At 41.3% G+C, this 207,206-nt stretch overlaps 24 protein-coding genes, 1 long non-coding RNA gene, 1 other non-coding gene and 3 pseudogenes across 31 annotated transcripts; 16 read left to right on the top strand and 13 right to left on the bottom strand.

Moving 5' to 3' along the window:
• Nucleotides 1-5,002: 5,002 nt before the first annotated feature.
• On the bottom strand, nucleotides 5,003-5,527 carry LOC135680383 (probable calcium-binding protein CML46). The gene has a single exon (XM_065194263.1). The coding sequence runs from the start codon at nucleotides 5,525-5,527 to the stop codon at nucleotides 5,003-5,005; it is 525 nt and encodes a 174-aa protein (XP_065050335.1).
• A 214-nt stretch (nucleotides 5,528-5,741) lies between these two features.
• LOC135587071 (granule-bound starch synthase 2, chloroplastic/amyloplastic-like) lies at nucleotides 5,742-8,527 on the bottom strand. The gene has a single exon (XM_065080160.1). The coding sequence runs from the start codon at nucleotides 6,773-6,775 to the stop codon at nucleotides 5,870-5,872; it is 906 nt and encodes a 301-aa protein (XP_064936232.1). The 5' UTR covers nucleotides 6,776-8,527; the 3' UTR covers nucleotides 5,742-5,869.
• A 1,358-nt stretch (nucleotides 8,528-9,885) lies between these two features.
• Nucleotides 9,886-11,726, top strand: LOC135588168 (granule-bound starch synthase 2, chloroplastic/amyloplastic-like). Its single transcript, XM_065080161.1, has one exon. The coding sequence runs from the start codon at nucleotides 10,792-10,794 to the stop codon at nucleotides 11,695-11,697; it is 906 nt and encodes a 301-aa protein (XP_064936233.1). The 5' UTR covers nucleotides 9,886-10,791; the 3' UTR covers nucleotides 11,698-11,726.
• Nucleotides 11,727-12,055: 329 nt separating this feature from the next.
• Nucleotides 12,056-12,598, top strand: LOC135680381 (probable calcium-binding protein CML46). The gene has a single exon (XM_065194262.1). The coding sequence runs from the start codon at nucleotides 12,056-12,058 to the stop codon at nucleotides 12,596-12,598; it is 543 nt and encodes a 180-aa protein (XP_065050334.1).
• Nucleotides 12,599-21,698: 9,100 nt separating this feature from the next.
• LOC135588167 (uncharacterized) lies at nucleotides 21,699-22,098 on the top strand. Its single transcript, XR_010476133.1, has 2 exons — nucleotides 21,699-21,782; nucleotides 21,900-22,098. It is a non-coding gene; the product is annotated as an uncharacterized LOC135588167 (long non-coding RNA).
• Nucleotides 22,099-22,132: 34 nt separating this feature from the next.
• LOC135680380 (granule-bound starch synthase 2, chloroplastic/amyloplastic-like) lies at nucleotides 22,133-26,655 on the top strand. The gene is made up of 7 exons (XM_065194261.1): nucleotides 22,133-22,181; nucleotides 22,387-22,451; nucleotides 22,685-22,762; nucleotides 22,849-22,959; nucleotides 23,102-23,146; nucleotides 24,685-24,858; nucleotides 25,628-26,655. The coding sequence occupies exons 1-7, from the start codon at nucleotides 22,133-22,135 to the stop codon at nucleotides 26,582-26,584; spliced, it is 1,479 nt and encodes a 492-aa protein (XP_065050333.1). The 3' UTR covers nucleotides 26,585-26,655.
• Nucleotides 26,656-26,772: 117 nt separating this feature from the next.
• LOC135589171 (probable calcium-binding protein CML46) lies at nucleotides 26,773-27,575 on the top strand. Its single transcript, XM_065081464.1, has one exon. The coding sequence runs from the start codon at nucleotides 26,943-26,945 to the stop codon at nucleotides 27,483-27,485; it is 543 nt and encodes a 180-aa protein (XP_064937536.1). The 5' UTR covers nucleotides 26,773-26,942; the 3' UTR covers nucleotides 27,486-27,575.
• Nucleotides 27,576-44,131: 16,556 nt separating this feature from the next.
• On the bottom strand, nucleotides 44,132-44,659 carry LOC135680379 (probable calcium-binding protein CML46). Its single transcript, XM_065194260.1, has one exon. The coding sequence runs from the start codon at nucleotides 44,657-44,659 to the stop codon at nucleotides 44,132-44,134; it is 528 nt and encodes a 175-aa protein (XP_065050332.1).
• A 214-nt stretch (nucleotides 44,660-44,873) lies between these two features.
• On the bottom strand, nucleotides 44,874-49,399 carry LOC135680378 (granule-bound starch synthase 2, chloroplastic/amyloplastic-like). The gene is made up of 7 exons (XM_065194259.1): nucleotides 49,351-49,399; nucleotides 49,081-49,145; nucleotides 48,770-48,847; nucleotides 48,573-48,683; nucleotides 48,386-48,430; nucleotides 46,728-46,901; nucleotides 44,874-45,958 (listed from the first exon to the last, which is right to left on the bottom strand). Exons 1-7 carry the CDS (start codon nucleotides 49,397-49,399, stop codon nucleotides 45,002-45,004), a joined length of 1,479 nt encoding a protein of 492 aa, XP_065050331.1. The 3' UTR covers nucleotides 44,874-45,001.
• On the top strand, nucleotides 49,398-50,842 carry LOC135680377 (granule-bound starch synthase 2, chloroplastic/amyloplastic-like). The gene is made up of 2 exons (XM_065194258.1): nucleotides 49,398-49,484; nucleotides 49,770-50,842. The coding sequence occupies exons 1-2, from the start codon at nucleotides 49,398-49,400 to the stop codon at nucleotides 50,811-50,813; spliced, it is 1,131 nt and encodes a 376-aa protein (XP_065050330.1). The 3' UTR covers nucleotides 50,814-50,842.
• Nucleotides 50,843-51,171: 329 nt separating this feature from the next.
• On the top strand, nucleotides 51,172-51,714 carry LOC135680376 (probable calcium-binding protein CML46). The gene has a single exon (XM_065194257.1). It carries the CDS (start codon nucleotides 51,172-51,174, stop codon nucleotides 51,712-51,714), a length of 543 nt encoding a protein of 180 aa, XP_065050329.1.
• An 8,096-nt stretch (nucleotides 51,715-59,810) lies between these two features.
• LOC135588162 (soluble starch synthase 2-2, chloroplastic/amyloplastic-like) lies at nucleotides 59,811-66,078 on the top strand. The gene is made up of 8 exons (XM_065080153.1): nucleotides 59,811-60,515; nucleotides 60,867-61,347; nucleotides 61,553-61,617; nucleotides 61,851-61,908; nucleotides 61,983-62,125; nucleotides 62,268-62,312; nucleotides 63,820-63,993; nucleotides 64,763-66,078. Exons 1-8 carry the CDS (start codon nucleotides 60,144-60,146, stop codon nucleotides 65,717-65,719), a joined length of 2,295 nt encoding a protein of 764 aa, XP_064936225.1. The 5' UTR covers nucleotides 59,811-60,143; the 3' UTR covers nucleotides 65,720-66,078.
• Nucleotides 66,079-83,525: 17,447 nt separating this feature from the next.
• Nucleotides 83,526-84,053, bottom strand: LOC135680375 (probable calcium-binding protein CML46). The gene has a single exon (XM_065194256.1). The coding sequence runs from the start codon at nucleotides 84,051-84,053 to the stop codon at nucleotides 83,526-83,528; it is 528 nt and encodes a 175-aa protein (XP_065050328.1).
• Nucleotides 84,054-84,267: 214 nt separating this feature from the next.
• Nucleotides 84,268-85,373, bottom strand: LOC135588166 (granule-bound starch synthase 2, chloroplastic/amyloplastic-like). The gene has a single exon (XM_065080159.1). The coding sequence runs from the start codon at nucleotides 85,299-85,301 to the stop codon at nucleotides 84,396-84,398; it is 906 nt and encodes a 301-aa protein (XP_064936231.1). The 5' UTR covers nucleotides 85,302-85,373; the 3' UTR covers nucleotides 84,268-84,395.
• Nucleotides 85,374-87,395: 2,022 nt separating this feature from the next.
• On the top strand, nucleotides 87,396-90,274 carry LOC135588164 (granule-bound starch synthase 2, chloroplastic/amyloplastic-like). Its single transcript, XM_065080158.1, has one exon. It carries the CDS (start codon nucleotides 89,334-89,336, stop codon nucleotides 90,237-90,239), a length of 906 nt encoding a protein of 301 aa, XP_064936230.1. The 5' UTR covers nucleotides 87,396-89,333; the 3' UTR covers nucleotides 90,240-90,274.
• A 307-nt stretch (nucleotides 90,275-90,581) lies between these two features.
• LOC135680374 (probable calcium-binding protein CML46) lies at nucleotides 90,582-91,124 on the top strand. The gene has a single exon (XM_065194254.1). It carries the CDS (start codon nucleotides 90,582-90,584, stop codon nucleotides 91,122-91,124), a length of 543 nt encoding a protein of 180 aa, XP_065050326.1.
• Nucleotides 91,125-91,285: 161 nt separating this feature from the next.
• On the bottom strand, nucleotides 91,286-99,266 carry LOC135588163 (polypyrimidine tract-binding protein homolog 1-like). 5 transcript variants are annotated; one of them, XR_010476132.1, is made up of 11 exons: nucleotides 98,858-99,265; nucleotides 98,056-98,265; nucleotides 97,163-97,225; nucleotides 97,012-97,085; nucleotides 96,832-96,927; nucleotides 95,969-96,026; nucleotides 95,776-95,880; nucleotides 95,593-95,674; nucleotides 93,050-93,115; nucleotides 92,350-92,782; nucleotides 91,286-91,617 (listed from the first exon to the last, which is right to left on the bottom strand). XR_010476132.1 is itself a non-coding variant. In XM_065080155.1 (11 exons), the coding sequence occupies exons 1-10, from the start codon at nucleotides 99,044-99,046 to the stop codon at nucleotides 92,375-92,377; spliced, it is 1,398 nt and encodes a 465-aa protein (XP_064936227.1). In that variant the 5' UTR covers nucleotides 99,047-99,258; the 3' UTR covers nucleotides 91,286-91,617; nucleotides 92,350-92,374. The 5 variants fall into 5 exon arrangements, 4 of the variants coding, with proteins under 4 accessions (XP_064936227.1, XP_064936228.1, XP_064936226.1 ...); XM_065080155.1 differs by having other exon boundaries at nucleotides 93,003-93,115; nucleotides 98,858-99,258; XM_065080156.1 differs by lacking the exon at nucleotides 91,286-91,617 and having other exon boundaries at nucleotides 92,180-92,782; nucleotides 93,003-93,115; nucleotides 95,593-95,647; nucleotides 98,858-99,260.
• Nucleotides 99,267-101,557: 2,291 nt separating this feature from the next.
• LOC135588159 (long chain acyl-CoA synthetase 6, peroxisomal-like) lies at nucleotides 101,558-115,794 on the top strand. The gene is made up of 23 exons (XM_065080152.1): nucleotides 101,558-101,749; nucleotides 103,051-103,111; nucleotides 103,177-103,254; nucleotides 103,519-103,590; nucleotides 103,688-103,769; nucleotides 104,423-104,528; nucleotides 104,636-104,712; nucleotides 105,151-105,195; nucleotides 105,293-105,379; nucleotides 106,429-106,518; nucleotides 106,636-106,715; nucleotides 106,810-106,903; nucleotides 109,498-109,586; nucleotides 109,682-109,770; nucleotides 111,474-111,603; nucleotides 111,694-111,812; nucleotides 112,532-112,655; nucleotides 112,742-112,828; nucleotides 113,784-113,887; nucleotides 113,964-114,049; nucleotides 115,151-115,237; nucleotides 115,325-115,411; nucleotides 115,487-115,794. The coding sequence occupies exons 1-23, from the start codon at nucleotides 101,632-101,634 to the stop codon at nucleotides 115,580-115,582; spliced, it is 2,088 nt and encodes a 695-aa protein (XP_064936224.1). The 5' UTR covers nucleotides 101,558-101,631; the 3' UTR covers nucleotides 115,583-115,794.
• A 511-nt stretch (nucleotides 115,795-116,305) lies between these two features.
• LOC135588161 (phenylacetaldehyde reductase-like) lies at nucleotides 116,306-125,220 on the top strand (annotated as a pseudogene).
• Nucleotides 125,221-126,547: 1,327 nt separating this feature from the next.
• On the top strand, nucleotides 126,548-134,122 carry LOC108953634 (phenylacetaldehyde reductase-like). The gene is made up of 6 exons (XM_065080151.1): nucleotides 126,548-126,755; nucleotides 127,620-127,789; nucleotides 128,582-128,770; nucleotides 129,954-130,116; nucleotides 132,276-132,462; nucleotides 133,816-134,122. Exons 1-6 carry the CDS (start codon nucleotides 126,638-126,640, stop codon nucleotides 133,958-133,960), a joined length of 972 nt encoding a protein of 323 aa, XP_064936223.1. The 5' UTR covers nucleotides 126,548-126,637; the 3' UTR covers nucleotides 133,961-134,122.
• Nucleotides 131,276-131,363, top strand: TRNAS-GCU (transfer RNA serine (anticodon GCU)). Its single transcript has one exon. It is a non-coding gene; the product is annotated as a tRNA-Ser (tRNA).
• Nucleotides 134,123-135,234: 1,112 nt separating the features above from the next.
• Nucleotides 135,235-142,020, bottom strand: LOC103995464 (probable glycerol-3-phosphate dehydrogenase [NAD(+)] 1, cytosolic; annotated as a pseudogene).
• A 1,723-nt stretch (nucleotides 142,021-143,743) lies between these two features.
• Nucleotides 143,744-145,398, bottom strand: LOC135588158 (probable sugar phosphate/phosphate translocator At5g25400). Its single transcript, XM_065080150.1, has one exon. It carries the CDS (start codon nucleotides 145,395-145,397, stop codon nucleotides 144,159-144,161), a length of 1,239 nt encoding a protein of 412 aa, XP_064936222.1. The 5' UTR covers nucleotide 145,398; the 3' UTR covers nucleotides 143,744-144,158.
• Nucleotides 145,399-152,331: 6,933 nt separating this feature from the next.
• On the bottom strand, nucleotides 152,332-154,615 carry LOC135588157 (p-coumarate 3-hydroxylase-like). The gene is made up of 3 exons (XM_065080149.1): nucleotides 154,077-154,615; nucleotides 153,302-153,696; nucleotides 152,332-153,221 (listed from the first exon to the last, which is right to left on the bottom strand). Exons 1-3 carry the CDS (start codon nucleotides 154,585-154,587, stop codon nucleotides 152,577-152,579), a joined length of 1,551 nt encoding a protein of 516 aa, XP_064936221.1. The 5' UTR covers nucleotides 154,588-154,615; the 3' UTR covers nucleotides 152,332-152,576.
• Nucleotides 154,616-162,410: 7,795 nt separating this feature from the next.
• Nucleotides 162,411-171,898, bottom strand: LOC135588156 (uncharacterized; annotated as a pseudogene).
• Nucleotides 171,899-172,751: 853 nt separating this feature from the next.
• On the top strand, nucleotides 172,752-174,163 carry LOC135589169 (transcription factor bHLH106-like). The gene is made up of 2 exons (XM_065081463.1): nucleotides 172,752-173,051; nucleotides 173,385-174,163. The coding sequence occupies exons 1-2, from the start codon at nucleotides 172,788-172,790 to the stop codon at nucleotides 173,847-173,849; spliced, it is 729 nt and encodes a 242-aa protein (XP_064937535.1). The 5' UTR covers nucleotides 172,752-172,787; the 3' UTR covers nucleotides 173,850-174,163.
• Nucleotides 174,164-175,436: 1,273 nt separating this feature from the next.
• LOC135588153 (G2/mitotic-specific cyclin S13-7-like) lies at nucleotides 175,437-178,507 on the bottom strand. 2 transcript variants are annotated; one of them, XM_065080146.1, is made up of 10 exons: nucleotides 178,370-178,507; nucleotides 177,374-177,482; nucleotides 177,254-177,289; nucleotides 177,102-177,153; nucleotides 176,839-177,027; nucleotides 176,635-176,760; nucleotides 176,310-176,558; nucleotides 176,084-176,242; nucleotides 175,830-176,008; nucleotides 175,437-175,755 (listed from the first exon to the last, which is right to left on the bottom strand). In XM_065080146.1, the coding sequence occupies exons 1-10, from the start codon at nucleotides 178,431-178,433 to the stop codon at nucleotides 175,593-175,595; spliced, it is 1,326 nt and encodes a 441-aa protein (XP_064936218.1). In that variant the 5' UTR covers nucleotides 178,434-178,507; the 3' UTR covers nucleotides 175,437-175,592. The 2 variants fall into 2 exon arrangements, with proteins under 2 accessions (XP_064936218.1, XP_064936219.1); XM_065080147.1 differs by lacking the exon at nucleotides 177,254-177,289.
• Nucleotides 178,508-183,642: 5,135 nt separating this feature from the next.
• On the top strand, nucleotides 183,643-188,640 carry LOC135588155 (proteasome subunit alpha type-3-like). The gene is made up of 10 exons (XM_065080148.1): nucleotides 183,643-183,869; nucleotides 184,020-184,059; nucleotides 184,141-184,224; nucleotides 185,142-185,215; nucleotides 185,320-185,406; nucleotides 185,527-185,611; nucleotides 185,923-185,969; nucleotides 186,153-186,218; nucleotides 187,336-187,426; nucleotides 188,390-188,640. The coding sequence occupies exons 1-10, from the start codon at nucleotides 183,766-183,768 to the stop codon at nucleotides 188,459-188,461; spliced, it is 750 nt and encodes a 249-aa protein (XP_064936220.1). The 5' UTR covers nucleotides 183,643-183,765; the 3' UTR covers nucleotides 188,462-188,640.
• Nucleotides 188,641-190,579: 1,939 nt separating this feature from the next.
• On the bottom strand, nucleotides 190,580-206,321 carry LOC135588152 (alpha-L-arabinofuranosidase 1-like). Its single transcript, XM_065080145.1, has 18 exons — nucleotides 205,981-206,321; nucleotides 205,248-205,444; nucleotides 204,737-204,791; nucleotides 202,574-202,785; nucleotides 201,960-202,081; nucleotides 201,713-201,866; nucleotides 199,696-199,765; nucleotides 198,068-198,213; nucleotides 197,877-197,922; nucleotides 197,746-197,798; nucleotides 197,121-197,265; nucleotides 194,224-194,342; nucleotides 194,035-194,106; nucleotides 193,812-193,915; nucleotides 193,421-193,477; nucleotides 192,782-192,983; nucleotides 191,079-191,219; nucleotides 190,580-190,900 (listed from the first exon to the last, which is right to left on the bottom strand). Exons 2-18 carry the CDS (start codon nucleotides 205,422-205,424, stop codon nucleotides 190,778-190,780), a joined length of 1,998 nt encoding a protein of 665 aa, XP_064936217.1. The 5' UTR covers nucleotides 205,425-205,444; nucleotides 205,981-206,321; the 3' UTR covers nucleotides 190,580-190,777.
• Nucleotides 206,322-207,206: the final 885 nt, after the last annotated feature.

Here is a 207,206-nt window from a genome sequence, read left to right as displayed (position 1 = left end):
AACTGCAGAAGATAGCCTACTGCTAGCTCTATAATTCAATTGTACAGGCTTTTGTGGTTTGATGTGGTGACTGGATCTACCTAGAAGAACATGTTATTTCTTGGGTTCTAAATGATTGAAGCCGCACTTCCAGCTTCAGAAAGATGTTTTCCCTTCATGTTCAAAGTCTATGGATGTGTCAATTGTCGATAACATTATCGATTTAAATCTGCGATCCAGATGAGTAGTTGCTTCTCGATTTGGCCTTTGATTCTTCTTGTAAGATTTCGAATAGTCGCAATCTTTTGATGATTTTAGATTTCGAGTCTCAATCATGCTCGAAATTAGGTTTGTTTTAATTGCTTGCGCATTGATAGATGTGACGATGATGACGACAAGAAGAAAAAGGAAGAATAATTAATCAAAGAAGCTGCCCTCCATGATAGAAATTAAGCGAAGAAGATAGAAAAATAGAAATTGTAGAAGAAACTATGAAATGTATAAGATATAATTGCCTAATACATTTTGATAGTGAGTTCTTGACAGCCATTTATACACACTCAGTAGGGAGGTTATACACATTCAGCATGGAGGATTTTTCTCAACTGCTGAGAGATTTCTCAACTGCCTTGAGGAAATCTTATCTGCTTCTCAATTGCTGAGAGATTTCCTCAACTGCTTTGAGGAAATCTTATCTGCTTATCATGCCCCCGCAAGATTGAGCTTCCATCAAGGATGCCGATCTTGGACCGATGAGATGAAAATAGTTTACGGGCGAGAGGCTTTGTGAGTGAGTCGGCTAGTTGATCTGCTGTATGTACATGAGAAACTCGGAGTTGATGTCTGGCAACTTGATCTCGCACAAAATGGAAGTCGATGGCTATGTGTTTCATGCGGGAATGGAACACTGGATTGGCACATAAATAAGTAGCTCCAATATTATCACAATATATTGTAGGAATAACCGTGGAGTTGACGTTAAGTTCCTTGAGCAAATTTGTGACCCAATTGAGTTCAGCAGCGGCGGTGGCGACGGCACGGTATTCAGCTTCAGTTGTAGATCGTGCAACCGTCTTATGTTTTTTAGAACTCCAACTGATTGGAGTAGCTCCAAGGAAGATAATGTATCCGGACGTAGATGTTCTATCATCAAAGTTCCCTGCCCAATCAGCATCAGCAAAGGCATGGAGATGGAGTGAAGTATTTTTGCGAAGAAAAATGCCATGATTAAGAGTCCCTTTAAGATACCGCAAAATTCGTTTGACCGCAGACCAATGCGTAGTAGATGGTCGATGCATGAATTGCGATAACTTATTGACGGCAAATGAAATATCTGGACGGGTGAGAGCCAAGTACTGTAAGGAGCCAAGGACTTGTCGATACTGAGTCGAATCTGTAGTAGGACTTCCATCACATAATTTAAGTGATTCACTGGTAGAGAGAGGAGTTGTAACCTCTTTCGCATCCTGCATGTTTGCCTTTGATAATAAATCTTGAATATACTTTCTTTGTGATAGGAAGAGACCTGAAGATGTAAATGTTGCTTCCACTCCCAGAAAGTAGCTTAAAGTTCCTAGATCTTTGAGGGAGAATCGATCGGCCAAGTGCTTTAGAAATGCCTGAGTCTTCAAAGGATCATTTCCTGTGACAATAATATCATCCACATATACTAAAAGATATATTATGCTTCCATTATGCTGACAAATGAATAACGAGGTATCAGACTTTGAATTGATGAAGCCAATTGAGGTCAAAAACGAGCCAAGCTCGTTATACCAAGCCCTTGGAGCTTGACGAAGTCCATAAATAGCTTTTTGAAGTTTGCAGACATGCCTCGGATATTGAGGATGAACGAAACCAGGAGGTTGTTGCATAAAGACATCTTCAGTAAGTGACCCCTGTAAAAAGGCATTGTTAACATCCAATTGTCGTATGTGCCAGCCCTTTGAGATAGCCAAACTCAGGATAAGACGGATTGTTGTGGGTTTAACAACGGGACTAAATGTCTTTGTGAAGTCGACACCAGGTCGTTGATGAAACCCTTTGGCGACTAGACGTGCTTTGTATCTGGCAATGGATCCGTCTGGGTTCCGCTTAATTCGAAAGACCCATTTACACCCGATGATATTTTGTGTGTGATGAAAGGGTACTAAGGTCCATGTAGAGTTATGGAGGAGAGCATCATATTCGTCACACATGGCTTTACGCCAGTGAGAAGATTTTTGAGCTTGAGTGATTGTAGTGGGTTCACTGGCCTCAGTGGAGGAATTTGTTATAGCATGTAAGTCAAGGACTTGACGTGGTTTGAAAATACCACTTTTGGAGCGTGTTGTCATTGGATGTCTAGGGGGGGTGGAAGTGGTAGATTGTGTTGGTGGTATAGCCGAGGGCGAGTCACTGTCATGGACCAGGTCAACCGTCGGCACAACAATGTCACTAGATCTAGGAGAAGGTAAAGCCAGTGGCAATGTTGCCGAGGGTATGACTTCATTAATAGGGGAAACTTGTGAGGAAGGGAGTGGAGGAATAGAGGGAGTGAGAAGCTGTTGAACTGGAGTAATAGTAGTATGTGAATCTTGAGAGTAAGGACTGGACGGTGTCATTGGAGGTTCGTGTGATGAGATCGGAGGGATATTCCAGTGATGTATGTTTATCGGAGTAGTTTGCATGGTAGGATTATTTTGAAAAGGAAAGATAGACTCCTCAAAGATAACATGACGTGATATAAAGACCTTTTTAGTTTGGGGTTCATAGCATCGAAAAGCATTATGTTCAAGAGAGTAGCCTATAAAAGTGCAAGGCTTAGATCGTGGTGTTAGCTTATGTGACGCATAGGGACGGAGCCATGGATAACATAAACAGCCAAAAACTCTGAGTTTATGAAGGTTTGGAAGTTTGTGGAATAATTTTTCAAATGGTGACTGGTATTGTAAGACTGGAGTGAGCATACGATTAATGAGATAAACTACAGTTTGAAAAGCTACTGACCAAAAAGATGGTGGCATGGATGCTTGATGTAGAAGGGAGAGACCAGTTTCAACGATATGCCGATGTTTGCGTTCGGCAGAACCAACCAATTGGGGAGTATGTGGGGGTGACTTGAGGTGTTGTATACCACAAGCAGAGAGACAGGATGTGAGGGCTTGATATTCGCCTCCACCATCAGAGTAAACTGTTTTAATGGAAGATTGAAAAAAAATTCTCGACCAACTTTCGAAAGTTAGTAAATACAGTAGAAACATCAGACTTATGATGGAGAGGATATAACCATGTGTACTTAGTAAAATAATCTACAAAAATGATATAAAAACGAAACTTGTCAAAAGAAGGAATTACTTAAATTAGGGAAATCCTTCCTCCTAATTTGTATAAATAGGAGAGGGAACATGTTAATAGATTCAAGCTAAAGCTATTTCATTTCTACAATAAAGCTTCTTCAATTATTATTCTTATCTTCTATTATTTCTATCATGGTATCAGAGCAGTTTGCCTAGAGCAAGCCCTCTTCTCCGGAGTCCAACCATCCCTCTCGTGGCGACGCCTTCGCCCCTCAGCCGTAGCCATTCGCTGCAGCCTACTGCAGCACTTGTGGCTGCTAATATCAGATCCTAAAGGAAGCACAGTCACGGCCTTTGTTTCTACCGTCGGCTGCTACTCCCTTGCCAACCGAAGTCTTCCGCTGAAAACTCCGCTGCTCTTCCGGCCACCAAACTCCAATACTGCAAGCTGCAGAGATTTCTTCCACCTCGCGGCAACAATCTCTCCTGCACTCTGAATCGCTGCAGCCTACCAGTGCCTCTGGAAGAAGCAGCAGCCCTCTTCGGCGTTGCATACAGCTACTCTTCTACATCTGACGTCTTCATCATCTACCTCCCGCCACAGCCATCGCTGCCTTTCTTGCTGCAGATTGCTCGCCCATCACTGCAGTTCATCGCGCTGCAGCCTACTCTGCAGCGCATCGATCTGCTTTTCTCCTCCTCCCTTCCTCCTATATCTTTACATCTTCTATAAAGATCACTTGACCCGCCACAAAATATCTGGGATGTCTTCATTTTCCTCTTCCGATATTCCTGTCCCTATTTCTGCAAGGACTCTGAGCACTTCTCAAAGTCTTATCACCATCAATGCTGCAGCACTCATTCCCTTCAAATTATCCAAAGGCGGCAACTACGCATCTTGGCGGGCACAACTTTCTAATCTTTTATTTGGCTATGATCTCTTAGGTTACGTTGATGGCTCTTTCCAGTGTCCACCAGAAATGATCAACATCCCAGGCGAACCCAATCCAGTGCCAAATCCAGCCCACCAACTATGGTTACGTCAAGATCGCCTCATCCTCCAAGCTATTCAAGCTTCCGTTGCTGGATCCATTGCCCCGCTGATATCCTCATGTACGACTGCTGCAGAAGCATGGTGCAAATTACAAACAACTTTGGCAAATCGCTCGCGTACTCGCATGCTCGGACTTCTCTCCAATCTGATGAAAATGAAACAAGAGGGAAGTACTATTGCTGATTATCTACAAAATATCAAAGTTATCATCGATGATTTAGCTTTGATAGGTCATTCTCTCAGCGATGAAGAAGTCCTAATCCATACCCTCAATGGCTTAGGAGGCGAGTACAAAGAACTGACAGCAGCACTTCGGGCACGTGACTCACCAATATCATTCGAAGAACTTTATTATAAGTTGATCGACTATGAGACGTACTTGAAGCGTGATGATAAGTTGCCCGGACCACCTATTACAGCTCTGATACCATGATAGAAATTAAGCGAAAAAGATAGAAAGATAGAAATTGTAGAAGAAACTATGAAATGTATAAGATATAATTGCCTAATACATTTTGATAGTGAGTTCTTGACAGCCATTTATACACACTCAGTAGGGAGGTTATACACATTCAGTATGGAGGATTTTTCTCAACTCCTGAGAGATTTCTCAACTGCCTTGAGGAAATCTTATCTGCTTCTCAACTGCTGAGAGATTTCCTAACTGCTTTGAGGAAATCTTATCTGCTTATCACTCAACTTTGATGAACTCCTTGAAATCGATCCTCCCGTCGTCGTTCTCGTCGTACGCCGCGATCATCCGTCGGCATGCCTCCAATGCCGCCCCCTCCGGGAAGCCCAGCTTGCAGAGAACACGATGCAGGTCCAGGGGCTCTATGACCCCGTCACCGTCATCATCGAAGACGGAGAACGCCTCCGCCACTTCCTCCAAGCTCGGCTCCTCCCCCTCGAACACGCCACGCAGCTCCTCGAGCTGCTCACCGTCCGCGCCGCAAGGCATGCCCATAATGATCTCCATCACCGTCTCCACGTCTTCTCTGGTCAACTCGGGCGCCTCGCTACCGTCGGCCGAGTCGCCGGGTCTGACACGATCGACGACCCCCGATGCGCACGGCGCTGGGTGCCGGAAGAGGAACCCCATGGATATCTTATTCTTCAGGACGACCCCCATGGAGATGGTCTTGTTGAAGAGGAGCACGATGGGCTCTGTGAGTGCGAGGGAGTGGTACGGTGCAGTTGGCAATGGTTTCTCCATGGTTTCCAGCGCTGAGGAGGAAGAAGACGCTGCTTCTTGGTCCAACCAATAACATGCATGGCGAATCGATGTGTATTTATGCGTGCAGGTGCGACTGTTTTCCTCTGGCACGTACGCAGCAGAGGCTGTCGACGCGGTGGCTAATCACAGAATCCAACAAAACTGGGCTGTCCTCGACAGCGAGGAAGAGATAGAGAGAGAGAGACGTGTCAAAATGTTGATGCCATCAATCAAACGGACGCACACAATACTTAGACGAATCTTTGCAGGTTCGTTGAAGAGAGATCCGGATTGGATCATCAGATAGCTGAGATAGATACTGTTCGTTCATGTTCTCAAAGATCACCACTGATACTTAGCTGAGACGAGGACTTCCTCGTAATGTTTGGCGGCGTTGTCCCAGCTCAGGTCCTGTGCCATCCCTCGCGTCTGCAGGCCCTTCCAATTCTCCTTCTGGTTCCTGTAGGTGTTGAGGCAGTTCCCCAGCGCATTGATCAGCTTGTTGGCCTCCGCCCGGTCGAACGTCCACCCGAACCCGCTCTCCCTGAAGGGATCGAACGGGATCACCGTGTCGCGAAGCCCGCCGACGGCGTGCACCACCGGGACCGTGCCGTACTTCATGGCGTACAGCTGGTTCAGCCCGCAGGGCTCGAACCGCGATGGCATGAGCAGGACGTCCGCCCCTGCGGTGATCCTGTGCGCCATCTTCACCGAGAACCCCACCCACGCCCTCACCTTGTTGTGGTGCTCCCTGTCGAACTTGCGCAGCATCTCCTCCAGGTCGGCCCGCCCGGTGCCCAGCATCACCAGCTGCAAGTCCTGCCCGACGATCCAAGGCATCGCACCCGCAATGAGGTCGACGCCCTTCTGGTGATCCAGCCGGCCGATGAATCCGATGAGGGGGACGTCCTCGCGGACAGGGAGGCCGAGCTCCTTCTGCAGCGCCGCCTTGCACTGTGGTTTCCCGGCTTGCAGAGTCTCAATGGAATAGTTTCTGTAGCCATCGGATTGCAGGTGAAGATCCAGCTCAGGGTTCCAGTCCACTGTGTCGATCCCGTTGACGATGCCTTGGAACTTCCAGTTGTTCTCGTTTATGATCTCATGGAGTCCCCACCCACCTTCGGATGTTGTGAGCTCCCATGCGTAGCCACGGCTGACGGTGATCACGCGGTCAGCAGTCTTGAGGCCGGCCGCGAAGATGTTGAAGTGGTCACCTCCCATCGGCTCATACAGCTTGAAGAGGTCCATGTGTTGATCGGGCAAGTCGACATGGAAGAAGTCCTCAACTGGACCACGCCCCTGGACAAGACACACAGGTAGAATGCAGACGATAAGGATTCCGAGCTCGTAGTTTCCTAAGTTGTTTAGAATGATGCCATGAAACTTCTATATCAGGATCAGATTCAAGCATTCTTCTCGGTAGAAAAAGAGAAGAGAAGATGAATGATTTTATCTTCATTTTGAGCGAAATGATTTTTCTTTGGTGGTGGTAACTCAGAAATCTTTGCAAGTTTGAAATGAAGCAACTTCAACAAAAATGGGGGAGAAAAGAAATTAAAAGCGGAGATGTTTTGATTGCTCAAAAAGAGTTTAAGAAGACAAACATTCATTTGATGCAAAAGAGAAGGATGTAAAGAAGGTTTCTAATAAAACAGAGTGCTTCAAATGTCATGCAATTATAACAAGGTTTGGGAAAAACCATGATAGACTCATGAAAAATTAAGTACAACATATGATCAATATCTTCAGGTCACACAAAAACAATATGGCCAGGGGCATCATGCAACCTAAACTTCAAGAAATACAATGCAGCTGTAGGAATTCATGCAAGCATAATTGGATCATTGATTCAGTGACGTGAGAAATAGTCAGAAAGTGTTTGGTTTACTGATAAGGTAAGTGAGAGAACTGCAAACTTGCAGATATCGTCTTGGCAAATTTAACAGTCTTTGAGCAGTTCTGAGGATCTCACAGGCTACTGAACTCAGCAAATTGAACTTCTAAATGAAGAGAGAATTTAACAGAAGTTTAACCTAATAGATGCAGCATAAAATGCGAGAGAGCTAACCTGGTGAGATATGTTGTGGATCACCAAGATGGACCTGGCATACTTCATCAAGCCATTGTCGCGGTAGCATGCTTTCAGATACACAGGCAGAAGTGATGTGTGCCAATCGTTCGCAATGAAAATTAAATTTCCGTCTCCATAGCATAAGCCGCCACATGGAACATGCCACGGAACCTGCAATTGTATCAGTCTAAACTCGAAACAATGACATATGTTTAACAAGTTGTGAATGAAAAATACAAGGTATATCCACAGAAAAAGGATACTTACCATAAAACTAAATCTTATTGTTCGAATAGAATTAAGTGTTTGGTTATACACCGACTACAGACTTGCGAAGAAATATAACATGAGTGGTATGCAAATTTATCTGCTTCACAACAAAACTGGTTTGCTTATCATGAAAGCCAGAATACTGATAAATCCTAATAGATTATAATTCACAATAACTTTTGATTTTAGAAGAATTATAAGGCAAAAGAAAAAGAGAAACTAGCCAATGGTTAAAATTCAGGGAATTATATGAAACAACATATGCAGATAACAGAAACAATGATAAATTGGATGCAAAGGTAAGGCCGAGAAATCAGGGAGGATAGAGGCAGTAAGAACTAAGTATGCTAGAGTAGCCTTCAGTTATTTACATCAACCACTCGATTACTCCATCAATTTTCTAAAAAACTTAGATGATTAAACAAAAGTATTATGATTTAATATCTGTTAATTGGCAGAGCACCAACATTGGAGAGTAACTACCATTGTGTGTTTAACGTAAGGTAAATCCTTGCACAAAGTTCCACTGACTCTATCATAATAGAAAAAAAACATAAGGTATCAAAGAAAACCATATATGTCAGTGGCCTTGTTCTTAATTTCCTAAGCCTAATAAATGGAAATGAGTTTAACAACTAGGCCTTTTTTCTAATATAAACTTGGCCTATTAAATAATTTCACCTGCACAGAGATTTACATCTTTTAAAACATCGATCAAGAATCAGAAATTGTATGAAACTCCAAAATTTTTAAACAGTAAATTGTTTTGTTAAGGTTTGTTGATACCAAAGTCACAGTCAGTTCTCCATCGACAATTAGTATGCAGAACCATAGAATTAGATGTATGGTATACTGAGTGTAACATATCGATCTGACTGGATACCTCTATGCTAGTACTGCCCGGTTACATATCGTATTCAATCCAATTTTTAATATATATATATATATATATATATATATATATATATATATATATATATATATATACACTGAATGTTTTGATACTGTGCTGACCGATACTTACCCCTCTGAACGGGTCCTGCTACTGGTACTGTAATGAAATTTTAGACCTAAGACAACACTGTACGATGCTAATTTCAGTCATAAGACATCTGCATGAACTAGAAAACAAAGATACAGAACCAGAAAAAAGAAGTGGGAAAAAGGGTTGGGAATTGGCATTTGCAATTAAGTTAAGCACCTCAAGGACTATCAAGTACTAACTCAAAGCAGCACTGAAGCGGCCACCGACATGACTATATTTTTCACACTAAAAATCATGTTGGAAGTCCCTTCCTGCATTAATCTTAGACAAATGCTCACTACGAATTTCTAATACTAACATATTCTGTTATGTACATCATGGATAGTTGAATATGTTGTTTAGGACAAAAGAGATACCTCTACAGCTACCTTGCATAACAATACCATCCGTTTCAAGATTTCCTGCATTAATTAGCGAAAGACAATATAAATAACTTGTAGAAGGTCATTTCTGTATTTTCAGTGCACAAAAAAATGAAGTAACAAAAAGTGAATAAACTGGATTGACTAATTTACAGGTGTTAAAATTGCAAAAAACTTTTACCAGCCGGTCTCCCCCATAAATGTTGTTCTCTAGATGACGGAAAACTGGACTGTCGATAAATACAAAATCCACACGATCAATATAAGCATGAAAATAATTTACTTCCAGATCCTGCATCCCATAATATGACATCAACTGGATAAGTATGTATTTATAGCTAAATCTAAACACCATGACATGAAACAGCAGATACAGACCTGCCCATCAGCTTTGTAATATTTGCGAACACCTATATCTTTGGATTCAGGATAATTGGCATACCTTGGGGAAACAACCTATAATTTACAAAAGAAAGATTGAACTGGCTATGCAACAGCAATATTAAGGAAGCAACTTTTGGACTAACATTATTCTAGTTTGGTAAACCTGCACATTGTAATTGCAGTTTTATGATTTGAATTGCTATTCCAATTTACCTTTCTGTGGAATAGCTAGAGTCACCACCAACATTAACGTGAGATTTGAGGTTCAAACAGAAATTAATCGACAAAAGGGAAAGGAGAAATACCATAACCCGGTGCCCTCTCCTAGCCAAAGCTTTTGGCAGAGTCCCAGCTACATCTCCAAGCCCTCCTGTTGAAGTTAAAAATGATAAATGTCAGTGAATCTTATTTAAATATCATAATAACACTTTATAAACCCAAACAACAGTCATTCACTTCATTACCAATTGTGGAGCATAGACTTGATACAACAAATTTTCAGTACTTGAGAGGTAAGAGTAAAAATACAGCAAAAGATCAATCGGAAAATACGAAAATACTAAAAATATCAATACCTGTCTTTGACCAAGGAGCACATTCCGCGGAAACTACTATTACATTCATGGCATTCGCTCCAGCCAGAGGAGGGGAATCCACATTTTCTACCTCAATATCTGCTTCTGTATCTACACCATCAGATTTTGCTTCCGTATGGTTCTGAGCATTCTCATCTTCAGTACCCCTTTCAGATTCTTGTATAATAAGTGATGATTCGACTGAATCATAAGTAGAATCAAGATCTGCATCTTTTGCTAGTCCATCAGCTTGTAGGATATCACCTTGCTCTTCTGCTTTCTCTAAAGAATTTTCAGTTTTACCGATACATTGAGTCTTAGACATCTTAGATTCATTTCGCTCAAAATGAAGATAAAATCATTCATCTTCTCTTCTCTTTTTCTACCGAGAAGAATGCTTGAATCTGATCCTGACATAGAAGTTTCATGGCATCATTCTAAACAACTTAGGAAACTACGAGTTCGGAATCCTTATCGTCTGCATTCTACCTGTTTGTCTTGTCCAGGGTCGTGGTCCAGTTGAGGACTTCTTCCATGTCGACTTGCCCGATCAACACATGGACCTCTTCAAGCTGTATGAGCCGATGGGAGGTGACCACTTCAACATCTTCGCGGCCGGCCTCAAGACTGCTGACCGCGTGATCACCGTCAGCCGTGGCTACGCATGGGAGCTCACAACATCCGAAGGTGGGTGGGGACTCCATGAGATCATAAACGAGAATAACTGGAAGTTCCAAGGCATCGTCAACGGGATCGACACAGTGGACTGGAACCCTGAGCTGGATCTTCACCTGCAATCCGATGGCTACAGAAACTATTCCATTGAGACTCTGCAAGCCGGGAAACCACAGTGCAAGGCGGCGCTGCAGAAGGAGCTCGGCCTCCCTGTCCGCGAGGACGTCCCCCTCATCGGATTCATCGGCCGGCTGGATCACCAGAAGGGCGTCGACCTCATTGCGGGTGCGATGCCTTGGATCGTCGGGCAGGACTTGCAGCTGGTGATGCTGGGCACCGGGCGGGCCGACCTGGAGGAGATGCTGCGCAAGTTCGACAGGGAGCACCACAACAAGGTGAGGGCGTGGGTGGGGTTCTCGGTGAAGATGGCGCACAGGATCACCGCAGGGGCGGACGTCCTGCTCATGCCATCGCGGTTCGAGCCCTGCGGGCTGAACCAGCTGTACGCCATGAAGTACGGCACGGTCCCGGTGGTGCACGCCATCGGCGGGCTTCGCGACACGGTGATCCCGTTCGATCCCTTCAGGGAGAGCGGGTTCGGGTGGACGTTCGACCGGGCGGAGGCCAACAAGCTGATCAATGCGCTGGGGAACTGCCTCAACACCTACAGGAACCAGAAGGAGAATTGGAAGGGCCTGCAGACGCGAGGGATGGCGCAGGACCTGAGCTGGGACAACGCCGCCAAACATTACGAGGAAGTCCTCGTCTCAGCAAAGTATCAGTGGTGATCTTTGAGAACATGAACGAACAGTATCTATCTCAGCTATCTGATGATCCAATCCGGATCTCTCTTCACCGAACCTGCAAAGATTCGCCGAACATGGAACGTCTATAAGTATTGTGTGCGTCCGTTTGATTGATGGCATCAACATTTTGACACGTCTCTCTCTCTCTATCTCTTCCTCGCTGTCGAGGACAGCCCAGTTTTGTTGGATTCTGTGATTAGCCACCGCGTCGACAGCCTCTGCTGCGTACGTGCCAGAGGAAAACAGTCGCACCTGCACGCATAAATACACATCGATTCGCCATGCATGTTATTGGTTGGACCAAGAAGCAGCGTCTTCTTCCTCCTCAGCGCTGGAAACCATGGAGAAACCATTGCCAACTGCACCGTACCACTCCCTCGCACTCACAGAGCCCATCGTGCTCCACTTCAACAAGACCATCTCCATGGGGGTCGTCCTGAAGAATAAGATATCCATGGGGTTCCTCTTCCGGCACCCAGCGCCGTGCGCATCGGGGGTCGTCGATCGTGTCAGACCCGGCGACTCGGCCGACGGTAGCGAGGCGCCCGAGTTGACCAGAGAAGACGTGGAGACGGTGATGGAGATCATTACGGGCATGCCTTGCGGCGCGGACGGTGAGCAGCTCGAGGAGATGCGTGGCGTGTTTGAGGGGGAGGAGCCGAGCTTGGAGGAAGTGGCGGAGGCGTTCTCCGTCTTCGATGATGACGGTGACGGGGTCATAGAGCCCCTGGACCTGCATCGTGTTCTCTGCAAGCTGGGCTTCCCGGAGGGGGCGGCATTGGAGGCATGCCGACGGATGATCGCGGCGTACGACGAGAACGACGACGGGAGGATCGATTTCAAGGAGTTCATCAAAGTTGTGGAGGGCAGCTTCTTTGATTAATTATTCTTCCTTTTTCTTCTTGTCGTCATCAGCGTCACATCTATCAATGCGCAAGCAATTAAAACAAACCAAATTTCGAGCAGGATTGAGACTCGAAATCTAAAATCATCAAAAGATTGCGACTATTCGAAATCTTACAAGAAGAATCAAAGGCCAAATCGAGAAGCAACTACTCATCTGGATCGCAGATTTAAATCGATAATGTTATCGACAATTGACACATCCATAGACTTTGAACATGAAGGGAAAACATCTTTCTGAAGCTGGAAGTGCGGCTTCAATCATTTAGAACCCAAGAAATAACATGTTCTTCTAGGTAGATCCAGTCACCACATCAAACCACAAAAGCCTGTACAATTGAATTATAGAGCTAGCAGTAGGCTATCTTCTGCAGTTCCAAAGTTCCATAGCTTGAGTGAAGCCGAGAAAGAGCAGACCGGTGCAGAGTATCATAAATCTCATGGCAACTTCACTGATGGGAGAGTCTGGATACCTGCAAGGCATGTTTTGGCCAGTGTTTATTCAACCAGCACTGAGATGAAATTATTGCATACTATCAGTTGGATATTGTTCTAAAGAAATTGGTCACTTCCCTGAGCATGTCTCATCACACAACTAAAAATAACATTGCTTCATGATCTATTAGTATGCCACTAGAAAAAGTTATAAAGATTATGAAAAGGGGTCATTATCTAACAATGTCTGGAATTCCAGATATGTTTGAATTTTATATCCGTAAACAATAGCACTCAAAAGGCTTTATAACCAGAAGTAAAGAAGATATTGTAAAAGTTCAGGCGGAAGTGCCTTATGCTTGTATTTACTGCTTGATCTTTGGAATACATTACTAATGCAAAGCATATCATAAAATTCTATCATAAAAGGCAACTGTTTAAAGAAAAAAAAAACTCTGAACCCACTTGAAAGGAAAAATGTCTAGAAATTATGTCTCCACAAACCTTCGAAACTCAATTTTGTCAAACTATCTTGATGTGGAATACATAACATATGATTAATTGCCCAAGACGAAAATACTGCATGGTGAAAAAAAAGAATGGATGAAAAATAAAACATTTAAGAATGTTTAAAGCACACTGGTTCACGTCAAACTCGATAGCTTATTTCAGGATAAACTACTAAGATACCAAAACAAAACTACCATTTACTCTTAATTAGACGCTTTTAAAATATAAATTCAAGTAGTAATATACTAGACGCAACAGACCTAGAGAATTGTCAGAAGATGCAGCTTATGAACTGTAGTACAAAGGTCGAGTGGTTGGTGAAGAAGCAGGCCTTGTATTCGACATAACACCATAAGGTGATGAGTTCTGTGAAGCTTGAAGTGACCCAGCAGTAGCACTGGAGGTGTTTGCTGAAACTGGGTAATGAGAAACAGGAGCAGTTGCAATGGTTTGACCTGGGTACAAGTTAGGCTCTGAAACAAAGCTTCCACCTGACGTGCTAGAATTCCATGTCAACATTTGACCCTGAGGATTTGTTGCTTGTCCTGTAGCTCCAAAATCACTGCCCACGTATGTGGATGTTGGCTGGGGATAAACTTGCCACCCAGAAGTGGTGGGTAAACCAGGAGCTTGGGACATCATTGGTACACCCGTGTCCTGAATAGTGTAGTCTCTGCTTCTCTCATTATGCACCTAAAAGAGAGCATACATACATATAATTGACTGTAAGTAACCATGCACATAAAGGATGAAAGTCTAAGCCAGTGTGCTAATAGAAAGACAACAGAAGGACCTCAAGTGCGCACAATTTTATTTTCTTTTTCCTGATGGATAGATATAATTCTTTCGACAGCCAATTTTTGAAACTTCAAAAAGTTTTATTGCTCCGCTTAACCCAAAAAATAAAAGGCTCGATGCTTAACATAAACAACTTAAAATAATCAAATATTTTCTAAATTAAATAAAAGTCATAAAAAATATCGATCCGAAACAAACAGCTATGTTGAACGACTATGGGACGTGGGACTCGAGACACCGAGTACGCTGTCACGACACAAACAGCTAGTAAATAAGCCTAATCCGAAGTCCAATGAGGTGGCTAACTAAATACGTGGTCCGCATAAAATGGTACGCTTACCGAACGTAGGTTCCGAAGGTACAGTCAACCATGAGCCACCGTGGTTCAGGAACATCTGAAGTCTAACTACGCGGGTACCGGACTCGTCATTTCCCCAAAGAATGCAGGCTCAGTAGCAGAACAAAATGCGTTGACTTTGGGAGATATTGGATGAGTACAAATATTTGTTTTGGTCAAGAAATAAAAAGAGATGAAAGAAAGGTTCTAATTTAAAGATAACTAGAAAATAATCACCGGAGGTCAACGAGCAAATTCGTTGGAGGAAAGTCTTTCACCGTCTTTTCGTGTCTTACATAGGATCATCTAATTTGGAAAATAAATATATATATAAATAAAAGATTAAGTGCAGGGATCCTACGGAGAAATGATTTAGATTTTTAATAGATAAATCAAAAAAGATGGAAGAAAAATAATAATTTAAAGATAACATAAAATAATCACAGATAAAAGTCTCACCTTCTCAATATTATATTTGGACGATGAAATCTTATCATTAAAAATATTAAAATATATATAATAGAAAATATTATACTTGTACCAAATCAAATATATTATTTTTTTCTAAAAATAAAAATATTTTATCCAAAAAGAAATACTATTGGACTTTTGCCCAATTACACTCTCCTAATTTATTTTTACTTGGGGTGCCCAATTTTAATCATTTTAACAAAAATTATCATTCGTCCTTCATCAGTTAGCTATCTATCTTTAGCGGCATCACTCATCGCATTTGCTCCTTGCTCTCACCATTAGTTATACTATGCGTCCTCTCCTCCCTTCTCCTTTCTCCTCTTATTCCTCTATTCTTTCTCTCTATATAATGTCGCTTGCCCCGTTGCCTCACACGCTCCATTCTCATTTTGAGTGGTGTCACTCGTTACCTCCTTTTCGAGAGACAAATAAGGTAAAGAGCATAATAGCAATATCCTTCTTCATATGTGATTTGTTGGATTGGAGAAATATCACAGAGGAACCGGATCGATTGATGGTGGCATAGAAAACGTTAAAGTAGATGAGCTAAATGAGGGTGCATGTAACATTTTCATGATCAACTATGGTACCAATGCAAAGGGCACAAACAAAGGGGGCACATCATGTTAATGACAATTATTATAATCTTATTTTTATCACAAAAAAGAGATTTAGTGTGACATCACCATTCGTGCTACTACAATGGACGATTTGGGTGGGAGAGTAGCACAATAAGAGGGTTGATTATGCCGGTGACAATAATACACAATTGGTTCTTTGGATTGTTCTTCGGGATGGAAGCATAGGGCTATGGGAGACGAGAAAAAGGTAAGGAGGATAAGAGAAATAAGGTAATTAGCGATATTACTTATATGGGAGCAAAGCGTGGAGGAGATAGAGGTGACCAATGATGTGGTTCGGGATAGATTACTAACAGAGAATTAAAAGATATTTTCATTAATGTGGCAAAAAAGAAAAAGGAGCGTGTAAGATAAAAATCAATTAGAAAAAAATATTCGATTAAAACCCAGCAGTAAGGGTTTTTTAGGTAAAATAATTTTTAAAAATAATATTCTTAATTTGAAGAATAATTTTTTAAATAAAAATATTTAATAATACTTTCATAAAAGAAAATTTTAGATTCTTAAACTAATCAACTTTATTTAAAATAAAAAACCACAGATCTAATTCCAAGCATGTTGTCCCGGTGGAAACACTCGCTGCAGCAAGATATGGTAAAAAGTGAGGAAACCTGCCGAAGAAAGGCTGTCATGGAAAGTGTTCGGATATGGCGTGCGGATGATGGTGACACGAATACTAGACGTCTGCGCAAGGGAAGCCGTCCTATCTAAATAATAAAATATCTCCGGCGCTGTATTGCATTCCATCGTTATTTTAATGTGTCCCGAGATCGAGTCGTGAGAGGAAGAGAGGAAGGGCAAAGACGAACAAACCTGGAGATGGATTCCGCTCCCCAACGCCGTCTCCGAGCCATCGCTGGCCATCTCCTCGCCTCCAGCGACCGCGATCCGAACGCTCGTCTCATCGCCAATCCAACCACCGGCGAGTTCGCGCTCGGTACTCGTCTTTTTCGGCTTTTCTTGCGTTCCTTGTTTGGGAAACCCATTGAATCCAAAATATTGAAAATCGAACATACCACCAGATGTTAGAATATTGTTTATGTTATTAAGTCCAACTAATAACCATTTCACAAGGATACAAGGTTTCAAATGTGAAAACGAGATTGTAACATATGTGGTAATTCTCCCAACAAAATAGTTGTATGTAAGTTTTCTCCCATCATTATTGATGCGGTGGGGCATCTGTTTAAGCCGTGGCCTCGGGGCTGTCGCGGCTCGGTTCGGGGGTTCAAATGTCGGGGATCTCGGGTGGCATCCTTCGTGGTCTCCCGTGGCCTGTCTCGACGGTCCGGTCGGGACGTCGAGTCGGGTGAGTGCGTCGTCGCAGCGTCGGGAAGAGTCGACCCCGTCTGGCACCTGCACAAAGGTCGGGCCGAGGCGCTCGGCCCGACCCCTCCGACGGCCAAGTTAGCGATGTGGAGAGGGTTTCAGATGAAGAAGTGTTTGGAGTCTCCTCTGTAGGGGTTGTCCCCCCTGTAGGGGTTGTGTGTGAGTTTGTCTCTAGTCCTCCTTCCCTCTTAGCATACGAGGGTATTTATAGGGAAGCTTATTGTGCCTGATGTGCCCCCTTGCAGGAGCAGGTAGCGTCTGACACTGGCGCTGGCGTGGCGTGCAAGACCAAGCCTGGGCAGAATGTTTAATGTGCCTCGGTCGACATTCTGGTCCGTTTGACCAGGTACTGAGGCGTGATGCGTCATTTGGGACAGGTGACGTCAGCCCCAGTCTTGTCGCCATTATTTCCCTCATCATATTCCCCACCCCTGAAGGGAGCCACGCATCGGCTGTTGTTGTAAGAGGGGTTCGAGGTGTGGCTTCAGCTTTTAGTGCTCGTTCTCGTAGAGCAGCTGCTGGTTCGTTACCGGGGGCGGAGTCCGGATTTAGAAAATAAGGAAGGCTGGTCGTGCCGCGGTGAGCTCAGGCAGCAGGGGGTCGAGGAGCACGACGCAGGCGGGCAGGTTGGGCCGGCGAGTCGCAAGTCGGAGATCGAACTGGAGCGACTCGGGCTATGGTCTGAGCCGGCGAGTCACAAGTCGGAGATCGAACTGGGGCGACTCGGGCTATGGTCTGAGTCGGTGAGTCGCAAGTCAGAGATCGACCTGGAGCGACTCGGGCTATGGTCTGGGCCGGCGAGTCGCAAGTCGGAGATCGAACTGGAGCGACTCGGGCTATGGTCTGAGCCGGCGAGTCGCAAGTCGGAGATCGAATTGGGGCGACTCGGGCTATGGTCTGAGCCGGCGAGTCGCAAGTCGGAGATCGACCTGGAGCGACTCGGGCTATGGTCTAGGCCGGCGAGTCGCAAGTCAGAGATCGACCTGGAGCGACTCGGGCTATGGTCTGGGCCGGTGAGTCGCAAGTCGGAGATCGACTTGGAGCGACTCGGGCTATGGTCTGAGCCGGCGAGTCGCAAGTCGGAGATCGAACTGGAGCGACTCGGGCTATGCGCCAAGGAGCACAACGCAGGCGGGCAGGCCGCGCGAGTGTCTTGGGTCCTGGGCAACGTGCGACCGATGAGCACATCTCAATCGGGAAGCCGAGCAGAGGTCGTGGTCTCAGACGACGTGCGGCCGAGGAGCATGACGCAAGCGGGCAGGCCGTGTTGGCGTGTCTCGGGTTATGGGCCGAGCCGGCGAGTCACAAGTCGGAGGTCGAACTGGAGCGACTCGGGCTATGAGCCAACCCGGCGAGTCGCAAGTCGGAGGTCGAACTGGAGCGACTCGGGCTATGAGCCGAGGAGCATGACACAGGCGGGTAGACCGCGTGGGCGTGTCTCGGTTGACACGCAGCCGAGGAGCACAACTCCGTCGGGCAAGCTGACCAGAGGTGGTCTCGGGCAACACGTTGCCGAGGAATATGACGCGGGCGGGCAGGCTGCGTAGGCGTGTCTCGAGTTATGGGCCGAGCCGGCGAGTCGCAAGTCGGAGATCGAACTGGAGCGACTCGGGCTATGAGCCAAGCTGGCGAGTCGCAAGTCGGAGGTCGAACTGGAGCGACTCGGGCTATGAGCCGAGGAGCACGACACAGGCGGGCAGGCCCGTGGGGTGAACTCGGCGGTGTGGCCGAGGGACACCGCTCAGGCAGGCAGACCGCGCTGAGGTGAACTCGGCAGCGTATGGCCGAGAAGCTTGGCGTAGGCGGGCTACGGCCGAGGGACGTGACCCAGATGGGCAAGCCGCCCTGAGATGGACTCGGCAGTGTATGGCCGAGGAGCTCGACGCAAGCAGGCTGGCCGCGCAGGCGTGGTCACGAGGGTCATGCAGCTGAGGTGTTCGGCGCAGGCAGACTGTGGCCGCGCGGAAGCCGCTCAGGAGGGCAAGCCGCGCTGAGGTGGGCTCGGCAGTGTGGCCGAGGGACGTGACCCAGGTGGGCAAGCCGCCCTGAGATGGACTCGGCAGTGCATGGCCGAGGAGCTCGGCGCAGGCAGGCATGAGCCAAGAGGCGGTCAGGTAAACATGGAGCCTTCGCTTGGAAGAGACTGAGGCAGGGCGGGCCCGAGCGGGCGGCTCTCGTTGCCGCGGTGGTCGGGTCGTAGGGGGGTTCACCGAGCGGGATAATGGTTCGCACTATACCCGTCAGCGCTCGGACTTGATGAGCGAGGTCCTGGAAGGCCTTGAGCGACACGTGCAAGGGGTCGCTGGGGGCGCACTCGGGTGGAAGCAGACCCGGGTCGTTGGACAGACACTAGTAGCATTCTGCGGTCACGACGGGGTGTTCGTCTCGAAGATCTCCATGCGGGGGACTTTCCCCCGGAGCTCCGATCAGGTGTGACCCCTCAACTGTGAGCTCGTCTAAGCCAGTTGGATGATCCCTCGACTTTCGGGGCCCTCCTTCTAGCACCAAAATGATGCGGCGGGGCATCTGTTTAAGCCATGGCCTTGGGGTCGTCGCGGCTCGGTTCGGGGGTCCGAATGTCAGGGATCTCGGGTGGCGCTAGACCTTCAAGGAGCCTTCAAGGGGCTAGCCGCACATTACTTATAGACAAAATCCCGCCAAAAACAACGACCCTTCCTCTACTCAGGCATGTCGCATCGGGATGACACAACGTCATTCCGCCATAAATGCAACTTGGCAGGGTAGCCAACAGGCGCGCTACACGTGGCAACCAACGGGCTTGAAGCGCCGGTCTTCTCGAAAACTGGCGATTCACGAAAAGGTTCGTCCCCTGGACTTCCGAATAGACCAAAGGCTACTTGGCCACCCGCATCTCCCACAGCACAACGTAAAAGATCCAATCGAAGTAGCTCCTCGGTCGCAGCAGCCTACGTCGTGCTCCTTGGCCTCATGTCGCCCGAGACCACGCCTGCGCGGCCTGCTCGCCCGAGTCCAGCTCCTCGGCCGCAGCCGCCTGCGTCGTGCTCCTCGGCCTCATGTCGCTCGAGACCATGCCCGCACGGCCTGCTCGCCCGAAGACCACGCCTGCGCGGCCTGCTCGCTCGAGTCCAGCTCCTCGGTCGCAGCCGCCTGTGTCGCGCTCCTTGGCCTCAGGTTGCCCGAGACCACGCCTGCGTGGTCTGCTCGCTCGAGTCCAGCTCCTCGGCCACAGTCGCCTGCGTCGTGCTCCTCGGCCTCATATCGCCCGAGACCACACCTGTGCGGCCTGCTCGCCCGAGTCCAGCTCCTCGACTACAGTCGCCTGCATCGTGCTTCTCGGTCCCATCCCTCTAGTGGACCACACCCGCGCAGCCGGCTCTCATGTGCCCAAAGGCTCCCCTCGCACGGCCCCGGAGAGATCCTCGATGTCCGGACCCGAACCGAGCCGCGTCGGCCCCGAGGCCACGGCTCTCAAAGTTGTTTCCCACAACATCAACGATATCTTTATATAATATTAATTATTAAAAAAATTAAATCTACTATCGTTAAGTTCTAGAATGACGATCGATATCAACGATTAAGAAGGGCTGATCGATGAAGAGAACTCCAAATAAAGGTCGTAATCACATCATTTCGTTCACAAGATGTCCTCTTGCTTCCGTCCGTCCCACGTGCCTGCCGAACGACATCTACCGCACACAACGTTCGCTCGGGCCCAACTGCACCCACGGGGGGCATGCACGCTTCCAACGTTCGCTCGGGCCCAACTGCACCCACGGGGGGCATGCACGCTTCCCTTGTAACTTCGCTTAAAATCCTCCCACTGCTACTCGCCGATTCCAAAGATGGCGTCTTTCAGCTCTCAGACCTTCCGTCTCGAGGCTTGCAGTGGCGGCGGCAACAGCCCTGTTCGCGTCCAGATTAAGCCGGACGATGGCCGCAGGGCGTCGGTTGTGGCGGCTGTTGTCAGGGAGAACGCTATTTTCCCCAGCGGAGGTGGGTGCCGGGTGAGGTTCGCGACGAGGGGCCGACGAAGTGAGATCTTGGTGGCGGTCGAGAAGGGGAGGGGCCTTCGGGCCACCGGAAAAGGCGGCGATTTTGAGCCGGAGAAGGGGAGGGCCGATGGTGATGATGCCGGTGTCAATGTCGGTGCAGCTCCGGCCACGATTGACAAGAACATGAAGGTTCTGGAGATGGAACACGACTCAATTAAGCAGGTGGCTCTCTGGTCTTTACTTTGTTTCTTCTCATTCTGTTCATCCTCCTCTCTTGGCTTTCAATCATGAGAGAGAGAGAGAGAGAGAGAGAGAGAGAGAGAGAGTGTACATGGAAATTATATAGAACAAAGATAGAGCAGAGAATATGAACATCAAGTTGTATGACTCTTAATGATCATAAGTAGTGCATAGATTTTGACTAGTTTATCTCATTTCGGAATCTAGTCTGTGTCCTAAATATCAGCTTCTTGACTTTCCTCATTTTGTGCATAAATTTTGACTAGTTTATCTCATTTTGGAATATAGTCTGTGTACTAAATATGCAGCTTCTTGACTTCCTCATTTTGGTTCAGGCTGTGGAAAAAAGGAACATAATCTCATCCTTGGGAAGTGAAGCTGCTGAAGCTGCTGAAGCAGTTCAGAGTACTGATTCTTCTGCTAAAGGTGCTAAAACCATTAATTTGAACCTAAGTTCAACTAGTGTTTCTAACAGTTTGGTCCAGTCTTCTGAATCTAAGATGTCTAAGACTCAATGTATCGGTAAAACTGAAAATTCTTTAGAGGAAGCAGAAGAGCAAGGTGATATCCTACAAGCTGATGGACTAGCAAAAGATGCAGATCTTGATTCTACTTATGATTCAGTCGAATCATCACTTATTATACAAGAATCTGAAAGGGGTACTGAAGATGAGAATGCTCAGAACCATACGGAAGCAAAATCTGATGGTGTAGATACAGAAGCAGATATTGAGGTAGAAAATGTGGATTCCCCTCCTCTGGCTGGAGCGAATGCCATGAATGTAATAGTAGTTTCCGCGGAATGTGCTCCTTGGTCAAAGACAGGTATTGATATTTTTAGTATTTTCGTATTTTCCGATTGATCTTTTGCTGTATTTTTACTCTTACCTCTCAAGTACTGAAAATTTGTTGTATCAAGTCTATGCTCCACAATTGGTAATGAAGTGAATGACTGTTGTTTGGGTTTATAAAGTGTTATTATGATATTTAAATAAGATTCACTGACATTTATCATTTTTAACTTCAACAGGAGGGCTTGGAGATGTAGCTGGGACTCTGCCAAAAGCTTTGGCTAGGAGAGGGCACCGGGTTATGGTATTTCTCCTTTCCCTTTTGTCGATTAATTTCTGTTTGAACCTCAAATCTCACGTTAATGTTGGTGGTGACTCTAGCTATTCCACAGAAAGGTAAATTGGAATAGCAATTCAAATCATAAAACTGCAATTACAATGTGCAGGTTTACCAAACTAGAATAATGTTAGTCCAAAAGTTGCTTCCTTAATATTGCTGTTGCATAGCCAGTTCAATCTTTCTTTTGTAAATTATAGGTTGTTTCCCCGAGGTATGCCAATTATCCTGAATCCAAAGATATAGGTGTTCGCAAATATTACAAAGCTGATGGGCAGGTCTGTATCTGCTGTTTCATGTCATGGTGTTTAGATTTAGCTATAAATACATACTTATCCAGTTGATGTCATATTATGGGATGCAGGATCTGGAAGTAAATTATTTTCATGCTTATATTGATCGTGTGGATTTTGTATTTATCGACAGTCCAGTTTTCCATCATCTAGAGAACAACATTTATGGGGGAGACCGGCTGGTAAAAGTTTTTTGCAATTTTAACACCTGTAAATTAGTCAATCCAGTTTATTCACTTTTTGTTACTTCATTTTTTTGTGCACTGAAAATACAGAAATGACCCTCTACAAGTTATTTATATTGTCTTTCGCTAATTAATGCAGGAAATCTTGAAACGGATGGTATTGTTATGCAAGGTAGCTGTAGAGGTATCTCCTTTGTCCTAAACAACATATTCAACTATCCATGATGTACATAACAGAATATGTTAGTATTAGAAATTCGTAGTGAGCATTTGTCTAAGATTAATGCAGGAAGGGACTTCCAACATGATTTCTAGTGTGAAAAATATAGTCATGTCGGTGGCCGCTTCAGTGCTGCTTTGAGTTAGTACTTGATAGTCCTTGAGGTGCTTAACTTAATTGCAAATGCCAATTCCCAACCCTTTTTCCCATTTCTTTTTTCTGGTTCTGTATCTTTGTTTTCTAGTTCATGCAGATGTCTTATGACTGAAATTAGCATCGTACAGTGTTGTCTTAGGTCTAAAATTTCATTACAGAACCAGTAGCAGGACCCGTTCAGAGGGGTAAGTATCGGTCAGCATAGTATCAAAACATTCAGTGTGTATATATATATATATATATATATATATATATATATATATATATATATATATATATATATATATATATATATATATATATATATATATATTAAAAATTGGATTGAATACGATATGTAACCGGGCAGTACTAGCATAGAGGTATCCAGTCAGATCGGTATATTACACTCAGTATACCATACATCTAATTCTATGGTTCTGCATACTAATTGTCGATGGAGAACTGACTATGACTTTGGTATCAACGAACCTTAACAAAACAATTTACTGTTTAAAAATTTTGGAGTTTCATACAATTTCTGATTCTTGATCGATGTTTTAAAAGATGTAAATCTCTGTGTGCAGGTGAAATTATTTAATAGGCCAAGTTTATATTAGAAAAAAGGCCTAGTTGTTAAACTCATTTCCATTTATTAGGCTTAGGAAATTAAGAACAAGGCCACTGACATATATGGTTTTCTTTGATACCTTATGTTTTTTTTCTATTATGATAGAGTCAGTGGAACTTTGTGCAAGGATTTACCTTACGTTAAACACACAATGGTAGTTACTCTCCAATGTTGGTCCTCTGCCAATTAACAGATATTAAATCATAATACTTTTGTTTAATCATCTAAGTTTTTTAGAAAATTGATGGAGTAATCGAGTGGTTGATGTAAATAACTGAAGGCTACTCTAGCATACTTAGTTCTTACTGCCTCTATCCTCCCTGATTTCTCGGCCTTACCTTTGCATCCAATTTATCATTGTTTCTGTTATCTGCATATGTTGTTTCATATAATTCCCTGAATTTTAACCATTGGCTAGTTTCTCTTTTTCTTTTGCCTTATAATTCTTCTAAAATCAAAAGTTATTGTGAATTATAATCTATTAGGATTTATCAGTATTCTGGCTTTCATGATAAGCAAACCAGTTTTGTTGTGAAGCAGATAAATTTGCATACCACTCATGTTATATTTCTTCGCAAGTCTGTAGTCGGTGTATAACCAAACACTTAATTCTATTCGAACAATAAGATTTAGTTTTATGGTAAGTATCCTTTTTCTGTGGATATACCTTGTATTTTTCATTCACAACTTGTTAAACATATGTCATTGTTTCGAGTTTAGACTGATACAATTGCAGGTTCCGTGGCATGTTCCATGTGGCGGCTTATGCTATGGAGACGGAAATTTAATTTTCATTGCGAACGATTGGCACACATCACTTCTGCCTGTGTATCTGAAAGCATGCTACCGCGACAATGGCTTGATGAAGTATGCCAGGTCCATCTTGGTGATCCACAACATATCTCACCAGGTTAGCTCTCTCGCATTTTATGCTGCATCTATTAGGTTAAACTTCTGTTAAATTCTCTCTTCATTTAGAAGTTCAATTTGCTGAGTTCAGTAGCCTGTGAGATCCTCAGAACTGCTCAAAGACTGTTAAATTTGCCAAGACGATATCTGCAAGTTTGCAGTTCTCTCACTTACCTTATCAGTAAACCAAACACTTTCTGACTATTTCTCACGTCACTGAATCAATGATCCAATTATGCTTGCATGAATTCCTACAGCTGCATTGTATTTCTTGAAGTTTAGGTTGCATGATGCCCCTGGCCATATTGTTTTTGTGTGACCTGAAGATATTGATCATATGTTGTACTTAATTTTTCATGAGTCTATCATGGTTTTTCCCAAACCTTGTTATAATTGCATGACATTTGAAGCACTCTGTTTTATTAGAAACCTTCTTTACATCCTTCTCTTTTGCATCAAATGAATGTTTGTCTTCTTAAACTCTTTTTGAGCAATCAAAACATCTCCGCTTTTAATTTCTTTTCTCCCCCATTTTTGTTGAAGTTGCTTCATTTCAAACTTGCAAAGATTTCTGAGTTACCACCACCAAAGAAAAATCATTTCGCTCAAAATGAAGATAAAATCATTCATCTTCTCTTCTCTTTTTCTACCGAGAAGAATGCTTGAATCTGATCCTGATATAGAAGTTTCATGGCATCATTCTAAACAACTTAGGAAACTACGAGCTCGGAATCCTTATCGTCTGCATTCTACCTGTGTGTCTTGTCCAGGGGCGTGGTCCAGTTGAGGACTTCTTCCATGTCGACTTGCCCGATCAACACATGGACCTCTTCAAGCTGTATGAGCCGATGGGAGGTGACCACTTCAACATCTTCGCGGCCGGCCTCAAGACTGCTGACCGCGTGATCACCGTCAGCCGTGGCTACGCATGGGAGCTCACAACATCCGAAGGTGGGTGGGGACTCCATGAGATCATAAACGAGAACAACTGGAAGTTCCAAGGCATCGTCAACGGGATCGACACAGTGGACTGGAACCCTGAGCTGGATCTTCACCTGCAATCCGATGGCTACAGAAACTATTCCATTGAGACTCTGCAATCCGGGAAACCACAGTGCAAGGCGGCGCTGCAGAAGGAGCTCGGCCTCCCTGTCCGCGAGGACGTCCCCCTCATCGGATTCATCGGCCGGCTGGATCACCAGAAGGGCGTCGACCTCGTTGCGGGTGCGATGCCTTGGATCGTCGGGCAGGACGCGCAGCTGGTGATGCTGGGCACCGGACGGGCCGACCTGGAGGAGATGCTGCGCAAGTTCGACAGGGAGCACCACAACAAGGTGAGGGCGTGGGTGGGGTTCTCGGTGAAGATGGCGCACAGGATCACCGCAGGGGCGGACGTCCTGCTCATGCCATCGCGGTTCGAGCCCTGCGGGCTGAACCAGCTGTACGCCATGAAGTACGGCACGGTCCCGGTGGTGCACGCCGTTGGCGGGCTTCGTGACACGGTGATCCCGTTCGATCCCTTCAGGGAGAGCGGGTTCGGGTGGACGTTCGACCGGGCGGAGGCCAACAAGCTGATCAATGCGCTGGGGAACTGCCTCAACACCTACAGGAACCAGAAGGAGAATTGGAAGGGCCTGCAGACGCGAGGGATGGCACAGGACCTGAGCTGGGACAACGCCGCCAAACATTACGAGGAAGTCCTCGTCTCAGCAAAGTATCAGTGGTGATCTTTGAGAACATGAACGAACAGTATCTATCTCAGCTATCTGATGATCCAATCCGGATCTCTCTTCCCCGAACCTGCAAAGATTCGCCGAACATGGAACGTCTATAAGTATTGTGTGCGTCCGTTTGATTGATGACATCAACATTTTGACACGTCTCTCTCTCTATATCTCTTCCTCGCTGTCGAGGACAGCCCAGTTTTGTTGGATTCTGTGATTAGCCACCGCGTCGACAGCCTCTGCTGCGTACGTGCCAGAGGAAAACAGTCGCACCTGCACGCATAAATACACATCGATTCGCCATACATGTTATTGGTTGGACCAAGAAGCAGCGTCTTCTTCCTCCTCAGCGCTGGAAACCATGGAGAAACCATTGCCAACTGCACCCTACCACTCCCTCGCACTCACAGAGCCCGTCGTGCACCTCTTCAACAAGACCATCTCCATGGGGGTCGTCCTGAAGAATAAGATATCCATGGGGTTCCTCTTCCGGCACCCAGCGCCGTGCGCATCGGGGGTCGTCGATCGTGTCAGACCCGGCGAATCGGCCGACGCTAGCGAGGCGCCCGAGTTGACCAGAGAAGACGTGGAGACGGTGATGGAGATCATTACGGGCATGCCTTGCGGCGCGGACGGTGAGCAGCTCGAGGAGATGCGTGGCGTGTTTGAGGGGGAGGAGCCGAGCTTGGAGGAAGTGGCGGAGGCGTTCTCCGTCTTCGATGATGACGGTGACGGGGTCATAGAGCCCCTGGACCTGCATCGTGTTCTCTGCAAGCTGGGCTTCCCGGAGGGGGCGGCATTGGAGGCATGCCGACGGATGATCGCGGCGTACGACGAGAACGACGACGGGAGGATCGATTTCAAGGAGTTCATCAAAGTTGTGGAGGGCAGCTTCTTTGATTAATTATTCTTCCTTTTCTTCTTGTCGTCATCATCGTCACATCTATCATTGCGCAAGCAATTAAAACAAACCTAATTTCGAGCATGATTGAGACTCGAACTCTAAAATCATCAAAAGTGTTATGGTAAATAACTTTTTTAGCCGTGGCCTCGGGTTCGACACAGCTTGCGCGGCGTGCCTCGGGTCCTTTCGGTGGTCGATCGTGGTGATCTGGATGTCCCGTCAGGGGGAGAGCTCTGTCGTAGCGTCGGGGAAGAGGCAACCTCGCCTCGCACCTGCACACTGGTCAGGTCGGAGGCTCGGCCTGACCCCTCCGACGATCAAGTTAGCGACGTGGAGAGGGTGGTGGAAGAGGGAGTGCTTCTGTGTGAGTTGTCTTCCCCCCTTATTCGTTTAGAACTCTGGGGTATTTTATAGATGAGTTTGACGTTACCTGATGTGGCTGCCTGTAGGAGGCAGGCTGGTAGCGTCTAACATGGGGTTGGCGTGGCGTGAAGAACCAGGCCTGGGTTAGGTGTTAATACCGACTTCCTCGGGCAGTGCGTTGACCAGGCATGGCTGACGTCATGGCGTGTCACATCGCCATTTTTGCCCTTATCATATTCCCCCCCCCCCCCCCTCCGAAAAGAGCTATGCGTCGGTTATCGTATAAGAGGAGTCCGATGCATGGCTTCTGTCTTCAGATGGGCTGGCCGTGCGGACGAGGTCTCGGGGAACATGGAGCCGAAGGGCTGAGGAGCACGACGCAGGCAGGCTTTGCTAGTCATAAGTGCCCAGCAAGCCAATCACGTGAGTGATGGCACGTGTGACTTGATACAGAATCTTTTTGCTTATTATATTTTGGCGTATATCACTTTATAACTATTGCATAAATGCATATGTATTGTGATGTCCTTGGATTTGTGCAATGGGAATCGGATCGTGATGAGATCACGATAATGAGATCGATTCACCTTTAAACACATATCCTAAATAATCCCGGTCATAGGTTACTCGAGAGGGACATCGTGATAACCGGATAGACTGGTGTGCTGTATACCCGTCCATATGATGGATGCAGCTGGTCTCATAGCTGCTCGTGTAGGGACACTAGGGATACAGTACAGGTGCTCATTGGAGAATGAGTTCACTGATTGATCCGCTTACGGAATGCTGGATGGTTGATGATGCCTTATTGTCAGACAACGATTCCGTAGTCCTAGTGGTGTATCTGGTTCTTAGACTTGAGACACCAAGGATGTCCTGTATGAGTGCTCCACTCTTTGATACCAGACTTATAGGTTTGGCTGTTCCCAGATCTAGTACAGCTGGTCATTGGGAGTGGTAGTCGACCTTACGAGGGCTATTGAGTGTCGATAGAGGATCATCCACTCTCGGTATCATGAGAGGAATATCCCATGTGTTCTTGCTCAGACAAATCCCTGGCCAGGGTCATTCGGGTTGAGAGAGAAAGAGTTCTCCGGGAGAATCCGATTAGAGCGAGACTCGAGTAGAAACCGTATGGGTCTGACAGCACCATGCTCGATATACGGTCTCTGGGATATTAGATGGATGAGGGACTATAGGTACATGGTAACTGAGGACAGACAGGTCCAATGGATTGGATTCCCCTGTATCGTCTGGGGACTACGGCGTAGTGGCCTAGTACTTCCGTAGTCGATGAGTCGAGTGAATTATTACAGAGATAATAATTCACTTAGTTAGAAGGAGTTCTGACAGGTATGACTCACGGCCAGCTCGATATTGGGCCTAGAGGGTCACACACATATGGTAGGCATTGCGATGAGTAGAGGTTCGGATATGAGATATCCGACGGAGCCCTTGTCTTATTGGATGCAGATCCAATACCCACTAGGGAAAGGACCCATTAGGGTTTTGACACGGGATCTCTATAAATAGGAGGGATTCACAGCCTCATAGGCTAGAGCCTGGAGTTTTGAGGAGCGTCGTCGCAACCCTGCTGTGTGGATCACCGCTAGAGAGGAGGACGCTTGACCTCCTTCACCCTCTCCTGAGGATCTGCAAGGAAACAGGGATATACGATCTCCCTAGGTAACACAATCTCTATACGCAGTTTTGTGTTTTTGCGGATTTTGCGCACCAATCTTCGCACGACGATGAACATCTTTTGGGAATCGGGGAATTTTGTTTTCTTGTTCTTCCGCTGCGCATATGATGTCGCCCCCCCTTATGATTTCCCAACAGTGGTATCAGAGCCAGGTTGTTCGTGCGAATGATTGGTTTTTTGAACTGCGTGTGTTGTGTTTAGGAAGAATGTTGACGCAAAAGCAAGGAAGGGCAGCAATAGTTGCTGCCCTCGATCTGCATGCCTGCAGCCAGCCGCAGCCGCAGCCAGGCAGCACAGCGCCGGCGCATGCGCAAGCGCTGTGCCTGCAGCAGCCGGCCGGCGGTCTGCTTGCAGCAGGCTTGCGGCCGGCGGGGCTGGGAGCCCGCTCGGTAGAAGCGCCTGCGGCCACTGAGCCCGCGGGCAGAGGCGCCGCGGGGCAGCAGCGCGGGCTGAGGCACCGCAGGGCAGCGGCGCCTGTGGCCGCTGCTCCCACGGGCAAAAACCCCGCAGGGGCGGCCGCCAGCGAGACAGCACCACCTGCGGGCGCTGACTCGCGGGCAGAACCGCCCGCGAAGGCGGCGGCGCCCGCGGGGGCGCCCACCTGCAGCGGCAGCGACCCCAGCGGGCGTGCCACCTGCAGGCGAGGGCAGTGCCCTCGCCCTCGCCGCACAGGCCGCCGCCAGCAGGGTGGCGGCGGCGGCGGCGCAGCAGCGAAAAGGGGAAAGGGTATTAGGGTTTTCTGCGCAAAAGACAGTTTTGCCCCTCGGAATTTGAGAAATTCCAGTTTCTGTCTTTTGTCCAAATTACGAAAATACCCTTAGGAATTGAGAAATTCCCTATATATCCCTGATTTCAGAAAATATTAATTAATTAAAAGGTTTAGTTGATTATTATTTTTATTATTATCTAGTAGTCCTACATGATGACGATTATTTATACATGTGATGTATGATGAGTGGACGGATGATCATGGACCGTGTGATGTGTGTACTTGTGATTATTATTATTGAGGTCTGCGAACCTCCATTATATTTCTCGTTTATTGTCGGGCCTGCGTGCCTATGATTAAGTTGTAATCACATGAGGAGGCGCAGCGGGAGCGTGGAAGCCATAGCGGGACCCACGAGACGGACGATCGTGATGCATGAAGATGCATCAAGATGTCGATGGAACCAACGAGGACGAGATGGACGATCACAAGGCATGGAGATGCACCGTTGCACACATAGATCTTGATGTGAGTGATTAGGCCTACTGGCTCGGGCCTAATCATATTAGGTTGTGGTCCATGATCATCTGGTGTGATTGCTTATACACATACTAGATATGTATATATATTTGCATGCGATGTAGATATATATTAAATATGTACATGTGTGACATGTCATAATAGGAGACCAAATCATAGAAACATCTCTCGATAATATTAAGTCGGTAAACGTGAGGCAATTAGATTGACCCACGTGGCCTTCCATCGTTATGAGTAGGAACCGAATCCCGGTGTAGGTTGAGTTGGTCGAGTCCCTCGAGACTCACCTATATCGCGATTCGCTATCTTGCTTACGACATAGAGATGTCACCGGTGACCTGAGGGCATGATATGCTTGGTCGAGTCCCTCGAGGGTATATCATCAAATCAGACTCATCTTGTAACGAAGGTGTTGACTTAACCGAGCATCATGGTTGGTCGAGTCCCTCGAGGCCATGGTGATTCGGAGGCCGAACAGGACGGGAATCACAAGGAGTTGTGATCGGCAAGAGTTGTCTACCTTTTAGGCTTAGTGTGATTGGTCGAGTCCCTCGAGGTTACACTAAGACGCTGATTGGATCCTGATCCCCACTAGAAGTCTGCCGGAGACTTCCGTTTCACGTGCTGAGGGTGTCGCGTGACTCGTTAGTAAAATAGTGGGAGCATATTAAGATAGAAGTCCATATCTTGATAGTTTATTTCTTGCAAAATCTGCATGTTATTCATTTTTGCTACATCTTTATTTTCAGAAAATGTCGCTTTCAAATCCCTTACGTGGCATACTTGATGTCAACCGCCTCACTGGTCCAAATTATACGGATTGGCTCCGTAACTTGAGAATTGTTCTCACAGCGGAGAAAATCGTGTACGTCCTTGATACAGTGATGCCTACGCCCGAAGAAAGGGCAAGCGAGGATGAGATCGCTCGCTACGTGAAGTACATTGATGACTCCACTCTTGCTCAGTGCTATATGTTGGGCTCTATGACTCTAGAGTTACAGAGACAACATGAAAAGATGGATGCCAGATCCATTCTCCTACATGTCCGTAAATTGTTTGAGGAACAGGGAAGGACTCAACGATATGAGATATCCAAGAGCCTTTTCCGCGCTAGGATGACTGAGGGGACACCGGTTCAGAACCATGTCCTAAAGATGATTGAGTGGATAGAGAAACTCACAGGTCTAGGAATGGTCCTAGAGGATAACTTGTGTGTGGACATTGTGCTTCAGTCCCTACCAGATTCCTTTTCACAGTTCATAATGAACTTTAATATGAACAAGCTTGAGGTGACTCTCCCAGAGCTCCTCAATATGTTGAGGGAGGCAGAGAGTACTATTAAGAAAGAGAAGCCAGTTCTCTACACTGGTGAGACCAGAAAGAAAAGGAAAGCAGAAAGGTCCCTTAAGAAGGGAAAGGGCAAGGGCAAACAAGGTAAAGCAAAGGTTGCTAAGAAAGACCCAACAAAGGACAAAGGCCAGTGCTTCCACTATGGTAAAGATGGGCACTGGAAGAGGAACTACAAAGAGTACCTTGTAGAAAGGGCGAAATAGAAGCTTGGAGAAGCTTCAGGTATATTCATGATCAATCTCCAATTGGCAGATTTTTGTGATAATGCATTGGTATTGGATACCAATATTGCTTATCACATCTACAATTTATTGTAAATTCTAGCAAAGCCGAGGGGAGATTGACAAGAGGAATATTGCATAAAGGTTTGTTTATGCAAGATACTACTCCACATATCATGAATGTAAGTGTCTAAGAGGAAACGAGATGAGGTGAACAGTGCATACCTATGGCATTGTAGGCTAGGTCACATCCATGAAAGAAGGATTCAAAAGTTGCTAAATGATGGATATCTAGATCCATTCGACTATATGTCTTATGCAACTTGTGAGCCTTGCATTCATGGAAAATTGACCAACTCTCCATTTAGCGGAACTAGAGAGAGAGCCACTGAGTTGTTGGAACTCATACATAGTGATGTATGTGGACCCATGTCAACTCATGCCATTGGAGGTTACTCCTACTTCATTACATTTACTGATGATTTCTCAAGGTATGGATATGTGTACTTAATGAAGTACAAGTCCGAGGCCTTTGAGAAATTCGGAGAGTATAAGAATGAGGTGGAGAACCAGACTGGAAAGAGTATCAAAACTCTTCGATCAGATCGAGGAGGTGAGTACTAAGTACAGAGTTTACTCAGTTCCTCAAGGACCATGGGATATTATCCCAATGGACACCTCCTTACACACCTCAGCTCAATGGTGTCTCTGAAAGGAGAAATCGTACATTATTAGATATGGTACGGTCCATGATGAGTTTCGCTGACCTACCCATCTCATTCTAGGGATATGCCCTAGAAACCGTAGCTTACCTTCTGAACAGAGTTCCAACTAAGTCGGTGGTGTCTACACCATATGAGATATGGAAAGGGAAGAAGCCTGATCTTAAGGTTGTTAAGATTTGAGGCTGCCCTACCCACATTAAAAGACACAACCCCGATAAGTTAGAATCAAGGACAGAGCGATGTAAATTTGTGGGATACCCCAAGGAAACTTGTGGGTATTACTTCTATCATCTCGAGGACCAAAAGGTCTTTGTAGCTAAGAGAGCAGTGTTCCTTGAGAAAGAACACATTCTTGACGGAGACAGTGGGAGAATGATAGAATTGAGCGAGGTTGGAGAACCAAGCTCAAGCACCACTCTACAGCCCGAGTCTGTTCAGGTATCTAATACACAAGTTTCAACTTTACGCAGGTCTGATAGAGTATCCCATCCTCCTGAGAGATATGTGGGACATATTAGAGCAGAGGATGTAGAGGATATTGATCCTCAGACCTACGAGGAGGCTATTATGAGTATAGACTCCGGGAAGTGGAAAGAAGCCATGAATTCTGAGATGGATTCTATGTACTCCAATAAGGTTTGGAACCTAGTTGATGCACCCGAAGGTATTGTACCCATCGGTTGCAAGTGGATCTTTAAGAAAAAGATCGGAGTAGATGGAAAGGTAGAGACCTATAAAGCAAGGCTAGTGGCTAAGGGGTATCGTCAAAGGCAAGGTGTTGACTACGACGAAACTTTCTCACCCGTAGCAATGCTAAAATCCATCAGAATTCTATTGGCTATTGCAGCACACTATGATTATGAGATCTGGCAGATGGATGTGAAAACCGCATTCCTCAACGGGAACCTGGAGGAGGAGGTGTATATGATGCAACCTGAGGGATTCGTGTCCAAGAACTGCCCAGATAAGGTGTGTAGGTTGCTTAGATCCATTTATGGACTAAAGCAAGCTTCCCGAAGTTGGAACATAAGATTTGATGAGGCAATCAAATCTTATGACTTCGTTAAGAACGAAGATGAGCCTTGTGTATACAGGAAGGTAAGTGGGAGCGCTATCACATTTTTGGTGTTATATGTGGATAACATCCTCATCATTGGGAATGACATAGGAATGCTATCCACAATAAAGGCTTGGTTATCTAGACACTTCTCCATGAAGGACTTAGGAGAAGCATCTTATATCTTGGGGATTAGAATCTATAGAGATAGATCCAAAAGGATGCTTGGCTTGTCCCAGTCCAGGTACATAGAAACTATTGTCAAAAGGTTTGGCATGGAAAATTCCAAAAGAGGTCTCATACCGATGAGACATGGGATATCGCTTTCTACGAGTATGTCCCCAAAGACTCCAGAAGAAAGGGCGAACATGGATATGATACCTTATGCCTCAGCAATAGGGTCTATCATGTATGCCATGCTATGTACTAGGCCTGATATAGCGCATGCTCTGAGTGTCACGAGCAGGTATCAGGCGGATCCAGGCTTGGAGCACTGGAAAGCAGTAAAGTGTATCCTTAAGTACTTGAGAAGGACTAAGGATCTTTTACTAGTATATGGAGGTAATAGCCTTAAGGTTGAAGGCTACACTGACTCAAGTTTTCAGTCTGATGTCGATGATAGCAAGTCGAATTCAGGGTATGTGTACACCTTGAATGGAGGAGCAGTGTGCTGGAAGAGTTCCAAGCAAGATACCACTGCTGACTCGACCACAGAGGCGGAGTACATTGCTGCATCAGATGCAGCAAAGGAGGGAGTCTGGTTGAAGAAGTTCATCACAGATTTGGGAGTCGTGCCGGATAGTGAGGAGCCGATTTCCCTATATTGCGACAACAACGGGGCAATTGCTCAAGCGAAGGAACCTAGGTCTCATCAGAAATCTAAGCATGTTCTGAGGAGGTTCCACCTTATCAGAGAGATCGTGACCCGAGGAGATGTAGCAGTGGAAAGAGTTCCATCCGAAGATAACATTGCAGATCCACTAACAAAGCCATTGTCTCAGATTGTCTTTGAGCGTCACAGGGGTCTGATGGGGATCAGACACATAGGTGATTGGCTTTAGGTCAAGTGGGAGATTGCTAGTCATAAGTGCCCAGCAAGCCAATCACGTGAGTGATGGCACGTGTGACTTGATACAGAATCTTTTTGCTTATTATATTTTGGCGTATATCACTTTATAACTATTGCATAAATGCATATGTATTGTGATGTCCTTGGATTTGTGCAATGGGAATCGGATCGTGATGAGATCACGATAATGAGATCGATTCACCTTTAAACACATATCCTAAATAATCCCGGTCATAGGTTACTCGAGAGGGACATCGTGATAACCGGATAGACTGGTGTGCTGTATACCCGTCCATATGATGGATGCAGCTGGTCTCATAGCTGCTCGTGTAGGGACACTAGGGATACAGTACAGGTGCTCATTGGAGAATGAGTTCACTGATTGATCCGCTTACGGAATGCTGGATGGTTGATGATGCCTTATTGTCAGACAACGATTCCGTAGTCCTAGTGGTGTATCTGGTTCTTAGACTTGAGACACCAAGGATGTCCTGTATGAGTGCTCCACTCTTTGATACCAGACTTATAGGTTTGGCTGTTCCCAGATCTAGTACAGCTGGTCATTGGGAGTGGTAGTCGACCTTACGAGGGCTATTGAGTGTCGATAGAGGATCATCCACTCTCGGTATCATGAGAGGAATATCCCATGTGTTCTTGCTCAGACAAATCCCTGGCCAGGGTCATTCGGGTTGAGAGAGAAAGAGTTCTCCGGGAGAATCCGATTAGAGCGAGACTCGAGTAGAAACCGTATGGGTCTGACAGCACCATGCTCGATATACGGTCTCTGGGATATTAGATGGATGAGGGACTATAGGTACATGGTAACTGAGGACAGACAGGTCCAATGGATTGGATTCCCCTGTATCGTCTGGGGACTACGGCGTAGTGGCCTAGTACTTCCGTAGTCGATGAGTCGAGTGAATTATTACAGAGATAATAATTCACTTAGTTAGAAGGAGTTCTGACAGGTATGACTCACGGCCAGCTCGATATTGGGCCTAGAGGGTCACACACATATGGTAGGCATTGCGATGAGTAGAGGTTCGGATATGAGATATCCGACGGAGCCCTTGTCTTATTGGATGCAGATCCAATACCCACTAGGGAAAGGACCCATTAGGGTTTTGACACGGGATCTCTATAAATAGGAGGGATTCACAGCCTCATAGGCTAGAGTCTTTGCTTGCCCTTCCTATTCTCCTCTCCCTCTCCACCTCAGAGTAGGCCTGGAGTTTTGAGGAGCGTCGTCGCAACCCTGCTGTGTGGATCACCGCTAGAGAGGAGGACGCTTGACCTCCTTCACCCTCTCCTGAGGATCTGCAAGGAAACAGGAATATACGATCTCCCTAGGTAACACAATCTCTATACGCAGTTTTGTGTTTTTGCGGATTTTGCGCACCAATCTTCGCACGACGATGAACATCTTTTGGGAATCGGGGAATTTTGTTTTCTTGTTCTTCCGCTGCGCATATGATGTCGCCCCCCCTTATGATTTCCCAACAGGCTTGGCCGCACAGGTGAGGTCTCGGGCATTATGCGGCCGAGGAGCACGGCGCAGGCGGGCTAGCCGCGCAGGTGTGTATCGAGAACATGAAGCCAAGGAGCATGACGCAGGCGGGCTGGCCGCGCCGGTGTGGTCTCGGGCATTATGCGGCCGAGGATCACGATGCAGGCGGACAGACCGCGTAGGCGTGGTCGCGATGGTCATGCGGCCGAGTAGCACGACGCAGGCGGGCAGACCGTGCAGGTGTGGTCTCGGGCATTATGCGGCCGAGGAGGTGGCTTCGGGCAGCCTGCAGCCAAGGAGCACGGCGCAGGCGGGCCGACCGCGCAAGTGTGTCTCGGGAACACGGGGCCAAGGAGCACGATGCAGGCGGGCGGGCCGCGCAGGTCTGTCTCGGGAACATGGGGCCAAGGAGCACGACGCAGGCGGGTTGGCCGCGCCGGTGTGTCTCGGGAACATGGATCCAAGGAGCACGACGCAGGTGGGCTGGCCACGCAGGCGTGGTCTCGGGCATTATGTGGCCAAGGAGCACGACGCAGGCAGACAGACCGCGCAGGCGTGGTCGCGAGGGTCATGCAGCCGAGTAGCACGACGCAAGCGTGGTCGCGAGGGTCATGTGGCCGAGTAGCACGACGCAGGCGGGCAGACCGCATGGGTATGGTCGCAAGGGCCATGCGGCTGAGTGGCACGACGAGGGCGGTCAGGCCACGTGAGGTGGAGTCGAGCAGTGCATGGCAAGGGAAGTGGCTTGGGTCGAGAGACACAATTCAAGCGGGCGGGCCGCGCTGAGGTGGACTCGGCAGTGTGTGACCGAGAAGCTCGGTGCAGGCTACGCCGAGGGACACCGCTCAGGCGGGCAGGCCGCTCTAGGGGGAGCTCGGCAGTGTATGGCCGAGGAGCTCGGCGCAGGAAGGCTGCGGTGCAGTATATAATTTTTTGGGTTAAGCGGAGCAATAAAACTTTTTGAAGTTTCAAAAATTGGCTGTCGAAAGAATTATATCTATCCATCAGGAAAAAGAAAATAAAATTGTGCGCACTTGAGGTCCTTCTGTTGTCTTTCTATTAGCACATTGGCTTAGACTTTCATCCTTTATGTGCATGGTTACTTACAGTCAATTATATGTATGTATGCTCTCTTTTAGGTGCATAATGAGAGAAGCAGAGACTACACTATTCAGGACACGGGTGTACCAATGATGTCCCAAGCTCCTGGTTTACCCACCACTTCTGGGTGGCAAGTTTATCCCCAGCCAACATCCACATACGTGGGCAGTGATTTTGGAGCTACAGGACAAGCAACAAATCCTCAGGGTCAAATGTTGACATGGAATTCTAGCACGTCAGGTGGAAGCTTTGTTTCAGAGCCTAACTTGTACCCAGGTCAAACCATTGCAACTGCTCCTGTTTCTCATTACCCAGTTTCAGCAAACACCTCCAGTGCTACTGCTGGGTCACTTCAAGCTTCACAGAACTCATCACCTTATGGTGTTATGTCGAATACAAGGCCTGCTTCTTCACCAACCACTCGACCTTTGTACTACAGTTCATAAGCTGCATCTTCTGACAATTCTCTAGGTCTGTTGCGTCTAGTATATTACTACTTGAATTTATATTTTAAAAGTGTCTAATTAAGAGTAAATGGTAGTTTTGTTTTGGTATCTTAGTAGTTTATCCTGAAATAAGCTATCGAGTTTGACGTGAACCAGTGTGCTTTAAACATTCTTAAATGTTTTATTTTTCATCCATTCTTTTTTTTCACCATGCAGTATTTTCGTCTTGGGCAATTAATCATATGTTATGTATTCCACATCAAGATAGTTTGACAAAATTGAGTTTCGAAGGTTTGTGGAGACATAATTTCTAGACATTTTTCCTTTCAAGTGGGTTCAGAGTTTTTTTTTTCTTTAAACAGTTGCCTTTTATGATAGAATTTTATGATATGCTTTGCATTAGTAATGTATTCCAAAGATCAAGCAGTAAATACAAGCATAAGGCACTTCCGCCTGAACTTTTACAATATCTTCTTTACTTCTGGTTATAAAGCCTTTTGAGTGCTATTGTTTACGGATATAAAATTCAAACATATCTGGAATTCCAGACATTGTTAGATAATGACCCCTTTTCATAATCTTTATAACTTTTTCTAGTGGCATACTAATAGATCATGAAGCAATGTTATTTTTAGTTGTGTGATGAGACATGCTCAGGGAAGTGACCAATTTCTTTAGAACAATATCCAACTGATAGTATGCAATAATTTCATCTCAGTGCTGGTTGAATAAACACTGGCCAAAACATGCCTTGCAGGTATCCAGACTCTCCCATCAGTGAAGTTGCCATGAGATTTATGATACTCTGCACCGGTCTGCTCTTTCTCGGCTTCACTCAAGCTATGGAACTTTGGAACTGCAGAAGATAGCCTACTGCTAGCTCTATAATTCAATTGTACAGGCTTTTGTGGTTTGATGTGGTGACTGGATCTACCTAGAAGAACATGTTATTTCTTGGGTTCTAAATGATTGAAGCCGCACTTCCAGCTTCAGAAAGATGTTTTCCCTTCATGTTCAAAGTCTATGGATGTGTCAATTGTCGATAACATTATCGATTTAAATCTGCGATCCAGATGAGTAGTTGCTTCTCGATTTGGCCTTTGATTCTTCTTGTAAGATTTCGAATAGTCGCAATCTTTTGATGATTTTAGATTTCGAGTCTCAATCATGCTCGAAATTAGGTTTGTTTTAATTGCTTGCGCATTGATAGATGTGACGATGATGACGACAAGAAGAAAAAGGAAGAATAATTAATCAAAGAAGCTGCCCTCCATGATAGAAATTAAGCGAAGAAGATAGAAAAATAGAAATTGTAGAAGAAACTATGAAATGTATAAGATATAATTGCCTAATACATTTTGATAGTGAGTTCTTGACAGCCATTTATACACACTCAGTAGGGAGGTTATACACATTCAGCATGGAGGATTTTTCTCAACTGCTGAGAGATTTTTCAACTGCCTTGAGGAAATCTTATCTGCTTCTCAACTGCTGAGAGATTTCCTCAACTGCTTTGAGGAAATCTTATCTGCTTATCATGCCCCCGCAAGATTGAGCTTCCATCAAGGATGCCGATCTTGGACCGATGAGATGAAAATAGTTTACGGGCGAGAGGCTTTGTGAGTGAGTCGGCTAGTTGATCTGCTGTATGTACATGAGAAACTCGGAGTTGATGTCTGGCAACTTGATCTCGCACAAAATGGAAGTCGATGGCTATGTGTTTCATGCGGGAATGGAACACTGGATTGGCACATAAATAAGTAGCTCCAACATTATCACAATATATTGTAGGAATAACCGTGGAGTTGACGTTAAGTTCCTTGAGCAAATTTGTGACCCAATTGAGTTCAGCAGCGGCGGTGGCGACGGCACGGTATTCAGCTTCAGTTGTAGATCGTGCAACCGTCTTTTGTTTTTTAGAACTCCAACTGATTGGAGTAGCTCCAAGGAAGATAATGTATCCGGACGTAGATGTTCTATCATCAAAGTTCCCTGCCCAATCAGCATCAGCAAAGGCATGGAGATGGAGTGAAGTATTTTTGCGAAGAAAAATGCCATGATTAAGAGTCCCTTTAAGATACCGCAAAATTCGTTTGACCGCAGACCAATGCGTAGTAGATGGTCGATGCATGAATTGCGATAACTTATTGACGGCAAATGAAATATCTGGACGGGTGAGAGCCAAGTACTGTAAGGAGCCAAGGACTTGTCGATACTGAGTCGAATCTGTAGTAGGACTTCCATCATATAATTTAAGTGATTCACTGGTAGAGAGAGGAGTTGTAACCTCTTTCGCATCCTGCATGTTTGCCTTTGATAATAAATCTTGAATATACTTTCTTTGTGATAGGAAGAGACCTGAAGATGTAAATGTTGCTTCCACTCCCAGAAAGTAGCTTAAAGTTCCTAGATCTTTGAGGGAGAATCGATCGGCCAAGTGCTTTAGAAATGCCTGAGTCTTCAAAGGATCATTTCCTGTGACAATAATATCATCCACATATACTAAAAGATATATTATGCTTCCATTATGCTGACAAATGAATAACGAGGTATCAGACTTTGAATTGATGAAGCCAATTGAGGTCAAAAACGAGCCAAGCTCGTTATACCAAGCCCTTGGAGCTTGACGAAGTCCATAAATAGCTTTTTAAAGTTTGCAGACATGCCTCGGATATTGAGGATGAACGAAACCAGGAGGTTGTTGCATAAAGACATCTTCAGTAAGTGACCCCTGTAAAAAGGCATTGTTAACATCCAATTGTCGTATGTGCCAGCCCTTTGAGATAGCCAAACTCAGGATAAGACGGATTGTTGTGGGTTTAACAACGGGACTAAATGTCTCTGTGAAGTCGACACCAGGTCGTTGATGAAACCCTTTGGCGACTAGACGTGCTTTGTATCTGGCAATGGATCCGTCTGGGTTCCGCTTAATTCGAAAGACCCATTTACACCCGATGATATTTTGTGTGTGATGAAAGGGTACTAAGGTCCATGTAGAGTTATGGAGGAGAGCATCATATTCGTCACACATGGCTTTACGCCAGTGAGAAGATTTTTTAGCTTGAGTGATTGTAGTGGGTTCACTGGCCTCAGTGGAGGAATTTGTTATAGCATGTAAGTCAAGGACTTGACGTGGTTTGAAAATACCACTTTTGGAGCGTGTTGTCATTGGATGTCTAGGGGGGGTGGAAGTGGTAGATTGTGTTGGTGGTATAGCCGAGGGCGAGTCACTGTCATGGACTAGGTCAACCGTCGGCACAACAATGTCACTAGATCTAGGAGAAGGTAAAGCCAGTGGCAATGTTGCCGAGGGTATGACTTCATTAATAGGGGAAACTTGTGAGGAAGGGAGTGGAGGAATGGAGGGAGTGAGAAGCTATTGAACTGGAGTAATAGTAGTATGTGAATCTTGAGAGTAAGGACTGGACGGTGTCATTGGAGGTTCGTGTGATGAGATCGGAGGGATATTCCAGTGATGTATGTTTATCGGAGTAGTTTGCATGGTAGGATTATTTTGAAAAGGAAAGATAGACTCCTCAAAGATAACATGACGTGATATAAAGACCTTTTTAGTTTGGGGTTCATAGCATCGAAAAGCATTATGTTCAAGAGAGTAGCCTATAAAAGTGCAAGGCTTAGATCGTGGTGTTAGCTTATGTGACGCATAGGGACGGAGCCATGGATAACATAAACAGCCAAAAACTCTGAGTTTATGAAGGTTTGGAAGTTTGTGGAATAATTTTTCAAATGGTGACTGGTATTGTAAGACTGGAGTGAGCATACGATTAATGAGATAAACTGCAGTTTGAAAAGCTACTGACCAAAAAGATGGTGGCATGGATGCTTGATGTAGAAGGGAGAGACCAGTTTCAACGATATGCCGATGTTTGCGTTCGGCAGAACCAACCAATTGGGGAGTATGTGGGGGTGACTTGAGGTGTTGTATACCACAAGCAGAGAGACAGGATGTGAGGGCTTGATATTCGCCTCCACCATCAGAGTAAACTGTTTTAATGGAAGATTGAAAAAAAATTCTCGACCAACTTTCGAAAGTTAGTAAATACAGTAGAAACATCAGACTTATGATGGAGAGGATATAACCATGTGTACTTAGTAAAATAATCTACAAAAATGATATAAAAACGAAACTTGTCAAAAGAAGGAATTACTTAAATTAGGGAAATCCTTCCTCCTAATTTGTATAAATAGGAGAGGGAACATGTTAATAGATTCAAGCTAAAGCTATTTCATTTCTACAATAATGCTTCTTCAATTATTATTCTTATCTTCTATTATTTCTATCATGGTATCAGAGCAGTTTGCCTAGAGCAAGCCCTCTTCTCCGGAGTCCAACCATCCCTCTCGTGGCGACGCCTTCGCCCCTCAGCCGTAGCCATTCGCTGCAGCCTACTGCAGCACTTGTGGCTGCTAATATCAGATCCTAAAGGAAGCACAGTCACGGCCTTTGTTTCTACCGCCGGCTGCTACTCCCTTGCCAACCGAAGTCTTCCGCTGAAAACTCCGCTGCTCTTCCGGCCACCAAACTCCAATACTGCAAGCTGCAGAGATTTCTTCCACCTCGCTGCAACAATCTCTCCTGCACTCTGAATCGCTGCAGCCTACCAGTGCCTCTGGAAGAAGCAGCAGCCCTCTTCGGCGTTGCATACAGCTACTCTTCTACATCTGACGTCTTCATCATCTACCTCCCGCCATAGCCATCGCTGCCTTTCTTGCTGCAGATTACTCGCCCATCATTGCAGTTCATCGCGCTGCAGCCTACTCTGCAGCGCATCGATCTGCTTTTCTCCTCCTCCCTTCCTCCTATATCTTTACATCTTCTATAAAGATCACTTGACCCGCCACAAAATATCTGGGATGTTTTCATTTTCCTCTTCCGATATTCCTGTCCCTATTTCTGCAAGGACTCTGAGCACTTCTCAAAGTCTTATCACCATCAATGCTGCAGCACTCATTCCCTTCAAATTATCCAAAGGCGACAACTACGCATCTTGGCGGGCACAACTTTCTAATCTTTTATTTGGCTATGATCTCTTAGGTTACGTTGATGGCTCTCTCCAGTGTCCACCTGAAATGATCAACATCCCAGGCGAACCCAATCCAGTGCCAAATCCAGCCCACCAACTATGGTTACGTCAAGATCGCCTCATCCTCCAAGCTATTCAAGCTTCCGTTGCTGGATCCATTGCCCCGCTGATATCCTCATGTACGACTGCTGCAGAAGCATGGTGCAAATTACAAACAACTTTGGCAAATCGCTCGCGTACTCGCATGCTCGGACTTCTCTCCAATCTGATGAAAATGAAACAAGAGGGAAGTACTATTGCTGATTATCTACAAAATATCAAAGTTATCATCGATGATTTAGCTTTGATAGGTCATTCTCTCAGCGATGAAGAAGTCCTAATCCATACCCTCAATGGCTTAGGAGGCGAGTACAAAGAACTGACAGCAGCACTTCGGGCACGTGACTCACCAATATCATTCGAAGAACTTTATTATAAGTTGATCGACTATGAGACGTACTTGAAGCGTGATGATAAGTTGCCCGGACCACCTATTACAGCTCTGATACCATGATAGAAATTAAGCGAAGAAGATAGAAAGATAGAAATTGTAGAAGAAACTATGAAATGTATAAGATATAATTGCCTAATACATTTTGATAGTGAGTTCTTGACAGCCATTTATACACACTCAGTAGGGAGGTTATACACATTCAGCATGGAGGATTTTTCTCAACTCCTGAGAGATTTCTCAACTGCCTTGAGGAAATCTTATCTGCTTCTCAACTGCTGAGAGATTTCCTAACTGCTTTGACGAAATCTTATCTGCTTATCACTCCACAACTTTGATGAACTCCTTGAAATCGATCCTCCCGTCGTCGTTCTCGTCGTACGCCGCGATCATCCGTCGGCATGCCTCCAATGCCGCCCCCTCCGGGAAGCCCAGCTTGCAGAGAACACGATGCAGGTCCAGGGGCTCTATGACCCCGTCACCGTCATCATCGAAGACGGAGAACGCCTCCGCCACTTCCTCCAAGCTCGGCTCCTCCCCCTCGAACACGCCACGCAGCTCCTCGAGCTGCTCACCGTCCGCGCCGCAAGGCATGCCCGTAATGATCTCCATCACCGTCTCCACGTCTTCTCTGGTCAACTCGGGCGCCTCGCTACCGTCGGCCGAGTCGCCGGGTCTGACACGATCGACGACCCCCGATGCGCACGGCGCTGGGTGCCGGAAGAGGAACCCCATGGATATCTTATTCTTCAGGACGACCCCCATGGAGATGGTCTTGTTGAAGAGGAGCACGATGGGCTCTGTGAGTGCGAGGGAGTGGTACGGTGCAGTTGGCAATGGTTTCTCCATGGTTTCCAGCGCTGAGGAGGAAGAAGACGCTGCTTCTTGGTCCAACCAATAACATGCATGGCGAATCGATGTGTATTTATGCGTGCAGGTGCGACTGTTTTCCTCTGGCACGTACGCAGCAGAGGCTGTCGACGCGGTGGCTAATCACAGAATCCAACAAAACTGGGCTGTCCTCGACAGCGAGGAAGAGATAGAGAGAGAGAGACGTGTCAAAATGTTGATGCCATCAATCAAACGGACGCACACAATACTTAGACGAATCTTTGCAGGTTCGTTGAAGAGAGATCCGGATTGGATCATCAGATAGCTGAGATAGATACTGTTCGTTCATGTTCTCAAAGATCACCACTGATACTTAGCTGAGACGAGGACTTCCTCGTAATGTTTGGCGGCGTTGTCCCAGCTCAGGTCCTGTGCCATCCCTCGCGTCTGCAGGCCCTTCCAATTCTCCTTCTGGTTCCTGTAGGTGTTGAGGCAGTTCCCCAGCGCATTGATCAGCTTGTTGGCCTCCGCCCGGTCGAACGTCCACCCGAACCCGCTCTCCCTGAAGGGATCGAACGGGATCACCGTGTCGCGAAGCCCGCCGACGGCGTGCACCACCGGGACCGTGCCGTACTTCATGGCGTACAGCTGGTTCAGCCCGCAGGGCTCGAACCGCGATGGCATGAGCAGGACGTCCGCCCCTGCGGTGATCCTGTGCGCCATCTTCACCGAGAACCCCACCCACGCCCTCACCTTGTTGTGGTGCTCCCTGTCGAACTTGCGCAGCATCTCCTCCAGGTCGGCCCGCCCGGTGCCCAGCATCACCAGCTGCAAGTCCTGCCCGACGATCCAAGGTATCGCACCCGCAATGAGGTCGACGCCCTTCTGGTGATCCAGCCGGCCGATGAATCCGATGAGGGGGACGTCCTCGCGGACAGGGAGGCCGAGCTCCTTCTGCAGCGCCGCCTTGCACTGTGGTTTCCCGGCTTGCAGAGTCTCAATGGAATAGTTTCTGTAGCCATCGGATTGCAGGTGAAGATCCAGCTCAGGGTTCCAGTCCACTGTGTCGATCCCGTTGACGATGCCTTGGAACTTCCAGTTGTTCTCGTTTATGATCTCATGGAGTCCCCACCCACCTTCGGATGTTGTGAGCTCCCATGCGTAGCCACGGCTGACGGTGATCACGCGGTCAGCAGTCTTGAGGCCGGCCGCGAAGATGTTGAAGTGGTCACCTCCCATCGGCTCATACAGCTTGAAGAGGTCCATGTGTTGATCGGGCAAGTCGACATGGAAGAAGTCCTCAACTGGACCACGCCCCTGGACAAGACACACAGGTAGAATGCAGACGATAAGGATTCCGAGCTCGTAGTTTCCTAAGTTGTTTAGAATGATGCCATGAAACTTCTATATCAGGATCAGATTCAAGCATTCTTCTCGGTAGAAAAAGAGAAGAGAAGATGAATGATTTTATCTTCATTTTGAGCGAAATGATTTTTCTTTGGTGGTGGTAACTCAGAAATCTTTGCAAGTTTGAAATGAAGCAACTTCAACAAAAATGGGGGAGAAAAGAAATTAAAAGCGGAGATGTTTTGATTGCTCAAAAAGAGTTTAAGAAGACAAACATTCATTTGATGCAAAAGAGAAGGATGTAAAGAAGGTTTCTAATAAAACAGAGTGCTTCAAATGTCATGCAATTATAACAAGGTTTGGGAAAAACCATGATAGACTCATGAAAAATTAAGTACAACATATGATCAATATCTTCAGGTCACACAAAAACAATATGGCCAGGGGCATCATGCAACCTAAACTTCAAGAAATACAATGCAGCTGTAGGAATTCATGCAAGCATAATTGGATCATTGATTCAGTGACGAGAGAAATAGTCAGAAAGTGTTTGGTTTACTGATAAGGTAAGTGAGAGAACTGCAAACTTGCAGATATCGTCTTGGCAAATTTAACAGTCTTTGAGCAGTTCTGAGGATCTCACAGGCTACTGAACTCAGCAAATTGAACTTCTAAATGAAGAGAGAATTTAACAGAAGTTTAACCTAATAGATGCAGCATAAAATGCGAGAGAGCTAACCTGGTGAGATATGTTGTGGATCACCAAGATGGACCTGGCATACTTCATCAAGCCATTGTCGCGGTAGCATGCTTTCAGATACACAGGCAGAAGTGATGTGTGCCAATCGTTCGCAATGAAAATTAAATTTCCGTCTCCATAGCATAAGCCGCCACATGGAACATGCCACGGAACCTGCAATTGTATCAGTCTAAACTCGAAACAATGACATATGTTTAACAAGTTGTGAATGAAAAATACAAGGTATATCCACAGAAAAAGGATACTTACCATAAAACTAAATCTTATTGTTCGAATAGAATTAAGTGTTTGGTTATACACCGACTACAGACTTGCGAAGAAATATAACATGAGTGGTATGCAAATTTATCTGCTTCACAACAAAACTGGTTTGCTTATCATGAAAGCCAGAATACTGATAAATCCTAATAGATTATAATTCACAATAACTTTTGATTTTAGAAGAATTATAAGGCAAAAGAAAAAGAGAAACTAGCCAATGGTTAAAATTCAGGGAATTATATGAAACAACATATGCAGATAACAGAAACAATGATAAATTGGATGCAAAGGTAAGGCCGAGAAATCAGGGAGGATAGAGGCAGTAAGAACTAAGTATGCTAGAGTAGCCTTCAGTTATTTACATCAACCACTCGATTACTCCATCAATTTTCTAAACAACTTAGATGATTAAACAAAAGTATTATGATTTAATATCTGTTAATTGGCAGAGGACCAACATTGGAGAGTAACTACCATTGTGTGTTTAACGTAAGGTAAATCCTTGCACAAAGTTCCACTGACTCTATCATAATAGAAAAAAAACATAAGGTATCAAAGAAAACCATATATGTCAGTGGCCTTGTTCTTAATTTCCTAAGCCTAATAAATGGAAATGAGTTTAACAACTAGGCCTTTTTTCTAATATAAACTTGGCTTATTAAATAATTTCACCTGCACACAGAGATTTACATCTTTTAAAACATCGATCAAGAATCAGAAATTGTATGAAACTCCAAAATTTTTAAACAGTAAATTGTTTTGTTAAGGTTCGTTGATACCAAAGTCACAGTCAGTTCTCCATCGACAATTAGTATGCAGAACCATAGAATTAGATGTATGGTATACTGAGTGTAACATACCGATCTGACTGGATACCTCTATGCTAGTACTGCCCGGTTACATATCGTATTCAATCCAATTTTTAATATATATATATATATATATATATATATATATATACACACTGAATGTTTTGATACTATGCTGACCGATACTTACCCCTCTGAACGGGTCCTGCTACTGGTTCTGTAATGAAATTTTAGACCTAAGACAACACTGTACGATGCTAATTTCAGTCATAAGACATCTGCATGAACTAGAAAACAAAGATACAGAACCAGAAAAAAGAAGTGAGAAAAAGGGTTGGGAATTGGCATTTGCAATTAAGTTAAGCACCTCAAGGACTATCAAGTACTAACTCAAAGCAGCACTGAAGCGGCCACCGACATGACTATATTTTTCACACTAGAAATCATGTTGGAAGTCCCTTCCTGCATTAATCTTAGACAAATGCTCACTACGAATTTCTAATACTAACATATTCTGTTATGTACATCATGGATAGTTGAATATGTTGTTTAGGACAAAGGAGATACCTCTACAGCTACCTTGCATAACAATACCATCCGTTTCAAGATTTCCTGCATTAATTAGCGAAAGACAATATAAATAACTTGTAGAGGGTCATTTCTGTATTTTCAGTGCACAAAAAAATGAAGTAACAAAAAGTGAATAAACTGGATTGACTAATTTACAGGTGTTAAAATTGCAAAAAACTTTTACCAGCCGGTCTCCCCCATAAATGTTGTTCTCTAGATGATGGAAAACTGGACTGTCGATAAATACAAAATCCACACGATCAATATAAGCATGAAAATAATTTACTTCCAGATCCTGCATCCCATAATATGACATCAACTGGATAAGTATGTATTTATAGCTAAATCTAAACACCATGACATGAAACAGCAGATACAGACCTGCCCATGAGCTTTGTAATATTTGCGAACACCTATATCTTTGGATTCAGGATAATTGGCATACCTCGGGGAAACAACCTATAATTTACAAAAGAAAGATTGAACTGGCTATGCAACAGCAATATTAAGGAAGCAACTTTTGGACTAACATTATTCTAGTTTGGTAAACCTGCACATTGTAATTGCAGTTTTATGATTTGAATTGCTATTCCAATTTACCTTTCTGTGGAATAGCTAGAGTCACCACCAACATTAACGTGAGATTTGAGGTTCAAACAGAAATTAATCGACAAAAGGGAAAGGAGAAATACCATAACCCGGTGCCCTCTCCTAGCCAAAGCTTTTGGCAGAGTCCCAGCTACATCTCCAAGCCCTCCTGTTGAAGTTAAAAATGATAAATGTCAGTGAATCTTATTTAAATATCATAATAACACTTTATAAACCCAAACAACAGTCATTCACTTCATTACCAATTGTGGAGCATAGACTTGATACAACAAATTTTCAGTACTTGAGAGGTAAGAGTAAAAATACAGCAAAAGATCAATCGGAAAATACGAAAATACTAAAAATATCAATACCTGTCTTTGACCAAGGAGCACATTCCGCGGAAACTACTATTACATTCATGGCATTCGCTCCAGCCAGAGGAGGGGAATCCACATTTTCTACCTCAATATCTGCTTCTGTATCTACACCATCAGATTTTGCTTCCGTATGGTTCTGAGCATTCTCATCTTCAGTACCCCTTTCAGATTCTTGTATAATAAGTGATGATTCGACTGAATCATAAGTAGAATCAAGATCTGCATCTTTTGCTAGTCCATCAGCTTGTAGGATATCACCTTGCTCTTCTGCTTCCTCTAAAGAATTTTCAGTTTTACCGATACATTGAGTCTTAGACATCTTAGATTCATTTCGCTCAAAATGAAGATAAAATCATTCATCTTCTCTTCTCTTTTTCTACCGAGAAGAATGCTTGAATCTGATCCTGACATAGAAGTTTCATGGCATCATTCTAAACAACTTAGGAAACTACGAGTTCGGAATCCTTATCGTCTGCATTCTACCTGTTTGTCTTGTCCAGGGTCGTGGTCCAGTTGAGGACTTCTTCCATGTCGACTTGCCCGATCAACACATGGACCTCTTCAAGCTGTATGAGCCGATGGGAGGTGACCACTTCAACATCTTCGCGGCCGGCCTCAAGACTGCTGACCGCGTGATCACCGTCAGCCGTGGCTACGCATGGGAGCTCACAACATCCGAAGGTGGGTGGGGACTCCATGAGATCATAAACGAGAACAACTGGAAGTTCCAAGGCATCGTCAACGGGATCGACACAGTGGACTGGAACCCTGAGCTGGATCTTCACCTGCAATCCGATGGCTACAGAAACTATTCCATTGAGACTCTGCAAGCCGGGAAACCACAGTGCAAGGCGGCGCTGCAGAAGGAGCTCGGCCTCCCTGTCCGCGAGGACGTCCCCCTCATCGGATTCATCGGCCGGCTGGATCACCAGAAGGGCGTCGACCTCATTGCGGGTGCGATGCCTTGGATCGTCGGGCAGGACGCGCAGCTGGTGATGCTGGGCACCGGACGGGCCGACCTGGAGGAGATGCTGCGCAAGTTCGACAGGGAGCACCACAACAAGGAGAGGGCGTGGGTGGGGTTTTCGGTGAAGATGGCGCACAGGATCACCGCAGGGGCGGACGTCCTGCTCATGCCATCGCGGTTCGAGCCCTGCGGGCTGAACCAGCTGTACGCCATGAAGTACGGCACGGTCCCGGTGGTGCACGCCATCGGCGGGCTTCGCGACACGGTGATCCCGTTCGATCCCTTCAGGGAGAGCGGGTTCGGGTGGACGTTCGACCGGGCGGAGGCCAACAAGCTGATCAATGCGCTGGGGAACTGCCTCAACACCTACAGGAACCAGAAGGAGAATTGGAAGGGCCTGCAGACGCGAGGGATGGCGCAGGACCTGAGCTGGGACAACGCCGCCAAACATTACGAGGAAGTCCTCGTCTCAGCAAAGTATCAGTGGTGATCTTTGAGAACATGAACGAACAGTATCTATCTCAGCTATCTGATGATCCAATCCGGATCTCTCTTCACCGAACCTGCAAAGATTCGCCGAACATGGAACGTCTATAAGTATTGTGTGCGTCCGTTTGATTGATGGCATCAACATTTTGACACGTCTCTCTCTCTCTATCTCTTCCTCGCTGTCGAGGACAGCCCAGTTTTGTTGGATTCTGTGATTAGCCACCGCGTCGACAGCCTCTGCTGCGTACGTGCCAGAGGAAAACAGTCGCACCTGCACGCATAAATACACATCGATTCGCCATGCATGTTATTGGTTGGACCAAGAAGCAGCGTCTTCTTCCTCCTCAGCGCTGGAAACCATGGAGAAACCATTGCCAACTGCACCGTACCACTCCCTCGCACTCACAGAGCCCATCGTGCTCCACTTCAACAAGACCATCTCCATGGGGGTCGTCCTGAAGAATAAGATATCCATGGGGTTCCTCTTCCGGCACCCAGCGCCGTGCGCATCGGGGGTCGTCGATCGTGTCAGACCCGGCGACTCGGCCGACGGTAGCGAGGCGCCCGAGTTGACCAGAGAAGACGTGGAGACGGTGATGGAGATCATTACGGGCATGCCTTGCGGCGCGGACGGTGAGCAGCTCGAGGAGATGCGTGGCGTGTTTGAGGGGGAGGAGCCGAGCTTGGAGGAAGTGGCGGAGGCGTTCTCCGTCTTCGATGATGACGGTGACGGGGTCATAGAGCCCCTGGACCTGCATCGTGTTCTCTGCAAGCTGGGCTTCCCGGAGGGGGCGGCATTGGAGGCATGCCGACGGATGATCGCGGCGTACGACGAGAACGACGACGGGAGGATCGATTTCAAGGAGTTCATCAAAGTTGTGGAGGGCAGCTTCTTTGATTAATTATTCTTCCTTTTTCTTCTTGTCGTCATCAGCGTCACATCTATCAATGCGCAAGCAATTAAAACAAACCAAATTTCGAGCAGGATTGAGACTCGAAATCTAAAATCATCAAAAGATTGCGACTATTCGAAATCTTACAAGAAGAATCAAAGGCCAAATCGAGAAGCAACTACTCATCTGGATCGCAGATTTAAATCGATAATGTTATCGACAATTGACACATCCATAGACTTTGAACATGAAGGGAAAACATCTTTCTGAAGCTGGAAGTGCGGCTTCAATCATTTAGAACCCAAGAAATAACATGTTCTTCTAGGTAGATCCAGTCACCACATCAAACCACAAAAGCCTGTACAATTGAATTATAGAGCTAGCAGTAGGCTATCTTCTGCAGTTCCAAAGTTCCATAGCTTGAGTGAAGCCGAGAAAGAGCAGACCGGTGCAGAGTATCATAAATCTCATGGCAACTTCACTGATGGGAGAGTCTGGATACCTGCAAGGCATGTTTTGGCCAGTGTTTATTCAACCAGCACTGAGATGAAATTATTGCATACTATCAGTTGGATATTGTTCTAAAGAAATTGGTCACTTCCCTGAGCATGTCTCATCACACAACTAAAAATAACATTGCTTCATGATCTATTAGTATGCCACTAGAAAAAGTTATAAAGATTATGAAAAGGGGTCATTATCTAACAATGTCTGGAATTCCAGATATGTTTGAATTTTATATCCGTAAACAATAGCACTCAAAAGGCTTTATAACCAGAAGTAAAGAAGATATTGTAAAAGTTCAGGCGGAAGTGCCTTATGCTTGTATTTACTGCTTGATCTTTGGAATACATTACTAATGCAAAGCATATCATAAAATTCTATCATAAAAGGCAACTGTTTAAAGAAAAAAAAAACTCTGAACCCACTTGAAAGGAAAAATGTCTAGAAATTATGTCTCCACAAACCTTCGAAACTCAATTTTGTCAAACTATCTTGATGTGGAATACATAACATATGATTAATTGCCCAAGACGAAAATACTGCATGGTGAAAAAAAAGAATGGATGAAAAATAAAACATTTAAGAATGTTTAAAGCACACTGGTTCACGTCAAACTCGATAGCTTATTTCAGGATAAACTACTAAGATACCAAAACAAAACAACCATTTACTCTTAATTAGACACTTTTAAAATATAAATTCAAGTAGTAATATACTAGACGCAACAGACCTAGAGAATTGTCAGAAGATGCAGCTTATGAACTGTAGTACAAAGGTCGAGTGGTTGGTGAAGAAGCAGGCCTTGTATTCGACATAACACCATAAGGTGATGAGTTCTGTGAAGCTTGAAGTGACCCAGCAGTAGCACTGGAGGTGTTTGCTGAAACTGGGTAATGAGAAACAGGAGCAGTTGCAATGGTTTGACCTGGGTACAAGTTAGGCTCTGAAACAAAGCTTCCACCTGACGTGCTAGAATTCCATGTCAACATTTGACCCTGAGGATTTGTTGCTTGTCCTGTAGCTCCAAAATCACTGCCCACGTATGTGGATGTTGGCTGGGGATAAACTTGCCACCCAGAAGTGGTGGGTAAACCAGGAGCTTGGGACATCATTGGTACACCCGTGTCCTGAATAGTGTAGTCTCTGCTTCTCTCATTATGCACCTAAAAGAGAGCATACATACATATAATTGACTGTAAGTAACCATGCACATAAAGGATGAAAGTCTAAGCCAGTGTGCTAATAGAAAGACAACAGAAGGACCTCAAGTGCGCCCAATTTTATTTTCTTTTTCCTGATGGATAGATATAATTCTTTCGACAGCCAATTTTTGAAACTTAAAAAGGTTTTATTGCTCCGCTTAACCCAAAAAATAAAAGGCTCGATGCTTAACATAAACAACTTAAAATAATCAAATATTTTCTAAATTAAATAAAAGTCATAAAAAATATCGATCCGAAACAAACAGCTATGTTGAACGACTATGGGACGTGGGACTCGAGACACCGAGTACGCTGTCACGACACAAACAGTTAGTAAATAAGCCTAATCCGAAGTCCAATGAGGTGGCTAACTAAATACGTAGTCCGCATAAAATGGTACGCTTACCGAACGTAGGTTCCGAAGGTGCAGTCAACCATGAGCCACCGTGGTTTAGGAACATCTGAAGTCTAACTACGCGGGTACCGGACTCGTCATTTCCCCAAAGAATGCAGGCTCAGTAGCAGAACAAAATGCACTGACTTTGGGAGATATTGGACGAGTACAAATATTTGTTTTGGTCAAGAAATAAAAAGAGATGAAAGAAATGTTCTAATTTAAAGATAACTAGAAAATAATCACCGGAGGTCAACGAGCAAATTCGTTGGAGGAAAGTCTTTCACCGTCTTTTCGTGTCTTACATAGGATCATCTAATTTGGAAAATAAATATATATATAAATAAAAGATTAAGTGCAGGGATCCTAGGGAGAAATGATTTAGATTTTTAATAGATAAATCAAAAGAGATGGAAGAAAAATAATAATTTAAAGATAACATAAAATAATCACAGATAAAAGTCTCACCTTCTCAATATTATATTTGGACGATGAAATCTTATCATTAAAAATATTAAAATATATATAATAGAAAATATTATACTTGTACCAAATCAAATATATTATTTTTTTCTAAAAATAAAAATATTTTATCCAAAAAGAAATACTATTGGACTTTTGCCCAATTACACTCTCCTAATTTATTTTTACTTGGGGTGCCCAATTTTAATCATTTTAACAAAAATTATCATTCGTCCTTCATCAGTTAGCTATCTATCTTTAGCGGCATCACTCATCGCATTTGCTCCTTGCTCTCACCATTAGTTATACTATGCGTCCTCTCCTCCCTTCCCCTTTCTCCTCTTATTCCTCTATTCTTTCTCTCTATATAATGTCGCTTGCCCCGTTGCCTCACACGCTCCATTCTCATTTTGAGTGGTGTCACTCATTACCTCCTTTTCGAGAGACAAATAAGGTAAAGAGCATAATAGCAATATCCTTCTTCATATGTGATTTGTTGGATTGGAGAAATATCACAGAGGAACCGGATCGATTGATGGTGGCATAGAAAACGTTAAAGTAGATGAGCTAAATGAGGGTGCATGTAACATTTTCATGATCAACTATGGTACCAATGCAAAGGGCACAAACAAAGGGGGCACATCATGTTAATGACAATTATTATAATCTTATTTTTATCACAAAAAAGAGATTTAGTGTGACATCACCATTCGTGCTACTACAATGGACGATTTGGGTGGGAGAGTAGCACAATAAGAGGGTTGATTATGCCGGTGACAATAATACACAATTGGTTCTTTGGATTGTTCTTCGGGATGGAAGCATAGGGCTATGGGAGACGAGAAAAAGGTAAGGAGGATAAGAGAAATAAGGTAATTAGCGATATTACTTATATGGGAGCAAAGCGTGGAGGAGATAGAGGTGACCAATGATGTGGTTCGCGATAGATTACTAACAGAGAATTAAAAGATATTTTCATTAATGTGGCAAAAAAGAAAAAGGAGCGTGTAAGATAAAAATCAATTAGAAAAAAATATTCGATTAAAACCCAGCAGTAAGGGTTTTTTAGGTAAAATAATTTTTAAAAATAATATTCTTAATTTGAAGAATAATTTTTTAAATAAAAATATTTAATAATACTTTCATAAAAGAAAATTTTAGATTCTTAAACTAATCAACTTTATTTAAAATAAAAAACCACAGATCTAATTCCAAGCATGTTGTCCCGGTGGAAACACTCGCTGCAGCAAGATATGGTAAAAAGTGAGGAAACCTGCCGAAGAAAGGCTGTCATGGAAAGTGTTCGGATATGGCGTGCGGATGATGGTGACACGAATACTAGACGTCTGCGCAAGGGAAGCCGTCCTATCTAAATAATAAAATATCTCCGGCGCTGTATTGCATTCCATCGTTATTTTAATGTGTCCCGAGATCGAGTCGTGAGAGGAAGAGAGGAAGGGCAAAGACGAACAAACCTGGAGATGGATTCCGCTCCCCAACGCCGTCTCCGAGCCATTGCTGGCCATCTCCTCGCCTCCAGCGACCGCGATCCGAACGCTCGTCTCATCGCCAATCCAACCACCGGCGAGTTCGCGCTCGGTACTCGTCTTTTTCGGCTTTTCTTGCGTTCCTTGTTTGGGAAACCCATTGAATCCAAAATATTGAAAATCGAACATACCACCAGATGTTAGAATATTGTTTATGTTATTAAGTCCAACTAATAACCATTTCACAAGGATACAAGGTTTCAAATGTGAAAACGAGATTGTAACATATGTGGTAATTCTCCCAACAAAATAGTTGTATGTAAGTTTTCTCCCATCATTATTGATGCGGTGGGGCATCTGTTTAAGCCGTGGCCTCGGGGCTGTCGCGGCTCGGTTCGGGGGTTCGAATGTCGGGGATCTCGGGTGGCATCCTTCGTGGTCTCCCGTGGCCTGTCTCGACGGTCCGGTCGGGACGTCGAGTCGGGGGAGTGCGTCGTCGCAGCGTCGGGAAGAGTCGACCCCGTCTGGCACCTGCACAAAGGTCGGGCCGAGGCGCTCGGCCCGACCCCTCCGACGGCCAAGTTAGCGATGTGGAGAGGGTTTCAGATGAAGAAGTGTTTGGAGTCTCCTCTGTAGGGGTTGTCCCCCCTGTAGGGGTTGTGTGTGAGTTTGTCTCTAGTCCTCCTTCCCTCTTAGCATACGAGGGTATTTATAGGGAAGCTTATTGTGCCTGATGTGCCCCCTTGCAGGAGCAGGTAGCGTCTGACACTGGCGCTGGCGTGGCGTGCGAGACCGAGCCTGGGCAGAATGTTTAATGTGCCTCGGTCGACGTTCTGGTCCGTTTGACCAGGTACTGAGGCGTGATGCGTCATTTGGGACAGGTGACGTCAGCCCTAGTCTTGTCGCCATTATTTCCCTCATCATATTCCCCACCCCTGAAGGGAGCCACGCATCGGCTGTTGTTGTAAGAGGGGTCCGAGGTGTGGCTTCAGCTTTTAGTGCTCGTTCTCGTAGAGCAGCTGCTGGTTCGTTACCGGGGGCGGAGTCCGGATTTAGAAAATAAGGAAGGCTGGTCGTGCCGCGGTGAGCTCAGGCAGCAGGGGGTCGAGGAGCACGACGTAGGCGGGCAGGTTTGGCCGGCGAGTCGCAAGTCGGAGATCGAACTGGAGCGACTCGGGCCATGGTCTGAGCCGGTGAGTCGCAAGTCGGAGATCGAACTGGAGCGACTCGGGCTATGGTCTGAGCCGGCGAGTCACAAGTCGGAGATCGAACTGGGGCGACTCGGGCTATGGTCTGAGCCGGTGAGTCGCAAGTCAGAGATCGACCTGGAGCGACTCGGGCTATGGTCTGGGCCGGCGAGTTGCAAGTCGGAGATCGAACTGGAGCGACTCGGGCTATGGTCTGAGCCGGCGAGTCGCAAGTCGGAGATTGAATTGGGGCGACTCGGGCTATGGTCTGAGCCGGCGAGTCGCAAGTCGGAGATCGACATGGAGCGACTCGGGCTATGGTCTAGGCCGGCGAGTCGCAAGTCGGAGATCGACCTGGAGCGACTCGGGCTATGGTCTGGGCCGGTGAGTCGCAAGTCGGAGATCGACTTGGAGCGACTCGGGCTATGGTCTGAGCCGGCGAGTCGCAAGTCGGAGATCGAACTGGAGCGACTCGGGCTATGCGCCAAGGAGCACAACGCAGGCGGGCAGGCCGCGCGAGTGTCTTGGGTCCTGGGCAACGTGCGACCGATGAGCACATCTCAATCGGGAAGCCGAGCAGAGGTTGTGGTCTCAGACGACGTGCGGCCGAGGAGCACGACGCAAGCGGGCAGGCCGTGTTGGCGTGTCTCGGGTTATGGGCCGAGCCGGCGAGTCACAAGTCGGAGGTCGAACTGGAGCGACTCGAGCTATGAGCCAACCCGGCGAGTCGCAAGTCGGAGGTCGAACTGGAGCGACTCGGGCTATGAGCCAACCCAGCGAGTCGCAAGTCGGAGGTCAAACTGGAGCGACTCGGGCTATGAGCCGAGGAGCATGACACAGGCGGGTAGACCGCGTGGGCGTGTCTCGGTTGACACGCAGCCGAGGAGCACAACTCCGTCGGGCAAGCTGACCAGAGGTGGTCTCGGGCAACACGTTGCCGAGGAATATGACGCGGGCGAGCAGGCCGCGTAGGCGTGTCTCGAGTTATGGGCCGAGCCGGTGAGTCGCAAGTCGGAGATCGAACTGGAGTGACTCGGGCTATGAGCCAAGCTGGCGAGTCGCAAGTCGGAGGTCGAACTGGAGCGACTCGGGCTATGAGCCGAGGAGCACGACACAGGCGGGCAGGCCGCGTGGGGTGAACTCGGCGGTGTGGCCGAGGGACACCGCTCAGGCGGGCAGACCGCGCTGAGGTGAACTCGGCAGCGTATGGCCGAGAAGCTTGGCGTAGGCGGGCTACGGCCGAGGGACGTGACCCAGATGGGCAAGCCGCCCTGAGATGGACTCGGCAGTGTATGGCCGAGGAGCTCGATGCAAGCAGGCTGGCCGCGCAGGCGTGGTCACGAGGGTCATGCGGCTGAGGTGTTCGGCGCAGGCAGACTGTGGCCGCACGAAAGCCGCTCAGGAGGGCAGGCCGCACTGAGGTGGGCTCGGCAGTGTGGCCGAGGGACGTGACCCAGGTGGGCAAGCCGCCCTGAGATGGACTCGGCAGTGCATGGCCGAGGAGCTCGGCGCAGGCAGGCATGAGCCAAGAGGCGGTCAGGTAAACATGGAGCCTTCGCTTGGAAGAGACTGAGGCAGGGCGGGCCCGAGCGGGCGGCTCTCGTTGCCGCGGTGGTCGGGTCGTAGGGGGGTTCACCGAGCGGGATAATGGTTCGCACTATACCCGTCAGCGCTCGGACTTGATGAGCGAGGTCCTGGAAGGCCTTGAGCGACACGTGCAAGGGGTCGCTGGGGGCGCACTCGGGTGGAAGCAGACCCGGGTCGTTGGACAGACACTAGTAGCATTCTGCGGTCACGACGGGGTGTTCGTCTCGAAGATCTCCATGCGGGGGACTTTCCCCCGGAGCTCCGATCAGGTGTGACCCCTCAACTGTGAGCTCGTCTAAGCCAGTTGGATGATCCCTCGACTTTCGGGGCCCTCCTTCTAGCACCAAAATGATGCGGCGGGGCATCTGTTTAAGCCGTGGCCTTGGGGTCGTCGCGGCTCGGTTCGGGGGTCCGAATGTCAGGGATCTCGGGTGGCGCTAGACCTTCAAGGGGCCTTCAAGGGGCTAGCCGCACATTACTTATAGACAAAATCCCGCCAAAAACAACGACCCTTCCTCTACTCAGGCATGTCGCATCGGGATGACACAACGTCATTCCGCCATAAATGCAACTTGGCAGGGTAGCCAACAGGCGCGCTACACGTGGCAACCAACGGGCTTGAAGCGCCGGTCTTCTCGAAAACTGGCGATTCACGAAAAGGTTCGTCCCCTGGACTTCCGAATAGACCAAAGGCTACTTGGCCACCCGCATCTCCCACAGCACAGCATAAAAGATCCAATCGAAGTAGCTCCTCGGTCGCAGCAGCCTACGTCATGCTCCTTGGCCTCATGTCGCCCGAGACCACGCCTGCGCGGCCTGCTCGCCCGAGTCCAGCTCCTCGGCCGCAGCCGCCTGCGTCGTGCTCCTCGGCCTCATGTCGCTCGAGACCATGCCCGCACGGCCTGCTCGCCCGAAGACCACGCCTGCGCGGCCTGCTCGCTCGAGTCCAGCTCCTCGGTCGCAGCCGCCTGTGTCGCGCTCCTTGGCCTCAGGTTGCCCGAGACCACGCCTGCGTGGTCTGCTTGCTCGAGTCCAGCTCCTCGACCACAGCCGCCTGCGTCGTGCTCCTCGGCCTCATACCGCCCGAGACCACACCTGTGCGGCCTGCTCGCCCGAGTCCAGCTCCTCGACTGCAGTCGCCTGCGTCGTGCTTCTCGGTCCCATCCCTCTCGTGGACCACACCCGCGCAGCCGGCTCTCATGTGCCCAAAGGCTCCCCTCGCGCGGCCCCGGAGAGATCCTCAATGTCCGGACCCGAACCGAGCCGCGTCGGCCCCGAGGCCACGGCTCTCAAAGTTGTTTCCCACAACATCAACGATATCTTTATATAATATTAATTATTAAAAAAATTAAATCTACTATCGTTAAGTTCTAGAATGACGATCGATATCAACGATTAAGAAGGGCTGATCGATGAAGAGAACTCCAAATAAAGGTCGTAATCACATCATTTCGTTCACAAGATGTCCTCTTGCTTCCGTCCGTCCCACGTGCCTGCCGAACGACATCTACCGCACACAACGTTCGCTCGGGCCCAACTGCACCCACGGGGGGCATGCACGCTTCCCTTGTAACTTCGCTTAAAATCCTCCCACTGCTACTCGCCGATTCCAAAGATGGCGTCTTTCAGCTCTCAGACCTTCCGTCTCGAGGCTTGCAGTGGCGGCGGCAACAGCCCTGTTCGCGTCCAGATTAAGCCGGACGATGGCCGCAGGGCGTCGGTTGTGGCGGCTGTTGTCAGGGAGAACGCTATTTTCCCCAGCGGAGGTGGGTGCCGGGTGAGGTTCGCGACGAGGGGCCGACGAAGTGAGATCTTGGTGGCGGTCGAGAAGGGGAGGGGCCTTCGGGCCACCGGAAAAGGCGGCGATTTTGAGCCGGAGAAGGGGAGGGCCGATGGTGATGATGCCGGTGTCAATGTCGGTGCAGCTCCGGCCACGATTGACAAGAACATGAAGGTTCTGGAGATGGAACACGACTCAATTAAGCAGGTGGCTCTCTGGTCTTTACTTTGTTTCTTCTCATTCTGTTCATCCTCCTCTCTTGGCTTTCAATCATGAGAGAGAGAGAGAGAGAGAGAGAGAGAGAGAGAGTGTACATGGAAATTATATAGAACAAAGATAGAGCAGAGAATATGAACATCAAGTTGTATGACTCTTAATGATCATAAGTAGTGCATAGATTTTGACTAGTTTATCTCATTTCGGAATCTAGTCTGTGTCCTAAATATCAGCTTCTTGACTTTCCTCATTTTGTGCATAAATTTTGACTAGTTTATCTCATTTTGGAATATAGTCTGTGTACTAAATATGCAGCTTCTTGACTTCCTCATTTTGGTTCAGGCTGTGGAAAAAAGGAACATAATCTCATCCTTGGGAAGTGAAGCTGCTGAAGCAGTTCAGAGTACTGATTCTTCTGCTAAAGGTGCTAAAACCATTAATTTGAACCTAAGTTCAACTAGTGTTTCTAACAGTTTGGTCCAGTCTTCTGAATCTAAGATGTCTAAGACTCAATGTATCGGTAAAACTGAAAATTCTTTAGAGGAAGCAGAAGAGCAAGGTGATATCCTACAAGCTGATGGACTAGCAAAAGATGCAGATCTTGATTCTACTTATGATTCAGTCGAATCATCACTTATTATACAAGAATCTGAAAGGGGTACTGAAGATGAGAATGCTCAGAACCATACGGAAGCAAAATCTGATGGTGTAGATACAGAAGCAGATATTGAGGTAGAAAATGTGGATTCCCCTCCTCTGGCTGGAGCGAATGCCATGAATGTAATAGTAGTTTCCGCGGAATGTGCTCCTTGGTCAAAGACAGGTATTGATATTTTTAGTATTTTCGTATTTTCCGATTGATCTTTTGCTGTATTTTTACTCTTACCTCTCAAGTACTGAAAATTTGTTGTATCAAGTCTATGCTCCACAATTGGTAATGAAGTGAATGACTGTTGTTTGGGTTTATAAAGTGTTATTATGATATTTAAATAAGATTCACTGACATTTATCATTTTTAACTTCAACAGGAGGGCTTGGAGATGTAGCTGGGACTCTGCCAAAAGCTTTGGCTAGGAGAGGGCACCGGGTTATGGTATTTCTCCTTTCCCTTTTGTCGATTAATTTCTGTTTGAACCTCAAATCTCACGTTAATGTTGGTGGTGACTCTAGCTATTCCACAGAAAGGTAAATTGGAATAGCAATTCAAATCATAAAACTGCAATTACAATGTGCAGGTTTACCAAACTAGAATAATGTTAGTCCAAAAGTTGCTTCCTTAATATTGCTGTTGCATAGCCAGTTCAATCTTTCTTTTGTAAATTATAGGTTGTTTCCCCAAGGTATGCCAATTATCCTGAATCCAAAGATATAGGTGTTCGTAAATATTACAAAGCTGATGGGCAGGTCTGTATCTGCTGTTTCATGTCATGGTGTTTAGATTTAGCTATAAATACATACTTATCCAGTTGATGTCATATTATGGGATGCAGGATCTGGAAGTAAATTATTTTCATGCTTATATTGATCGTGTGGATTTTGTATTTATCGACAGTCCAGTTTTCCGTCATCTAGAGAACAACATTTATGGGGGAGACCGGCTGGTAAAAGTTTTTTTCAATTTTAACACCTGTAAATTAGTCAATCCAGTTTATTCACTTTTTGTTACTTCATTTTTTTGTGCACTGAAAATACAGAAATGACCTTCTACAAGTTTTTTATATTGTCTTTCGTTAATTAATGCAGGAAATCTTGAAACGGATGGTATTGTTATGCAAGGTAGCTGTAGAGGTATCTCCTTTGTCCTAAACAACATATTCAACTATCCATGATGTACATAACAGAATATGTCAGTATTAGAAATTCATAGTGAGCATTTGTCTAAGATTAATGCAGGAAGGGACTTCCAACATGATTTCTAGTGTGAAAAATATAGTCATGTCGGTGGCCGCTTCAGTGCTGCTTTGAGTTAGTACTTGATAGTCCTTGAGGTGCTTAACTCAATTGCAAATGCCAATTCCCAACCCTTTTTCCCATTTCTTTTTTCTGGTTCTGTATCTTTGTTTCCTAGTTCATGCAGATGTCTTATGACTGAAATTAGCATTGTACAGTGTTGTCTTAGGTCTAAAATTTCATTACAGTACCAGTAGCAGGACCCGTTCAGAGGGGTAGGTATCGGTCAGCACAGTATCAAAACATTCAGTGTGTATATATATATATATATATATATATATATATATATATATATATATATATATATATATTAAAAATTCGATTGAATACGATATGTAACCGGGTAGTACTAGCATAGAGGTATCCAGTCAGATCGGTATGTTACACTCAGTATACCATACATCTAATTCTATGGTTCTGCATACTAATTGTCGATGGAGAACTGACTGTGACTTTGGTATCAACGAACCTTAACAAAACAATTTACTGTTTAAAAATTTTGGAGTTTCATACAATTTCTGATTCTTGATCGATGTTTTAAAAGATGTAAGATATCTCTGTGCAGGTGAAATTATTTAATAGGCCAAGTTTATATTAGAAAAAAGGCCTAGTTGTTAAACTCATTTCCATTTATTAGGCTTAGGAAATTAAGAACAAGGCCACTGACATATATGGTTTTCTTTGATACCTTATGTTTTTTTTCTATTATGATAGAGTCAGTGGAACTTTGTGCAAGGATTTACCTTACGTTAAACACACAATGGTAGTTACTCTCCAATGTTGGTCCTCTGCCAATTAACAGATATTAAATCATAATACTTTTGTTTAATCATCTAAGTTGTTTAGAAAATTGATGGAGTAATCGAGTGGTTGATGTAAATAACTGAAGGCTACTCTAGCATACTTAGTTCTTACTGCCTCTATCCTCCCTGATTTCTTGGCCTTACCTTTGCATCCAATTTATCATTGTTTCTGTTATCTAAATATGTTGTTTCATATAATTCCCTGAATTTTAACCATTGGCTAGTTTCTCTTTTTCTTTTGCCTTATAATTCTTCTAAAATCAAAAGTTATTGTGAATTATAATCTATTAGGATTTATCAGTATTCTGGCTTTCATGATAAGCAAACCAGTTTTGTTGTGAAGCAGATAAATTTGCATACCACTCATGTTATATTTCTTCGCAAGTCTGTAGTCGGTGTATAACCAAACACTTAATTCTATTCGAACAATAAGATTTAGTTTTATGGTAAGTATCCTTTTTCTGTGGATATACCTTGTATTTTTCATTCACAACTTGTTAAACATATGTCATTGTTTCGAGTTTAGACTGATACAATTGCAGGTTCCGTGGCATGTTCCATGTGGCGGCTTATGCTATGGAGACGGAAATTTAATTTTCATTGCGAACGATTGGCACACATCACTTCTGCCTGTGTATCTGAAAGCATGCTACCGCGACAATGGCTTGATGAAGTATGCCAGGTCCATCTTGGTGATCCACAACATATCTCACCAGGTTAGCTCTCTCGCATTTTATGCTGCATCTATTAGGTTAAACTTCTGTTAAATTCTCTCTTCATTTAGAAGTTCAATTTGCTGAGTTCAGTAGCCTGTGAGATCCTCAGAACTGCTCAAAGACTGTTAAATTTGCCAAGACGATATCTGCAAGTTTGCAGTTCTCTCACTTACCTTATCAGTAAACCAAACACTTTCTGACTATTTCTCACGTCACTGAATCAATGATCCAATTATGCTTGCATGAATTCCTACAGCTGCATTGTATTTCTTGAAGTTTAGGTTGCATGATGCCCCTGGCCATATTGTTTTTGTGTGACCTGAAGATATTGATCATATGTTGTACTTAATTTTTCATGAGTCTATCATGGTTTTTCCCAAACCTTGTTATAATTGCATGACATTTGAAGCACTCTGTTTTATTAGAAACCTTCTTTACATCCTTCTCTTTTGCATCAAATGAATGTTTGTCTTCTTAAACTCTTTTTGAGCAATCAAAACATCTCCGCTTTTAATTTCTTTTCTCCCCCATTTTTGTTGAAGTTGCTTCATTTCAAACTTGCAAAGATTTCTGAGTTACCACCACCAAAGAAAAATCATTTCGCTCAAAATGAAGATAAAATCATTCATCTTCTCTTCTCTTTTTCTACCGAGAAGAATGCTTGAATCTGATCCTGATATAGAAGTTTCATGGCATCATTCTAAACAACTTAGGAAACTACGAGCTCGGAATCCTTATCGTCTGCATTCTACCTGTGTGTCTTGTCCAGGGGCGTGGTCCAGTTGAGGACTTCTTCCATGTCGACTTGCCCGATCAACACATGGACCTCTTCAAGCTGTATGAGCCGATGGGAGGTGACCACTTCAACATCTTCGCGGCCGGCCTCAAGACTGCTGACCGCGTGATCACCGTCAGCCGTGGCTACGCATGGGAGCTCACAACATCCGAAGGTGGGTGGGGACTCCATGAGATCATAAACGAGAACAACTGGAAGTTCCAAGGCATCGTCAACGGGATCGACACAGTGGACTGGAACCCTGAGCTGGATCTTCACCTGCAATCCGATGGCTACAGAAACTATTCCATTGAGACTCTGCAAGCCGGGAAACTACAGTGCAAGGCGGCGCTGCAGAAGGAGCTCGGCCTCCCTGTCCGCGAGGACGTCCCCCTCATCGGATTCATCGGCCGGCTGGATCACCAGAAGGGCGTCGACCTCATTGCGGGTGCGATGCCTTGGATCGTCGGGCAGGACTTGCAGCTGGTGATGCTGGGCACCGGGCGGGCCGACCTGGAGGAGATGCTGCGCAAGTTCGACAGGGAGCACCACAACAAGGTGAGGGCTTGGGTGGGGTTCTCGGTGAAGATGGCGCACAGGATCACCGCAGGGGCGGACGTCCTGCTCATGCCATCGCGGTTCGAGCCCTGCGGGCTGAACCAGCTGTACGCCATGAAGTACGGCACGGTCCCGGTGGTGCACGCCGTCGGCGGGCTTCGCGACACGGTGATCCCGTTCGATCCCTCCAGGGAGAGCGGGTTCGGGTGGACGTTCGACCGGGCGGAGGCCAACAAGCTGATCAATGCGCTGGGGAACTGCCTCAACACCTACAGGAACCAGAAGGAGAATTGGAAGGGCCTGCAGACGCGAGGGATGGCACAGGACCTGAGCTGGGACAACGCCGCCAAACATTACGAGGAAGTCCTCGTCTCAGCTAAGTATCAGTGGTGATCTTTGAGAACATGAACGAACAGTATCTATCTCAGCTATCTGATGATCCAATCCGGATCTCTCTTCAACGAACCTGCAAAGATTCGTCTAAGTATTGTGTGCGTCCGTTTGATTGATGGCATCAACATTTTGACACGTCTCTCTCTCTCTATCTCTTCCTCGCTGTCGAGGACAGCCCAGTTTTGTTGGATTCTGTGATTAGCCACCGCGTCGACAGCCTCTGCTGCGTACGTGCCAGAGGAAAACAGTCGCACCTGCACGCATAAATACACATCGATTCGCCATGCATGTTATTGGTTGGACCAAGAAGCAGCGTCTTCTTCCTCCTCAGCGCTGGAAACCATGGAGAAACCATTGCCAACTGCACCGTACCACTCCCTCGCACTCACAGAGCCCATCGTGCTCCTCTTCAACAAGACCATCTCCATGGGGGTCGTCCTGAAGAATAAGATATCCATGGGGTTCCTCTTCCGGCACCCATCGCCGTGCGCATCGGGGGTCGTCGATCGTGTCAGACCCGGCGACTCGGCCGACGGTAGCGAGGCGCCCGAGTTGACCAGAGAAGACGTGGAGACGGTGATGGAGATCATTACGGGCATGCCTTGCGGCGCGGACGGTGAGCGGCTCGAGGAGCTGCGTGGCGTGTTCGAGGGGGAGGAGCCGAGCTTGGAGGAAGTGGCGGAGGCGTTCTCCGTCTTCGACTATGACGGTGACGGGGTCATAGAGCCCCTGGACCTGCATCGTGTTCTCTGCAAGCTGGGCTTCCCGGAGGGGGCGGCATTGGAGGCATGCCGACGGATGATCGCGGCGTACGACGAGAACGACGACGGGAGGATCGATTTCAAGGAGTTCATCAAAGTTGTGGAGGGCAGCTTCTTTGATTAATTATTCTTCCTTTTCTTCTTGTCGTCATCATCGTCACATCTATCATTGCGCAAGCAATTAAAACAAACCTAATTTCGAGCATGATTGAGACTCGAACTCTAAAATCATCAAAAGTGTTATGGTAAATAACTTTTTTAGCCGTGGCCTCGGGTTCGACACAACTCGTTCTGGGGTCCGAATGGCGGGGATCTTGCGCGGCGTGCCTCGGGTCCTTTCGGTGGTCGATCGTGGTGATCTGGATGTCCCGTCAGGGGGAGAGCTCTGTCGTAGCGTCGGGGAAGAGGCAACCTCGCCTCGCACCTGCACACTGGTCAGGTCGGAGGCTCGGCCCGACCCCTCCGACGATCAAGTTAGCGATGTGGAGAGGGTGGTGGAAGAGGGAGTGCTTCTGTGTGAGTTGTCTTCCCCCCTTATTCGTTTAGAACTCTGGGGTATTTTATAGATGAGTTTGACGTTACCTGATGTGGCTGCCTGTAGGAGGCAGGCTGGTAGCGTCTAACATGGGGTTGGCGTGGCGTGAAGAACCAGGCCTGGGTTAGGTGTTAATGCCGACTTCCTCGGGCAGTGCGTTGACCAGGCATGGCTGACGTCATGGCGTGTCACATCGCCATTTTTGCCCTTATCATATTCCCCCCCCCCCCCCCCCCCCCCCCTCCGAAAAAAGCTATGCGTCGGTTATCGTATAAGAGGAGTCTGATGCATGGCTTCTGTCTTCAGATGGGCTGGCCGTGCGGACGAGGTCTCGGGGAACATGGAGCCGAAGGGCCGAGGAGCACGACGCAGGCAGGCTTGGCCGCACAAGTGAGGTCTCGGGCATTATGCGGCCGAGGAGCACGGCGCAGGCGGGCTAGCCGTGCAGGTGTGTATCGAGAACATGAAGCCAAGGAGCATGACGCAGGCGGGCTGGCCGCGCCGGTGTGGTCTCGGGCATTATGCGGCCGAGGATCACGATGCAGCCGGACAGACCGCGCAGGCGTGGTCGCGATGGTCATGCGGCCGAGTAGCACGACGCAAGCGGGCAGACCGCGCAGGTGTGGTCTCGAGCATTATGCGGCCGAGGAGGTGGCTTCGGGCAGCCTGCAGCCGAGGAGCACGGCGCAGGCGGGCCGACCGCGCAAGTGTGTCTCGGGAACACGGGGCCAAGGAGCACGATGCAGGCGGGCGGGCCGCGCAGGTCTGTCTCGGGAACATGGGGTCAAGGAGCACGACGCAGGCGGGTTGGCCGCGCCGGTGTGTCTCGGGAACATGGATCCAAGGAGCACGACGCAGGTGGGCTGGCCACGCAGGCGTGGTCTCGGGCATTATGTGGCCAAGGAGCACGACGCAGGCAGACAGACCGCGCAGGCGTGGTCGCGAGGGTCATGCAGCCGAGTAGCACGACGCAAGCGTGGTCGCGAGGGTCATGTGGCCGAGTAGCACGACGCAGGCGGGCAGACCGCATGGGTATGGTCGCAAGGGCCATGCGGCTGAGTGGCACGACGAGGGCGGTCAGGCCACGTGAGGTGGAGTCGAGCAGTGTATGGCAAGGGAAGTGGCTTGGGTCGAGAGACACAATTCAAGCGGGCGGGCCGCGCTGAGGTGGACTCGGCAGTGTGTGACCGAGAAGCTCGGTGCAGGCTACGCCGAGGGACACCGCTCAGGCGGGCAGGCCGCTCTAGGGGGAGCTCGGCAGTGTATGGCCGAGGAGCTCGGCGCAGGAAGGCTGCGGCACAGTATATAATTTTTTGGGTTAAGCGGAGCAATAAAACTTTTTGAAGTTTCAAAAATTGGCTGTCGAAAGAATTATATCTATCCATCAGGAAAAAGAAAATAAAATTGGGCGCACTTGAGGTCCTTCTGTTGTCTTTCTATTAGCACACTGGCTTAGACTTTCATCCTTTATGTGCATGGTTACTTACAGTCAATTATATGTATGTATGCTCTCTTTTAGGTGCATAATGAGAGAAGCAGAGACTACACTATTCAGGACACGGGTGTACCAATGATGTCCTAAGCTCCTGGTTTACCCACCACTTCTGGGTGGCAAGTTTATCCCCAGCCAACATCCACATACGTGGGCAGTGATTTTGGAGCTACAGGACAAGCAACAAATCCTCAGGGTCAAATGTTGACATGGAATTCTAGCACGTCAGGTGGAAGCTTTGTTTCAGAGCCTAACTTGTACCCAGGTCAAACCATTGCAACTGCTCCTGTTTCTCATTACCCAGTTTCAGCAAACACCTCCAGTGCTACTGCTGGGTCACTTCAAGCTTCACAGAACTCATCACCTTATGGTGTTATGTCGAATACAAGGCCTGCTTCTTCACCAACCACTCGACCTTTGTACTACAGTTCATAAGCTGCATCTTCTGACAATTCTCTAGGTCTGTTGCGTCTAGTATATTACTACTTGAATTTATATTTTAAAAGTGTCTAATTAAGAGTAAATGGTTGTTTTGTTTTGGTATCTTAGTAGTTTATCCTGAAATAAGCTATCGAGTTTGACGTGAACCAGTGTGCTTTAAACATTCTTAAATGTTTTATTTTTCATCCATTCTTTTTTTTCACCATGCAGTATTTTCGTCTTGGGCAATTAATCATATGTTATGTATTCCACATCAAGATAGTTTGACAAAATTGAGTTTCGAAGGTTTGTGGAGACATAATTTCTAGACATTTTTCCTTTCAAGTGGGTTCAGAGTTTTTTTTTTCTTTAAACAGTTGCCTTTTATGATAGAATTTTATGATATGCTTTGCATTAGTAATGTATTCCAAAGATCAAGCAGTAAATACAAGCATAAGGCACTTCCGCCTGAACTTTTACAATATCTTCTTTACTTCTGGTTATAAAGCCTTTTGAGTGCTATTGTTTACGGATATAAAATTCAAACATATCTGGAATTCCAGACATTGTTAGATAATGACCCCTTTTCATAATCTTTATAACTTTTTCTAGTGGCATACTAATAGATCATGAAGCAATGTTATTTTTAGTTGTGTGATGAGACATGCTCAGGGAAGTGACCAATTTCTTTAGAACAATATCCAACTGATAGTATGCAATAATTTCATCTCAGTGCTGGTTGAATAAACACTGGCCAAAACATGCCTTGCAGGTATCCAGACTCTCCCATCAGTGAAGTTGCCATGAGATTTATGATACTCTGCACCGGTCTGCTCTTTCTCGGCTTCACTCAAGCTATGGAACTTTGGAACTGCAGAAGATAGCCTACTGCTAGCTCTATAATTCAATTGTACAGGCTTTTGTGGTTTGATGTGGTGACTGGATCTACCTAGAAGAACATGTTATTTCTTGGGTTCTAAATGATTGAAGCCGCACTTCCAGCTTCAGAAAGATGTTTTCCCTTCATGTTCAAAGTCTATGGATGTGTCAATTGTTGATAACATTATCGATTTAAATCTGCGATCCAGATGAGTAGTTGCTTCTCGATTTGGCCTTTGATTCTTCTTGTAAGATTTCGAATAGTCGCAATCTTTTGATGATTTTAGATTTCGAGTCTCAATCATGCTCGAAATTAGGTTTGTTTTAATTGCTTGCGCATTGATAGATGTGACGATGATGACGACAAGAAGAAAAAGGAAGAATAATTAATCAAAGAAGCTGCCCTGATAGAAATTAAGCGAAGAAGATAGAAAAATAGAAATTGTAGAAGAAACTATGAAATGTATAAGATATAATTGCCTAATACATTTTGATAGTGAGTTCTTGACAGCCATTTATACACACTCAGTAGGGAGGTTATACACATTCAGCATGGAGGATTTTTCTCAACTGCTGAGAGATTTCTCAACTGCCTTGAGGAAATCTTATCTGCTTCTCAACTGCTGAGAGATTTCCTCAACTGCTTTGAGGAAATCTTATCTGCTTATCATGCCCCCGCAAGATTGAGCTTCCATCAAGGATGCCGATCTTGGACCGATGAGATGAAAATAGTTTACGGGCGAGAGACTTTGTGAGTGAGTCGGCTAGTTGATCTGCTGTATGTACATGAGAAACTCGGAGTTGATGTCTGGCAACTTGATCTCGCACAAAATGGAAGTCGATGGCTATGTGTTTCATGCGGGAATGGAACACTGGATTGGCACATAAATAAGTAGCTCCAATATTATCACAATATATTGTAGGAATAACCGTGGAGTTGACGTTAAGTTCCTTGAGCAAATTTGTGACCCAATTGAGTTCAGCAGCGGCGGTGGCGACGGCACGGTATTCAGCTTCAGTTGTAGATCGTGCAACCGTCTTTTGTTTTTTAGAACTCCAACTGATTGGAGTAGCTCCAAGGAAGATAATGTATCCGGACGTAGATGTTCTATCATCAAAGTTCCCTGCCCAATCAGCATCAGCAAAGGCATGGAGATGGAGTGAAGTATTTTTGCGAAGAAAAATGCCATGATTAAGAGTCCCTTTAAGATACCGCAAAATTCGTTTGACCGCAGACCAATGCGTAGTAGATGGTCGATGCATGAATTGCGATAACTTATTGACGGCAAATGAAATATCTGGACGGGTGAGAGCCAAGTACTGTAAGGAGCCAAGGACTTGTCGATACTGAGTCGAATCTGTAGTAGGACTTCCATCACATAATTTAAGTGATTCACTGGTAGAGAGAGGAGTTGTAACCTCTTTCGCATCCTGCATGTTTGCCTTTGATAATAAATCTTGAATATACTTTCTTTGTGATAGGAAGAGACCTGAAGATGTAAATGTTGCTTCCACTCCCAGAAAGTAGCTTAAAGTTCCTAGATCTTTGAGGGAGAATCGATCGGCCAAGTGCTTTAGAAATGCCTGAGTCTTCAAAGGATCATTTCCTGTGACAATAATATCATCCACATATACTAAAAGATATATTATGCTTCCATTATGCTGACAAATGAATAACGAGGTATCAGACTTTGAATTGATGAAGCCAATTGAGGTCAAAAACGAGCCAAGCTCGTTATACCAAGCCCTTGGAGCTTGACGAAGTCCATAAATAGCTTTTTGAAGTTTGCAGACATGCCTCGGATATTGAGGATGAACGAAACCAGGAGGTTGTTGCATAAAGACATCTTCAGTAAGTGACCCCTATAAAAAGGCATTGTTAACATCCAATTGTCGTATGTGCCAGCCCTTTGAGATAGCCAAACTCAGGATAAGACGGATTGTTGTGGGTTTAACAACGGGACTAAATGTCTCTGTGAAGTCGACACCAGGTCGTTGATGAAACCCTTTGGCGACTAGACGTGCTTTGTATCTGGCAATGGATCCGTCTGGGTTCCGCTTAATTCGAAAGACCCATTTGTTGGGAAATCATAGGGGGGGGCGACATCATATGCGCAGCGGAAGAACAAGAAAACAAAATTCCCCGATTCCCAAAAGATGTTCATCGTCGTGCGAAGATTGGTGCGCAAAAATCCGCAAAACATAAAACTGCGTATAGAGATTGTGTTACCTAGGGAGATCGTATATCCCTGTTTCCTTGCAGATCCTCAGGAGAGGGTGAAGGAGGTCAAGCGTCCTCCTCTCTAGCGGTGATCCACACAGCAGGGTTGCGACGACGCTCCTCAAATCTCCAGGCCTTCTCTGAGGTGGAGAGGGAGAGGAGAATAGGAAGGGCAAGCAAAGACTCTAGCCTATGAGGCTGTGAATCCCTCCTATTTATAGAGATCCCGTGTCAAAACCCTAATGGGTCCTTTCCCTAGTGGGTATTGGATCTGCATCCAATAAGACAAGGGCTCCGTTGGATATCTCATATCCGAACCTCTACTCATCACAATGCCTACCATATGTGTGTGACCATCTAGGCCCAATATCGAGCTGGCCGTGAGTCATACCTATCAGAACTCCTTCTAACTAAGTGAATTATTATCTCTGTAATAATTCACTCGACTCATCGACTACGGAAGTACTAGGCCACTACGCCGTAGTCCCCAGACGATACAGGGGAATCCAATCCATTGGACCTGTCTGTCCTCAGTTACCATGTACCTATAGTCCCTCATCCATCTAATATCCCAGAGACCGTATATCGAGCATGGTGCTGTCAGACCCATATGGTTTCTACTCGAGTCTCGCTCTAATCGGATTCTCCCGGAGAACTCTTTCTCTCTCAACCCGAATGACCCTGGCCAGGGATTTGTCTGAGCAAGAACACATGGGATATTCCTCTCATGATACCGAGAGTGGATGATCCTCTATCGACACTCAATACCCCTCTTAAGGTCGACTACCACTCCCAATGACCAGCTGTACTAGATCTGGGAACAGCCAAACCTATAAGTCTGGTATCAAAGAGTGGAGCACTCATACAGGACATCATTGGTGTCTCAAGTCTAAGAACCAGATACACCACTAGGACTACGGAATCGTTGTCTGACAATAAGGCATCATCAACCATCCAGCATTCCGTAAGCGGATCAATCAGTGAACTCATTCTCCAATGAGCACCTGTACTGTATCCCTAGTGTCCCTACACGAGCAGCTATGAGACCAGCTGCATCCATCATATGGACGGGTATACAGCACACCAGTCTATCCGGTTATCACGATGTCCCTCTCAAGTAACCTATGACCGGGATTATTTAGGATATGTGTTTAAAGGTGAATCGATCTCATTATCGTGATCTCATCACGATCCGATTCCCATTGCACAAATCTAAGGACATCACAATACATATGCATTTATGCAATAGTTATAAAGTGATATACGCCAAAATATAATAAGCAAAAAGATTCTGTATCAAGTCACACGTGCCATCACTCACGTGATTGGCTTGCTGGGCACTTATGACTAGCAATCTCCCACTTGACCTAAAGCCAATCACCTATGTGTCTGATCCCCATCAGACCCCTGTGACGCTCAAAGACAATCTGAGGCAATGGCTTTGTTAGTGGATCTGCAATGTTATCTTCAGATGGAACTCTTTCCACTGCTACATCTCCTCGGGTCACGATCTCTCTGATAAGGTGGAACCTCCTCAGAACATGCTTAGATTTCTGATGAGACCTAGGTTCCTTTGCTTGAGCAATTGCCCCGTTGTTGTCGCAATATAGGGAAATCGGCTCCTCACTATCCGGCACGACTCCCAAATCTGTGATGAACTTCTTCAACCAGACTCCCTCCTTTGCTGCATCTGATGCAGCAATATACTCCGCCTCTGTGGTCGAGTCAGCAGTGGTATCTTGCTTGGAACTCTTCCAGCACACTGCTCCTCCATTCAAGGTGTACACATACCCTGAATTCGACTTGCTATCATCGACATCAGACTGAAAACTTGAGTCAGTGTAGCCTTCAACCTTAAGGCTATTACCTCCATATACTAGTAAAAGATCCTTAGTCCTTCTCAAGTACTTAAGGATACACTTTACTGCTTTCCAGTGCTCCAAGCCTGGATTCGCCTGATACCTGCTCGTGACACTCAGAGCATGCGCTATATCAGGCCTAGTACATAGCATTGCATACATGATAGACCCTATTGCTGAGGCATAAGGTATCATATCCATGTTCGCCCTTTCTTCTGGAGTCTTTGGGGACATACTCGTAGAAAGCGATATCCCATGTCTCATCGGTATGAGACCTCTTTTGGAATTTTCCATGCCAAACCTTTTGACAATAGTTTCTATGTACCTGGACTGGGACAAGCCAAGCATCCTTTTGGATCTATCTCTATAGATTCTAATCCCCAAGATATAAGATGCTTCTCCTAAGTCCTTCATGGAGAAGTGTCTAGATAACCAAGCCTTTATTGTGGATAGCATTCCTATGTCATTCCCAATGATGAGGATATCATCCACATATAACACCAAAAAGCTAATAGCGCTCCCACTTACCTTTCTGTATACACAAGGCTCATCTTCGTTCTTAACGAAGTCATAAGATCTGATTGCCTCATCAAATCTTATGTTCCAACTTCGGGAAGCTTGCTTTAGTCCATAAATGGATCTAAGCAACCTACACACCTTATCTGGGCAGTTCTTGGACACGAATCCCTCAGGTTGCATCATATACACCTCCTCCTCCAGGTTCCCGTTGAGGAATACGGTTTTTACATCCATCTGCCAGATCTCATAATCATAGTGTGCTGCAATAGCCAATAGAATTCTGATGGATTTTAGCATTGCTACGGGTGAGAAAGTTTCGTCGTAGTCAACACCTTGCCTTTGACGATACCCCTTAGCCACTAGCCTTGCTTTATAGGTCTCTACCTTTCCATCTACTCCGATCTTTTTCTTAAAGATCCACTTGCAACCGATGGGTACAATACCTTCGGGTGCATCAACTAGGTTCCAAACCTTATTGGAGTACATAGAATCCATCTCAGAATTCATGGCTTCTTTCCACTTCCCGGAGTCTATACTCATAATAGCCTCCTCGTAGGTCTGAGGATCAATATCCTCTACATCCTCTGCTCTAATATGTCCCACATATCTCTCAGGAGGATGGGATACTCTATCAGACCTGCATAAAGTTGAAACTTGTGTATTAGATACCTGAACAGACTCGGGCTGTAGAGTGGTGCTTGAGCTTGGTTCTCCAACCTCGCTCAATTCTATCATTCTCCCACTGTCTCCGTCAAGAATGTGTTCCTTCTCAAGGAACACTGCTCTCTTAGCTACAAAGACCTTTTGGTCCTCGAGATGATAGAAGTAATACCCACAAGTTTCCTTGGGGTATCCCACAAATTTACATCGCCCTGTCCTTGATTCTAACTTATCGGGGTTGTGTCTTTTAACATGGGCAGAGCAGCCCCAAATCTAAACTACTTTAAGATCAGGCTTCTTCCCTTTCCATATCTCATATGGTGTAGACACCACCGACTTAGTTGGAACTCTGTTCAGAAGATAAGCTGCGGTTTCTAGGGCATATCCCCAGAATGAGATGGGTAGGTCAGCGAAACTCATCATGGACCGTACCATATCTAATAATGTACGATTTCTCCTTTCAGAGATACCATTGAGCTGAGGTGTATAAGGAGGTGTCCATTGGGATAATATCCCATGGTCCTTGAGGAAGTGAGTAAACTCTGTACTTAAGTACTCACCTCCTCGATCTGATCGAAGAGTTTTGATACTCTTTCCAGTCTGGTTCTCCACCTCATTCTTATACTCTCTGAATTTCTCAAAGGCCTCGGACTTGTACTTCATTAAGTACACATATCCATACCTTGAGAAATCATCAGTAAATGTAATGAAGTAGGAGTAACCTCCAATGGCATGAGTTGACATGGGTCCACATACATCACTATGTATGAGTTCCAACAACTCAGTGGCTCTCTCTCCAGTTCCACTAAATGGAGAGTTGGTCAGTTTTCCACGAATGCAAGGCTCACAAGTTGCATATGACACATAGTCGAATGGATCTAGATATCCATCATTTAGCAACTTTTGAATCCTTCTTTCATGGATGTGACCTAGCCTACAATGCCACAGGTATGCACTGTTCAACTCATCTCGTTTCCTTTTGGACATATTTATATTCATGATATGTGGAGTGGTGTCTAACATAAATAAACCATTATGCAATGTTCCTTTCGTGATGATCTTATCATCTAATAATATCGAACAACCATTGTTCTCAAAAACAAATTTATATCCACTAACTGTTAAACATGAAATGGAGATAATGTTTTTGATAATAGAAGGAACAAAATAACATGCATCTAATGCAATAAAAGCTCCACTAGGCAGATGTAGGGTGACCTCGCCAACAGTTAATACAGCAACTTTTGCTCCATTACCCATCTTGAGGTCCATCTCGCCTCTCTCTAGTCTCCTAGGCCTTGCCAGAACCTGCAACGAATTACATATATGATAAGCACTACCGGTATCTAATACCCATGTGTTATCATAAGAGTCTGACAAATGGAGACTGATCATGAATGTACCTGAAGCTTCATCAAGCTTTTGTTTCGCCCTTTCTGCAAGGTACTCTTTGCAGTTTCTCTTCCAGTGCCCATCTTTACCACAGTGGAAGCACTGGCCTTTGTCCTTTGTTGGGTCTTTCTTAGCAACCTTTGCTTTACCTTGTTTGCCCTTGCCCTTTCCCTTCTTAAGGGACCTTTCTGCTTTCCTTTTCTTTCTGGTCTCACCAGTGTAGAGAACTGGCTTCTCTTTCTTAATAGTACTCTCTGCCTCCCTCAACATATTGAGGAGCTCTGGGAGAGTCACCTCAAGCTTGTTCATATTAAAGTTCATTATGAACTGTGAAAAGGAATCTGGTAGGGACTGAAGCACAATGTCCACACACAAGTTATCCTCTAGGACCATTCCTAGACCTGTGAGTTTCTCTATCCACTCAATCATCTTTAGGACATGGTTCTGAACCGGTGTCCCCTCAGTCATCCTAGCGCGGAAAAAGCTCTTGGATATCTCATATCGTTGAGTCCTTCCCTGTTCCTCAAACAATTTACGGACATGTAGGAGAATGGATCTGGCATCCATCTTTTCATGTTGTCTCTGTAACTCTGGAGTCATAGAGCCCAACATATAGCACTGAGCAAGAGTGGAGTCATCAATGTACTTCACGTAGCGAGCGATCTCATCCTCGCTTGCCCCTTCTTCGGGCGTAGGCATCACTGTATCAAGGACGTACACGATTTTCTCCACTGTGAGAACAATTCTCAAGTTACGGAGCCAATCCGTATAATTTGGACCAGTGAGGCGGTTGACATCAAGTATGCCACGTAAGGGATTTGAAAGCGACATTTTCTGAAAATAAAGATGTAGCAAAAATGAATAACATGCAGATTTTGCAAGAAATAAACTATCAAGATATGGACTTCTATCTTAATATGCTCCCACTATTTTACTAACGAGTCACGCGACACCCTCAGCACGTGAAACGGAAGTCTCCGGCAGACTTCTAGTGGGGATCAGGATCCAATCAGCGTCTTAGTGTAACCTCGAGGGACTCGACCAATCACACTAAGCCTAAAAGGTAGGCAACTCTTGCCGATCACAACTCCTTGTGATTCCCGTCCTGTTCGGCCTCCGAATCACCATGGCCTCGAGGGACTCGACCAACCATGATGCTCGGTTAAGTCAACACCTTCGTTACAAGATGAGTCTGATTTGATGATATACCCTCGAGGGACTCGACCAAGCATACCATGTCCTCAGGTCACCGGTGACATCTCTATGTCGTAAGCAAGATAGCGAATCGCGATATAGGTGAGTCTCGAGGGACTCGACCAACTCAACCTACACCGGGATTCGGTTCCTACTCATAACGATGGAAGGCCACGTGGGTCAATCTAATTGCCTCACGTTTACCGACTTAATATTATCGAGAGATGTTTCTATGATTTGGTCTCCTAATATGACATGTCACACATGTACATATTTAATATATATCTACATCGCATGCAAATATATATACATATCTAGTATGTGTATAAGCAATCACACCAGATGATCATGGACCACAACCTAATATGATTAGGCCCGAGCCAGTAGGCCTAATCACTCACATCAAAATCTATGTGTGCAACGGTGCATCTCCATGCCTTGTGATCGTCCATCTCGTCCTCGTTGGTTCCGTCGACATCTTGATGCATCTTCATGCATCACGATCGTCCGTCTCGTGGGTCCCGCTATGGCTTCCACGCTCCCGCTGCGCCTCCTCATGTGATTACAACTTAATCATAGGCACGCAGGCCCGACAATAAACGAGAAATATAATGGAGGTTCGCAGACCTCAATAATAATAATCACAAGTACACACATCACACGGTCCATGATCATCCGTCCACTCATCATACATCACATGTATAAATAATCATCATCATGTAGGACTACTAGATAATAATAAAAATAATAATCAACTAAACCTTTTAATTAATTAATATTTTCTGAAATCAGGGACATGTAGGGAATTTCTCAATTCCTAAGGGTATTTTCGTAATTTGGACAAAAGACAGAAACTGGAATTTCTCAAATTCCGAGGGGCAAAACTGTCTTTTTTCCAGAAAACCCTAATGCCCTCTTACTGCTGCCGCTGCCGCCGCCGCCACCCTGCTGGCGGCGGCCTGTGCGGCGGGGCGAGGGCACTGCCCTCGCCTGCAGGCGGCACGCCCGCTGGCGGCGATGCCGCTGCGGGTGGGCGCCCCCTTCGGGCGCCGCTGCCTCCGCAGGCGGTGCTGTACCGCCGGGCGGCCGCCCCTTTAAGGGGGTTTCGCCCGCGGGAGCAGCGGCGGCAGGCGTCGCTGCCCTGCGGCGGCAGGCGCCGCTTCCTTTCGGCGGTAGGCGCCGCTGCCCTGCGGCGCCTCTGCCCGTGGGTTGCCAGCCCCGCCAGCAGCAAGCCTGCTGCAAGCAGACCGCCGGCCGGCTGCTGCAGGCACAGCGCTTGCGCATGCGCCGGCGCTGTGCTGCCTGGCTGCGGCTACGGCTGCCGCTGCAGGTGGCTGCAGGCATGCAGATCGAGGGCAGCAACTGTTGCTGCCCTTCCTTGCTTTTGCGTCAACGATTTTGACGTCAATATTCTTCCTAAACACAACACACGCAGTTCAAAAACCAATCATTCGCACGAACAACCTGGCTCTGATACCACTGTTGGGAAATCATAGGGGGGGGCGACATCATATGCGCAGCGGAAGAACAAGAAAACAAAAATCCCCGATTCCCAAAAGATGTTCATCGTCGTGCGAAGATTGGTGCGCAAAAGTCCACAAAACATAAAACTGCGTATAGAGATTGTGTTACCTAGGGAGATCGTATATCCCTGTTTCCTTGCAGATCCTCAGGAGAGGGTGAAGGAGGTCAAGCGTCCTCCTCTCTAGCGGTGATCCACACAGCAGGGTTGCGACGACGCTCCTCAAATCTCCAGGCCTTCTCTGAGGTGGAGAGGGAGAGGAGAATAGGAAGGGCAAGCAAAGACTCTAGCCTATGAGGCTGTGAATCCCTCCTATTTATAGAGATCCCGTGTCAAAACCCTAATGGGTCCTTTCCCTAGTGGGTATTGGATCTGCATCCAATAAGACAAGGGCTCCGTCGGATATCTCATATCCGAACCTCTACTCATCACAATGCCTACCATATGTGTGTGACCCTCTAGGCCCAATATCGAGCTGGTCGTGAGTCATACCTGTCAGAACTCCTTCTAACTAAGTGAATTATTATCTCTGTAATAATTCACTCGACTCATCGACTACGGAAGTACTAGGCCACTACGCCGTAGTCCCCAGACGATACAGGGGAATCCAATCCATTGAACCTGTCTGTCCTCAGTTACCATGTACCTATAGTCCCTCATCCATCTAATATCCCAGAGACCGTATATCGAGCATGGTGCTGTCAGACCCATACGGTTTCTACTCGAGTCTCGCTCTAATCGGATTCTCCCGGAGAACTCTTTCTCTCTCAACCCGAATGACCCTGGCCAGGGATTTGTCTGAGCAAGAACACATGGGATATTCCTCTCATGATCCTCTATCGACACTCAATAGCCCTCGTAAGGTCGACTACCACTCCCAATGACCAGCTGTACTAGATCTGGGAACAGCCAAACCTATAAGTCTGGTATCAAAGAGTGGAGCACTCATACAGGACATCCTTGGTGTCTCAAGTCTAAGAACCAGATACACCACTAGGACTACGGAATCGTTGTCTGACAATAAGGCATCATCAACCATCCAGCATTCCGTAAGCAGATCAATTAGTGAACTCATTCTCCAATGAGCACCTGTACTGTATCCCTAGTGTCCCTACACGAGCAGCTATGAGACCAGCTGCATCCATCATATGGACGGGTATACAGCACACCAGTCTATCCGGTTATCACGATGTCCCTCTCGAGTAACCTATGACCGGGATTATTTAGGATATGTGTTTAAAGGTGAATCGATCTCATTATCGTGATCTCATCACGATCCGATTCCCATTGCACAAATCCAAGGACATCACAATACATATGCATTTATGCAATAGTTATAAAGTGATATACGCCAAAATATAATAAGCAAAAAGATTCTGTATCAAGTCACACGTGCCATCACTCACGTGATTGGCTTGCTGGGCACTTATGACTAGCACCATTTACACCCGATGATATTTTGTGTGTGATGAAAGGGTACTAAGGTTCATGTAGAGTTATGGAGGAGAGCATCATATTCGTCACACATGGCTTTACGCCAGTGAGAAGATTTTTGAGCTTGAGTGATTGTAGTGGGTTCACTGGCCTCAGTGGAGGAATTTGTTATAGCATGTAAGTCAAGGACTTGACGTGGTTTGAAAATACCACTTTTGGAGCGTGTTGTCATTGGATGTCTAGGGGGGGTGGAAGTGGTAGATTGTGTTGGTGGTATAGCCGAGGGCGAGTCACTGTCATGGACCAGGTCAACCGTCGGCACAACAATGTCACTAGATCTAGGAGAAGGTAAAGCCAGTGGCAATGTTGCCGAGGGTATGACTTCATTAATAGGGGAAACTTGTGAGGAAGGGAGTGGAGGAATAGAGGGAGTGAGAAGCTGTTGAACTGGAGTAATAGTAGTATGTGAATCTTGAGAGTAAGGACTGGACGGTGTCATTGGAGGTTCGTGTGATGAGATCGGAGGGATATTCCAGTGATGTATGTTTATCGGAGTAGTTTGCATGGTAGGATTATTTTGAAAAGGAAAGATAGACTCCTCAAAGATAACATGACGTGATATAAAGACCTTTTTAGTTTGGGGTTCATAGCATCGAAAAGCATTATGTTCAAGAGAGTAGCCTATAAAAGTGCAAGGCTTAGATCGTGGTGTTAGCTTATGTGACGCATAGGGACGGAGCCATGGATAACATAAACAGCCAAAAACTCTGAGTTTATGAAGGTTTGGAAGTTTGTGGAATAATTTTTCAAATGGTGACTGGTATTGTAAGACTGGAGTGAGCATACGATTAATGAGATAAACTGCAGTTTGAAAAGCTACTGACCAAAAAGATGGTGGCATGGATGCTTGATGTAGAAGGGAGAGACCAGTTTCAACGATATGCCGATGTTTGCGTTCGGCAGAACCAACCAATTGGGGAGTATGTGGGGGTGACTTGAGGTGTTGTATACCACAAGCAGAGAGACAGGATGTGAGGGCTTGATATTCGCCTCCACCATCAGAGTAAACTGTTTTAATGGAAGATTGAAAAAAAATTCTCGACCAACTTTCGAAAGTTAGTAAATACAGTAGAAACATCAGACTTATGATGGAGAGGATATAACCATGTGTACTTAGTAAAATAATCTACAAAAATGATATAAAAACGAAACTTGTCAAAAGAAGGAATTACTTAAATTAGGGAAATCCTTCCTCCTAATTTGTATAAATAGGAGAGGGAACATGTTAATAGATTCAAGCTAAAGCTATTTCATTTCTACAATAATGCTTCTTCAATTATTATTCTTATCTTCTATTATTTCTATCATGGTATCAGAGCAGTTTGCCTAGAGCAAGCCCTCTTCTCCGGAGTCCAACCATCCCTCTCGTGGCGACGCCTTCGCCCCTCAGCCGTAGCCATTCGCTGCAGCCTACTGCAGCACTTGTGGCTGCTAATATCAGATCCTAAAGGAAGCACAGTCACGGCCTTTGTTTCTACCGCCGGCTGCTACTCCCTTGCCAACCGAAGTCTTCCGCTGAAAACTCCGCTGCTCTTCCGGCCACCAAACTCCAATACTGCAAGCTGCAGAGATTTCTTCCACCTCGCTGCAACAATCTCTCCTGCACTCTGAATCGCTGCAGCCTACCAGTGCCTCTGGAAGAAGCAGCAGCCCTCTTCGGCGTTGCATACAGCTACTCTTCTACATCTGACGTCTTCATCATCTACCTCCCGCCATAGCCATCGCTGCCTTTCTTGCTGCAGATTACTCGCCCATCACTGCAGTTCATCGCGCTGCAGCCTACTCTGCAGCGCATCGATCTGCTTTTCTCCTCCTCCCTTCCTCCTATATCTTTACATCTTCTATAAAGATCACTTGACCCGCCACAAAATATCTGGGATGTTTTCATTTTCCTCTTCCGATATTCCTGTCCCTATTTCTGCAAGGACTCTGAGCACTTCTCAAAGTCTTATCACCATCAATGCTGCAGCACTCATTCCCTTCAAATTATCCAAAGGCGACAACTACGCATCTTGGCGGGCACAACTTTCTAATCTTTTATTTGGCTATGATCTCTTAGGTTACGTTGATGGCTCTCTCCAGTGTCCACCTGAAATGATCAACATCCCAGGCGAACCCAATCCAGTGCCAAATCCAGCCCACCAACTATGGTTACGTCAAGATCGCCTCATCCTCCAAGCTATTCAAGCTTCCGTTGCTGGATCCATTGCCCCGCTGATATCCTCATGTACGACTGCTGCAGAAGCATGGTGCAAATTACAAACAACTTTGGCAAATCGCTCGCGTACTCGCATGCTCGGACTTCTCTCCAATCTGATGAAAATGAAACAAGAGGGAAGTACTATTGCTGATTATCTACAAAATATCAAAGTTATCATCGATGATTTAGCTTTGATAGGTCATTCTCTCAGCGATGAAGAAGTCCTAATCCATACCCTCAATGGCTTAGGAGGCGAGTACAAAGAACTGACAGCAGCACTTCGGGCACGTGACTCACCAATATCATTCGAAGAACTTTATTATAAGTTGATCGACTATGAGACGTACTTGAAGCGTGATGATAAGTTGCCCGGACCACCTATTACAGCTCTGATACCATGATAGAAATTAAGCGAAGAAGATAGAAAGATAGAAATTGTAGAAGAAACTATGAAATGTATAAGATATAATTGCCTAATACATTTTGATAGTGAGTTCTTGACAGCCATTTATACACACTCAGTAGGGAGGTTATACACATTCAGCATGGAGGATTTTTCTAACTCCTGACAGATTTCTCAACTGCCTTGAGGAAATCTTATCTGCTTCTCAACTGCTGAGAGATTTCCTAACTGCTTTGAGGAAATCTTATCTGCTTATCACTCCACAACTTTGATGAACTCCTTGAAATCGATCCTCCCGTCGTCGTTCTCGTCGTACGCCGCGATCATCCGTCGGCATGCCTCCAATGCCGCCCCCTCCGGGAAGCCCAGCTTGCAGAGAACACGATGCAGGTCCAGGGGCTCTATGACCCCGTCACCGTCATCATCGAAGACGGAGAACGCCTCCGCCACTTCCTCCAAGCTCGGCTCCTCCCCCTCGAACACGCCACGCAGCTCCTCGAGCTGCTCACCGTCCGCGCCGCAAGGCATGCCCGTAATGATCTCCATCACCGTCTCCACGTCTTCTCTGGTCAACTCGGGCGCCTCGCTACCGTCGGCCGAGTCGCCGGGTCTGACACGATCGACGACCCCCGATGCGCACGGCGCTGGGTGCCGGAAGAGGAACCCCATGGATATCTTATTCTTCAGGACGACCCCCATGGAGATGGTCTTGTTGAAGAGGAGCACGATGGGCTCTGTGAGTGCGAGGGAGTGGTACGGTGCAGTTGGCAATGGTTTCTCCATGGTTTCCAGCGCTGAGGAGGAAGAAGACGCTGCTTCTTGGTCCAACCAATAACATGCATGGCGAATCGATGTGTATTTATGCGTGCAGGTGCGACTGTTTTCCTCTGGCACGTACGCAGCAGAGGCTGTCGACGCGGTGGCTAATCACAGAATCCAACAAAACTGGGCTGTCCTCGACAGCGAGGAAGAGATAGAGAGAGAGAGACGTGTCAAAATGTTGATGCCATCAATCAAACGGACGCACACAATACTTAGACGAATCTTTGCAGGTTCGTTGAAGAGAGATCCGGATTGGATCATCAGATAGCTGAGATAGATACTGTTCGTTCATGTTCTCAAAGATCACCACTGATACTTAGCTGAGACGAGGACTTCCTCGTAATGTTTGGCGGCGTTGTCCCAGCTCAGGTCCTGTGCCATCCCTCGCGTCTGCAGGCCCTTCCAATTCTCCTTCTGGTTCCTGTAGGTGTTGAGGCAGTTCCCCAGCGCATTGATCAGCTTGTTGGCCTCCGCCCGGTCGAACGTCCACCCGAACCCGCTCTCCCTGAAGGGATCGAACGGGATCACCGTGTCGCGAAGCCCGCCGACGGCGTGCACCACCGGGACCGTGCCGTACTTCATGGCGTACAGCTGGTTCAGCCCGCAGGGCTCGAACCGCGATGGCATGAGCAGGACGTCCGACCCTGCGGTGATCCTGTGCGCCATCTTCACCGAGAACCCCACCCACGCCCTCACCTTGTTGTGGTGCTCCCTGTCGAACTTGCGCAGCATCTCCTCCAGGTCGGCCCGTCCGGTGCCCAGCATCACCAGCTGCGCGTCCTGCCCGACGATCCAAGGCATCGCACCCGCAATGAGGTCGACGCCCTTCTGGTGATCCAGCCGGCCGATGAATCCGATGAGGGGGACGTCCTCGCGGACAGGGAGGCCGAGCTCCTTCTGCAGCGCCGCCTTGCACTGTGGTTTCCCGGCTTGCAGAGTCTCAATGGAATAGTTTCTGTAGCCATCGGATTGCAGGTGAAGATCCAGCTCAGGGTTCCAGTCCACTGTGTCGATCCCGTTGACGATGCCTTGGAACTTCCAGTTGTTCTCGTTTATGATCTCATGGAGTCCCCACCCACCTTCGGATGTTGTGAGCTCCCATGCGTAGCCACGGCTGACGGTGATCACGCGGTCAGCAGTCTTGAGGCCGGCCGCGAAGATGTTGAAGTGGTCACCTCCCATCGGCTCATACAGCTTGAAGAGGTCCATGTGTTGATCGGGCAAGTCGACATGGAAGAAGTCCTCAACTGGACCACGACCCTGGACAAGACAAACAGGTAGAATGCAGACGATAAGGATTCCGAACTCGTAGTTTCCTAAGTTGTTTAGAATGATGCCATGAAACTTCTATGTCAGGATCAGATTCAAGCATTCTTCTCGGTAGAAAAAGAGAAGAGAAGATGAATGATTTTATCTTCATTTTGAGCGAAATGAATCTAAGATGTCTAAGACTCAATGTATCGGTAAAACTGAAAATTCTTTAGAGAAAGCAGAAGAGCAAGGTGATATCCTACAAGCTGATGGACTAGCAAAAGATGCAGATCTTGATTCTACTTATGATTCAGTCGAATCATCACTTATTATACAAGAATCTGAAAGGGGTACTGAAGATGAGAATGCTCAGAACCATACGGAAGCAAAATCTGATGGTGTAGATACAGAAGCAGATATTGAGGTAGAAAATGTGGATTCCCCTCCTCTGGCTGGAGCGAATGCCATGAATGTAATAGTAGTTTCCGCGGAATGTGCTCCTTGGTCAAAGACAGGTATTGATATTTTTAGTATTTTCGTATTTTCCGATTGATCTTTTGCTGTATTTTTACTCTTACCTCTCAAGTACTGAAAATTTGTTGTATCAAGTCTATGCTCCACAATTGGTAATGAAGTGAATGACTGTTGTTTGGGTTTATAAAGTGTTATTATGATATTTAAATAAGATTCACTGACATTTATCATTTTTAACTTCAACAGGAGGGCTTGGAGATGTAGCTGGGACTCTGCCAAAAGCTTTGGCTAGGAGAGGGCACCGGGTTATGGTATTTCTCCTTTCCCTTTTGTCGATTAATTTCTGTTTGAACCTCAAATCTCACGTTAATGTTGGTGGTGACTCTAGCTATTCCACAGAAAGGTAAATTGGAATAGCAATTCAAATCATAAAACTGCAATTACAATGTGCAGGTTTACCAAACTAGAATAATGTTAGTCCAAAAGTTGCTTCCTTAATATTGCTGTTGCATAGCCAGTTCAATCTTTCTTTTGTAAATTATAGGTTGTTTCCCCAAGGTATGCCAATTATCCTGAATCCAAAGATATAGGTGTTCGCAAATATTACAAAGCTGATGGGCAGGTCTGTATCTGCTGTTTCATGTCATGGTGTTTAGATTTAGCTATAAATACATACTTATCCAGTTGATGTCATATTATGGGATGCAGGATCTGGAAGTAAATTATTTTCATGCTTATATTGATCGTGTGGATTTTGTATTTATCGACAGTCCAGTTTTCCGTCATCTAGAGAACAACATTTATGGGGGAGACCGGCTGGTAAAAGTTTTTTGCAATTTTAACACCTGTAAATTAGTCAATCCAGTTTATTCACTTTTTGTTACTTTATTTTTTTGTGCACTGAAAATACAGAAATGACCTTCTACAAGTTATTTATATTGTCTTTCGCTAATTAATGCAGGAAATCTTGAAACGGATGGTATTGTTATGCAAGGTAGCTGTAGAGGTATCTCCTTTGTCCTAAACAACATATTCAACTATCCATGATGTACATAACAGAATATGTCAGTATTAAAAATTCGTAGTGAGCATTTGTCTAAGATTAATGCAGGAAGGAACTTCCAACATGATTTATAGTCATGTCGGTGGCCGCTTCAGTGCTGCTTTGAGTTAGTACTTGATAGTCCTTGAGGTGCTTAACTCAATTGCAAATGCCAATTCCCAACCCTTTTTCCCACTTCTTTTTTCTGGTTCTGTATCTTTGTTTCCTAATTCATGCAGATGTCTTATGACTGAAATTAGCATTGTACAGTGTTGTCTTAGGTCTAAAATTTCATTACAGTACCAGTAGCAGGACCCGTTCAGAGGGGTAGGTATCGGTCAGTATCAAAACATTCAGTGTGTGTATATATATATATATATATATATATATATATATATATATATATATATATATATATATATATATATATATATATATATATATATTAAAAATTGGATTGAATACGATATGTAACCGGGCAGTACTAGCATAGAGGTATCCAGTCAGATCGATATGTTACACTCAGTATACCATACATCTAATTCTATGGTTCTGCATACTAATTGTCGATGGAGAACTGACTGTGACTTTGGTATCAACGAACCTTAACAAAACAATTTACTGTTTAAAAATTTTGGAGTTTCATACAATTTCTGATTCTTGATCGATGTTTTAAAAGATGTAAGATATCTCTGTGCAGGTGAAATTATTTAATAGGCCAAGTTTATATTAGAAAAAAGGCCTAGTTGTTAAACTCATTTCCATTTATTAGGCTTAGGAAATTAAGAACAAGGCCACTGACATATATGGTTTTCTTTGATACCTTATGTTTTTTTTCTATTATGATAGAGTCAGTGGAACTTTGTGCAAGGATTTACCTTACGTTAAACACACAATGGTAGTTACTCTCCAATGTTGGTCCTCTGCCAATTAACAGATATTAAATCATAATACTTTTGTTTAATCATCTAAGTTTTTTAGAAAATTGATGGAGTAATCGAGTGGTTGATGTAAATAACTGAAGGCTACTCTAGCATACTTAGTTCTTACTGCCTCTATCCTCCCTGATTTCTCGGCCTTACCTTTGCATCCAATTTATCATTGTTTCTGTTATCTGCATATGTTGTTTCATATAATTCCCTGAATTTTAACCATTGGCTAGTTTCTCTTTTTCTTTTGCCTTATAATTCTTCTAAAATCAAAAGTTATTGTGAATTATAATCTATTAGGATTTATCAGTATTCTGGCTTTCATGATAAGCAAACCAGTTTTGTTGTGAAGCAGATAAATTTGCATACCACTCATGTTATATTTCTTCGCAAGTCTGTAGTCGGTGTATAACCAAACACTTAATTCTATTCGAACAATAAGATTTAGTTTTATGGTAAGTATCCTTTTTCTGTGGATATACCTTGTATTTTTCATTCACAACTTGTTAAACATATGTCATTGTTTCGAGTTTAGACTGATACAATTGCAGGTTCCGTGGCATGTTCCATGTGGCGGCTTATGCTATGGAGACGGAAATTTAATTTTCATTGCGAACGATTGGCACACATCACTTCTGCCTGTGTATCTGAAAGCATGCTACCGCGACAATGGCTTGATGAAGTATGCCAGGTCCATCTTGGTGATCCACAACATATCTCACCAGGTTAGCTCTCTCGCATTTTATGCTGCATCTATTAGGTTAAACTTCTGTTAAATTCTCTCTTCATTTAGAAGTTCAATTTGCTGAGTTCAGTAGCCTGTGAGATCCTCAGAACTGCTCAAAGACTGTTAAATTTGCCAAGACGATATCTGCAAGTTTGCAGTTCTCTCACTTACCTTATCAGTAAACCAAACACTTTCTGACTATTTCTCACGTCACTGAATCAATGATCCAATTATGCTTGCATGAATTCCTACAGCTGCATTGTATTTCTTGAAGTTTAGGTTGCATGATGCCCCTGGCCATATTGTTTTTGTGTGACCTGAAGATATTGATCATATGTTGTACTTAATTTTTCATGAGTCTATCATGGTTTTTCCCAAACCTTGTTATAATTGCATGACATTTGAAGCACTCTGTTTTATTAGAAACCTTCTTTACATCCTTCTCTTTTGCATCAAATGAATGTTTGTCTTCTTAAACTCTTTTTGAGCAATCAAAACATCTCCGCTTTTAATTTCTTTTCTCCCCCATTTTTGTTGAAGTTGCTTCATTTCAAACTTGCAAAGATTTCTGAGTTACCACCACCAAAGAAAAATCATTTCGCTCAAAATGAAGATAAAATCATTCATCTTCTCTTCTCTTTTTCTACCGAGAAGAATGCTTGAATCTGATCCTGATATAGAAGTTTCATGGCATCATTCTAAACAACTTAGGAAACTACGAGCTCGGAATCCTTATCGTCTGCATTCTACCTGTGTGTCTTGTCCAGGGGCGTGGTCCAGTTGAGGACTTCTTCCATGTCGACTTGCCCGATCAACACATGGACCTCTTCAAGCTGTATGAGCCGATGGGAGGTGACCACTTCAACATCTTCGCGGCCGGCCTCAAGACTGCTGACCGCGTGATCACCGTCAGCCGTGGCTACGCATGGGAGCTCACAACATCCGAAGGTGGGTGGGGACTCCATGAGATCATAAACGAGAACAACTGGAAGTTCCAAGGCATCGTCAACGGGATCGACACAGTGGACTGGAACCCTGAGCTGGATCTTCACCTGCAATCCGATGGCTACAGAAACTATTCCATTGAGACTCTGCAAGCCGGGAAACCACAGTGCAAGGCGGCGCTGCAGAAGGAGCTCGGCCTCCCTGTCCGCGAGGACGTCCCCCTCATCGGATTCATCGGCCGGCTGGATCACCAGAAGGGCGTCGACCTCATTGCGGGTGCGATGCCTTGGATCGTCGGGCAGGACTTGCAGCTGGTGATGCTGGGCACCGGGCGGGCCGACCTGGAGGAGATGCTGCGCAAGTTCGACAGGGAGCACCACAACAAGGTGAGGGCGTGGGTGGGGTTCTCGGTGAAGATGGCGCACAGGATCACCGCAGGGGCGGACGTCCTGCTCATGCCATCGCGGTTCGAGCCCTGCGGGCTGAACCAGCTGTACGCCATGAAGTACGGCACGGTCCCGGTGGTGCACGCCGTCGGCGGGCTTCGCGACACGGTGATCCCGTTCGATCCCTTCAGGGAGAGCGGGTTCGGGTGGACGTTCGACCGGGCGGAGGCCAACAAGCTGATCAATGCGCTGGGGAACTGCCTCAACACCTACAGGAACCAGAAGGAGAATTGGAAGGGCCTGCAGACGCGAGGGATGGCACAGGACCTGAGCTGGGACAACGCCGCCAAACATTACGAGGAAGTCCTCGTCTCAGCTAAGTATCAGTGGTAATCTTTGAGAACATGAACGAACAGTATCTATCTCAGCTATCTGATGATCCAATCCGGATCTCTCTTCAACGAACCTGCAAAGATTCGTCTAAGTATTGTGTGCGTCCGTTTGATTGATGGCATCAACATTTTGACACGTCTCTCTCTCTCTATCTCTTCCTCGCTGTCGAGGACAGCCCAGTTTTGTTGGATTCTGTGATTAGCCACCGCGTCGACAGCCTCTGCTGCGTACGTGCCAGAGGAAAACAGTCGCACCTGCACGCATAAATACACATCGATTCGCCATGCATGTTATTGGTTGGACCAAGAAGCAGCGTCTTCTTCCTCCTCAGCGCTGGAAACCATGGAGAAACCATTGCCAACTGCACCGTACCACTCCCTCGCACTCACAGAGCCCATCGTGCTCCACTTCAACAAGACCATCTCCATGGGGGTCGTCCTGAAGAATAAGATATCCATGGGGTTCCTCTTCCGGCACCCAGCGCCGTGCGCATCGGGGGTCGTCGATCGTGTCAGACCCGGCGACTCGGCCGACGGTAGCGAGGCGCCCGAGTTGACCAGAGAAGACGTGGAGACGGTGATGGAGATCATTACGGGCATGCCTTGCGGCGCGGACGGTGAGCAGCTCGAGGAGATGCGTGGCGTGTTTGAGGGGGAGGAGCCGAGCTTGGAGGAAGTGGCGGAGGCGTTCTCCGTCTTCGATGATGACGGTGACGGGGTCATAGAGCCCCTGGACCTGCATCGTGTTCTCTGCAAGCTGGGCTTCCCGGAGGGGGCGGCATTGGAGGCATGCCGACGGATGATCGCGGCGTACGACGAGACCGACGACGGGAGGATCGATTTCAAGGAGTTCATCAAAGTTGTGGAGGGCAGCTTCTTTGATTAATTATTCTTCCTTTTTCTTCTTGTCGTCATCAGCGTCACATCTATCAATGCGCAAGCAATTAAAACAAACCAAATTTCGAGCAGGATTGAGACTCGAAATCTAAAATCATCAAAAGATTGCGACTATTCGAAATCTTACAAGAAGAATCAAAGGCCAAATCGAGAAGCAACTACTCATCTGGATCGCAGATTTAAATCGATAATGTTATCGACAATTGACACATCCATAGACTTTGAACATGAAGGGAAAACATCTTTCTGAAGCTGGAAGTGCGGCTTCAATCATTTAGAACCCAAGAAATAACATGTTCTTCTAGGTAGATCCAGTCACCACATCAAACCACAAAAGCCTGTACAATTGACTTATAGAGCTAGCAGTAGGCTATCTTCTGCAGTTCCAAAGTTCCATAGATTGAGTGAAGCCGAGAAAGAGCAGACCGGTGCAGAGTATCATAAATCTCATGGCAACTTCACTGATGGGAGAGTCTGGATACCTGCAAGGCATGTTTTGGCCAGTGTTTATTCAACCAGCACTGAGATGAAATTATTGCATACTATCAGTTGGATATTGTTCTAAAGAAATTGGTCACTTCCCTGAGCATGTCTCATCACACAACTAAAAATAACATTGCTTCATGATCTATTAGTATGCCACTAGAAAAAGTTATAAAGATTATGAAAAGGGGTCATTATCTAACAATGTCTGGAATTCCAGATATGTTTGAATTTTATATCCGTAAACAATAGCACTTAAAAGGCTTTATAACCAGAAGTAAAGAAGATATTGTAAAAGTTCAGGCGGAAGTGCCTTATGCTTGTATTTACTGCTTGATCTTTGGAATACATTACTAATGCAAAGCATATCATAAAATTCTATCATAAAAGGCAACTGTTTAAAGAAAAAAAAAACTCTGAACCCACTTGAAAGGAAAAATGTCTAGAAATTATGTCTCCACAAACCTTCGAAACTCAATTTTGTCAAACTATCTTGATGTGGAATACATAACATATGATTAATTGCCCAAGACGAAAATACTGCATGGTGAAAAAAAAGAATGGATGAAAAATAAAACATTTAAGAATGTTTAAAGCACACTGGTTCACGTCAAACTCGATAGCTTATTTCAGGATAAACTACTAAGATACCAAAACAAAACTACCATTTACTCTTAATTAGATGCTTTTAAAATATAAATTCAAGTAGTAATATACTAGACGCAACAGACCTAGAGAATTGTCAGAAGATGCAGCTTATGAACTGTAGTACAAAGGTCGAGTGGTTGGTGAAGAAGCAGGCCTTGTATTCGACATAACACCATAAGGTGATGAGTTCTGTGAAGCTTGAAGTGACCCAGCAGTAGCACTGGAGGTGTTTGCTGAAACTGGGTAATGAGAAACAGGAGCAGTTGCAATGGTTTGACCTGGGTACAAGTTAGGCTCTGAAACAAAGCTTCCACCTGACGTGCTAGAATTCCATGTCAACATTTGACCCTGAGGATTTGTTGCTTGTCCTGTAGCTCCAAAATCACTGCCCACGTATGTGGATGTTGGCTGGGGATAAACTTGCCACCCAGAAGTGGTGGGTAAACCAGGAGCTTGGGACATCATTGGTACACCCGTGTCCTGAATAGTGTAGTCTCTGCTTCTCTCATTATGCACCTAAAAGAGAGCATACATACATATAATTGACTGTAAGTAACCATGCACATAAAGGATGAAAGTCTAAGCCAGTGTGCTAATAGAAAGACAACAGAAGGACCTCAAGTGCGCACAATTTTATTTTCTTTTTCCTGATGGATAGATATAATTCTTTCGACAGCCAATTTTTGAAACTTAAAAAAGTTTTATTGCTCCGCTTAACCCAAAAAATTATATATACCTTAAGATTGAGATCAGTATGACGAGAGTATGTCAGATGAAGCTTACAGTAACCACCATCATAGATGCAGTGTCCCTCCAAAGCCTCCTTGGCAACTGACGCAGTCATCACATCTGATGGAAACAAAGAAATGGCACGTAGATAACTTAACAGAGCCAAAACATTAGCTTGAAAGTATAAAAGACAATTATCTCAAATAGTATGATGCTTAATTAAATATAAAAAATCCTTTCTATTTCGAACAAAATCATTAACTATATATCATCCTTTAAGATGTTCAATGTGCACGTGAGCACTTAATCACCTAACAACTATTAATTGCTTTAGTACCAACTTTCAACAGTCTTAATTTTCACTGCAATATCTGAAAGCGTGTCTGCAGATAAGCTTAACTGTAACAGTCAGGACGAACTAACAAGGAGTACAACAGTTTGTTGTGAAAGGAGGTGATAAAGGCAATATGACAGTAAAAAGACCAGGTAGGATCAGTAAGCATGGATTAGACCAACCGACTCATGACATGACAGTGAACTGATTAAAATTGGTCTTATAGCAGACATGTTAGGCAAATCAAACAGGTCCTTATACAAGAAATGATTGTGCTTGTGTGTCCAGAAAGGACCAAAGATCAAATTTAGCAGCAAGAGGCAAAATAATACCTCTACCAATGGGAGAACAATCGAAGAATTTTGAAGGGCCTCCCTCCCTAACCATGAATTTTGTAGGTTTTTGTAACAATTGAAAATCCTGGCACAACTCCAATGACAAAAGTCATTGCTTCAACTTTCATGAATGACACTGATATAGTTCCTGAAGGTAGTCAGTCCATGGCATATCAGCTGCACAAATAAGGGTAGACTCCCTAGGGCCAGTTGCAGTGCTTGACCACAAAGCCCTTCTAGAGGTCCCCAAGGAGGTTGTGCCCACCAAGATTATCACACGTGAGGATAATTTAGATAAACATGCCCCTCGCCTCGAAAAAAAAAAGCATTTCAACCTGGATTGTCGTTATTTGTGCATAAAGAGAGAACATTAAGCATATCCCTTGCTGGACGCTTGAACTACATAAGAATTAACAACAGATAACAACTTACAGATTCAACACAAAATATCATGCAGAACGACCTGAGAAAGTCACCAGACATGCATCAAGATAAGTCAGCCAGACTAAAACCAGGCAGGCAACAAGATCAGCCAGACTAAAACTCCTGGAGGCTTGGGGAAAAAAAATCAGCCACCCATGTCTCAACTTATTCAAACCAGCCAATAGCCCCCTTATCTGAATTGAGACACTAAAAAAATCTGTCCGGATAATTTTGATTTCCTAAAATCTCACTATTTATGATCAGCAACTAAAATTTCTAGTATCTTACAATTTCCTTACAAAAAAACCAAACAGGCATTTCCAAGACTACACAGTCATCATAACTTACCAACTTCGGACAATTTAAAATGATCCAAAAATATTATAAAAGTTCCCACCTTGGGCACCAACAAAATATTATCTCATTCACTTGTATGCCTATTGTAACATCTATATGACCCATCAACAGATGTGACGAAATAAGAAAAAACTCAAATTGACTTCCCAAAACCTACTTAAACCAAAAGTCAGTTTGTGAAGTCAGACCCAAACTGACACAATTTCTTTAAACTGAGAAATTGACCCAAAACCTAAATTAATTGCACCCAAAGTTGACATGAACTGGTTATGATGCACTTATTTTGAGGCCGGGACACATCATGGAAATCACCACCATCAAGAAAGAAAGCCCAAAGGAATGCCCATAACCTGCTAGGGCCAGCCATCAATTCAAAAGCCCTTGGGCATTGGCTTAGAGCTAGGCTGGCCCCAGTATGGCCTAGGCTAACCACTAGAACCCCACGATGTTATGGCAGCACATCGACACTTAAACATCTTCATGGTCACCTGATAGTGTTTAGAAGATTTGAGCAATCTTTACCAGGGTCTCATGCAAGGAAACATAGAGTTCACAATGAAAAAGCTTCATGACACTGATAAACTCCTCCAAAATAGGAGGAGAATGCAGAGACCCGTTGGAGTGGGATTTATACCCTTGTTTTATATCAAGGGCCTGCCAACCATACTTGCAGTCACCTTGGGTCCAACCAGGCGTAGTTGGTAACCCACCTCCTTGTGAGGGATGGCCAATCCAAGAGCAATCCTATTGGAATATTCAGAATCAAGACGCAATTAATGTCTCCTGCTATCCTGTATCAATAGTGATGCACACGAAACACTACATGTACTAGTCTACACATGCACATCCACAGGTTCATGTGTACCAAAGTGAAGTGAAGACACATGCACATGGTATCAGTCCATAATCTCCTGCCAGCACATGGCAGGTGCACAAAAATAACTTGCTCATGCATCTGCAAACATGCACATAAGCACAAGATGCTACCTAAGTTCAGCTTACAACTATTAATTAGAGGGCACCATAGACAAAAGATAAGTTGTGTTGTGTATTTGCACATTCAATCAAAATGGAGACCAAAATTAAAATGCTTATATGCAATTTACTAGAAAATATCAAACATGAAACATCTTTAATAATTTCCATACCAGAATACTGTATCAAGGCCTGCATGCCACCATTTTTCTCAAAAATTAAAATTTTCTGCACAATACCAAAAGCAGAGAAGACCTGTAATTTGTCAAGAACAAACATTGAGTAGGTTCATTTTGATGTTTAGCTGAAAGTTAAAAACATTAATAAAACATGGAGGTAGATAGAAAATGTCTTACTGTATAAAGAACATCAACTGTCACAGCATATTGCAAATTCTCTATAGAAGCTAAAAGAACATTGCTCTCCGGCTCCTTTTTCTTTCCATCATGACCTGGCAAAGCCTGCGAAGGATTTCTTGTAAATACATCAAGGAAAAACAAGAACGAAAAGAATAAAGAAGCAGAAGTGAATTTGATACATAAAAGTTACCTGCAGAGTTCCCTCAATAGCTGACGCATTCACAGGAAGAAAGGGATTTGTGTAATCCCTGTTCATTAAAAAAACAAAGTTTATTAAGGTTTGAGTTATATGCAAGCCCTAGATTGCGACCAATTTGCATAAAAAATCTAAAGATAGAACTTGATGGGGAAAAAAAATCTACTGTGAAATGTGTGTTAATAACATGATAGTGTGATAATCTCATACCAATATTCATTTGTTAACTCTTCAGTTAGTTTAAGAAACATAATACACTCCGATTACAACTAAATCTGAAACATGGCAGTGTAACAAGAGCAAACAAAATTCAACAGTTAAAACATCAATAAAATGCCAAACATTTTTCTTACAAGAACTGCTTAAAACAATGTACAAGAGAAGAAACTATAAGTCCAAATTATGGAATCACAGGATTACCCATGTTGCACAATCACGATAAGAGTAGGTCATCTCTTAAGTTCTAAATTTCCTGCCTGATTACAGGAGGCTGAATTTACAGACATGTACCTTCAGCAATTTTACTATATCAAGGAATTATCATGCCCGAAGAACCCACAAAATTTAACTCATGTCAGCTGCTTGAACTATGTATTAGACCTTGTGAAAAGGGAACATGTTACGCAAGATGTAATTTATGCAACAGTATATTGCAAATATATTTAGTGCTCATCATTGTGAGGAACAAATATTACAAAGATGATTCTACAGAACATTACTTCTTGAGCACTGATCAGAAACTGAAGGAAAACAGGTAAGGTCAAGAAATCAACAAATTCAAAAGTAAAAATATAATGGTAATAAAATCATAAAACAGCCTGTGCACTTCTAGCACACGAAAAAACAACAAAATGTACCTGCTCCGATGTGACTGGAATTTGATACTTAAATCTGTGTGGGCTGAATATGAGATACGCAAATGGCAAGATGTAATATGCTCAGGGAGCAAGTACCTGGAACCTTCAAGTTCAATTAGCAATAATTCAAATAAAATAAAAACATATTTTCATACTAAATACAATGCAAAAACACGCAACCTTGGAATACTTCTTCCATCCAACTCATTTCTTGCACTTGCCGCAGTCTCTGCATCCGTGTACTGGATTAATGCCTGCAAAATGATTCAAGTACTGATGGTAAATTACTTCCTGCATTTCTCCTGAAGAGGACCAACACATGTGGTCTCACCTGAAACCCAGCAGCTTTTTCGAATGTGGCAATTTTATACACAAAACCGAAGGCAGAAAACACCTAAGACAAAATTGGAAAGCTTGTTATGACAAATAGTTAACGAGAAATTTAACCAGCATAGACCACAAGTGTAGCCCCATAAGCTAAAGTCATCCATAGGCACATTAGCATGAGTGCACATATACTTGGAAAAATATATATGCATGCAATATTACAGCTTCTTGTTGTTGTTACTGTTGTCATATGCATGAAAAATCATACTAGAACCATGTCCTCCTAAGAAAATTATGAGGAACACAAGAAACACAATAATAAAAACAGCCTCAAAAGAAAAAAAAAAAAAACAGTTTTCACTCTTGCCAACTGAAACCTTTTATCCATGCATAAACTGCTCCAGCTGTGAAAAGGAGCTCACCCAATTACTCCAGTAAGTTCTTTTGAAGGTAGAAGATATAAAAAAAATTCAACAGGTCAAGTGGAAAGCATCAACCATACATAAGCCAAGGACATTTCGATTCCAAAATATCGAAAATCGAACATACCACCAGATGTTAGAATATTGTTTATGTTATTAAGTCCAACTAATAACCATTTCACAAGGATACAAGGTTTCAAATGTGAAAACGAGATTGTAACATATGTGGTAATTCTCCCAACAAAATAGTTGTATGTAAGTTTTCTCCCATCATTATGGCCCTGCTAGTTCATGCACTGTAAGTTACTAGAAAAGAACAGAAAGAATGAGCATGTCTTTTGCTGGAGAATATTTTTCTTGCGTGCCCCTTACCATAAAAATGATCCAGGCAACCGAAATACGAATACTTGATAAGATGACCATAAGACTAGAATGGCTCCATGTACAACAAGGGCTCCCAACCAAGAAAACTTACCGAATGAATGACATCTATGCTTACATCACCAGCTTCAACACCTTCAATAGTGACAAGCAAGACATTCCCAGGAACATCACCACCACTCTTGTTATTTGTAATTTCTTGCCTGTTAGAATACTGGATATAGACAGTTTTTCCACGGACTTGGGCTGGCTCAGACAAAGAAGCATAGTACGATACCATTGAAATTGCTTGGTTAAGGTCCACCTAGAGAGAAAGAAACATTTTTAAAATGCACTGAGTAATGAATATAGACTTTAAAAAATGAAAATTAACACAAAGGTTGTACCAAGTAGAACTCCTCTGATGCAAAAACTCCAAGAATTAAAAAAATCACAGTTAAATAAAGCATTCACAAGCATACTACAGCAGAAGAAGGTAGCACCTAGTTGATCCAGAGCATGGAAAGTTGAGACCCTAGTTATACTAAAGTACTTGCTGATCACTGGCATTTTGGATTTATTTTATCGAGAAGATGGAAAACGGTTTACTAGAAAAAGTTTTGAGTCCTGTTGACGCGTAGATAAAGCTGGAAGAGTTCTAATTCACGAAGGATCGAATCCTTCATTTCGTCCTATTATGAATTTTCATCTATGGGAAGTTCCAAAAACTCCAATTTGGTGCTTCTGATCTGAATATGATCAGTCGAGAAATTCAATAGCAAACCCAACATTCTTCGTCCAGCGTAAAAATAGTGTGGATTGTTAGCAATGAGTAGCCAAAAGATAATGTACACATATATCACCAAAACTATCACAAGCAACAAGGCAAATGATCAAAACAGAGAGACGATACGGACGAATTCGACGAAGGCCTGGTTCTTGTTGGCGCCGACGTTGCACATGGTGTTGACGATCCTGCCAAAGGGCTCGCAGAGGGCAACGAGCTCCTCCTCCGTGCACTCCCACGGCAGGTTTCGAACGTGCAGCACCTTCGACGGCGTCTGCGTGTACCGAAACTGCTGCTGCCCTCCTTGACCCGGCGCCATCCCTTCTGCCAATATATATGGTACAAGAAAAATCCCCTCTCCTTTCTACCGTTCAAGATGAGGAATCTCCCAAGGATGCTTCCTCTTGCTAGGATTAGGGTTCGAGGGGACAAACAAAGCAAGATTTAGAGGAAATAAGAGTGTAGCTCTTCCCCCCCCCCCTCTCTTTCGCCTTCCTATCCTTCGATGTCCTTTTCTCGAACCGGAAAAAAGCCCTATCGACCCCCGGTTGTTTTGCTACGTTATCACTTTCCCGGTTTTACACGAACGGAAACGACTCATGTAGCGGGTCCAGTTGCTTCTGGAGAGAACGAGAGACTTCTTGCCGTGTGCGTGAGAACAACGAATCACACGATCCGGACCGTCGGATTTGTCATCGTCATTCGACGGCTAAACTACCATAATTTACCCATCAAAATAAAAGGCTCGATGCTTAACATAAACAACTTAAAATAATCAAATATTTTCTAAATTAAATAAAAGTCATAAAAAATGTCGATCCGAAACAAACAGCTATGTTGAACGACTATGGGATGTGGGACTTGAGACACCGAGTACGCTGTCACGACATAAACAGCTAGTAAATAAGCCTAATCCGAAGTCCAATGAGGTGACTAACTAAATACGTGGTCCGCATAAAACAGTACGCTTACCGAACGCAGGTTCCGAAGGGGCAGTCAGCCGTGACTCACCGTGGTTCAGGAACATCTGAAGTCTAACTACGCGGGTACCAGACACGTCATTTCCCTGTAGAATGCGGGCTCTGTAGCAGAACAAAATGCGTTGACTTTGGGAGATATTGGACGAGTATAAGGATTTGTTTTGGTCGAGAAATAGAAAGAGATAAAAGAAAGATTCTAATTTAAAGATAAATAGAAAATAATCACCGGAGGTCAACGAGCAAATTCGTTGGAGGAAAGTCTTTCACCGTCTTTTCGCGTCTTACATAAGATCATCCAATTTGGAAAACAAATATATATATAAATAAAAGATTAAGTGCAGAGCTCCTAGAGAGAAATGATTTAGATTTTTTAATAGATAAATCAAAAGAGAAGAAAGAAAAATAATAATTTAAAGATAACATAAAATAATCACGGATAAAAGTCTCACCTTCTCAATATTATATTTGGACGATGAAATCTTATCATTAAAAATATTAAAATATATATAATAGAAAATATTATACTTGTACCAAATCAAATATATTGTTTTTTTTCTAAAAATAAAAATATTTTATCCAAAAAAAATACTATTGGACTTGTGCCCAATTACATTCTCCTAATTTGATTTTACTTGAGGCGCCTAATTTTAATCATTTTAATAAAAATTATCCTTTGTCATTCACCAACTATCTATCTTTAGTGGCATCACTCATCACATTCGCTCCTTACTCTCACCGTTAGTTATACTATACGTCCTCTCCTCCCTTCCTTTTTCTCCTCTTATTCCTCTCTTCTTTCTCTCTATATAGTGTCGCTTGCCCCATTACCTCCACCCTCCATTCTTATTTTGAGTGGTGTCACTCATTACCTTCTTTTCGGGAGACAAATAAGGCAAATAGCATAATAGCAATATCCTTCTTCATATGTGATTTGTTGGATTGGAGAAAGACCACAGAGGAACCTGATCGATTGATGGTGGCATAGAAAACATTAAAGTAGCTGAGCTAAATAAGGGTGCATATAACATTTTCGTGATCAACTAAGGTACCAATGCAAAGGACACAAACAAAAGGGCACATCATGTTAATGACAATAATTATAATCTTATTTTTATCACAAAAAAGAGATTTAGTGTGGCATTACCACTCGTGCTACTACAACCGACGATTTGGGTGGGAGAGTAGCACAATAAGAGGGTTGATTATGCCGGTGACAATAATACACAATTGGTTCTTTGGATTGTTCTTCGGGATGGAAGCATAGGGCTACGGGAGACGAGAAAAGGGAAAGGAGGATAAGAGAAATAAGATAATTAGCGATATTACTTGTGTGGGAGCAAGGCATGGAGGAGATAGAGGTGACCAATGATGTCGTTCGCGATAGATTACTAATGGAGAATGAAAAGATATTTTCATTAACGTGGCAAAAAAAAAAAAAAAAAAAGGAGCGTGTAAGATAAAAATCAATTAGAAAAAAATATTCGATTAAAACCCAACAGTAAGGGTTTTTTAGGTAAAATAATTTTTAAAAATAATATTCTTAATTTGAAGAATACTTTTTTAAATAAAATATTTAATAATACTTTCATAAAAGAAAATTTTAGATTCTTAAACTAATCAACTTTATTTAAAATAAAAAACCACAGATCTAATTCCAAGCATGTTGTCGCGGTGGAAACACTTGCTGCATCAAGATATGGTAAAAAGTGAGGAAACCTGCCGAAGAAAGGCCGTCATGGAAAGTGTTCGGATATGGCGTGCGGATGATGGTGACACGAATACTAGACGTCTGCGCAAGAGAAGCCGTCCTATCTAAATAATAAAATATCTCCGGCGCTGTATTGCATTCCATCGTTATTTTAATGTGTCGCGAGATCGAGTCGTGAGAGGAAGAGAGGAAGGGCAAAGACGAACAAACCTGGAGATGGATTCCGCTCCCCAACGCCGTCTCCGAGCCATCGCTGGTCATCTCCTCGCCTCCAGCGACCGTGATCCGAACGCTCGTCTCATCGCCAATCCAACCGCCGGCGAGTTCGCGCTCGGTACTCGTCTTTTTCGGCTTTTCTTGCGTTCCTTTTTTGGGAAACCCATTGAATCGGAATGGGTTCTTCTTATTCTTTACCTCCCTTTCTTCTCCGTCGTTGGATTGGATGGTTCTGTTGATGTATGATGGGATCGTGAAGGGATGGAAAAGGGGCTTTGTCGAATAAAACTGCTAACAAGTGATCACTAAATCCTTCCACATCGTCGAATCTCTGCTCGGCGCTGCCTTTTTGAGGATATTCTAGGTGGATAATACAAAGTGGGGATTTTTATTTGTTCTGTTCGTATATGCTACAGTTATTTGATGTCACGAAATTTGGTTCGTGATTCATAGGCATTCCAGATTGCCTCTGAGTATTTGGTGCATCACGTGCTATTATCTTGAATTGCGTTGCATTGAAATCGTTCGTTGGGGTGGAAGATCAGTCTCGCTAATTCCCACATCATCAAGCAGGATCCGTCCGACAGGGTGTATCTTATATTTCTCGTGCAGTCAGGGGTTTTATTTTGTGAATTTTTAATCCAAGGCATCCACGATTGTTCATTATGGAAGCATTTTACTCGATCCATTCTCTGTCTATATACCTTAAGGGCTTATCTATTCTCTCCACGATCCATTTGCTGTCTATATAACTTAAGGGCTTATCTATTCTCTCATCGTGAGGCTCATCCTTCCACTGTCCACTGATTTGTACCCTAAAATTGAACTTCTGATTTACTTAAATCATCTGATTTACTTGGATCATATCATCTGATTTACTTAAGTCAGCATTAGATCCTCATATTATGTAATTTTTCTTTTGCCTTTTTCAACTCAGTTTTTGGTCACAAACATAGTACTTTCATGTTAAAAGAGAATTATTTGCAATTTTCAAAGATCCATGCAATGCCATTTTGATGCGTCTATATCATCTATGATTACAGTTTTGTGGTAATGACATATGTGCTTTTTTCATATTCAATTAAATTCGAGCCATCTATCCAAAAGCATGGCAACATGACAAGGACAAAAAGAATATTCTCCCTAGAAGAACTCCTTCACTAGATTTATTAGGTATTTCTTATTTGTCTTTTGCTTACACATGGTTTAGTTTGCAATTCAATTGTATGTCCAGAAGACAATGTTTTTATTTCTTTATTTTGTTTGACTATTCCAAGACATCATCTACTACAACACTTATGACATCTCTTCTTTGATAGACCCAGAATTGCTAGTTTCTCTTTTTTTGTTGATTAGTTTCTCATGTTTAAGTATATATTTCTTAATAAAGAGTGGATCTTAAGTTTTCACATCATGCAGCACAGGGCTACAGTGTTGTTCTTCCTGAGAAGTTGCAAACTGGGAAATGGAATGTGTACAGGTAGAATTTATATTGGTATCATTGATCATTCCATGGTTCATCTAATATTTATCTTATCCTGGCAGATCTGCACAATCACCACTGAAGCTAGTCTCTAGATATCCACAGCATCCTGATATTGGAACACTGCATGACAATTTTGAGTCAGTATCTCCAATATTCCTTTTTTCACTAAGATATACTCGAGCTTTTTGAAAAAACAAAAATGCTACGTACTTTGCTAATTATCATACCAGATGTACCAAAATAATCCTCAAAATTTGTGTTCTTTATGTATTACATTAGGATCATTTATTTCTTGTCCAAATATTATCGTTTATATGTATGCTTTATTGCATGCTCTTTCATCCTCGTTTATACATGCTTACTATTTTTGTGAAATCATTTTTACTGTGGACAATGATTAGACATGCTGTCGAGACTTTTCGAGATTACAGATACTTGGGAACAAGGATTCGTGTGGATGGAACGGTTGGAGAGTAAGGCTTTTCTAATATTTTGGCCTCTGGGATGCTTATTATGTCATTTTCTATGGATTTTTTGATATCTGATGTTGCATAATCTTACATGTTATAGGTACAAATGGATGACCTATGGTGAAGCTGGTACCTCCAGGTCAGCAATAGGATCTGGCCTTGTATATCACGGAATACGCACAGTAAGTTAATTAGATTCGGGTATCCTGCATTTTGGAACTTCCCGAAGTACTAATGATATCACACTAGTTCAATCAGGTGCTGATATGCTGGTACTGTGGCACAATGCCCATGTGTATTCTTTTAGGTTTTTAGGAATTGCATTGTTATTTGTTTGCATTGGTCGCGGACCAGTCCAACCATGTTCTAGCATCAGAACCAAAATGAAATTTTCGGCCTTTATTATGATTATCTTCTACTCAAGTAATCTATGCATTCACAATGAAATTTTAAACCTTGATTATGAGTATCTTCTACTCAAGTTTTGGATGCATCAGTTAGGAAAAGGTGAGTCACTTCATATGAGAGGTCCTGCGAGATGCAAAGGGAAACTAAAGAACACTTTCTTGGAATCATTATGAGGAAAACATGGTCCCTTGTGAGTTCTGAGGGTAGCTAGATGATTTGCAAAGATTCCAAATAGATAACTTGAATGACTGGGAGTAATTTGTTGTTATAATCCATTCACTACCAGGTACCACTCTCGCATCATAAGTTGATTGACTGGTAGCTGTATCCATGCCAAACCATTAAATAAATTTCAATATAATAACTAATTAATCTCTCTCCTTTTTTGTCCTTTGAAATAAATACTTTAATATGCTACTTGTTGCAGGCTGCATGTGTTGGACTCTATTTTATAAATAGACCAGAGTGGATCATTGTGGACCATGCCTGCTCAGCATACTCTTACATATCTGTGCCTCTATATGACACTTTAGGTATGATCTAATTCACTAGTTGGTAAGGTTGTTTTCTTAATTTTAAAAAAGGTTGTTTTCATATTATTTTGCTTGTTAATAATAGAAGGCACTAACATTTTTTGCAGGACCAGATGCTGTACAGTATATAGTAAATCATGCATCCATTGAGGTCATTTTTTGTGTACCCCAAACACTGAGCATTGTAAGCTTCATTCTTGAGCCTTTTCTGAGTTATTTGATCTTGTATTTAATGCATGCTAAAGCACATTAAACAAGACACATTTGCTCTTTTATTAAGGTAAAATTTCATAGGTGCTCCCTTTGCACCCTTATATCATAGACACTCTTCTAAAGGTGCAAGTATCATATATTTTCTCCTGAGTGTTGCTTTTATAATATCATCTTTTTTTAGGTTGGTGCTGAATCTTTAGTATTTGATTATGCCAAAAAAGTTACTTATTCTGTTATTGTAGCTTTTGAAGTACTTTATTTTATTTATATTATATAACTATTAGTTTTGAACTGCCTGTGAGAGGATTATCCATTACCATTTTAACTTTTTTTTTTTAATTTTCCACCTATAATGTATTTAATCTGGTCTTTTATGCAACTTTCTTATTATTCTCACTTGGTTTTTCAGCTACTAAGCTTCTTATCTCAGATTCCATCTGTTCGTTTGATAGTGGTAAGATGACTTATATCTAAAATGGTTATTATTTTTTGTTGTTATTATGAGGAGCTCTCTCTAGAATTTTCTTATTTGCATTTTCTTTTCATAACAGGTTGTTGGTGGTATAGATGAAAAGATGCCATCCGTTGCTTCAAGAACTGGAGTGGAGATTGTTACTTACTCAAAACTACTTAGTGAAGTAAGTTATGAAAATGTATTCGGAGAACATTCATGAATAATTTGCACATGACTTGAAAGAGGACATGATTATAGGATTATGTCTTTTACTTGATGAGGGCTTAAAGATAAAGTGAATAGGGTTCTTTTACAGTTTTACTCCAAAAAAGTCCTTTCCTGTATGATTAGACATGTGGATTTCCCAAGTTTTTTGGTCTTAATTGGAGATTTCTGAGTTTTTTTATTTTTGGGAGCAATGCACTTTTTGCATACAAAATATGTTACCTGAAGTATCTTAGCTTGTCTGCAATTGTGATAACGAAGTCTTCCCTTTGCAGCTTTTTGCTGTTGAATGGTACCTTATTCGTAAATGACAGTGCAAAATGCTTACAACTAAGTGACCGTGCTAGGTCTATCAAGTCAGAAATTTCCAAACCGACACATCATCATTATCCAACTTTCATAACAATTTTATGGGCTTGTTAGTTCAGGTTCACATTCTCAATATGGAAATTAATGGAGTGCATAATATACATTTGCTGCATGGTATTTCATGAGAGATTGGTCTTTTTATTGTCATCACAGTTCTGCTTGATCCTATTATTCATGGGAGCCTGCAGTAGAGGTTGGAAGAGATGATATAGGAAAAGTATGACAATGAATGATGCTAGTCGAAGTATTTTCCCATCATTGTAAAAGCGGTATAAAGTGTGAAATATTAGCATCCTCTCTCATCCATAATGCATTTTGCTTAAATTTTCATAAGTTTGCTAGAGGCTTTCTTGGTTTACCCTCACCAGACGGTGCTTGATTGATGTTCTTGTTTTGGACATTCATTTCTTTCTAAACCATATATGTTTTTGACAAATGGGTCTGTGTTATAAGAATGGCCCTGATGTTGTACTCAGGTGTTTTGCTTTGCCTCTATATTACATATATAATTTTGATCAGTTTTATCCAAAGTCCAGACCATTTTGTTTTTCCATGAAACATAAGTTCTCTGGCTTATTCTAATATTTTATTGTTTACATTTATTGCCTTTTCCAAATTGGGCCTTCCTTTGCAATTTAGGGGCATAGTAACCTGCAGCCATTTTGCCCACCAAAACCTGAAGATGTTGCAACTATTTGCTATACCAGCGGTACTACTGGCACACCCAAGGTACCGAAGAATTTCAGTGTGACCAAATGAAAGCTGTTTCAGAGCAGCTCAATTTTTGTTGCAGTGTTCTTTCCGTATCTGTTATTTGATTAATTATGGATGAGCTTTGTTCCACAGGGAGCTGTACTTACTCATAAAAGCTTAATTGCAAATTCTGTTGGAACTAGCATAAATATCAAGTTCTACCCTTCAGATGTGTTAGTGATTCTTATATTGTTTTATTGGTTCTTATTTGCCTTTGCTGTTGTTAATCATGGCATGTCTCAGATATTCTCAGTTTCCTTCTTGCAGTTATATATCATATCTACCTTTGGCCCACATCTATGAGCGTGTTAACCAAATTTCCTTGGTGTATTTTGGTGTTGCTGTTGGTTTCTACCAGGGGGTAAGAACTTCATAATTTTATTTCTTTAAATTAAACGGTTCTGGATACTAAGAGGTTCCTGTCTTTTGATTTAAGTTAGGCTACTGTCTGCTTAGTAGTGATACAACTATGGACAAAACCATGATCAACCAATTTTTAGATAAATGATTATAAAACCTAATTAGCAATTAATACAAAGCTGTCAGCAGCAGATTAGGACTCATTCTTTCTACAAAAACTTGGCCCGTCAGGTTTCAAACTGACTTGAGTCAACCTCAAGGCAATGTGAAACTATCCTGCAGTCATGATCAATGTGAAACTATCCAGCTGTTCGGTAATAATTCTTGGGCTATGTGGTTTACAATCATTGCTTGAGGCAAGCAACATTAAATGGAGATTAAAAACCGTTGACAAGTTACTAGTGTGGATTTTGGAAACTATGGTTTCAAATACCAGAATTTACCAGTTTGACCAAGGACCAGTATTGAATTATACTATTGTCTTATTATTTTTTAATCATACCTTTAACTGATACCAGGTGGTATAGATCGGTATACTGTCTATTATACTGGTATTGTATCGGTTTGGTAAATTACGAAAACTGTTATCTGATTGAGATTTAAATTCTTGTCATGGTTTAATATTTGGTCCAAACTGACACGTACTGAGTGGTATCCACCGGTCCAAGGCTGAATCAGCACACAGACCAAGGCTGAATCAGCAGACATATTTCTTTACTGGTCAAATTTATTATGTTCATTCAAGTTCTACTTCCCCCTTTCGATAGAGTTGAAGCTTGTTTTTTTATTGACAAGACTGTAGCAACTGTCCTTTTATCAAGGATTTCTGTATCAATCATATTGTTCAATGTTGCAGTATCATGCAAATGGAATAATGTCATGATACAAAGTGCATAATATTCTGTAGCAACCACCAGGATGTATCAAATACATTTCGAGTCTTTACATGATTTTGCATGTTGCTATATGGTCAGTAGTTCATGTGCCTTCTCTCAGAGTGCAGATGGTTTTGGCCAGTTTGGTCTTAAAGATATATTCAAACTGAACAAAACTTGTTTGGTGTGAAGCATTAACCGGAAATTAATCCAGTTATACTATTATTGATGTAGGATAACTCTAATACCAAATTTAACTACAACATGTTCGTGATCAGTGGAGGAATTGTTTTTAATGTGAGATTAGAAGGGAAAGATAGAGGAAGCGAGAGATAATAGAAAAAAAGACAATCGGCATACTTGTTTAGGCTCAAAGATTAACTCATACCTTCCAACTTTCTCACTCGTGGGCGGTGGAATCAGATTGTGGCCTCACACTATTCACACATGTGATAAAAGTACTTCAATTTATTCTATCATTTTTTGACATTCAATTATGATACCCTTCTCCTCTTTTATGGACTCCCTTAGTACAAAAAAAAGATAAAGATATAATTATGTCATGTCAAATCAATCACTTTTTTCTTATTCAAAGATGATAACATGCATAATTGATTTGGAAAATGATCTTTCTTTTTTATGATAGATTTGATTGATGAAGTGATGAAACTTCTTTGTAGAGTTGAGATCTTCAATTAAATTCAAATTTTAGTTGCTTCAATTTTTCCTTGTTTACTTCCTTTTTCTTCTTCTTGACTAATCTGGGAAACTAAATTAGAAATATTGGAGATGTTCTTTAATAACCTGCCATGAGATATGTTTGGTATTGTTTGTCAATGAAACCTCTGGGAGAATAGAAATGATCACTTGAGTTTGTAGCTATCCATGTCACCTGCTCTCTAATAACTGTAGACAACATGGATGTGCCCCTGTTATTTCTGGGAATTTTCTTTAGGATTGTAGATTCTATTGTAGGACTACTTCCAGTGCTTTCTTCACTTCATCTCCAGGATTTTTCTTAAACCTTCTCAAATCTCAAATCAAGGTTCGCCGTACCATACCGTACCGGCATTTCGACCCGGGCTCGGTACCGGTACGATACGGTATACCGTTCGGTACACCCAGATGTACCGAGCACTGTAGCACTGCTACAGTGCTACAGTGCACTGCTACAGTGCACTGTACGGGCGGACCGGTACAGGGCGGTCCGCGTACCGTTAGCCTGTCGGACCGGTACGTACCGCCCGTACCGGGCGGTACAGTCCGGTATGGCAAACCTTGTCTCAAATCACATTCTGTTGCATGCCTCCCTTGTGTCTGAGGAAAACAAATAATCATGCCTTCGTCTGGTTTCTTAAGTGTTCTACATTAGAAAGATATTGCAACTGGTTGCATCAGAACTACATGCTGAACTTTGACATTGGCAGTAAGATTATTCTATTTTCATATTGAAAGTTAGGATGCTAGGATAACCTAAGAGCCAGGTATGTGGAATAACATTATAAAAGATGGTGTTACTTTTGAAAGCTTGAGTTGCATCTGCTGCAGCAGATTTTACTCAATTTTTCATGTTACTATTTATTCAGTCAAATCACCATTATGGTTTAACTAATGATACTTTAGATTTTTAAACATGCAATTATTTTAATACGATACAAAGGGTTACATTTCCATGAACACATTCTTTTTGTAGACGAATTGTGATGGATTTTTTTTCCAGGATAATTTAAAGCTAATGGATGATATGGCAACTCTAAGGCCCACCTTATTTTCTAGTGTTCCTCGATTATACAACAGAATATATGCTGGGTAATACAATGTTGTGTATTTTCCAAAAAGAATAATTTAATGTGCTGTTATCTTTGTAGAAAAATTAATGAGTTATTTGTGACATTTCATTTCAGTGTTATGAATGCTGTGAAGACAACTGGTGGCCTGAGGGAGAGGTTATTCAATGCTGCCTACAATGCCAAGATGCAAGCAATAGCAAATGGTAAAAAATTGCATTAGATGTTAGAAGCAAATACTGATAAGTGAAGCAATATGTAGATTGAAAAAATTATGTGTGCTCAAGGAGTCAAGGTTCTACATTTCGGTCCGTGTCGGCATACTGATATACGGTGCCTTACTGCGGTTCAAAGATTTGCTTTGTTTTTTTTATTTTTTTTTGGGGGGGGTGGCGGCGGGGGCGGGGGGTGGTGGGGGTGGTAAGGAGGGAAGAGTAAGTGGAGGAGGGAGGAGCATCGGATGGGCCAGGGGTGGTGAGAGAAGAGGAATTGCACGAGAGAGAGAGAGAGAGAGAGAGAGAGAGAGAGAGAGAGAGTGGTATTATGATTAAAAGATTTAAAAGTAATGAGAACCGGGCTTACGGGGTCCAGGTCCATACCGAACTTGGACTAGGTGGTAAGTTTTGTACCACATGTGGACCACCAGAAATTGAATGGTCTGCATTTCAGTTGAAGCCTGAACAGGTACGTATCAGTCCACGTGAAACATTAAACCATGCATGCGTTGTTTGGGACATGAGTTCCTGCTTCCATCGTGTTGGCCCATCTTCATTACTGCACATATCTATATGTATTATCTCAACAAAACTGATCCAAGCGCAAGAAGATACAGGATTACCAAAAGAATCATAATAACCAAAAGTGGTGGATAGTTTCTGAAAGAATTAACAGCTATTGATAAATTATCATAAAAAAAGCTATCAAATAAAAGTAGGTTCTTTCTGCATTTAAAGTATAGAGGCCATAGGTCGAAAAAGAAAAGAAAGGAGAAAGAAGGTTTCTGCAATTTTCCCCTTAGCCAGTGACTGCTTCCTAATTTTTTCACCTTTTGCTAGTCCTAGTGACTCGTGAAGTTGAAAGGTCACTTCTTTGTTATCATTGTTCTTTTTGTAAAACTTTGCCAATATTTTTATGTTCTATATTAAAATCTAATGGATATTTGGGTTTTTTTTCCCAGAGGTTCTTAAATATTGCCATTTTTGTTACTCATTTGTGTTGTTAGATAACAGTAACACTTATTAAGTTTATCTTAATAGTGTAGACTCTAGTAGAGCTGTAACACACTAGCAGAGCTATTAATGCAACAGTGTGCAATAGTCACTTGTTTGTTTTGATTTTTGTTTTTGTAGACCATTGCTGATAGTTCTCATTAACGGTAGGACATTGCCTAAACTACAAATGTTTGTCATATCTGACAGCCATCTGTATCGCTAGATAACACGTGCCAAGGTCATCCATGATGTTATAGCACATACACACTAGAAGAGCTATCAATGAACAGATGTGCAACATTATTTCATCTGAATTTGAGTTAATATGTTGCAAGTTCAAGTACAATCTATATTGGGGTCGGATATAGGTGATTCCTTACCACAATTTTGGCTTCTTATATGATTAGTTTTGCTAACTCATGTAGAAGATAACTGTTTGCTGGTATTGTTTGCTAAACAGTGTCAGGAATAAAAAGGAAGAACAGAAGAATTAGGGTATGAAATAGACAACTATAATAAAAGAAACATAGAAAAGTTCAAAAATCAAGATGCAGCTGATATACGAAAAAGAAATATGGAATGGCATCAATATTATTGTGTGGCATTAGTTACTTTTCATTTAGTAATTGTTTGTTGATATTCCTATTTGAGATCCTTACAGATTTTGTATCAATTATAATTATATTGTATCCTCCCAGGAAAGAATCCATCGCCAATGTGGGATAGACTAGTATTCAACAAAATAAGAGAAAAGCTTGGAGGTCGTGTACGAATGATGACTTCAGGTGCCTCTCCATTGTCAGCAGATGTAATGGATTTTTTAAGAATGTAAGGAAGTTTCCTTAAAAGCATAAGTGCAACTGTTTGGTGCTGTTATATTTGCTTATTGTTCATCGCTAACAAGTATCAATGATCTAGATGCTTCGGCGGTCAAGTTTTTGAAGGTTATGGGATGACGGAGACAGCTTGTGTCATAAGTTGTATGGATGAGGGTGATAATTTAACTGGTCATGTTGGCTCTCCGAATCCTGCTTGTGGTAAGCTTAAATTTTATGGTTTGGAAAAAGACCTGATATTTCCTATAGCTAAACTAGCAAACTGCACCTAACATAATATGTTATGCTTGCAAATCTTTTACATGTCTTTTCCTACTTCTTGCAATATGCTGTAGCAGGCTTCACTCTGGTTACTAATGGAAGCAATGCTATTGTTGTTATTCTCTTTAGTCAACAATCTGGTTTCATCTGCAATTTTCGTCTCTTCTCACTCTATTTTGGATTTGTCTCTATATTCTTATTCCGCTCTCTACCTAATGTTATCAATCCAAAATCTTAATCCTATGTATAAGTAATTTCTCATGTATATTGGTTGGTATTGTAAAACTATTGATGACCCTCATAGTTTAGCTATTGAGTAACATGAATTTTCTAGCCTTGGGTAATGCACTGAGCCCCACTTCAGAATTACTCTAATCCTGGAAAGGTTATAGCTTGTTATCAGCTCTAGCTTTGAGTAACATGTATGCTAATTCAGCTCTAGCTTGTTATCATCTCTCTATTTCTCTGTCAATTTTGTTGTTTTTGTTTGTTTTGCTTCCATAATTACTTTATTTTGGTTTTATCCTGGCACCAATATGAGAAGCTTCAGAATCTTTTTGTGAGAAATGAGAGTTCCATTGTGTACTATTGTTTGAAGTCCCAACTCTTTTTGTAGTATTTATTGGATCCTTTTCATACTGGAGATCGTTCTTTGACAGAGATCAAGCTTGTTGATGTTCCTGAAATGAACTACACGTCGGATGACCAGCCATATCCACGTGGAGAAATTTGCGTAAGAGGTCCAATAGTGTTTCAAGGCTATTACAAGGATGAAGTGCAGACGTAATTAGATCGGCTTGTTGCTTCATATTTTTGCTACTCTATATTAAGAAAGCCTAAATTCACTGAAACCACAATTAATTGGACAGGAGGGAGGTAATGGACGAGGATGGGTGGCTTCATACCGGAGACATAGGATTGTGGTTTCCTGGAGGGCGTTTAAAAATCATAGACAGGTAATTGGAATACCAAATTCATGTAGTAGCAATAACAAAGTTTTTATTAATTGTTCTTTTTAAAATATAACAATTTTCTAGTTTCTGTTCTTCCATTATCTGTCACCCGTGAAAGGAAAACCAATTAGCTTGTACAAAATTTTATGATCATGTGCAGGCTAAAATGTTTCTAAATGGTTCTGACACAAAGTTACTAATGTTTGAATTTATGGTGTGATAAGTGTTGTTTCCTCGGGCTTTATTTTAGAAAAAGCGGTGCACTTGTGAAAATATAGTAAAAAAGGTATACCTAGTGCATGAGGCTCCCGCTAATGCAGGATCTGGGGAGGGTTCTTACCTCCTGCCAAAACAAAGAATGGAACTGAAATATGAGTGCACCATCAAACTGAAAATTCAATCACAAAAAGAGGAGCTGAGCTTTTGTTAAAGGATGGTATGATCTTGGTACAACAAGAGCCATAATGTCCCAACTTTCTGGAGATAATATGATCATGGTGACTGATAAAGACAATAACATTACTCCATTGTGAGATGTTTCAGGGGAAGGTTATCTGATGTTGGTTGTAATTCTCTTGTGGATCACACGTCAACTAGCAGATACCTGCATGGGGCATTATGCTGTATCTACAGTGTGCATTTTCACCCTTTGTTGGTTACAGGGATTAAAACAATCAGCATGAGCTTCATGCCCAATTTGTGCCAATATGATGTATGAAAGAATTCTGATTTTAGACAGTGGAGGCTCCATATCTTTGCGTAATGAACAATTCTGACATCCTTGCTTATGTGATCTTTGTTTTGTAGCATCTAATTTAAAAAAATTGTGTATAATTGCTTACAATGTCCTTGTGCTCTTATTTCTATGAACAAAATGTAGTTTTTTACTTGGTTTCTACTATAAATTTGATGTACATAATTACAATATCTGATGCCTATGGTTTACGAAAAATGATAGGAAAAAGAACATTTTTAAGCTGGCCCAAGGCGAGTACATAGCTCCTGAAAAGATAGAGAACGTATATGCCAAGTGCAAGTTTGTTTCCCAGTGCTTTGTTTATGGTAATTATGCTGACTACAAGTAGGTAGCGATCAACTTATGATGTATCTAAACAGTGAGCATCTTATTTTTTGGCAGGCGATAGCTTAAACTCCTGTCTAGTTGCAATAGTTTCAGTTGATCAAGACATATTGAAGGCTTGGGCTACATCTGAAGGAATAAAGGTTGATTTGCATTTGACTTGCTTTTGCTTTCTATACATGCGGAAACTTTAATTTTTCCTGCTTGCTTATAGAACTTGTTTTACGGCTATATGAGCCACATGCCCAAGGACAATTTTTTTCAATCCATCATATGTTCCAGCCAGTCAGCGGAGCATATAATACATCAGGATGGACTAAATATTTGGCTGGTGACCATATTCTTCTATGGCTACTCACATCTCATTTCTATTTTTATCGACTCATCTCATGGTTGCATCAATAACCTAAATCCACATGAAGACTCTCAAAATCATGTTCAACATTTTAGAATGTTTTGGACAATTGTACTCAGGACCAGTTGGACTTGGCAGGTTGCCATACAAATTAGACCAAAACACCTAAATTAGGTTGATGCTTGGTGACCATGTGCTGGTCTGTCAAAGATCTTGAAAATCAAAGTCCATGAGCATTCCATGAAACACTTTGGTAGAAGCTGAGATTCACATATGCTTTTAAACATGTGTACCTATTTAGATAATGAATGAGCTTTGGCATGCACCATCACTATTGTAAAATGTCCCTTCAGAAGTTTAGGACATTCTACACGTACCTTTTCTCTTGGAGATTGGATTGTTATCCTATCCTAGAACTTTGTACAGTTTATAATTGGCTATTGCAAGACAAGCAGTCATTGACTTGGGATCTAAAAAAATGTGGCCCAGTATACAAGACTTCCGCCAATGTTGGGAATGTGCAATGTACATAACTTTTGCCTCTACAAGTAGAAAGATTGTTTTTGTGGTTCGACACCGGCTGGTATCTAACTTTTTATTAATTATTGAGTTACACTGGATGGTATACATTGATGTACTGCCTGTACACAGGTGTCAGACTGGTCCAACAAGTTGTGGAAACCAATATTGAACTGGTATCTAAAATCTTGTATCCAGCATTATGGAATTGCCACTTGAACTATATTCTTTATGTGGAAATCAATATATTCTGCAAGATACCTCATCATTGGTTGTGCATTTGAATGACCTCTACTTTTGACTTTTCTGTTAACGTTCTTGAAAAGAAAATTATATGAATTTTTACAAGATCTAATCTTTGTTTCTTCAGTATGAAGATTTAGGACATCTTTGTGCTGATCGACGGGCAAGGGCTGCAGTCCTTGAAGATATGGATGCTCTAGGAAAGCAGGCTCAGGTAAAAATCTTGACCTTTGGTGACTCGATTAGTATTTCTGGATGCCAAATACCCCTAAAACTTAAATCTCCATGTGTGTGCTTCCAGCTGCGGGGTTTTGAATTTGTGAAAGCTGTCACCTTAGTTCTGGAACCATTTTCATTAGAAAATGGTCTACTCACCCCAACATTCAAGGCAAGTTCTTTATTCCTGTTCATCTATTTAAATTTGCATGGACAAGGTTCTAATATGAAGATTCATCCTTCCCAGATCAAGAGACCTCAAGCCAAGGCATATTTTGCAAAGGCAATAGCTGACATGTACGCTGAGGTATCAAAAGCTGATCTATCCGAGAGACCATTGTGATCTGCATCAGAATTAGACACACATTAATGAAAGCTGATGGAATTCCTCGACATATGTTGAAGAAATAAAGCTACCCCTTCGATTAGTGGGGTGTGGGACTGGCGACTCTTCCTGTTATAGATGATTGTACTATTGATTGGTGGTTTCAAGTTTAGACTTTCTTTTCGTTACTCTTATCAATAAAAGTGAGGAAAGTAATTATTTATGATTAATAGGATGATTTAATTCCAAGATAATTATATAAAAAGCTACGGGTTGGGAAAGATTAGTGTCACACATAATGTACAATTCTAATGTTGAATTCTCATAATAGCTCATAAGACATATATTCCAACTAGCAAAACAACTTTGTTTTACCCTACAATTCTGCGTTTGCTATCATAATAAATGAAAAAGATATTTCCACTACCTAATTAAGAGCTTAGAACACATCAATAGCTCTGTTGCCTTCTATTTATCTACTCAAATCAGTCTGCCTCCTCCATCATCCTATAATTTTATACTGGAAATATATTAAAAAATTATTTAATATATGTACCATATAACATTGAAAGTGTTTTCGAGATATACTAGCGTTAAATGAAGTTCTAGTATGTATATATATATATATATATATATATATATATCGCAACTGCTGACACAAGATGCCATGCGGCGCCGCACGTGTCGTAATTCGTAAAGTGATGTGATGTTAGAGCGAGCGGATGTAGTTGGCCTCGTCTGGTAAATACGTTCCGCCCTGTCGCCGTATTTATGCCGCAGATGAGCGGCCATCTGAACGGTCCACTGCGATCATTTGCCTGCTCTTCCACTAAAACAGCGACCGGCCGAGCGAGAGCTGTAGTCACGATGAGCGGCGGCGGGAAGGTGGTGTGTGTCACGGGCGCGTCCGGCTTCATCGCCTCGTGGCTTGTGAAGCTCCTCCTCCAGCGCGGCTACACCGTCCGCGCCTCCGTTCGTGACCCTGGTTCGTGCCAAACTCGGTATTCTTCTGAAGAGTACACTCGACTCATCTAGCACACTCTCGATCGTTTGGATCTCTTCCCTTCTAAATGTTTTCGGACCTTTTGCAATCGTACAGGATTATTGCGTGAGCTCGAATCCTAAGAACAAAGGAGTGGGAAACCTATGTTATTTATTCAGGATGTTGCGTGTCTCGGCCCCGATCAGATGCAGAAGGGAAACCTTTCCGTTTCTTGATAATATTAGGGGTTTAGGGTCGCGTGACACATAAGTCGGTATACATCTTCTTTTCTTGAATTAGAATTTGTGCACTGTTGATGTTTTTGGATCTTGTAACCTAACCTTCTTAGCTCCTTTTGACATCATGGGGTTTTATGTCGATCCCAACCGATGCGATAATTACTATTTAACTTTATGAGTTGAACCACTTGCCAAAATTGTTGTTTTTAGTTACAGTATTAGACTCCTCGATCTTTATAAACTCAATCCTCCTTGTGGTCTCATAATTTCCACCTCGTCAAAGCCCAAGACCGAACTCCGTAGCCGTGAATCATTCTTATGTCCATGCATATTATTTATACTAGTTTTGTCCCATGAGATGTCGTGGCTTCGGCCACTGGATGAGCATCGATAACCTCATGCCACTTCTAATCAGCCACTGATCTGTTGTTGTCTCAATTGGTAAGGGGTATCGACTGGTCAGCCAATTAAGGGGCCCAACTCAACTTGTAAAATGAAAGGGTCATGCTTGCATTTTGCTCGCGTTCTGATCGAGACGTGGCTAAATGGGATTGAGTTGAAAAATGCACACAGTGAGCTGTAGTTGAGGTAGTCTCTAGCGAGTTCAAAAAGGTTTGGTCCCTTTTTCATGTAGGACAGAGAGAGGATGACCTAAATAAACAAGAGGAAGGATTATGATGTTCCCCATAGTTCACTCTTATGATCACACAACTGTATGATGGGCTTTTATAACCTTTTGGTTCATGTCGAACCAACTTTTTATAACCTTTAAGTTCATGTCAAAGCAACTTTTTGAATTGTTAATATTCATAAAAAACATTGTTATTATTCTTTTACCAATCTTACTAATTTAGTTAATTTATGTATGGAATTTGGGTAAATTAGAGCAATAGTAGGAGAGCTACATAGTGGAATTTGGAACAAAATCATGATGAGAGGCATGTGCTATCAACATGTGTGATGGATTTTTTATATGATTAAGTTTAACTTGTTATTGTTATTTGTTTTAGTTTGTGGTAATAGATTTACATGGTGAGTTAGTTAATTATTTTCAATCATAGCAGAAGCCTAATTTGGGTAAATATTCCTATTTAACTAAGATTAGATATCATTCAACGAATTAGTCTAAGTTGTCTGATGTAGACCCCATGATCTGCATCTTCATCTGACAGTGCTGAACAAGGCCTATGTGGCCCTAATAAATGGTTATGCTGTACTTCCGGATTATGTAGAAATGCAAATGCATATGCCTACATGTTTGCTTATTTGTACCATATTAATGTGAAAAAGCAATCACATATGAACTCAAGTATCATTAAATATTCTAAATTATGACCTGTGCTATAGTTCAATCACATTAACCTTTATCCGTAACTTAATACTTAAACAGCTTCCTGGGTGAATAATAATATTATTCCATATGATCTTATCTGATTGAAACAAGATATTTGCCTATCTAAACTTGATTTTATATTTCTTTTTAGCACCTAATAATATATTTGTTTCTATATCTTGTGTGAGTCACACATCTGCATCATGATTTGAATTGTCACCTGATTATCAAATTGGTCATTAAGCCTCACAAGTTACTTTTTATATGCTCTGAAAGAATCTTTTTTGCACATATGCACATTATGAATCTCAAGTCTAGTATTGCATGTGTACACTTGAAAGTTGTTCTCTGGGAAAGTTTCCCAGGTGGGAGAATTTATGACCTTGTAAAATGATACACTGAAAAGGCATGAAAAATATGAAGTTATGAAAGGTTTGCTCGCTACTAAGTTGTGCAAATATGAAACTCGTCTTGGAGTATATCCAAAATGATTTCTGTTTGTGGTGTGTGTAACTTTCAAAATTAAAAAACAGAGCATAATATTGAAGGTAATCATCATTTGGTGAAGTATCCGATTATTAAAAATGAAAAGACGTAACAATCCTGAATGTGCAAATGATTACCATTTCTGTTTAATGAGCTTAAAATTTAGATGCGGGTTTCAAAGATTGTCCTTATTTAATATTTTTCAATTGACTACAGTTTACATAAATAAGAGTAGTAGTTATGCAGTATTTTCATGCTCAATGCATCAATCCATGTAAAACTGATTTACGTGATATTTTACTGCTTGATGTTTCTTTCCTTAAAAGATTCTTCTATTGTAAATATGCATGCAAATGATCCTACTCTGTTTTCCTATTGCTTTACATTCCACTGCCTTTGCCTAAAACACCAGGTTTATTAGATATATCTTGTAGGAAGAAACCTAAATTACCCTGACTGTAATCTGATCTTCCTTTAATATTGATGACTTAAATCATGTTGAAACCCTTCATATAATAATTATATTGATGATATAAGATTATATATTTGTATACTTCCTCTGTATCTTAATTTTTTGTCTTCTTTTCAATATTTTGAAATCATTCTTGTCAGCTGATCCAAAGAAGACTCAGCACTTGCGTGCACTGGAGGGAGCCACTGAGAGGTTGCTTTTGTTTAAAGCCAACTTATTAGAAGAGGGGTCCTATGATGCTGTGGTTGAGGGTTGTGATGGTGTTTTTCACACTGCATCTCCTTTTTATCATGCAGTCACAAATCCACAGGTTTACATTTATGATCTCTAGTTCTCTACTGCCAAACCAACCTGTCAATGTTACTATATTGTTTAATTTTTGACAAGTTTCTTTAATTTCACAACTCTATTATTTATGCACATATAATTATGCTCATTCACTTACATTGTCTCTTTGAACCTTGCTTTCTGAGTTTGTCCCTAAATGCAACACTTACATATTAAGGCAGTTATAAAAGTTTTGGAATATCCCTTTCCTTTTTCTGTTTTCTTATCAAACAAGGTTATACCTAATAGATGATATCTAGTTGAAATGCCAGTACAGCGTCTGTTAGGTAACAGCAACGAAGCGTGAAGGTATCCCAGTGTAAATCTGTTTGGTAATGGCATGGAACATGAGGGTCATCCAATGGCCCTTCACCATCCATTTTACATAAATGAGTTCGTTTCTTTGTAAACTGTGTGATTAGTAACTTGCCCCATGTAAAATGCAATATTTTTGGGTTATTTTTGCCTTGAAAACTCAGTAAAAGCATATAGAAAGGACTGTTTTCATAATTTTATTGCTTTCTATTTCTATCAGCTGTTATTACAAAACCATAAGACCCACAAAGAGTTCCACCAAAGAAATAGTTGTTGTTGATTCTCTGTAACATGATACAATGGTTTTGGAGTATCTGCTATTAGATGTTGCTTATCAAGAGGACATTGCTTGCTTTTCATGTCTATCATTGTCTCTTTTATCTCATATCTGACCATGGGTTTCTTGATCTAAGTTTGCAAATGATGTCAAGCTTTATCTGATTTATTTACTAAAATTTTAGGCTGAGTTAATTGAGCCTGCAGTGAAGGGCACACTCAATGTTTTGGCATCCTGTAAGAAGTCATCTGTGAAAAAGGTAGTGGTGACATCATCAATGGCTGCTGTTGCATACAATAGTAAACCACGAACTCCTGATGTAGTTGTTGATGAGACATGGTTTTCAAGTCCTGAGGTTTGCGAGCAGCAAAAGGTATCTGACAGTATGTACTGGATAGTTTTATTGTTTGTGTATTATCTTTTCAACTGCAATCATGTCATAGGTTTTAATGTATCTATATTCTATTTCAGTGCTCCCTATATTATTTTATCAAAAGGTACCGCACATCATGGCCATAACTTTTGTAAAATGCTAATTTAATGCCAAAAGATTCCTTTATTTTAGAAAACCTTTCTGTCATGTTTTTGCAACACACCAGATAATATACACAATATTATGCGGAGGTTGTGAGACAAGTTTATCTAGTAACCTTCTGAATACAATATACAGTCACTTGGATGATTTTGGAGAACCATACTGTTAAACTTATGAAGACTGCTATATGTGGGTTATAATAACTGAAGACCGATTGTCAGGGCCATGCTAGCTAGGCTGAAAGTCGTATTATACAATCTTAAATTGGTCTTCAAGATAATGCTTGATTTCTCCTGGCTGAGATTTTATGTCCCATTCAAGTGTGAAGATGATGGTTTGGCATTAGTTTGAAAGAGATTGGACCACCTTGTAGTCTTTTTTTCAGCTTGGAAGGGATTGTAGCATCCTAGGATAAGATCAGTCCTGCATGTAAATTATCACTAAAAGAAAATAATGAATACCAACTAATAAAACCCATTCTATCTGGATGATAGTCTGGCAAGAAGGAACACCTAAATACTTATGTATAGCAGTGTAATATAGCAGTACTCTGGTTGTGGTCCATGTGGTGCTGAAAGCAGACTGTTTCAGCCTTGGCAGTGGATTCTCTGGGTTGGGAATGAGAAAGAAATAAAAAGATATTAAATCATAGTATCTAGTACTGATTGTACTCAGGTTTTTAGTATTGTGATTTACTAATTTGGCCAAACATATTGCCTCAAAAAATAATTGGACTCTGAATTCTGCAATATGGTGCGTTTAGTGAAGTGACAATACATGGACTACTTAAAACTTCCCAGTAAGTCTCTAATCTATTCATATTTATATTTCAACTGGAATTATCATAAATAACAATGTCCATGTCAAAAAAAAAAAATCCAACAATGTCCGTGTCTGTATTGTTGCACCTTCTATTTGTTTGTTATTAGTTAGTTTCTTTGGATTTAAGTTTATTACATCTCAAATCTTTTTTCTTTATAGATGCCTTCAATAAAAAAATTCAACTTTTTATTATGCATGTTTTCTAAGATCTCTCATATTACCCCAGCAATGGTATGTACTCTCGAAGACTTTGGCAGAGGAAGCTGCTTGGAAGTTTTCTAAAGAGAATGGCATAGATATAGTCACGATAAATCCAGGAATGGTCACAGGTCCTCTTCTGCAGTCAACACTTAACACAAGTTCTGCTGCAATCCTGAACCTAATAAATGGTATGAAGCTTAATTTGTTTCAAATCTGATCCTAGTGTGGAACTTTTACTCTGCAATTTGTCAGTCTCAAATGAAGTTTTCCAATATCCTGACAACTTCTAAATCGCAAATGATATTATTGGAAATGACTAGATGGCTGGTTATCAAGTGATTTCATGCTGTGTCTGTTAGATATTGAGGCCTTGGTTTCTGTTTGCCTATTAGCATCATTTGAAGTTTGTCATTTACCATTAGCATCATTCCATTCTAGTTGCCAGATAACTGTACAAATTGATGATGATATGCTCATTTGGCCAAATAGATCTGATGATTCTTATACTATGAATTCTTCTTGAATATATATGTAATATATCTGTCACAAATCAAAGGTCATCAATGCAATGTATAGGAGATGATACCTTGAGATGCATGTACCTTCCTTTCTCTCCTTTCCTTTCTATCCCATCCTTTTCCTTCCTTTTGGTTCACTTCTTAAAGGAAAGAAAGAAGAGTATTTGATACATCTGTAGATTGCTCATTTGTTTATTTTGTCTACATGATGAATTATATATTGGTGTTATGCATGTGATTCTAAGGCATGATCCAACACAATAGTATTTAGGGAAAGAGTGTTTTGGTCTACTGTGAAAGAATCTTGTTTTTTCTCTTTTAGTTGATTAAAGTCGCAAGAGTATTTGCAACTTGAAGCTTTAGCATCAAGATTTATCACATCTATTTTGTTTGCCTCCTTTATTCTTGTGATATGGCCAACATTTAATTACAGTGCATCCCTTTTTCAAATTTCTTCTCAATTTCCACTGCATTCTGTTCTTAGTTGTTACAGCTTCATGTTTAACAACACCGAATTCTTACATTAAGTTTGCTGTATTTAAGAGGCATCCCAACATTTTCACTGTTAACATTTGCTAGTTTGCTCTGCTTATTGTAGACAACTTGATTGTAGCAAGTCAAGTGATTATTATGTTCATATCTATATTGTCCATGCAATTTTAATACAATTAGACAGGGTTATTTAATGTTTAGGATTGAAGTTACGAGATTATGTTTGTGCAAAATTTATTAATCTTCTAAAAGATCATTGGCGTTATACAATATTTATTTGACTACCAATTGTAAATATTAGTTGTAGCTCAATGCTGTTAAGGTTCAGATTTTTGATGAGTTCAATACATAGGAATACATGAGAAAAGTTTCACTTGCTAAGTATGAACTATTAATGAAGTTTTCTCTTTGCCTTTTCTTTTTTTAGTTAGACAAACTTATAGTGATAATGTGATTTTGGATACTGAATATTAAAATTAAATATTTATTGCTTAGGAGTAGGCAAATGTAGCCTTATGGCTATGTCGAGGATGGGAAGAATATGTTGTTAATGCTGACTTTAGCATTTTTCAGGCAACCAAACAATATGACATATCAAGATCATGTTCTGTTCATGTAATTTTAAAGTGCCTGCTGTCTCAATGTGCAGTGTTGAATGTTTTGGTTGAGATCTATATCCTAGAATGGTTTTGATTCTTCCAAGTCTTGGTAATTATTTTCTAGAAAATGGTTCGTATAAGAGAATTATGACTTTGGCTATCTGTTCTTTTTGTCTTTAGGTTCCTCCACCTTTCCTAATGCAACCTTTGGGTGGGTAAATGTTCAAGATGTTGCCATGGCGCACGTTCTGGCTTTTGAACTTCCCTCAGCATCAGGAAGATACTGTCTTGTCGAAAGAGTTGTTCATTACTCAGATTTTGAAGATCATACATGAACTTTATCCTTCTTTTCAACTCCCTGATAAGTAAGTTACTATTTTCAGTTGCTTTTATTGTCTTGTGATCTAAGTGCCGTGTCTACTTGTCTTGTTGATTGATGACAAAATTCTATCCGTTATATCTGAAGAGTTTGCTCGGTGGTTACTGATCTTTCTTTCAAGTTTCATGCTTCCCATAGTATTGCAATTTTTTAATGGTGCTTAGCCTTTATTGAAAATAAAAAAAATCTTGGATCTATTGTTGAACAACATGGAGAGATTGATGAAGACATTGTTTATAAAATAAAAATTAGATAATTAAAATTGGTAGGTGCATTGGTGGTTTTGTGGCTACCAATCTGAGTATTGGATTGTTTGGCAAGAATATGTACAAAAAAGTTTAGTAACTGAGATGAACATACAAAATTATTAGGGAGGATAAAAAAAAAATGACTTCAATCATAGAGAATTAGGTGTGTTTACGATAAAATATAAAACGAGGAGTATCCAAATTAAGATGAACATGTCCAAAGTAAACACGTACGTTATAGTTTGAAAAGATGACTCAATTAATAGTTGTGGTGGAAAGAGGGTTAGCGGACGACTTAAGAAGATGTTAGTAGTAATAATAAAAAAGGATTTGTATGATATTTTATTCATCTAAAATTATTATCTTATACATGACTTAATGATAGGGAAAGATCCATATAACTGATTTCAAATAATTTTGTTTGGAACACGACGGCTTATGGTTTTATTATTAGGCATTTTGTATAATTGCAATTTTGATGTATATAGGATATAAAATCGAAGTTCCAGATTAGGCATACCCCATGGTCTCATTGTTGTGTGCTTCTATAATGTCTGTTCTTTAGATTAGGCCAATGGATGATGCAATTACTTATTTTATTTTATTTATTGTCCTTCTGTCTTTACTTTCACTCTCCTTATCGTCATCCGTGCAATTCTAAGTGATACATATAACCATCTCTCCTAGAATTAAAAACATAGTAGTAATGAAATAGCAATAAGACCCAACAACAGCAAGACACAAGGAGAATGGTTCTCAAAGCATATCTTCGTCTGAGTTCTGCTAAGTTCTACTGTACGAAGTTCATAGTTCTTAACTTTTGTTTTGAACTGAAAGAGTTCTAGAACTTCTGAACATCCGATCATATTGATATCTGATAATGTGCACCATATAAATTAGTCAGTAACATTCTGTAATGCTGGCATAGCTTTCCTCTGGTATAATTCATTTAGTGGCTATGACCAGCTTGTTCTTCTTGCCATGTACATTGTATCGAGGTCTTTGCCATTGCTTGTTCATCGGTCACTAATGGCTGAAGAAATGATTCTATAAAAGGAAGCTGTAATTTTAGTACATTCTGTGGCTACCATCTCCTTTTGGTGTACTAAGCTGTGACCATAACGTTGGCAGGTGTGCAGATGACAAGCCCTTTGTGCTGGTATACAAAGTCTCCAAGGAAAAGTTTAAAAGCTTGGGCCTCGACTACATCCCTCTGGAAACAAGCATCAAGGAAACGATCGAGAGCCTGAAGGAGAAGAACTTTATTAGTTTCTAAAACTTGAATTAGCATAATAAATAATTTTGCATCCCAGATCAATGGCGATGCTTGTCGAACTTTGAAGCAGTAAATCATGCATTGCATAATCCTGTAATTGATCTTTTCAGCACATGCAATTTGTTTTTTAGAAACGAGGACATATTTGTGCTCCATTATGGTGTCATGCCTGTTGTTGGTGTGATAGATTATAAGTTTATATTGAAATGTGTTCTTCATATAATATAAGTGTGGTTAGTTGTTATCTTGTTCCATCCTCATATTACATAAACTAAATATCTCTATGAGGATGAGAAGTAAAATCAAAGAAATGGATTGGACAATTATTCATTCTAAATGAAAATGTCATCTAAACATAAATAAGAAGAGAACTTTGAAGCAATAAAAATAAAATTTATTCTTATTTTTGAAAATTTTGTAAATTTATTAGAAAAAGATAAGTGATGAAGATAAGATTTCATTTTAGGACATTGATACCGATAATTAAGATCGCTATTAAAAAAACTACTGAATGAAGTTTTTAAACTCTCGATATCTTGATGAAGAATAAGTCACTTAATAGTGAGTTCAATGGATTAATCCTCTTTAGTAAGTAAATTTTTTTGAGTCAATTTGGTTTCTGATGTATTCCTCCAACTCATCTGACATTTGATTCAGACAACGAAAGAAAAAAGACCCTATTACTCCGACTGCAAAACATATGAACGGACTTGAAGGATCGCACCCGAGTCAGTGGCCAAAGTGAAATCTTGTGAATCCAAACATATGAACGGACTTGAAATAAGCAGGGGAAATGTTGAATAATCATCCATCTTTTGTCTCCTCAATATCTTGTGAAGTGTTTCCAGAATGGGGCATAGCTCAGCAGGAGCAACATGCTTCTTCCTTCTGGATCCAAAACACCCAAGCTGGGTTGACTTGGGAGTTCATGAAATGCACGCACAACAGGCACACCATGACAAAAGACTACGAGCGTTTTAGCGATAGGCACTCTGTCAGCAGACTGATCATTCCATGGTTAAATTCATGTCTAAAACAAGCGGTAAGATTACTTGAATTGTCCCTTTCGGTTTATACTATCGCCTATCTCGAAAGTGAGCTCATCCTTCGTCCACATCTCACCATACCATACGTTGCGACCTTTCAATAGGGTGACATATGTGTCGACAAGCAACGGGCCGGATAGCTTCTCTGGCTCCTCAGCCAGTAGGTGAGTGATGAGTACCATCTCGTTGGTTAGAGTAGCTATCATCCTTGGAGGAATAAAAGTTAGTCAAACTTAGACAAACAATTATACAGATAGTTAAACACAACAAAGCCTAAATATATATATGTATATATCGCAACTGCTTACGCAAGATGCGATGTGCCGCCGCAGGCAGGTGTCGTCATTCGTAACGTCATGTGATGTTAGTGTCAGAGCAGCGGACGGAGTTGGCCGTTCGGTAATTATGTTCCGCCTTTGGCGCCCTATTTATGCCGCGGAGGAGCGGCCTTCTCGACAGACCACTGTGATCCTTTGCCTGCTCTTCCACTAAAACAGCGACCGGCCGAGCGAGAGTTGTGGTCACGATGAGCGGCGGCGGGAAGGTGGTTTGTGTCACGGGCGCGTCCGGCTTCATCGCCTCGTGGCTTGTGAAGCTCCTCCTCCAGCGCGGCTACACCGTACGCGCCTCCGTGCGTGACCCTGGTTCGTGCTAAACTCGGTATTCTTCTGAAGAGTAGATTCGACTCATCTAACACACACTCGATCGTTTGGATCTCTTCCCTTCTAAATGTTTTCGGACCTTTTGCAAACGCACAAGATGATTGCGTGAGCTCGAATCCTAAGAACAAAGGAGTGGGAAGCCTATGTTATTTATTCCGGATGTTGTGAGTCGCACATCTGCATCATGATCTGAATTGATCAAATATGAAACTGTTCTTGGGGTATATCCAAAATGACGTCTGTTTGTGGTGTGTGTAACTTTCAAAATTAAAAAAACAGTGCAAAAAGATTGAAGGTAATCATCATTCGGCTGAGTATCCGACTATTAGAAATGAAAAGAAGTAACAATCCTGAATGTGCAAATGATTACCGTTTCTGATTAATGGGCTTAAAATTTAGATGGGGGCTTATAAGATTATACTTATTTAATATTTTTCAATTGACTACAGTTTGCACTAACAAGAGAGTAGTAGTTATGAAGTATTTTCCTGCTCAATGCATCAATCCATGTAAAACTGATTTACATGATATTTTCCTGCTCGATGTTTGTTTCCTTGAAAGATTCTTTTATTGTAAATATGCATGCAAATGATCCTACTCTGTTTGCCTATTGCTTTACATTCCATAGCCTTTGCCTAAAACACCAGGTTTATTGGATATATCTTGTAGGAAGAAACCTAAATTACCCTGACTGTAATCTGATCTTCCTTTAATATTGCTGACTGAAATCATGTTGGGACCCTTAATATAATAATTATATTGATGGTATAAGATTATATATTTGTATACTTCCTCTCCATCTTAATTCTTGTCTTCTTTTCAATATTTTGAAATCATTCTTGTCAGCTGATCAAAAGAAGACTCAGCACTTGCGTGCTCTGGAGGGAGCCACTGAGTGGTTGCTTTTGTTTAAAGCCAACTTATCAGAAGAGGGGTCCTTTGATGTTGTGGTTGAGGGTTGTGATGGTGTTTTTCACACTGCATCTCCTTATTATTATGCAGTCACAAATCCACAGGTTTACATTTATGATCTCTAGTTCTCTACTGCCAAACCAACCTGTAAATGTTACTATATTGTTTAATTTTTGACAAGTTTCTTTAATTTCACAACTCTATTATTTATGCACATATAATTATGCTCATTCACTTACATTTTCTCTTTGAACGTTGCTTTCTGAGCATGTCCCTAAATGCAACACTTACACATTAAGACAGTTATAAAAGTTTTAGAATATCCCTTTCCTTTTTCTGTTTTCTTATTGAACAAGGTTATACCTAATAGATGATATCTAGTTGAAATGCCAGTACAGCATCTGTTAGGTAACAGCAACGAAGAGTGAAGGTATCCCAGTGTAAATCTGTTTGGTAACGGCATGGAACATGAGGGCCATCCAATGGCCCTTCACCATCCATTTTACATAAATGAGTTTGTTTCTTTGTAAACTGTGTGATTAGTAACTAGCCCCATGTAAAATGCAATATTTTTGGGATATTTTTTGCCTTGAAAACTCAGTAAAAGCATATAGAAAGGACTGTTTTCATAATTTTATTGCTTTCTATTTCTATCAGCTGTTATTACAAAACCATAAGACCCACTAAGAGTTCCACCAAAGAAATAGTTGTTATTGATTCTCTGTTACATGATACAATGGTTTTGGAGTATCTGCTATTAGATGTTGCTTATCAAGAGGACATTGCTTGCTTTTCATGTCTATCATTGTCTCTTTTATCTCGTATCTGACCATGGGGTTCTTGATCTATTTGCAAATGATATCAAGCTTTATCTGATTTATTTACTTAAATTTTAGGCTGAGATAATTGAGCCTGCAGTGAAGGGCACACTCAATGTTTTGGCATCCTGTAAGAAGTCGTCTGTGAAAAAGGTAGTGGTGACATCATCAATGGCTGCTGTTGCATGCAATAGTAAACCACGAACTCCTGATGTAGTTGTTGATGAGACATGGTTTTCAAGTCCTGAGGTTTGCGAGCAGCAAAAGGTATCTGACAGTATGTACTGGATAGTTTTTTTGTTTGTGTATTATCTTTTCAACTGCAATCATGTCATAGGTTTTAATTTATCTATATTCTATTTCAGTGCTCCCTATATTATTTTATCGAAAGGTACCGCACATCATGGCGATAACCTTTGTAAAATGCTAATTTAATGCCAAAAGATTCCTTTATTTTAGAAAACCTTTCTGTCATGTTTTTGCAACACACCAGATAATATACACAATATTATGCGGAGGTTGTGAGACAAGTTTATCTAGTAACCTTCTGAATACAATATACAGTCACTTGGATGATTTTGGAGAACCATACTGTTAAAGTTATGAAGACTGCTATATGTGGGTTATAATAACTGAAGACCGATTGTCAGGGCCATGCTAGCTAGGCTGAAAGTCGTATTATACAATCTTAAATTGGTCTTCAAGATAATGCTTGATTTCTCCTGGCTGAGATTTTATGTCCCATTCAAGTGTGAAGATGATGGTTTGGCATTAGTTTGAAAGAGATTGGACCACCTTGTAGTCTTTTTTTCAGCTTGGAAGGGATTGTAGCATCCTAGGATAAGATCAGTCCTGCATGTAAATTATCACTAAAAGAAAATAATGAATACCAACTAATAAAACCCATTCTATCTGGATGATAGTCTGGCATGAAGGAACACCTAAATACTTATGTATAGCAGTGTAATATAGCAGTACTCTGGTTGTGGTCAATGTGGTGCTGAAAGCAGACTGTTTCAGCCTTGGCAGTGGATTCTCTCGGTTGGGAATGAGAAAGAAATAAAAAGATATTAAATCATAGTATCTAGTACTGATTTTACCCAGGTTTTTAGAATTACGATTTACTAATTTGGCCAAACTTATTGCCTCAAAATATAATTAAACTCTGAATTCTGCAATATGGTGCGTTTAGTGAAGTGACAATACATGGCCTGCTTAAAACTTCCCAGTAAATCTCTAATCTATTCATATTTATGTTTCGCCTGTAATTATCATAAATAATATTGTCCATGTCTGTATTGTTGCACCTTCTATTTGTTTGATATCAGTTAGTTTCTTTGGATTTAAGTTTATTATAGCTCAAATCTTTTTTCTTTGTAGATGCCTTCAATAAAATATTTCAACTTCATTTTATTATGCATGTTTTCTAAGATCTCTCATATTACCCCAGAAATGGTATGTACTCTCGAAGACTTTGGCAGAGGAAGCTGCTTGGAAGTTTTCTAAAGAGAATGGCATGGACATAGCCACGATAAATCCAGGAATGGTCATGGGTCCTCTTCTGCAGTCAACACTTAACACAAGTTCTGCTGCAATCCTGGACCTAATAAATGGTATGAAGCTTAATTTGTTTCAAATCTGATCCTAGTTTGGAACTTTTACTCTGCAATTTGTCAGTCTCAAATGAAGTTTGCCAATATCATGACAACTTCTAAATCGCAAATGATATTATTGGAAATGACTATTTGTCTGGCTATCAAGTGATTTCATGCTGTGGCAGTTAGATATTGAAGCCTTGGTTTCTGTTTGCCCATTAGCATCATTTGAAGTTTGTCATTTACCATTATCATCATTCCATTCTAGCTGCCAGATAACTGTACAAACTGATGATGATATGCTCATTTGGCCAAATAGATCTGACGATTCTTATCCTATGAATTCTTCTTGAATATATATGTAATATATCTGTCATAAAATAAAGGCCATCAATGCAATTGAAAGGAGATGATACCTTGAGATGCATGTACCTTCCTTTCTCTCCTTTCCTTTTTATCCCATCCTTTTCCTTCCTTTTGGTTCATATTTTAAAGGAAAGAAAGAAGAGTATTTGATACATCTATAGATTGCTCATTTGTTTATTTTGTCTACATGATGAATTATATATTGGTGTTATGCTGGTTATTCTAAGGCATGATCCAACACAAGAGTATTTAGGGAAAGAGTGTTTTGGTCTATTGTGAAAGAATCTTGTTTTTTCTCTTTTAGTTGATTAAAGTAGCAAGTGTATTTGCAGCTTGAAGCTTTAGCATCTAGATTTATCACTTCTATTTTGTTTGCCTCCTGTATTCTTGTGATATGGCCAACATTTAATTGCAGTGCATCCCTTTTTCAAATTTATTCTCAATTTCCACTGCATTCTGTTGCCCTTAGTTGTTACAGCTTCATGTTTAACAACACTGAATTCTCACATTAAGTTTTCTGGATTTAAGAGGCATCCCAACATTTTCACCGTTAACATTTGCTAGTTTGCTCTGCTTATTGTAGACAACTTGATTGTAGCAAGTCATGTGATTATTATGTTCATATCTATATTGTCCATGCAATTTTAATACAATTAGACAGGGTAATTTAAAGTTTAGGTTTGAAGTTATGAGATTATGTTCTTCTAAAATTTTTCCTTTTTTATTTTTTTATTTAATTTCAATTTTCATTGAAATAGTTAATTTCATTTCATTTGAAATTTTTATTGAAATTTCAATTTTATTTAAATTGGGAGAGGTTGCTGAGTGGACTAAAGTGACGGATTGCTAATCCGTTGTACGAGTTTTTTGTACCGAGGGTTCGAACCCCTCTCTCTCCGCCCGCTCTGATTACTTAATACTTTCAATTTCGAAGGAATTTTGATTGGTCATATAATCGTTGTTACTTAGATTTTTTTTATACTAAGGTTTTTACAATGGGTATAAGGGGATTAACCGAACTAACTCAGTTTTTTTATAGATATATAATTGATGGAATTACAAATGGGGTTAGCATTGCAAGTTTCTTTATACGGGAAGGAATCAAATCTATGGGAGGTGGACGACTCTCGGTAAAAATAGGAGCACTCTATTCTATTTCATTTATCAAGAAAATCGAAAAAGAAAGTCAGCCGAGTATCTCTTAAAATACTAAATATAGGAATACCACCGATTGTACGAATCTATATATGTTATGTATCTGTGCCAAAATTTATTAATCTTTTAAAAGATCATTGGCGTTATACAATATTTATTTGACTACCCGTTGCAAATATTAGTTGTAGCTCAATGCTGTTAAGGTTCGGATTTTCGATGAGTTCGATACGTAGGAATAGATGAGCAAAGTTTCACTTGCTAAGTATGAACTATTAATGAAGTTTTCTTTTTGCCTTTTCTTTTTTTGATTAGACAAACTTATGGTGATGATATGATCTTGGATACTGAATCTTAAAATTAAATATTTATTGCTTAGGAGTAGGCAAATGTAGCCTGATGGCTATGTCGAGGATGGGAAGAATATGTTGTTAATGCTGACTTCAGCTTTTTTCAGGCAACCAAACAATATGACATTTCAAGATCATGTTCTGTTCATGTATTTTAAGTGCCTGCTGTCTCAATATGCAGTGTTGAATGTTTTGGTTGTGATCTATATCCTAGAACTGTTTTGATTCTTCCAAATCTTGGTAATTATTTTCTAGAAAATGGTTCGTATAAGAGAATTATGACTTTGGCTCTGTTTTTTTTGTCTTTAGGTTCCTCCACCTTTCCTAATGCAACCTATGGGTGGGTAAATGTTCAAGATGTTGCCATGGCACACGTTCTGGCTTTTGAACTTCCCTCAGCATCGGGAAGATACTGTCTTGTTGAAAGAGTTGTTCATTACTCAGAGCTTTTGAAGATCATACATGAACTTTATCCTTCTTTTCAACTCCCTGATAAGTAAGTTACTATTTTCAGTTGCTTTTATTGTCTTGTGATCCAAGTGTCGTGTTTACAAGTCTTTTTGATTGATGACAAAATTCTATTCGTTATATCTGAAGAGTTTGCTCGGTGGTTACTGATCTTTCTTTCAAGTTTCATGCTTCCCATAGTATTGCAATTTTTTAATGGTGTTTAGCTTTTATTGTAAAATAAAAAAATTCTTGGTTCTATTTTTGAAAAAATGGAGAGATTGATGAAGACATTGTTCATAAAATAAAAAATAGATAATTAAAATTGGGAGGTGCATTGGCTGTTTTGTGGCTACCAATCTGAGTATTGGATTGTTTGGAAAGAATATGCACAAAAAAGTTTTAGTAACTAAGATGAGAATGCTTGAGATGAACATGCAAAATTATTAGGGAGGATAAAAAAAAAATGACTTCAATCATAGAGAATTAGGTGTGTTTCCAATAAAATATAAAACGAGGAGTAACCAAATTAAGATGAACATGTCCAAAGTAAACACGTATGTTATAGCTTGAAAAGATGATTAATTAATAGTTGCGGTGCAAAGGGGTTAGCGGATGGCTTAAGAAGATGTTAGTACTTAGTAGTAATAATAAAAAAGGATTTGAATGATATTTTATTCAACTAAAATTATTATCTTATACATGACTCGATGGTAGGAAAAGATCCATATAATTGATTCCAAATAATTGGAACACGACGGCTTATGGTTCTATTATTAGGCATTTTGTATAATTGCAATTTTGATGTATATTGAATATAAAATCGAAGTTCCAGATTAGGCAGACCGCATGGTCTCATTATTGTGTGCTTCTATAATGTCTGTTCTTTAGATTAGGCCAATGGATAATGCGATTGCTTATTTTATTTTATTTATTATCCTTCTGTCTTCACTTTCGCTCTCTTTATCGTCATCCATCCAATTCGAAGTATTACATAGAACCATCTCTCCTAGAATTAAAAACATAGCAATAATGAAATAGCATCGTGTTCTTCTAAGTTCTACTGTATGAAGTTCGTAGTAGTTAACTTTTGCTTTGAATTGAAAGAGTTGTAGATTTTTGAATATCCAATCATATTGATATCTGATTATGTGCGCCATATAAATTAGTCAGTAACATTCTGTAATGCTGGCATAGCTTTCCTCTGGTATTACTCATTTAGCGGCTATGACCAGCTTGTTCTTCTTGCCATGTACATTGTATCGAGAGGTCTTTGGCATTGCTTGTTCATCGGTCACTAATGGCTGAAGAAATGATTCTATAAAAGGAAGCTGTAATTTGAGTACATTCCGTGGCTACCATCTCCTTTTGGTGTGCTAAGCTGTGACTATAACGCTGGCAGGTGTGCAGATGACAAGCCCTTTGTGCCGGTATACCAAGTCTCCAAGGAAAAGTTTAAAAGCTTGGGCCTCGACTACATCCCTCTGGAAACAAGCATCAAGGAAACGATCGAGAGCCTGAAGGAGAAGAACTTTATTAGTTTCTAAAACTTGAATTAGCATAATAAATAATTATACATCCCAGATCAATGGCGATGCTTGTCGAACTTTGAAGCAATAAATCGTGCATTGTATAATCCATAATCCTGTAATTGATATTTTCAGCACATGCAATTTGTTTTTTAGAAACAAGGGCATATTTGTGCTCCATTATGGTGTCATGCTGTTGTTGATGTGATCAATTATAAGTTTATATTGGAATGTTTACTTCGATACGTATCGTTAGTTGTAAATAGAAATGGATTGGACAATTATTCATTGTAAATGAAAATGTCCTCTAAACATAAGTAAGAAAAGATTTTATTTTAATTTTAATTTTTTTATAAATTTATTAGAAAAAGATAAACGATGAAGATAAAATTTTATTTTAGGATCTCGTTATCAACAGTTAAGATCTTTATTGAAAAACTATCGAATGAAGTTTTGAAAAAAAATTCAAAAAAATATTGAATGAGATTTTTAACTCTCGATGAAGAATGAGTCACTTAATAATGAATTTAATGAATTAATCCTCTTTGTTTAGTAAATTTTGGTTTCTGAAATATTCCTCCAACTCATCTGAAGACCTACAAAAGTTGCGGATAAATCAATGAATGAAATCACACAAGACGCTCAAATTGGATTAAAATTGAGTTACTTTTAGATCAGGCGATGCCAATACCAACTACTCCAGCCATTGTACCACTTATCGACAACTACAGACAACCGATGAGGTGTTATTTTTAGCCAAACGATTTTTAGCTAAACGGCTGTATTATCTATCACTTGGAACGACAGTGATACCAATAGTACATTGCATCTCTCTTTCATACCTTGTGTTCAATTCTTATGCACCTGTGAGAAACTTTCAAACACACTCACTCTTGTAATAATACTTCACGCCTCTCTTAGTATTACGAAGATCCCAACAGTCAACCTGTGGCAAGCAAATCCTGCATTCTAGAAGTCCTAAAGTTATTTGGGTGATATGTAGATATTCCACTTGGATGTCACATAGCTACATCACCTTTTTTACCCACGATTTCAAGTCACACAACGAGCATGGACTGTTATATGAATCAATGGTTATTCAATAAGATGGATCTAAAAAGCATCACCAATAGATAGTTGACATTTGATTCAGACGACAAAAACTAAAAAGAGACCCTATTACTCGACTGCAAAACTCATCAAGCTGAACAACGAGCATGACAGCGCATTGAAGTCGACATCGTGGTCATGGCTGACCCAAAAGTGATAGCTTGTACGAAGCATGACTCAGTGCCAGCTCAATTCGATCGCAAAGATCGTTCATTGTTTCATCTCTCAGTGCTTGAAGGATCGCACCTGTTGAAAGTTCCCTGCAAACAGGGGAATGTTGAATAATCATCCATCTTTTTATCAATATATCTTGTGAAGTGTTTCCAGAATGAGGCACATCTCAGCAAGATCAAACATTCTTCTTTCTTTTCGGATCCAAAACACAAGTTGGGTTGACTTAGGAGGTCATAAAATGCACGCACAGCAAATACACCCTAACAAAAGATTAGGGGCATTTAGCGATAGGCACTCTGTCAACAGACTGATCATTCCATGGTTAAATTCATGTATAAAACAAGCGGTAAGATCACAAAGCTAACTTGAATTGTCCCTTTTCCTTTTATACTATAGCCCATCTCGAGAGTGAGCTCACCCTTCGCCAACATCTGACCATACCATGCGTTGCGACCTTTCAATAGGGTGACATATGTGTCGGCAAGCAACGGGCCGGATATCTTCTCTGGCTCCTCAGTCAGCAGGTGAGTGATGAGTATCATCTCAGATGTGCAATGCGCAAAATATACTGATTTGCTCATAGCGCTTTCGTTGGTTAGAGCGACTATCATCCCTGAAGAAACAAAAGATAGTCAGGAAATGACTTGGCAAACAATTACATAGTTAGACACAACAAAGCCTTCAGATGCAAATATATATATATATATATATATATATATATATATATATATATATATATATATATATAGGTTGGCATTCTCAAAACAAAACATGCTTGACCTCAATTAATAGTTGGGCAGATTGAACTCTCTCTGTTGGTCTATTGGCAAACCACTAAAAACAAATGCTAGTGTGGGTAACAATTAGTGTTTCTTTAGAAGCTCAAGCAGGTTATACAGGTCATCTAGGTCAAATTAATTATAGATTGCCTACGTTTGCTATTATATTGCCAGCACAATATTTACCAGCCAATACGAGACGAATTGCCTTTATTGGCTGACACAAGGCAACAATATGCACAAAGGTGTACTGGCACCAGTGACATGACAGTTTCTTGTTTTAGCATCATACTATGTGGTTAACTTGGACTAGCTTATCACAAATAAAAATTGAACTTGGTTTCACCATATCCTTATTATGGCATTACCAAATCTCCATAACTTTCCATTCTTTCTTTGGGTGGATCAATACACATAGTTTACAGAGAATGACAACTCAGTATTTGCCTAATACCATTTATTAAGGTAGGTAGAATACATGGAAGCTACAATAATTTATTTACATGATTTGCTATGTAGATTGTCATTAGTTAAATTGGACAATCTATATCCTTACTAAATGCCAATCTTGTGTTCTGTGGATTTACAGAGCCTCAATTCTAGCTTACTATCATAAAGAAACCTAGAGAATTTCAACAGTATATGTCCAACTTCTCGTAATATGATGTGTTAATACTTTGATGGATGATTAAAAACTCTGCCAACTGATCTAGCAGATGCCACAACAAAGAAATGCCTGAAACATTTCATTACTCTCATAACTTACTAAAGTTTCAACACTAAGAAATGCCTGAAAATTTAAATGAGCTATCTTTGAAATTTAATATTCATGAAAATTGAATTTAATGTTCATTAACTTATTTGGAATTTCTGACATGATTGATCTACAAATTAATATATATTAAATGTTGCATGGACTCAGACATGTACCAGTATTTGAGTGGTCAAGAAGACAAAAAAAGAGATACAGACATATGTAGGACATAAGAATGTAAGGTCATATTTTTGTTAAGATGAGCAAGAATGCAGATGTTAGGAGACAAGTTTGTATCAAGTCTCAAAAACAAAACAAAAAAAGCATATTTCTTGTCGTCATAGCAGGTTATTATTGTTAGAGGTGTCAAAATCCAAGATTAAACCTAAAACTATCATAAAGTAATTAATATCGTCTAGCTCAGTGATACTGGTTTGACGAGTGGGAAAAAAATGCTCGAGTCCAGGTGAATTGTATTTACTGTGAGATAAAATTTGTGTACAGTAGTGCTACATGCACACTATGGAAAGTTAAGTGACTGCAATGATACAAGCTTGATTTGTCATTTTAGGTAATAAGGTCATTGCACTAGAAAGATATCGTGAATCATGGGATAGTATCAGAGCAATGTACTGTGCCAAATGCTTGGCAGAGCATGGTCATTAACATTCTAGGGAATCAATGCACCTAATTTAAGGACCATTTCTACAAGAGTATCCTTCAGATAGCTCAAATATCAAAGACAAAAACTGAAATGATAGTTCATGCAAAGGTCATGAAAGAGTGTATCAAATTTTATTTGAATAAAAGAAAGAATTGCAGTTAATCTAGAACTTGAAGAAATAAAATGGTGTAGTTTCAAAATACTAATGATATTCGTCTCCATATATATGAGCAGGAAAAGATGTATTACCGGCACCAATAGCATAGACATTCTTTAACCCACCCATAGCCTCGTGTGTGATGAGATCGCAGTTGTCCCACACAATAAAATGAGGCTGCCTCAAAAATTTAGTGAGTAGTTTCCTCCATTTTTCGGCTCCACAGATCCGAGCATTAGCATATTCCTTACTGTAAATCTCTGAAGCAATGTTTGGCCCACCAACATAAAGAATCTTCTCAATTGTAACTCCAGCTGCAAGACAGACATCCACATTTACAGAAAGCCAAAAAGGAATATGACACCGGTACAATTAGAAGACAGGTTAATTTCAAGATGCAAGACATTCATATGCTTGAATATGATAAATAAGAAACAGAGATGAATGTGTAAAATATAGAGAAAAATAAGAAAGAATGGAGATACTTCAACATTCATAACAAAATGAGAACAACCATATTATACATGCAGAAGAAGTAAATTAACTTAGCAAACGATTAGGTGGACATGGAGGAATCAGTACTGAAAGTTAAGCAAAGATGTGCAATGAAATCTTCCAAACAAAGATTATGGCATGAAATTTCTCAAGATAGCTGTTCAATCTCTTAAAGGATTAAATGACATGTGGCTGACAGAAACCAGAGTGTATGGTTTTTTCACAGGAAATTTGTATTTCAAAGTATAAAAGATAAAATGTTGCTCTGTTTTCTAAAAAATTGTTATCAGTGTATCGGCAAACAGCATAAGAACATCTTAATGAACTAGCAAGTATGTGTGTGTTTGGCAACCATGAGCTGTAATAAACTGAGACCTGCATATAGGTAGAGTAAGATGAGAAACATTACTTGCGTGGCTAATAATCTGTGTAGGAGTTATGATACGAGGGACCGGATGGAGAGATGCCTCTATGCCCTTGGCAAGAGATATGATGATTGGTGCACTGATCCTCTCCTTCCAGTACCGACCAATTTCCTCGAACACCTCCCTCATTTCCGTCGAGGGCCAACCGTTCACCACGATGTCGGCATCCCACACTGCCTCCTGCAGATTGGTCACCACCTTGAGCGGGCAAATCGGAGTGTCAATCAGATTCAAGCAGAAGCCATCCCTCAAGATCTCATCCGCAAACAGAGTGCGGTCACCAAGCCTCGCCTCGACATACTTCAGATACGCGCACCGCCGGATCAGCCGCCTCAGGACGTCCTCCCTCGAACTGATCACCTCGAAGAGATGCTCCGCGGTGGCCCGCCCAGGCCGCCTCCAGATTCTGACTTGTACCTTGTCACGGAACTGGCCGGAGGCATCCTGCAAGAGGGCAGCAAAGACGCTGCCCCACGCCTCGGCGCCGACGCAGGCGATCCTCAGCCGGTCGCCATCTGATTTGCCGACGGAGCTCGTCTAGCCTCTCTTCCGGGCCATTGGAGCAGCGAACAAACCTATTAGAATGGGAAGAACCATGGTGGCGCTACTAACCATCTCGTTTCGATAGACAAGGCACCTCAACAATCACGGCAAATGATGCTATGGCTACACGAACAGAACTCTATACAAGAAGTAGGATCCTTCTCCTCCCTCAAAGAACACACCGCCAATGTATTGAAGTTCCCTAAAAGACTGGATTTTTATGATCGAACCAGTCTCGAAACCACGGAGAGCTTCGAAGAAACCGATCGGTCATTCAAATTCAACAGTAGAAGCGAAGGCTCCACCAGACCATGCGGAGCAAAATAAAAACGTGGGGAAAATATACTGTCTAATGTGACACATAATCATGCCGCCTACGTTTATGTCACGACCGGTTCGATTATATTTCCGGCAAAATCGGACCGGTGTTGGGTTTGGTTGTCAATTTGGACCGACCTGCTCTCCACGTCCCTGTCGAAACAGGCGGAAGAGGAAGCTTCCGTCTGCCGTAATATAATCCTAAGATGTTATTTAAGTAACGTGGTGCCACCAAATAATCCTAATATAATCCTGAAGATGCACACAACAATTACATCCAGAGTGCTAATTTTTAGGGCTTTTAGACGGTGGGTTGATCTTTGCTTCATATGTATTTCTGCTGGTGCCTTTTATGTTATGAACTACAGTGAGTGTTGTGATGAGTTTTAGAAGGATGGAAGTCCACAACAAAGGAGTCTTCTTTTTGTCTTGTTAGATGTAAATGATAATTATATCTGAAGCACTGTTTTTGATGCTATTAATAGTTTGTGCCATGCACTGCATGCAGTGGTAGTGACCTTTAATCTTGTGAACCATAGAGAGAGTTTGTGATGAGTGATTATGGAATATTCAAAATGGTAAATTACCTCATATTGATAATTAGACTCATTGAACAGATTAATGACAAATCAAATTATGTTTTTTTAATCATGTTTTATCTGCCAAAATATCTTGTTACAAACTGAAATAGCAACATTTACCTGATTTTGATGTTGCCTGATGAGCACCTAAAGTGAGGTACAGATTTTTGTCTCTTGGAAGAAATAACATGCCAACCTGCAACAGGACAGCAGGTTAAGATTCCAATTCTATGCCAAGCCTCAAGTCTGAGAGAATAAGTTTACATATTGAAGGTAAGATGTTAATTGCAAGATATAATAATTGAAATGATCACATATTGAGGAATGCACATCCTATCAATATTCTGGATATGTATGGTTTGTAAGTTCATCAAAATTTCTAATGATAAAAGAGTGCATTGGACCACATTCAGGATCAATCATTAAAAAAGACTAGATGGCCTGCTGCAGAAATGAGAGAGAACAAACTACAACAAGACTGTGGAACTTGGTTTTTGACATTTAAGAAACGATGGCATCTAGTTTAAGATGATAATTTTGTGGTTATCACTCTTCTGGCCTGATGTTCCTAGTAAACAGATGAGAAAAATGACTATGACTATATGTAAGATGTGATAGTTTGCATTTGTAGATATGCATAACTAGCTGAACAATAGCATGGTTTTCTATCAGATTTGTGCTGAGAGTGGCATAGGTTGTCTGAGTGACATTCAACTCTATTGAGGTGATCTTCTAATGCATTTAGGAAATTATGGTAAATGATTTATGTTCTAGATGATGACATGTTTCTGCAGTGACACATAGGAAGAACTTGGGTGGCAATGACCAGCACAAATCCCTGTCTTAATAAGGAAAATTTGATTTAAAAAAAAGGAAATTTAGTGCTAAGATATGGCCTAATAACATGATTAGCTTTGAATATGTTGACAGCTTTTGCTTGGGCAGCAACTGACTGCTCAGATTGTCTAGACTCTATTTCACTTTGCCTCACATTATAGACTATGCATATTGCATCTTCCATAGAGTAAAAAGATTGCATCTCATTGCTGTGCTTCCTACAAAGATGATGGTAAGAAATAAAAATAATGATAATAATAACTGCTGGCCATAGAATTAGGATGCTAGAATTATATATGGTGATGAACATACCATGAGCAGGTATAACAAATGCATCTTGCATCCAGAACATGAAGAAACGTAGTTATTTCATGAAGAAACAATTCAACCAAGATAAACAGTATTACTTGATTGAAGAGTAAGTGGGTTAGGACAGGAGGAAGAACCTGAATTGAAAATGCTCTCATGGATATTGTTGGCTGTCATGAAAAAACTTGAGTTATATCAATCTCAAGTACAAATGAAGAAAACAGTTATGTAAAAAAGGAGACATGTATGCCACAATAAATTTTGGGATATTCTAAAAAGGAAAAAATTGCCTCACAAATACGTGATAAGAAACCGAAGAAGAATCCAAGAAATGCCATGGCTTAACAAGCAACAAGAGGACAACACACTACAAACATAATTGTTAAGAACAAGGGAGGAAAACATGATAGCCTTGTCAATTATATTCCATAAATGTTATGCAAGATCTGAAACCAAAAACAAGATTACATGATCAGATCACTGAAGTGAATTACCAACATATGTTACATGGCCAACTGAACATGGAAGGAATGTGAACTTGTGAAAGAAATTTCGGAATGTTCTGAGGATCACTTTCTGTCATCATGAAGAAAGAGCGAAAACATAGACTGCAACAGAAAATTTTCAGGATAGTTGAAAACACAACACAGACAATGGTAAAGGACTTGGTGCATGACAACCTACCATCATGGTCAGCAGACATATGATGTTGATCTTATGGAGTTAACTGTTGCCACGGAACAAACAATTTTTGCAGGTAAATTTGAAATGAAATGTAGTGGATTTAGTAGTGCACCTTGGTCATACCTGTGCTGGCATATATCACAGCTCTCATATGGCAGAATTAATGCATGCAGGTGCATACCAGAGTGCGCCATGCAGTGGCATGGTAAGATAGGAGTTGGCATAAGGTAGCAGGCACCAGCACTCATGGTACGTATATTGGCATGTGGACAAACATAGCACTTGTATATCTGGAATGATAAAATACTGTTGTGTAGCAAACCAATACCTCAGCACATGGTTCAGGCAGTCATCTATAAACAGATCCTACAGAAGTGCAGATTGAAGCCTAATAAAACAGCATAGATTTTTTTCACCTCCTTTACATAGTTCCTCCGTCAAATCATGACAAACATTCAGGAAGGACTCATAATCTAACGGACAATCACAGTAAGAAACTATTTGATTCATCTTCCAACTAAAATACATCTTGATTTAGCCTCTTCTGCCACCACTCATTCATCCAGAACAAACAAGCATCAAAACATCTAAAGTTGGGGATATCAGCATACAACAAATTCAATTACACTTCTGATTGAATATTATTTAAGCATATTACAAACCTTTCGGTTGTCCACATTTAGTTTCTTAAAACATGTTGCTCGGTGACAAAAAATTAATCTCTCTCTTTCTTAACCATCAAAAAATAAAACAAAGTATTGGTACCCTATCATACATTTGAAAATAGGCAGAATTCTTTCCTTGCTGGTTCAGACTCTAACTGCTTCAACAACAACAATCTTTCAGGTTAAACGTACCAAAGAAACAATCTTTCCACAAAAAACATGTACATCATAGATAAAAAAAGTTAAAACATTCCTCTTTTCTATCTCTCCACCCTAGGTTATTACGTATCTTATCCCTTCCAATTATTTAATCAAATCAGATTCCAGAAAAACCTGATGAGCCTCACTCTCTATGTAGGATTTTCTTCTTCAACTCTGATAGATCCTATAAGTACCACTATTAAATTACAACAATACTTATTCTGCTAACTACTTATCAGGGTTGTTTTACTTTGTCAATTGAATCTTTAATGCCCTTAGCACTTTTTATAATATTTACTAAGGTTGCACATGATTCAGGGTTAAGGAGGGCTCAGTTGATGGTCATGGGTTTAATCCACCAAATGGTTTAGTCTAAATAATAACTAATTTAGCTTGGTCAAAGGAGTACAACTCAGATAAAGTATCCTATATAAATGGATGAACTAAAATACTCTTTTCTCATTTTCTTTGCCAACCCATAGATCCTAGATAGTTAGCTAGGTTAGCAACCTAATGAGAAAGACAGGTTAAAGTTAGTACGGTTAACATAATTTAACCCAGATAATTTGGCCCAAAACCAAACATAACATAATTAGTATCCTTCTTGTCTAATCTCTTGGCTCACTCTCCACATCTCTGATACATGCGTAAAGTCATTTCATTGTGTTGTACCATTAGCCATATTTTCTTGTTCTGAAGCTCCTCCTTTAGTAGTTCAAGGAAAAATCACTCAATCTACATCAGTATCACAATGTGATTCTTGAAAATATGAATATACACAATCGAAATCGTGTCTATCTAAATGCAAAGAGATATGTAGATTCATAAGTGAAAATAAAATTCAACAGATAATAGTGAATAGACAAAGAACAAATGAAAATTATCTCATGACATGGGCACATAAACAAGTTCAGAGAACATTGTTGACCACTTTCAAATTTAATCATTTGAAAGAGAAAATGTTAGTATAATTGCGACAAATTTGTGGTAGTAGTTTCCATTATCTACAACACGCCAAAATGCATCTGATCAGCCAACAACATAGGATTTCAATGCAACATAAATAAGAAAACGAAGGACAAGTGGGCAACATCGGAATAGTAAATTGAACAAAACTGTCAACCCCATTTAGTAGGAAAAAGAAATCTCAAACATGATCCGACAAATATATAAGAACATTAAACAGACACACACATATCCCTCTATGACAACAGCGTATATGGATAATGGTGATGAAGTCATAAACAAGCCAAAACAGTTCTCCAGCAGCAATAATCACAACTAATATCCTTCAAGCTTCCTTTCCTGGATCTGACCCATGTCATAAATCACAAGCAGTTCCAGATCTGATTCGTGTTATCAAAACTGAATTCAAATCCCACACGATTGTTTTCCCCTTAAACCTCCTCCTCGGTAGAAGAAGTGTACTACCACAGACAAATAAGCTAACGAATAAAGAGATCCATTAGAAATATTGAAGACGAACCAATGTAACTGTAGCAGAACACTGAACGGGCAGGTCAATTGTGGGAGTCATTCCTCCGGTTGCTGCCACCATTGACCTGATCGAGGAGCTTCCCAGACTCCTCATCAGCCTGGGCGGCCTTCTTCTGTGCCTCCTTGGCCTTGAGCGCCTGCAGCTTCACGTAGTTGTAGTAGGCGACGCCGAGGAAGGCGATGGCATAGCCGAAGAGGTTGATGCTGGTCACGATGTCACGGATGACGGACCAGGAGAAGGCGATGAGGAGCCAGTCCTTGACGACGCCAGCGACGTTCATGGTGAGGGCGGAGGTCTTGCCGACGAGGAGGAAGACGGCAAGGTTGAGGGCGAAGGCGCACAAGGAGTTGGTGCCGAAGATGAGGATGTCGGGGCGGAAGGCGGAGGCGGCCAAGCGGTCACGGAGGACAGGGAGCTCGACCATGGACCAGGGGACGAGGAGGAAGGCAAGGCAGCAGGGGGCTACGTAGTAGAGGGAGGTAATGGGGTTAAGGGAGACGCCCTTGGAGGTGAGGAGGATCTGGATGAGGACGAGGCGGGTGGCCTCGAAGGCGACGGCGGCGAGCTGGAGGACGACGCCGGCGCCGACGAAGCGGGCCTCGCCGTACGCGGCGATGGCGACGCCGAAGGAGATGGAGAGCATGTTGAGCATGGAGGAGGACTTGAAAGCCTCCTTGCGGAAGAGGACGCTGATGGAGTAGACGGCGACGGGCATGAGGGCCTTGAGCATCTGGATGAAGGAGACGGAGAGGTAGATGTACGCAGAGTTGGAGAACCACAGGGAGAGGGAGTAGAGGGCGCCGATGGGGACGACGGAGGAGAGGTAGAGTGGGCGGGTCATGGGCGAGGAGGCGGGCGGCGCCACCAGGCGGAGGACGCGGACGAGGAGGAATGCGAGGGCGGAGCAGAAGGTCATGTGGATGATGGTGAGGCTGATGGGGAAGGGCCACCCGTACATCTTCGGATCCAGAATGTACTTGTTGTAAACGATGACGGTGAAGCTGAGGAAGATCCACACCGCAACGTAGGCGTACGACAGCAGCACCTTCTTCATCACCCCCTCCGCCATTGCTCCGCCGCTCCCTCCCCTCCTCCGATCAGTCCAGTCGCGGAACTGCTGCTGCTGTGATCGATAGATCCGAAGTTGGAGGAATGAGGAGCGGAGACGGGAGGGAATAGGGATTACAAGTCCCGAAAGGACTTGTTTGCATAATTCGGAATTGGAGAGGGACCAGTTTGCAAAACGACACAAGTGTCGCATCGTAAATAGTATCTCTCTCTCTCTCTCTCTCTCTCTCTCTCTATATATATATATAAATGCTGCGTCTACGATCAATTAAATAGTATGTAGAATTAAAGAGGTAGTCGACACACTTCGAGCTCAAGATTTTAATTACGTTAGAAATTAATATGCAAGTAGTTACTTTTGCTGCACTAAATTCTCGTTCAACGTTACTGATTTAGGCATCGAAAAGAATCGGACGTCGATATTTTACCATAAGCACCTTAGGAGCTTTAGAATATAAACAAGTCCACAGCTCTATCTCGACACTTTTGATTGGATCAACATATTTATACAATACGAACATTTCTAATATGATCGAGTTTGGGGATTAAAAAATTTAAATCAATGATACTATGGCGGTTAATATTCTAAACAAGGAGAAGAATTACCTTTGGTTTCTTATTTATTATGTTGGAATTATCTTTAGTTTAACTAAATAAGTTATATATATATATATATATATATATATATATATATATATATATATATATATATATATATATATATATATATATCTGTGTGTGTGTTCAGTTGTCATTTCATAATCACATGGATTATGTAGGTAGAGGGTGGGTGGATGGAGAAAACGAAGTTGGGGATACTTCCCTTTCGCTTATGTGATAATTTTCTCAACTTAACAATACGAAGTTTCAAGACAAGAGGACTATCAAGATTAGTCCTCTTAAATAAAGAGCCAGTAGTTGAAAGTGTTCGAGCCAGAAGATATCTGGAAAAATAAAAAGAAGACCTGAAAAGCATCATCAAAGCCATTTGAACCTTCAATCAAATGTCACCAGAAAGAAGCTTCTTCGTCTTATGATCGGTCTAGCTGAATTGTATCACCGTCTCCGGCTTTCTCCGGACATCCACCTGAATTGTATCAGTATCTTTTTTATTTATGTTGCTTCCGGTTAAGGAATACAAGATCAATCGATCATTATTCATTGTGTCAAGATCAATCGATACTATTGTTATTATATTTTTATAGAAGGTTAGTGTTAGATTATGTGATCATATTTAATTATGTAAGATATATTATAGATACGATTAGATTCTTATTATGGTTATTGGCCAATTGAAAAGAAGTTCTATGATTCATTAAGAGATAACCTAAGAAGTCTCCTAATAACTTATCTTAAACTTTATGCTCTCGTCTATAAATAGACAGGGCCTATAGGGGTTAAAAAGATAAACATCAAAAGATGCATTTTAATACAGTTGAAAGATTAAAAATTTTCTCTCAATCTTCCTAATCCATTAATCTAGGTGGTACTGACAAAAAATAGGAAGAGAGGAGAAGCATCTAGTTCTCATTGAAGATTGATATCTTTGATCCGACGATAGGGTGCTTGTAGATCAAATGAATGTCTAAAGAAAGAGGAGAACAAGGTTTAAAGAAGACAATCGTAAGTTTTCTTCTAACTCTTAATGACCAGAAAGACAATTACAAGTTTTCTTATTACCCATTATGACTATAAGGGCAATCACAAGCTTTCTTCTTGCCCTTTATGATTAGAAAGACAATCGTATGCTTCCTTCTAACTCTTTATGACCAATATTATAAAAGGAGACAAACATATCCTTTTCGAGGAACCCGTGTCCATGCTCACATACTTCGGATTTCTAACTTGGGTATTATAGGGATCAGCTCAGGAAACCTCTCTCAACTTTGGTCTTTGTGTAGGTGGCACCTACGGAGTTCGATGCTTCTACCTTGAAGACACCTCAGACTATCCTATGCATACGGTGCTGGACCACATCGAATTGACCAAGACGTCAGCAACATTTTCTCTGATCATTTTGGAGCTAAAGAGAGAGTCTGATATCACAGGAACGTCTGCCTATCAACCCTCGATGAATGCTCAAACGAGAAGGTCATGTTCACAACCCATAATAGTTTCACTTAGGGAGATAGCAACTATCCTTTCCGCACATGAATACATCTATTTCGGCACAAACACTGATGCGATATTGGTATTTATTTAATAGCTCGGGCCTCTCGCCCCCGGAGGTGACCTCGAGCTACCTACTCATCCCTGCTAAGATATTCCTAAACTTCACCCAACAAGTATAGATACTAATGGGCATGATACAATATATTACTATGCTCTTGCCCTGGCTAGCCCAATAGATGATGCCATGGTTAACAGCTCAACAACCATTAGCACTAGTGCCTGTTAGGTTCCCCCCACCCGACACACTACCAATATCTCAATAGCACTTAAGGCTCATCGAACTACTAATCGAGGGGTTACCCCACTCTCCAATCATAGAGTTTAGTGGACCACCATGCTACTACTCTACTCCACCTGAATCCCAACAACTGTATAGTTCAACTATAATAAATGGAGTCGTAGTGTTTCCTCCTCTCATTGCCTAAGTCTGAGAAGTATTGCCCTTGATAGCCTCGGGCGTACATTCCTAAAGAAGTGAAGTTAAACTCCCTTGTGAGCTAAGCAAAGAAAAAAAATGATAGAGAATGACTTCAAATAGGCATGCGAACTATTCTTGTGTTGAGCCTCTTAACATGGTTGGGAAGGTGCGGTATATCAGGGCATCCAAAGTGCCAAACAATAATTGTTGGGTGTGGAAAGCAACAATATGTTCCAATAGGTCAATGCTACTATTCTTGAAATGGGCTAAGGTGATTTGATACCCAAATTGATATGAGATAATCCTTGTCCTCTTTAGACCCCTTCTAAACCCAACAGATGCCTTGTAATCATGATTGTCTCCTCTCGATACTTTAGTATTATGTGTCACTCTGCTTCCAATGCTTCCCTTAGATCCCAAGCCTACTCATTAGCTACCACGACTTGCTCGACAAGCTCCAAGTTATGTGTTCTCATAAAATCTAGCTCCCGAGTGAGCCCTCTATGACCTGATTATTGCTCTGGACTTTCTTCAACTGCTTGACGAAGTCAGTATGGTGCAGCTTGGCTCCATCAAGTTGTCACTCTAGCTCGGCCCCCCAAACCTCCATCTCGATAATAGCAGAAGGAGCTCCTCCCTCATTTAGCCCCTTGATCTCTTCTTAAAGATCTTCGATTATGAGGGCCTATTGGTGAATGATAAAGCCAACGTCTTATTTATATAATTGATAAGGGTTGTTACATAGAAGTAGTACTACAAATCAAAGATGAATAGATGAATAATGTGAATTTGAAGGGGCTAGGAATAACCTAACTTACTAACACTTCGTTGCAGAAGTAGGTGTCGAGCAGAATCTCTGAAGTAGAATGATAGATCTGCTTTACAACCCCCTAAACATAAGGACCCAGGGCAATACTGCTATGAGGCCACGCCATCACCCCACACTTTTTGCTCCTCCTGCAGACTCTCTTATCTCGATTGCAACAATGTACTTGAGGTTGAATCTATTAGGTCAGCTATTAGTAAAGCCATGAAGAGTAGGGGCTTCCTTTTGCATAACTTGAACATTGACCTTAACCTATCCCATCTTTTCTCAGAAGAAGACTGGGAGCTTTGGGGACCCCTTAAAGGTGCTAATGCTGCAAAGATAGGATGCTCTTTCTTAAGAACTAATTCCTCAAGTTCCCCAACCATTAGAGGGTGAGGTACTTTCATCACAATGACCTTCTATTTCTTTCTCGGCTTGTCAATGCTAGCATGATGGTTAGACTGAGTTAGTCCTAAAGCCTCAAGCGATAACTCGTGGATAGTGACCAGAGTCAAAGAGGCCACCGTTGTGCCCTAAGAGAAGCTAGGTACCTTTCTCTTCAAGGAATGCAGATTCATGTATCTAGAGGATAAAAATATAAGGCTACAGAGAATCAAAAAGATGGATGAGGTGAAGTGATGGGAGGTTTGGGTCATACCACGAGAAACCGAGTTGAGACCCATGTCAATCAGCTAGTCCTCATTAATCTTTCAGTTGATCTTAGAAGAAGAGAGTATGTCTCTCGGTAGAAGTACTTGACTCATCTCCTCATCTAACAAGAAGGGAGGGGGTGTTATCTATGTAGTGTGACGACAAGCGAGATAAAACCCCAATCTTGACTCGAACGTACGAGAAAGAAACGCTCCTTCCAACTATTGTGATTCGAAGGGATCCACTAACTTTAAAGCCCTCCAAGTGACTAAGTAGTAACCACTTTTTTCCTTACATAGTCAAAAACAAGTCATAAAAAGTTTGTGGGTCAGAGTAATATTGGCACCCCAATATTTTTCAATGAACACTATTAGATAGTACTATGAGTTAGGCACCATCTAAAAGGGTAATATCTTCTACCATTATAAATAAGACACTATCACCAAATGAAGGAGAAGACGAATTCCCATCTTGAGGGCATCACAGGACAAGCAAAGAGTCTCATGTGCAGGATCGAATAGATGCTAACCGGGTCGAGGAACTTGTAAGTTGAACTCGGTCAGGATGGAAAACTTAACTCACAAGTGATCTAGAAGTGATACACTCACTACTAAATCATAGTTATGTGAGTTTTCATAGACTCTAAGTCCTGAAGAATCTTTAAATTCATGGGAATTGTCTTCCTCGATAAAGGGGTGTTTGAGATTTCCTTTGTCCTTAGGTTGTCCAAAGATATAGCATAGATCTCGTCTATCTGATAGCCAGTAGATCAGGAGGAACTTATATGAGAAAGAAAAAATATCTCAATCTGAGGAGGTAGAAGAGCAGGATGGTAGAAGACCGATCTGTTACAGAACCAACCCTAAGACTAAGAGAGACTCAAGGATCGACTCACGTTGTAGGAAACTAGAATGAAATAGAGAAGGCTTCTAAGGAGGCCATGAAGACTCAAATGAAAGAATGAACCTCACCAACAAAGTAAAGAGGGATTTATAGGGAGGGAGTCAATCTCTCTCCTCCCATGATCGAGAGAAGTGTCATTTTGAGACAATTTCGAAGAGACACCACCGGATGATGAACTTAAAAAGCATCGAATAATGAATTCACAAAATGTCAAAATCTATCATAACGGAGGCACAAGGCCAAATGTGCCCGAGGCACGTGAGTCGGAAAAACCCAACCAACGTGAAAAAAAATCAACATCGACAAAGGCACAAGGCCAAATGTACTCTCGATACGTGAGTCGGGAAAACCCGATTCATATAAGGAGATACCCTATAATAGAATCGTACAGTAAAATGTGTCTGACATGCGTGATTTCAGAAAATTCCACTACGATGAAGGTACAAGGCTAAATGTGCTTGAGGCATGTGAGTTAGAAAAACTTAACCCACATGAAGAGCAATCTACTATGGTAAGAGCGTAATGCCAAATGTACTTGAGGCATGTGAGTTAAGAACACCCGACTCATATGAAGAAAAATCCACTATGGTGAAGGCACAAGGCCAAATATACCTGAGGTATGTGAGACAGAAAAACCTGACCCATGTGAAAAGAAATCCATACGATGGGGGTGTAAGGCCAAATATGCCTGAGATATATAAGTCTAGAAAACGTGATCTATGTAAAGAAAAATATGTCATGACGGAGGTATACAACCAAATGTACCCGAGGCGCATGAGTCAGGAAAACCTGATCCACATGAAAAAAAATTCATTACAATGGAGGCATAAGATAAAATGTGTTTAAGGTATGTGAGTCGAGAGAACCCGGGCCACGTGAAGAAAAATCTTCTACGACGAAGGCATAAGGCTAAATGTGCCTAAGAAGCATAAGTCAGAAAAACCTGATCCGCGTGACAAGAAATCCTCCAGAGAGAGGTGTAAGGCCAAATGTGCCGAAGGCATATGAGTCAGAAAAACTCGACCTATATGAAAAAAAATCTATCGTGGAGGAAACAAAAAGCAAAATGTGCTTGAGATGCGTGAGTTGGGAAACCCGACCCACGTAAGGAAATCCACCACAACGAAAGCATAGAGCAAAATGTGTCCGAAGCATGTGAGTCGTGAAAACCCTACCTGTGAGAGGAGATCTCAAATGCTCTCGTGTTGAATGAACTAAACATCGCACTTCGAGCTTATCTCGTAAAAGCCTTGAAGCTGACAAATGATAAGAAATATATCCATCAAGTAATCATCATTCAACATGTAATCGTCATATGATATCCAGAGAGGTAGGAGAAGATGAAGGTCTAAAACAAGTAATCACAAGCTTTTTTTAGCTCTTTATGACAAAAAAAAAAAAAAAAACTACAAGCTTTCTTATCTTTTATGACCAGAAAAATAATTGTACATTTACTGTTTATCTTTTATGACGAGAAAGATAATCATAAGTTTTGACCCTTTATAATTAAGTATAAATATTATCTTTAATATTATAAAAGGGGTACACTTTTTTTTTTTTTTTTTTTTTGGAGGAATCACATATTTCGAATTACTAACTTGACATTTTCTCACAGTGCATCCCTTTTTCAAATTTATTCTCAATTTCCACTCCATTCTGTTGTCCATACTTACCTTTAGGAACCTGTATTCGTACTCACATATTTCGGATTACGGCATCGAAGATAAAAAGACATTTTCTCACATCGCATCCAAATGACTTGCAGATACATCACAGCATCTCGGCATGGCCAACCTAACCTCGAACACTGTAAACATGCGATGGACAACTCGACGAATTTTATAAACCTGATCCCTAATCCTACAAAAGGTCTTTCATGATTACATGTTCATAATTGTTTAATCTCGATTGTGATTCTGCTATATATCCACTGGCCTTTATCCTTATATGGTCATCTCCATACATGGAAAAGAGAATGAATATGTCTTCCTCTCATCGATGTCCCTATAAAGCACCCTTCGAGGAGGACTAATCTACTCCGCAAGAAGACCAAATAACATTAAAAATAAAGAGTGCCAACTCGAATCCAAAAATAATCAAGATATTAAAAACATATTCGAAGAAGAGGTAGAAAAGGAAGACATAAAAGCACTCAGCATCACAATACAATGCCAATTGTGAAATAGTTTCAGCAGCTCCCTCCATTTATGCTGCTTGAACAAATACCTCATCAAATTTGAGCACTCATTGTGCTACATTTATCACATACATAACACATTCCCAACATAAAGTACATTAAAGATCACGATCAACTAATACAAGTATAAATAAATAGTCTGTCACGGTGATGAGAACTCAAACAATCTCCGTAATTGCTTCTCCCCCAAACCAACACAGCCTTATCGAAGCAAAGGAGGGGTTCATATCTCTGAAGGAACGCGCAGGTACAGGTGGGACGGCAACCTCGGCGTGGCCACAACCCGCAAGGGAGTCTGCATGAAGGTGACCATCCCCGGAGTCTCCGTCATGTCGACGTCCTCCGGCTTGACACCGTCCGGCAGAGTCCAGCTGAAGTGGTGCAGCAGGTGGCCGAGCATGGAGGTGACCAGGTTGATGCCAAGCTGCGCCCCGGGGCAGACCCGGCGGCCGGTGCCGAACGGCAGCACCCGGAAGTCGTGTCCCTTGATGTCGATGTCCTCTTCCAGGAACCGCTCGGGCCGGTACTCGAGCGGGTTTTTCCACGTCTTGGGGTCACGGGCGATGGCCCAGACGTTGACGATCACGTTGGAGCCCTTGGGAATGTCGTAGCCGCCGATCTTGACGTTGGCGTTGGCCTTGTGTGGAAGCATGAGCGGGGTCGGGGGGTGCAGCCGGAGCGACTCCTTGACGACGCATTGCAGGTAGCGGAGGCTGGCGAAGTCCGTCTCGTTCATGATCCGCTCCTGCCCGATGACGCGGTCCAGTTCGTCCTGGATCTTCCGCTGCACCCTCGGGTTCCTCACGATCTCAGACATCGCCCATTCCACTGATATCACCGTCGTGTCCATCCCCGCCGTGATCATGTCCTGTTACAGTGCAGCAGCAGCTAACAACGGCGGTTCCTTGAGACGAGGAAGCACCAGAGTGGGAGAGGAGAGCAACGCACCCAAAGGAGGCCGATGATGGTGTCCTCGCTGAGGTCGTACTGGTCTTTGAGCGTGAGCAGCGCGTCGACGAAGTGATCCTTGGCGCCGCCCTTGTACCGAGCTTGCGTGTGCTCCTCCATGATGATCTTGGTGAGGCGATCCCGGCGAGCGCTGTGCTTGTCGTAGGCCTCGACGTCGAGCGGGCACAGCCACTGCAACCACGAGACGTACTCGGCGAGGGAGAGCGAGGCACCAAACTTGTGGCCGTTAGAGACGATGGTCTTGAACTCCACACCTTGTTCGTCGGTAGAACCGTCCGGCTTCACGAATCGCTTCCCGAACGCGAGCCTCGTGATGTTGTTGAACGCCACCGCCGAGAGATGGTCCTTCAGCACCAAGCTCTTCCCTATCTTCTCTGCGAGAGACAACATAACCTAAATTGAATCAGAAAAATTAAACGAATGATCATCTTCTTCCTCCTCTCTTATCTGAGATCCGATAGCAGCCCTCCAAATCACATAATCTCCATCACAAAGTCATCCATATGATCTCATGGGGAACAGCTCAAAGACCAGATCTAAGCCTAAAACAACGTGTCGAAAAGAGGAACAGGGGAAGTTCTTGTAGTCTTTAGCAGGTCAACGACCAATTAAATTCTTCCTCCCCTGTGGTGAGATCCAGAACAAGAATGGTGAAGATCTTGGATCCGGTTCTCTGATTCGATGAATCGCTCGTATAGATGAGAGATCAGAGGACGAGGAGGATGGGGGAGGGGGGAGGGAAGATTGTTATTACCAGGGTGGGAGCAGGCATGGAAGATGGACTCGACCATCGCGGTAACCTCGTCCTCGCGGATGGGGCGGAGCGCCTCGAGGCGCTTGGGGGAGAAGAGCTCGAGGTTGCAGACCTTGCGGACCTTGACGTAGTGGGGGCCGTAGTCGGCCCAGATGAGGTCCTTGCCATCGCGGCTGAAGCGGGCGGCGGAGCGGGAGCGGGGGCGGTCCGCCAGCTGCTGGTCCTTCTCCTTGAGCACCTCGCGCGCCAGCTCGGAGCTGGACACCACCACGTTGAGGGTAGTGCCGAACCACACCGACATGATCGGGCCGTACGTCTGCGCCCACTCCGCGAAGCACCGGAAGCGGACCGGCTTGATGTCGTAGAGGTTGCCGACGACGGGCCAGCGGCGGGGGCCGGGGGGCAGCCGGACGCGGAACCGGATGTAGAGGGCGAGGAGGACCGCGAGGGCAGCGAGGGCGGGGGGGAGGAGGGAGGGATCCATGGGCAGTAGCGGCAGCAGATCCGCCATGGGGGACGAGACCTGTGGGCTGTGGGTAAGAGTCACCGACAGCCCCACGGCTCCTTCTAATTGATATAGATGGGGCCATGAGGGAGTAGGTAAGGTGGTGGGGTCATCAGACCAGACGTGGTCTGATGAGGATCTGATGGCTCGCGGTTGGTGTGATGAGTGGTGTCTGATGTGTGCAGGTCTCATCTCGTCGTTCTCTTTCTTCTTCCTCCATTTCGTGGCCTGTGAGTGGTGTGAGTAGGTGACGAAAGGAAGGTTTGGGTTGAGGAAGAAGAAGGTCGGTAAATGTTACTGATGAGGGGGAGAGATAGAGAGAGAGGGTTGCGTGCGTTGGGGTGATGATAGGTGGATGTCAAGGAAACAATGGGCGAGTTGGTGAAGATTCTTTGACTTGAGGCCAACAGATTAGTTTTGGTGACTAATATGCGATATCAGAATTATTTAGGTTGAGAGTTCCAAACTATATTGAATATAATTCTATGTTTGAAATATTATTTAATTAATTTTGACGTGATGAAATTGTTCCCATCTAATTATTTTTTAATGTTATCAAATTCAACTTAGACGTACGTTGATAAGAATTACAAATAATTATATCTCCTATTTTGTATTTTGTATGAAGTAAAAACAATTATCTCTATTAATATAAAAGAGACCCATTCAATGGTTAAAAGAGAGTCTTAATTCTGTGGTAAAAATGAGTTCATGTTCTGATAAGTTTATAATGAAGATATATTTGTAATTATCGATTTAATAAAAAGAGTATTTTTTTTATCATCTAAATATAATATGTTAGGTAGGCTCCTTATCAACCTTAGAGGAGATTAATATGGTATATCTAGTAAGTATTTATTGAATTTGATACAGACAATTTTACTCCGATCATCTAGATAAAATATTTCTTGAATTTGATATAGATTGAATTATATCTAGTAAGAACACTTAAGCAGAACTCCAAATTATCATTCCCAACATAGCACTGTAGTACATCCCGATATGCCTTACATCAATGATCGATAATAATCATCATATCTTATCAAAATCAAAGAACGATTAGGAGGTTCACCTAATCTTTTCTCAAGCCAATCAGTAAAACAACTTAGGGATTAGGTATAAAAAGGAACTCATCAGCTTATGCTGAAAAGTGAACTATCTACACACTAACTCAATTATACTGTTAAAACTGTTGTTTTTTTTCCTTCGCTAACTTAAGCATCGAAGGGGCCGTGTCGGGCAACCCTAAGCGTCGACCTGTCATATAGGATTGTTGGCAGTCAAGAGGGGGGCTCGTTGTTAGGATACAACCACAAGACAATCCTTTGCCTGGGGACACCCGAACGACCCAACCAAGGGAGGTACCTTACAATCAAGAAGATCCCATACCACCTACTCGATCATCCTGAATAAGGTCTTCACAAATAGAACGGCTTCCGACTAGGTCGCTTATGTGATCTCACCTCATCAAGTCTCCCACGTCAGTTAGGAAATTGTACTTGGATGAACCTGCACCTTCGGCAATGGACCAACCATGCTAACTCACCGGTCGACGATACTCATGATACTATCAGGACTCAAGTTTTGATTGATCGAAAATAATGATCATATCAAGTTTAATATTTTTAAAAAATTATTAACTAATTTAATGAGTAATTTTTCTATAAAAAAGATTTGTCGTTAAATCTAGTCTTGATCATTTATTTTGTTTTTAGAACGTGCCATGTTGATGCTTTTTTTCTGTTTTATTTATTATTTATTTTGGTTGGGACGTGGCATTTTGGTGATCATGTTATATGAGCTGGACGTCAATGGCTTTGGTTTATGTGAACTTTCTTTAAAGAGAAATTAAAAACACTCGAATGATCCTCAAATTTTGATGTCCAATTAAAACTTGAATAATTTGGGTTTTTACTTGAATAATCAAAATTATAAGAATAATTAAAATTATTTCTTATACTTCTGCTGTTAAATTTTGTAATACAACTTTGTTTGAGACACAATGTGTGTGTGTGTGTGCAGTGCATGCGTGCGTGCGCAAATACATGCATGTGTATTGGCACAGGGAAAGTATGTATGTTATGGGAATAAGTTATTTACATATTCTTTAGCCCAGCATAATCCGCCTATATGAAATTGAAATTAAAAGAGATTTATTTTTTTTGACCCGATCCCTTAGATATCCTAGTTAGTAATATGAGGTAGGTGCATATAGATACAAGTGGTAAAAAATACTTTTTATGATTATACTAAAAATGAGCCTTTATATTCGATCGTAAACTTCTATAAAATATTTTATGAGAACGTAGCCCTCAACCACTTTTAATAACCTTCCTTGGCCTTTTCTCCATATGGCCAACAATAGGGGAAACAACCTATAACTACTTGCCTTGGACCCTTGTTAACATGGGCAGACCGGTGAGAGCAATCTTTATCTCTTTCTTTCAGCCTCGATGTCATATGGAGATCACATGTTGAATGATGATTGGCCGACGATATTTTTTCTATCATTTGTCCCCTTATGAAGGTACATTTTAGGGGTTCTTCCAGAGAGATCCTAAAGTGTAGTTATCAGCTTATCTGACACATGTACCATGTAGAGGTGGGGTGGGAGGAGTATTTCATATACCTATTTGAGGTCACTAATCTCATTTAGAATTTGATAATTGAAGAAATTTGAAAACAAGGGAGGTAAGGTTTCTCGGCCTTCGCACCATGATAGTGAAGGAGGTCAAGTTTCTTGACCTTCACACTTCGACAGCGAGAGGGGTCGGGTTTCCCAAGCTCCACACCTCGACAACTAAGGGGGTCAAGTTTCTCAACATTTGCACCTCAAAAGCAAGGATGATTGGATTTTTTTATCATCACACCTGAAAAATAAGGGAGGTCAAATTTTCGACCTCCGTGCCTTGGCAGTGAGGGGGGTTGGGTGCCTGACCTTTGTAGCTTAATAGTAAGGTGGGGTTAGGTTTCTCAGCCTCTACGAGGGTGGGTGCTTAATCTCTACTACTTAGCAACAAGGGGGCTTAGGGCACCCGTCCTGCACAACTTGGTAGTAAGGTGGGTTAGGTTTCTTGACCTTTGCACTTCGACAACAATGGAGGGGAGGGTTAAGCTTTTCTGACCTATATCTTTGGAATCGCTAACCTCTATGCATCGAGCGAATGCCGATGGGGATCAGGGTCACCCGACCTCTCCCACATTAGGTGAAAGCTAACGGGTGTCAAGGAGCCCGACCTCCATGAGTTGTGCAAGCGTTGACGAGGGTCAATTTTTCTCGATTCATGTAGCTCAAACGTATTTCATCATGTGCTTCTAATCGTGAAAATTTTCTTTTTACATTGATCGAGTTTTCCTAACTCACATGCCTTACGACATATTTTGCCTTATGTCTTCTACAGTATAAGTATTTCTTACACGAGTATAGTTTCTCGACTCATGCTTTAGACACATTTTGCTTTGTGTCTCCTAATATGATTAGTTAGGTAGTCTTCACATATTAATATTTTTATACTTTTGAAGGTGTCCCTTTATTAATATGATTGTACCCTAGGGAACACTTTGTTAGGATCGAGTCGGCACTATGGGGGGTGGTGAATTAGTTGAGCGAATAAAATCACCGGTTTAAGAAATTCTTATAATAAAAAATTATTTCGGAGAGATATTAACTTGAAAGCATATTCGTAAGGTAATGAAAGTAATAATTTAGTTTGCAGTAAAGGTAAATTGTAAAACAGAAATGCAAACCGTTTTATAGTGGTTCGATCATCGTTACCTACATCTACTCTACCAATTCTTCTTCTATCGAGGCCATCGACATCCACTAATGATCTTTCTTCAATGGACGAAGATCAACTACCCTTATAACTCGATTCTCTTTTTGACAGGTTTAGGAGAGAACCTTTACAACCCCCTTCACTCATCTCTTAAACAAGACTAACACTTAGAGCTTGAGAGGAGTTCTTACAATATTACAATAGTATTTTTTTTTACTTTTTTGCTCTTAATTCTTATATTAATTAACCTGGGATGAGAGGAGTATTTATATGCCTCAAGTGGATTCAAACTTGGAGCCTAAAAATGTCTCATCCTGGGTTTCTCGGGTCCTGGTGGTACCACCGCTTGTGTTGGGCGGTACCACCGCTTACAACATTGACATTGGACAGTACCACCACCCAATCTAGTGGTATCACTACCTGACAGTCTCTCAAAAACTGAGTCTGGGCGATACCACCGCTTGACATAGTCTCAGAGACTGTGCCACGATGATTCCACCTGTTTGATCTTTCACTTGGCCTAACACAACCCAAACTTGGGCCCAATTAGCTCATAATTTAGTTAGCCCAATTTCAATCCAATTATGTGCTAACTATACATTTTAAGGTATACATTAAGTTAAATAAGTCTGGTAAGTCTAGGTTTCTTCCGACGATCTTCCGATGAACTTCTGGCGAACTTTCGAAGATCTCTCGGCAATGTTCCAGCGGACTCCTGACAAGCTCCTAGACTTCACGATGATTTTCTTGATGAGTTCTAACGAGCTTCTTTGGAAAGCTTCTGGACTTCTTGGTCAATTCCAGCAGAACTTTTGTTGAATGTCCGGACTTCCGACGAACTCTCGAACTCCTAACGAAATCTCATTCTTGACTCTAGGACTTTATTTTTCTTTATGCCTTGATCGCTATCGTAGTTAATTATGCACATTTAAAACCTACTTCGATCTAGATAATTATTATAAAGCCAATCAAATATTGTTCGACATATCATTGGTTCATCGATGCCTCATCCAATTCTTTAGTGCATCGCCCTCTCTTACGATCTATTGTCCAATCGGTCAGTTGACCTCCGCAACTCCGATTTTCTTGGCGTAATTTTTGCTCTTCTTGGCCCGATGCCTGAACCCATGGCCTAAAGCCTTCTTCTGATACGTCGACTAATCCTTCGGCTCGACATTCAATCTTTGGACATGTTTCTCTCCGGCCCAACATGATTCTTCCTGCTTTTAATTGTCTTTTCTTGATCGAAGCTTCATGTGTCACTCAAAATGCAGATCAAATCATAAATACTATTAATTGGTTTCATCATCAAAATTCGAGATTTAACACACTTACCTTCAATATGGGGGGAGAGAGATTGATCAGTTCTTATAAATCTCCTTTAATTATAAGGGTGATGCTCATTCTCTCGTTTGAGCCTCTATGGTCTTTCTTATGAGCTTTCTCTTCTTAGCCTCGTCTTACTTTTTAAGATGAGTTGGTCCTTAGCTCTTTTTTTGAGGGTATGTTAATTCCTCGGTGTCTCAGCCTTCAAGTACGTCGGCTCTCCAATAATTCCTCGGTGTCTAAGATAAGTTGGTCCTTAGCACTTTGGGCTTTCAAACACCTCAGTCCTTAAGAACTTCTTCTGTCTCAATAATTTAAAATGTATCTATTTTCTCGCACAATCTCCTCCTGACCCCTTAGCCATCAAATGGCCAAGGAGGTTGGTGCTCTATCCTAGGAGAGTTGATCCCAGTGAATTCAAAGATTCTTTGAGATTTAGAGTCTACAAAAAGTATATATGATCAGGAATCAATAATGAGCACACAACCCATAGATCGCTTATGGATTATGTACTCTATCCCAATCGAGTTCGAGTTGCAATGGTGAACCTTGTTTTTCTCTTCATGTAGTGATTTTGTCTTGCTTGTAATGGTGGACAATAACGCCCTCATAGATGGCACCCAACTCATGAGAGTATTTGATAGTGTTCATCAAAGAGTGTTGCCTCCTGCCTCCTTGGTATTATCTAACCCGTAAACTCTTTGCTACCTACTTTTAACTATATAAGGCAAAAAATAGCTACTATTTGGTTGCTTAAGCGAGCTTTAAGATTAGTGATGCCCTTTACAACAATAAGAGTTAGAATGAGCACTTCTTCTTTATAAGTATAGGTTGGGATTAGGGGTGACAATTGATCTGCTTGCTCCATAGATAACACACTTCTCTTCCTGTTAGATGAGGAGACTAATCAAGTGTTTTGATTGAAAGATATATTCTCTTCTTCCAAAGTTATTAGGAAGATGGACAAGGATTGACTGATTAATGCGGGTCTTAACTCGGCTCCTCAAGTGTCGACCTACAAATAAATGGAGGAGTCGAAGAAGCCATCAAACCCATGTTAACTTTAACATAGTTTAGACTCATGTGCATAGGGTTGCCCAAGGTGTCTTCGAGGTAAAAACGTCAAGATGAAAACTAAGGTCAAGAGAGGTTTTTTGATTTGATCCATTCGACGCTTAAGTTAATAAACCGAGATAAATGCATATCGATGCGAATGATGAAAAGTACACATCACGATTATATTAAAAATAAACTTTTATACATGATCAAGTAAAATATTTTATGAAATATTACATAGGAAGGTAATACTTAATCACTTTTAACAATCTCCTCTTAACCATTTTTTTTTTCACGTAGATGAAATGGGAGAGATAGTAGATCTTTATCTCAAAGTCTAGACGTCATCACATGAGGATCACTTATCAAACGAATTGATCGATAGTATTTTTAATATGTATGTACAGAAAGAAAATATATATGTAAAAATTCATATATTGTTTTGTGAAGAGGTAAACAAATTATCATATTTCAATAAAGGGTTAATCAAAGTCGCGTGGTGAAAAAAAACAAAATCATGTAGAAGTCTTTATCGATTAACTTAGCTTATATCTTTCATGTGTAAAAAATTAATATACAGCAAGATAGATAGAAAGTGGATCTCACAAGGAGAGTGGTGGACCCTTAGAGTTTTAAATGGAGTCATTTAGAAAAAGAGGTTTTAATAAATAACGTATTATTATCAACATCTAATACATATGGTGTTATTATAATACAATATATAGAGTGAAAAAAAATGAAGAAAACATTCAGAAAGCTCTTTTTGTACGAAGGATTAACGGATAGTCAGTCAGCATTCTAATGAGTTATTTAAGAGAGAGAGAGAGATGAAGCGTTAATTAACATTGTTTGGTGCAACAAATTGGATGTCACAAGAAAATTTAGAGAGAGAGAGAGAGAGTGTGGTGGGACCTTTCTGGTACAACTAATCATGTAGTGAAAGAGGTTCAAATATATATTATTTGCCAAAGCAATCAATGGAGATGGCGTCGGATCGACATTTCTGGTACAACTAACCCAACCAAGTATAATTAAAATATACGTTCGCATGTCCTGCGGCTCCCTTCCTCGCATTAAATGAAGCACGTGCATGGATGTAGTAGTACTATATAAAGCACATTCGACAGAGCCATTTTGAAGTCTAATCATTTATATCAAAGTCGTAAAATTTTAACTATTTAGGATTGTCGTATAGATCCTTTCCCGTTTTCGACCTTTCTTAGGTCTCATTTTACCTCCTTCAATTCCTGTAATAAATCACTATACCTGTTTTGTTAATGATAAAAAAAAATATTTATCTCCAATAATAACTCCATACGTAGCATCCAAATTAACAAAGTAATCAAATCACCCAACATGCCATATTGCTTGAAACCCAAACAAAAATTATTCTTCTAATAATTTCTGTATACGGAATAAAAAGTCAATTATTATAAACAAACACAATCATGATTTATGAGATCTATCCCTTACTTATTATCTATTTTATTTTCAAAGTAGTAACTTAAACGTCGAATCGAATGTATCAAGTCAGAAATCCTATACAACTCAAATGAGACCAAAGGCTCATAGTGCAAGTTAGATCAAGATCAAATTAGGCTCGTTAGTGTGCCACCAATGTCATCCCATACCAGGTTAAGCATCTAAATTGTAAAATAAGGAGAAGAAAAAGAAGACAAACATTTCCATAACTTCATTGAAGTTCAAGTTTGGCATCCAAGTTCACTGATGACATTGTGGAACATTTATTTCATGTACATTAAACAAGTTGACAATTTCTTCCATTTAGGTATAAGCAGATCGATTATCTCAACTGAACCCCTATATTAGGGGAGGTAACCAATGGTTGATAACATAACATAGCAAATGGGTGCTCTTACTGCCATCTGACATTAAATCTTGGAGGCATCTGCAGTGACTCTGCTCAATGCAGTGGCAGATTTTGATCCGGACCGACGTCCCAAATGCTTGCAGATGAAGTCCCCAGCAGCCATGAGCTTGCCCAAATCCACGTTGGTTTTGATGCCGAGGCCATTAAGCATGTATACTACGTCTTCGGTAGCCACGTTCCCTGAAGCTCCCTTGGCGTAGGGGCATCCACCCAGGCCAGCCACAGATGAGTCGACTACACTGATCCCCATCTGTTCGTAGGAATGAAATCAGATGAAGATCAAACAGACGTTTGGATTTAGATCCATGCTTGACATGGATCGGAGTTTGCTTACTTGTAGAGCGACCAAAATGTTTGAGAGCGCTTGGCCGTAAGTATCATGAAAATGGACTGCAAGCTTGTCTACTGGAATGAGAGACATTACAGCTTTGAGCATCGGAATCACAGTCCCTATTAGGAAGAAAAAAAATTAATGTCAGAGTGGCATCCAGCAGCAAGTACCACTTTGTTGTAATCCTAGAGCAGGTATCATAACATGTTTAATTGTTCCTGTTGATGAAATACTATGTTGATAACACGGTTCTGTAAAAGCCAAAATGGACAGTAGTAGCTGTTAATTCTTGGGCAGCATATACTATAAATACAGATACCGTATGTGGTAGAAATGGACGAATCCTACCTGGAGTACCGACTCCGATGGTATCACCAAGTGAGATTTCAGAACAGCCCATGTCATAAAGCTTTTTAGCCACATATGCCACCTTTTCTGGAGGCACTGTTCCTTCTACAGGACACCCCATGGCACAAGACACATACCTACCAATTAATATTGCTAACATCAGATCAGACGTGTTATACCAAATAACAATGCTGCAAATGCCAACAAAGGATCTAAATTTATTGTCCATGATTTCAAAAATCAAAACATTGATTAATAAGATTTTATGCATTACAACATTACATATGCCACCAAAAAAAGATCTAAATTGTAGGTGCATATATTTAACGAATAAGATGTTTTAGCACAATGATAAGAATCTGCATAGTGAAGTTCGAAGTTAGCATCAGTCATCCAGGGTTATAGGCATTATTGGCAACCCTTAACTTTAATATACTCTCCAAAGCAACTAACCCTGCCCTAGGCCCAACTAATTGCAATCAGCTACATGGATCCTTCCTGTCATTTTGTCTATCTGGGCAATGTCCTTCAGTCTCCATATGTTCTCATTGAGAGGACTAGTTTCATCCAAGAACAAAATAATGCTTATCATTTTGGGCTAGCCACTATATCCAACAAGAGAATTTTCACAAGAAATTTTTTTATTGGTTAAAAGCTGTTGTGTGAAGCAGGTTCACTAATCCAGAAATAAACTGACAACACATACTAGAGTGAAATAAAAGAAAATCAAACTCTAAAATTAACAATCTATAGTCTATCAAGAACTAGCATAACTTTAATCTGAATAAGTTGCAGGTCTGAGAAATAGATGACCGCTGCTCTAGCTTACAAATACTCAGATATCATTAATAATACAACTGATGCAACAAGGAATATGGTCCATAGCACCTCATGTTATAGTGTCAGAAATACTAATGTTACAAAATTCCATGTCTACTAGTGTTCCTGGACTCTTTGCGTCTCTAAACTCTGCAGCATGCTCTGCACATTCACAGGGTTCACAGAGTTGTAACTCCCTTGGTCATTATGTTATCTGTACCTCTCCCAATAACTGTACAAGTGTATGGTTATTATACAATTTATATTCATTTCTTATTGGATATAGAATTAGTGTCATGCCTATATGTCCATGACACGTCATAACTCCTCACCCGTTAGAATAGTAAGGGTAAAAGGAAGTGTCATCAAGTGAACCAAGTACGTCCATAAATTTGATGACAATCTTGTGGTCTCTAACTTTTGCTGAGACTTAAAAATGTTAGCAAATTCATGCAAAATCTTGGAGTAAATTTTAATTGGAGCTATACACAGAACACACGACACTCGAAAGATCTCTTTTGCCAAAACTTTTGAGGAAATTATGAAAAACCTGCAAGCAAGCTATTGACACTCGAAAGATCTCTTTTGCCATTACTTTGGAGGAAATTATGAAAAACCTGCAAGCAAGCTATTGACAGCCAATTACTCAACCAAGATTCCCAATTGAGTGGGTTTTTCTCCAAAGTATGTGCCAGACCAGATTATGAAGATTCCAGATTGCTCTTGGATGCCAAAAAAAAAACAAGAGACTATTAGTTGGGAACTGAGCAAAGAAAAGTTAATTTGATAGTTTTTCTCCTTTCTTATGTTTTCTCTACAAGAGAAAGATCAAAGGTTCTTCACTTGACATGTCAAGGTGAGTTTGAATGCCTGTGGCTTATTTACCTCCTTCCTTTCCAATTCAGGAATAATGAGAAAGATGGCTTCCAAACTTATTAAGGTCTTCCAAAATGAAAAATATTATCTTTGCTAGGGATAGCAAACAAAAGAGAAGTAGATGTGAAAAGAACAATGAAATTAGATGAGAAGAGAGCATAAAACCAGGAAAACAATTTCTTCTCATGAACAAACATGCAGGCCATTAAATTGTAAGTGCATATTTTATGTTTTAGACAATTTCCTTCCCTCAGAATTCTTTATTTAAAAAAAACCCTCCTTTCATTAAACTTATTTTGCATCCCACTATTCAATTCAAGTAACTTTTAATGGGATACCACCAATTAGAGGAGAAGTTCCAAAATTTATGCCAATTTTAATATTTTTGCTGACAAAAGTTTATCTCTTATACAAGGCAAGAAATAGATCACAAACATTACTTTTAATATTGGGAAGCCAAACAAAGAAATTTTGCCTACCATTTATTGCTAAAATCTGCTGCTATAATGAGTCAATTAAGCCTTAACTAATGGCTGAAATAAACTTAAATGACCGATTTCCATCAACTCAATGAAACTTAACCAAATTATTATTATTTTATTTATACTGCAATTTCAGGCCTTCAGCTGAACCTATTTGAAGCTTGAATTTGATGCATTTGAACTCAGGCCTCTTTATTATGCTCACTGTTGGTTCACGTAAGAAATATCTTTGACTGGTGCTGCATCATTATTTTTTAACTTCTCTTTCTTCCTCTGATCCTCTTTCTCTCACCTCCTACCACAGCCTGTCCTATGAACCTCCTCTATTACACATCAAATAGGGAGGTTAGACTAACTGAAGATTCCGCCAGCTGTTGGGGAACTGAGTCTTGGATGGATGCCCCATATTGTGCGATATATTGGGGCATCTAAGAGAAAAGTACAGGACTTTTGATTCCCATAACCCTACTCAACATTGTAGATTGCTTATTCTGTTGCCTCTCTTTTATTCTTCTAGGTTAACATTTTAGCCCTGCTAATAAAAAAGGGCCTCTCATTGCTCAAATCCTCTCTCCTTTCATGACTTGATCTCTTTCCCACACTGTCCCTACAATTTCTTTGTTCCATCTATTATATTTCACAACTTGAGATGATTTTACAATATTAATTGTGCTGTCACTGAAATAGAGGTTGTTTGAGCTAAAACCCATTTGACTAAACATAATAAAGATGTAAAAAAATAACATTCTAGAAAGGTAATTCAAGTGAATACTACAGAACCTTTGTTTAATAAACTGAAAGCTATCACTCTTAAAAATATGAAAATATGCTACTATAAGTTAGTAGGAGCATCATACCCACGAACAGGTATTGCGAGTCCTTTTGCAGCAACAACAACTTCATGATAACGAGTAAGGCTCTCTTCAATGGTGCAATTGATGTTCGACTTAGAAAAGGACTCAGAAGCTGATGCAAATATGACAACTTCCTTGGCGCCAGATGCAATAGCTGCTTCAAAACCCTGCATATTTCATATGTAATTATCAACTATTGCCTCTTGCTTTGATGAATACATGCTACTTCAGATTGTCAAAATAAGACTTGATCTATGAAACTTACTTTGAGATTTGGAGTTAAGACAGGAAACTTGACACCATGCACAACATGAATGGCTTGCATGACATCCTTTGCATCTGCTAGCTATAATAAAATCCAAAATCAATTAAATAATATTACAAGGATTACATCTATAAACTGGCTCCAGATAGATGCACAAATTTCATATTCATCACAACACTTTGAGTTTTACAATTTTATAGTTGAGAATTACATATACTATTAAAATGATTATTCTCCTTTACAGATCTCACTAAAGCTAAATGTATTGAACAGTGCAGCATTGTTCATTATGAATTATAGGACATGGTTTATTGCATTCTTTCTTCTGGTTGTGAAAGAGTATGCAACTTTATAATATGCCAACGAACTGTACATGAAAGAACATATAGGTACCATTGTGGAATCTTCAATTATGTTCTTAAGTTCTTGAAAGATTATTGGGAGAACAACCAAACTAAAAAACCAAATTTCTATGCTAATATGGACTATTTAATGATGAGAGAATAAATCCATATTACCTGTGGTACCCACTTTGGAGAGACAAAACTTGTGGCCTCGATAACAGATAATCCAGAGGAAACCAACTTCTGTATCAATTGAACCTTTATAGCTGCAGGTATAGTGAGCTTTTCATTTTGTAAACCATCTCTAGGTCCAACTTCTACTATCTTCACAAATTTTGGCATAAATCCAACGAACTGCAAATAACACGTTAACTAATTCAAAATTATTTGGTTCACCTAATTGGACAAGCATAGCAATCAAGCATCAGCATGAAACAAATAAATCAGAATTTCATATCTAGTTAGTGAAATGGCCAATACTCATCAAAACTAAAAAGAAAAAAATCATAAAAAATACCAAATAAGTTGCAAAATGTAATTTTGCTTATGAATCATATTGCTGTTCTGACCAGGATGTACTTGTCTGATAGATTTTGTAACTGGATCAGCACTTAAATCATGACCATAAATAGTGACTCAAGCCCAAGCAATTTGATTTCTAGTTTATTACAAAGTTCACCTATTTGATGTAATGTAGGTTCTCATCAAATATATAATTTTCATGGTTATTTTAGTTGATATTAGCATTTCAACTTTAGTGTGTTACTTTTAGTAGACAAGATTAAGCAAACAGTAAAACACAGTAGAAGTGTGTAAATTTGGTCTTAGAAACTAACACAATGTCATACAATTTAGAGGCTTAGTTTAGCTTAAAACCTGTCACAATGAATTTAATAAATAGACAAAGTGAATCTTCCTCTCTTCCCTTTAAGTTTTAACTGCATGTTCTTTAACGTTTATGAAAGACCTAAATATCCAACTGGCACTACTGTTTTACATCGCAGATTCATTGCATAATAGGACAAACCCCACCTTTTAATTATTCAACAGAGGAGTAGAAAGTCACTTCAATATAAAAATATGTATTCAGGTAGCACGTAAGACCCTAAAGAACCTTATAATGTGTGGTGCACCACACGGTTCATATGGATATATTCTATAAAATTGTCCAACACTACTGCCAACCAAGACATGGAGCAAAACACTAAAAACCATCAAGCTTTTTGATGTTGGAATGGAGTAAAACTATCAATATAAGCACCTTGCTTGCAACACCTCCTATTTCCATGTCATTGCAAGAGGACTTATATTGAGGATCATGTAGATGCTGTGAATCACAAACACTGGTGAATATAAACTGGCTCTTATCAGTGTGTAGCATATTCCAGATTAACAGATCTCTGGAAAATATATCCCTTGGCTGTCTTCTCCAATCATATTCTTCACTGAAAGGAGAAAAGATATATGAATAATTTTAGTAATCAATCAGAGAGAACAATAATGGAGTAATGACTTTAGCAAAAAAATATATGAATGATTTTAGAAATCAATCAAGAGACAACTATAAAGACATAACTTTTATCACATTAATATATAATTTCTAAAATCCATGATTCTTTTCTAAATCCTACCAAAAGTTATCTCTAGAAACCATATCATAACTTTATTAAAATCATATGCAACTCTCTTGGTGCATCTACATTACATAAATTATCCATGAATAAAACAAGTGCCACAAATAGCAACTACCAAACTATAATTCAACTGAATGAGATAATAACACATAATACAAGCTTGTTGATTGTGATTGACCTGAGCCTAACAATACAAGGTATGGTCAAGCTAGACAAGCACATATCAGCAATAAGCCCACATTGAACATTATAATATACTTCATATCCAATCATGACTCATGCACCAAAAACCATATCTTAGTGGGATAAGGAGAAAAGAAATGAAAAGAGATAAAAACAAAATGGTACTGAAAAGGAAGGATACAGTTACTGATTGAACTGATATATACCAGTGGGAATTTATAGGTCTGATCAAGGATTGGTGCCGGACCATATAAGTTGTACCAGTTAGTATTTATTCTTTTATTATTTTTTCAATGATACCGAGAGGTGAAAAATCAGTATACCACCTAGTGTACTGGCACTATGCCGGTCCAAATGTGTGAAAACCAGTATTTGACCAAGGTTTAAAACCTTGCTACAAAGTATAAATAAAAGAAAATAAATTAAGGGAGAAAGAAGATTTTAACTTAAAGCAATGCCATAAACAAAAATCTTTACAAAACATAAGCAGGATGATGAACATTCACTTTACTAGGATTGTTAATTACAAACTTTGGCTCGAGTAACACATACGTGCAGCTGTTCAATGAACTGCACATTCTTCCTTTGGTTAAGCAATTGCTCGTCTCCATTTCATCAACCCTGTGCCTGCAAGCACTGGAACTGCAATGTTGAATCCTACCCATAACACTCAATTTTGGTATGTTGTCAAAACCCATCACTGTTCTATGCTTGACATTTTTGAAGTGGATGGAAAACTCGCAATGGGAGCAAATGTCAATGAGAAGAAACTAGTCCAGCGCCCAAACTTAAAGAAAATGTTCTGTATCAGCATTATATCAAAAGCAGTGCACGGCAATCTGATGCACTTCAGAGAAAAGTAACATACTTAGTACCTGTATCATTGTAAACAGATCAAATTAGAAGTAACAAACTATGCAGTAAAAATCTATAGCAATCCATCAAGTACTACCCTGTAACATCGAACTAAATACAAAATATTTGGGAATATCAATATTATGCAAGTGTAAAGCATTTAAAAGTTATGTTGATACTATCAGTACAGTTGTCAAAAACAGAAAAAACTAACTTTGTAAGCCATCCACATTATCATACTAAAGAAGACTAATATTGCTTCAATATTTACATTTCAGAGTATGTAATAATTCATTATTTTATGAGTCAACAGGTTGCATCATGTATCTCATCTTAATTGTTAGCTGAAGATAGCACCAGCTGGGGATACAATGAGAGGTTATTGTTCAAGGATGTTTGGACATGTTCAGAGAAGACCATTAAGTCCATGACAGGAAAAATAAGTCGATCCAAATACCAATTGCTAAGAAAGGAAGTAGAAGATCACAGTTCAAAGATAGTGAGAGAAGATATGATGGACTTGGAATTTGAGGACATCAATCTAGTATAGATAAGTGGCACAGAGAAGATCAGCATAACCAACTGCAACTAGTTATCACCAGAGATTGTTTTAGTTCATGAGAAGATTTTCACAGCCCTAACAATCAATTGTCAAATTCATCTTTCTGGATGACTTGTGGTGTCAACAGATGCAAATCTTATCTCCAAATGATTTATGGGAGACTTTTTTCAAGGAATTAATATCTATAGACAAATTAACCTATTGTATACAATAATCAATTAATCAATAGAATTGCCATCTCAACACGACAGTAGTGAAGTACAAGTTAAAGATACTAACTGAGACATGGGATTGGACTTGCGGCAAACCGCTGTTAAATATGGGATAAGTGACTGTATGACCTTTTAGTACTTTTCACATCTAACGATAATAATGATTGATCAACAAGTATGAACTATATAACTTCCTTTTAGTATAAATCAAGTGCAATGTAACATGTCATAATCAGCCTCATAGCAAGTTACAAGTTCAAAAAATGTTGAACAAAAGGAGAAAAGATAACAGAAACACCAACCAGTGAGATTTATAAGAAAAGGTTCTGAACATTCGAAAGAAAGATCTAACATACAATGGAAAGTAGTGAATATATTCCTGACAACACACGTAGAAGAAAGGATCTAAAAGAGCCCTTCAAATTTCTTGATTCCTTGATTGAAAACTCCTCCTTTTCAAGTGAGTTCCATATATATCTCTAGCACAGTATTCCGGCATTTAAACCAAATTTCAGAGGACTGATAGGATAGTCCAGGACATTTGCCAAGAGCTTAACAAGTGTACTTGCTACTGCTATTCATGATATGATTCAATAAAGCTACTGAAAGGGCAGAGACGTCACAATATGCATAAGTAGGATGTAAATGGTATAGTGACTCAAGTAATCTTTCAAAAAATTGCCCCTTGGCAATGCTAGAGTCTTCATATTAGCAGCAAATCATGAATAACCTACTTTGAAGAGTCTAAAAGATTCAAGACAGGCTATACCAACTGCATTGCCACGAGGAGAAAAGTCTAGTGGAGAAAACATCATTGCTATATGAGGCTAATCTTGTGACGTAATAAGAGCGCATTTGATATTCCCTGTTGTTATTGGTTGCAACTCCTCCTCGCAAAAAGCCAGAACTACAGGAAAACAAAATTTTCTTGTGTCATCACAAGTATAAGATCATCGACAAGGCTGTGAGAACTTCATCATCCTGCCCTCGGCTAGGCTAGTCTACCCTTTCCAAATCCTAACGCGCAGAGAGTTTCATGAATCCAGCTAAACAAAGAATGATCGTACAACAAGGATTAATTCGGCGATTGAATCAGGTTTACCAATTCTCAATTATCAATTGATTACAACACGCAACACCAACACAATCATTATACTCGAATGAAAAAGTCAAACAGAAACAGTATGCCCGATTCACGGTATTTTGACTAAAGAGATGAGGAAAGACACCTGAAACGAAGACGGCAAGCAAACCTGAGGAGCGATCAGGAATTCCTCCGCTTCCTAATTCCAGTCACCATCGGATACAATAAGAGTTCTTTGATTCGGAGCGAAGCGATCGAGTATAAATGACAGGGAAATGGAAAGAAGGGGTCGGTTGGGAGAGGAGAGATTTGAGCGATCGAGTTGGCTCAGCGTCGCCGTTCGCTTCGCCTCTCCTCCTCCGCAAACAAAACCGGGTGTCGAGTTCGGTGGGGGTGAGAGAAGACCGAACGCGCCGGCAACCGCGCGCGTTGGTAATAACGTATCGGGGAAGACCTATTTAAGCGCTAAAAATTCATCAAATCTCAGCCGTTGATCTCATCGACTCGGACGTAGGATGTTGAGTGCCGAGGTTTCTTTTTGCGAGGCACGGATGATCACCACGTGTAAGTCAGAATATGGTGGGCCGTGTGATTTGGTAGCGTTTCCCATTTCATTGCTTAGCGGATCACGTCCATTTCTCGACCCGTTTAAATCGCATTTCCTTTTCTTTTACTCTTAGTCATATTTGAGATTGGATTTAATTGACGTCTTTGTAGCAAGTACATAACACTATGTTCTCTTCCTTTTGAGGCCTCGAGAGAACAGAGCAGTGGAGAGTCATCATCTTGATAGGAGTCATAGCATAGCTTTCCATACGTCTCAAGTCTCGTACATGTCATTTCCTATATATCACTCTTTTCCATAATGGACAAATACAAGCATCTCAAAAGTGTGACTTCCTTTTGCATGTATACCTGCAGATGATCGGCCCATGTCAGCTCCAAAACCATACTGAAGTCAATTCACTGGTGTGTGCAGAGGGATTAGCTGATAAGTGCAGCAGCAAAAATGGAGTTAGTGCAAGTCCCGGTTTCTCTCTCCTCTTGTCTTGAGAACATGGAAAGATTTGCTACACACCTCAAGAGTTACTGCATGCCACCTCTACCCATGCATGTCAGTGGACCATTGCTTTTCCCAAGAGCTTCTACAGAATGATGCAGACAGCTAACCTTTCCTCTCTCTCTCTCGCGTGGCAGCTCCTTTAATCTTTGATGCGCGATAAACACGGCAAAGTGGAATCCAGGAGTCCGACCACTTATATATTTCGCCTATGAGGAGAATGAGTTCTGATCTGTAGAGCTCGGGACATGTACCCAACGCTGTCGGCGAGCCGAGGAGGGAGAGATCAGGCGGCGATGTCGAACGGTTTGCCTGCATACTTTGTGTCCTCGTTTTACCCTCACATGGAGATGGAGATGGAGATGGAGATGAGCGGTGACGCCATCGACGCCACGCCCATGGATCGAGCACTGGCCGCGACCAGGAACCACAGGGAGGCCGAGAGGCGACGAAGGGAGAGGATCAAGTCCCACCTCGACCGTCTCCGATCTATTCTTGCCTGTGACCCGAAGGTCCTGCTCTCAAGTTGTTCTACTACTTGCCTGCTTCGAGTTTGGCTTTGCTTCGGTTTGTCAGTTTGGTGAAGAGATCAGGTTAGGGTTTGTGATTGTTGGAGTGTTTGTTCTTCCCAAGAAGAAATGACAGGATTAGGGTTAGGGAAACTTCTTCTTCTTCTTCTTCTTCTTCACTGCGCTAGATCGAATCCGTCGCTGATCGGGAGACTAGGGTTAGGGTTGGGAAGAAGCGTCATACCAGAAAGTAGATATGATTTCTAGGGTTGCTTTTAGGGTTAGGCTTTTCTTTCCCCTCCGTTTAAGCTTCAACTCCTCTCATGTCCTCCGCAGACAGATAAAGCATCACTGTTGGCGAAGGTCGTCGAGCGCATGAAAGATCTGAAGCAACGAACCGAAGAGATCGCCGACACGCAGTTCTTCCCCACCGAAACCGACGAGATCGTTGTGCTCCCGTCCTCCGCCCCCATCAGCGGCCAGAGATCGACGTTCGAGGCTTCCTTGTGCTGCGAGGACAGGTCGGATCTCCTGCCGGAGCTGATCGAGACCCTGCGGTCGCTCCACCTCAAGACTCTGCGGGCTGAGATCGCGACGCTGGGCGGGAGGGTGCGCAACGTCCTCATCCTCGCCAAGGACGAAGAGGCGTACGAGGACGCAGACGACGACGACGACGAGGACGACGACGACGGTGACTCCGGCGGCGCCTTCCTGAGGGACGCTCTCAAGGCTCTCGTGGACCGGTCGCTCCCCGCCGAGCGTTGCAAAAGGCGGCGGCTCGTCGACCGGAATCCGTCCTAAGGGTTCCCCAGCCGTCTCTCCTTGTGGTTGGTATGCAGCTTCCGCTTTCTTCGTGGTGGCTTAAGGCTTGGTGTGAATGCTTAGGGTTGCATGCAATATTGTAAGAAGAAATGAATTTAACTTGTTACTACAATAACAGCGTGGAGATGAAGCGTGCAGTAATCGTTAATTGTATAACCATGGGGAATGGAAGATGGAAGATAGTATATAGTTTATGCACTTCTCTAGCAGTGTGAAATGGTCATAGTCTTGATGTTAGTACTCCTATTCTACCATAACACTTGCGCAAATGACCATTAGGTTTACAACATGCATGTAATGTTGTCGCTTCTCACTTTCTGAACTCTGATCTAAAGCTCTTATTTGGTGTTTGGCATGACGAGTTTTGTGATTTCAGAAAGTTTCTTCTTCTGAAACTTGTAAAAATTGCTCTTATTGAACATCTTCTTAAAGTTTTGTTGCTGAAAACAATTGTGAAGTGGTGTAAAACAAGGAGATTATTTTTATTATTTGTGTTCCTAGGAAACCATGAACAATGTCAAACATGCCCTAGTTGGCAACTTTATGAGGAACAATGAGAATTGACCAGGAGCTGCAGCTTCCAAGTGGGCCTCCTGAGATCTCTGAGACACATACAGTTTCCTCGTTGAACCAAACTTTGACAGGCTTGGATTACAAGCTAAACAGGTCTTGTCAAGTGTTGTGAGCTTGAAGACAGAAGCTTAAGCAATCCTGTACATCAGCTGTTGATCCATCATGAGTCTTTTCGATGCTAATAAGCAGGCAAAGCAAGCCACAAACCTCGGTGTTTCGTTCGCTTTGTTGCTTTCTCAGGACCCGAGGTGGGATGCTGCTGATGCTGCTGCTCGATTGACCATCGTAACAAGTAAAGATGGTCGCAGCTTTTCTAGTTTTCTGTGGGAAAGATGAGTAGAGGCATGCAGCTTTAACCTCTCGTCCTCATGAAGGCCTACATCTCTCTCTCTCTCTCTCTCTCTCGCGTGTGCTGCTGCTGCTTTGCGCTCCATGTAGCCAGGGGGGCGGAGGGACCACTGGGTTTCGCCACTTGCAGCGCGCCTGCTCGCGCGTGCCGGAGCGCTGTCAGAACCCGCAATCATTTGAGGGAATGCTTATGAGCTTGCGCTGCCGCCTGTTCGTGTGCCCCCAAAGAAGAGAGCACCCATCGCTTCTTCCTCACGAGTGTTTGTCTTTTTGGGGCGGGGGGTTGAGAACAGCTGACATGCATGCGCGCTGGAGAGCAATGATCGACTGTGCTTGTGCTTGGGGGGGGTGAAAAGAAGAGAGAACAAAGATGCCATGATGGAGTAGGGGAGCTGTGGTGGTGGTTTGTCGGCTACAGTGTGGGCCAACCAGAGTGGGTAAAGCTGCACTGTCTGCCCGTGGCTTTGCGCTGTGTCTTATGCTGGTTTGCTCCTTCCGCCTTCCTTCTCCTGACACACTCCGACTTCATGGCCGTCGATGCTCGACGTATGCGCGAGTGCAGTGTTACTACTGCCGTCTACCCTTCCCCATACAGCCAAAACAACAAACACCTTGCGATCGAACTGGGTTACTTTCGCATTCAGATGATAACCATAGTTTTCATGCTATATACACACACACCATCAAGTTTGCGTTCTACAGCTTCAACCACACCACACTCACAGACATTTGCCTATTCACAGAAAGCAATACTTCACGAAGAGCATGAACATACACGAGAGATAATGCTATAATCTCCGATCACTTCCATGAAGAAGAAGCTTTCAACTCCTCCAATAATGTTGTTGCCGGTGGATGCAGCGCCACCGCTCCAAGTTGCTCACGCGCATACTTCTTGTACACAATCTTGAGCTTGCTCTCAGGAGCCAACGAATGGGAGTCAACCAGAATTCCTGTGCAGTCCCTGCATCATCATCTTGCTCAGTTACGCAGGTCATAACTCTACTGGTCAATGAGCAATCTTAACCAGTCACGTACAGCAGTTCTTGCTCGGAGAAGCCTGTGTGGCGCACAAGCCTTTCGGTCCACAGAGGAGTCCTCTTGACAGTGCACCGGGCCGCATAGACCGCGGACGCAGCCACCATGGATGGGCAGTACCTCAACATCGAGTACTGCGTCAGAGCCAACTCGGAGAAGAAGAACGTCAGGTGCTCCACCTGCATTGTGATCACATGAAATCGTGCCATGAACACGACCTGAGGTTTTCAGTCGACCAGATCATGAAGTCTCACCTCCTTGTCGCATGATGCAGCCTTCAGAAATCTCACGAGGAAGACGTATGCAGTTGGCACAGTCAAGTTCCACTCGAGCTTGTTCAGGATACCTTTCTCCATTCCAAGAATCTGCTCTCTGGTATAGGCCCTGTCTGATATGCAAATGAAATCGTTGACCTGCAACCAGATTCCGAGTTCAGCCGACAATGCCTCGACAGCAATTGACACAATCTAATTTACTCGCCTCCGGTGCCCATATCTCCTCGTACTTGCTCGCTATGAGCATGGCGGAGACCCCGACAAGCTGCAACTCCCTCCTCAAGACCGTCTCCATGGAGAGGTACCGATCGATTATATGGAACGTCAGGTAGAGTGTCTCAGGCATCAGCTCGAATTTGTGGTGCACTTCAATCAACCAGTCGGCAAGAATAGCTCTCATCTTCGCGTTGATCTCCACCTGGGAGTCCATGTAGCCGTGAGGCCTGCTGTAGTGCTGCATCCACGATGGAAAGAAACACCATTACTACAGATAAAGATTCAAGGAAACAGAGAGACAACATTCGAACTACCTCAGCAGATTTGTAGAATTTGTAGATATCCTCGACATAATCCACGACGGCCAATTCATCCTCCTTATCGGCTTCATCAATGTCATCAACTACCTCCTTCGGCTTATCAGTGAGTCCACAAGCAACCTTACAGAACAGAAGACAACAAGTATTCAATGTTACAGCTCACCTGCAAACCACAGCAAGCGCATGTTCGTCAAGTACCTTGCTTCTAGCTGTGAGCACAGATGAAAGTGTGGTAACTTTCTTTCTCGAGGATTTGGTGAAGGAACCACTGCTCGCAGATGTTTGCATTAATTCTTCATTCGCTACCTCAGTGTCAGCAGTGGCCTTGGTAACTGGTTTTGTGCCAACTCTACCAACTGCTGCATTAGCCGGAATAGCTACAGGTTTCTGCGATTGCAATCATTTAGATTATGTTGTAAGAGAAGATCTAAGAAAACAGGGGTCAAAAGGGATCATCATACCTTATTAGCAGCAGGGGCTTGTGCATTCGCAAGAAGTTGAGCACCAAAACTTCTGCAATAAAATGATCGATAAAAGACGATTCTTGCAATAAATGGGGAAGAAAGAACTGCAAACACGTTCACGAAGAATGGATCGTGTTGATTGAGACTACCTAGTGATGGGACGGTTTATATGGGGCTCCGGCTTCCTGATGAGATGAATGCATTGTAGTATGTTATCAAAAGAATGAATCGTGGGTTGGAGGAGGAAGATAAAGCATTGCTGCTCTTACCCTTCAGCAACTCGGATGTTGACCAGATTGCCAATGTCTCCCAGCGCTCGGCGGCTCTTTGCATCCGCCGCATTGACATTCTTCTGCTTCCCCACAGGCACAGCTCCACCTAACAATAAATTGAAGAAATATTTAGGTCAAATTCTTGGTTCCATATGCACACAATCAAGAAGATAAGAACAAAGAACTCCTCAGAATTCTTCAGATCGAGAAAATTCAGGGAAAAGAAAAAAGAGAAAAGATCTTTTGAACAGAGAACTTCAAGAAATGATTCACGAAAGCAAAAGGGAAGCTTTTGTCGGAGGATGACAACAAGAAATCAGCAAAACGATTTGTGGTGGCAACATGGTGCTCGTCAGTGTGCTTCCAGATCAAGAAAATTTACGAAAAAGAAAAGGATATGATTTTTTCGAACAGAGAACATCAAGAAATGATTCACGAAGGCAATTGGGAAGCTTTTATCTCATGAAAACCACCAGAAATCAGCAAAAAGATTTGTGTGGCAGCAATGAACTTGTTTAGAAAAAATGCTTCTAGATCAAGAAAAAGGTAGTCTTAAAATCAAGAAAATTTACGAAAAAGGAAAGGAAAAGCTTTTTTCGAACAGAGAGCTTGAAGAAATTATTCAAGGCAAATTAGAAGTTTTTTATCTCATGAAAACAACCAGAAATTAGCAAAAAAAGATTTGCGAGGCATAAAAAATAAGGAAAACATATGAAACGGGAATTAAATGATGGCATCTTAAGACCTAATGTAATTAATAGAGATTAAAACCCACGGCAGAGCCGATTCAGTACCGAGAAGCAAAACCACCGAAACAAACTATTTACGAGATACCAACATCATTAGAAGAGCAGAAGCAGAACAGAGTTGATCGAAGACAGACCATAAGACCTAAACAAGAAGGAAAACTGAAAAGAAAAGCCCCAAAACACAAATCAATAACAGGGTGTCCTAGGAGACAGAAGCAGTCATCGTGGCTAAGCCCGTAGGTACCTCTCTGCTGCTCAGAGACCACGGTCTGCCTCCTGGAAGCCATGTCTTCCTCCCTTCCGATCATGGATTCCAGCCCTCAAGAGAGAAGAAGAAGAAGAAGAAATGACCTCGAGCTCGTTCTCCCCTCTCGATCGCTCTTCCTTTAGGCTTCGGTATATTTGGTGCAGGGTTAAAAGAACAGAGACGAGTTGAAAAGAAAGTCCCAACTTCCAACGGTCAAATTTTTTCGAACTCGCAACGGTCCGATCTTGGAGATCCTACGGCTGAGAAGGTGCACCGCCCAATAACGAGCCGTCGGATGAAGTAACAAAAGATAATATTATTAACGATTGTTTAAAAAATAAAAAATAAAAAAAAAACATCGTAGGATGGGAACATGAAAAATTAAAATTAGAAAATTACTAATTACAATCCCCTCTTTAATATTTACTATATTATTTTTTTTAATTTTAAATTATCCCATCGTAAATGGAGTAGACTTAAATATCATTTTTTTTCCTTCTCGTGCTTCTCTTTCTTTTTTTTCTTGGAGGATAGGAGGGGGTAACAATTGATAATGGTATTGATAGAGTGCATCGAAGAGTATTGGCATCGGTAACGAGCATCCGATGATGATCGATGATAACATCGAAGGGAGAATGGGGTAATGTCGGTGTTGACATTGGTATGGAGTATGGGATTATGGTGAAGAAATAAAAAAAAATATTTTATTATTTTTAAGGGGTTATTAATCATAAAAAGAGACTATGAACAATAAATTTCTAAAATTATAATAATTAAAAACGATTTTCTAGAAGAAAAAAAAGCTCTCTTTGGACTTTTCCCAAAAGGTGCCTCAAGTTTTTAATTTTTTTTTCATGAAGATTACTATTTACAATCCTCTCTTTACTATTTGCATCTCCCTTTTAAAATTTTTTAATATTTTTAGACCATCCCTTTTATAAATATATGTAAATATTCTCTTCTCCTCGTCCTCCTCTTCTCTTTTTTTTTTTGTCCTCGTTCCCCTCCTCCTCCTTGTTTGTTGCTATTTTTTTCCCCCTCTTATTCTTCTTCCTCCTTGGAGGATAGTTTCAAGGAAGAAGGGGGTGGGGTCGACAACATCGAGTGATGTCAATGACAAGCAACTTCAGCATCGAGAGGCATCGACGACGAGCAACATTAACATCGACATTGATAATTAGTGATATTCATAATGAGCAAGGTTGGCGATGGCGACATCGATAAGGAGTGACATGTTATCGAGAAGAAAAAAAGATAAAATAAGTAATAATAGGATTATAATATTTTATTATTTTTTAGGATTTATCAATAGTAAAAAGAGGATGATGAATAGTAAATTGTTAAAATTATAATAATTAAATATGATTTGCTAGAAAAGATCCATATTTTTCATAACGTGCCCTTAGTTTTTAGTTTTCTTATTGAGATTACTATTTACAATTTTCTCTTTATTATTTACATTTTTATTTTAAAAATTATTAACAATTTTAAACTCCTTCCTCTCCTCTTTTTCTCACTCTTCCTTCTCTTTTTCCTTTTCTTCTTTCTCCGCAAGGATGGCAACGAGGGGATGATGAATAGGGTTAGATAGTATCAATATCAGATATTGGCGGTTATAATGAGTAATGTTAACGATGGTGAGTAACGTTGATGGAGAGCTATCATGGAATAATGCAAATAAGGTGTTCGATGTCTTGTGCATGATAGTTTTTTATTCTTGTTTTCTATTATTTTTTATTTTGTGTTTTCTTGTATACAACATATTCGAGGCAAAAAAAAAAAAAACTATCAACCTTATTTTTATTTGTTGTCAGTATCTTTGTTTTGTGTTTTTATCATATAACACTTGTAAATGTTTATGATTGTGTGACATAAGGGGGAAAATGGTCTAAAATAGTAACATTCTCATATGCCACAAACTGATTTATAGCTAACAACCTAGCATTTCGAAACATCAATCATTTCAACACCTTTGAACCCCTTAGGTGACACAAGGGTAGATGAGGCTTTAGGTATATATTTGAGGGGTGATCATATTTAGTGTGCTCGCTTTCTGTTCAATAAAAGTGCTAGTTGAACATTGAGCCTACATCTACCTTCAGAGTTCCCTTGTGTGTACTTATTCAGCTTGTTTTCAAGATCTTTTCATATTTAACAAAAATCGATTCGCTTTCTGACTCAAAGAACAAAGGCGCTTCGATAAGACATGGACCAAGAGGGAACATCCCAAAGTCCGGCAAATGCCTTTTATATGATGGAAAAGTAAAGTAAAAATCTTCTGGTACTAGTAGGTAGTGTTCGAGTAGTAATGATTCATCGTCGAGACCTCACATAGGAGTTGTGTGTTTGTTGAACACATTATAAGGTGAAGTTCGATAGAAGCTTGAGTAAAGGCCAAAGAAGATACTCTTTAAGGTCGAGTTTGTTAGAGTCAAGCAATGATAGATGATCACCACAATGATCTTGCATGGGGGTGATGTAATTGTTGAATGCACTACCAAAATTAAGTGGGGGAGTAATATAAAGTAATGACGAAAGAGGTGAAAGGCACATGACAAATTGCTGATGTTCTTAGACATTAAACTGAATGGGAAGGTGACTCGTGCATTGGTGGACATAGGAGCTATACATAATTTCATAGCAAATTGAGAGGCAAAGCGATTTGAATTGAAGTTAGCATATGGCCCAAGTCGCATGAAAATAATCAATTCGAAGGCAAAACCTATTTCAAGATTGGCAAAGGGAGTTGACATCAAGTTTGGAGATTGGAGCATGAGCACCAACTTTTGATAAACAGTGACTCTCCATACATAATGACACTTTTGAAAAGAGCGTTGAAGGACATACATATACTCTTAGTTATATAAGTGATGAAAAAATTGAGGTATGAAGACTTAGACTTATCCCACAACCATATAGTTGGAGTCAGAAGGCCTTAATGCAGGACGAGGATCCATCAAGATAGATGCACTTGAAGAATATACTGATATGCTAATAACTTGCCAAAGCCCTTTCTATGAAAGTGCAAGGTGGAATGATAATTTTAACTCAAGAGTTAAAAATCTAATTAATCATCTACATTGGGCATCATTTTCGAAGTGGGAGAATCTATAGAACCTCTCAAACAAGTTGCTGGACGACGAACTATTCCAAAGCTTATTTTTACTTATAAGTATCCTAGTGCTTTTGAGAGGCAAAACTGGGTGAGTGAACATCAATGCCAAGTGAACAACCAAAGAATCAAAGTTGGTAGAGATGCTACAACATCTGATTGGCGGAAGATCAAGAGTGAAATTCTTCATAAGTAGAAGTAGTTAATTAATCAAGGCAATACATTATAATGACTTTGAGTCTATGGAGGTCTCGACTACCTAAGAACTTAGTCGAGAAAGAGTTAGACTAAAAGCCATAAATATTAGGAAGATGAGGCATGATACTACCGTGATGAGTCTTGACCAAACTTATGCTCTAAGAGAGAGAGAGCACAATTCCAACTATAAATAAGGCATGGACAATTCCAAAAGCTGGCCAAAGTTATTGTATAAGTGCTCTACAAGGATGAAACCAACCTTAGGATCAAGCAACACTTACAATACTCAAGAAGTGCGATAGTAAAGAGTGGGCGAAGTTGAGTAAGTAGCTTAAAACAAGGGACACAACCCAAGGAATTTGGGTGAATCCATTTTAAGTAATCGAATTTTCCTCACCTATACAATGAAGCTCTACAATAATTGAAAGTTCCTTCAAATGGAATATGGTATTAGCAAATTCTATTTTAAGTAAAGCCACATACTCTTCAAGTTCTACAATATATCATTAGCGAAGCTCCAACTAACAACATTTAAGCTTTTGCAGGGTGACACCTCCAAGGGGCTTGAACGCAAGTATAAAGGCTATTCTCTTGTCGATAAGCAACAAGTGTTCCAACTCAACAAACTTTCCCAACTAAGCGCTTAGCAACGAGTTACAACAAATTGGATGGATCAAAGTTAATAACTCAACATAAGCTCAAAAATAAGTTGCGACTAAGGATGATCAATTTTTAAATTCAACGAGAGTATTAAAGAAATAAGTAGGAGAGAATATCATGGAGCAATGCAACAAGGTGTTCAACACTTGTTCATGATGATTTTTAGTTTTTATTTACTATTTTTGTATGTTTTTGGTGTTTTCTTATATACAACATGTTAGGGGTAGAAATCACTATTATTAGTCTCATTTTTATTTATTATTAGTGTTTTTGTTTTGTGTTTTTATTATATAATACTCAAAAATATTTCGTGATGCCATGCAAAGTGGCCCAAAGCAGCATCGTTGTCATGTGACATGGGCTGATTTTTGGCTAACGACCTAAGAGTGAGAAACTTCAATCGTCTTAGTACCTTAGAAACCCTTGAATGACACCGAGATGGAAGAGGCTTTTGATATATATTTAAGAGGTGATATAACATCTTTAGTGTGCTTGCTTTCTATTTAACAAAAGTGCTAGGTGAACATTAGGTTTGCATCTACCTTTGGAGTCCCCTTTATATGCACTCATTCAGCTTGTTTTCGAGACCCTTTCGTGCCTAACAAAGATTGGTTGTTTTATGTTATTTGTGATCCCAATTATTTTTTCATTTTTGTATATGATGATGATAAATTACTTGCTTCATATTCTTAAACTTTTCTTTGATGTGCAGATTCTTTATGGACTACACAAGGTTAAGGTTACCTTTGTTGGCGAGTATCGCTTGGGTATCGTATGTCTTAGGCAATTCTAACTAAGGATGTGATATAGTAGAGTCAACAGTGAATGACATTGACAACAATAACAATGGGTCATCATATGAGCATCAACGATAGAGGTAGTAAGCGGAGAAGCAATTGAGGGGATAGTGAGCGACGTTCACAGCAAGTGAAAAACTAGGTGTACCTTATAAGAAAATCTAAAAAAAAAAGAGAAAATCACCTAATAATTAACTATGAGACAAACACTAATTGTGAATTAAAATATATCTAATTATTGGTCACACAAGCAGATAAATGTATTTTCATATTGGATCCATGTAGGATCCGGATCCGAGTTTGATATGCTCATGGATGAAAAGTAAGAATCCAGCACTGCCATTTCGGATTGGGCATCGGATCCATGCAGATCCAGATTCGGATCCATATATGATTCAGTGATATCAACGGATCGACATTTTGGAAACTTCGGGTCGGGTTCGGTTCAATTTGGATCCGCTAACATCCTTGGCCTTTCTCCAACTTGAGGCGCAAGAAACCCTTCGTCCCCAACTTTGGTATATGGTATTACTGAACCCCCCTCTTCTGTGCTTCTCGCTCGCTCGCTCGCTGTGTTGATTCCATCCGATTCGAGGACGTAACGATCGTAGGAGGAGCGAAGCACGATGAGCAGCATCGGCACCGGCTACGATCTCTCCGTCACCACCTTTTCCCCCGATGGGAGGGTCTTCCAGATCGAGTACGCCGCCAAGGCTGTCGACAACAGCGGGTCCGTTTTGATCCCACGCCCCGCCTTCTACCTCTCTCGGGATCTTTGTTCCCGATGCTGCCGGTTTTGTGCTTTTGTTGTATTGTTTTCGGTGTCTGTTTGACCTAAACTTTGGATTGTTGTTTTTGCCCCGTTTGTTGGACATTACAGGACCGTCATTGGGATCAAATGCAAGGACGGGATCGTGATGGTATGGGTTCTGTGAACTGGGATTCTCCTCTTTTCTTGTTTATGTGTCGGTGGTTGAAGCTTTCTGGTCGGTGGAAATTAGGGTGTGGAGAAGCTGATCTCGTCGAAGATGATGTTGGCGGGATCTAACCGGAGAATACATGCTGTTCACCGCCATTCTGGCATGGTAAGCTTGCACAGATCGATAAATTATGTCATTTGAGGTGGATTTCTCATTCTATTCTGGCTCTGTGGATTAGAATTCCTTCTTCAATTGTGGGCTTATGGAGGTCGCAGTAATTACATTAACTTGGTACGATCTGATCAATCATATTGGTGTCAAACTGTGGAATTTAGATGGAACTGTTTTGTTTGAATTTTATGGTTCGTGCAATTCCATGAGTAAAAGAAGAATAGGTTCCAACCATGGTATTTATTTTCTCTTATTAACTTGAATTGATGTAATTTACTCCAGTACCATTTGGGTTAGACTGGACTTTACACATTAGATTAATCATCATTTGGGGCAAGGAAGAGGTTAGAAACTAAGACTCCTATAAGAAGGTTATGCAAACATCATCTGCTTATTGAGAGTAGAAAATGTTATGATGCATAACTTGGCGGCAACACACTTTGTTGATGTCATTATCAAGCACCTGCACATAATTTAGGGAAATGATCATACTTTTATGAATGTCTAATGTCACCCATTTATGTTAATGACTATTTATCTATCTCGAACATGAGCTCTTTTTATGAGGAAATCAGTGGGAAAATGTCATTTGAATATCACCATGTGATCATGTTTAAGCAGACTATAGAGCTTTTAAAATTGAACTACACGATTGGTAAAATGCCTATACATTCTTTTGATATATATATGCATGCATACATACATGTAAAATGCCTATACATACATATATATATATATATATACACACACACACACACATATACATACATATTTATCTATTTATTTATTTGTGACACTATGGGATTCCTTACGTACTAACAGAATGTAACCGATTCTTTCAAACTTTCAATGGTGGTATTCGTTTGTGACAGTTCAATTCTTAGTTCAAAGGCTGACTCATGTAAACACAGGCTGTGGCAGGCTTAGCTGCTGATGGCAGACAAATCGTTGCACGAGCAAAGTCCGAAGCAACCAGTTATGAGAGGTCAGTAATCTTGAGATATTGAAGCAGATAGCTTTTTTACTTGCCTCACTTTTTTCCTAAATGACCTAGTGTGACATGCTATTGTATTATTGTATCATGTGAAGAGTATATGGTGAACCTATACCTGTCAAGGAACTTGCAGATCGTGTTGCCAGTTATGTTCATCTTTGTACACTCTATTGGTGGCTCAGGTAAGATTGCAGAATCTTGCACATATTGGTACTTATTTCTGAGGATTATTTGTAAGTTGTCATTGTTTATTTCCGTTTATTGTTTCAACTTTGATTGAGGAGAATGATTTCTTGTTGCAGGCCTTTTGGCAGTGGGATTATTCTTGGTGGTTATGACAGAGATGGACCTCAGCTTTACATGATTGAGCCATCTGGAGTATCATATGTGAGTTCTCAAATTCTTATACAAGCACCTGTACTTAAAATAGAATAGGAATTTGTTTTCTAGCAGCTCGTCTAAATACTGTACATGACTAAGTATAAGTAGAGTAATGGAAGCTTTGGTGAAGTTAATGTTGATTGTGGATGAATTGGTTGGATGTTTGTAGTTGTCTATTTCTGAGAATGCATATGAATGCCTTCCCTGTGTTTGAGCAGTACAAATAGTAAGCTTGGCTGTTATCTTAGCGCTGTTTTACTTTTTTCAAATTTCTTCAAGTATCTGGAATTTATGCTTGTTTAATGTGAACCATCTAGAGGTATTTTGGTGCTGCAATTGGGAAGGGAAGACAAGCTGCCAAGACGTAAGTTGAATGATTATACATATATGATTTATTTATTTATTTTACTTGCAACTCATGTGACAAATCTTCATCAACTGACACAAAATAAACTTTCTTATAATTAATGTGCGAACTCAACTTTTCTTCACTGGTCTTTTGTCTTTCTATATTTTGAACCTAATATTTCTAATTATTGTTCCACAGGGAGATAGAGAAGCTGAAGCTGTCTGAGATGACCTGTAAGGAGGGAATCATTGAAGTTGCCAAGATGTAAGAAGTTTGATGATTCGTTCTGCTTTCTTTTATAATTGTTAACTAATGAAGTGTCATATTTACTCATGTTGCAAATATTTTCACCCATAGTAGAGAATTAGCCGTGATAACAATTTATTGGTAGTTAAAATTTGCAACACTAGGCTATATTGGGTGCATCTCCAACTAATTGATGTCATGAAGACCATTATACAGTATGTGTTGCCTTCTCTCATCTCATTAGTCACACAAAATTATCTTTTACAAGTTTGCATTTTCTCACTAGGTCATCTGCTCCATTATTTGGAATTACTTGTACGATGTATATTGTTTGCTCTGCTTAGTGCAGCATTATGTATCATTAGTTTGTATATAGTAGTATTTCATTGTATTCAAATGTTATAATTGTATTCATGCCCATGCTGTCAAGTCTTTTTGGAGTGCACTGAGAAAACTCCTCTAGGGAAACAAAGGAAAGTACAAGTTTTCATGCCTTGGCCAAATCCTAACACAGGGTTGTTGTACATGCGTGAGTGTTTTAGTGTGCTATTAAAATCCTGGGCCATATAGTGCATCGAACCCACAATTTTGGAGGCTGAAAGAAGGGTCCTAGTGTGAGTCATTAGTTAGGGATGACACTTCAGATGGTTTTGTAATGCAAAATGTGTGCTTTCCTGTGGTCATTAATCTGGCTGATGAGATTAAATTATAAGTGAATCAGAATAAAACAATATCGACATTCACTGATAGCATTTGACAAAACATCAAGGTTTAACGTACCGACACATATCTCTCAGTATGGGTGATACATCGGTACACCCAGTGTATCGTGTGTCGGTATGTTTGGTACAGCTCGGTACATGACTGGTCGGTATACCGGTACAGATCGGTAATGCGATCCATGCAAAGCATATTTATTCTTTGCTTGTTTCTTTTCCAGTTTTTCTTGTTCTGTGGTTTTTGAATCTGATTCTTTTGATACTTTAGGATTTGAGAAGAAGTTTTATGATTATTAAATCTTGCAGCTTAATGTTTTAAATGAGGGCTTTGAAGTTCAATATATGCATCTATGTATAGTTTTTTGGAACTTTACAACTTGACATTTGCACTTTCTTTTCGTTGTTCCTACATGCAGAATTTATGGAGTGCATGACGAGGCAAAAGATAAAGCATTTGAGTTAGAAATGAGCTGGATCTGTGATGAATCTAACCGCCAACATCAGAAGGTGATTGTTGTTTACTTTCGACTGGTCTACATGATAGATAATACATTATGATCTTTGTGATTCAATTGCTGCTTTGTGGTGGCTATCTTTTAATATCATTAGTTTCACCACAAACTTTCCTAAATTTAAAGGTAATACTGTTCCTGCTTTATTATTTCCTTAGAAATGCAAATTTTGAGATAATTTCATAATCTTCTTCTCTGATGTGTGGATGGATCGGAATCAGATTGTCAGGTGTTATTCTGATGTCTCCTATTCTTGAGATATAAGATGTCTAGCCTGCTTGGCTGCATAAGTGGTCCTTCTATATGTTAACTTGGTCTACGTGGATCTTTCGCTGTTATTTATCTGTGCTGTCTAAAAGAGGCAAATGATGACATTAACAGCAAACTTGGTCCAAGTGATGTCTCAATGTAATGATTTCTTTAACTAAATTAGTTCTCATTTCACAGATCCATTTTTCATTTTTTAGCTTGTTTAAATGTTGTTGCCATCTGCTGGTTTGGGTTTACTAGCCAGTTGCTATCACTTGTGTGCTGTCATAAATTTTGAATTTTTTGCCTTTATTTGACACCATAATTCCACAAAGTTACCATGAATAATTCCATAAAATCTCTGTTTACAGTTACTTCTTAAGAAGGGATATGTTTGTACAATTCTAATTTATAATGTCTTCTGAACAATTCAATCTTGGTCAACACATCTAGTCTGATAAAATCTTGTTTGCAGTTCTCAAAAGCCAAAAAAGGAACCCTTGGTAGGAGTTTCTTTGAGTTCTCATGCCTGTTCTTCCCTTTGCTTTATTTTTTTTCACATCACGCCTATCACGTGAGAATTGCCACATAAACCTCTTGTTTTTTGCTATCTCCCTTTGATTTGATGGGGTCAAAGAAAAAAGAAAAAGAAAAAAGACATGGCAAATCTTTGCTATTCTCAAACTATGCAATTTTTTTCCAATCACAGGTTCCAGATGATCTATTGGAGGAAGCCAAGACAGCCGCGAAAGCTGCACTGGAGGAGATGGATGCAGATTAGAGGCACTAAATAAACTTTCAGTATTTTATAGGTTGAATTTAAATGATGTCTCACCCTATTTTTCTGACATTGAGTGATCCTAGTTGTTGCAGAGGGTCGATGGGGAAAGCTGTGTTCTTTGTAAGTGAATACATTTTGCATTGACAGAAAAATCTCAACCTTGTTCTTTGTGTTTTGAATTCTCAATAGCATGCTTGGTTGAATCTTGGATGCATGCTTGCTTACCGCAGTTGAATATTGTATCATGTTGTACAGAATGTTAATGGTTAGAATTTATTAACTCTGGGATTTATTCGGGTGATTCAATTCTAGCTGGTTAATGTTAATCATGTTTCGTCCTTCCTGTTCCAGCATAGTGTGGCTTTAAGTATTTCTTTAGCTTCTAAAATATATTAGAAAAACATGCAATGCACAAAGTATTTGCTAAACTATTGTGAATCATGTGATTAGTTATACCATTTAATATTTTGTTGCATTCAGTTTTGATTTGGAATCGGAATTCAACTCTGGTTTAATTCGAAACCGTAAATCATTGATTGATTTAATTTCGGATAGGATGTAGTGCTGTTCTATCATATATTGATGACAAATTAATTCAAAATCTAAGACCTTATTTGATTGTTTTAAATCTTTATTTAATCCGAGAAAAAATTGGAGATTTAGTTTTTTAGAGAGAGAGAGAGAGAGAGAGAGAGAGAGAGAGAGAGAGAGAGAGATGGATATTGATGTCTCACATTTCTCTCTTCTGCCCTCTCATGAGAGCTGTTAGATCTGCATTTCTATTCTATTTCCTGTTCATATCTGCATGACTCATCAACAAATTTTGGTTCTTATGCTGGATCGAAAGAGAAGATTGCATGTCCTACCTTAATTTGATCCTTAAAATGCCAAACATTAGTAGAAACACCACCTCATAAGAACACAGGATTACAATTTTGATCCATATGGATGTATCGATCCTTGCTCGATAAAAGGCTTGGTACGGTTTATATCGAGGTGTGCCGACGATGCATCAAGGCATATTGTTGATATGTCCAAAATATTAAAAAAAATATCTAAAAATATTTAAAAAAAATAAAAAAATAGATTATAATTTTTAAGATATAAATAAATATAATTTTAGTAAAAATAATATAAATTAGGATAGAATAATGTCATATATCTTTTTCAAACTTTGAATAGTAGTTTTATTGTATGTTCCAGATCGTCCTTCCATTAATATTGAATTATATATAAAATTATATATATATATATATGTTTGTCGAATTTAATCTTGAAATTAATCCTACGACATAATGTATCGATGCATTATATGTCATTGGTGTATTAATATGGTGATAGTCAATCTGATTATCATAAACCACATGTCTGAGGTGGCTCTTGAGACAATGACAAATATATGATGCGGAGCATAGAGAATATTAGAACTTTTACTTTTGTTATTGATCTGTTACTCCGTATTGTAAGATTGATCATCGTGCAATTGCTCAAAAAAGTATGATCAACTATTATTATATTATTGTTAACCGTAAGATTCTTCATAATACGATGATTGTGAATACGATAAGTCTCACTCTGTGTCTACATTATGTAAGTTTTGTCGTATCTAGTTAAAATCATCCACAAGCTTTCTCTTTCCCTTTCGTGCATAAACTTGACTAATATCTCATTGAGCTTCATGATTTAAATCTTAGGTGATATGTAAAATACTGCTACTCTTGAGAATAAAAGAGAGATGTGAGTGAAAAAAAATTTAAGAGAGTTTAAAAGATTAAAATAATAAAATAAGTTGAAAAAGGAGGAAGAAAAGGATTTTAAAATTCTTTTCTAAGTTAAAAAATCAAATTGGCTGTTTGAAATAGAATGATCTCAACCCTTGATCAATAACAATCGAAATATGATCATTATCGACCGATAGAGGTTGGTAACTATTGGATTTCGATCATTACTGTCCGGTACATATCTCATATCACCCAATACGAGATCAAGTGATCAATACCACTTGATAGCAAATAGTCCACGTATCGATATCCAGTTGAACGGGTACATATCTCGCTTGTACTGAACATGATGCATCGGTATAATAAACGTTATGACATAAAACATAAAAAGACATGATAGCCGTAAATAGCACACGTGAATATCTTATTTTTCCAATCGATGTGATGATAGAATTAATTATCCACATCTTAGCACGCAACACATCCATTTGGTTCGTATATATATATATATATATACACAGACACACACATGAAACAACCCTTTATTCATTCAGCCATGTCATAGGCTTTATAGCCACTTCTCATCCCCTAATGCTTAGATTGCAGATCTGTATTCCATCGGGATCAGCGGCAAATCGAATGAAGTAATGGAATGCGGTGAAATCGCAACATCCATCTCCGTTCCAGTATTTGGTAGCTTACTTGAGGCTGGGACGACCTACATAATTCAACATGCAGAAGATGTATCAAAGCATCCAAAAGTGAAAATTGAGTTCTTCTCTTATCGAGGAACTTGGAAATAACGGAAGCTTCATTACATGGATAAAATGTTCCACAAAAAAATGGTGAATGTAAATCTCCAAAGCGTACCGAATAGAATTTTCATTTATCATTACCTTGTTTGGTTTATCAAAGGAGTTTTCGTCCATTAAATCACCAGATGTTAGTACAGTTGTGGCACCGAATGAGTTGATGCCAGCTTCTAGGCCACTCACAGAGATCTTCAAATTCACAGTATCGCTTCCAAAGTTGACTATCTGCAAAAGGGATTTGGATCCAATTTTGTCAGAAAATAATCTCAACCACACCACCAAAATGAATTTGCTGAATGTTAATTCATGACTTTTCCCGTTTACACACGATGAAAAGAAAATTAGATAGCCATACTTGATGTTAAAATGCAACCATTCTTAGACACAAGACTCTGAAATGAAAAAACTAACTAACAGAAGCAATTATGGGCATCTTCTAATTATTATTGATATGAAATGTGAATAATAAAGCATTGTTGCATAGGTATCTATGTAGACAAACTGAGTAGAAAAATGAGTTTCATCATGTACAGGTACACTAAAATGTCTGCATGATTCAAATTATCTAGCCGATAAAAGTCACACGAATGACATACAAAATGATGTGAAAGCTCCAACAGTTTAACCTGCTCACAATGATCGATGGCGACAAAATTTTAAATTCAGACCAGTATTAGCAATGTTCAAATGAAATAATTTTCTGAATAATAGTGGAACTGATCCCACATCAGGGTCAAGTGAAATAATTTTCACATCATATAAATTTTTAATTTTTCATACTAGTATTAGCAATGTTCAAGCGAAATAATTTTCCGAACAATAGTAGAACTGATCCCACATCAGGGTCAAGGGACATGTCTTGACCAACAAACTCATGACAGGTTTAATTGGAACTATGAAGGTTCGTCAAGGTGCCACCCTGTGAGTTGGCTTTACGTGGATGCATAAGCAAGCGTACATGAAGATCTACTACGGAATAAATAACATAAAAAATTTGAGGGACGACAAAGTTGGGAAAAGCTAGTATAAGCAATACGAGGAGGCGAAGGACTAATAGAAAAGGCGAAGAAGAGATCAGATGATAAAAGAAGAAGAAACAAAGAGGACGGTGGAAGGGTGGATTAAGTTAAAAAAAGGAGCAGATGAAGGGAAGATGAAGTCCTAGGAATTTAAAGAGGAGGTGAAGGTGGTTGAGTCAAAAACTATTTAGTAGAAAAAGTTGTGGGGGACTGGATATGAACGAAGGATGATACACCCTCCACATGTCATGTTAGGTCACCATCATGCTAAATAACCATCTCTTTTGCCTTGGTCAAACTTACCTCTTTTTGTACACCTAAAACAGAGCCTAATCAGCGGTTAAGAGATATATTATTAAATAGCACCTTCTCCATTTGAACACACTTATCCAGACTAAATTAACCTTCGAGTGAACTGAATATAAATGAAAACCACATATGTCATTCATACGAAGCTGATGTGCCACATAAGCAAATATGGTTTAGCACTAAGCTAGGTGACTACAGGTTACGGCGACTACAGGTTACAGCGCTAAGTATTAGATCTTCAAAATGATGGAAGTTTCTTTGATGATTTTATTAGTCAAAGAGTGAACAATCTTATGCATAAAATGGCAATCCACGTAGAACAGAAATGATTTATTATTGAAACAAAAGAGAAGGTCCAACAAATAATTGATTACCAGCATCAAGTTAGCAGCAACCAAACCAATATGAAACAAGAGCTAATGAGAAGAACAGGCAGCACATAAAGGCCAAAGGGATCACCTTTATTTTCAAGTTTTTGCTGTTGTCAGCTGGATCCTGCCAAGTTATTGTGGACGCAACCAATGCAGCACCAGAGAAGTTGGCTTGAATTTTGGTAGGGTGAAAGATTGCACCACTGGATTCCTTGAAGAACAGTTGCATCCAGTAGCTAGGAGTTCCATATTGCTGCCATGAATTGAAGACAATAGCATCGGGATTCCACCTACAGAATGTAAATTAACCTTTCAATTACCACTGCTTGTACTGTTGAAAATGTAAGGAAGACATGAATTCTTTGAAGGAATTATATGTTTGGCCTTCAAAAAAACCTTAGATGCCCCTCAAAAATTTAATTTTGCATCTACACCCTCCAAAACTATTCTTTCTAAGAATATATTCCCTTAATATGGGTACTGATGCAATTCCAAGTTTTCATGATTTTGCATGACCATTCAAAATGACATACAATAAGAAACTTTTAAGGGGAATTTGTGAATGCCATCTATTCTTAATCCCATTATATGTGTGCATTCCATATATGAAACATTAACAAAAGCAAATTTATGCAAACACCTAAGAAGCCAGTATGGCAATCCTAAGGACTAAACATCAGAAAAATGTGCAGAGGGAGAAAATTAATGTAATATTCCCAACATTTACCTGCGATCATGGGTATTGACAAAAAGTGGAGCATAACTCGCCATCTCAACAACATCACTACATTCAAAGAAACAACACAAGAAATTGATGATAAGCGATGTTTGTCAATAGTTATGATAAAGAAAAAAGATCATCTCTAGTATCCTTCATTGTACCGGGAGAGGAAAACACTGCCTAAGCATATTTCTCTCAGTTGTGCATAACAATTAGCTCAAACTATACATTATAACTTAGTATGCATGGCTAAAGATAAACATCGGATAGTCAACAATCATAAGCCATATGTCTAAAAATGAGCTTAAGAAATCATTGAGCATGTAAATATACACATCCTGCTAACACAATGAGGAATGCAGACATATATCTAGAATATTCTTGATGATGAAAATACCTATTCCTTTCTAGCCCAATGAGGAATGCAGCTTCTCCTAATGAAGCTAAAAGGCTACCGGTACCCGCATCTGATCCAGTCACAGCATATTCACTAACAAAAGCCTGGAATTATTTCAACAGAAAATAAGAATCAAACACGATCCTTGCTCGTCTCATAATTATGAGTATGTCAGAAAGCATCAAATACTCAAACAAAGTGTTAAAATTTGTAACTGCAATACCTTAGGCCCATCGCGTGATGTGCGATCGAAATGATTGGTCATTGAAAACAAGTTGCGGGCAGAGGTATAAACCTATGCAGGAAATGTCATCTTAAGTAACTGAAAACTAGACAACTCAGCGTATTCATGATTAACGAAAATAAAAAATGAAGAGAAAATTCTCCCAACTGCACTCAAAACAGTTCTTACATGAAAATCATAAAAATCCGCAGGATGATCCAATGGTCTAGATGACCCATCACAGTTTGATATAATTTTAATGTCTGGATAGGCAGCTTTTATTGCATAGTAGAACTTCATGTAGTTTCCTGTCCAAGGACAATTTGACAATCATCAGATTAGTTTTTCAAATTTTATTGTTGCAATTGTCGAAGTATAATATAGACGAGAAAGCCACCCAATAGCAACAGAAAAATGGATCTTCTGAGAACCTAAAAACAGCTTCAATTCAATGACATATTCTTGTTGGAACTTCAATTTTCAATTGTAAACATCAATACACAGTAAAGAAAGAATATTAATCAACATGCACGATTGAAAATTTGCAAATACATCACTTTCTGCTATTTGACAGAACTTACTTTTAATTGCTTACATGGCTGGAAGAACATAAAAAATATGTACAAGCAATAACTAAAAAGAAAATGTATGTAAAACAATAAGTTGTTTTCATTAGTTACAAGGTTTAAACTCAAATGTAACAAATGGAAGCTTTGAGAGTATATAATATTTTGCTACTATATTCTTGAAATTTGAAGATTGTTAATATAATCACAACCAAGAATGGAACTCTGTTCTAAAGAAGCATCTTTCACCAGCATTTTATTTACTAACTACAAAGTTGAACCTCTAATTTATTTCAAAGAATTTTGATATCAACAGCCGCTAAATTTGCAATTTTGTACAATATGCTAAGTGAACTGAGAATAAATGCCTAGTACGTCTGATGCAAATAAATTATGAATGATTTTGGCATAAAATGTAAATGAGTAGACTACAAGAACGATGACTAAAGTATACAGTAAGCCCAGTGCCTAAGAAACTATATCAATATACCTCCTATAACTGCTTGCAATCTTCAATTACTCCCTAATTTTATCTAATTTAGTCTTAAGGTCAGTGCTTGCTGAACTACTGACTTGTTCTTCAAGATACATGATTGCAATAAAAATATAGCATATGCAATTTCTTTTCTCGCATGTTAAAAAAGTTACAAGTGTCTCGAGTTGAAATTAATGTTCATATGCTGCTGACATACTAAGAGAAAAATTACTATGCACTAAAGAATAATTAAAATTCCAAGACAAATGAGCGTTCAGATAATGTGCTTGTATGATACATGCACATTGGAATGATCAATCTGTGCTAATCTACACCAACTCAAGGAGAGGCAAGCACAATGTTGGCATGCCTAAAGCACAGAAATGCACTGACAAAAATCGGCAGCTAATCCATGCACTAAAGTATCACAGCAAGCAAAATAAAAAGGTGTTTGTTAGTATGATAAAAGATTTTTTAGATACATCTGTAAACTACTTCCTAATACCAAGATAATGGAACTAATTAGAATTCAATATTGCATTGAAAAATATAACCATAAATTTGAAGGCAGTGACTTCCCGCCACCTTGGATTAGTTTAATAGGTAATCAAATCATTCTGAAACTTCAAGAAAACTGTCCAAATCTATGCAGTTGATCATAATCACCATTGCTAATTATTTGTCTCTGTATAAAGGTCTTAGTTTTCTCTTGGTTGGAGCTACTGGATAGCATAATTTTAATATATGAAATAAGGTCCCAATTTATGAACTGAGATTCTAACTTCTTGTGATTAAGAAAATATTATCTGAATAAATTTGTATTCAGATTTTTTTTTATTGTGGTCTACTTTGAAATGATAAGCCACATTGGATTTATTGTCTCGTTATTTTATGATAAACTATAAGCCATGGTTTACTTTACCGATCTGTACCAGTGTATTGACCAGTTGTCAATATGGTATGTATCGAGTTGTACCGAGCATACCGACACATTGTATATGGGAGTGTACCAATGTACCACCTATACTCGTCCTCTATCAGATTGGTATGTATCGCCCATACTAAGCGATATGTCACGGTATGATGAACCTTGCTATAAACTTCATATATCACGTCCCAATTTGGTAAAAACATTAGTCACATCACTGCATTAAACATTTTCATCTCGATATGTTATCAGTATGAAAATTGAAATACTTTTGCAAAGGAAAGTTTATTCCATACTCAATAATCTATGGAGTTGATCATAATCACCATTGCTAATTATGTGTCTCTGTATAAAAGGTATTAGTTTTCTCTTGGTTGGAGCTACTAGATAGCATGATTATAATACATATTTCATATGAGCCTCAGTATCCGGTGTTCTTTCCCCTCAAACCTGTTACCAAACTCTAATGCAGTGGCAGTCACATCAAAAACCCAGTTGGAATAGATAGAAGTTAAACTCTTAGATCACCCTAATAATAAACATGTTGCCACTGGTTTGCCAATATTGATTAGTTAAACCTCAAATCATCAATTAAACTATTACATGTTTATTATTTAAGCATCAGTTGGTGTTTGGTACTTGTAGATACATAGACTCAAGTGACTAGCTAAAAAGAAACTAATAGAACTTAAGTAATCAGTTCCATGACTTGTACTCTCTTATGGTAATACATTTTTGCTTAGCATGGCATAGAATCATATGAAATCAATTGGGTTGGGTGGTTGTTGACTCTATTTTACTGAAGGTTCAAATTGCTGATATAATCAAGTATATGTAACCAGAACTTAATTTTGTGGAACAATCATTCTTAGTATTACAAGGATTCACGCACAAGAAAATCCATGAGTTTGACATGAACAATAGTAAAATTGCCCGGAACTCATAAGTATAATACTATTACAAAATCCTATTGATATAAAACTAGATTATCTCATTCACATATAGGAATTTTTTTAGAAATAGATGCACACTTGTTTAATATTTGAATTTTTGGTATGGTCACCGATTAATTGATAAATAAAGACATAACAAACAATAGAACACAACAACAACATACCTCGATAAAATTTTTTCCCGCAATCCTCATTTCCGATAGCAACATATTCTAACTGAAAAGGTTCTGGATGTCCCATTCCTGCCCGAACAGAGCCCCACTTTGAATCACGGCTTCCCCTAGCAAACTCGATACTGTCTAGGACATCCTGAAATAAAATAAAATTATAAGCAATTCATGCAAAAAAAGTTTGGCTTAAGTAAAACTGTGAGGAAAATAATGGTTTCCAAAAAATATCTTCATAGGCAAATCATGTGGGAAGCAGTAATATTCATAAAAGAACAGATCTTATTTATTCACATGCTGTAAAGAAGTTTTAAGTGAAAATTCAAGATTTTATTAACAGTTACAGCTAATTAAACAACATAATACCGGAAAAATTAGATCACTGTATCCATATGCTATATTTTCTGAAAAATTCACTGTAAGCATGTGTACACAAAGAATACTATTTATCAGGAACTAATACATATACTAGTAACTGTAGCAAAGTACTTCTGGTTATACATATGTAGATAACTCGATACAACTTCCATCAATTGTCCTTTAAATTCATCAGGAACTAATATATAAACTAGTAATGATCAACTTAGCCATTATAATATAAACTGCTATGTTCAAGACATGCCTGTACAAAAGGAAGGATGGCGGTAGTATCGACTTCATCATTATGGCTAATTCCTGTAACAAAACAAGTGCAACGGATAAATGTAAATGTTGCTTATTCAAGCCCTTTATCTACAAGGCAGATGAAAGTACCATTATTGAACACCCATATAGGGGAAGCACCAAGGTCCTCAGCAAGCTGCAGTAAACCATGAAAATAAGCTAAGCAGACTCCTATATTTTATATATATATATATATATATTATGTATGTGTGTGTGTGTGCAGGTGCACATACAGACACAAAACCTCAAACTTGAGATCTAAAGAACTATCTTGATCCAACCTGAAGAAATTCAAGGTACCCCAGTCCATCGTCAGTCCAGTACATCCAAACATCGCCAAAGTGCCCAGGTCGCTCCTCCCATGGACCAATAGTTTCTCTCCACCGGAATGCATTTCGTAGCCATTCACCTTCAACAAAACAACCTCCTGAAATAATAAAGATTCAAGTCTTATAAGTTTGTCAATAATGTGAAGGAAAGAAACAACAGATAAAGATCTTGTGAGTTACTGTAGTAATAACATTTCAATTAGTTAACTTAAGCATATCAACAACAAGAAGCTACAAGAATCAAGAAAAAATAAATTAATAAGTTCTTCTACACTTTCCAGCAGATTTTCCATTCTAAAAAACAGGATTTTAGTTTCCCCAGTGCTAATGAATGTCAGCATGATCTAGCACATATCTGTGCCAATGCAAGCATGCCAGAGTGACACATGAAAAGAAAACAAGAGAGAGAGAGAGAGAGAGAACACAAAGAAGTACAAAATTATCCCACTTCCTTCCTCTGAGTCAACATTGCCATCATGGACTTGTAATGACAGTATTCCCCTTCATGCTGGGACTTCTTTGAAGAGAAGTTTCACAGGTTGCAAATTCAGGATGCCATAGTGCATTTAAAATTGAGCTAAACCAGATCCTATTGTAGTTTACATGGGCATCTTTTTGCTGTCTGTGTGGTTGAACCAGCTTTTGTTATAAATGATGCTTGATCAATCCACCTATACTGACTGAAACAAGTTTGTACCAGGAAATACACTAGCATGCAGCAAAGCATGTACGTCACTAACGAGAGTACACAGAAGCATGTAGAAATATTATTGTCAACAAACAAATGACTCTCAATAAGTAACATACAATATATACATGGTTCCATGGAATAGATAATATAACATTGTCAACCACTTGTTAAACTTAAACAATCACATCAGTTTCTCATAGTTTGTCTGTCTACTTTTCCTGTTTGATCTATCAGGAGTAAAATGTGAACCCGGTAAATGGATGTATACAATTTGTGGCAAAGCACGTTGAGAGTCCATATGGTAGTAAGTCCAAGAAACATAATATGCTGGAGTAATAGTTTGCTAAAGATGGCTTAACACAAACTTACTGGATACCATAGACAAAATTAAACACATTATGCATTTTCCCTTAACATAGTTGATAACAAAAAAAATATATGAAGAACAACAAAATGCTACATTTTCACTCTGCTAAAAATGATCATTTGACCAAACAAAAAAGGTAATATTCTTATACTAAAGTGAGAAAATTCATGGTGGGTTTTCAGTATTAGTCTTTTTTCCTACTAGACAAAGATAAATTTGCACAAAGACCCCACAACAGAACCCAATTCTGTTGCTCATCTACAATAATTGCATGCATGGTCATAAACGAAAAATTGGCTGCTCAGTTCTTAAAGCAAAAAAGAGAAGTGTATATGGTATCTTTTGCATGTATGTATGTATGTACATACATACATATATATACACACACACACACAAAAAAAAAAATCGTGTGTATATATATGTATGTAAATATAATTTGCAGTAATCAATGGGCAAATAAATATTTACAAACAGTATATGGAAGTTCTTAAAACTAAGACTAAAATTTAATTATTCTCATACCAGGAAATCTTATGAACCGAGGTTTCATATCTTCAATCATTGATATTAGTTCCTTACGAAAGCCATGTCCCTGTTCAATAGAAAACCATCAATAAAAAGAGTATAAACCAAGTTACAATGGCAAGTTCAAAATGTAAAATTTCCTTCTATGTGAGACTGGATTTTTATCCTGCTTCAAGAATCCTTAGACTTTGAGTTGTGTGGGAAAATACAAAATCTTTATAGCCAGAAGTTTGTGACTTACAACATATACTGTTTGATGTATGGATGATTCCTTAGTTGTCCCTTTTTGTTCTTATTCCTATTTATTCATACAAATTATTGCATTTCTCTAAACTAATGCTTTTTTGCATATGGTAAAAGTAAATATACACTTTAGTTTCTTTTGGAATATGATCGCCACTGTAGGAAAATGCATCTCATCAACTAGGATACCATGGTTAAATCTAAAGACAGAGGGGATCTTGGCATTAGAGATCCTACTATTGTTAAAAAGACATTTGTACCAAATGCATCATTACTAGTTTGAACAAGAAGGATAGATCATGCGTTAGGGTCTTCTCATCTAAATATGGGGATATCCATCCTTGGAAACAGCTTCCTTCAGGTAGGATTTCAAGATCCAGTAAAGCAGTTTTTAGCTTGGTCCGTTTGATAAATTTTGGATTCAGGAAACTGCTTGGGAATGACATTTCTATTAGGATGCCATAGTTAAACCTAAAGACAAAGGGAATCTTGGCATTAGTGATCTCAGTATTGTTAAAAAGCCATCTGGGGATATCCATCCTTGGAGACAGCTTCCATCAGTGGAATATATCCCTGTTAACCTCCATCTTTCACGCTTCTTTGATCGACAGGATTCAGTATATTCATCTCTCACAATGTCCCAAGGAAGACAACTTGGGTTTGGACTCTTAGTCCAAGTGGCATTACTTCGATAAGTAGCACCTATCACTGCTTAAGCAAAGGTTTAGGATTAGATGATTATAACTGGTGGGGCTAGAAGGCCATTTGGCATCTCAAAGTGGCCCCTAAAATTAAAGTCTTTTTATGGAAATTTTGCTGGAACAAATTTCCCACATCGAGTTGGATCTCGGGCATTCTTTGTGGTCAAGTTGATCAATGTTTCCTTTGTCAACTTCATGCTGATTATGCTAAACATATATTCTTTTGAGTGTTCTTTTGCACTGTCCTGCTTACTTGCAGCAGCAGGTTGGATATGTTTTCAAACTCTTCAATGAAAGGGCTGAGGGGTCTTGGCTTGATAAGGGAAAAGAACTTAATAAAGATTCCAATAGCAGACTGCTTTGTATTATTTATATTAACCTATGGGTCGTATGGACAACCGGAAATGATGCCAAAGTTCGCAACCACCCTTCCAATGTTTCTTATTTGATTGTGAAAGCCCTAGCCCTTGCCAATGATAGCTTTGATTCCTCCCTGGGGTCTGAGGAACTGTCAGTGAGAAAAGCAATACCTCTTCCTCTGGAACAGGTCAGGTGTGATTTTATTCTCCAAATTGATGGCTCGTTTGTCTCCTCTTGCTTACCTGCAGGTACTGGTTTTACCTAGAGGAGTGCTTCACTGGACCTTTTTGGAGTTGGAGGTGGTAGTGGCAAGGTTGATTCTTCGGTTGCCGATGAAGCCTTGGCACTTTTGAATGGCTTAAGAAAGGCTCATGAGCTGAATCTCTCTTCTATAAGGGTTCAGTTGGACTCAATGGAGATACTTAATTTTGCTATGGATTTACTCCAATCCCCTGGTTCATTAGGAATCTTTTGGATGATATTTTTGACCTTTGCAATTGATTGATGTCTCTATTAATCATATCCCTAGGAATTCTAACACAGTGCCTCACAAACTTGCCATTTTTGGGAGATCTCTTGTTTCTCCATTTGTTTGGACTGTAGCTGATCCATTAGCTGTGCAACTTGTATCGAACTTGTAACTCAATATAATGTCTTTCCTTTGTTAAAGAAAAAAGTAAATATACACAATCTACTATGCAAAAGCATACCTTGTAAGTGTCTGATGGCATAAGAGAAACTTGATCAAACCATATAACTCCTTTATTTGTAGTAGTCAATTGAAGCCTCGAGTTCATGTTTGTTTCCACAGATTCTAAAAGAAGCTCCACCCGGGTCCAGTTTGATACATCTGAAGCATCAGCTCTGAAAATAAAGGAAAAAAAAAGAAGCTCCTACATATGAGGATCTTGACTTTCAAAGGTTCTAGTAAATTTTTAAGCCTACAAAGATCCTCACAATATGCTGGCAGAAGCCAGTTTCTGCAATCCATCTGAGCTTGTCAATGAAACTGATATGTTAATTGAGTTGAGTGACCTGACGTACAGAATCAGCTTATATGTCTTCCCTTGTTCTATATTCTGAAATATCCCAATGACAAAGCAGGGAGAGAAAATGTTAAGCAGAGAATATTATTGAATTGTTTGGAAATTACTGTATATTTCAATAGTTAGAATCAATGATTTATAAACACATGTAATAGGCAGAAGCCCTCAATTTTTTATACAAAAAGTCTATACATGTAGATATCATGTATGTCTGTACATTTGTATAGGTGCAGTGATCCCAATAGCACCGAGTCAGTCAAATAGAATTTTCAAAGCACTCACATAGACTAAAATTATCTTAAGTGCGCTGTATTGGTTAAAATGGAAGACAGGAGAAGTAAGAAATTAAGCAAAAGTTTGAAGAGGTGGAATGCCACATAGAAGGTTAAAAATAACTGTGTCATGTTTCCAATTAGGTAGGCCAGTGCAGATTCTTTCAAGTTCAAATCAGCCCTATTCTTTTATTAGTGTTACTTGCAAATAAATCAAGAAAGAGGCATTGCATTCAGTACAAGAAGTACATACCATGCCCCAATATCCAGGGTTATATATGCCAACACCATCAGAAGGACAGATGACAGATCCTGTGTTATCACAGAGTACCTCCATTCTCAGTGCAACCTCGTTACGAGGGAAACAAGAAGTTCGGTCAGTTGACACATAAATGAAAGATTCTTGTCCAATGATGGACCATGGATCAATGTTTGAAGGTGTGTTAGGGCCTCCAGCTTCAAAACCTGAAAAAGATATTGTTCAGAGAATTGACAACGTAAAGAATAAAGAACATACCAAACAAGATTTAGTTTTTAGCTAAACAATTATTAAAAAAAATCATTTTTTTCATGTGCCAGCAATGGGAATAAAATTAAACAAAGCACATATGTGATTAGTTGCATTATCTTATTAATCATATTTTGACATTTATCACACCACTCACTATAATATAAATAGCCTAGCAGTATAATTTCATTGTAGTAATATAATTCCTTTTTTTTTCCTGAAATGACAAGACCAACTGAATTAGTTCTACTAACATTTGCCAATTTCGATGCCGCTCATGTGCCTTCTTGTATGAAAACATTGTAAGTAAGATATATTGTATGAAGACAAAACCCCTGGCTGGAAGAAAAAACCACAAAAAGAAAAAGCTCACGCAGCACCAGTGGCAAAAAAATTGATGTGCACAAACTCTGGTACAAGAAATATGTCAACGGTCAGACACCAAGCTATGATTTTTGTTTTTGGCCTCTTTTTGAGAAGGTAAAACATCTTTATGTATATTTGTCTTGATAAGGTTGTGTTACAAGGTACACTTTTTCTTGGTAGGCTGGGCCTGTTGGCATCAGAATGCCATAGATTATAGAGTTCAGTACATATCTGAATTTTTAATATTCACAGAGATATAAGTAGGTGCCTCGAGTTACGAAACACTTAATGCATTAACATAACCGAAATCTTTGGCCCTGGTGCTCAATAGCATTGTTATAAAATCAAACCTAACAAAAACAACATACCCATCTATCTCTAGCTTTTCCATCACACCATCTTGCATCCTGACTTTTCCATGATCTAGGGTATCCAAAGGCAGCATCAGCTACTTATTCTTCTCTCTATGGCATCTCACACCATCTTGTCTATACTCCAAACTTAGAACTCAAAAACCTACCAAATTTTGGACTTCCACTTCCTACACCAACCCATCCTTCCATTATTCTAACCCAAACATCAACTTGCCGAAACTCATGGTTCGCCTTACCGGTCCATAGCGATGTACCAACCAGTAATTGGTACGGTACATACTGATGTACGGACACATAGTACGGTGGGATATACTAACAAACTAGTATGTACCACTCATACCGGTCCTCTATCGGACTGGTATGTATTGCCCGTACCGAGCAATACATCGTGGTACGACAAACCTTGCTGAAACTCCAAACATGTTTCTCCTCAACACAAACTCAATTATCTTCCATGCAAGATCTATCATTTCATGGTACAAGAGCAATGCCAACACCTTCCTGACATGATATGGTACCAGACTAAGCCAGTTGGCACACCATTGCACCAAATGACACCAGCCGAAAAGTGGTTTAGACTAGTCCAACACCATTGGCACAACATAGCATGGTGTGGACTGATTTCACCATCAATCTAAGCAAAAAAGATGCTGAAAGAAAAAAAAACAGTTCTTTTCAAACGACTACAGCAGATACAACAAGTGTAAATTAGTAATTCAAAAAGTAGCAACATATTCATTCAAAAAAGTACCTTTCCCCACATTCAGCTTACCTATATATATCCTCCATCGCCACTGGTGATGGTGGTCATGGAAGTTGAAAAGTCATATAGGACATAGAATAGTGAGTATCCTTTCATTTCAAATCGATTAGAGAAGACAACTGGTGATTTTCTTTAAACAACTAGAAAACTTTTTTGCTTTGCTTTAGAATTTAGGATAGTTGAAAGAGGTGAAATGATTACTATCAATGATACGAGGAGAGGTGGAGGAAGATTTTAGATCTTAATAGAAACTATAAATAAATATTTAAAAACTCTTCCTAAGTTAAATAGATATATGATTTTTTACATGTCTCAATGATGGCAAAAGATTCATTTAGTCAACCCCAAATACTTGGGGCTTTCCGGCTCTGTTATTGTTGTTCCAAGATTTAGGGATTCAATTACCTCTATTACTCACAAGCTCTGCCCATATTCCACCTGCTCCAGCATGATTAATCTCCTGAATTCATGTAAAAATTCATTAGTTCACAACATGTGATTTTTACAAATAATAATATAATGATCTAGTTATCGTTGCCTTATAACCTTGGTTTAAATATTATACAAGACTTCAAATAGACCATATATACACTTGGAATATTTCTCCAGCAAAGGAATTCAAAGTACCAATAGATAAATGGGCTACCAACTTCCACCCAAAAAAATCGCACCAAGGATTAAGAGAATAGTCAGAATACAACTATTTCAATGCACATGAAGCCTTATCAACCTGATAATTTAGCTGAAAGTGGCACTCAAATATTCAATTTTCCTCTTGTTTTTATGCTAAGATTCCAACAGAAGTGAAATTTAACAGAAAACAGCAATAATATTAATTTCCAGAACCTAAGAGGCATTTCCCTGATTTGTCATGTGGCCAGATAGAGAAAAAGATACATGCAAATGAATTACTAACCTCAAAAAAGATACCAAACAGAGTATCAGGAATCTTTTGACCAGATTGTGGCGAAGCATCTACTGTCAGCAGCGCAGACTGATTTGCCTCTAACCCATGGGCAAAGCACCAAGGAAGAGCAAATAGGAGGAAAATGTAGCATAACATACCACCGTAAGATGTTTCTCCAACACCCATTACAATATCAGAGCATGAATCTGGTGTATCCAGAAAAACAACAGTGACACCCAAAATATAAGTTCAAAAGCCGTTAGAGGCGCTAAAAGTTAATTGCATAATTGAGATGAAAATACATATGGAATGAAATCGGTAAAGATCCTACTAAGTTGAATACCATGCCTTAACAGAAAAAGATAAAAGGAAACAAACACAATGCAATCTAAACCTAACAAAGTACACACCAATAACAAAACGTGAAAACAATGGCCATTTCAAGAGCCACAACTCCAAGCCAGAGTACACGAACAACAAATAAATATACAAGGCTCACCGGAAGTGCAAAATTCGAACACTGAGAAGCGTCCAAAATTCGAACATTTACAATAATTGAAGTCGAAGGTGGGACGTGGTTAATCAACAGAGCGAAGGACTCCATCGAAATACGTTAAAAAAAAAGCCGCGACTTCAACAAAGAAAAGACAAAACAAAGATTCTCCGCAATCATCAACCCGTACAATTGACTACGGCGCCGAAAATATTAGCAGCCGGCTAAGATAAAGGTCGAGTCTTTTACCGATTTCCGACCGCAAGAACAGGCGAGGGATCGAGGAAGCAAGGGATCGGATTGGACACGCAACGGAGGGCGCAGTGCGGAGCTGTGGTTGCAAAGGGAGATTAAGTAGGGGAGCGGTTCCTCTTCCTTCGAAGGGATGTCCGCTGAAATCACGCCAACGTTGTCGACCGGGGCGAGAACGACGACGGGTACATGTCGGGGGAGGCAGCGGCTCCTCGTGGCGACGGATGGAACAGGGCCCGTCGGATGGGGATCGGGAGACCGGAGGCGACCTCCGCACTCAAAGTCTCATTGCTTGCAAGCCTCCGCCTAATCCCCGGCGGGGCCCGGCCATGCTGTCATCCCCCCTTATCCGGTGACAGTAGTGGTTTCCTTTTTTTCTGTTTGTTTTTATCTACACAAATAATCATAAATATGATTGTACTTTCCAAAACAATTTTTTATTTAGTGGTTTTCACATTCTTCCCTCTAAATTAGTGCTTAGAAATACGAATAATGATCTAAAATATTAATCACATCATATTTATATTTTATATATAATTTTAAAATATTATTTATTTTACAATGATAATTATAATTAATAGTGATTGATTTGAATATACTCTCATGAAAATTATGTTTGAAGCGCGGTTCATAATTTCGACCACTGATATTAATTAGGGATTCAGTGCACCAATATCATATTATACCATATTGTACCGATCGATTTATCTTTGATTCGTGTATTGATGATGGCTTGTCATGTCATATGTATTGAATCGTACGAAACGGCAACATATATAGAGAGAAGAAAGCGTGGACGCTACCCACACTGCATGGAGCACAAATGTTTGTTGAAATGCCGACACTACGCCAACCACGGGATGCCAAGACCCGCGTCAGCCCCGGCGGCATTTGGACGCCTCTGACGACGCTGCGTACGTGAAAGCCGCTCATCCCAACAACCGCAACCGAGCGTGCAAGCGATCGTGGTCTTCACAAGCAGTAGTGTATATTCCTGAGACGGCCACCCTTACTCATCCTCGTGCCCTCCGTGCTTCTTTGTGCATGTGCAGTGAAGGTGACTGAAGAAGAACAGTTGCTGCTGCTTCTATATGTTTTTCCATTTTGTTTTCATCAAAGATAAATGGTGAAAATGAGATATCATCTTAATATCTTATTATTAATATTTAAAATGTTTAAGCTAATTAACGACCAGATCAATGTGTTAGATATATTTATCTTCA

This window comes from Musa acuminata, chromosome BXJ1-8, assembly GCF_036884655.1.
Source record: "Musa acuminata AAA Group cultivar baxijiao chromosome BXJ1-8, Cavendish_Baxijiao_AAA, whole genome shotgun sequence".
NCBI lineage: Eukaryota > Viridiplantae > Streptophyta > Magnoliopsida > Zingiberales > Musaceae > Musa > Musa acuminata.
This window is presented reverse-complemented; position numbering and strand designations above follow the sequence as displayed.

Excerpts from the sequence above, each read along its gene's own strand:
- LOC135680383 (XM_065194263.1), bottom strand. The coding sequence starts at position 5,527 with ATGGAGAAACCATTGCCAACTGCACCGTACCACTCCCTCGCACTCACA.
- LOC135587071 (XM_065080160.1), bottom strand. The coding sequence starts at position 6,775 with ATGGACCTCTTCAAGCTGTATGAGCCGATGGGAGGTGACCACTTCAAC.
- LOC135588168 (XM_065080161.1), top strand. The coding sequence starts at position 10,792 with ATGGACCTCTTCAAGCTGTATGAGCCGATGGGAGGTGACCACTTCAAC.
- LOC135680381 (XM_065194262.1), top strand. The coding sequence starts at position 12,056 with ATGGAGAAACCATTGCCAACTGCACCGTACCACTCCCTCGCACTCACA.
- LOC135680380 (XM_065194261.1), top strand. The coding sequence starts at position 22,133 with ATGAATGTAATAGTAGTTTCCGCGGAATGTGCTCCTTGGTCAAAGACA. Across the intron at positions 22,452-22,684 it reads GGAGAGGGCACCGGGTTATG|GTTGTTTCCCCGAGGTATGC; the intron begins GTATTTCTCCTT and ends TGTAAATTATAG. Across the intron at positions 23,147-24,684 it reads TATGCAAGGTAGCTGTAGAG|GTTCCGTGGCATGTTCCATG; the intron begins GTATCTCCTTTG and ends ATACAATTGCAG.
- LOC135589171 (XM_065081464.1), top strand. The coding sequence starts at position 26,943 with ATGGAGAAACCATTGCCAACTGCACCCTACCACTCCCTCGCACTCACA.
- LOC135680379 (XM_065194260.1), bottom strand. The coding sequence starts at position 44,659 with ATGGAGAAACCATTGCCAACTGCACCGTACCACTCCCTCGCACTCACA.
- LOC135680377 (XM_065194258.1), top strand. The coding sequence starts at position 49,398 with ATGGCATTCGCTCCAGCCAGAGGAGGGGAATCCACATTTTCTACCTCA. Across the intron at positions 49,485-49,769 it reads CACCATCAGATTTTGCTTCC|AAGTTTCATGGCATCATTCT; the intron begins GTATGGTTCTGA and ends ATCCTGACATAG.
- LOC135680378 (XM_065194259.1), bottom strand. The coding sequence starts at position 49,399 with ATGAATGTAATAGTAGTTTCCGCGGAATGTGCTCCTTGGTCAAAGACA. Across the intron at positions 46,902-48,385 it reads TATGCAAGGTAGCTGTAGAG|GTTCCGTGGCATGTTCCATG; the intron begins GTATCTCCTTTG and ends ATACAATTGCAG. Across the intron at positions 45,959-46,727 it reads TCCACAACATATCTCACCAG|GGGCGTGGTCCAGTTGAGGA; the intron begins GTTAGCTCTCTC and ends TGTCTTGTCCAG.
- LOC135680376 (XM_065194257.1), top strand. The coding sequence starts at position 51,172 with ATGGAGAAACCATTGCCAACTGCACCGTACCACTCCCTCGCACTCACA.
- LOC135588162 (XM_065080153.1), top strand. The coding sequence starts at position 60,144 with ATGGCGTCTTTCAGCTCTCAGACCTTCCGTCTCGAGGCTTGCAGTGGC. Across the intron at positions 61,909-61,982 it reads AGATATAGGTGTTCGTAAAT|TTATCCAGTTGATGTCATAT; the intron begins ATTACAAAGCTG and ends ATAAATACATAC. Across the intron at positions 62,313-63,819 it reads TATGCAAGGTAGCTGTAGAG|GTTCCGTGGCATGTTCCATG; the intron begins GTATCTCCTTTG and ends ATACAATTGCAG.
- LOC135680375 (XM_065194256.1), bottom strand. The coding sequence starts at position 84,053 with ATGGAGAAACCATTGCCAACTGCACCGTACCACTCCCTCGCACTCACA.
- LOC135588166 (XM_065080159.1), bottom strand. The coding sequence starts at position 85,301 with ATGGACCTCTTCAAGCTGTATGAGCCGATGGGAGGTGACCACTTCAAC.
- LOC135588164 (XM_065080158.1), top strand. The coding sequence starts at position 89,334 with ATGGACCTCTTCAAGCTGTATGAGCCGATGGGAGGTGACCACTTCAAC.
- LOC135680374 (XM_065194254.1), top strand. The coding sequence starts at position 90,582 with ATGGAGAAACCATTGCCAACTGCACCGTACCACTCCCTCGCACTCACA.
- LOC135588163 (XM_065080155.1), bottom strand. The coding sequence starts at position 99,046 with ATGGCGCCGGGTCAAGGAGGGCAGCAGCAGTTTCGGTACACGCAGACG. Across the intron at positions 95,881-95,968 it reads CTATTGAGGGAACTCTGCAG|GCTTTGCCAGGTCATGATGG; the intron begins GTAACTTTTATG and ends AATCCTTCGCAG. Across the intron at positions 93,116-95,592 it reads GGCCTTGATACAGTATTCTG|ATGTGATGACTGCGTCAGTT; the intron begins GTATGGAAATTA and ends TGTTTCCATCAG.
- LOC135588159 (XM_065080152.1), top strand. The coding sequence starts at position 101,632 with ATGGATTCCGCTCCCCAACGCCGTCTCCGAGCCATCGCTGGTCATCTC. Across the intron at positions 103,255-103,518 it reads ACACTGCATGACAATTTTGA|ACATGCTGTCGAGACTTTTC; the intron begins GTCAGTATCTCC and ends GACAATGATTAG. Across the intron at positions 115,238-115,324 it reads CTCTAGGAAAGCAGGCTCAG|CTGCGGGGTTTTGAATTTGT; the intron begins GTAAAAATCTTG and ends GTGTGCTTCCAG.
- LOC108953634 (XM_065080151.1), top strand. The coding sequence starts at position 126,638 with ATGAGCGGCGGCGGGAAGGTGGTTTGTGTCACGGGCGCGTCCGGCTTC. Across the intron at positions 126,756-127,619 it reads CGCCTCCGTGCGTGACCCTG|CTGATCAAAAGAAGACTCAG; the intron begins GTTCGTGCTAAA and ends CATTCTTGTCAG. Across the intron at positions 128,771-129,953 it reads AGGTTTGCGAGCAGCAAAAG|AAATGGTATGTACTCTCGAA; the intron begins GTATCTGACAGT and ends ATATTACCCCAG.
- LOC135588158 (XM_065080150.1), bottom strand. The coding sequence starts at position 145,397 with ATGCGACACTTGTGTCGTTTTGCAAACTGGTCCCTCTCCAATTCCGAA.
- LOC135588157 (XM_065080149.1), bottom strand. The coding sequence starts at position 154,587 with ATGGCGGATCTGCTGCCGCTACTGCCCATGGATCCCTCCCTCCTCCCC. Across the intron at positions 153,697-154,076 it reads CCATGCCTGCTCCCACCCTG|AGAAGATAGGGAAGAGCTTG; the intron begins GTAATAACAATC and ends TGTCTCTCGCAG. Across the intron at positions 153,222-153,301 it reads CCATCATCGGCCTCCTTTGG|GACATGATCACGGCGGGGAT; the intron begins GTGCGTTGCTCT and ends GCACTGTAACAG.
- LOC135589169 (XM_065081463.1), top strand. The coding sequence starts at position 172,788 with ATGTACCCAACGCTGTCGGCGAGCCGAGGAGGGAGAGATCAGGCGGCG. Across the intron at positions 173,052-173,384 it reads TTCTTGCCTGTGACCCGAAG|ACAGATAAAGCATCACTGTT; the intron begins GTCCTGCTCTCA and ends TGTCCTCCGCAG.
- LOC135588153 (XM_065080146.1), bottom strand. The coding sequence starts at position 178,433 with ATGATCGGAAGGGAGGAAGACATGGCTTCCAGGAGGCAGACCGTGGTC. Across the intron at positions 177,483-178,369 it reads GGTCTCTGAGCAGCAGAGAG|GTGGAGCTGTGCCTGTGGGG; the intron begins GTACCTACGGGC and ends ATTTATTGTTAG. Across the intron at positions 175,756-175,829 it reads TTCTCCGAGCAAGAACTGCT|GGACTGCACAGGAATTCTGG; the intron begins GTACGTGACTGG and ends ATGATGATGCAG.
- LOC135588155 (XM_065080148.1), top strand. The coding sequence starts at position 183,766 with ATGAGCAGCATCGGCACCGGCTACGATCTCTCCGTCACCACCTTTTCC. Across the intron at positions 184,225-185,141 it reads TTCACCGCCATTCTGGCATG|GCTGTGGCAGGCTTAGCTGC; the intron begins GTAAGCTTGCAC and ends ATGTAAACACAG. Across the intron at positions 185,612-185,922 it reads AGCCATCTGGAGTATCATAT|AGGTATTTTGGTGCTGCAAT; the intron begins GTGAGTTCTCAA and ends TGAACCATCTAG.
- LOC135588152 (XM_065080145.1), bottom strand. The coding sequence starts at position 205,424 with ATGGGTGTTGGAGAAACATCTTACGGTGGTATGTTATGCTACATTTTC. Across the intron at positions 197,266-197,745 it reads CCATCCTTCCTTTTGTACAG|GATGTCCTAGACAGTATCGA; the intron begins GCATGTCTTGAA and ends ATTTTATTTCAG. Across the intron at positions 191,220-192,781 it reads GCAAAAACTTGAAAATAAAG|ATAGTCAACTTTGGAAGCGA; the intron begins GTGATCCCTTTG and ends TCCCTTTTGCAG.